Genomic DNA, 229,184 nt, shown 5'->3' on the forward strand with positions numbered 1-229,184 from the left:
GTGTCTGCTGTGTGACCTTAGGCAAGTCACTTAACTTCTTTGGGCCTCAGTTACCTCATTTGTAAATTGGGGATTAAGACTGTGGGCCGCACGTGGGACAGGGACTGTGTCCAACCTCATTAACTTGTATCTACCCCACATAGTAGATACGCATAGTAAGCACTTAACAAGTACCATAATTACTATTACTTATTATTAACTCACTTTTTACCCTGGAAGTTGAACAGTGGCTGCAAGATGGCAGAGGAATCGATAGTGTTTATTGACAGGCATTTAGCTGGATAGCCCAGTACTAAAAGGTTTGTTCTTACTGAACTACAAGTCATCAAGTCACTGACTGCAGAAGCATCCAGTTCTTAGAACTACCAATTTGAACCCAACTTAGTAGTAGTCAAGCAAAGCTATTTCCAATGTCTAGATAAAGATGTTTTAAAAAATGATCTTTAATATTCTATGTGCACTTGAATTGCTGTCTGAGAGCTTTAGTATTTAGGGAACCAAAGACAATTGAAAATGTAAGAAGAACTAAATTAGAGCCAAAATTGAATTAGCCCACTTCCCCACAGGACAGAGTATGAACAGGCTGACACTGGCTATGGACACATTTATATGTCCATATATGGTGGGGAGAGAGATGTCAAGGGACAGCTCAATTTTAACATGTCTAAAACAGAATTCCTTATCTTCCCACCCAAAGCCTGTCCTCCCCATCTTTCCCATCACTGTAGACACCATTATCCTCCCTGTTTTACAAATCCATAATCTTGGCATTATCCTCGACTCATCTCTCTCATTTAATCTGCCACTATCACCACACCACCAAAATCCACCCTTTCTTCCCCATCCAAACTGAGCCAAGCATTTGAGCCAAGCACTTATCTTATCCTGCCTTGACTACTGTAATAACCTCTTTGCTGACCTCCCTGCCTCCTATCTCTCCCTTCTCCAGTCTATGTTTCGCTCTGCTGCCCAGATCATTTTTCTGAAAATAATCAATCAATCAATCAATCAGTCCAAGTCTCTGTTCTTCACAAGAACTCCAGTGGTTTCCCTCCCACCTCCACACCATACAGTAATTATCATTGGTTGATTGGTAAATGTCCAAAGGATAATGGATATTATTGTACAACAGCATTAATTCAGACCCCACTAATCCAAAATTCTTAATAATTTAGACAGAGTATTTGCCCCCTATTTCAATCAAATAGTGGTATTTATTGAGTGCTTACAGTATGTAGAGCACTGTATTAAGCGCTTGGGAAAGTACAATACAATAGAGTAGGAAGATGTGATCCTTTCCCACAAGAAACTTACAGTCTATGGCAGAAACAGATATTATAATAAATAAAACTGTTGTCTCTAGTCTAGCACTTAGCATCATTATTAAGAAATGCTAGCACATATAAACAGTGTTATAGAGAGTGTTTAGACTTGTACAGTTCCAGCTTCCAAGAAGCCTGTATTACGTCATCTAGCCGCCTCTGGCTCCTGAAAACCAGTGTCCAGTGCCAGAGCAGTGCCCCAAGGGATGGACAAGGTTGGGGTGGCTAGGCGCTTACTGTGTTTCAAGCACTGTTCTAAGCGCTAGGATAGACGCAAGTCAATTAGAGTGAACACAGTCCCTGTCCCGCATGAGGCTCCCAGTCCAAACTGGAGGGAGGTCAAGAGCACTATTGCACAGAGAAGTTAAATGACTTGCCCAAAGTCATACAGTAAATAATTGGAAAGGCCACAGTTAGAATCCAGTCCTCTGGCTCCGAGGTTTGTACTCTTTACACAAGGGAGTGCTGCTTTGTGAGCATCACATAGAAAGGATGATGCACGGAAATGTTACGAAGAGGTAAGGGCAATCAAGGGAAGATGGAGAGGTGAAAAGAAGGAGTGTTCATGCTGGAGGGAGGTTGGGAAAAGAGGGGGAGGGAAATCTGTGTGATAGAATGGAGATCTATGTAAATAGGTTCCTGATCAAGCCTGCACTTATGTTGTCCCAGCCACTGTCCCCCATGATCCCTGCAGTTTTGGAGGGCTCTACCTAGACCTACCTTTCCCTGCCAATGTCCCATTCTCCACCTCAAACTCAAAACCCTGAATCCACCCACTTAAAAAAAAAAAACCTTCCCATACACTCCCCATCTTGTCTCTGTCTCAACTGTGCCTTGGTCTGCTACCAGTTCTCCATCATGGTGGCCCCAAGGGGAGGAGGAAGCAGGAGACACACTTGAAAAATAAAACATGAGGGGGTTCAGGGTAGAGGAGTGTGAGGGATGGTGTGGGGGGTTTGTGCAAATTCGAGTGCTGTCTCCCCATTGATGTAAGAAGGAAGGGTCAAGGGGTTTTTCAAAGGAAGTTTAAAAAATTGTGGGGAGAGTGGGGCAACAGAATTGAGGGGTTGGGAGAGGGCAGAGCGAGCCAGGGAAATGAATGGTGTCTCTGGCAACCCCTGGCTACAAAAGGGAGATTCTCAAAAGAGAGAGTCTCCCTGACAGAGGCAGCAAAAGCCGGAAAGCCAAGAATCTGACTTGTAAGTTCTGAAAATCACTCATGGTCGTCCCACTTGGAAACATTTTGTTCCATTTCAGGGACAGAGAGGAGGAAGAAGAAAGAACACTGACTCTTTATTTCTGATCCATAGCATATCTTCAAGCATTTTAGAAGCAAGTGCAACTTCTAGAGTTTCAAATCTTCCACTTAATTGGCAAACAACCATTTCATTTAGTCAAAATTGTTTCGTTCCCTCTCAAGCTCTGAGCACTGCTCTGCTCTTCACACAGTAGTCATGCAATAAATACTATTGAACAGATCAACACCATGTAGCACTATGTCACTGTGTCACTGTGCCTACCACACAAAGGAAGTGGCTGTGATTTCTGGAAATAAGTCCTCTCGGCAGAATTTTGCTCTCAGGCAGGCACTTGCCCTCAAATTTCGAAGCCCAAGGCCTAAGGAATTATCAAATGATTCTTTGAGTTCTTACAAGAAAAAGATTCTCAAGAAGAAAAATGTCTAAAACCGTGAGTTCTTTTTATTTTCATTCATTCATTCATTCATTCATTCATTCATACTTATTGAGCGCTTACTGTGAGCAGAGCACTGTACTAAGTGCTTGGGAAGTACAATTCAGCAACAAATAGAGACAATCCATGTCCACAAGGGGCTCACAGTCTAGAAGGGGGGAGACAGACAACAAAACAAGTAAACAGGTATCAGTAACATCATTACAAGATATATACACATCATTAATAAAAAATAAATAGAATTATAATTATAAATATGTACATGTATACACAAAGTATTTTGATCTGGATGAATAGAAGGAAGCATGACTAATATGCTGTTTGTCAGCTTCCTCCTTCCATCCTGTCTACCAATAGCCCCAGATCGATCCAGTGGTATTTATTGTGTGTTTACTGTGTGCAGAGCACTATACTAAGCGTTTGGCAAAGTACCAACTAAAGTTGGTAGACATGATCCCAGCCCATCTACTGTCCCCGACAATTTTTAAACTGTGAATCTCTCAAGAATGAGGGACTGTGTCTAATTCACAACTGTGTATTCTTTCCCAGAACTCAGTATGGTGCTCTGCACATGGGAAGTGCTCGATAAATATTATTTCTTTTACTACTAGAGGCTCTTTGTCCCTTTATCACCTATTTCAACTACAATAGTGACTCCCTCTCTCCCCTAAGTTAGATTGGCAGGGATCATATCTACCAACTCTCCTGTACCCTCTCAAGCACTTATTTCAGTGTTCTGCCCAAAGTAAGCACTCAATCAAAATTATTGATCGATTGATTTAGGTTCTAATGTATCAGTGCTGAGGAGGGAAGGCAAAGAATGAAGGCAGCCAGGAAACATTCTGCTAGGAGAAGACACTCTCCTATTTATGGATTGATGCTTTTCAAACTACAGCTTCTAGACTGTAAGCTCATTCTGGGCAGGGAATGTTTTTGCAAATTCTTTTGTATTGTATTCTCCCAAGTGCTTAGTACAGTGCTCTGCACATAGTAAGTACTCAATAAACACCAATGAATGATTAAGTGCCTAGTATGAAGGCATGTGCCCTGGAAGTGAGTGTGTGGGGGACTGAAAGAAGGTTCAAATGGGTGGATTCAGAACCATATCTAGACCTCTTCAACCTTCCTTGCCACCCACCATGGAACAATGCCCAGCACCCCTTAGGCATCTGATAACCGACTTTGATTATGATCAGCAAAATGAAAAAGTACTATCTACAAGGCGATGAAGCAAACATCCGGCCATTCCTGGCATGAGGCAAGCAGCTTGCAGTGGAGGATATACATCTGCAAAAACTTGTCAGCCGGAAGAGAGGACTTGTATTCTTCAGAGCAAAATATGAAACAGCAAATGTCATTGTCTTCCTCTTCCAGGGTTCACATGGCAAGCAACAGGCCCACGGATCATCAACATTGACTTCTACCTGAGCAACGAGAAACAAACACAATGGATTCATCCAAGAATCCAACAAGGATGTCTTACCAATTACATCATTGTCTGGATGAAAACCTGAAGGATGTTTGCATTGCCCAGCCCTGCCAGATGAGGAGGGCTGCATAGTTCTTTGTTTGACATACTGCAAACTCTCAGTTCAGTTCAGTGACTATTAACTAACAATATAATATTAAGAATTATGGTATTTGTTAAGCACTACCTAGGTGCCAGGAACTGTACCAGGCACTGGGATAGATACGGACCTTTAACTCTCTCCTTAGGCCCCCTGTTCCTCCCCCTCCCCCATCTCTCACCCCCAATGATCTGGCCACCTATTTCCTCACGAAAATCAACACGATCAGGTCTGAGCTCCCCAAAGTCACCCCTCCGCCTCTCCCCTCCCCCCCACCAACCCCCTCCCCTACTTTCCCATCCTTCCCTGCAGTATCCTCAGAGGAGATCTCCTCCCTCCTCGCAAGTGCCACCCCCTCCACCTGCGCCTCGGACCCCATTCCCTCTCACCTTCTTAAAACCATCGCCCCTGCCCTCCTCCCTTCCTTAACTTCTATTTTTAACCACTCAATCTCCAAGGGCTCCTTCCCCTCTGCCTTCAAACATGCCCACGTCTCCCCCATCCTAAAAAAACCCGCTCTTGACCCCACTTCCCCCTCCAGTTATCGTCCTATCTCCCTACTACCCTTCCTTTCCAAAATCCTAGAACGAGTCGTCTACAATAGATGCCTAGAATTCCTTAACTCCCATTCTCTCCTAGACCCCCTCCAATCTGGCTTCCGTCCCCTCCACTCTACCGAGACTGCTCTCTCTAAGGTCACCCATGACCTCCTTCTTGCCAAATCCAATGGCTCCTACTCCATTCTGATCCTCCTTGACCTCTCTGCTGCCTTTGACACTGTCGACCATCCCCTCCTCCTCCATACCTTATCTCACCTTGGCTTCACGGACTCTGTCCTCTCCTGGTTCTCCTCTTACCTCTCTGGCCGATCATTCTCGGTCTCCTTCACTGGAGCCTCCTCCCCCTCCCATCCTTTAACTGTTGGAGTTCCTCAAGGGTCAGTTCTTGGCCCTCTTCTGTTCTCCATTTACACTCACTCCCTCGGTGAACTCATCCGCTCTCACGGCTTTGACTACCATCTCTACGCAGATGACACGCAGATCTACATCTCCGCCCCTGTCCTCTCCCCCTCCCTTCAGGCTCGCATCTCCTCCTGCCTCCGGGACGTCTCCACCTGGATGTCGGCCCGCCACCTAAAACTCAACATGAGCAAGACTGAGCTCCTCATCTTCCCTCCCAAGCCCGGTCCGCTCCCAGACTTCTCCATCACCGTGGATGGCGCGACCATCCTTCCCGTCCCGCAGGCCTGCAATCTCGGTGTCATCCTTGACTCGTCCCTCTCGTTCACCCCACACATCCTATCCGTTACCAAGACCTGCCGGTTTCACCTCTACAATATCGCCAAGATCCGCCCTTTCCTCTCCACCCAAACGGCTACCTTACTATTACGGGCTCTCGTTATATCCCGGCTAGACTACTGTGTCAGCCTTCTCTCTGACCTCCCTTCCTCCTCTCTCGCCCCGCTCCGGTCTATTCTTCACTCCGCTGCCCGGCTCATCTTCCTGCAGAAACGATCTGGGCATGTCACTCCCCTTCTTAAACAACTCCAGTGGTTGCCTATCGACCTCCGCTCCAAACAAAAACTCCTCACTCTAGGCTTCAAGGCTCTCCATCACCTTGCCCCTTCCTACCTCTCCTCCCTTCTCTCTTTCTACCGCCCACCCCGCACGCTCCGCTCCTCTGCCGCCCACCTCCTCACCGTCCCTCGGTCTCGCCTATCCCGCCGTCGACCCCTGGGTCACGTCCTCCAGCGGTCCTGGAACGCCCTCCCTCCTCACCTCCGCCAAACTGATTCTCTTTCCCTCTTCAAAACCCTACTTCAAAATCACCTCCTCCAAGAGGCGTTCCCAGACTGATCTCCTCTTCCCCCTCTACTCCCTCTGCCATCCCCCCTTTACCTCTCCGCAGCTAAAGCCTCATTTTCCCCTTTTCCCTCTGCTCCTCCACCTCTCCCTTCCCATCCCCACAGCACTGTACTCGTCCGCTCAACTGTATATATTTTCGTTACCCTATTTATTTTGTTAATGAATTGTACATCGCCTTGATTCTATTTAGTTGCCATTGTTTTTACGAGATGTTCTTCCCCTTGACGCTGTTTAGTGCCATTGTTCTCGTCTGTCCGTCTCCCCCGATTAGACTGTAAGCCCGTCAAACGGCAGGGACTGTCTCTATCTGTTGCTGACTTGTTCATCCCAAGCGCTTAGTACAGTGCTCTGCACATAGTAAGCGCTCAATAAATACTATTGAATGAATACGGAATAATATAATTAGACACAGTCCCTCTGTACCACACAGGGATCAGGATTCATTGAGAATTGAATCCCTTTAGAATTCAGAGAACTTTAAGGGGCACCAAGGGGATAGAGGGCCAGTCACAAAGTGGCTCCACACCTAAGCTCCAGGTCAAGAGATAATTATAATAGAAACAATTCCTGGACAGAGAACTGTGCACGTAGGTACATACAATCTAGTGTCCCCACTTGATTGTAAGCCCCTTGTGGGCAGGGATGCCTCCTACTTAGACTGTGAACCTCACTTGGGCCCAGATTATCTTGTACCTACCCCTGTGCTTAATACAGTGCTTGACACAAGGTAAGTGCTTAACAGATATTATGGTTGTTATTATTATTATTATTGTTACTATCATGTCTACCAACTCTATTGCACTGTGCTCTACCAATCACTTAGTAAAGTGTTGTATACACAGTAAGTACTCAGAAAATACCATTAATAGATTAATTAGGCCATCTGTAGCCTTTACAGAAAGTCTGATAGAAGTGGATTGATCAGATGAGGTTTGAGTAGAAGGTGAAGATCCCGTTCACCCTAGTGTGGAAGGGGACTTGGCAAAGATAGGGGATGGGTTGAGTTTTGAGCTTTGAACAGGCATCTGATCTGGCATATGGAAGGTTGAACCATGCGAGGAAACCTCAGGTCCGTGGCAGACCAGCTATGAAGCTAAGAATGGGGCTCTGCTCTGCACACAGTAATTGTTAAATAAATAAGATTGTTTGATTGCTGACTCCTGCTTGTTGACAAGTGGGAATTTGACTGGAACTCTAAAGTTAGCAGTCTGACCTGCAGGAGTCTCTTGCCTGCAATACAATGACAGCCATGACTTCCAGAATTGAAACGTGGCTTTAATGGCTTCCAAAATGAAGGACAGTACCTGCTCATCAGAAGTAACTCTTACAGAGGATCAGGTGACTTCTCTTTTGCTTACCTTTAATAACAATTAAGGTATTTATTAAGCACTTACTATGTGTTAAGTGCTGGGATAGAGGTAAGATAGGTGACACATTATCTCTGTTCCATTCAGATTCATAGTTTTAAAAGTAGAGTGTGGTAGCAGCATGGTGTACTGGATAGAGCCCGGGCCTGGGAATCAGAAGGCCATGGATTCTAATCTCGGCTCCACCACTTGTCTGCTGTGTGGCTTTGGGCAAGTCACTTCACTTCACTGTGCCTCAGTTACCTCATCTGTAAAATGGGGATTAAGACTGTAAGCCCTATGTGGGTCAGGGACTGTGTCTAAACCGATCTGCTTGTATCCACCCTAGTATTTACTACAGTGCTTGGCACATAGTAAGTGCTTAACAAATATTATTATTATTATTATGTGAACTCGCTGCTGTCGGCTGTCACAATTCACAAGAAACTTCCACGTAAACTGAAGCCAAAGATTTGGGGAGCTGTCTTTTTTTTTCCTTTAATCTTATTAAAATGGATACATTTAGGCAATTTCTATCTTCCAACCCTGTAAGAAAAGGAAAAGACGACTGGAAGTTGAAGAAAATATGGGTTGATTTTGGTTAGAAGATGTCTACAAAGCTCCTCGATTCCATTTGCATAAGAAAAACAAATAAAAATAGTTCAGGATCATTTATACTGATTCCATTGCCCATGTCTGCCTGGAACAAATCCGAGTTAAATAAAATGCCATGGAATCTTAATGACTCTAACCACATTAGCCCATCGTTACACTTGGGTCTTCTACAATGCCTTCTCATTCATACTCCCTCCCACCCCCCTACACCCATCACACTGGGCATTCTACTACTCTTCCCCATCTCTAAAGCTCTTTCAAAATCATATCTCCTCCAGTAAGCCTTCCCTGGTGAATCTCTCATTTCTCCACCTTACTTTATCTCCTGCCTTCCCAGACCCCTTAGATACACATCCCGTTGCTTCTCCCTACTTGTAATTCATTTTAGTAACTGTCTCCACTTTTAGAGAGAGGGCAGAGATTGTGTCTACCAACTCCTTCACCTCACTACCTGTCTGCCTGGGCTCTTGGATTGTCCTGTCCCCTCGTCCTATCGAGCTGTCTCTGACCCACAGCGATACCTGAGACACAACTTTCTCAGAATGCCGCACCTCCATCTGCAGTTGTTCTGGTAGTGTTTTTTGGGTGAAAACACAAAAGTGGTTTACCATCGCTTTCATCGGCACAGTAAACTTGAACCTCCACCCTCGACTCTCTCCCATGCCGCTGCTGCCCAGCACAGGTGAGTTTTGACTTGTAGCAGATTGCCTCCCTGGCCTCACTTGCCACTGCCCAAGCTAGGAATGGAAGGGGAAGGCCTCTGTTTGACCCTCCCTTCTATAGCCAAGACTGGTAGAGTACTGGAAACTCTCCAGGTACAATCCTGAGAGGGGGCAGGGTTACGGGTGAAGGGTAAACTCCAAAATTCAGCCAGTTATGAGGTAGATATGCTAATTCAGAGCTTCTTGGGGATTGGGTTTCAGAGGCAGGATTACTGGTGTATGGCCCCCAAAATATTAGTCCTTTCTGCTTGACCCCATACCGCTGATATAAGACTGGTGCCTAACATTACTTTACCCCATGTGTAAATCCGGCAAAAATTGGGAATCTTCAGAGACCCAGTTGCTAGCATACGGACCTGGGATCAGAAGGATCTGGTTCTAATCCAGTTTTGCCACTTGTCTGCTGTGTGACCTTGGGCAAGTCACTTAATTTTTCTGTACCTCAGTTACCTCATCTGTAAAATGGGGATTAAGGCTGTGAGCCCCATATGGAACAAGGACTTTGTCCCACCTGATTTGCTTCAATCTACCCCAGCACTTAATACAGTGCCTGGCACATAATATGGGCTTTACAAATACCACAATTAATATTATTATTAGCATTCTTAAAAATTCCCTTCAAAACATATGCCTGGATCATGCAGCCAAAGCCAATGATGTCATAGTGATTCATGATTTTGAATTCTATTGTTGCTGATACCATTTTTTTTGGAAAATTTCTGGCAGGGATCAGAAGTAGAAAATGTTTGTGTTTCTGTTTACTTTGAATAAAGGTGACTCTATAATTGTTACTCAGAATCCCACACATTTGAAAAACATTTGGTTTTACTGGTCTGTCCAATTACACAGGAGATGTGGGAAGGCATGAAAACATAATTTGGAGGTTTGATACCTCAAGTGAGAAATAGTGAGAAACTATAGTTCTAGCTAGAGTTTTGCAAACACTCTAGAGTTTGCACCAATTTCCTCAAAATTTAACTTGATCTCACTAAACAAACATACTGTTTTCTCTCTTGGTTTTCTTTTTAAGGACATTCTATATGATCTTCTTATTTCCAAAGTGCCACTCTACTGACCTTTCACTGGCCAGTTAGAGCAGAGAATTAAAATAGATGAATCTGGAGACCAGAGCAGAATAAAATGTGATATTAATAATAAGAATAGTGCATCAATAGAAAATGTCAAAACAAGTAAAAGAAAAAAAAATCCAAGTTGTTTCAGGTACCTGCCAGTTCTGTATGGACCCAAAGAATTCCATCACTCAACCATGAGGTAGCAAACAAAGTAACACACTCAGCTAGTAAAACACAAGATGGATGCAGTGCATCCGTGAAACATACTTTTTACCTGACTTAGCCAGAGGAAAAGCCAGTAGAGTTGGCATCTTAACCCTTACACAAGTCAGTTTTGCTGAGCACAGTTTTATTTTCCTGCGACCATGAAGCTGAAAAGGAAACAAAGAACAGAAAAAGCTGTTGTTATTAATGATAATGAAAACTGCAAGTTCATTTTCTCAAATGCAACTGCAACTATAGATGGTTATCTAAATGATAGGTGTCTTCTTTCTGCAAAGTAGAAAATGCTGGATGTAAGACTGGCTAATTGGGAACATCAGACTTTTTCTTTGTCTTTTTCTCCATCTTCTTATCGTGGTATTTGTTAAGTGCTTACTATGTGCCATGCACTGTAATAATAATAATGGCATTTGTTAAGTGCTTACTGTATGCTGAGCACTGTTCTAAGCGCTGGACTCAGAGCTGGGGTAGATATAAGATCATCAGGTCCTACATGGGACTAACAGACTAAATAAGAGGGAGAACAGGTATTAAATCTCCATTGTATAGATGGCTGAACTGAGGCCCAGAGAAAACAAATGACTTACACAAGGTCACACAGTAAGCACGTGGCGGAGCCGAGATTAGAACTGAGGTCAATCAATCAATCATATTTATTGAGCGTTTACTATGAGCAGAGCACTATACTAAGCACTTGGGAGAACACAATATAACAGAATTAGCACTCATTCCCTGTCCACAATGAGCTCCTCTGAGTCCCAGCCCTGTGCTCTTTCCAGCAGGCCATGCTGCTTCCACATTTTATGGCCTCTACTTATAATAAATATTTTGAACTTTCTGTGTCACCTATGCACTTCATCTGTACCCCTTAAGCATCTTGATATTCACTCCATACCCCAGCCCTCCAGCACGTATATACACATCCTTACCCTCTGCCATTTCTCCTATCTCTGATTTATTTTATTGTCTGTTTCCCCTTCTAGACTGTAAGGACAGAGATTGTGTCTACCAACTCTAGTGTATTGTACTCTCTCAAGCATTTAATAGAGTGCTCTGCACACAGTAGGGACTCAATAAATACCACGTTAAAGATGAAAGAGAGCCTGAAATGAGGAAGGCATTCTTGTGAATTATTTTGGGCAAACAATAAAAAATCCACTTTTAATAAAATTTGCCTGGGATTTTTAAATGTGTGGCCTACAAATCCCTCCTCAAATCCATCAAAGCTCTTCTTGTATTAAAAATCCTCCTGAAATCACAGTTGACCAACACCCTAAACTGCACAAACACCCATTTCCTGCACATATATCTATTTACCTCATCCTCAACATACAAGTAAATAGTTATTCAATTGCACTTTTGATTATTTACTTTGATGGTGCCAGTTATAAATACTTTTATGTTTTTCTCCTCTGTTTGAGGGCAAGGTCCTTGGGGGCAGGGAATGTATCACCTTCTTGTTGCACCTTTCCCAGGGGTTTACTGGGTGCATTCAGCCCAATGGAAGCTCAATAAATACTGTTCCTGTCAATCAGTCAGTTGATTGTGTGTGCAGAGCGCTACACTAAGCGTTTGGGTGAAAAAAAAAATAATAGAGTTGGTAGACACATTCCCTGCCCTATTACTACTACTTTTATGCTGAGGAAAGAAAGGAGGTTTCAAGTTGCAAGCTTGAATATATCTGCAAGCTCCTTGGGGACAGGGAACTTGCATATACATATATACATCTATAGAACTGAACATATATGTATGTGTAAGTTGTCCACATTTATCCAGGAGTGCGTGGGTGGCTGAAAAGGCCACAGTCTCACACATACTGGGCACACAAAAAGGTTGTTTGAGTTGATATCTGACTTGGACTCTCCGAGGCCTTTTTAGAATGACTAGTGTGGATGGCATGGATCTCTTCCACACCCTCTGGAATGGCCTTGCATAAATCCATCCTTAAATTTAGGTAAGGTGTATGTACTTATAAACCGAAAACCCTCAAAACAAAAATCAGCCCATCAGCAGTATCTATCTGGCGCCTTCTACGGACAGTAGCAATGTCGATGGTATTTACTGAATGCCCACTTGGTAAATGGCACTATGCTAAGCACCTGGAAGAGTACACGGGAAGCACAAAGGTCAAGGAGCTAACGCTCTATTGGAGTTCACTGTACTAAGTGCTGGGGAGAGTATAATAGAGGTTAAAGATCAATGCTTTTTATAGCACCATTTGATGATTCAGCTCCTGGATTCTGATCGTACTTTCCTTTTTTTCGCTATGTACATGGCATCGTCATTCCCCGACCAGAACCAGGACGGAACGGGGAATTCTGTTTGAAGCTGCAAGGGTATTGTTTCATTCGTTGTACTGGAACTTCGACACCTTGCACAGTTCATTTATTTTCATTGAAAATTCTAGCCATACGCTTCCTGGAAAAATGACCGTAGGATGAATGGGACGAGGCTTAAGCATTGCACACTCCCAAGGATTTTCATTCCTTGACAGTAGTACAACTCACCGTGTCAGCGACCAACAGGCTATTTATACCCGGTATTATGAAACTCGGTACTAGTCATTCATACTCAGACCATGAAGAGGGCTTATTAAATGGCTCTGAAAGAATTCTGCTGTATTGTGTCAGCGGATAGTTTTCATCATCCCCTTAGGTGCTTTAATTTCAACCCCCTGCGTCTTAGGCGACTCAACGCAACTCTTTCAAACGGCCAGGCCACTGCCCCGTCCTGACATCCTGAAAAAAAAGAAAATTGTCCTGAAGAACTCATCGATCGGAAGAGATGAAATGCGATAAAGGTCGTGCTTGCAACATAGGGGAAGGAAATGAAGAAAGCAGCGCTGGATCTTTAAGAGGCCTCCCCTCCCCGGTGGCGTTCGGGGTTGTTGCTGTCATTGAGAAATAGCGAAGGAGAAGGGATGGAGGAGGGTGAGGTGAGGACAGGCCGAGCAGCTGCCGCCTCCCGGTTGGGGTCCCGTTAATAGGAGAAGAGGAGCGATCGGATGGGAAGAGAGGGAGGGAGACAGGGAGGGAGGGAGGGAGACAGGGAGGCAGAGAGGGAGACAGGGAGGCAGAGAGGGAGACAGGGAGGGAGAGAGAGAGAGACAGGGAGGGAGAGAGGAATCCCTCCCTTTCCCTCTGCCCCTCCTCATTTCCCCTACTCCCTCCCTCTCCCCCCTTCCCCTACCCACAGCACTTGTGCATATTTGTATATAGTATTTATTACTATTTATTTTTATTAACGATGTGTATATACCCAGCCCTTAGAACAGTTCTTTGCACACAGTAAGTGCTTAATAATAATGTTAGTGCTTGGTAAGCGCTTACTATGTGCAGAACACTGTTCTAAGCGCTGGGGTAGATACAGCGTAATGAGGTTGTCCCATGTGAGGGTCACAGTTAATCCCCATTTTACAGATGAGGTAGGTAACTGAGGCACAGAGAAGTGAAGTGATTTGCCCACAGTCACACAGCTGATGTGGTAGAGGCAGTATTCGAACCCATGACCTCTGACTCCCAAGCCCGGCTCTTTCCACGCTGCTTCTCTAACAAAAGCCATCATTATTATTATTATTATCTAGGATTCTATTACTTATTTTGATGGTATTGATGCCTACTTGTTTTGCTGTCTTTTAATAATAATAATGGTATTTAAGCACTTGCTATGTGCAAAGCACAGTTCTAAGCGCTGGGGTTGATACAAGGTAATCAGTTTGCCCCACCTGGGGCTCACAGTCTTAATGTCCATTTTACAGATGAGGTCACTGAGGCACAGAGAAGTGAAGTGATTTGCCCAAAGTCACACAGCTGATAAGTGGCAGAGAAGGAATTAGAACCCATGACCTCTGACTCCCAAGCCCGTGCTCTTTCCATTAAACCACGCGGCTTTTTAGACTGTGAGCCCGTTGTTGGGCAGGGATTGTCTCTATCTGTTGCCGAATTGTACGTTCCAAGCGCTTAGTACAGTGCTCTGCACACAGTAAGCGCTCAATAAAGTGAATGAATGAATGAATAAATGAATGGGAGCTCCTCTTCCTCCAGAGCCCAGGGCCAGGAAAGCGTCAGAATCCGAACCCGGGGCCGGGAAATAAATGAGTAGCTCATTCTCCCCGCCCTCCCCTTCAAAGCCCTTCTGAAAGCACACCTCCTCCAGGAGGCCTTCCCACACTGAGCCCCCCTTTTCCTCCGCTCCTTCTACCCATCGCCCCCACTCCCTCTTCTCTACCCACCCCCCGACCCCACAACACTTGTGCATATAAGTCCCTATTTATTATTTTCTTTTATTAATGACGTGTGCATATCTAAAATTCTATTTATTTTGATGCAACGGACGCCGGCTCCTTGTTTCGCTTTGTTGTGCCTCTCCCCCCTTCTACACTGCGAGCCCTTTGTGGGGTAGGTATTGTCGCTGTTGCAGAGTTGTACTTTCCAAGCGCTTCGCACAGTGCTCTGCACACAGTAAACGCTCAATAAATATGAATGAATGAATGAATGAAAGGCTTCCAAAGTCTTAGGTGTTTCCCACCAGGACGCGGGCTGCGGGGCGGGGATAAAAAGGGGAACAGTTTGCAGAGGAGATTAAAATGTCTCCGCCGTACGCAACGTTATGCGAAAAGAAAAGAAAAGAAAAGAAAAAGGGGCTTTCTCGGCTTTCCGGGGCAGGGAGCATGCCCGGCACCGAGGCCTACCGCCCCGCACGAGTTTCCAACGTGCCGGGAGAGTCTGTTCGGGCGCCGGGCTTTGGCGGTGGCCGAGCGGGGAAGGGAGGCAGGGGAGAAAGGGAAAAACAGAGACTGAGAAGCAGAGAAAGGAGAAGAAGAGAGGGGGTGCACGCAAGGAGCTAGGGAGGGACAAGGGGGGTGCACGCAGGGAGCTAGAGAGGGCCAGAAGGGGTCCATGCAGGAAGGGGCAGGAGCTGGAGAGGGAGGGACAGAAGGAAAAACAGAAAGAGGGGGCACGCAGGGAGCTAGAGAGGGACAGAAGAGGTCCACGCAGAAAGGGGCAGGAGCTGGAGAGGGAGGGACAGAGGGAGAAACAGAAAGAAGAGGGGGGCACACAGGGAGCTAGAGAAGGACAGAGGGGGTCCATGCAGGAAGGGGCAGGAGCTGGAGAGGGAGGGACAGAAGGAAAAACAGAAAGAAGGGGGTGCACGCAGGGAGCTAAAGAGGGACAGAAGAGGTCCATGCAGAAAGGGGCAGGAGCTGGAGAGGGAGGGACAGAGGGAAAAACAGAAGAAGGGGACACGCTGGGAGCTAGAGAGGGACAGAGGGGGTCCATGCAGGAAGGGGCAGGAGCTGGGGGGGGGACAGAGGGAAAAACAGAAGAGGGGTACACCAGGGAGCTAGGGAGGGAGAGTGAGGGGTGCACGCAGGGAGCTAGAGAGGGACAGAGAGGGTGCAGGCAGGAAGGAGCAGGAGCTGGAGAGGGAGGGAGGAAGGGAAAAACAGAAAGAAGAAGAGGGAGGCATGCAGGAAGCTAGGGACGGAGAGTGAGGGGTGCACGCAGGGAGCTAAGGAGGGACAGAGGAGGGTGCATGCAAGATGGGGCAGGAGCTGGAGAGGGAGGGAAAAAGGGAAAAACAGAAAGAAGAGAGGTGCATGCAGGGAGCTAAAGAGGGATAGAGGGGTGCATGCAGGAAGGGGCAGGAGAGGGAGAGGGAGGGACAAAGGAAGGGAGAAAGGGAAAAGCAAAGAAATAGGGTGCACGCAGGGAGCTAGGGAGGGGCAGAGGGGGTGCACGCAGGGAGCTAGGGAGGGAGAGAGGAGTGCACACAGGAAGCTAGAGAAGGGGTACACGCAGAGAGCTAGGGAGGGGCAGAGGGGGTGCACGCAGGGAGCTAGAGGAGGAGCTCTGGGAATCATCTTGCCAAAAGAGATTCTGGTTGTGCTCTTCCCCGCCCCCCATCCGGTTTAGAGGCGATGTGGGATTGGACTAGAGCAGAGGGGAAGAATCTAGGAGCCTCCATTCTGACGCTTGTTCGGGCCTGTAAGAAAAGAAGGGTCTGATGTGGGAAGGAATAGTAGTCCAAAGACATACTCTTCGCACATGGTAAATATCAATCCATGGTATTTAGTGAGTACATATGCAACCCTTGAGCAAAGCCCTGCTAACATCACAGCTCCTACTAGAGACCTTCCCTTATTAAGCCCTCAATTCAATCAATCGATCAGCTTGTTATGGTCAGGGAATAGTCTGCTAATTCTGTCCAGCTCTTAAGACAGTGCTCTGCACATAGTAAAAGCTCAAATACAATTGATTCATTGGTATTTGAGAGTTTATTGTGTACCGAACACTGTAATAATAATAATTGCATCTGTTAAGTGTTTACTATGTGCCAAGCACAGGGATGGATACAAGACAATCAGGTCCCACATGGGATTCACCTTATAAGTCAAGTCAATCATATTTGAGTGCTTACTGTGTGCACAGCACTGTACTAATCATGTGGGAGAGTCACATTCCCTGCCCACAGTAAGCTGCCAGATGAAGGAAAAGACACACAGAGAAGTAAGTGTTTATCCAAGGTCACACAGCGAGCACCTGGCAGAGGAGGGATTAGAACCCAGGTCCTCTGACTCCCAGGCTCGTGCTCTTTCCACTATGTGCAGGCGCTGTACTAAGTGCTTGGGAGGGTACAATACAGCAGAGTAGGTGGGCAGGTTCCCTGGGTAGAAGGAATTTATAGTCCAGAAAACCAAGCTCAATTTCCCTACCTACTCTCCCCTCTGTGTCCCCTTCTTCATCAAATGCCGTCAAGTTGTTTCCTACCCAGAGCGACTCCATGGACTCACCCTCTTCAGAACGTCCCATCTTCTGTCATAAAGTCATTCTGGTCCGTGTATCCAGAGATTTCTTGGTAAAGATGTGGAAGTGGTTTACCATTGCCTTCTTCCACACAGTAAAAACTTGAGTCTCTGCCCTTGTCTTTGATCAACCTTTTGATCATTTGTTCATCTGCCTTTGACTCTTTCCTATGCCGCTGCTGTCCAGCACAGGTGAATCGACTTTGGCGCTTCAGCTTTGAGCTTTCCATTATGGATAGCCTTAAGTGGCATAGCTCTAAGCTTAATCAGTGTATGCAAACTCTCCTGCCACAGTAAGATGTCGATTCATAGGAGAGTCTATGTCCCCTATGGACTCCAATAATAATAACTGTGGCATTTAAGTGCTTACTATTTGCCAAGCACTGTACTAAGCGTGGGAGTAGATATGAGGTAATCGGATTGGACACAGTCCCTGTCCCACAAAGGGCTCACAGCCTCTATCCCCATTTTATAGATGAGGTATCTGAGGCACAGAAAAGAAGTGACTTGCTGAAGGTCACACAGCAGATAAGTGGCAGAGGCAGGATTAGAACCCAGGTCCTTCTGCCTCCCAGGCCCTTGGTCTATCCACTAGATCAAGCTGTTTCTCCGATAGGTACCCTCAGGCCCACTGCACTTGTATACATTACCTTACACTATGCCATTTCCCCTCTCTGTAACTTATTTTAACATCTATCACCCCCTCTAGACTCTAAGCTCTTTGTGGGCAGGGGTAATGTCTACCAACTCCACTGTATTATTCTTTCCCAGGCACTTAGTGCAGTGCTCTGCCCACAGTAAGTGACCAATAAATATCATTAATTGACTGAGACCACACTCTGTGCAGACTGATTGATTGAGCACCTGGGAGAGTACAACAGAATTAGTAGGCACGCTCCCTGTCCTCAAGGTATGTAAAACCTAGTGGAGGAGTTTATCATTTATTTTACAATCTATCTTGAATCTGTTTCCCAAGAACCCCATGCACTTTCACACAGATTACACCATTCAATCTTATGATATCCCTGGGAGGTAGTCAGGTTTTAATAACCCTTCCAAAAAAAATACTGGAATGGTCAAGTGAGCCTGGAGCAAACCTTTTTGGAGCTAAGGATTGGGGTGGGAGGTTGAGATTCACTGATAATAATAATTCCTGAGACTGGGGCTTTTGGGCTCTGAAGAGCTGCTGGGTGGTGATGGGAGAAAGGCAGTTTTAATAAACGTGGTCTTAGTATCAGAAGCAGCTTGGTCTAATGGAGTGACTCCCAGCACGGGCCTGGGAGTCAGAGGACCTGGGTTCTAGTCCTTTCGTTGCCACATTTCTGCTGTGTGAACTTAGGCAAGTCACATAACTTCTCAGGGCCTCAGTTATCTCATCTGTAAAATGGAGATTAAGACTGTCAGCCCCACATGGGACAATCTGATCACCTTGTATCTACCCCAGTGTTTGGCACATAGTAAGTGCTTAACAAATATCATCATTATTACATTATTATTATTGAAATGGGGATTAAGACTGTGATCCCCTCGTGCGTCAAGCTGATTCATTCATTCAATCGTATTTGAGTGCTTACTCTGTGAAGAACACTGTACTAAGCACTTGGAAAGCGCTGATAACCATCACAGTGCTTGACATATGGTAAGCGCTTTACAAATACCATCATTAATATTATTAAAATGGGGATGAAGACTGCAAGCCCTGCGTGGGACAAGCTGATAACCTTGTCTCTAGCCCAGTGCTTAGAAGAGTGTTTGGCACATACTAAGCGCTCAACAAATACCATCATTATTATAATTATTGTTAAAATGGGGATTGACTGTGAGCCCCTCGTGGGACAAGCTGATAACCTTGTATTTACGCAGCGCTTAGAACAGTGCTTGCCATACAGTAAGTGCTTAATACTATCATTATTATTATTATTATTATTAAAATGGGGATTAAGACTGCGAGCCCCACGTGAGACAAGCTAATAACCTTATCTCCACCCCAGCGCTTGGAATAGTGCTTGGCACAGAGTAAGCGCTTAACAAATACCATCATTATTACTAAAATGGGGATGAAGACGGCGAGCCCCACGTGGGACAAGCTAATAATCTTACATCTCCACCCCAGCGTTTAGAATAGTGCTTGGCACAGAGTAAGCACTTAACAAATACCATCATTATTACTCGGGAAGCAGCGTGGCTCAGTGGAAAGAGCTTGGGCTTTGGAGTCAGAGGTCATGGGTTCGACTCCCGAGTCTGCCACTTGTCAGCTGGGTGACTGTGGGCAAGTCACTTAACTTCTCTGTGCCTCAGTTCCCTCATCTGTAAAATGGGGATTAACTGTGAGCCTCACGTGGAACAACCTGATGACCCTGTGTCTCCCCCAGCGCTTAGAACAGTGCTCTGCACATAGTAAGCGCTTAACAAATAGCAACATCATTATTATTCCTAAAATGGGGATGAAGACGGCGAGCCCCACGTGGGGCAAGCTAATAATCTTACATCTCCACCTCAGCGCTTAGAATAGTGCTTGGCACAGAGTAAACGCTTAGCAAATACCAACATTATTATTATTACTAAAATGGGGATGAAGACGGCGAGCCCCACGTGGGACAAGCGGTTATCCTGGTCTCCACCCCAGCGTTTAGAACAGCGCTTGGCACAGAGCGAGCGCTTAACGAATACCACCGTTATGACGACGATTAGATTGTCCCCCGATTAGTCTGTAAACCCGTCCATGGGCAGGGATGGTCTCTATCTGTTGCCGAATTGTCCATTCCAAACGCTTAGTCCAGTGCTCTGCACATAGATAGCGCTCAATAAATGCTATTGAATGATGATAGAGCCCGGGCTTGGGAGTCAGAGGTCATGGCTTCAAATCCCGGCTCTGCCCCTTGTCAGCTGGGTGACTGTGGGCAAGTCACTTCACTTGTCTGGGCCTCAGTGACCTCATCTGTAAAAGGGGGATGTGAGCCTCACGTGGGACAACCCGATGACCCTGTATCTCCCCCAGCGCTTAGAACAGTGCTCTGCACATAGTAGGCGCTTAACAAATACCAACATTATTATTATTACTAAAATGGGGATGAAGACGGAGAGCCCCACGTGGGACAAGCGGTTATCCTGGTCTCCACCCCAGCGTTTAGAACAGCGCTTGGCTCAGAGCGAGCGCTTAACGAATACCACCGTTATGACGACGACTAGATTATCCCCCGATTAGACTGTAAACCCGTCCATGGGCAGGGTTGGTCTCTAACTGATGCCGAATTGTCCCTTCCAAACGCTTAGTCCAGTGCTCTGCACATAGATAACGCTCAGTAAATGCTACTGAATGATGATAGGGCCCGGGTTTGGGAGTCAGAGGTCATGGGTTCAAATTCCGGCTCTGCCCCTTGTCAGCTGGGTGACTGTGGGCAAGTCACTTCACTTCTCTGGGCCTCAGTGACCTCATCTGTAAAAGGGGGACGTGAGCCTCACGTGGGACAACCCGATGACCCTGTATCTCCCCCAGCGCTTAGAACAGTGCTCTGCACATAGGAAGCGCTGAACAAATACCAACATTATGATGATGATGGCATGAATGAATGAATGCGGCGCCCGGCACGTGCGGGAAAGGCGGAGCCGCGGGAGGGGACGAGGGGGAGGAATCTGCTCCTTTGGGGAAATGGGGGGGGGGAGGAGAGGCACCCCCGATCCCGCCACCGGCGGCGGATTGTGCCCGCAGCGTTTCGCAGAGCCCCGCAACCCGCCCGCCGCTGGGGCCGGAGCCGCCCGCAAAACCAGGACCGGCCGCACCGCCGGAGGAACGGGACGCGGAGCCCGGTCCGGGGGAGGGAGGGAAGCGGAGCCGGGCATGCTCAGTGGCTCGGGGGGCGGGCGGGCGGGCGGGGGGGACGACACAAAGTTTTTTTTTTCTTTTGGGTTGCAAGTAGGAAGCTTTTTGCACTCCACCACCTCTGGCCGCTGGGGAAGACGTCATCGCTTCCGCCCCACTTCCTCCTCCTGTTGAGGATCCAATATGGAGTAAAACGGAGGAGGAGGAGGAGGAGGAGATGATGATGATGATGATGATGATGGGGCTGGGACGGGGCGCTCAGCCTTGCTCCCCAGGCGCGCCTCCCCCACCCCCCGGCCGCTGCTGGGGACTGTGATCCTCCCGGTTCGGGGGCGACCCCTCCACCCTAACCTCGGGCAGCCCCCCCTTGGCTGCTGCTTTTCTTCTCCCCATTCCTCCTTCCTACTTGTTTTTCTCCTCCCACTGCCCGCCCCCGACCCAAATCTCTTCTCCCTCCCTCGGACGGCTGCTGGCCCCCTTCCCTCCCTCCCTCCCTCCCTCCCTCCCTCTCTCTTCCTTCCTCCTCCCCTCTTTCGCCCCTCTTGCTCCTCTCTGCTGCTGCGCCTCCCCCTTCTCCTTTCCCTCCCTCCCACCCCTCTGCCCGAGCCCCAGCCTTTCGCCGTGGTCTCCCCTATTCCTCGCCCCGGCCGCCCCCCAACTCCTTTTCCCCCCCCTCTCCCTCCCCTCCAAGCCGGACGATCCTTGGAAATGTGAGGTCGGGGTGGGGTGGGTAGGAAGATGAAGGGAACCAAGTTACCCGCTGCGGGGCATTCATCCAGGTGAACAAGAAAATGACCGAAGAAACACACCCAGACGAGTAAGTTTTTTTTTTCCTCCCCCTTCTATTTATCTGTGCAATTGGAGGCAAGCTGGTCCTGGTGAAGTTTCTGCTCTTGGTACTGTCTGGACAACTAAGAATTGCTGGTGAAAGATTTTTTTCCCCTCTCCCCCAGCCCTTTTTTTGGGGGGGGGCGGTGGAAACTGCAGGGTAGTAAAGGAGGGTCTCTGGCAGGCAGGCAGGAGGGGGAGAGCCGTGGAGACTAAGCGTTGGGGGGAGAGTTGCAGCCGAGTCCGGGTTTTGGGGGGCGGACAGACCCCGCCTGTGTCCGGAGAGGGGTCGGTGGTGGTGGGGGGAGCTGTCCGCCTGGTGCAGAGGTCGGCGGAGGCTGGACGTTTTGCAGAAGAGGGAGGGAGGAGAGAGGAGGGCCGATGCGTTTTCTGTACATGGCCCCAGTCCGGTAATGGTGGGTAAAGTCTTCCCCCTCGCTCCCTCCGGAGCCCCCCGCCCCGTCCTTCCCCCTCCGGGCCGGGGCTCACAGAGACCCCCCTTCCGCAGGCATCGAAGCTCTGCCTCCCTCCTCCCCCCCTTGTCGTGGCTACTTTGTTATTTTTAAGCTTCCCTCTGGCGACTCTCCGGGAGTCCGGTGATACCCTATATCCGCCATTTCTTTTTTTCTTGAATCGCTCTCATTTGCATACCACATTTTCATTCATAAAAAACACCCAGCGAGAGGAGAGGAAATGCCGCGCCGCGGGAGCGGCGGGTGGCATCTCTACGCCCCGGACCTTCGCCCGGGCCGGCATTTTCGAGCAGCCTGGAGGGACCTGGCGTGGGCTCGGGGGGCTCTCCGTTTGTGTGTCTGGGTGTGTTTGTGTGTGTTTGTGTGTCTGGGGGGGGGGGGCGGTGGGGTGCCTGCACGCCCAGCGCGCCTTCGCTGCCCTTCTCCTCGGCCGGGCAGTTAAGGAGACGTGGAGGAGACTGGGGAGCAGAGAGCCAAAGGGAGCGTGTGTGTGTAGAGACTGTGTCTGAAGGAGTTGGCAGTTATTTGGTCCGGCTGTGGGTGTGGATGCCTGCGTGCCTTGCCCTGTGCGGGGGCTCTGCAGCGGGCTGTGGAGCGAAGGGCGATCGAAGGCGCTGCGCAGCCCCCACCGGGCACGGTGGGGCCGAGCTGCCCCGTCCCGCCGCACCCTCGGTTCGGCTCTCTGCATTGTCGCCCGAGACGAGATTCTCTCCCCCCCCCCTTTCACGTTATAATAAAAACAAGTCTGATGATTTTGCAAGCCCTGCGGGAGGCTGCAGTTTCCACGTTTAATCCCCGTCGGCGTGTCTGCGCTTGGCTTCCTCTTTTTCCTCCCCCCTCCGAGGCACAAGTTTTTATTCCTGAGGGCCGGGCCCGGCCCTCTCCCTGGGGGTCTCTAGGCTCAGCCTTTCTCCGAGCTGCTGCCGTCGGTGACCGCCTGTGCGTGTCTATATGTCTCTCTGTGTGTGTATGTGTATATGTGTGTCTTTCTCCCTGCCCTTTTTTTCTGAATAAGACGAGCCCCTTTATTGTCACATGATCCCCGACACATTCATAAATCCGGTGTGAACCTTCAGCCTCTTTCATTCAACACTGCCGGTACCTTAGGCAGCTCCTTTCGCTTTTCCAGCCTTCCCCTCCCTCCCTTTTTCCCTCCGCCCCCGGCTCCCATTGCAGAGCCCAGAGGATACAGTCCTGGGGGGGGAGGGGATATTGGGGGGAGGGAGAGGGTGCAATTCGGTCGGGGGTGGGCCGAGCCCCCCCTGCCCTTGCAAGACAGATCCGCACAGCCAGGGAAAGGGAAGTGACTCAGTTTTGTGCGACAGGAGGGTTTGGGGGGGTGGGTGAGGGAGGAGGTTACATCATGCGGCGGACCAAAGAATCTGTCTCCTGCCCCTCGGTGGGCCAGGGTCCCTGTGGTTTTCCCTAACAAAGATTTAGGGGAGGGGGAGAGGAATGCACAGCTTCTGAGATCCACCCCCCAGGATGGACAACCCATAGGCTGCTGGAGAGTGGGGGGAGACATTTTCTTGTTCTAATGAAGACCGTGAATTTGAGTTTGGAATGCAAAAAGGTTTCTTCCCCCACCCTGGATTTTAGCCTCCATTCCTCTGATCCGCCTGATGCCTGTCTTGCTTGTTTTGTTGTCATTCTCCCCCCTTATAGACTGTGAGCCCGTTGTTGGGTAGGGATTGTCTCAATCTGTTGCCGAATTGTACTTTCCAAACGCTTAGGCCAGAGCTCTGCCCACGGTAAGCGCTCAATAAATATGACTGAACGAATGAATCGTCTCCACTCCAGAGCATTGTACAATGTGGGGGCTATAGTGAGCCCTAAAGTACCACAGTTATTCTCATTACTAACACCTGATCACGCCCAGCAGTCCCGGGGTACTTGGATTTCCTCCAGTTGGTGTTGGCTTCCTTTACCAATGCTTGGCCTTATCAGTTCGTAATGTAGTTTCTATTTCCGTTTGTTTTGGTTTGCTTTTGAATGCTAATTTGAAATGGTAATAAAGGAACTTGAACTGGAAGATTCTTTAAACAGAGTGGCTAGGGAGTGAAATTGAGCATGGGTCACCCAGTGCGGTACACTTCTCTTCCCATTGAGCTTGAATCCCTTTGTAGGAAGGTGGGGTGGTAATTTTAGAGGGAAAGCAGCTGGTAAGGTGTGTTGTAGTGTCTGTGGGGAACGTTCAGTTCTAGAAGGAAAACCTCAAACTCGAAAGTAAAATAAACTTTGAAAAGTGAGAAAGATGTACGTACCAGGAACAATTTTGAGTAATTTCAATGTAGCAAGCACTTTCAGTGGTGATGAACAAACGATTGAAACGCTTCACTTAGAGAAATGATAGTGTGAAATAAACTGGCCCTCCTTTTCAATGAATGGTGCCAAGTGAAATATAGGAAACCAGTGGTGGAAACTAGATATGAGAAATGCTGATTTTTTAGTCCCTTTCCAAATAGATAACATCTGACTGTCAAATTGGCAGAAACCCCCCTCCTCCCACCTTGTAGAGCCCAGAGCAGTTCTGCATGAGCTACTGAGCCCCCAGGATGTCCCCTTAGTTGTAATCCTCACTCGACAAGCACCAGGAGGTCAGGAAGAGTAGCCCGAATGAATAAAATCCAGATCTTCTAATTTCTCAGAAGGCGTTTTAAAAATGAAGCACTCTCCAAATCTTAAAGATCCTGGAATTTCTAGGTTCTCTAATCTCCCTTCCCCCCCCACCCCCACTCCACCCTTTCAAGTCTTGGGCTTGTTGTAAATTGTATGGTTATGTCATGTACAGATTTATTTTCCTAAATTATAAAAATAGTTGTTGGCACAGAACATCTTTAAGCAGTATTTGTAAGACTGGAAAATTGGTGATGAGTTTTTGGAATTTGGCTAATAGCTGCTACAAAAACCAGATATTTCATAAGCATTAACATGATTATAGAAGTTTAGAAGTTCATTGTTCTGTCCAAAATGAAGTGTTCAAATACTCTTTATGGGACTGGTATAAAACTTATTACTCCAATATTTCTGCTATTTCCAAAATTATTAAAATTACATTTAAATAGCATTTCTTGTCTATCCCAGATGCCTAATCAGAAAAAAAATGAGTGAATATTCTGTATGTTTGGGCCATCTGGTCTCAAATGATGTTAAAAGGTGTCGAGGGTTCTCAGAGTGGACTGATTTTTTTTTTCTCCCTTTCAAATAAGAATAGTTACTGGTGGTTCTTTGGTAGGTTGGGCCTACCATAGACAGGCCTGGGTGTCAGAAGGTCATGGGTTCTAGCCCTGACTCTGACACGTGTGTTCTGTGTGACCTTGGACAAGTCACTTCACTTTTGTGCCTCAGTTACCTCATCTGTAAAATGGAGATTGGGAGTGTGAGCCTGATGTGGGACAGGGACTCTGTCCAACCCGATTTGCATGTATTTTCCCCCAGGGCTTAGTACAGTGCCTGGCGCACAGTAAGTGCTTAACAAATACCACAATTCAAAACTGTTTCCAGTAATGGAAAGAAATTATTGGCATTTATGAAAAAAGGGTTATTAAAAGGTGTCTATCTTATGACAGTGTTTTCACTGACTCCTCTATTTAAAAAGATATAAAAGTCTAAAATATTAATGCTATTCTTTCAGATGTCCAGAGGTGGGTTTTTTCCCCCATGAACTGTTTATCAGTTGATTTAAAATTTTTTCCCTTTTTATCTTTGCAGGAAGCATTTATCATTTTCCATCTAGAGAGCACGACTAGTTTGTGAAAGTCTACATTACTATTTATCTCTGATTCCATCTTGATCTTAGAATTGCTTTGGGAAGTAAGCAATATCATCAGTGGTCATTTTTGAGCCCTTACTATGTGCAGAGCATTTTACTAAGCGCTCTAAGTACATTGTACTAAGGAGAGTACAACAAAACAGAGTTGTCAGACATGTTCCTTGCCCACAATTTTAAATCTCAGTTGTTTTTCCTCCTTTTTTTGGAGTTGTTGGCAAAAAGTGTGAATATTTCTGCACAACAGTAGACATTCTATAACAACTACTGATTGACTTAAATTCTGAACAGTGATCTTGAGTCCCCTTGATGAGAACTGGTATGGGAAGAACCAGAAAACTGAATCTAGAAGCCCAGCATGTGCTTTGGGAATCTGTCAGTGTGTGGTATCAGGCTCCAACCCCAACGGAAAGGTTGGCTGGTAGTGCTGCAGGTTGGTAGTGCTGATCCACCTTCTCTTCAGTTGGGAGACGTGGAGGCCACAGAGGCGCCACATCCAGCCATTTGAGCAGCTCCATCCGTGCCATTTACAAGCCTGGCTCATTAATGATAATTGATATTACTGTCTGTCCCCTCTAGTGTGTAAGCTGCTTATGGGGAGTTCAGTGCTCAGTAAATGCCGTTGATTGATTGGCAGGACAAGCTTTTAAATCATGAGGTTCTGAAACAGTCTCCTAATGTCAAAGTTATGCTCACCTTCACACAGGTATGTTCGGTGGAATACTTGAGAATGAATAACAACAGGACACCCCTCTATAGCTGCTGCATGGAGAGCTGAAATTGGGAAACCCAAAAGTAAGGAGGATAGTGGAAGTATTTTAGGGACGCAGTTAAAGCAAGTCTCAGACAATGTGCATCCCAGCCAAAAACTGGGAGTCGGTTACTGAGGATGGACAAGCTTGACATATTGCCATCAAGGAAAGGGCTGGCCCTTTTTGAGCAAAATGCTCTTAGGGAATGAGACCAGAAGGCAAAAGAGAAAACAGTGCAAATATCAAGTGTGACAATAAAGACAGCCTTTTGTATGATGCAGAATGTGGCTAGGCTGGTGGATCCTTTTCCCTCACACTTACAGGTGAATCTGGTTGTCAGTGGTGTCGTCTTTGAATAGGAAGGAAAATTATTTATTTGACGCTGTTTAGTGCCATTGTTCTTGTCTGTCCGTCTCCCCCGATTAGACTGTAAGCCCGTCAAACGGCAGGGACTGTCTCTATCTATTGCCGACTTGTTCATCCCAAGCGCTTAGTACAGTGCTCTGCACATAGTAAGCGCTCAATAAATACTATTGAATGAATGAATATATATATATTTGTGTGTACATAAACACTGAATTGAGCTCTTAGGATGAATGATCCACTTCTGGTGTCTTTAGAACTGAAGTATATATGTCAGCTTGCTTGGAAATGCCGTAGCATTGTATGTCATTAAACCACAATGGTTTGTTGTGGGTGAGCTTACATTTATTTCCCCCACCTGCATACCAACGCTGAATGATTTCATAGGTTCCAATCTCTTTGTCTGTATCCAGGCAGAAACCAGCCCATATCATGAACTGCTGCTAGAAGCGGGCTTACTTAAGGAAAACCCTTGGACTGCCCGAAGGCACTGAACACTCAGTAGCAGCTTTTCGAAGGAGCCTCAGCCCTGGTTGAAAAATGGCCCGGTTCAATGTACTTGTGCCCCAGGAGGACCTAAATTTCCTCCCTAGCTTCAGTGGAACCTGTTTTCCTTTGTTCCATGTCCGGCACTGATACATAGTGTTTCTGACCAATCATAGGGTACTTCCACTGCAGCAGAAGATAAAATTCATTCAATCACATTTATCGAGCACTTAGAATGATCCCCCTATTCTGTATTTAGTATTAAAAGTCATGCACACTTTTCTCAAAAGCTAGTATACCAGACCTTTAGCTATGCTAGACATTACTCTGCTATTTCCCAAGCATATCAGATTTAATTCGCTTGGTGTTTCACTAAGTGCTCTGTGAGCAGGGGTCACAGTTAGGGACTAGTACTTGAAGAAACCTTCAAATAGAGCATTCTCTTTTTTTCAGGTTACATTAGCATGTTGTTCATTTGCTTTGTAAGAGGACAGCAGAAACCAGTGTACTTTTCAGTCATTATCTATTAATATTTAGTTCTTATCACTTCTTAGATGTATTTCAGTGCTTAAATGTTACCAGGTAAGAGTAGCGGGGGAGAGGGGAAGGCAGGCAAAGCCATTGGCTAGAACTGTCATCCAAAAGATATGAGTGAAGCAATTTTTCATTTGATCTGCCCCCAAAATATCCATTTGGGTAATTCAGGTTGCAAAATTAAGTTGTTTGAGATAAATTATCTGTTTGGAATGTCTACATTGAGCAAAACGAGATAATTGCACTTCACTTGGACTCTACAGACCTAATTACTATCTCCTTTGCTACTTTTAACTCTTCCCATTTCTCCCAGGAGTAATCAATCAATGATATTTATTGAGCATTTCCTGCACTAAGTACTTGGGAGAGTGCAACAGTGTTAGTAGACATGATCACTGCTTAGAAGAAACTTAAGGCCTACAGGAAAGAAGCCAGAAAAGAGTAAGGTCAACAATCTTAGGGGGAAGAAAAATGAACTTCTTGGTGGTGGCTAGGGTTTTCTTTTTTTGATGTTACTGTCTTTCTCCTTAAGTTATGAAGGCTGGATGAGTTCTGATGAAGTGTAGAGATGGGATTTCAAACTGTCTGTATCTTCAATTAATTTTCAAGCTGGGTTGTCTAGATCATTAAATGCACAACTTCATATATTTGGCATTGGGGTACATCTCTTGGAAAAATGCAAAATTAACGCCAGGCCACTATATCTTGGAATCAGTTCGGAATCAAGTCCTTTAATTTGAGGAATGGTAGATGGGATTTTTTTTTTAAGATGTAAGAGAAATTTTAATAAATGCATTTCAATCAGGTAAAGAGATTTGGTTCTTTTTTTTAAAAAAAAAAAAACAAACCCCAAATCACCCAACTTGTGAACATCAATATTTGCCAATATTCTGCACTTACAAACACATTTAGTCATTCAGAAGACTAGCTGCCCTGGGAAGCATGCATATTCAACCCTAGAAGAAATCACAGGAAGTAATTAAACATAAAAGGTCAGAGAATGAGGAAGTGGTTGTGTTTCTGATGCGAATAGCATTGTTGTTACTTTGGATCAAGATGATGATGTTTAAGTCTCTTTGGAATGTTGGGCTGCTTCTAGAGCTTGATTGTATTTAAATACAGTCCATTCAGTTTATTCTTTGCGACATCAATCAGTTAGGAATTGAATAGCTTTTTGGTCTTATCAGAGATCTCAAGGAAAACTTGCTAGACTTCAAACTTCTATCTTAGGAAAAAATAAATATGCCTAAAATTAATGGTAAGAATAGATCTTTATCCTTCCAGGGGTTTAAACTTTATACTCCTCCTCTCCCACCTCCCAGTTCTTCTGAATAACTATTTAGCAGATTTTAAAAATTGCACCAGTTGATGAAATACTGACCTGCAAACAAATTTAAATACCTAAGTTTAAAAACAAGGTCAATTTACAAGTTACCCTCATCCATTGTGTTTTAATGATTACTCCTCCAACTGGGTGAGATTTTTTTTTAAAGCTACTTTTAAATTCCTTTGTGAGTTGAGGCATTTTCTTGGGGCGGCACTACAGTGGCAACAGAAACCAAGTATCCCAACTAGCTTGTACCTGCAGTCCACTGGATTAAAAACCATTAATAATACTGATTAGCCAAAACTTTGTTGGATGCTTTGCATAAAGTAGAATTAACAATAGTTTCTATTTGTGTCCTTCCCACCTTCCTTTCAAGGGCTGGTAAAAGCCCCCAAGACCATAGACCTGTGAGGTGAATTTAAGTGTTGGTTCCTATCTTGCAAACTCTGGAATGTAATTTAGAATTATGAAGTACAGCAAAATGAGTATACCTCATTCACCAGTTTTAGTTGTTATAGGAGCTCAGTGGAGATGATGTGAACAGGTACATAGTGGAGAGCAACTTGACCAGAGACCCGAGATGTATTCATATTTGGACATGCACAAAATGAAACACTCATTTGGAGAAAGGAGAATGGGAGCGGATGGGGTAGACCCTCAGATGGTGAGGCTAGACTCCTGAGCCAAGAGGTCTTCCTTAGAGAAAAGGTGTCTCGAGTACATTCTCTAGTGGATAAACCTCTCTTCCCAGCACAAAAGGTGGTATTCATTGAGTGCTCACTGTGTGCAGAGCACTGTACTGAGGACTTAGGAGAGTACAATTCAATAGAGTTGGTAGACATGTTCTCTCCCCACAAGTCTAGAGGATTTGAATCGAAGAGGGTTCATGGATAAGAAAGAACAACAGGGCTTGGTTCATGGATAACAAAGAACAATAGGGCTTTAGTGTAGAGCACTTTATTTTTTGGAATGAGTTAGTTTTTAGCTCCTTCCATTTTAATACAGCTGTATGACCTTGGGCAAATCATTATAACTTGTGTGCCTGCTAGCTCATCTGTAAAATGGGGATTAAATCCTACTCCCTCCTACTTAGACTGTAAGGCCCATGTGAGACAGGGACTATTTCCAACTGAATTAAATCATATCTACCCCAATACTTAGAATAGTGATCAGCACACAGTAAGCACTTAACAAGGACCATAAACAAATACAGTGGATGAAAAGAGAATGTGATGGTCCTTGAGAAAAACTTAGACAAAATATCAAGACCAAGAAAAGGAGAGGACAGGAGAGGGAAGGTGGCATTAAAAGCATTAAAATAATACCACAAGGAAAGAAGTGGAAAAGTGGATTGAGGCAATCTCTTTAGCTTGTGCTGGGTTACAGAAGCTTAGAGTAATAGGGGATTTTTGAGGGTGTTGCAGGTACCAGCTCTGAGCTAATTTGTTCTCAGTGACCAAATGCAGCCTCAGTGAATGCAAACTTCCGTGATAGTAGCGGGGACAAGCTGATCACTCAATCTAGTCTGCAGGCTTCTGTACTCCTGTCTCTGTCTCTCAATTTGCAGTGTCAAGAAGAGGAAAATAGTGAAGTGGGAATGAAGGGATATCTTATATATACCTCAGTGCTTAGTATAGTACTTGACCCATAGTAAATGCTTAATAAATATTATTATTCTTATCATTACCATTAGTAATGATAAGAATAAGGGCCAGAGGAGTTACAGAACTGGAGAGGGATGGACAAGAAGAAAAGGAGATTTTGTTGGAGTAATCCTTTTCCCTTCAATATGTAAACTTCCCCCGTTAGATTCTTCCTTTATTTAAGCTTCTTAAGGGCCAGAATCATGCGTTTTTATTCTCTCAGGAATTTATTACAGTGCTTCACTCTCAGGCAATCAGTAAATACCACTGACTGATTTAACCTTAATCCGAGCTCTACTAACCTTCAAAAGGGACCCTTCCCTTCAGAATCATTAAAATAATAATGTTGGTATTTGTTAAGCGCCTACTCTGTGCAGAACACTGTTCTAAGTGCTGGGGTAGATACAGGGTTATCAGGTTGTCCCACAAGAGGCTCACAGTCTTAACCCCCATTTTACAGATGAGGGAACTGAGGCACAGAGAAGTTAAGTGACTTGCCCACAGTCACACAGCTGACAAGTGGTAACATTTCTAAAGACACAACATGGCTACAGGACTGATGGAATACCACAATTATTAAATTGGGGACCTGGATCTTGGAGGATAGGTTTTTGCAGGGGCATGCCTTTACCCTCTGAGCACAGAACAGTTTCTCCTTAAGAGTGGATTGTTTGGAATGTTGTATTATCCAGGCTTTTTGTAAACATCAAGCTAGTTGGAGCTTGGACAGGTCAGCGGTTTTGCAGGAAGGTATTCTTTCTAAGAAAGATATGTGAAAGGGTTTCTGCAAGTGTGGTAACAAGAACTTGGAAAGGAAAACGTTACTGCACTGAAGGGTTTTGTAGTGTTCATCTGTCTCACCTTCTCTCCCCTCACCACTACTGAATACACTAGAATTATTTGAATAATGAGATGTTTACACAGTTGCTGTAGACTTTGTCTTCCCCTTCAAATAGACCGTTTTCTTAGTTTTCTGGTGATTAGATACAACAGGGTAGAAATGTATTGTAGGTAGCCCAGTGACTTACATTACATGTTCTATAAAGGTCACATTGATCCTGCCATGGTATCACAGTGCTCCTGATCTCCAGTGATGTGTTGGTCTTTTCTCATCTTCAGTGTCTGTGCAGTTAGTATCTCATAAGTATGCCAGGGGAGAACTCTTTAAGGTCTAATTCTTGAGAAGCAGCTAGGTTTAGTCGTAAGAGCACAGGGCCTGGGAGCAGCATAGTAAGTGCTCAGTAAATACCACTGATTGTCAGAGATCTAGGGTTCTAATCCTGCCTTTCAGTTGCCTGCTGTGTGATCTCGGGCAAGTCACCTAACTGCTCTGTACCTCAGTTTCCTCATCAGTAAAATGGGACTGTGATCCCCTGTGGGACAGGGACCTTGTACAATGTGATTAACTTGTATCTACCCCAGCTCTTAGAACAGACTTGGTACACAGTAAGAGCTTAACAAATACCATCATCATTACTAGGCCTACAACTGGGGAGAGAATGTGACTTAGCAAGCACCCTATCTGGCTTTAAAAGATGATTCTGGACCCAATTTGTGCATTTAATGTGGGGAAGCAGCTAGTTGTACTTGTTACTTCCATAGTTTAAAATGTAGAGGGGGAAAAAAGTAAATTAGATTCGAAGCCCCCACAGGTTCCTGAGGAACCCATAACCTTGGAATTGGACCAGCATAAAGGTGAGTTGGTCAGAAAAGATTTGCCCACCCTTTTTACACTCTCTTTAGTTCTCCCCCGTTGTTTTGGGAATTGGTCATACTGTGGATTGATCACAGGTGTTCGAATGTCCCCTGAGCTGTGAGGACTACAACTCCCAGCTGCCCAAGGGACCAGTGCACATGATCAGATATGTCCCTTGAATCCACTTCTGGTTTAGTCTGTGCTTATTTACAACCTGGATACACTGTAGACACTCCAGACCAGGGCTGAGTTTAGGCCATTAATTTCTGACCCATATATGGCTCTCAAGTAGATGAGACCGAAGACAGGAAGTTGCCATTTATGCATACACTCAAGGTTTGGTCTGCACCTGGCCAGCAACAGAAAGTATCTGTAAGACATTTTTAACTTCTAAAGTTAGGCGCATTAGGCCTCCCCACTGGCAACCCCCTCCTCACCTTATGATTGCTTTTGATGTTAACAGCCAAAAGAGTGTGGTCATAGAAAGCAAGAAGTAACATTTGACAATGTGCAGAACCTCATATGAGCAAGGTGGATTCCACAACAGAAATATGGTTATTTCACTGTGTTAGTGTGAGAACTCAGAAGTACATCTCTAGGCTACCAGATGTTGGCGGCAAAAAAAAAAAATTGGCTGAGTGCTCGTTCGTTGGATGTGGATAGGATAGATTTTTTTTTAGTGGGGGTTATTGCCCCATAGATCTTGTATCATTGGAGCATAAATAATACTTTAAAGTTATGTGGTGCTTCTCTTCCACCTACCTCCTGATGTTTCGCAAGCATTGGGGTCAAATGGCAGCAGCCCCATTTTAGATGAGGGAGAGTGAGCTGAGATAAACTGGTTCTTGCCCCCTCAGCCAGGTAAAAACCCTGAAAACCATTTTTCAGTTGAAAAAAAATCCATCTGAAATCTGAATTTGCCCCAGGCATACCTGTTCCTAAGTGCCCATCTAAAGAATGTGGGGATTGTACTGTTGGAGTGGCAGGCAGGTAGTTGCACCTCTGAGCTTGTCCCAGGAACGCTGGTGTTCAAGTCCCTTCTACTGTAACCAAGTTCCCAAGTTCCTCTGTGGTAGCCCCACCCCCAGTTCCATCCTGCCACTTTGGAGAGTCTGGGGGCAATCCTAGAGCCCCAGTGGGCTGGGGGGGGGGGGGGGGCAGTGGCCTCAGGCACAGACACCAACAACTTTTAGCATAGTAATTGTGTAGATAGTCAGGCCAGTCAATCACCTGCAGTCTTCACCATAAAGATATCCCACTTGCACAACTGTAACCTGATGCATTGCAACCCCACTAACCTGAATTATGGCACAAAATATTTGTTCTAAAATTGCCTAATGATGAATCCCCAAAATCCCCATAAATCGAACTGAAATTTGTTGAATCTGCTAGTAAGGTAGGATGACCACGCCTAGATGTTAGACCTAATTTCCCTACCCTCTGTCGTGAAAGTCCCATAGGTGTAATCTGGATGGACTTGTATTCTTCCCCATCCTGAGGATGTGAGAAGAGGCTAGCTTGGCCTGGGGACTCAGGCTCTGCCCTAGGGCAAACCTAGATGCAGTCCTGGACCTGGGATCACTTGGAAACATCCTGGAATGGGGATACGTAGACTGTGAGCCCCATGTGGTATAGGGGTTGTATGTCCAACCTGATTATTTTGCCTCCCCTCTAGACTGTAAGCTCTTTGTGGGCAGGGAATGTGTCCACAAACTCTGTTATATTGTACTCTCCCAAATATTTAAAGCAATGTGGTGTAGTGGATAGAGTGAGGGCCTGGGAGTCAGGACATGAATTCTAATCCAGGGTCTGCCACATGTCTGCTGCATGACTTTGAGCAAGTCACATAACTTCTCTGGGCCTCACTCACTTCATCCGTAAAATGGGGATTAAGAATATTAGCCCTATGTGGGACGGGGACTGTGTCCAACCTGCTTAAGCTCTATCTACCCCAGTGCATGGAATAGTCCTTGGCACCCAGTAAGCACTTAAGTGTCATAATTATTACAGTGCTCTGTAGGCTGTAAGGGTCAATAAATGATTGATCTACCAGCACTTAGTACATTGCTCAACATCTAGGAAACAACTTACAAATACCATAACAGTTATTAAAGCTGCAGAACTGCACTTTTCAGGAACTGGCTGGTCTTCCACTTCAGTGAATTAATCAATCAATGGGATTTATTGAGTGCCTGTTCTAGGCTCTTCCTGGGCCTGGAGCTCACCCCCCCCCCCCCCAATCACCACCCACACCTTTTAAGGGTTAGAATTGGTCTGATCTTTGCTGCCTGGAAACAGAGACACTTTCTGTGCACTTTGACACACATTGTTTGGATGGTCAATGGTGCTCTACCTGCTAATCCATATTAATCTGAAATATTTAATTTTGGATGGGCCTGTGGTAATAAGCACCTGCATTAATTAATTGGGTTGTTTTTGATTGATTGAGATTCCTCCTATTTTCCCAAGGAGATCAAAATAATTTCATGTCTAAATTGTTGTACGTAAGGCAAAGTTTATTTGTTGAGGCCTTGAGAAGTACAAGTAACAATGAGAAGTGAGAAGGCCTAAAACAAAAAAGAAATCAAAACCCCAAGAAAAATCACCTACAGCTGTCCTCCTAGGTTGTGACTGTTTTTTATTATTTTAAAAAATGCTTGGCTGAAACTTTAAAAGCACTATTAATTTTTTCAGAAGTTTCTCTTTGTGATGTAACACAGATGCCTTCAGGATATGAATTTAACCATTTTTAGAGTTAAAGTAGTAAATGATGGGGGGTTTGTACATAAAATGATTAATTCTTGAAGTTTACTTTTTGACAAACATTTGCAAGGAGGGATGAATATCTGCTTGAATGTAAAGGAAACAATGTTATAGAACCATATGCTTTATCTAAAAATGAAAAATGTTGAAGTAAAACAGATGTCCCATGAAAACCGATGCCAAGTTTCAAGATTGTAGCTAGTGATGGAGGAAGTGTTGCACAGAATGTCAGTAGTGTGAGGTTGGAAGATTCTCTTAATTACCAGGAAAAAGTGTCAATGGCCCCTTATGAAGAACCCATTTACCCAACAATTTAAAAGCCTTTTCATTGCTTCACTCAGGGTGTCCGAAGCAGCATTCCATGTGGGTGCATTCAGAGGCAGCCATTCCTAGAGATGTGTAGATTTGGTAGCTTCCTGTGACGTTTTCCTCAGTGTTTGAGGAAGAAAAACTGCAAGATCTTCCAAGATCTTCTTCCCGTTGGCCCTTTGGTGTTGAAGTAATTGGCAAGTTCTCATCAGACTAACAGTCAACCTTACAGGTGGCTGTGGTATTAATACAGAAGTAAACAGACTTCAGAGGAAGCCTGTCAGAACCACCATACATACTCTTGCTATATCTCTGGAGTGAAATCTTCCAAGTGGTGGGGGTATAGCCCTAACACCCACCAATGTTAATTTGAAAATGCAGAATTAGAAGCTGGTTTAATGGTTCCCTAGCTTTTTCCAGTCAGGTACTTTAAAAGTGTGAAGCAGTCCCCTTTCCCTGAAGATAGCTGTTTTGTCCCCCTCTTGGATAACCTCTCTTCTCCCCATCTCTCAAACCTAATAATCCAAAGCAAGAGGCCTGCCCTTCAACACTTCAGCTTTTTCTTCCCTGACCCTTATTTTTGGATGCATCTTGCTGTGCAAATCCTAACCAACGGTAAAGACGTTTTAGCACTCCTAAAATAGCCTGCTTGTTTACTGGAATTCAGAGGAAGATTTGCCCCAAAGCAGATAATGTTACTAATACGTCAAGTCAAGACACATACAGAAAAGTGTTTAGTGCTCAAGTTGAGACATAAAATAATTTAAGGTTATAAGTAAGTTGCTGGGTGTTCAGGCACTAGATTTTGGCATGCAAAGACCTTTGGTGTCTTTTTTCCTTTCCTTGGGCTATAAGCCTGATGCATAATGATTTCAGAGTAGAACTCTTAAACTACAGAGTGTGACTGCAATAAAATGAATAACTCAGGGATCCCTAAAATTAAATCTCTTACTCCTGAAAATACTGAAGGACAGTTGCTATTTTTCTGTGGGTTTTTTTTTTAAAGTAGTGAAAGGACACCAGTTTAGATTTCTATGGGGTTAAATAAGCTACATTATATTCAGACAATTCTGCTCGACTCGTATGTCTTCCATTGCTCATTATTCCTACGTGCAGCCTGAGTGAAACATATCCTACCTCCCTGAGCCCCAGAAATATTTGAAAGCCATTTATTCATTTGTAAAATTGAAGAGCTTTTAAAGTCTAGATTGATTAGCAAATGAATTTAATGTAAAAAAATAAAAGCTGCACTTGATAGTATGGCAGTACTAAATGGTTTTATGATTGTGGTGGTTGTAGCACAGACATAATGTAAATATTAACACATCTCCTTTGATATTAATATTTCCCCCATTTAAATAATTATTATAGCATACAATGCTTTGACTCTATCTCTAAAATAATAACTACAAATCTTGACAGTCCAAGTCAATAATGACAGCTTAATACTAAGCAAATACAAACGCTTTAATACTAAGCAAGTACAAACGCTTAGTGGAGTCCTCTGTATACAATAAGCACTTAAATATCATTGATCCATAGTGGAAAGAGCCTGGGCTTTGGAGTTAGAGGTCATGAGTTCGACTCCCGGCTCTGCCACTTATCAGCTATGTGACTGTGGGCAAGTCACTTAACTTCTCTGTGCCTCAGTTACCTCATCTGTAAAATGGGGATTAACTGTGAGCCTCACATGGGACAACCTGATGACCCTGTATCTACCCCAGCGCTTAGAACAGTGCTCGGCACGTAGTAAGTGCTTAACAAATACCAACATTATTATTATTATGTGTTCATTTAATATCAAATAAAAGCAAACTCACATTAGAGTAAAATTTGTGGTTTTTTCAACTTGGAATTTTCATTTTTGCCTAAAAGTTAAATTGTTCATCCATTCATTCAATAGTATTTATTGAGCGCTTACTATGTGCAGAGCACTGTACTAAGCGCTTGGGATGAACAGGTCGGCAACAGATAGAGACAGTCCCTGCCGTTTGACGGGCTTACAGTCTAATCGGGGGAGATGGACAGACAAGAACAATGGCAATAAATAGAGTCAAGGGGAAGAACATCTCGTAAAAACAATGGCAACTAAATAGAATCGAGGCGATGTACAATTCATTAACAAAATAAATAGGGTAATGGAAATATATACAGTTGAGCGGATGAGTACAGTGCTGTGGGGAGGGGAAGGGAGAGGTGGAGGAGCAGAGGGAAAGGGGGAAAAGAGGGTTTAGCTGCGGAGAGGTGAAGGGGGGGTGGTAGAGGGAGTAGAGGGAGAAGGGAGCTCAGTCTGGGAAGGCCTCTTGGAGAAGGTGAGTTTTAAGTAGGGTTTTGAAGAGGGAAAGAGAATCAGTTTGGCGGAGGTGAGGAGGGAGGGCGTTCTGGGACCGCGGGAGGACGTGGCCCAGGGGTCGACGGAGGGATAGGCGAGACCGAGGGACAGTGAGGAGGTGGGCGGCAGAGGAGCGGAGCGTGCGGGGTGGGTGGTAGAAAGAGAGAAGGGAGGAGAGGTAGGAAGGGGCAAGGTGATGTAGAGCCTTGAAGCCTAGAGTGAGGAGTTTTTGTTTGGAGTGGAGGTTAATAGGCAACCACTGGAGTTGTTTAAGAAGGGGAGTGACATGCCCAGATCGTTTCTGCAGGAAGATGAGCCGGGCAGCGGAGTGAAGAATAGACCGGAGCGGGGCGAGAGAGGAGGAAAGGAGGTCAGAGAGAAGGCTGACACAGTAGTCTAGCCGGGATATAACGAGAGCCCGTAGCAGTAAGGTTGCCGTTTGGGTGGAGAGGAAAGGGCGGATCTTGGCAATATTGTATAGGTGAAACCGGCAGGTCTTGGTAACGGATAGGATATGTGGGGTGAACGAGAGAGACGAGTCAAGGATGACACCGAGATCGCGGGCCCGAGAGACGGGAAGGATGGTCGTGCCATCCACGGTGATAGAGAAGTCTGGGAGAGGACCGGGTTCGGGAGGGAAGATGAGGAGCTCAGTCTCGCTCATGTTGAGTTTTAGGTGGCGGGCCGACATCCAGGTGGAGACATCATGGAGGCAGGAGGAGATGCGAGCCTGAAGGGAGGGGGAGAGGACAGGGGCGGAGATGTAGATCTGCGTGTCATCTGCGTAGAGATGGTAGTCAAAGCCATGAGAGCGAATGAGTTCACTGAGGGAGTGAGTGTAAATGGAGAACAGGAGGGCCAAGAACTGACCCTTGAGGAACTCCAACAGTTAAAGGATGGGAGGGGGAAGAGGCTCCAGCGAAGGAGACCGAGAATGACCGGCCAGAGAGGTAAGAGGAGAACCAGGAGAGGACAGAGTCCGTGAAGCCAAGGTGAGATAAGGTATGGAAGAGGAGGGGATGGTCGACAGTGTCAAAGGCAGCAGAGAGGTCAAGGAGGATTAGAATGGAGTAGGAGCCATTGGATTTGGCAAGAAGGAGGTCATGGGTGACCTTAGAGAGAGCAGTCTCGGTAGAGTGGAGGGGACGGAAGCCAGATTGCATTGCCAGGATTTTGGAATTGAATTTTAGAAGCTTTCTGCACCAATTCTTGGGAACATAGGATATTTAGCATATTGAGACCTGGGTCTTTGTGACTTCTAGGCTCCTTTACTTCTTTTCCTCTCCCTCCTTCCCTTCCCCTGACTTGTAGGGGCTTCTTCCCCAGTGCAGTGTTACAGTCTTGAAGAGGATGGAAAGGGCTCCAAAAGCATGATCCTGGAATTGATAGCAGTTGATGTTTGACCAGTTCCTGGTTGTGCATTTTAAAGTACTAGAAAAGAATGAGGTAGGCAAGTATACATTTTTTTTTTTGGGTGGGGGGACAGGACGGCAGTGGGGAATTCTCCATCACTAAGGTCACCTTCCAATGAGGGAAGTTGCTTATTGGGCTCTATGAAGTACCTCTTGGGCTTTTATGAGGTTTTTTTTTTGTTATAAAAACAGATTTTACAGTAGTCCTTGTTTTTATAAGTTCCTAGATACCTTTGCATTTTTTTGAAACCTTTTAAAGACACACATAGATAACAGTTAATTGTTTATGAAGATGACACAACCAGGACATCAGGCTGAAAAGACCAATGTTATTTTGTAGTTTGTGCAGGTGAAGATAATTCCTTGCTGGGTTGAGGTCTTTTCCCCAGTAAGGTCTGTCTTTGCTTTCAAAAAGGCTTCTGGGTGCCCTCACTTTGAGAAGCCTCTGTTCAAGGAGAGCAACACTCAGTTGCTTTCTGTTTGCTGTAAAGGCCTGCTTAATCCAAAAATCTCCAAAGATCATTGCTCTCCTGTTGGAATGAGGGGTGACTCCTTCCTTTTAACAAATATCACAATTATTATTAGAAGCAGTGTGGCCTGGAGAATAGAGCATGGGCTTGAGAGTCAGAAGGACCTGGGTTCTAATCCTGGCTCTGGCACATAATAATAATAATAATGGTATTTGTAAAGCACTTACTTTATGCCAGTCTCTGTACTAAATGCTGGGGTGGATACTAACAAATCAAGTTGGATACATTCTCTGTCCTGTGTGGGGCTCACAGTCTCAATCCCCATTTTGCAGCCCTCAGCCCTGTTGAGACCTCCTTTCTTCGGCTTGGCCTCCTCCCCTAGGATGCCACTCCCCAGCCTCCTTCAGGGCAAAAGTATTTCACAAAAAAATGAATGGTTTCACTTCAGGCTCTGTGTGCTTTTCTGGTAGTCTTTGAAAATCACTCTGTCCTGGCTAGTTCATGGCTTAATAATAATTATGGTACTTGGTAAAGGCTTACTATGTGCCAAACACTCTTCTAAGCACTAGGGTAGATATGAATTAATCGGGTTGGATACAGTCCCTTCCCCACATGGGGCTCACACTCTTGTCTCCACTTCACAGATAAGCTCTTACTGTGTGCAGAGCACTGTACGAGGCACCTGGGAGAGCCCAGTGCAATAGAGTTGGTAGACACGATCTCTGCCCATAAGAAGTTTATAGACTAGTGGGAGAGAAGAGCAAGAATGGAATTTGATGTTTCATTAAATCCTTTCTAAATCAAAAAATGGCATTTTGTAGACAGGACATTTTGCTGCTACTACTGGAGTACTACTTGCCCTGTTATCTACTTGAGGGATAGGAAGATGAGATATAACATGGTGCTTCTAAACCTCATTTTAATGGGGGAGGAGTACCTACCCAAGATAAACAGTCTGTGAAAGTGTGTCCCTCCATCCCCTCTCCCACACTCACATGGTATCTCCTAAAAGTTAGTGGGAGTGTGGCAGGAGTAGGTCAGTAAAACCTCAGTAGAGCCCTGCACCCCCTCAGCTCTGAACTCCTCAGGCCAGGGGGAGGGGGCCTTGGGCCCTTGACAGGCTCAGGGATCGTGGCGAGTATGTGTTTGTGTGCACTCTGTGCTAGCTAGATTTGAGCAAGGCATGGACCCATTTCAGAAACTTGACTAAAGGGAGGCCCCAAATTTTTGTTATCAGGGAAAACAAACAGGGCAATGTCCTGAATTCCTCAGGTCCAGATCCAAATTTTCACTGGGGTTGTGGAGGCCTTCCATAGGTGGGGATCAAAATATCATGTCCCCATTATTCTTCCACCCTCACCTGTCACCTCTGCAGTCACATCCATTCTAGACACAGTAGCTCAGGCAGTGCCAAGGATGAAAATGTATGTGAAGATGGGGGAAATGCATGGAGGATAGAAATGGACTCTATTGGCCTGGTGAGGGTGGACTCACGATGGCTTCCTAGAACAGGGCCCATTGTATGCCCCCGAGTTTGGCTTTGCCAGAGACATAACTGGTAACCCACAGCATTATAATTGGAAGCTTTTATACTAATAGTTATGCAGCTCAGTAGAGTCAGTGGCGTTAAGTGATTGATATTTAATAACAACTATACACTCGGAGTAATGATTCAGAGGGATTTTTACATTTTTCAGCCTCTTCTCAAAATGAGGCTCTTAAAGGAAAATTTAGGTTGTGTTTTTGGGGCAAGCTTCAAGATTGTGGCTAAAAGTGGTAAAGTATTGAAACTCAACTTTCACTCAGGGTATTTATGTGAGTGTGTGGGGTTTTTGTTTTTTTTTTTGAGTGACAGATATTGGTGTATGAAGTTAGGGCCTTTTTTAAGAGAATTCAAGTTAGGCTTTTTAATATCTTTAACTAAAATCTTCATTGTTGTTAAGTAGAAATTATTGCTGTGAATTGTCAATATCCAGGGCTTCAGTTCTTTCTCTTCAAATTTTAGTAGTGATTAGCCTGCCCAAGTGGCTTCTCATGGCTTCATTTTTTTGTTTTGTTCCCCCTGAAGCTGCAATTAGGGAAGCAGGTGGGCTGAAAATGAGCTTTGAATACCCATCATAGTCGTGGTGTTGGCTCCATTTACTGTGAACAGATTTCCCTATCCATCCTACAGTGGTACACAGAGTGTAGAATCAGCCTTGCTATTAATGTAGGCCACATTCTGATCAAATAGCATGAATCAAAAAATTGCTTAAAACCAATGGTGAGGGGTGTGGGGAGGGGATATCCCCACACCATTAGCAGACTGTTCAGTAACATGTGGCATGCAGAACAAATCTTGAGCAGAATCAATGTTATTTTGACCTAATGCTCTACAGGGGAAATAGTTTTGACCTATGAAAAAGTGGAGCAGATTTTCAGGAGAACTAATGTTTTGAGCAACACTGTTCAGGTAGTTCTGCAGTGGACTGGAATGGGGCTAGAAGGTTGTTTCTTCAGAAAACTAGTGGAGAATGATTGTTACGAAGTCTCTAGTTAGTCCCTGCTCTAGTTGTGTTTATGGAGTCCTTACTGTGTGCAGAGCACTACACTAAGCACAGATGCTTTCCCTGCCCACAACAAGCTTCTAGTTCATGAGTTGTTATGCAAGTGGGTGGATCAGGTAGAAGGAGAACCTCAAATGAAAAGTACAGAAGATGAGGGCTGACCTTACCACTCTAATTGGTGTCATTTTTTTGTGCCACTGTTTCTATTCCCAATATAAAGTGCTTTTCTCCCAGCACCTCAAGTATAGCTTCGGTGAATAAAAACTCTAAGATGGCACATAAAACCTGCCTTTGTTCATAGTCTAAATATGTTAGTAAACCCTCAAATGTATGTATTTTTATTGAACACACCACTGATGGTGAAATTTACCTATGGTAGTGGCTGCGACTAAAAAGCGGATGAGGGGCCCACAGCCCCAGCCTCATTGTGCAGACAAAAACTCTTCTTTGTGCTGACGTGTTTGTTGTTTGCAAGCCTGGCATTGTTTTGCTTTTCCCTTCTTGTCTCATTTAAACTATACTCGTTCAGTTTTTCCCCCTTTAAGTGTTAGAATTATAATAGTCTCACAAGTAGTCTGTATAGAGAAGCAGCATGACTTAGTGGAAAGAGCACGGGTTTGGGAATCAGAGGTTGTGGGTTCTAATCCCAGCTCTGCCACTTAGCTGTGTGACTTTGGGCAAGTCACTTAACTTCTCTGTACCTCAGTTTCCTCATCTAAAATGGGCTAAGACTGTGAGCTCCATGTGGGACAACCTGATTATCTTGTATCTACCCCAGTGCTTAAAACAGTGCTTGGCACATAATAAGTGCTTAACAAATACCATCATTATTATTAATATTACAGCATGACCTACCTGAAAGAGCATGGACTTGGGATTCAAAGGAACACTGGGTACTGATTCCTCACTCTAGGCTTCAAGGCTCTCCATCACCTTGCCCCTTCCTACCTCTCCTCCCTTCTCTCTTTCTACTGCCCACCCCGCATGCTCCGCTCCTCTGCCGCCCACCTCCTCACCGTCCCTCGGTCTCGCCTATCCCGCCGTCGACCCCTGGGCCACGTCCTCCCGCGGTCCTGGAACGCCCTCCCTCTTCACCTCCACCAAACTCATTCTCTTCCCCTCTTCAAAACCCTACTTAAAACTCACCTCCTCCAAGAGGCTTTCCCAGACTGAGCTCCCCTTCTCCCTCTACTCCCTCTACCACCCCCCTTCACCTCTCCACAGCTTAACCCTCTTTCCCCCCATCTCCCTCTGCCCCTCCCCCTCTCCCTTTCCATCCCCTCAGCACTGTACTCATCTGCTCAACTGTATATATTTTCATTACCCTATTTATTTTGTTAATGAAATGTACATCGCCTTGATTCTATTTAGTTGCCATTGTTTTTACGAGATGTTCTTCCCCTTGACTCTATTTATTGCCATTGTTCTTGTCTGTCCGTCTCCCCCGATTAGACTGTAAGCCAGTCAAACGGCAGGGACTGTCTCTATCTGTTGCCGACTTGTTCATTCCAAGTGCTTAGTACAGTGCTCTGCACATAATAAGCGCTCAATAAATACTATGTAATGAATGAATTAATGAATAGCTCCGCTACTTGCCTAATGTGGGATCTTGGGCAAGTTAAGGCCCGATGTCTGTTTCCTCATATATAGATTGGGGATTGTGTACCTGTTTCCCCCTGCCCCCAGACTGTAAGCTCCTTGTGAGTAGGGGGCACATCTACCAACTCTGTTGTGTTGTACTCTCCCATGCACTTAGTACAGTGCTCTGTACAAAGTATGTGCTGAATAAATTGATTAATTGAGCCCCATGTGGTACAGGGACTGTTTCTGCTTTGATTATCTTATATAAACCCCAGTGGTTGGCATACAGTAAATGCTTAAGAAGTATTACCGTTATTATTATTTCCACTCTTTGTAGCTTTGAAATAAGCCTATAAGATAGATCCATCTCCTCTTCTCCATACCCCTCAGAATAACTAATTTTTCCTCTTCTGTATCAAGAAAAGGCCATATCATAATTCTTGTTAAGGAATGAAAGCTTATAGTGAGAAGTTGATCCCCAAATATATTTTGCAAAGTTAAGAAGGAAAGGAGGATATATTTAATTAAACAAGGTGTCCTTTCAGTAGTATCTTAGCTAAAGGAAATCAACTTGATAAAGAAAATGGTCTAACAAAGTTCACCTTTTTACTGTACATAATTTCTCTCTGGAATTAGAGAATTAATGTTGGTCATTCCTTTCTTTACAGGTTTGTTGTCTACATAATACCTTAAAGAGATTTTTTTCAGCCCCATGGAGTTTCTTAAATCCTCTTGAAGGCATTTACCCACCACTTCAGATACTCTTCAGTCTGAACAATCTATCAATTGTACAGTCAACAGGTAGCTGAATGTTACATTTCAGAAAAGGCACACTTTTTGCGAAGTATTCAGATACCCTTCGAGTAAGTAGCAAAGGGCAAAACTTGAAAGCATAGATCCATTACAATTGAAGAAAGATTGTCCTTATCTTTAAAGCAACCTTTATCATTCTATCTGTGGAACAGGTTAACCAATCTGCTCAATTCTTCAATCAGTGGTATTTATTGATATTTATTGAGAGCTTGCTAAGAAGGCAGAAAGGAAATTTGGGAGATAAACTATTCCATTTCAAGATCTTTCTCTTTACCTTGTGCATAAATAACATGCCACAGCAAGTAATTGATTCAGTAGAAGAATAGAGCCAAATAAAATATGTAGTATTTCATAAAATAGATGGGCCAGATTTGTTAAGAATTTTTCAGTATGTGGGGGAGAAGGTTATTATTTCAACAAGATAATTTAACAAGATTACTCCCTTACAGGAGATGTGGTTCCCTATAACCTCCAGGTGACTTTTAAGGGTGTAATTTTCTAAATGCTCTGAGTTAAGTATACACACACACACACACATACTCACACATACACATAATTCTAAAGATGAGAGCACAGTTAAGCCTTTTTTGCACTTGGTCAATGTTGGGGAGCTGACTGCAACCAATGCCTGGCCAAGTGACTTTCTCTGTCAATTTAAATGGTGTTTGGGGAGAATGGTGGGGGAGGAGGAACTGACAGAAAAATTTGCTCTGGGAAAATACAGTATCACTTCCTATTTTGCAAAGTAGAACCACCCAGGGAGCTGAGCTCCTAGCATGACAACCCCATTAGCCACCCGCAAAGGAGAAATAAGACTCACTCCCTTCATCTCCTTCCCCTGACCACCCCCACCCCACCCTTCTAGAGAAGGTTTGATCTTCTTCCATTTATAGAGGGGGATAAGTTTCTGACCACACTAAAGCCATCTGGCCACTCTGCATGTGCCACTGTTCCTTTGGGTGGTAGGAGGAAGCCGTGTGAGCCTTGAGGATAGCACCGATGGAGCTCAGATGTGGTCGCTTAAATTAGTTCAATGTGAGAATGTCATTTCTGTACTTGCTCAGCCTGAATGCATGAACAGTATTATAGAATGAGGCGCAATCACAGAAGAGAAGGCTGCCACGTAGCAGTTTTTCTCACAAAATAGCCTTTGGACTTTTGGGCAGCCAGACTCGTTTGGTATCACTTGACCATAGCTAGGCCTCATCTCCCTGTGTACAGGAGTGTTGTAAAGATCAGGGATTTGATTTGGATTGAATCAATGGTTTTTACTCTTCATTGTTTAAGCAAACATACAGTAATGCAGGGGTCCACTGTTCCAGGCCACTTAATATCACCCTAGAGATTAAAATTCTGCCACAAGCTTTCCCCTCTTTCTCTCCAGTCACTCCACAGGCACCACTACCCACCCCAGACCAGCTGCTTGAAGTCTGTGAAGCTTCCAATAGTCTGCACCAATAGCCTGCATGTAGGCACCGGATTATGGCGTTAGTCACTTTGGGATTGCCCCAGGCCTTGCTTCACTGGCCTTTACAAATCCAAACCCACACTGGCCCCATTTCCCCTTCCCAGCTTGTCTTCACAGCTGTGCTCAAGCCCTAGCAGGCAATCCACTCTCCACCCCTCACCACAGCTCCTGGCATTTCCTGCTGCCTGGGGGTGTTGGGGGGGAGATACTTGGCTTCCTCTGCCAGGATTTCTTGCCCACCAGCCCTGCTGTCCTTGATCTATCCTGCCTCTGGCAGGGGATCCTGGAGCTTGAGGAGGGAAGGGGAAGAGAGGAAAGGGGAGGAATGGAGGAAATGGAGCCAGTGGAGAATTGGGTTTGGTTGGGGTCAGGGAGCAGGGAGAGAGGTGGGGATTAGAGCATTTTCTGGCCCTACTGGGCTCTTCTGTCTGCTCTGTACAAATCCTGAATGCTGCAGCAGCAATGACCCAGCTTACTGGTCCAAAGAGGAGCCCTTTAAAATTCCCCACCCCTTTTCCTCATCCAAGGAATCCCACATGCTGCCCTATCCCTCTGACTTGGCAGTGGTGAGGCAGGAAACCACACTCGTACATGTCCGCATGGAAACACACACACGTACATCAGTACCTCACTCCATCCTGTTCTCCCCCATCTCCTCTCCCTCCCCCATTCTTAAACAAATATACAACCAAGCACATACATGGATGGACAAGCCTATATAAACCCCATGTGCTCATAGAACTCTGAGCATCAGAGACCACTGAGTGGGATATGCAAGAGGGGAATGACCCCAGTGGAGCATAGAAATGCTCTCACGGAAACTATGTCTCTAACTGCTGTGTGAGTAGTGACAACCAGCCAGAGAAAGAGAACAATAGGAGAGAAGTTGGAATGGGGAAGGGAAAAGAGAAAGTGGGAGAGACTGGGTACCTAAGATTCTAATTTGGGCAAAGAAAAGCATTTCTGCTAGTATTTGGAAGAAAAGAGCCCAAACACCCAGTTTCATTGTATGGGAAATAATGGCTCCCAGAAATGATTAGCAGGTCTTGGAGATTTTCATGTTTTCCTAGGCCTGTTGCATATTTTTAGTTAAAATTTGGAAGGAAAATCTACAATTTTGGTTGAAAAAATACTTGGGGATTGGATGAAAAAGTATGAGCACCGGAAACCTGGTGGAAGGAAATTACTATATTATAAATTATTTATATCAATGTCTGTCATCCCCTCTGGCCTGTAAACGCATTGTGGGCAGGGAATGTCTGCCAACTCTGTATTGCATTCTCCCAAGCAATTAGTACAGTGCTTTGCACACAGTAACCGTTCAATAAATACCATATAAACACCATATATAAAAATATGAATACCATATATATTGTATATATAATATACACACCAAACATTATATGTGTGTGTGTATCACCCCCTGCCCCAATCCCAACCCCACCAAATCCACACCTTGCTCCAGAAGACCTTGTTTTGAGGGGGCACATTTTAAATGCACTTCTGTTTACTTTGCCGGTTACAACAAATTATCCTGTTTCATTGGGGTTGCATTCTTGAAAAACCCAAATCTTGGAAAATGAGTGTGCAGTGGTATTCACCCGCTCTGATGTGCCCAGACCTAATTCTTCGGCCCCAATGGTGCATGCTGTATCCTAACAGGCTCGTGTTGCTGGGGCAACGTTCCCTAATTCCTGACACGTTTTGGCAAAAGCATGTAGTGAAAGCAGGCGTTATGGCAGAACGAGTGTACTGTACAAAAGCAATTGAAATAGACAGAATCTAGGCCCCCACAATCTAGGAAGCCATTTACAATCCAAGAGCTATAGGCTAAGCTTCCAGATTGCCTTAATGCTCTGAGTTTCTTTCCATTTTTAAAAATGTCTGGGACAAACTATCTTAACTTTTCTACAGTTAATCCCGTTTGGAAATAGCTCTTTCCTTAAGGATCTCTCATGTGGTTTTTCATTTGGATAGCACAAATAGAAACTGCCAAGTTTCTCTACAACAACTTCTGGAGAATCAACATTTTAGAATTCATTTTGGACAATGTGTGGGAAATTTGAGGCTTTGTAATTGGCTTTTGTGTAAGTAAATTAAGTGTTATAGGGTAGAGTGTTTACTAAGAATATAAACCATGCCAGTAACTTCTTGATGTGCAGAAGTGAAAAATGTTCCAAAGCTGGCAGCTTCATTTATTGTTTTTCTCCATTATACCAAATGTGTGCAACTGTGATTCATTGTCTAGCATTTTTGCAACACGGAGTTCACTTTTTTGTGGATGGAGCTTCATGAAATGAAAACTCCCACTTTATTATTTTTTTGAAATGTCTGAACCACATATGCTAATAATCATTTCAAAATGTTGTTTATTTGGGAATTGAAAAAAAAGTTAAAGGTTCTAATTAAGCTTACAGAACTCAGGAGATACAATTGTAACTTATGGTGCTGCAGTGGCCATGTACAAAGTGATTTAGCAGATTCAGAAGGCTTAATTGATGATTTGCAATTTGTCTATAGAGTACACTTATTCTAATTTATTTTCCTCTAAATTAATGCTCCATTTACATATCTGCTTTTCCTTGCTCCCTAAAGCATATAAGTGGCCAATAGTTTCAACCTTGCAAACAGAGGGAAACTGCTAAAAATAAATGAAATTGAACATTGTTAATATTTAATTTGGAAGCTATCTTATTTAAAAGGTCACATTCTGAATATGGCTTTCTTCCCACCTGTCATGAAAGGAAAGAACTAGGGAATTTTGACTTTGTTTAATTGCAATTTTTGTTTTTCTACATACTGAGATGTCTCATAACATATTTGTCTCTCTTGTTGCAAGGGCAGGTTCAAAATAATCACTTGGAAAAATAACAGTTTTGTACCATACCCTGTGATTCTTTGCCATTTACTAGTGAGTGGTCATGTAACATCAGTGTGGCTGTTGTCTGGCATTCATTGTAATGCACGAGAAGAAACTATTAAAACTCAAAAGACTGTTTTCAAATACTTTTCAAAGAATGACAATGGTTTAATCTATAAATCCTTCAAGTAGGGCCTGATGTTCCAATGTGGTGATTCTCAGGACTCTTTGCTTCTCCTTAATTGTAGCCTAACTTTTGGCCATTCATTTCCACTTACAGGAAAAAAACCTGAAGTGGAACCTGGTTTTGCTACAGAGACTTTATCATTTTACCACTCTGCTTTTGGCTCCCATGTGACCAAACTCGTCGATTACCTAATCACACCAAAATGAAAGATTTGGTGACAGTAAATTCTTTGGCCCCATGATTTTGTAATAAGAGGTGTCAACATTTCGTTTGGAGATTTTATTTCATATTGTACTCTCCCAAGTATTGTGTACAGTGCTCAATAAATACCATTGACTGATTTGTGAGCCAACCTGGGGTGGGCTCTTGGAAGCCCAGTTCTTTGAGGATGGTGGCCGTTGTCATTCCCCTCAGAGTGGGTGCCTCTCAATATAACTGCACCTTTTGAAACTTTACTTTTCACATATTGGAGGTCCTGTTAGGGAAAAAGGCTATGGTTTGCTAGAATAACTGTGTGGCAGTTACACTAGATCCCCAGATTTGATTTTGGGATCAATAGTGGAGAAAGAAGAAAGTCACAGGCTTGGTTAAAACAGGTTGGATTTGTTGTTGTTGTTTTAGTATGGCTAAATAATAATATGTCCTTTAGACTGTAAGCTCTCTGTGGGCAGAGAACTTGTCTACCAACTAACTTTATGTTGTACTCTCCCAAGTTCTTAGTATTGTGTTCTGGCCATAGTAAGCGCTCAATAAATACTATTGATTGATTGGTATTTACCAAGCACTTACTGTGTGCCAGGCACTCTAAGTGTTAGGGTAGGCACAGGATTGTCACACTGCACCCAGTCTTTGTCCCAAACAGTATTCCCAATCCAAGAGAGGGAGAGCAGATATGTAATATCCATTTTACAGGTGAGGAATCTAAGATAGAGATAAGTGATCTGCCCAAGGTCCCACAGCAACCAAATGGCAAAGCCAAGGCTAGACCCAGGTCTCCTTACTCCCAGTCCTGTGGTCTCACCGTTCTCACCGTTAGGCAGTACTGCCTTCTAGTTGATCAGGTGCAGAAATCATTGGGTCAGGACACTGCAACCCGTGTCGCACAGTTATGACAGTGTCACTGCCTCAGTCCATGAACAGATTTTAAGGATGAAACGTTTGGTTTCAATAATTTCAGAGATGAAAGTGGGAATTAAATATCTCTTTTCCCAAGCTCTTAGATTCTGAGCCCCATGTAGGGGAGGGGCTGTGTCCGATCTGGTTATCCTGCAACTACACCAGTGCTTGGCACTGTCCTGTACTTGGCACTTAAATGTGACATTTATTAAGAGTGGAATTTTTCCCTTGAGCCTTTCTGGGACTTCATGCCTTAAAGACAATGGGTGATAGATACAAGCATGTTGCTTTTATGTCCCGTCTTCAGCTTTTTTGATGATCCCACCTGCAGGGAGTGGGTTTCTGTTAGCTTCTATTGGCATCCAAAGAGCCAATCCACTTAAAGAGGCTTAAAACTTGAAGTGCTTTGTGTGAGCACAGTTTTTCTAGGAAACTGAGATTTATTTAGCTGAGGAGGAGGTGGTTCTGCCTCAAAAGACTGCATTGAAATGGAGGAGCAACTGGGAACTAATTTAGTGTTTACAGAGAGTTTTACTCAATGAAGCTTCAGCCTTTTTCACTTTTAAAGCTTTGATAGTGATCTCTACTCTTTCCTGCTGTTTTCCTGAAAAGTCAAGGCACAGAAAGACAGTCTTTTAACTTTAATGAGATGAAAAGTTGGGCATCTTCATTCAGTTGGTGGACTAAAGTTCTAGAGTATATTTTCTGCCTGATAGAGCAGTGTTAACCTCAGAGTCAAATATTCATCCAGCGTCTCCTCAGCTCCTCTGAGGTCTGTTCCATGATGGGGTTCCATATCGTCTTTAAACACCATGAACTTTGTTCATGATTCAAAGATGAATTTGGCCTCACAAGCTTCTTTGAGCTATTTTTAGCGCATTATGAGGTGAGGGTCCTATCACCTCTACTTTGTACATGGCTTTTTTAGCAGAAACTGTTTTGTAAGTTCAGAATCAGTTCAGAATTAGAGACTTTTGAAATATTCCATTTAAAGTTTTCTTCCCTTTCCTCCTCCCCTCACTTAATCTCCTGAGGGTTAAAGAGGAGGGAGAGCGTAACCTATTTCGCAGAAAGCCAGAAAGAAAGTTTTCAGTTATCTTTAGAGAATGCTCTTGTTCCCCGGTATCCTAATCACATTTAGAATAACAATTGTTTACTTCTCTCCAATATTCTCAGGTTTTTGCATGCATATGGTACTGTTTTTTAGTTGTCAGAATTTAGCAGAGAATGTAGAGAAGGAAAAAAAGAAACAACTGTTTTTCTTTCCTTGTGATAGCTCCCTCTCTGAGAGAAAAACCCAGCTAGTTTATCTAATCTGAGGACAGCTGGAGGGAGGCTGGGAACTTAAAAATGAGAATTCCGGATATAGAGACATCCAGTGCCTTGTGTGACTTCACAGAAGTCAGGCCAGCCGAAAGCCAGCCGCCCAGAACAAACCAAACATGGCTACCCTATTATGAGTTCCAAAGCTGGTTCTCTTGGGTGCCCTCCCTGGCCTCTCTAGTGGCCCCGGGGACAACCCGAAAGTCCCCTGGAAATGAGTTTGTGGCCCCTCCCTCTCCAGCCCCACTACTGTGACTCAAATGGGCCAGGCTGCAGATTTCACCACGCACAAGGCTTTCTTTCTAGTCTGTTGCTTGAGGGGAGCTGAAAACGAAAGTTACGCTTATTGAACACCTGTGGCTACTGTTTTTTCTGTGTACAATTGTAGCATTCTTATTACCGTTTATAAACGTGTATGCCTTTTGTTTTCATTTAGTAATAATAATTGCAGTATTTAAGTGCTTACTAGTCAATCGTATTTACTGAGCATTTACTCTATGCAGAGCAGTGTACTAAGTGCTTGGGAGAGTACAACATAGAGCTATTCCCTGACCATAGCGAGCTTTACAGTCTAGAGGGGGAGAAAGATATTAGTATAAGTAAATATACATTAATATAAAATATAAATATATTAACATTAATATAAAAATGATGTTCTAAGCGCTGAAGTAGATCACCAGGTCACACAGTCTCAGTCCCACATGGGATTGTCAGGCTAGGAGGAGGAAAAACAGATATTTAAGCAGCGTGACTTAATAGAAAGGACACAGAACTAAGTTAGGAGCCCTGGGCTTTAATCCTGGTTCTGCTAATTTGCCTGCTGTGTGACCTTGGGCGAAGTCGTTTTACTTCTCTGGCCCTCAATTTCCTCATTTGTAAAATGGGGGCCCAATACCTGTTAGACTGTGATCGTTGTGTGGGACAGGGATTGTGTCCTACCCCATAATCTTGTAGCTCCCTCAATGCTTAGTACATTATGGCTCATAGAAAGCACTTGCCAAGCACAATTATTATTATTATTATTATTTAATGTCAGAATTACTAAGAAATCTGGCAGGATAGTTCATTAAAAAGGGAGACAAATTCCTTCCCACAAAAGTGTAAATAGTCTACCTGAATCAAGGTATATCTTTTTTGTGACAAACTGGTGGTCACAGATGCAACCTGTTTAAAAACCAACGCAAATAAGTCTGCTTCACAAAAAACAAGTAGTTCATGCCACTCATTATGCTACCAAAACAAATACTTTCAGCTGTTGTCTGAACATGTACCTTCAAACTGTAACCTTTGGGCCAAAAGAACTCATTACTGAGTGACTGACTCCATTTTTAGAGTCCTGCCTTCTTCACGCATATTGAGGAGCCTACTCCAACTGTTTGAAAAGTCCAATTTAATCTTGGAAAGACACAGCCATTATTAATGTTGAAGAGCAATCCGAAGTTTCAATAACAATAAAAAGACTTTGTTTAGGATTACCAGTATTATTTCCTTCATTGGGCTGCCTGTGGTGTGTTATCCTCAGGACTTATATTTACTAAAACCTTCCTGTCAGAGCAAACTGCTTGACTTTTCTGATAGGAGTGTGGTGTTTTTTTAATTGGGGGGTGGAGGGAAAGGGAGTGATTAGATGAAGAAGGGAAGATGCCACAGGGCAGGAAGTGATACTTGGACTCTTTCTCCTTCCAATGACAGGATTAATGAGGTGGGGAAAAAGGAAAGAAAGTGAAGAAGGGCACTTAATTTTTTAAGGTATTTGTGAAGTGCTTACTATGTGTCAGACACTGTACTAAGTGCTAGGGTAGACACAAGCTAATCAGGTTGGACCCAGTCCATGTCCCAAATTGGGGTCACAGGTGAGCCCCATATTTACAAATGAGGTAACTGAGGCACAGGAAAATTAAGTGACTTGCCCAAGGTCATGTAGATTTCAAACCCAGCTCATTGTGACTCCCAGACCCATGCTGTAGGCCTCGTTGCTTCTCTTGAAACCAGGAGTTCTAAATGCTTACTGTCCACATCCCAAGCCCTGAACACAAGTCATTCCAGGTCCTCTAACTCTCAAGATACCCAGACGGCCCTTGGCAGAACTACTGTGGAAACCTTGTAGGATCTTGTCTGCGTCCCCTGATCCTTGGAGGTATTGCTAAATGGGTGCTTTAGCACTGAGCACTAACTCCTTGAGGGTAGGGACTGGTCGGACTGCAGCCTATACTAGGCATTCACCAAAAGTTGATGATTGATAAATGTTTAAGGCCCTTTTTTTGCAGGCACGCAAGCACTGTGAATTTAATCAAGATCAGGCTTTGAGGATTGGAAAAACATATGACTTTGCACCCTTGGACCATGAAGCCTTGTCAGACAAAGACTGAAACTATCAATCAATATGATCTGAATGCATGATACCCACCCCAATGTAGGTACAGTAGTAAATGTTTAACCATTAATATTACTATTATTTGCAAATTAAGAATGGAGGTCTGAAAGCTACCTATTTCAAGCCTCAGAAGAGGACACTCAATCACTACGCTAAAGGATGGAGTTAAAAGTGCCATGGTCCCCCAGTTTCCTCAGGATTTAACAGTGTATCTTCATAACTTAATTTGCTGTTAAAACAAGTGGCCAGTTGCACCTTGATTGATTAAAATCACTGGCTTCCTCATTAATTTTGTGGTTAGGTATTAAATCTGATAGGAGATCCAATGTAAGAATGAGAGCCATATTAATTGATAGGGCAGAGCGCTTCAGCACTTGACATTCTTTTTCCTTTCCCAGTTTTTCTACATCAAATTCAAAGTGCAGCTATTCAGACACTGCTAGTAGGAGAGCTATTAGCTTGTTAAATATTTAAAGAACAATATTCTGCATTACAGTGTTCACTTCTCATATATTTTGACACTTCCGATTTAGTTATAATTCAAATAAGTCCCAAAATCTATTTGCCCTCTTATTACTTTGTACACAGCTACCTATACAGCCACAAAATATGGAGTTCAATAATGACTTTAAATAACAGTGAAGCGCTTTGCAAACCTGTTGTGTTCATTAGTATATTGTACATTTTTGTTGGGTCTGAAAATCTTACAAGTCAGAATTTTGTTAAACTCTCAGCTAGTGAAGCCGGAAATGAGTGTGACCGCGAGTGTTTTGTGTGAAATAATCAGGCTTCCAGATTGCTAAAAGTGAGAATGAGAAACCACCAAGAAAAAATTGCACATAATGGTCGTAGCTGGGGAACTGTTGAAAAAGTAAAGAAAAAATAATATACTAATTCCTATTGAGGTGACAAGAGATTTGGGAAGATGATGTGTTGGGTAAAAAAAAAAATTGAGAAGTTAAGTATATAGGGGCAAGGAGAAATGTCATCCTGTGAAGCAACCATTCAGAACTTTCCATTACCAGAAAACATGTTTAGACTCAATTGAGCATTTCGTCTGAGAAACTTTTCTTCTTGTAGAAATGTTCCTCTTATTTTCTGAAACCTAACTGAAAAAGTTCCAGTATTTAAAATGAGTCATAAAAATAAGCAATTGTGCATGAATACCCTCGATTGATTACATAGAAGGCAACGTTACAGCGTTGAATGCTGATTGATTGGTATTTCCTTTCTGTCTTGATCCTCAGTCTCTCTCTGGGGTGGGGTGCTGCAGGGAGAGAAGAGCCATATATCTGCTTGATGCATTTCTATTTTGAAAGAATTAGATGAAGGGAACCTTTCCAAAAATGTAACCACAAATGCAACAACAGCACTGCAGAATCACTATCCTGCTGCATAAGACAGCAAATAATAAAAGCAGAGCAGACCCGACTCAGGGTTTTGCAGTAGGTGTTTTAGTTCTGTTTTTTCTCTCCACTTCCCACCACCTCCTCCTTTTTTTCCCTTCTCGCAGACTCTTCTCTCCCTACCCCACCAGCCACTTCCAGTCACTTTTGGTGCAAGTGGTCTCTGATGATAGATGGAAATCACAGTTGGTAACCCAGGGCAGAGCTCACTTCATTAATGGATTGCTTTTAAAGAGAAACAATGGAAAGATCAACCATGTCCATACAATTCGGGAAACTGTGTTTAGGACTTAAAGTATTTTCTGTAACAGATTTTACTTTTTTAAAGAATGTGGTAGACCAGAGGTAGAGCTAGGTTGTCCATTGACGACACTAAGAAACTCGAGAAACAGCTTTTTGCCAACTCTCCCACGCACATATACAGGACGAAGCAGTGGACAGTCCAGCCAAAAATAAGACTGGTGGTTATAAAAACAATGTGGCCTGGTAATAGAGCACCGCCTGGGATTTGGAAGACTTGGATTCTAATTCCGGCTCTGCTATTTGTCTGCTGTGTGACCTTGGGCAAGTCACATTGCTTCTGTTACCTAACCTGTAAAATGGGGATCAAGACTGTGAGCCATACGTGGAAAAGGGACTGTGTCCAACCTGATTAGTTTGTATCTACCCCAACACTCAGTACAGTGCATGGCACATAGTGCTTAACCAACACCATTTAAAAAAAAAAAGTCAAATGGCTATCCTGAATAGAGAGAATGATTGGCAAATGTCACTCCAACACCCTCCCTAAAAAGTAAAACAAAACAAAAATCCTTAGCACCCAGTGCCCTAAAGTATATGAGAGTGAGGTATTAGATGGCCCAGTTTCAATTTGCAAGAAAAGTTTAATCCACTTAAGGCAAATATTGAAATTCTCCCTCAAACTTTCAAAACCAAGGCAATGAAGTCATTGTCCTTATTTAACTTCCTTGTACAGCTGGAGAGGGGGGTGTGAGCAAGGGTGGGAGAGGGAGATTAGATCACCCTCTTTTTTCTATGCCCCTAGGACTGCATCCCTTATGAGGTGGATGAGCACATGGCTACCTTTCCCCCGCTACATCCCCAAACCTCTTCTCCCTCCACTTTTCCTGAACTCATTTTCTGGAAGGAACAGCCAGAAAGGTGGAGGAAGATTTCAGGAAGCTTAGTGACGTCACTGGCATTTAAAGCATAGTGAAAATTAGATAATCTGTGTCTAGGGTGGAAGAATATATTGAGGTGAGGCAGTTTGTGTTCAAAATGACTTGCCAGCTACTTGTCTCCTGATTTGTTGATGGAATGGTCAGTGGGGCTGCGATGAATACTCACCTCTCTTTTGTCTCTCTTGTATTTCAATGGATAATTTCGTAGGAATTTGGAGTATAGTAAAGTTTTGGGGGTTTGGGGTTTTTTTTTTTGGGTAGATGGATAAAATGTCTCTACACTATTACTAAGAACCTTAAAAGCCACCACCTCCAAGAAGCACTCCAAGATTAGCCCTCACTTTCATCTCATACCATTCAACCAGCTCTCTTAGTTCTGTGTACCTTTATTTGCATTCAGTTATTTCAGTCCTTGCTATTTGGTGCCTGTTTGTAATTTGTAGCTGCTAATCCTCCCCATTAGATTGTAAACTCCTTGAAGGCAAGCTACATCACTTATATACTGGTTAATTCATTGTTTTGCATTTGGGCAACCAATAGATGATGATGACAGTAAATGCTACAGAACTTGCTCCAAAATGTGGAGAAGGATTTAAAACAGTAAGAGGACAACATGCAGTTAACCGTGGGCCAGGTTAAAACTCAATAATTCCAAAATATCAACTGCAAAATAAGTGGGGCATAACCCGTCTTTAGAAAATGGACCAGGTGCTTTTTTTCAGATGGGTATTGGGCTGTGGATTATTATTGTACTAATAATGAATCTTTACATTTCTTAAGTGATGCATATGATCAAAATAACCATTCCATTTAAATATTGCTACCCATTCAGAAAAAAAGCATGGGTAATAAAGGGTTTGTACCTTACACATTGTCTTTTAAACTCTTAAACTAAGAGTTCCCAAGAAAAGCTAATTCACAAAATGTTTGTAGACTGTGTTGCTTTGTATGTGCCACATTTTGGCTTGATACTCTGCTAGAAGACTCACAAAAGAGGATACAGCTAAGGAAAGGCGGAAATAAAGTTAAGCAACTTTGATTAGACATGATATTGAAGTTTTCTTGAAAGTAGGATGAGTGTTTTCAAAATTTCTCCTTATAGGTTAATTTCCCTTCTGTTGGGAGCTGATAGGTGAGTGGGGGGCAGAGGGAGATGGGTTTATCCTTTCTTTGGACTGTGTTAAAAAAGATGTTTCCAACACCGGCTATTGTTCGAAGTTAATCGAGTTGAGTCCATTATGCCCAGAATACGCAAATGCAACATTGATTGCTGACCAAAAGGAACAGGATTTGAATGGCAACATTTTCTTAAAGTAGTTTTCATTTTTAAAATGATACAATACCAGAGATTTTTTTTAAAGTTGGAAGCGTTGGAAACCTCGTTGCCTTCACTAGCTTTCTTCTAGCGTCTCCATGGCCCCCGTGGCTTTCTCTGCCAGATGCCCAGACTTGAGAGTTTCTAATCAGAGCTGAAGAGGCCCAAAAGAGGTGTCTCTCTGCCCAGTCAGCCCTTCCCAGTTCCCATCTTTCCTAAAACTCCTGCTCCATCCCATTTCGTCCCCACACTCAAAATGGACAGCTGCCACTCTCCCCACCGCTCCCACCCCCGAGTCTGAGGAAGAACTCTATGATGGCTCCAGATCTGGCAGATCAGAGAATCAGTGGTATTTATTGAGCACTTACTATGTGCAGAGCACTGTATTAAGTGCTTGGGAGAGTACAGTACAGCAGAATTATGAGACACAGTCCCTGCCTATAGTCTAGAGAGGGAGATGGAGATTAATATGAATAAATAAGTAATTTATAATAGTGTACAGATATATACGTAAGTGCTGTGGGGGTGGGCATGGGGAAAATATAAAAACATCCAAAGGTCACAGATCCAAGTGCGTAGACGATGCAGAGGGATAATGAACCAGGGAAAAGAGAGCTTATTTGGGGGAAGACTTCTTGGAGGAGATGTGACCTTAGTAATGCTCTGAAAGGAAGAGAGTGGTTGCCTGACACTTCTTGCTCACCTTGCTCAGATTTGAGGCTTTCTTCCTCTGCGGGCCAAAGATCCGGGAGACCTGTCCTGGTAGGCGTGATGCTGTGCTTTGCTTAGCTAAAAGCTACCCACACTTTCTGGGCTATAACTCCAGCAGTCCATTACACAGTAATGTAAACCATTCCATTTGAAGGCAGCCAAGTGGAATCAGTCAGTGGCATTTGTTTAGTTACTCACTGTGTGCAGAGTAATAGTAATACTTGTGGTATGTGTTAAGCCCCTACTGTGTGTCAGACACTGTACTAATGGATACAAGCAAATTGGGTTGGACACGGTTACTGTCCCAGGTGGGGTGCACGGTCTTAATCCCCATTTTACAGATGAGGTAAGTAAGGCACAGAGAAAATAAAGTGATTTGCCCAAGGTCACAAAGCAAACAAGTGGTGGAGCTGACATTAGAACCCAGGTCCTTCGGACTCCCAGGCCTGCACTTTATCTATGAGGCCATGCTGCTTCTCTGTATTATGTAGTTCTGTAATAGTACTATATTATGCACTCGGGAGAATAATAATAATGCTGATGTTGGTATTTGTTAAGCGCTTACTATGTGCCAAGCACTGAATACAATGCAGTAGGGTGGGTAGACACTCTCCCTGGGCTCAAGGAGCTTATGGTCTAGAAGCTTGCAGAATCACAACTGCTCAGTCAGGCCTAGTCAGATGTTGGGTAAAGCATGGCTACAATTCTCAGCTTGGCATCGATGCGTATAGGCCCACGCCAGCATGCAGAGTTGCAGCTAATAGCATGTAGTCAGTTGGGAACCCCAGCCTACGGTTGGAAGGAATCCATATTCTGAGAATCTGGAGGTGTACGAATGAGTTCTTACCAGTGACCCTCTAACATCAGACTAGACTTCTTGTACCATTAATTTTTTAATAATAAGGATCACAGTTTTGTTGTATTTGTTAAATGGTTATTATGCACTGTACTAAGAGCTGGGGTAGATACAAGATTATCAGGTTGGAAGTAGCTATCCTATCCCACATGTAGCTCGCAGTCTAAGTAGGAGGGGAACAGGTATTGAATCTTCATTTTTACAGATGAGGAAACGGAGGCACAGAGAAGTTAAATGACTTGCCCAAGGTCACAGAGCAGCAAGTGCTGGAGCTGGGATTAGAATCCAGCCTTCTGGCTTCCAGGCCTGTGCTCCTTCCTTCCACTAGGCCATGCTGCTTCCGTAAAGGTAACTTTAAGTGTATCTTTTTCCTCCACACTACCCCAAGAACTTTTTTCTTCTCACTTGACAAGCATAACCTCTTACCCCTTTGTGTCTTGCCCATCCTCATTCTCCTTATATCATGGAAGCCTGGCATTAGAACCTAGTTCCTAGTTTGTTCTGGGATGAGCCTGAGGTGGCCTTGGGGTTGTAAGTCTGAACTGGACCCAATCTAAAATCCAATTTAGAACCCAACTAGACCCTAATCACAGGGGAGGCTGAGAACCAATCTGGTCTCTTTCAAGGAAGCCTCATACCTCACGGTGTTTGAAGGGAGTTATGTAGCCTGGGACTGGGGAGAGGGCATGAGGAAAACTATCTGCTCAATGCATTTTAATTCATGTGAGACGTCATTTCCTCACCCTTCAGTTCACTCCCCCTCCTTTTTCTGTTCTCTACCTCCATTCACTCCAATTTGGGAATATTTATGTGGTGCTGCCTTAGTTTGATTTGGTTAAAATAAGACCCCCTCATGGGCAAAGTAGAAACCCATGTAGCCTTGTAACCCAAGTTGATGTTTTCTAGGGCTGTGCAGCCCTTCCAAGCAGGGAATTGGGATCTCCGATGGGATGGCTTGAGGAAACATGCAACGCAGCTGCGCTTTTATAGCGAATGACCTGCAGATCAAGGTTTTTGTGTCAGTATCTGGAGCTGCACAAGAACAAATATTCGCCCAAAAATAACATTTAAAAAATAAACTTCCAGCTCTTCCTGTTTTCATAACTTGCCTATTTCCTCTGTGTTGGAGTTTGGGCTCCAGTTGTGTGGATTATTAATCTTCAGAGGATCAAGACCTCTATAGAACTATTTCCTGTACATGTTTATCCATTCTTAAATTATTTTCTCCAATGATAAGAATTTTTCCATAGTAGTGAGACAGAATTTTCCTTGAAGTGGAGGTTTGCAGAGAAAGAATACTAAGGATTGAAGCACTGTATTACTGTCATGATATTTAATAAGACCTTGTCATGTGTCAAGCACTGTTCTAAGCAATGGGGTAGATACAGATTAATCAGGTTTGATACAGTCCCTGCTCATAGTCTGTGAAGGAAAGAGAACACCTCTAGTGAGTCCCCTGAGGGAGAGGGACTGTCTAATTCTCACCTGTGTATTCTCTCCCAGATCTTAGTTCAGGGCTCTGTACAAATAAGCAATTAATAGTACTATTTCTACTACACATCTGGGAGACTAACTTTGGAGGGAGACCCACCACGACATAATTGCTCTGATATTTCGGAACTGAGTAATTTTTATGGTTACAGCCCCAGCTAGATTCAATAACTTCCTTTTTCACCATTTAAATGGGAATCTAGATTTTCAGGCATTGATACCACAGTCCTGTTCTACAAAGCGACAAGGCAAGCATAAAGGAAATTACTATATTCAATCATTCATTCGATCAGACTTACTGAGCACTTTATGCAAAGCACTGTATTAAGTGCTTGGGAGAGTATAATATAGCAATAAGCAGACACATTCCCTGCCCACAACAAGCTTGCAGTCTAGAGTAGGAGACAGACATTAATATAAATACATTACAGGCATGTACTTAAGTGCTGTGGATCTGGGAAAGGAAATGAATAAAGGGTGGGAGTCAGGGTGACGCAGAGAGAGTGGGAGAGGAGGAAAGGAGAGCATAATCAGGGAAGGCTCTTTGGAGGCGATGTGCCAACTGAACACATGAGCACCATCCACTAGATTGTAAATTCCTTGAGAGAAGGGGTCATGTCTGCCAATTCTCTTTTCCTCTCCCAAGAGCTTAGTACAGTGCTTTGCACACAGTATGCACTGAAAATAAATACCAGTCCATACTTTACTACTGCCCAGATCATTTTTCTAAAAATCTATTTAGTCTGTTTCCCTATTCCTCAAGAAACTCCAGTGGTTGCCCATCCACTTCCACACCAGACAGAAACTCTTTACTATTGGTTTTAAAACACCTTGCCCCATCCTATTTTACCTCACTGATTTCCTACTACAGTCCAGCACGTTCGCTTTGTACCTCTAAAGCCTACTTATTCATGCTACCTCGATCTCATCTACCTTGCTGCCGACCCCTTGTCCACATCCTTCCTCTGGCCTGGAGTCCCCCTTCCTATCCAACATTGCGGCCACTCTGCCCACCTTAAGAGCCTTAGTGAATCTCATCTCCAAGTGGCCTTCCACGACTGAGTCCTTTTTCCCCCTACTCTAGGAGTCTAGGATAAGGCCAACGTTATGGGCTTATGAGATGGGGAGGATGGTGGTGCTATCTTCAGTGATAGCAAAGTCTGAGGTTTAGTTTGGTTTGGAAGATGAGGAGATGAGATGAGTTCTGTTTTGGAGAGAAGCAGTGTGGCCTAATGGAAAGAGCACTGGCATGGGAGCCAGGGGTTCTAGGTTCTAATCCCAGGTCCACCACTTGCCTGCTGTGTGACTTTGAGCAAGTCAACTTCTCTGAGTTTCATTTACCTCATCTGTAAAATGGGATTAAGACTGTGAGCCCCATGTGAGATATGGACTATGTCCAACCATATTATCTTGTTTCTACCCCAGTGTTAGTATGATGCCTGGTACATAGTAAACACTTAACAAATACCATTTTTTAATAATTGTGGTGTTGGAGGGATACCGAGATAGAGATATCTTGTAGGCAAAAGGAAATGTATAACTGCACAGAAAGAGAGGTCAGGGCTGGAGAGGTAGATTTGTGAATCATCCGGCTAGAGATGTTAGAGAAGCAATATGGCATACTGGATAGAGTACTGGCCTGGGAGTCAGAAGGTTATGGGTTCTAATCCCGTCTCCGCCACTTGTCTGCTAGGTGACTTTGGGCCAGTCTCTTCACATCTCTGTGCCTCAGTTATCTCATCTGTCAAATGGGGATTAAGACTGGTGAGCCCCATGTGGGGCAACCGGATTACCTTATATCTACCCCAGTGTTTAGAACAGTGCTTAGCACATAGTAAGCACTTAAATGCCATAATTATTACTACTCTCTCAATCAATCATATTTATTGAGATCTCCGTTCTGCTTCAGCTATGCACTTGGATCTGTATCCTTTTAACACTTTAATTCAACCCCACTCAGCCCACGGTACTTATGTATATGTCTGTAATTTATTTTAATGTCTGTCTCCTCCTCTGGAGTATAAGTTCCTTGTGGGCAAGGAACATATCTACCGACTCTGTATTTTCCTAAGTGTTCAGTGCAGTGCTCTGCACACAGTAAGCACTTAATAAATACCATTGATTGATTGACTCCTTCGAAGAGATACTCTTACAGGTGACTGACTTGTGTTTGTGCCCAGGGTGCTTTCCCCACCCTGATATAGACCCCAGGTCCCCCACTCATGCCTTCCTCAGGGGCCAAGACAACACTGGCAACCCAGAGATATCCAGGGCCAAAGTTAATGAGGTGCCATTGGCCTCCAAGCAAAGTAATGTCCTAACTTATAGCAATGAAAATTAAAATGTCTCATCTGATTCAGACAATGCAAGTTCACAAATGCAGACTTGCTTTTTGTACTGTCTTACCTTACGTCTGCATGTGCGGTAGAGAAGGTCAAGGTGGAACCTCTGCTCTAATCACACTGTGTGCACACTCACACACACACACACTCTCTCTCTCTCTCTCTCTCTCACACAGAGACTGTCTTATGTTATACTGTTGTTTGGATCTGTTGTTTGTGGAGCCTGGCCCTGTTTTTGCTTTTCCTCTTATCTCCTGTTCTTCTTGAAGTTTCTGCTTGAATAGAACCGTTCTTTTCAGTCTGCCTCTGTTCCAAATTGACTTCAATTACCAAATTTAACTCAAGGAATCACATCTGTTTGGGTATCTATATGCCCTCCATTCTCCCACAAACCCCTCTCAGAGAAGCTCTGTCGAGTTGAGCAGAGTCTCTATGATGAGACTCTTGGAAGTCTTTCCATTCCCTCAAACTCTGTCCAGCCCCAGAATTTCCTTTCCTTGGCCTTTCTGTTTTCTCTTCCACCTCAACAGTAAGAAGCCCCTTTTATATGCTGGCTCACAACTCTTCAAAGACCACTGAGCCTTGGTGGCCCTTTAGTTTCTTGTCCTTATCCGCTGCCTCCAGCTTTCCCCCAGGACTCTGGCTGTCTGCACTCCAACCAATTGGTTGTCCTTCTTGAAGCTTTCTTTCTGACATGCTAATGGCTTAGTGGAAAGAGCACAGGTCTAGGAGTCAGAGGACCTGGGTTCTAATTCCATATCTGCTGCTTACCAGCTATGTGACCTTAAACAAGTCATTTAACTTCTGTACCTCAATCCCTCATCTGCAAAATGGAGATTCAGTACCCATTCTCCCTCTTAAATTGTGAGCCCCACATGGGATCTGATTAGCTTGTATCTACCTAAGTACTTAGTACAGTGCTAAGCACTTAACAAATGACTTATTATTATTACTGAGTTACATGAGAGAAGCTTTAAAGTTTGTGCTCCTTTGAGGCCTGATTTGGATAGACCCCCACTGAAGAGTCAGGGAACATTATTTCCACAGCATGGGTTGGTCTGACTCTCTGAACATGATCCGCAGGTCATTGTGAGTAGACATAGAGGCTGTGGGCATGTGTGTGGCTTTGATCAAAGCATAAGCCAGTTTCCTCCAGTTTCCTGGAAGAAAATGCCTATTCTCCCTCCCTGTTAGACTGTGATCCCTTTGTGGAACAGGGATTGTACCAGTCTGATTATTCTGTATCAACAGCAGTCCTTAGCCCAGTGCTTGCCACTTAGTAAGCACCAGTGCTTCACATGTTGTGATGATAACTATTGTAACAATTATTTGAGTAATTTTTCCATAAGACCAGGTACTTTCGGAATACAAGTATTCTATTGCGGGAGAACCAACTGTTTGCCCTAAATTTACAGGGAAGCCCAGGGGAACATAGGATTTTGTTATGAGTCCAAAATTTCCTTGACCTAGTGGGCAAGGTTTCCTGGGTAAGGTGTTGAATGGAGCTGTAGAAGAGGGGAATGGAGCATGAAGATTTTGTCTGAACTTCCTGGTTGCGGGACACTGACCTGGAGATTTTGACTCTGGATCACCTCATTGTTGGGGGTCTGACGCATTTACTGTGGGCAAGGAATGTGTCTACCAACTCTGTTAGGTGCTTAGTACAGTGCTCTGCACACTATAAATATGATTGATTTGATTTATTTTTTTTCCTATGTGACTATGTGGCATAAAGCTTCATTGGTCAGTTTCTGTAGGACTCTTAACCTCTTGTCCTCTCCCTCGTGCCTGCCTCTAGGAGGGAAGGACAGAAGGAAGGATTTCTCTAGTTCCTCTGAAAGGAGCAACCGTAATTTTCCATGGTGGTTCACCAGCCCACTCATATTCAGCTGTGCCTCAAGCTATTCGGTAACCGAACACCTACTAAGTCAACCACAGATTCTGAAAGTACTTTCTGAAAGTGCTGCTCAGTGGGGCGGGGGAAAAGACCTTGCAATCCAGCAGTGTGGAAAGACTTTCCCCTTCCTAGGCACAGGGGATCAAAATCCTTCCTTCTCCTTACCCCACTAGCAAAGTTGCTCTCCTTGTGGAGGGACCGGACTCCTCCACCCCCAGGTCTGGCCTTTCCCATTTCCGGCAATGCCTCAGTCTCCTCCTCTGCTTCCCTCATTCTCTCCTTCTCCCCTCTCTCCCACCTCCCTATCCCAACCCCCTCAGCTAAACCACCCAGAAAATGCAAAAATTTAAAGACTGTTGGAGCATTTTAATTGTAATTGTCTGACTGGAAATCCAATTTTGTAGCCCAGTTTTTGTGCTGGTTTTCTGTACCAGGAATGGTGAAACACTTAACATATTTTTGGTAGAAATGGAGAGAAATAGATTTTAAACATCTGAATTTGGATATTGAAAACAAGGACTGCCAGTCCCTAGTTTGTTGTATTTCATTGCTTTGCCCTGCTGTGGGGAGTTTTATCAAGAACCTGCCTTTCTGGTGTCCGCTGCCCCACTCCCTTGTAATGAGGAGAATTTTCAGATGACCCCGGAAGTCCAGGGGAAATGGGCTAAGCTTTTAGTTTGCTAAAGAACAGTGCAGGGAGGTCAACTTTTAAGGTGGAGGAGACTGGAGATTTGTTGGCAGGGACCTTGCCTACCAACTCTGCTTTGTTGTATTGCACTTTCCCAAGTGCTTAGTACAGTTCCGTATCCACTGTAAACACTCAGTAAGTACCATTGATTTATTGATTGATGTTGTGACTGGTTTGTTCTGGGGTTGGGTGATGGCTTCAAAGCAACAGATTAGCTCTCTCAGCCACTCTGCGGAGGGATATTTAGCTCCTGCTTTCACCACCATCCCACACACAGTGTTGTTTATAGTATTTGTTAGTCACTATGTATCAAACATTGTTCTAAGTGCTGGGGTAGGTAGAAGTTAATTAGGTTGGACGCAGTCCCTGTCCCACAGGGTGTCAAAGTCTTCACTAATTGATGCATGGCCTTCCACTCTATCCTGCTGTAGGGTTGACCCTGTGCTCTGAACCTTGCAAATGTTATAGGTCTTCTAGCTGTCATCTTCTGAACCTTGTGGGTCATTAGTTCTGTATCCTTGCTGTTTCAGGGCCAAGATTTGGTCTTTCCTTCCCCAAGATCCATGCGAGCTGGAAAGACTGGCTTGTGTCCCCAGTAAGGTCAGGACTGGAGCTGGTGGTGGCCTGCTCAGCAACTGCTTCCATTGGCTGACTTCCAAGTGCTGCCAAGGGGCCAGTGAATTTTAAATGTGGGTGTGTTCCTCTCGTGGAACTGGGGCTGTGGCCTGGGGCCTCCTGCCAGCAGTTCTTTTGGAGAGATTTCCCCCTTGTTCCCTTTTTGTTTTAAGCAGTTTACCTCTTGCTATTTACCTACTTACTCTCTGCATTCCGTCCTTCAGCAGGGACATGGCTGTCAGGGACAAGAAATGGCGAGTGGCAATGTAGTCAATTCTTCACAGGTCTTCAGGCCTGGAGTCCCAAGCTTGCAGCTTAAAGCCCAAAGTTTAAAAATTTTAGGAGAAGCAGCGTGACTTAATGGAAAGAGCCTGGACTTGGGAGTCAGAGGTTGTAGGTTCCAATGTCGGCTCCACCACTTTTCAGCTGGGTGACTTTGGGCAAGTCATTTAACTTCTCTGGGCCTCAGTTACCTCATCTGTAAAACGGGGATTAAGACTGTGAGCCCCATGTGCGACAACCTGATTACTTTGTATCTACCCCAGCGCTTAGAACAGTGCTTGGCACATAGTAAGCACTTAACAAATTCCATCATTGTTTATTATTAAAACTCACCTGGACAAACACAATGTGCCGGACACTGTATGAAGCTCAGAGAAAGGTGCAAAGACATTGATTCAGACCCTGGCCCACAAGGAGAGGACCATTTTGGGGAGGGGAAGAAGAGGGGAAAGAATAAGAAATAAATAAGAATAGGTAAATTCAGTGAACAGGAACAATAGGAACAGCAGTCCAGCTCTGCTGAGGGAAATAGGGAAATAGCTTCACTAGCCAAGGGAAAGTGGTGCCGACTTATATACCATTAGGAAGGCAGGCAGGGTTTTAAGCTGACAGGGTAGTTGGTTAAAGCAGGTAAGGGGGAGGGGATGGATGGGACACAGAGTGCTTCCTTCCTCCTCCCTTCATCAGAAGACCCCAGTGGTAGAGGGTGCTATGTTCTCCTTCATCTACCTTCCTCCCCAACCCCTGCACGTGGAGCCTCTCCCAGAGGGCCCCTCTAACCAATAAATTGATCCTGTCACCTCCAAAAGCACACTTCTAATATGGCATATCCAAGTGCCTAGTTTGAATGCTCCAAGTTGAAGAGATTTGTGGACCTCAATATGTGGACTCAAGAACCTCAATCCTTTGCAACAGTATATTGTGCTTGGGTTTAAGAACCCCATGAAGGACCAGGACAGTGTCCAACCTGATGAACTCATATCAACCCCAGTGTTTAGCACAGTGTCTGACACATAGTGAGCGCTTAAATACCGCAAGCCATCAACAGCCTGCATCAGTGTGAGCAGAGTGTCCACGTGAGCAGATTATCCACCGTTTAATTTTACTGGTTTTGCCCTCAAATAGCTCACTTTGCAACCTGTGTAAGCCAAATATATGGAGAGAACTAACCACAAGTTAGTTTGTGGCACCGTGTGGACACCTAACATCGGGTTTTCATCTACCACATGCCCAAAATGCCCAGGGGGCATCTCAGCCAGGTAAGTGCTCTAGAGTGGTGGTTGGGGCCGACTTCTCTTAAAGGGGCCATGTACTTGGCAGAGGGAAAACAGGCCCATTCGAACCAATCCCAAGGGTGCAGTTGGTGTAGAGAAGGAAACCAGGCACCCAAAGCAATCTGGTATGCGCATGACCAATTTTCTTCGCTTTTCCTACAATTATCTGAATTAGCCTTGGTTTGGATACCAAAGTCTCACATAATTAGCTTTCTATTGCTGGCTAAGAGAAGAGAGGGCCAGAGACCACAGAACCCTTTCACTGGAGAAAATCCCCTCAATTCAGGACTCGGAGTCAACACATCTGGTAGGAGAGCGTTTCTAATGCAGCTGTGCGGGTCTGAGGATCCGCTCAGTCTCAAAATGTCTGCTCTGAAATGACTGCCTGGGAGGGGAAGTGAGGGGCAAAAGACTTCAAAAGGCTATTTGACCAATTAATGGCTTTAAGTTGAATGCTGGTATTTAGGCAGTGCTATGAATCCAGAAAGATCCAAGGGATTTCTGAGAGGACAAACTTCAGGACAGTTTCCAAGTCCACATCTTTTGAAACTGAATTTGTGTGTCTGCCCTGTGACTTCTTGTTTGATGGGGCTGAAGGAGAGCGCTGTTCTGTGGCTCATGAGGTCCAGGCCCAAACTGGGGCTCGAAACTCAAGCTTGTCCTCAAACAGGCGGGCAGGGTCACTCAGGGTCATTCAGAGTCCAGTCTTGGCCTTTGAATTCTTACTCAGCAAGGGAGGTGGAGACCAGATGAACCAAATGGGGGGATACATTTGATCTGGGACACTGTCTATGCATATATTCATCTCATCTCCGTGGAGGCTGCTAGGAGTGACCCCCGAGCCCCACCCCCTTCCCCTCTCCTCACACCAACTGAAAGCTTGACTTCTGTTCTGCTGGATCAGCAGCCAGCAACTGAGCAGAAACCAGGGTTTAGCAGTCAGCAGCCAACAACTTATACAGAAACCAGGGTTTCATGGTTGCTGACAGGAAAAGAGAAAGCTGTCACAGAAGTGGGTAAACCCCCGACTGCCTGCCATGCAGAAGGGGTTGGGGGGGACGACTTCCTGGTGGGTTACCCCTGCCCATGACAGCTGTTTGGGCTAAAGCCTGACTGTGAACCCACATTCCAAGCTGCCTTCGAGAACATTTTGTTGCCTCTGACTTGGGCTCCAAAGCAGCTGACCTCTCTGTAGACCCCTAGAGCAAAATAAATAGACTCCCCAGACTCCACTGTTAAGAAGTCAATTGCTGTTGCCCTTTATCAGTTAGTGGAGGGGGGGGGGAAGGAGAGGTGCATTTGCTCTGTCTTAAATTGTAGCAATCTGTGTTGATAACAGGTTATCTCTTCTATAAAAGCAAGCCAAGCCACAGCTTCTGCCTTTATCTTTCATTTACCAGGTTCTTAGTTTTTAGTGCCCCTGTGGCCCTAGCCCTAATTGCACTATGCTAATTGCAAGGAAGTCTGGTGTTTACTACAGGCAGGGGGAACAGAAGATCTAATCACAAGCAGCTAGGAAACACAGGAAGTCTCAGCGGATATCGGTCTGTCAACTTCTGCCCATCTGCTGGGAAAGGATTCTCACACTTCTTAGACCTGCCCTCTTTGAAGACTGTTAAGTTCTCTAAGCTCTACTTGAGGAGGTGTAGAAGAAAATCTGAGTGATTGGCACTTGAACTGTCGTTTTTTTGCAGTGCAGGGGTTGCCTCATCTAGGATAATTCAGGCTTGCAAAAGCGAACAATAGTTACTGTAATATGGACCCTATGATACTGTCCCACTTACGCGTGTAACCATATAACCTTATGGCCTGTACCCTGCCTTGCCTGAAGGTATATACTTCACCGTGGTATTTAGAATACTGGATTTCAAAGGTGTAAAAGGTCAGGAATCTCCCCCTAGCCCCACCTTCCTCCCCCAGTAAAAATCCATGGCGTCATAAAATGCTGAACTGAAATGGGAAACTCAATTTATCTTTCCATAGCTTTAGAGCAGAGGCAGATAATTATTATTACCCATAATGTTGGGTTGGTCTCAGACATAATGCTTTCACTGTCTGTAGGCAATGCTGCACAAGCACCATGGTGAGTGTCCAGATGTGGGATGGTCATTTTACTAGTCCAGTTCCTTCTTGATTTAAGATTGCCCATTTTTTGTTAGAAAATTAAAAAAAAAACCCAATGCTGAGATTTTTCATCTATCCCACCTCTGACATGAAAATTCATATTTTTACTCATTTTTAAAAATGGTATTTGTTAATGCATATTCTGCAGCAGGCACCGTACTAAGCACTGGAGTGGCTACAGGGTAATCAGGTTGGACACAGTTCCATGTCCCATGTGAGGCTCACAGTCTTAAGCCTCATTTTACAGATGAGGTAAATGAGGCACAGAGAAGTGAACTGGCTTGCCCAAAGTCACATGGATATGTGGCTGCATCAGAATTAGAACCCCGGTCCTCTGATTCCCAGTCCCATGCTCTTTCCACTAGGCCCCACTGCTTCTCTCATTAGTGGTCTTAGCCTTCAGACATGCTAGATTATTCCTGTGGTTATATAATAATAATAATAATGGCATTTGTTAAGCACTTACCATGTGCAGGGCACTGTTATATTCCCTCTCCCTTCCCCAGTAATGCAGACCAGCAACCACAATTGAGATCTCTGCAGATCTGGAGAAGGAAGGGCTGTTGCCTTTCCTCTCCACAGTTCAACTACATGTGCATAAACCTCATGAGAGTTTACCTTCCTGCAACAATTGCTCTCTGCCCTATGAACTATTTTGTTTATCTAATAGCATCTAGATGTGTTGCCTTTTGTCTGAATTTGAAATCCTATTTTTAAATAGTCTGCTTCAGAGTGGCAGAATCCCCTAGCTGTTTTTTCACTCCCAGTGACAATACTGCAGTACTAAAACTGATCTTGGGGAAAAAAAAAATCAGATCTGGAATTTTTGTTTATTTTTTGAGACACATGTGTTTCAGTCCCTTTTAGGAGCACTTAATTTTTTTTTGAGAAACATGGGGAGGAAGAGACAGGCAAGTGGAAGGTTGGAATGTCTGTTAACCAGGAAGTTAGAAAACAACGGTTCTGCTCTGTTCTCAACTCCACTAATGGGTTTTACTTATTTGTGATTTTATTATCAGTTGTTCCGACATATCTCCCAAGTTTATGGATTTGTTCCTCAGTCCCTCAACTTGTATTGACAGAAGGGGCAGAAGGCTTTTCCACTAACCGCCCCAGACGGAAGTGGTAGAGATCCTGGTGCTCTTTAATGGAGTTTGGAAAATTTAGCGGTCAGATCCTCAGACTTCAAAGCCTTGCAGTCTTTTATTCCTTCTTCCCACTAAGCTCATTTATTAAGCTTGAGTAACCTTTTAAATTGTTGCATCTGCCTGATGAATGTGTGATATCTAATCTTTTGTTGAAACCACACTTTTTGGTTGTTGGCTTTCTCAGAGTATTAGGTATGTTAGACCTAAGTTCACTCTTAATTCTCTAAATTAAGAGAATTAATGCCACTTGAATTCTCTGTTTAAGGTAAAACCAGTGTCCCTGTTAAGGAGAGTTCCAATCATTCTGTGCTATACATGCTATCCCTGTGGAATTTGTTTTGTCCAAATTTCCGGTTTCCAAACGAACCAGAAGTTTGGGGGACCAAACCGGAAATCACTCTGAGCCAGCAGCGGATGACTCCTTTGGCTACATTTTATTTATTTACTGGTAATTTTTAAAGCGCTTATTATGTGCCAGGTACTGTTCTGAGGTCTAGGGTAGACACAAGCTAATCAGTTTGGACACAGTCCCTATCCTGAATGGGGCTCACAGTCTTAACCCCCATTTTACAGATGAGCTAACTGAGGCACATAGATGTTAAGTGACTTGCCCAAGGACAATCCCAGTGGAGCCGGGTCCTTTTGACTCCCAGGCCCATGCTACATCTGCTAGGCCATGCTGCGTCTACGTTAGCCTCTGCTCAAGACCATTTTCTTCCAACTGTCCAAAAATGTATTTCTTAGGATTTCTCTGAGCTTCTCCCACCCCAAGACTTCCTGGGGTCTACTCCCACTCTCCCAAAAGCTAAGTGAGGCAAAACTGCACATGCACATCACAGTGTGCTGCACCCTTGTCCACGTAATCACTCATCATGCTCTGCAAGGATGAGGAAGTGTATAGGCCTGAGCAAGCCATTATCAATTAATGGTATTTGAGCACTTACTGTGTGCAGAGCACTAAGTATTTGCTGGAACTGCAGTTCAGTGCTCTGTCTCAGGCCCAGTGCTCATCGATCATTCAAGATGGAAGATCCCATCACTATACTAGAAGGCTCCTAGAAATCAGTGCTGCATAAGGTTTCAGAGTAGCTGGCTACTGCTGACATACAGCATTTTTAGCAAATGGCAGTAATTTAGATGCTCCATGTAAATCTATAAAGAACATGCAAGGCTTGTAGTGATTGAGTCTTGTTTCCACAGTCCAGGAGCTTCATGGATGGGAAGTCCCCAGTAAAGGGGCCTTTACAAATGCTCTTTAGGCAAGGGGGAGGTGATGAGGCTCTGCTGGTAGTGGTGGCTTTGGCAGTGGCAGAAGCTTTCAGACTGGAGCCTTTGAAGAGGTAAAAGAAAACTCTGAACTTTGGAGCCCAGCAGCAGGATAATAATCTCTCAGTAGTATTTGTTGAGCACTTAATGAATACTTATTGGAGGAGGTGGATTTTAGGACTTTGAATATGGGGAGGGGTGTGGTCTGTTGAATGTTCTCCAGTCATGTTTACTAGACAAGAAGCAGGTGAGTTTTAGTTTCTTCTGCTTGATATCACTAGGCCAGTGGATCAAGTATCAATATGAGTCATTTATCTTTCCCCCAGTTCCACCCACCCCCACATATACATCTATCTTGCAGGAGCAATAATTACTTATGCAGTGTTTGTCCAGTACCATAATTATTATTATCATTGAGTGCTTATGTGCTAGGCTCTGAGATAAGATACAAGACAATCAAATCAGACACAGTCCCTGTCCTACAAGAGCTTTACAGCCTGAGGGACAACAGGTATTTTTCTCTCCCATTTTACAGGTGAGGAAACTGATGCTCTGAGTTCAGTGACTTATTCATGGTCACACTTTATTCAACTGGCAGTCTTGAAACTAGAACACACCTTTCCTAGTCCCCTGGTACCCATGCCTTTCCCATTAGGTTGCACTCCCCAAGCATTCTGTAAATCTCCTCAAGGATTTGAACCAAGAGCTAGTTAACCTGGAACATGTACCCCACCCATATTAAGCCCACTTTCTGAATCATTGAGTTGATGTGAAATAGGGAGTTAAGCTGTTTACCCCCTCTCTTCTATCTGTAGCAGTAGAATTTTAACCCTCCATCTTCCATTGATCAGAAAATATATTTCCATGACCTAGTATTTTCCAAGGAAGCAATTACAATGTGATATGAGATGTCACTGAATTCCACCGTTCATATTATTTGCAACATTCCAACTTTCCTACTTTTCCGCTTGCCCTCTTTTCAGGATCATCAGTTTCTCCCATCAAAATTTCAGGAACCCATTTATTTGCTGTACAATGAATTTGAGTGAATGGCCTCTAGGATTAGCAACAGCCATAACCTAAAGGAAATCAAATGAGGAATGTTGTAAAAATGGAAAATGTGATTCTTTTGCCCAATACCCCATCTTCTCCAGCAACTGATATCTAGAGTCTCCACTGGAAACTAACATTATTTTGCACACATCTCTACTCTTCAAAAGCCTCCAGTGGGTTCCGGATTCCCTTCCACATTGAGCAGAAACTCCTGACCCTTGGCTTCCAGGTACTCAGTCAACAATTTCCTTATACTTTTCTCTCCCTGGCACACTTTTGTCCTCTTGAATCACCTAACTCACTGTATCTCTCTCTCTTGCTGCCATCCCTTGCTCATACCCTCTCATTCTTCTGCCTGGAATTACCTCCCCCTGCACATCCATCAAACCATTGCCTTCCCCATCTTCAAAATCCTTCTAAAATTCACATATCCTCCCCAGGCCTTTCCTGATTATTCTTTTCTCTCCAGCTCCTCCATTTCCACTTCAGCATAACCTAGCTACTTGGGTACTCTCCCTCCCCGCCCCCAACCCCAGTAGCACTTAGGTACACATATCTTTAAACTTCTCCTTCCTCTTTCTGTAATGAATTTTAGTGCCTTTCGAATTATTTTAGTTCCCTTCTCTCCCTAGACTGTAACCTTCTTGAAAGAAGGAATTGTATCTGCTAATTAATTTGTGCTCTCCCAAGCACTTGCATAGGTAACTCTGCTCTACACAATAAGTGTTCAATTCTATTGATGGATTCAGTGACTGAAATTTTGGCAAGAGATTTGGGGATGTTACTACTCCATTCCCTTAAGTGGATAGGTTGTGTGAAGAGTGATGGTGGTTGGGGCTGGAGGGTGTGGGGGGAGGCAGAGGGAAAGAAACGGTCTGATCAGGTGAGGTTACCTCTATACCACCTTCACTGTACTGTCAGCACCGATGGTACTACTTGGTTCTGGTCCCTGAACAGCTGATGGCCAGTGGCATGCTAAAATGGGCAGGGGTAACCCAGCAACCATGTATTTCTAGCCTGGTGCTAGATGGTCAAACATTGCTTTCATGCCATTAGGATAAAAGAAATATCTGACTAGGGCAGTTATAAAGGATTTTAGTTTGGGGGGGAGAGCTAGCTACTTGGGTGTGGGGCAGGAATGTGTTGTGTATGGTGGGGTGTTTTTTTTTAATGAAAAATATTTCTGTGCTGTCAAACTCGTAGCTAACTTGGAGTCTCTTCTACAAACTTGGCATCAGACAAGGCTGGCCCGAAACTGGGCCTTGTGTTTTAAGTCTTGTTTTAGAGAAACAGGTAGGAGCCTGTTGGAGTAAACTTTGAAAGAGCAAGAAAGATCAGCTCCATCTCCATCCTGTCTATCTTCTAGTGATGGGAAGCAAAACCAACCAGGGGTATTTCACTTTATATTCTGATGACACAGCTACCCATCATGCCTGCTTCCAGCTTGTCCAGATCCTAGAAATGTGGCATTCAGGGTATTTTTTTTTTAGATAAGCCCAATAAGAGATATTACATTTTGTATTTATAAACTTGTACACAAATTTTTGTGCCTAATAAGTTTAGATGTCTCATCTTAAAATAACCTGGGAGAGGTTATAAACTATATAAGGAAGGAAGTATTTTAACCTCAAGGCTAGGCACTATCAGTATTGATTTTATGATCAATCTGTGTGTGTGCATTGTGAGAACCAATGAATTGTGATATATGAGAAGTGTGTAAAATATTATTTGGGGATTTGTAAAAGATGCATTTATTTCAAATAGTATCAGGCACACGTATGATAAAAATACTGGCCCCCTGAGCACAGAAAGCAACATCCTTTAAAGGGTTTTTCCTGCGTTTCTCTATCAGGTGGGGTCAAACCTAATTATAAAAGAAGTCTTGCAGTAGACATGGACGATAGTAAACTAAGACAAGACTATAAGATATTTCTAAACATTTACAATATTTATAGTGTTGCCTTTTTACAAGCTCAGCTAATAACTTACAAGAATGGAGAGGACCAGCATAAATCATGTAGGTTTAACTAGCAACTGAGATTATCTGTATTCTACCTTGAGAGTATACCTGCTTTCAACTTCGAAGAGTTAGAGGTGTGTGGGTTGTTTTGGATTTGTTTTTGTTTTTTAACTATTTGCTAATATATACATACAGTATGGTATACTGCAATTTTAGGTAATTTAACGTTGAGATATTTGCCTTAGGAGCTACTTATGATGCTCCTATAAATGCTAATCGTAGGTTATGGAGTTTTTAAAACCATATTTCAATTGGAAAAAAATATCAATCAGCTGTCAAGCCTCCATCTTCCACTTTGGAGAAGCAGGATGTTGAATGTGAGTAATGACAAAACAGGCCTATAAAATGCAGAATAACCCTCTGATGACTCATCCAGTACAATGCAGTATATTTGTCAAGGAGACTGAATCATATATGGGGGAAACCACTTTTCAGGCAGCCAGCTGGTACTCAAGTCGGCAAGAGCCGATCCATTTTTATCAGGAGGTTTATAGTAGCAATAATGGTATTACGGAGCTCTCTGGGTATAAAATGTAGACGAAATGGCATCTCCCAGCAGGTATGTACCCTCTATTTATATATTTTCCCCTCACTTTTCTTCCTTCCCTCTTCATTTTCTGTCCTTATTACATATGTTTGTGTATCTATAACTGGAAGACTGTTTCATTTGTGATACTGTGTGTCTACAGATCTAGCCAGATATGCAGGTTTTTCCCCTTTTCCTTCCAGAGATGTTCAGTTTTCCTATATAGACAGTCCGACGGAAATTTCTTCTGTCCAGCCACCTGTCTAATGAATTCTTCGGCCAAAAAGATGCTGTTTAGGGAACTACTTGTGAAAGTGTTGCCCTTTTGTGGGTAGGTAGATTTTTGGGACCTGAACCCCAACGATTCTGGATGGGCTTTGTGAAAGCCACTGGAGTCAGAGTAGAAAGTCATATTTATGCTCTGGTATTTTTTTAAGGTACATGACTTAATGCAGGAAAAATCATTTCACTAGTGAATACAGTTATATTTGTGAACCAGAATGTTCTCATGCTAAATTCATGGAATAACTTTTTTTTTGAAGGGGGGACAGTATCAGATTGCAAAATAGAACTGAAACTCTCAAATGAACCGTGGGTCCCAGTATAAAACCAGGCGATGGAACCCAATAAAAGTCTGTCTTTTGAATTGACCAAAATTAACCAAAATTAAACAGTGGGAGATGTATGAATTTTATACTGAAAATGTCAAGCATTCCTGTGTGGGGTGAAGGATCCATACCATGTCTGCTAAATGGAAAAAAAATAATTTTTAACATTGGTGGTTGGAGGGAAATGGCTATAGTTAGGCTGGCTGGCAAGTACTATTTATGCTTTCTTGAACAGCCGCACCAGTTTGGCTGGGTCGGGACCTGTAACACAACCGTCCACTAATTCTCTAGTTTCTGAAACAGACTGCCACAGTCTGTGGTATTGAACCTCATATCACTGGTTGAGCATTAAATAGATCTTGTGTTACTGAGTCCTAAGGGCAGACGGGCTTTTTTCCTCCATCACTCTTCTAAAAGCACCTAGCAAAATGACTTGCTCTTCATGAAGAACAGTAAATCTGGAAATTTTTAATAAAGTGTTATTTTAGAAAGGGAATTTGTGCATGTACTGCAAACATTTTAATGTGTATTTGGGTTTAAGACAAGATAGGAAGCTTGAACCCAGAGATTTTTTTTAAGATTAAAATTTGATTTTCTTCATTTAAAAAAAAAATTTTGCAAGTCTTTTGGTGAGAGATGTTGTGCTTTAAATTTGGTTAATTTTCTATTTTTTATAAATAAAAACCATCTGTTACCCCCAAACAGATTTTACTGAGTTAGAATTATGGTCTCTCTTGCTGCAAGTTTTCTGCCCAGATCTGCCATACTTTTGGGGATTAAGAAAATGGTGGATGTATAATAACATATACTGATGTGGACCCAGAGTGAATTTAAGGTTTTTTTCAGGCCTTGTTTAGGTATTTTGTAGTATTTGACAAGGAAAGCCATTTAAGAGATATTAACTTCTAAAATGGAATTGGTGTGTCTCCTAGAAAATGTGGGTCCCAGCAAACTTGCTATTCAATCAAAATACTTTAGTGCTCAGGCTTCTAAAAGATCATTGGAAACTCTAAGCAAATAGGGAGTAAAATGTTCCAAATAATGTGTGCTCTATTGATTTTTATCATGAAAATGGAGCATCTTTAGGAATACCTCAAATGAGATACCGAAGAGGTAAAAGGAAGGTTGATTTTGATTTCTTAATCGGGAAAAATATTGCTTGATCCTAACTCATGTGATTTCTGATCATCCCTAGTAAAGCTGTGATTTTAAACGATCCTCTCTAGACTTTGAGGGATAGTTTCTGTGATTCTTAATTTCATTCCATATACATTCTGTTATTGTGATTCTCCAAACATGACCTGATCAACAAGCTGTCTGCTTAGAGCTGGGCCTCAGAACTCATGGGGCTTTGCAGAAGAGTCTTAATGGTTACAAAGATGGAAACTCTAGATTTGTGAACTGCTATTTGATAGAAGTGATATATTGTGGCCTGTGGCATATGAATGGGCAAGCTGGTCTCTTCTTTCCAGGCCACATCCCTCTTCCCCCTCCCTCCCAGCCTTTGAGACATGTAATGCATGTAATTCCCGGAGGGAGATCAATCGATCGATCATATTTGAACTTGTGTGCTGAGCACTAGGAGAGGGCTGTAGAGTTAATAGACATGAACCATGTGAGCTCTTCTTTTGTATTTTTTATTTCACAGAGGAAAGGGGGGAGGCAGATTTAAGGAAATAGAATCCCACTGAAGGAGAATTGGGATCTTGGGACAAGTATGCTTTGAGAATTCCTGGCAAAAAGACTAGGCAGCAATTTTATAAAAAAAAAAATTTTTTCCCACCAGATAGGCCAGAATGTATGCAGTGGGCAAAGAACTTGTTGCAAACCTTCTGCATTACCCCAATGATTCACCTCTAAAGATTGCCTGCTGTCTTAGTTTCTCTCTTTTCTAATATCACACTTCACTCGTGCTTATGCAAATAATTTGATGGCTCAATATTGCCACTGAACCTAAAGCAGAAGGTACTTCCTTTCTGCTCTTTCTTCTCCCCTCTCCCCTTCCCCACTACCAACATTTAGCCAGTGAATAATGGAACAGATCCAGAAGTGGAAGTTTCTGGGAAGTGTATTGGCATAAATGCATATATTAACATAAATTAGGGAAGGTAGCAATGGGAGGGGTGGTTGGCTGGAGTGGGAAAGAGGCACAGGAGGAGGAAACAAAGTTCTGAAAAGAAAGTAATATGTACTTCATTGCTTATCTGTGCTCTTCAATCTCTGACCTTTGGACACTTGATATTCTCCCAATGCCACAGCACTGGGTACATATGCTTGACATATTATAAATTATTAGTCATATTAATATCGGTCTTCCCCTCTAGACTGTAAGCTCATTATGAGCAGGGAACTTGTCTGCTAATTCTGTTATATTGTACTCTCCCAAGTGCTTAGTACAGTGCTCTGCATATAAGTACTCAATAAATGATATTGATGGACTGACACCCTGTCCTACCACATTTCAACCAGCTCCCCTGTGTCACCAGAAAGCCCAGGGGCCCAAGACCAAGAAGGTTCTAGTTTTACTAAAGTTGACCAACAGGCCTCTGGAAGCAAGCAGAGAAACTAATACTCCAGCAGGATCCAACGTGCTTTTTTTCCCCAGTTAATTCCCAGGATCCCAAGTTCTATAAACCTGAAAGCAAACTCTTGCGCTTATGTCCCTATTAAGTGCTTAGTAAAGTGCTCCACATACAATAAGTGCTCAATAAATATTATTGATTACTTATACTCAGCCTCAGCACTTATAAAGTGCATTTATTCAGTTATGCACCCAATTATTGATTACTCTGTACATGATTTTGTCCATGTGGGATAGGGTGTGTGTCTGACCCAGTTATCTTGTGTCTATCCCAACATTTAGCACAGTGCTTTGTCTTTAGTAAGCACTTAACAAATACCATAATTTTTATTATTTGTCTCCTCCAGTAGAGTGCATCTTCCTTATGGGCAGTAAATTTGTTACTTGCTTGTTTTGAATTTCCCAAGCTCTTAGTACAGTGCACTGTACCTAGTAGATGCTCCATAAATGCTACAATGACTACTAGGAATGGTTTTGTGTTGCAAAATAAAAAACAGTGTGGCAAAGTGAAAGAGCACTGGCCTGGGATTCCGAAGGACCTGGGTTCTAATCCCAGCTCTGCCACTTGTCTGCTGTGTGACCTGGAGCAAGTCCCTTAATAATAATAATGGTATTTAAGTGCTTACTATGTGCCAGGCACCGCTCTAAACTCTGTGCCTGTTACCTCATTTGTAAAGTGGGGATTAAGACTATGAGCCCCATGTGGGACAGGGACTGTCCAAGTGACTATCTTAAGTCTACCCCAGTGCTTAGTACAGTGTCTGGCACACAGTGAACACTTAAAAAATACCATTAGAAATGCCTGATCATTGTTTCTCTAGCTGGTTATGCTCAGACTTAATTAGGGGTACTTGGTTTGTTGCCAAAGAGTAGATCTAGAGGTGGGGCTTACATTCATTCCAGTGAGGTTCTTACTCAGCTGGAGTTAAGGTGTCATGAGGATTCGATTCTAGTCATCCTATTCAAAATGAAAACTTTCAGATGTGTTGCCCCATGTTACCAGATTAGAAAATAGCTTTGGCCTAGATATCGGTTTCCTGGTAAAGCTTGGCTGTTCTTCATCGAGTGATTGGCAAGAGCTAGAGAAATCTTGGTAAGATATTTGCTTTCAATGGGTCCTGAAGAGAAATCGTTGTTACTGATTTGCAAACAAGCAGTGGGTTTGACTTTTAGTGGTTTTTTGTTTTTTTTGGAATTTTTTTTTTAAATTTGAGAATGGAGAAAAATTGGGCTCATCTGCCTTGGTGTTGTGGATTTCTACTTCCAACTCAGGGATGTGGGATGCTGACCTAATGGTAGCTTCAATGAGCAGGACTTTTAAGAGCATTAACTTAGCACAGACTGTATGTGTCATGAAAGCATTGGTTGGGAAGGGGGAAGAGCAGAATTAGTGTCTGTGGGTGGGTGTGTGTGCTCTTCACCAAGCCAAGGAGCTGCGATGTTAAAAAAAAAAAAAAAATCTGGCAGGAACTCATTCCAAAGAAAAGCAAACAACCACGTCTTAGTTTTGTGTAATATTAAAAACATCACTGACCTGCAGCAGAAAAAATGTAGCTGATACAAAATGGCTTCCCTCAAAATGGCCCTCCATGTGTTTTATTACTGAATAAACTCATCTAAATCCCGCATTTTGTCATTTTCAATTTGCTTCTGCACCACTGTCATAATGCTAAAAACAGAAGGTGATGGGGCAAAATGAAAACCTTGAAAATGGTATTTGATGTACCCAGAGGTGGGAATGAGGGGGAAGAATTTCAGGCCCTGGCTTCTTGTATTATGCAAGTGATTCAACACCAAGTGCCATTCTGGGCCTCAGATCGTTTCCATCCCTGTCTCCGAACCTATCCTTTTGAGAATTCATTTTGAGAGGCAATCGTGGACTGAAATGCAAAAGCGTAGGCATCTGAAATTAAAATTTAATTTAAATTTCATCATGAACTTTTGAAATGTACCTACTTTTGTGCGCTGACTCCTTAACCAAATTGAAAAGAGTTATCACAAATCCTGGCAAAAGAACGTTTTTTAGGGATCCACTTTGAACATCAGCTTTTTTCCCCCATCCTGAAAAGCAAAGCACGACTGCCTAACAAAACCTAAGAGTTCTTTAAGTGATTAGCCTTCATGTTTGGTACCAGTAATTCTGTATATTCAATTGCAAGAGAGGGGACAGCATTATCCTAAATTTCTTTCGAGTAGTCAATCAATTGTATGTATTTATTGAGCGCTTTCCCGTGTAGAGCACCTTACTAAGAGTTTGGGAGAGTACAGTATAGCAATAAACAGACACATTCTCTGCCCACAATGAACTTGCAGTCTAGAGGGGAAGGCAGACAATATAAAGAAATAAATTATATTCTTACATGAGTGCTGTGGGAGTGGGGTGAAAAGCACTGAAGGGATACAGACCCTACTGCATAGGCACCACGGAGAGGTTGGCAAATAGGGAAAGCGAGGGGTTAATCAGGGGCAGTCTCTTGGAGAAGCTGTGATTCAAGTAAAGCTTTGAAGAAAGGGGGTGTGGTAAACTGTTGGATGTGAATGGGGAGGGTGTCCCAGAGGGAGGACATGGGCAAGGGATCGGCAGTGAGAAAGAAGAGATTGAGGTACTGTGAGTAGGTTAGCATTAGAAGAGCAAAGTGTTCTGGTTGGTTTGTAGGAGATCTGCAAGGTAAGGCAGGAGGGAGCTAGCTAATTGCTGTGAAGCCGATTTGGGCTGCAGAGTGAACGGTTAAGTGCGTACTATGCGGTTAAGTGCGTACTATGCGGTTAAGTGCGTACTATGCGGTTAAGTGCGTACTATGTGTCAAGCACTATACTAAGCTCTGGGGTAGATAAAAGATAATCAGGTCACACTCCCCATTTTGCAGATGAGGGAACTGAGACTCAGGGAAGTTAAGTGACCTGTCCAAGGTCACTCAGCAGATAAGTGGCAAATTAGAACACAGGTCCTCTGACTCCCATCCCCGAGCTTTTTCCACTAGGCCATGCTGCTGCTTCTGAAGTGAAGTAAGGCCTGAAGAGGGAAGAGACTGAAGAATGGGAGTTTTGACAGGAGGCTGATGTAGTAGTCAAGCCAGGATATGACAAATGACCCTTGTGGTGGAAGGAAAGAAAAGGGCGGATTCCCAAAAATCAACAGGATTTGGTGACAGAGGGTTGAAGGAGAGGGAGAGGTCAAAGAAAATGCCAAAGTTACAGGCTTCTGAGTCAGGGAGGATAGTGGTATTTTCAGCTGTGACCGGAACTGTCGATAGTGTAGAGCATTTGAGAGGGAAGGAAGATGAGTTCAGTTCTGGACATGTTGATCTTTCAGTGGCTGGTGGGACATCCTAGTAGAGATGTCTGGAGGCAGGTGTAAATGCAAGATTGTGGTGGAGGAGAGAGGTGCTTTTAAGTGCCAACTTTGCATTTTGAATATGGGGGTGAAAAGATCAGTTGCATTTGAGTGCTTACGTGGTGCAGAACAGTGTACTAAGCACTAGGGAGAGTACAGTACAACAGAGTTGGAAGACCTATCCCCTGCCCACAAGAAACTTACAGTCTAGAGGGGGAAACAGATATAAATATAAATAAATTACAGATTTGTACTTAAGTGCAGCAGAGCTGAGGTGACTAAAGGGGGCACATCCAATTTCCAGGGCAGTGAAGAAGGGAGCAGGAGAAGAAAATAAAAAAGGAAGGGACTTTGTTGGGGTTTTTAAGGGAGATGGATGGGGACAGGACTGGGTAGGTACAGACTTCAAAGAGCTCCTAGGCCAAAAAGCCACTATGTGGGGGCCTGGAAAGGAGGTGTGTGTCTTCTCAGCACTGATTAGATACATACAGGTCTGAATGTCCAGCTCACACAGCTGTAGGCTGGGAGCCCCTATTGCTTCCATGGAGCAAGCACCTCTAGAGGGAGTGGGACGAGCCAGGTAGATTTGGACATTTCTGGGCCTATCTTGGGATAGGAGAGGAGAAGTTCTCAAATTCCGATGCAGTTCCTCTAGTCATGATAACTTTATTAGGGACCCGGAAATAGGGAGGATACCCAAGTGGAGCCAAGAGGGTGATGAATTAGACACTAGGTAAGAAACTGCCTCTTCTAAATCACCATCAGAGATGGTATTTATTAAGCGCATACTGTGTTCAGAACACTGTCTTGAGCGCTTGGGAGAGTACGGTATAACAGTCAGTAGACATGTTCTGTGCCTCAAACAATCTTACAGCCTAAAGGGGGAAACAGACAAATATAAATAATTTATAAGGTATAATTTATAGAGATGCACATCAGTAACCAGCATAGAGCTGGTTTATGTTGTGTTTGTGGGTGGAGTGGAGAGAGGGAGGAGGGAAGCCATTCTCAAGACTAGGAGTGAAGGCAGATTCCTTCTCTTCATTCCAGCAACTGGACCAGGAACACCTGGAGGAAGTGGATTCTCTCCCCTTCCCTCCCTTGGGTTAGCATCTCTAAGAGAGGGAGGTGTGGTAATGTCTGGGCACAGAGACTTTTGGGGGTTGGGGTGGATAGAGAGTTTAAGGCTTTTCTGGAGGTAATGTAATCCAAAAATTAGTAAAGGGGAAGTAATAAATGAGTTGTGTTAAAATTCTCAACCTCAGATTTACATGGCTAACAGCAAGAGTCCCAAGCACAACGTGCAAAAACAGTTGTGCTGAAAACCTGTCATCTGAAGATCAGTTTTTCTTTAGTCAGAATGATAACTGCTATAAATAAAAGCTCTGTGTCCTTATTCTAAAAAAAGTTTTTCCCGTCATTGCAAAGCTTTTTTTTTTTTTTAACTTGGCTTATTCTAGAGTCATTGTGGCCACAAGAGCTAAGATTTGGGGATTGAAAGAAGCTTTCTTTTTTGCTCTTTTCCGTTCCTTCCTCTTCTCCACCCCCACCTTCCCCCCATATATCCACTAAATTTGGCGGGGGTGAGGGTGAAGTTGAAGATGTTTAGGGAGCCTCCGTGAAACCACAAAGATCTGGAATTTGTCAAATTATTCCACAGTGGAGTTTTACCACCAGTTGAAATATTTAAACGAAGATAGTGGAATTAGTTGAAGGTACTTTTTGCAAAGATGAAACTGGTGTAACTTCTAAGAGTTTAGGCTTGCTAGGTTTTCTTAATACTTTAGATAAATCACTTTATTGAACGCTTCTAATTAAACAGTTAGCACCACTTACAGCAACATGTTTTGCTCCTCTTATACTTTGGTGAATTCAGTTTTTTCGGTAAAAAACATTTTCATTTCCATTTTGTAGTGGAGCCTTTTTTCGTCCTGTTCCTATAGAATATTTTTGTCATGATCTGCTAGGAAGTAGCCTCAGTTGAAGATCTTTAAAGCCAAGTCTGTGGGAAGTTAGAGCATTGTGGAGGCTTATTAAAATAAATGCAATGGATTTAGGGATCAACTATTTGTTAGTTACTGAAAAATCAAGGTGGAGGAGGTAATCCTACATGTGATTAGCAAACACAGCGGGTGGTAGGCAGAGAATTACTGAGACAAGAGCTAGAATAGAACAGAGAGATAAGCCAAAGAATGTACAGTGTATTCAAAGGGAGAGAGCTTGAGGTAGGGATCCATTTGTGTTTTTATTTGGTCAAGATACAAAGCCAATATTTATTGAACCCTGGGATTGATGCTCTTTAGAAGTTTTCAGGATTTAGTGAATTTTACCCTTCTGATAAACCAGCAGAGGTTTTGCATAGGTCGCACAGTGCTTTGAGTATCTCATTTTCATTTGTTTCCCGTATGAAATGACTAGAGGTGCAAGGTTTGTAAGGATTTCTGTGGAATCATTTAGCATTTCAGTTTACTAAAGATGACTTAAACCTGCATTAATTAGCCCAATGTGGAGTCTGTGTAAAAGTTAGCCTGAAATTTGGAATTCACATTCTTCCCCCGACACTCAACCAGGAATTTTAAATCTAGGTTTTGTTGTGTGTTTTTTAATTGCTTCAATTCAGATTGACCCAAGCAATGTCTCCAGTGGGCAGCAGCAGGGCAAAGGTAAACTGGTCCAGGTCCAGTGCCTGCTCTCTTCCTTATCGCTCTCCCCTCCTCTTCCTCCCAGCACCACCCACTACAGTAAGTGCTCTGCACACTGTAAGACATGGATTTCATAGTGTTGATGACTCACTCTTGCTGTTTTCTGATTAGAATAGGCTTTTAGGACACTGCCTTGTCAGCATAGGGGAAGTGGCAATTTGGACAGCCTTAATTAGTCATTTCAGCTATTACCCAGTGCTGTAGTTGTGTTCTTGGAGAACCTAGTGTTAACTGGAAGTCAGCAGTCTAGTAGCCACTGGTTTAACAGGAGTTAATGGGTTAGGGGAAGATGGATCGAAGAAACCACCATGACTAACCTTTTTTCATACAAACTCCTGTAATTTATGTCCATTCCCCTTACAATCCTTTACACCCCGTCACTCATTGCTATTTTACTGTGTTAGAGGCTGTCAAGTGGCAAAACCCCAAGTACTATACGTGTGCAGTACACAGGGTTGGAAGTCAGAATTGGCTCAGACCGGAACGGCAGCGGGGCCAAAGCATTTAAAGGTGCCTGGCTGTTCTGATAGGGCTGGGAATCTCATGGAGGTGGAGGGGGAGGAAAGCAAGGAATTTTAAAGGATGACAGCAAAACTCTGACTCACCCTGCAGCCTGGTGAGGACATGTGTCCCTAGGTAGGAGAAGCAGCATGGCCCAGTGGATAGAGCATGAGCCTAGGAGTCAGAAGGATGTGGGTCTAATTCCTGCTCCGCCACTTGTCTCCTGTGTGACCTTGGGCAAGTCACTTAGCTTCTCTGTGCCTGTTACCTCATTTGTACAGTGGGGATTAAGACTGTGAACCTTATGTGGGTCAGGGACTGTGTCCAACTCGATTACCTTATATCTACCACAGTGCTTAGAACAGTGTCTGACACATAGTAAGCACTTTAAAATTCTTATTATTAGTAGCAGTAGCTGGAGGCTGCATCCTGCTTACCTAAAGCACTGGAACAGCGGGAGCACAGGCCAACTTTCACCTGGTTCTGCCCCTGCCCTGCAGTGACCCTCAAACTGCACCCGGAGCAACACCAGCTGTGGGAACTCACTGCACTGCTGGGGCCAGCTGGCTACCTGGCATGCTGCAATTCAGGCCCCAGGCCTTGGGTGAGGCTGCCAACTCTGCCGGGAGCAAGTCTGCTCTTTGGCACCCAGGCCTGTGAGGGGCAGCCCGCCCCCACCCTGTCATGGAACCATAGCAGGGGGAAAAAAGGCCAGTCGCAATTTCAATCTGGAGCTGGCATCCTGATGGCACAATATGAGAAGGCCCAGACCAGGAAGTGTAGCGGCATCATGCCCAGACTGGAGCCACGGGCACATCCATTTCTTTCTACCCCAAAGATGCTTGTGCCAAATTGTGGTAGACTAGAACAGGCTTGGAGGATGGAAAGAATGCTCCCCTTCTTCCATTATGTTGTGCCCAATTGCAAAATGAAAGCACTTGTTTTAGTAGTACTGAGTGTAATTGAAACCCTGAAAATGCAATCCCCCCAAATCTCTCAAATTTCCAGATAACTGTGACTGGTGGTGATGGGAATAGAAATGTATTAATTCTGGAAAACTTGGACCTGATATGGATCTATCACATGCAGGTTATATGAGTACTTGTACACTTGGGGAGGTCTTAGGACCGCCATCTCCTACATTTCTCCTCTCCCACTTGACTCCATCAGTAGTATTTATAGAGCATCTGCTGTGGACAGAGCCCTACATTAAGGCTTTGGGAAAGAACAGTTGAATTATTATTATTAATAATAATAATAGTAATAATAGGGTAGATCAAGCTAATCAGGTCCCACATGGGGCTCACAGTCCAAGTAAAAGGGAGAACTGATATTGCATCCCCATTTTGCAGATGAGGAAACTGAGGCACAGAGAAGAGAAGTGACTTGAGTAAGGACACACAGCAGGCAAGTGGTGGAGCTGGGATTAGAACCCAGGTCCTCTGACTCCCAGGCCTGTGTTCTTTCCACCAGGCCACATGGCTTCTCCTTAGACATAATCCTGGCCTCAAGGAGTTGACAAGCTAGTAGAAATGTGAAACAACCATGCAAACTCTCTTTCCCCAACATCACATTATAATGGCTGATCTCGATGCTTGGATCCCTGATAGTATAATCATTACTAGGTCTTCTGTCAGTCCTGGGGAAAAAGTATGGCTCTAGAAAGCAGAGACGCTCAAGAGGAGCACTGTAGCTTAGTGGAAGGAGCATGGGCCTCAGTGTCGGAAGGACCTGGATTCTAATCCCAGCTTCCCACTTGCCTGCTTTGTGACCTTGGGCAAGTCACTTAACTTCTCTGTACCTTGGTTACCTCATTTGTTAAATGGGGATTAAGACTCAGAGTCCCATGGGGACAGGGACTGCGTCCAACCTGATTAGCTTGTATCTGCCCCAGCACTTAGTACAGTGCCTGGCCCATAGTAAGCACTTAATAGTCAACCAACAGTATTTATTGAATACTTACTACAGTGCTGTGCACATAGTATGTGCTTGGGACAGTGCAATACAACAGAATTAGCAGACATGTTCCCTGCCCATTATGAGCTTATAGTCTAGATGGGGAGAAGACATTAATATAAATAATTTATAATATATAAAGATATGTACGTAAGTGCTGTGGGGTTGGGGCAGATATCAAGTACCCAAAGGTTACAGATCTAAATGCATGATGATGCAGAAGGCAGAGCCAGCCTGGAATTGGGGAAGGCCTCTTGAAGGTGATATGACCTTAATATTGCTTTGAAGGTGAGGAGAGTGGTGGTCTGGTGTATATGGAGGTGAGGAGAGTATCAACTACCAATTAAAAAAAATCAGAAAACATGGATTTCAATCATTTATTGTGTGCAGAGCATTGCACTAAGTGCTTGGAAAGTACAACTCAGCAACAAAGAGAGACAATCTCTGCCCACACCGGGCTTGCATTCCTATTTTTGGCTTTGCTTGCTTAGGACTATGCCAGCAGTGGAGAAAGTTTTATGACCAAAAGATCAAGTAAGTTGTTGCACAGTGTGGACAAGCCCAGGAGGAATCCTGGGGGGCAGGGGAAAGTTGGCCAAGAGGGGTGCCAACAAACAACGGCTGCAGCTACCGAGGCACCTTCCAGGGTCAAGGTGCTTTGGCCAACATTGGCACTATGCTGCCTTATGTGGGAACTGCACATGAAAAAAAAACCCAAAACCAACAAACCTAAAGCCTTTGTGTGCACTTTACAGTGTGTTGCACTTCATGGCCACCAATTTGCTCACTACACTCCTTGCCCCATCGGGAACATGATTGGTAGAGACGAGAACACGCCAACAGGCGCTGTGCTAGTTCAGTCCTGAAATCTCAGGTCCAAGGTTCATCTGACATTCTTGATGCCAGTCACCATTGCTTAATGTGAATTGGGTTTGTACAATAGAGTATTAAGAAAAACACTAATAATTGATTGATTAGACTGCAGTAGGACTTTCTATCTTGAGAGGAAGGAGAATGCCTTGGGTACTAGGGATCTAACTTGCATTTGTGCAAGCAAATTCTACTCATCCTTTCCATTCCTGGAATATTTCAAACCACAGCATTTGTTTTAGACTCCCTAATCCAGTAGTCCTCAAACCTTTCAAGCTATGGATCGCCACAGGAGGCAAAAACCAGATGGATCATTTCCCACTTTGGATTTCCTTGCTCTGCTCATCCAGCCCCAGGCTCTCATCAAGCATAAGACTAGACGAGAGAATGATGTCTAGTCCAGATTTTTATGCCTAGGATTAGCCTTAAAAGATACCTGAGTAAGCAAGTGCACTCTCTCAGTAGCTATCTTTCCAGCTAGACATCAATCAATCAGTCAGTGGTATTTATTGAACACTTACTGTGTGCAGAGCACTGTTCTAAGCACTAGGAAATGCGACAGAGTTGATAGGCACGTTCCCTATCCATAAACTGATCATTTTCCCTAATTCTCACTTTATGGGTTTATCATTCCTCCATAAGGTTCTTCAAACTCTTTCTTGAGCCTTCTGACACCGCAATTAAAATAAATAAATAAATCCTAATTTCTGCCTCCATAACTTCTGTGGGAATTCATTCCACGTGCATGTTTCATCCTGCTTGGAGAAAGATTTTCCTTTTGTTCATTTCAGGACCTTCAAGCTTCAGTGGCTGCTCCTAGTTCCAGTGTGGAAGTGGGTGAGCAACAATTCTACATTCATAAGAATATGAATTCTTACCAAACTTACATCGATTTTAGACCAAGACCATGTGGCAGTGGCTGTAATATAAATAGCATCAGAAACAGCTGGAAGGGCAGGAGCACTCTCAGCAAAGGAGCTGTGGAGCAGTGGGGTGGTAGGGGGCGGGAGAAGGGAGGCAGGCAGGCAGGCAACCCCTTCTGGAGATGAAAGACTTCGGGAGTGGTGCTGCCGAATGACTACAGACCACACTTTGAGAATCATTGCTCTAATTATCTGCTAGCCTCTGCATCTCTCCTGTGATCTGTTTGCACATGTGCAATATGTCCTGGCTGCTTTAGCCTCATAATGTGAGTCCCTCTGGTTTCTTTTATTACGTCTAGCATGTTTAGCTAGACTCTGTCGAGATACTCCTGTGTCTCCGCTCTCATGGTCTCAGGCTCATGGACTGCCTTGCTTCTCGTACTGTGACTCTGCAGATGCTAACGATAACAGGAGCCAGGATGAGCAGATTGCAGGTGTGATGTTCCCCATTAGTATTTGACCTCCCAACTTCTAGTGGGAAATGTGCTCCTGCCCAGAGTTGTTCAAACAAGGGCCAAGTAGTATTGAACTCCTAAAGGGGTCACTGTGGAATAGTAGCCTCATTGGCATGCCTTGGGAACTTGGACTCTTCTGGTCCTGGCTGATGGGTATTTGGCTGTATTTATTTCACTGCTTAGTTGAACTAGATTGGGTTGGTTTGGCCATAATGCCTTAGGAGCCCTCCATTTTCAGGGGAGGGCGTGTGTCAGTGGTCATGGAAACAGTATGTTCCCCTGAAAGATTGAACTAGCTAAAGTCACCTGTAACACAAGCAAAATGCTATGACAGGCACACAAGGTCTGGTAGTTTGGTCAGTTCCAGCTCCCCATCCCACTGGACAAGACACTGTAGAATGAATTACCTCAGGAGATACCAAGCCAGTGCCCAGATGAGAGATCTGAATCCAGGACAGAGGATAAAAGAGGGAGGCAGAAAGAAAGCAAGGTGGGCCACTTGGGAGCTGACTGTGAGACGTGGACAGTGTACAACCTGATTAGCTTAAATCTACTGCAGCACTTAGTACAGTGCCTGGCACTCCATCTCGAGAGCTAAGAGCCACTTTTCTGCTGTGTGACCTTGGGCAATTCACTTCACTTCTCTGGGCCTCAGTTATCTCATCTGTAACCGATGCCCATAAAGAGCCACACCTCCTGCCTATAAGGAGCTTACAGTCTAGACGGAGAGAGTTTATTGCTTTGTCGAGACACCAGCCGTAAGGACATAAGGTCAAGTATTTGGAAGGACTGTTGCCCCAGGGAGAGTGCAGACAGACTCCCCTGCCACCACCCCCTTTCTCAGGAAGGACTCAAACACATTCTGGTCATTGTAAACTCCTTCCTCAAGGGATCAATCACACCAAGACTACTCTCAAATAGGAGATAATCAGGAATGTCACTGGGGCCAAGTAACACAATTCTTCCAGGACTTGGTGTGTTTGACTTACTCTTGGGTTCAGTCGTATATTGCATTTATATTGGCTCATTGTTCTGAACTTCGGGTAGGTTGTAAGGGAAGGGGGGAGTGGGTGGAGAACGACTACTTAATTTGTAGTGTGCAAGTTAACATTATGGTGATAGTCTTAATGCTGAATTTCCTTCCTCTTTGAGGGTTAAGTTGGAGCCTGCTGTTGTTCTCTTCTTTTTATACTGGTTTGTCAAAGGATTACTGTTCTGAATTAGCATAGTTTACTGGAGTCATTTCCTGACCTTTTGACCAGAGTTTGGCCTCTCCTCTAGGGGTGAACTCTTAAATTTGTGCCTAGGGGTGGGTGGAGAGGAACTTATCAGATTTCTCAGTTACTGAGGCAGCATCTCTATACTTTGTAGGTTACTCAAGAACGAAATCAGCATTCTCTAGTAGAATTGTTACTCATCCCTCCACCCCACAACACACACACCAGCCCCAAACAAGTTTCTGAAATGCGTGGATTGCATTGTTCAAGAAGTTAGCCCTTCTACGAAGCTGCTGTGATTTTTATCCTTTCACCAAAAATCTGAGAAAATCAGATGTAGGTATCTGCACTTGTGCATAGCGCTTCATTGTAAAACATGCATTGGAAATATGAATATTTTTAAAATTGGCATTGCCTGTGCTTTTGATGTATATAATAATGATAATGATGGTATTTGTTAAGTACTTACTATGTGCCAAGCACTTTTCTAAGCACTGGGGAAGATACAAGGTAATCAGGATGTCCCACGTAAGGCTTACAGTCTTAATCCCCATTTTACAGATGAGATAACTGCAGCACAGAAAAGTTAAGTGACTTGCCCAAAGTCACACAGCTGACAAGTGGCTGAGAGGGATTAGAACCCATGACTTCTGACTCCCAAGCCTGTGCTCTTTCCACTAAGCCATGCTGCTTATATACCTGGTTATGGTGTGTGTATATATATATAGTATAAGTGAATTGATGATGCTTGATGAATAACAGTTCCGCTATCTGACTTTTTGAGCTAAAATGTAAATCCTAAATGCTGTTGCCTACTATGGGATTTACTGTCCCCTCTTCGCCCACCCCTCCCCCACCCCCACCCCCCAGTATTTCATATATATGTATATATATGACTGCCTGGTGATGAAGCCCAAAGGAAACAATAAAAGAAAAATTGTAAAACCAAATTTTTAGCTTTGTTCTTTTCCCTCTTGGGGTAAGTTGTTACCATTAAGTGCAAGCACCTTGAAACTCTGAACTGCAGAACTAGTGCTGTGCAAACAGTAAGCTCTTAAACTCTTTACCTATTACTAGTCTTTCAATTTGGTTTATGCTGTATTGGGCCATGTGGAAAGTTTGGGTGTATTTTATTTTTGTTTATAATGAATTAGATTTCCAAATTAGAGTTCTTTAAAGAGTTCAAGGCTTATCAAGGACTGTCTGTGACTGACAAAAATTTCAAACGGCTTTATGGCTGACCAAATCTTAACGGTATTTGAGAGCATTGCACCATACTAAGTGATCACGTTTTTTTAATTCTCAAGATGGCCCCTGGGACATTGAGACAGATGGATTAAGGCGTCCAGCATGTCCAGGAATATTAGATTTTTCGTAATCATTTCCATGCAGACTGAGGAGAGAAGAGCTGGTATGTGTCTGTCTTCTCATCCATTGGAGGGGGCAAATTTAGACCTTGGTTGTGTCGAAGGAGTGTGAGGCTTCACTTTACCATAAACTTTGCTCAGTAATAGAAGATAAATGCATTGGTGGGCCTAGGAAGGTCATTTTTCAGTTCGGAATTAGTTATAGGCCAAGTGAGATCAGTGAAGTTTCAGTAGTTTTTAGAAGACAGTGGGAAAGAGTTGCAACTCATTAGAACTAAAAGAAAGGTGAGCAGGAGAACCAGTTAGAAATAGTAACTACAATGTTGAACACTTTAAAGATTGGTAAAATCTGGTTTAAAAAGCAACTGCTAGTAGCTGTGCCAGTGCCAGTAATTAAAAGTGCTTATTTAATTTTGTTGTTTTTATAGGTTCTCTACTTTCCCCCCTTAGCATCCATCCTACTGGCCTTTATAATTAACAGTAATTGTGGGTTTTGTTAAGCATTTATTGTGTCAAACCCTGTACTAAGTGATAGGGTAGATACAGGATAATCAAGTCCCACGTGGGGTTTACAATAAGAGGGAGAACAAATACTGAATCCCCATATTGCAGATGTGGGAACCTACACATGGGGAAATGAAGTGAGTTGCTCAAGGTCACACACTAGGTACATGGCAGGCCTGGGATTAGAATAGACTCCCAGGCCTATGCCCTTTCCGCCAAGTCACGCTGGTTTTACTGTGCATTTTTAGTTTCAGTAGTGTGTTGCTGAGACCCCTTGTTGGTTTTTGTTTGTGTAAAATAACCATTACAAAGTTTGCAATAGTAGTGTTTTTGGCTTCCAGTCCAACTTGGTTGCTGTTTTCTCAAATATGTGTAATTTAAAGAATAGATGTATTTATTGAGTACTTACTGTGTGCTCCTCAAAGAGCTTACAGTCTAGCAGGGAAGAAAGATAGTGAAATAAATTATAGGTATGAGGAAGCAATAGAGTATAAAGATATACATTAAGTTCAACAGTGAAGGGTTGTGGTGGGGAGTGTTGTGTGTAGCAGAACTGAATGTTTATAGAAGCTTCAGCCTGCTTTCCATCCAGTTTTCTGCCTCCCAGACTAATTTCCTAACCTAAGGGAAGAGCAGATCATTTTTCTTTTAGAAAATTACAAAATGGGTCCATACAAAGTATTTCAGTTATATGCAGATGCTTATTTAAATCAGTGAGGAAAGGCTTGCTTGTATATGTGGATATTCTTAAAGAGTCAGGGTCTTTCTGGCACTTTTCTAAGACTTTCTTTGTTAATTCCCCTTTCAGCCTGAAGTACCCACCTTAGGCACCAGAGCCCAGAACCACCATTTTTCCTAGTCTCTGGGGACTAATCCTAGTCCATTTTTCTAGTCCTCTGTTTCTCACTGAGGACTAGTAATGCCCCAACTCTGCTAGGGGCCATTTGGGATAGTGTTAATCAGTGGTAAACGTGTTCCCTGTCCACAAAGAGCTTACCGTCTAAAGGGGAGACAGATATTAAAATACTTTGCAATCTATACATAAGTAGTGTGGGGCTGAATATCAAGTGGTTAAAGGGTACACCAAGTGTTTAGGTGAAACAGAAGGGAGATGGAGTAGATTTAAGAACTTTAATCAAGGAAGGCTTCTTGAAGGAGTTGTGATTTTAATAAGACTTTGAAAATGGGGAGAATTGTGGTGTCATATGTGAAACGGGAAGGAGTTTCAGGTGAGAGGGAGGACATGGGCAAGGGGACACAGTGACATATATGATTAGACGAATGAAGCATGTCCGCTGGTGAGGTAGGAGGACCTGAGCTGACTGACTGCTTTAAAACTGATGGTAAGGATAGTACTGAGATCCAGTGGCCTGGAAAGTGGTGTAGATTCTTTTTTTGCACCATTTCCGCACTCACCATCATCTTTAACTCTTCTAGGTATCACAACTTAGGTACCCTCTTATTTTGTGTCCTCTTGTGTCCCTAATTCAACTATAATTTCCTCAGGGGTAGGATTCATATTTTCTATCGTTGTATTCAGTAAAATACTATTGATGGGTAGGGAGGGCAAAAGACCTGTAGCTGCTAGGAGCCATGAGAGTAGAATGGCTATTTAAACCCCTCCCAGCCCCACAGCACTTATGTACATATCTGTAATATATTTATTTGTAATTTTTTTGGTACTGATATCTGTCTCCCCACCTCTAGATTGTCAGCTCATTATGGACAGGGAATATGTCTGTGTATTGTTGTGTCCCCTCTTCTAGACTATGAGCCTGTTGTTGGGTAGGGATTGTCTCTGTCTGTTGCCGAACTGTACTTTCTAATTGCTTAGTCCAGTGCTCTGCACCCAGTAAGGGTGCAATAAATATGATTGAATGAATGTATGAATATTGTACTCTCCCAAACGCTTAGTATTCATTCAGTAGTATTTATTGAGCGCTTACTATGTGCAGAGCACTGTACTAAGCACTTGGAATGAACAAGTCGGCAACAGATAGAGACAGTCCCTGCCATTTGACGGGCTTACAGTCTAATCAGGGGAGACAGACAGACAAGAACAATGGCAATAAATAGAGTCAAGGGGAAGAACAGCACTCTGCCCACAGAGAAGCAGCATGGCTCAGTGGAAAGAGCACGGGCTTGGGAGTCAGAGGTCATGAGTGCGAATGCCGGCTCTGCCACTTGTCAGCTATGTGACTGTGGGCAAGTCACTTAACTTCTCTGTGCCTCAGTTACCTCATCTGTAAAATGGGGATTAACTGTGAGCCTCACATGGGACAACCTGATTACCCTCTATCTACCCCAGCGCTTAGAACAGTGCTCGGCACATAGTAAGCGCTTAACAAATACCAACGTTATTATTATTAAGACCTCAATACATATGACTGAATGAACCCCAAACTGCAGCAATTGAGGTGACTACTGCATCCCATGACATCTCCTGTTGCAACGGTAATATATGACCAATTAACCCTTAAAAAACAGTAATGCATCTAAGCCAGAGAATCAGCAGGGATTTCACTTGATGTGTTGTTTCTTGGAAAAGGGGGTGGAGTTAGTCAATCAGTCGATGGTATTTACTGAATGCTTACCTTGTGCAGAGCACTCTTCCTTTAATTGCACAATTATGTAGTCTGTTTTGCAATGCGTGTACCTCATTCAGCTTTTAACATTACCCCTTCTATTTCTAACACTGAGTATATGCTTTATTTCCCCTTTATACAGGACTAAGCATGTAAAGATTTTCTTAAAACTTGTACTTCAACCCAACCATTCCAATTTTGGCACACCCGAAAATTGCACAGATAGTGTATTAATTTTCAGGGGGAGTGGGTTATTTGTGTATTGAGTGTGTTTTCCATATAAAACTTTAAGTGTAGTTTTGGGAAGAGAAACTTAATTAAAAGTTATCTAGGATATGCTAATTTTTTCTAATTACTTAAGTCACTTAGTAATCATTAGGCTAATCTTTGGGTTCTCCTGTCTCTGTCTCTACCATTTTCTCTTTTTCCATAAATAGAGTTTTACAAGGCATTTTCAAAGGATTGCTTATATTTTCCAATAGGGTAGGATTTTCTTTTGTTCAGTTTTTGGAGAGAAAAACTAGAAAATTGAATCTGAAGACAAGACTTGTGTGGAAAAACAATCACTGTTTCAGAGCTATTAATGAGGCATTTCTAAAATAGCTTTTTAAACTTTGTCTAGACTTGGGACCAGAAAGCATTTAAAAATCTGAATTTCTATAAGATAGCTTTTTAAGCTTTGCCTAGACTTGGGACCAGAAAACATTTAAAAATCTGAATTTCTATAAGATAGCTTTTTAAACTTTGCCTAGATTTGGGACCAGAAAGCATTTAAAAATCTGAATTTCTAAGTGGCAATTTCGAGACAACCAATGTATATTTAAAGAGAGTAGTTAAATATATCACTTGAATTACCAGCTTGAAAAGAGATGCTTGCAGCCCCTTTCAGAGGAAGCGTTTCATATTTTAAAAGCACAATTGAAAAAGGAAAGTCAAACATATTAAATATGGCATGACCTGATCTAGAGTGTCAATGCACAGAGCTGCCATAGAATTTTGGTGAACATTTACAAAGGAATTGAAATAGAAATAAATGAAAAGCCATTAATTTTTATCTCTTATTTAACAAGAGACCCTTTGGGTAGTTGGGGCATCTAATTATACTTAAAGTTGCTAAATCTAATGGAATTAGTTCAGCTTTCAAAAATATGCACCTACCTTGCTTAAGTTTTGACTTGAGAATTTTTTTTTCCTTCTAACCATCAGTTTGTGGCCTGAAAATTTTTCCACAGGCTACCAAGACAACCTAGACCTTACCAGTGTGGCTGTTGGACATTTGCTGAAACCATTTCACAAAAATAGGAATTACTTAATACACATATGATTACTTATTCATAAATAACAAACTACTGGTATTTCTAGATCTACCACAAAGCCAACAGAAAGACCAAAGGAAGGAGTGGAGAAGATGGGTGGTGGTTAAGGAAAAGTTAATGATATAGTAAGGTAGTAACTGACATAGGTAGAGAGTACTAGTTTCTTTATATTGGAGTCTCCCTCAAATCTTTAAGTGTAGGAGATCGAAAAAGTTTTAGTCACCAAATAATATATTGAGTTGGGGTTTTGTTTTTTAGGATTATTCTGATTTTTAGAAAATATGGACCATAGATTAAGGTGAAAATATCCCCAAATCCTGAGAGTATTTAGTTTACGGTTCTTCATGTTAATTGTTTTTATGTATATACGTATACAAATATGCCTATGATTTAAAAAAAAATGACTCTTACTGCAATATACAGTAGTCACCCAAAATCCTTATTTCTTTCCACTTTCAAAAAAGTACTGTACAGACTTTTTGCAGTACCACCCCCAAACTCCCAAACGAAAAGTCAATGTATTAAGTAAAACACACAACTTTACCCCTAGGCTAGACCAACAAAATCAAAGGCTTAGCTTTGGGAGAGCATAATTTGTTCTGCCAGGGCCTTCTGTAATAGCACCCTAATCTGTCAACCTCTTTAAAACCTAATCATACCCAAGAATGTGAAATTCCACCGTGGGTATCCGTGTCCCATTACTTTCCTTTCTGTGATTATGCCTTTTATATTTTTATAAATAAAATAGGTGCATTTTACATCCAAAATGAAAACTTAATCATTCCCCCCTCCTTTTGCCTCCTTTTTCCTTCCCTATCAATCTGTTACTTAGTTCTTTCTTTCCAGATTTCAGAAAAAGAGGGGAAGGTATATTGGTAGTGGAAAGACCACTTTACTGTGCTATATAATAATAATAATAGTATTTGTTAAGCGCTTACTTTGTGCCAGGCACTGTTCTAAGCGCTGGGATAGATACAAGCTAATCAGGCTGTACCACGTGGGGCTCACAGTCTTAATCCCCATTTTGCAGATGAGGTAACTGAGGCACAGAGAAGTTAAGTGACTTGCCCAAAGTCACACAGTTGACAAGTGGCGGAGCCGGGATTAGAACCCATGACCTCTGACTCCCAAGCCCGGGCTTTTTCCACTGAGCCACGCTGCTTCTCGTATGCTATATCTTATGGCAGAAAAGATCACTGTCATTTTTGTTCTGGGTGAGGTGAATGCAGAATTTAAATGCATAGGAAGTATTTGGCTTCTTGCCCATGCAGCTGGATAATCTTTTTCCTTCTTAACTTTAACACTCTAATTTAACCCTATAGTCTTTTCTAAAATGTGGACAGATTTACCAGTTTATTTTTGTACACTTTGTGAAGTTGATAAAAGCAATCAGTCTAAACTATTGGAAACTGTAAAGCCAAAATTTAAGGCCTTGAAGTTTTGGCTTAGAATTCAGCAGAGTGTATTTGATCTATGAATAACCATCTTGATGTTCATTTAGCCAGTCTCAAATAACGAGATACATTGTTGAAGGTAATGAATTCCACAAATGCAGTTTATTAGAACTTATTTTGTTCCTTCTTTTAAAATCTCTTCCTTCTTTTACAATCTCTTCCAAAGGGAGGAAAAGTGGATCTAAATGTTTGGTCTAGTGAAGCTGATCTGCTAGGTGTCCCATGGCAACCCACTTTCCCACATACATAATGGGGGATCAGAGTGGTGGAAGATATTTGGCCCTAGAAAGCACTGGGGAAGTGGGGAGAGAGTTGGGGCAGCATGACCCAGTGGAAAGAGCATAGGGCTGGGAGCCAGGTACCCTGGGTTCTTATCCCAAATCTTTTCTGGCCTTTGGGATGCAAATGGTTTAACCTCTGAGCCTCAGTTTCTTCATCTGTTTAAAAAAAGTTATAAAATACTTGCTCTTTCTTCTTCCTAGACTGTGGGACATTGATGGTGTCTAGTCTGATTATTTACCCCACACTTGAGTTCAATTTTCCACCCTCAGTTCCTGCCTAGGACACTGGGTCAGATTTAGGCACACAGGAGAGATTCAGGCTCAGCATTTGCCACAACTTTACCACTTACTAACATCACCTGAATTTTCCCAATAGCTTGATTTCCTCAAAAATATTCTATAAATACAAAGAAGTTATTGGCAAAATATTTTCTCTTTATGATGGTTTGTTCAAATATAACATAACTCTAGAAAATTTAGATAAATTACACTAAAAAGAATACAAAAATAGACTATTCTAAATATGATTATAACAGTCTTACCAAAATCCAGGTTTTTCTAAGGAATGGTGAAGGATAAGAGTCAGTGTCAAGCCTATGGAAGAAAAGGAGAATTTTGACACTTGTGCATGCTTATTGCAAAGTTAAAATTTAGACAGGAAAATAAAATGGAAATCAGAAGGCATTGAGTTGAATAGGGTATTCCAATTGAAATGTTTTCTGAGGTAAAAATTTGATGTTTTGTAATGTGAAAAAATTATTGTCATAATGTTATCCTATATCAAAATGTAATTGGGTTTAATGAAATGCGAATGAGCTAAAAATGTAAACTGCTCAGGACACTCAGGTGAACCTTTCTGTGTCTGTTTTCCTTTCTTAATTTAAAAGTATCACATGGATGAAACAAACATATTTTTGAAAGCCGAATGCCATGTGAGGAGATCATATTAATGTGAACCCTAGAGGATCATATCAGTTTGTTTTTGCAGCTCTACATCTTTTAGGACAAATTCACATTTTACTTGAACCCTAAAAATAAACAAAGGTAATTTAAAATACCTATTTGTGGTTGCTAAGTTTGTCTACCTCGCCAAAAGATAATCTCTTTAAAAATTTGACCCCAGGGTTTTCAAGAAAGAGAGGACCGTGACCAAATTTCAGCTTTTTGTTTGTTAGATGCTGGCTAGGGAGAAGTTTAGTATATACTTGCCTTTTTCCAATAAATTTGTTTTAATTTTACTTCAGTTGGGTGAGTTTTTTACTGCTTTATTTGAAAACAAAATTATTTTTCATTTTTGGTCCACTTAGTTCACTGAAAGTTTACCTTTTTAGAAAAGGAATTTCTACTGATACTACCAATATTCATACTAATAAAAATAAGCATTATTACTATAATATTTGTTAGGCACTTACTATATGCCAATCAATATACTAAGCTCTGGGATAGATAAAACTCAATCAGATCAAACACAGTATCTGTCCCATGGGGCTTAAAGTCTAAGGGGGAAAGAGAACAGGGATTTAATTCGTGTTTAACACATGAGGAAACTAAGCCACAGAAGGATTAATTGACTTTGTCCAAAATCATACATCGGGTAAGTGGCAGCAAGAATTGAACCCAGGTCTCCTACCAGCTTTGTGCTCTTTCCAGTAGGCCAAGCTCTTTCAGCTACCAAACTGCAGTCTTACCAAATTTTCTTTTGTTGTAGTGACAGCTATATTGTGCGTGTCAAAGCTGTGGTTATGACCCGCGATGACTCCAGTGGGGGATGGTTACCGCAAGAAGGAGGTGGCATCAGTCGAGTTGGCGTCTGTAAGGTCATGCACCCAGAAGGCAATGGGAGGAGCGGCTATCTCATCCATGGTGAAAGGCAGAAAGACAAACTGGTAACTGAAAAAAGACTCTTAGCTTTTTGGCCAGTGGTTTTTTTTTCAAAAAATGAATTGCTTTCCTTTGAAGAAAAAATGCATGTATAAATTTAAACTACCAACTTGTGTGCAAGATTCTGAAACCAGGGCCATCTGATTACACAAACTCCCTTTGCCCTCCAATTCAGACAAAGCTTCAGTGTCCAAAAAATCCGAACACACACGCACACACATGCTCTCTCTCTCTCTCTCTTTCTCTCTCTCTCTCTCTCTCTCTCATGGTCTGAGGTATTTAAATATGGATTGACATTAGGCTATCATTTGGTGCCCTTTGAAAGGCCAAATTCAACATTTTTTCCATTCACAACCTCGAAAATCACAACAGAATTTTGCAGTCTACCAGTCTGATAATAGGGAATCTGTAAAACCCATCACATACCCACTCTGTAGAAGTAGCCATTAAAAACTGGTAATTCATGTGGGTGAGCTGTTGATGTGGAAATTGGAAAAGTAAAAATTAAGGATATTAGGGAATATGTGCATTACATTCTTCCAGATAAGTTTATCAAAGAAAATGGATATTTTTTAATTGCTCAAAATTTTGAATAAAACATATTTAGCAGAAAGAAACAGTTACAAGTTTGTTCAAACTTTTGTTGGATATAAATTATTATTCCTTTTGGCATTAGATTTTACAGTTTTTCTCCCTGCTGTTCTTAAATAATTCAAAAATCTGTGCTGATTTAAGCTTAAACTTGCTAAAGAAAATTGCCTTAACCATGATATTAAGCACTTACTATGTCCTAAGCCCTGGGGTGGATGCAAGGTTATGAAATTCAATGCAACCCCTGACCTACCTGGAGTTCCCAGTGTATCTTATCTCCACTTTTTACCGATGAGGTGAGGCCTAGAGGTTAAATGAATTCAAATAAACACAATTGGCAGGGCTGGAACTTGAAACAAAGTCTCCTCACTTTGTCTTGTCACAGGTTCTTTCCAATTGGCCGCAGTGCTATTGGTTGAATCTAAGATTGGAAAATTGTGGCCAAAAAGAGATTATCCTCCCCCATCCCCCCAAAAGTAAAGAGCAACTTAACCTAGAAAAATTGTGCAGCTCAATTGGAGAAGGCGCTATTGCATACAGTTAAATTTATTATTGTTAACTATAAAGTTGACTACTCCTAGTAAAATATATGTAGAACATAATGGGTCATAATTTCTACAGGGTCCTTAACTGAGGAGTGAAATATAGTGTTTTTGGAAATTATTTTGCTCACGCTCCTATCCTATTCCCCTTCCCACCTATCTATTAATAGGTATATATCTGTCTCTTCATAGATTAGAGTTACTTTATTTTGTACACACACACACTATTCCAGCAGAATTTGTGTTTTTTGTTCCAATCTACCAAAATGTGTAAATTGGATTAATATTGTGCTTTTGAAGAAGAAAGCATCTCATTGTAAACAAGCCTAAGGCTTCATGCACTTCTGAAGTGTAACCACTTATGTGTCTTTAACCCTTAGGTGGTACTGGAATGCTTTGTGCGGAAGGACTTGGTCTACACTAAAGCAAATCCAACATTTCATCATTGGAAGGTGGACAATAGAAAGTTTGGACTTACTTTTCAAAGCCCAGCTGATGCACGAGCATTTGACAGAGGAGTGAGAAAAGCAATTGAAGATCTTATTGAAGGTACTGAATCCCATAACCTCATTCCACTGCCATCACTTGTGGAAGTCCTTTTAAGTCATATTCTCCACATCCGTCACAAATGAACAAGCTAATGGAGGATGATGAGGCGATAAATTGCCATGTATTCACCAGGAGAGAGAGTTAGAGCATAGCAACCTGATCAAAACAAAATCAGGTGATTAAAAAGCAAAAACTGATATATGAGTGCTATGATGACTGATTGAGATGCATAACTATTTAGGTGATGCTTCTCGAAGGTGGTGGCTTTTTCTCAGGTGAGAGAGGATGTGGTTGGAGGATAGCGGAGGAAGGAGTTTTTAATATGGAAGATGAACTGTTAACAGGTCAGTCTGGGAGGAGGGCAAGAGTATGAGCAGAGAGAAAAAGGCCAGTTAGATAACAGAGGGACAACTGTGTTCTTGTTTTTGGTGAGAAGAAATGGATGTCCACGGAAGTTTTGAAGGAGGGGAGTGTGGTGTGTTCTGAATAGCATGGTAAGAAGGAAGGTGACACGTGCAGTTATGAGTAGGCTTGATGGAGGATGTCCAATATAGAGGCTGCTCTAATCAGCTGAGAGATGATGAGGGCTTGAACCATCATGGGGGCCATAAGGAAGAGGGCGGAGATGACTGGCAGGATTTACAGATCAGCATGACACTGGAGGCCCTCAGCAAATACTTTTGATTGGGGCAGTTGCCCCCAAGCATGCAGCCCTTTCAGCAGTGCCAAAACAACCTGATTGTTTTATGCTTTTCTGTCTGGAAGAGCCCTCATTTGAGCACTTATTTATCATTTTACGTCTGTCTCCCCCATTGGATGGTATGCTTCTTTTGGCCAGGGAACGTGTCTTTGACCTCTGTTTTGGGCGCTTTGGAATACCTAGCTGTGCATACCAAAAATTGACCAAAAGGAGCTTACAGTCTTTGGGCTAGTTGGAACTCCTTAGATCTGTGGGTGAGTGGCCCAAATCTGCATGTATCCATCTCTGCACTTAGTACAGTGCCTGACACATAACAAGTGCTTAACAAATACTGTAAATATTATTGTAGCAGCCTGGCTTAGTGGCTGGTGCACGGGCCTGGGACTCATGAAGATCTAATCGAGACTACTGAGTTAGGAAGGATTTATAACATTTCTTCTAGAATCACTCCCCTTTTTCATATCAGCTCAGGCACATTCTGAGTTTGATTACTGCCCTTCTTCCAGGCTATTGACTCCCTACATTTGGCTTAATGTACACATTCAGGATCCCAACTCCACCACATGTCTGCTGTGTGTCCTTGGGCAAGTCACTTAGCTTCTCTGAGCCTCAGTTACCTCATCTGTAAAATGGGGATTAAGAGTATGAGCCCTATATGAGATGGATTGGGTCCAACCTGACAAAGTTGAATCTACCCCAGTGCCTAGAACAGTGCTTAGAAGTAAGCACTTAACAAGTACCATAATTATTATTAGTTAACATGTGGTTAAAAATCTGGTTAAGAACGTTTCTGCTGAGCATGTTCCTCAGCATTGGACACAGTTGCATATGGGTCTCAGTCTGAGGAAAAAAGAGAGCAGGCATTTATCCCCATTTTACAGATGAGGTAACCAAGAGACAGAGAAGCTAAGTGATACACCTGAAGTCACACATCAGACAATTTTGTAGTGCTAGGATTAAAACCCAGGACCTCTGATTCCCAGGCCCATGCCCTTTCCATTAGGCTACACTGCGTGTCTACCGACACTTTAAATTAATTCTTTTCCTAAGAGGATTTTCACATGTTGAACAAGTTTTCGGAAACTCCCCTTTCTAAGGGCATGGGTGGGATGAAGGAAGTAATATTGTTTTAAGTGTTGAACATCGAAATAACACACAGACGGGTGGTTAAATGCACTGGAGAGGGAAAAATGTTTGTTCTTGAGACCAGATTCATATCAGACTGTAATGATTAGTGAGTGCTTAAAGTATAAATTTGAACTACAAAAGTTTCAAGTAATCGCTGATGTTGAAAAAAGAAGGCAGCATTAGCAAAGTGTTACAACCGGTAAGTGCAGTAGTGAGTGATTGTCCCCAAGGAATTGTAGCTATAGAACAGAGGCTATCACTGTAACCTCCTCTTTTGTGACCTTGGCCCTCTGCCTGCTTTGAAAAAGATCTTTTTGCTTAGGTTATCTTGGAATAGAGGAATCACAACATAGGGTGATTGGGCAAACCAGGTATCATTTGTGCTAATGAAATGCCATCCTTTGGCTTGAGTTTTGTTTTTTTCCCCCCAAGCCTCCTGAACTGTTAAATCTTTATTCATTGGGTTTTAAACTTTTGATTTCCCAACCCAAAATTTTGATTAAAAAATATGATTCACCAATAAATCCAAATATTTTTCCAATTGCAGGGTCACTGTTAACACTCATGAAGAGCCAATCGAGACTACTAAGTTAGGAAGGATTTATAACATTTCTTCTAGAATCACTCCCCTTTTTCATATCAGCTCAGGCACATTCTGAGTTTGATTACTGCCCTTCTTCCAGGCTATTGACTCCCTACATTTGGCTTAATGCACACATTCAGAATCCTAATAGAAAAAGAGGGGTGGCACTGACTGCTTGTAAGTGCAAGCTTTTGTTTAGTCTGTCTGTCTTGGAGTATTTATGCAGACATCCATACCAAGATGAAGAAAGATGTGAAGTAGTAAATAAATTTAACTTTCATAAACTGACTCTATCACAAAGAACTAAAGCTAAACTTTAAGACGGGTGTCCCCAAATCTTAGCCTGGGGCAGTGAGATAAACCTCTCTACTTCAGTCCCTGGTATCATCCGTAACTACAGGAAGAGGATATACCAAGGAGAGCAATCATTCCAGAAGGTAATTTTTCACCTTTGACAGTTAAGTCAGATCTCAATCAATCAGTGGCATTACTTGAGCATGTACTAAGCGCTTGGGAGAATACAGAATTAGCAGACACGTTCCCTTCCCGTAACAAGCAGCGTGGCTTAGTGAATAGAGCATGAGCCTGAGATTCAGAAGGACCTGGGTTCTAATCCCAACTCCTCCACGTCTGCTGAATGACCTTGAGCAAGTCACTTCACTTCTCTGTGCCTCAGTTCCCTCATCTGTGTAGTGGGGATTAAGAGTTTGAGCCCCATGTGGGACAGGGACTGTATGCAACCTGATGAACTTGTATCTTTCCCCGGTGCATAGAACAGTGCTTGCCACATAGGAAGCTCTTAACAAGTACCATTTTTTAAAAAAATCAAAAAAACAAGCTTACAATCTAGAGGTTGGCAATGCCACCTTAATTCACAGCAGAGGAAAGGTCAGGTGATCTCTTGAGGTGCTCTCTGTTTCCATGTTTCGGTGATTCTTTAAGCATGCAGCAAGAATTCTGTGAATTTATTCAGCAGAGAATTCTGTGATTTGGAAAATACTGATCTTTCCAGTCACAGCCCCGAGATATAATTGATGCTGTTGAGAAAAAGGTCAGGGCCAATAAGCATATTTTGACCTGTAACTCAGTAACTTGCAAAACCTGAACCATTTTAATTCTCAGGACAAACTTTTCATTTTTACTGCCTGTATTTTACTCTGTCGATTTAAGTGATTCAGATTCTAGGACTGAATCATCTAGTTTATGCGTGCAGGAGATGGGGTGCAAATGTAACTTTTGAAAGGAAGCAGTGTCATCTATGTTTCCAAATTCCCTTAAGCAAATAATAATCATCTTGATTTTTTTGTTTTCCTCTGCGGTATAAGGAGACCCATTGAAAACAGCTAATTCCCAGGGAGCTTTTGGTGTTCATTGCTGTTGTGGACCTATTTGGGTCAGAAACATGCAACTGGGGGATATTTAATCCATTTATATAAAACAATTTATTCTTACAAGTAGCTTTTATTCCCCTTGAAAACTGAACATTTCTCTCTCCCCTCCAGGCTCCACGACTTCCTCTTCAACAATCCATAATGAAGCTGAGCTTGGGGATGATGATGTATTTACAGTAAGTTCACTTAGTCTCTCACTTTCCGGAATTGCCAATGAAATATCAAAAGGGTTCTGTTATGGTCATGAAACACTCTTTCAGTGTGCATTTGCTGTTGCTCTTCAAGGGCCATGAATAGAGTATATGTCCTTTCATCATCTTCCTCCTCGCATTGACATCTTGCTGTACGGTCCTTCACACAGCTAACACCTGCAAGGTCATACAGATGCTGTTTTAGTGTGTGGTATACATGACTCCCTGTCAGGCATGGGGGTGGGGAGATGGAGGTGGGGGGTGGAGGGAAGGGTGGATAGGGGAATGGGAGGATGAGAGGAGCGGTTTAAAAGTGGATGGATGGCCCGGGAATCGCCCAAAAGTTGAATTTGCCATCATACAGTGAGAGCAATCCGTGTGGACGATGATAATGTTGGTATTTGTTAAGCGCTTACTATGTGCCAAGCACTGTTCTAAGCGCTGGGGTAGACACAGGGGAATCAGGTTGTCCCACGTGGGGCTCACAGTCTTAATCCCCATTTTACAGATGAGGGAACTGAGGCACCGAGAAGTTAAGTGACTTGCCCAAAGTCACACAGCTGGCAAGTGGCAGAGCCGGGGTTTGAACCCATGACCTCTGACTCCAAAGCCCGTGCTCTTTCCAGTGAGCCACGCTGCTTCTCTTATGATGATGATTGTGCATTTTTTAAAACACTCCTTCTGTGATGAGTACTGAGTTAGGGATACACTTCTGACATGGGGTTCCCAGACTGTCTTTTCCTCATTTTACAGATGAGGAAATTGAAGGCCAGGGAGGATAAGTGACTTGCCCAAGGTCATACAGCTGGCCAGTGGCAGAGCTGGGACTAGGACCCTGTTCTTCTCACTGGGCTATGTTGCCACCTTTCCTCCGCCTCCCCCTTTAGACTGTAAGTTCGTTGTGAACAGTGAACATGTCTACCGACTCGCTTATATTGTCCTCTTCCCAAGCACCTAGAACAGCGCTCTGCACTCTGTAAGCACTCAGTAAATAAAATGTATTGATTGATCCAGCCAGTTAGAGTGCCATGGGAAAGAAGGCTATGTAGCCTTCCCACCTTCCAGCTAATAGACGTGGATCTAATTAATTTGATTCTCATCCCTTTCACATGTTCATTCATGAACTTGAACAGCACCTCTGAGGTCTTGGAGAATATGGACTGTGTTAAACTTCAGCAAGACACTTGGTGAAGTGTGGATCACGGCCGACTTCCTGTAGTGCTTGGACCGTCCCACCAGCTCCTGGCACGTAGCTCGCCTCTGTTCTTTTGTCACTGTTTCTAGAGACAAACAACAGCAGGCTAGGTTAAAAGGTGGCTTCCTGTGCTCCAGAGCAAAACTCTCATTAGCAGCTGCTTCCCAGTTACCTGCCAGGAGTGATTTATAGAGAGGAGGCCTGATCGGAGCCACGGTTGTTTCATTTGTCCTCTCACCCGGAAGGGTACGTGTGTCATTTGGGGGGAGAGCAATCGTATGTGACCAGCAGAAGGAATAACCATAATCAAGTCACCTCTTCTAAGCAGTGGGTGAAAAGTTTTACTTGTTTATCATCTTCAGCTGGGAATTGAGCAGAAGAGTATTGGCAGCTGTTTGTTTAAAAATGATGTGTGTTTTACTAACGAGCCCAAAATTTGGGAAAGAGCTGTTCAAATACAAATGTAGGGTCTTTGTGATAGTCCATTTTATAGTTGGGATAACAGAAAGGGAAAAATTAGGATAGTAATAATGATTATAATGATGGTATGTATTAAGCATTTACTCAGCATCAAGCCTTGTGCTAAACACAGTCAGATTGGACAAAGTCCCTCTTCTCATAAGGGGCTTACAGTCTGAGGGAAGGAGAGCAGATAGCTTATCCCCATTTTACAGAGGAATCTGAGGCACAGAGAAGTTAAATGTCTTGCTGAAGGCACAGAGCAGGTAGGTGACAGAGCTGAGACTAGAACCTGGGGCTCCTGACTCACTTCTCTCTACTAGGTCCCGCTGTCTCCCCAAGACCTGGGTGCTAAGGGTTCTTTCATCCCAGAACAGATGTCTCGTGAACTGGTACTCCCCTTCAGATACCCAGAAGTTAGAATGCTTTGGAAACAAGGAGAGAAAGAAGAGATGTTTGAGAGCAAGTGTTTTCACTCAAACCTGATGATGTGATGCCAGGTCAGTCGGGTGACCTTGGTTCTGCTGCTGATGTCCCTGGTTTCCATCTATTTAAATTTCTTTGGGTCCTTACAGACAAAAATCAGGACCAGATTGGTTGTGCTTAAATGAGTTATTCCAGCCAATCCAGTTTTGCTAAAATTAGATGGGAGGTAATTCCTAAAGGGTTGAGCAACTTGAGGTCAAGGATAATAATAATAATAATAATGCTGGTATTTGCTAAGCATTTACTATGTGCCAAGCACTGGTCTAAGTACTGGGGTAGATACAGGGTAATGAGGTTGTCCCACGTGGGGCACACAGTCTTAATCCCCATTTTACAGATGAGGTAACTGAGGCATAGAGAAGTTGTCACACAGCTGACAAGTGGCAGAGCTGGGATTAGAACCCGCAACCTCTGATTCCCAAGCCCGTGCTTTTTCCACTAAGCCACGCTCCTGTCTACTTTCTCTACTGTAGTCTCCCAAGCGTTTAGTACAGTGCACTGCACAGAGTAAGGGCTCCATAAATACCACTGATTCCCTGCCAGCTATTAGTTTGCAACTTCCACCCCCCTGCAGACCAACCTGTTGCTTCCACTCAGGCCACCATTTCATGACTGCCTCTACCATGGAGTCCAACTGCGTTGATTTCAATATGTATGAGAGTATAACAAATAGTAGAAGGAAGAGACCGTGATGTTTGCCTAACATTTTGCAGTAAAAATTCCCATTATCTGGGCTAGGAGGCCCAGCACTAGTCCATATTATGAACAATTGAGTTTTCTACCAGCATTAGTCTGACTATGCCCCAGATATGCTTAGCTGAGATCCAGTTTCAGGTTCACCCCTGCCTTGGGGGTTATTAGAACCCCGTCAGTCTTACTCTGTTAACTGTAAGCACCTGAGGACAGGGATCGTGCCTACCAACTCTGGTGTATTATACTTTTCTTAGTGCTTAGTATTCTGCTCCGCACACAGTAAGCCCTGAATAGATACCATTGATTGGAGAATTGATCAGCGGCCATTGTCTGGAGGACCCCTTATCTGAGCAGCAGGAACTCCACCATATATTGTGCATAGTGTGATGGTTTGATGTAGGTGGTCGGCATCTGGTAGCATGTTCTCGTTATATCCCGGCTAGACTACTGTGTCAGCCTTCTCTCTGACCTCCCTTCCTCCTCTCTCGCCCCGCTCCGGTCTATTCTTCACTCCGCTGCCCGGCTCATCTTCCTGCAGAAACGATCTGGGCATGTCACTCCCCTTCTTAAACAACTCCAGTGGTTGCCTATCGACCTCCGCTCCAAACAAAAACTCCTCACTCTAGGCTTCAAGGCTCTCCATCACCTTGCCCCTTCCTACCTCTCCTCCCTTCTCTCTTTCTACCGCCCACCCCGCACGCTCCGCTCCTCTGCCGCCCACCTCCTCGCCGTCCCTCGGTCTCGCCTATCCCGCCGTCGACCCCTGGGTCACGTCCTCCCGCGGTCCTGGAACGCCCTCCCTCCTCACCTCCGCCAAACTGATTCTCTTTCCCTCTTCAAAACCCTACTTAAAAATCACCTCCTCCAAGAGGCCTTCCCAGACTGAGCTCCTCTTCCCCCTCTACTCCCTCTGCCATCCCCCCTTTACCTCTCCGCAGCTAAAGCCTCATTTTCCCCTTTTTCCTCTGCTCCTCCACCTCTCCCTTCCCATCCCCACAGCACTGTACCCGTCCGCTCAACTGTATATATTTTCGTTACCCTATTTATTTTGTTAATGAATTGTACATCGCCTTGATTCTATTTAGTTGCCATTGTTTTTACGAGATGTTCTTCCCCTTGACGCTGTTTATTGCCATTGTTCTTGTCTGTCCGTCTCCCCCGATTAGACTGTAAGCCCGTCAAACGTCAGGGACTGTCTCTATCTGTTGCCGACTTGTTCATCCCAAGCGCTTAGTACAGTGCTCTGCACATAGTAAGCGCTCAATAAATACTATTGAATGAATGAATGATCATACAAGTCCCGACATGTTACTGCAAAACTTTTGAGTCTGCCCGGCCTCCTTGTAATCTGAAATTGTAACTGAGAACAGCCATTCTCTTTTCCAGAGCTCAGTTCTGCCCCAACAGAGTATTTATAGAGAGCTGCTTTCAGATGGAAGTTACCTGGGTTGAGGGGAGTAAATGTGGGTGAAACGCTGGATTACGAGCCAAAAAAGAACCTTGGGCCTGTCTGTCTCTCCAGGCAATACTCTCAAATTCAGCTAGGTATGGTTTTTCAAGTGGACCATGTATCTCTCCAAAAGCAAGGAAAGGACCTGGGAGGTGACCATTTCTGGTGTCTGCTCCCAGATGTCTTCTGGATTTATAGCTTCGGAGTTGAAGAAGCTTTCCCAGATGGCATCCGGCTCCCCTCTTCCCAGGGTCCGACTCGAGACCCCTTACCCTTGAAATCGGTTCTGCTCCTGTCTCTAGTGTCTCTTAACCCTAACGCTGCATCTCCCTAAACTCAGGAATGGGAGGAGCCTCTAGCATGAGGAGCCTCCGAATATTCAAGTTCCGTTAAGATTACGTCGTCCTAATGGTCAGTTCATTGGACTTAGTGCCAAGTTGTATTTCTTTGGTTCTGTGGCCCCTATTTTTTAGCTTAACTTGGCTCCTTTTTTGATCCAGCTCACTAGGTAAATGTAATTGTTTTCATTATGATGTTCTGATAAGGCTAGTTGATTTTGGGGTGTGTATGTGTGCACAAACATGACATGTATCTGTGCATTTTAGACCCGTTTTCAGTCTAAAATGCAAGGCTGTGAATACCGTTCATTGATACTCGGAAGTTGTTGCTGAGTAACTGGATTCTAATTCTAAAGCTGGAAGATGAGAAGGGCCTTTGCTCTCTGTAAATGGGCAATAGAAAAGCTGATTATCCCATTTAATTGGGGCCAAGGCCAGTTGGGATTATTGAAAGCTAAGCTTTTCAAACACCTTTTTTGATTATGTGAATTAGTCCTGTTTCAGGTAACTAATGTTCAGATAATTGGTTTTCTGCTGTATTTTCTTCCTCTGGTGTGCCACAGCTAATGTGGTAGGAGTCAGGGAGATGGTTTCCTGGAACCTGGTATTGTGCATGTCCCTGTTCACGCATGGATGGGGCCAAGGGCCAGAGGGTCTGGATGGTGACCCTATTGGCCTCTCAATGGATAAGACTAATATTTTTCAAAGAACATTGGGGAAAAATGAGAAATTACTGAAGCCCCAAAATACTGAGTTGTCATGACTCCCTTCTGAGCCAGCTGATGGTCCATTTCATATGTGTGCCGTATTCTACATGGACCTTCTGAGTTAATCATTCGCCGCTTTCTTCCCCAGATGAAGGGAAGAGATTTTCAGGAAAGTTGAGACTCATATGAATGGACAGCGTTTGTTCCACCACAGTGCCTGTGCTTTTCCCAAAGGCATGGACTTGTGAAATAAATCTTGAACGTTTTCAGGATTGGCTCCCAAAGAGGGTTGGTCTTCATAACAGGAGTGAATTGAGTGAATTGTAGGCTCTTTAAATCTTGTAAAATGGAAGTCATTGAGTAGCAGAGGCTTTCTTAGCAATGAATCCTTCCTCAGGCTTTTCACAAATGGATTGTATTTACACTGCTTCTTCCTATTGTTGGAGTGTAGGGCGTGATTAATCAGGCTGTTTGAAGAAGTATAGTGGGAAAAGCTGTAGGAATGAGTTCTTTTCTTATTCCAGATGCAAGTAGGACATTTCCAGCCATTATTTCCAGTGAGAAGGGGGAATCCACAAGTGGTCAGAGTTTATCGGTCATTTGCTAATGGGGAATATGTGGGTAAAGGATGACAGGGACTCTATAAGGGTCAAATAGATGAATAACATTAATATAGATAAGGGATTAGTTGACATGACTTGAGTGGTGGGTGAAAATCAAAGAGCTTCTTGCAGAATTTCATGAGGTAAGTGGAAACAATAGATGATGGATGAGGTTACTTCTTTACATGTCTACCAGGTGATAAAGATGTGTTAGACCATAAACTCCTCGAGAACAGGGATCCTATCTATTAACTGTCGTACTCTCCCAAGTGCTTAGTGCAGTGCTCTGCACAAGGTAAGCACTCAGTAAGTGCTTAGTGCAGTGCTCTGCACAAGGTAAGCACTCAGTAAATACTATTAAGTGTTGCAGACTAGAATGGCTGTTCTTGGTATAATTCAAGAAAATGGACAGCCGAGCATCAGCTCAGAGAGCAGCATGGTCAAGTGGAAAGAGCACAGGCCTGGGAGTCAGAGGGCCTGGGTATTAATCCTGGCGCCACCACATACCTGCTGTGTTGCTTTGGGGAAGTCACTTAACTTTTCTGTTCCCTCATCTGCAAAATGGGGATTCAATACCTGTTTTCCCTCTTACTCAGATGATGAACCCCATGTGGGACCTGATTATCTTATATTTACCCTAGTGCTTAGTAGAGTGCTTGGCACTTAGTAGACAGTTAACAAATACCAGTTCTTATCTGTATTTTGGTGGTTTTGCAGCCTTGGACAATACCACCACTCAACTGGTTTCATATCTACTTACCAGTGAGTGGGGTTTTTTGGCACCAAATAAATAGACTTTAGTTGAGGGTTTTTTTTTAATTTTCTTTTAAAGTGTTTCCTGGTGCTTTACCTTCTCATCTAGGTACTGCATTTCTGCAATGGATGGTGATGTATGCTGTAGGAAACTGAAATACAGCCTCCTGTAATGATGTAAATTTCCATCTAGCCATGTTTTGCCAAAAGCAAAGAGCTTTAGACAACCAGGTGCCAACAAGCTCGCATCCTTTAATATCCTGTTTGCCCCTGGTCCCAATATACTGCTGATTAGGCATTAGAACAGTGGTCACAAGTTACATCCTGTATTAGCCCATGAATTCTGGAGAGCAGTGGCCAGGATGGACTATTAATACAATAATCATTGTGAAGGGTGGCCTTTTTTTCCTCCTATGGTTGACAAGCTAGGATGAAAGATGGGAAAGCCTAAAGGCATCCTTAAAAATTTCCCACTTTTCCCAAGTAATGAGTTTATAAACTGTGGAACAAAGAGAGAAAAGGCAGTTGGGCAGTGAATCGGAGACATTCTTAGTATTGGTAATTTGGGTGACTTTCAAATACTACCGCAGATATGACTTGATATGTCTGGAAAGTGGGCTAGTGCCCCGTTCTCCCCCTGCCCCTTCACCCTTCCATTTTTTTTTAATGTACTTACCATGTGCCAGGCACTGTATTAGGCGCTAGGGTAGATACAAGATGACTGGGTTGGACACAGTCCCTGTCCCACATAGGCCTACAGTCGTAATCCCCATTTTACAGATGAGTTAATTAAGGCACAGAGAAGTTAAGTACCTTGCCCAAGGTCACACTGTAGACAGGTGGCAGAGCTGAGATTTGAACCCAGGTCATCTGACTCCCAGGCCTGTGCCCTTTCCACTAGGACATGCTGCTGCTCAACAGCACTTTGCCAAATTCCATCAGAATAGGGATCTCCATCCTCCAATGCCCAGATATTGGGAGCATCTGGCTAGGAGTTCAGCTGCCCTGCCAAACTTCTAGCCATTGGCCTTGACCTGTGCCTTGGCTTAATGAGATTCCCAAACCATCTGGGGGAAAAAAAAATAGGCCAATAAGTGAGAAGGAAATGAGTTTAAAGCTTTGGAGGAGGGAGAGGATGTCTTCTGTGCTTAGAACAGTGCTTGACACAAAGTAGTACCTAACAAATATCATCCTTATTGTGTGCTCTGTTCCAAGAGTATGGTAGTGGCACATAGTACATGTTAAATCCTACAATTATTGCTGGGGGACAGCAAGCAAATTATACATTCCAAGCCCTTAGTACAGTATTCTGTACATAGTAAGTGCTTAATAAACAGTATTGAATGAATGAATGATTTAGTTGACTAGAGCATTGGAGGGAATAATAGTAATAAAAATAATGATGGTATTTGCTAAGCACTTACTATGTGCCAAGCACTTCTCTAAATGCTGAAGCAGAGGGGTAGAAGGAGTTGGTGGCTGGGAATGAGGAACCATTCCTGTTAGGTCTCAGAGGCTGAAGTTGCAGGTTTGGATTTGGTGCAAGCAGCAGCCGGAAGCCCCTGAAGACTGAGCAGTAGAGTGGCCTGACCAGATTGAAGATTATTCTGGAGTTGGAAGAGCGGGACAGGCAACAAGAGAAATGGGTAGGCTGTTGTATTTCAGGGGCGGGGGTTTCGGTTCAAGACTGTTGCCATGGCTGTGGGAATGAAGAGAAAAGGGCACATCTAGGAAATATTGATGTTAATGGGCCTGTTGACCGAACGGAGGGAACAGCAGATGAGTCAAAGATGATGCCAGCATGAGACACTGAGGAAGTAGTCATGGAAAAGTTAGGCAGTGCTGCGGGTTTTAGACAAGGTCAGTGTGTACAAGTGTCCTGGAAACGGGACTGATGGCAGCCCTGGAGCAGTGGTGAGAGCTAGATTGGAAATGGAGGTGTGGGTGGGATGTACACACTCAAGTAATCATTGAAACCATGGGAAAAAGCGCTCTCCAAGATAGAGTTTTCTAAAATGTGTTTTAGTGATGAATGTACTCTTTAAGTGGAGTTTTTTTCCCCAAGAGACACAATCTATCAATAGTATTTATTGAGCATGTACTCTGTGCAGACCTCTGAACTGAGTGCTTGGGAGATCTCTGTCCTGAAGGAGTTTATAACAGACCTTATGGCATAATGAGAAGGAGCATGGAATAATGGATAGATCATGGGAATGGGAGTTAGTCATGGGTTCTAATCCCGGCTCCGCCATTTGTCTGCTCTGTTACCATGGGAACGTCACTTCTCTTCTCTATGCCGCAGTTACCTCATCTGCAAAATGGGGATTGAGACTTTGAGCCCCACTTGGGACAGGGACTGAGTCCAACTCGATTTGCTTGTATCCTCCCCAGAGCTTAGTGCAGTGCCCGGCACATAGTAAGTGCTTTACAGATACCATTATCATTATTTCAGAGAGGGGAAGCAGCAGGTATAGGGATATTTACATAAGTAACAAGGGGCTGGGTCGGGGTGGATATCTATGTGCTTCAGGGGTATAGACCTAAGTGTTTAGGTGATATAGTAGGTGGGAGGATTGGTGGGGATACAAACGGTTAGTCATGGAAGTCTTCCTGGAGGAGATAGGAGTTTGAGGGCTTTGAAGAGGAGGAGAGTAGCAAAGAAGGAGTCAAGCTTCAATTACCAGAGTTCAGGGAGCAAATTTTTATAATGAACCCACTTGTTTGTGCCCTGTGGGGCCAGGCAACAGGCCCTGCCTCTCTGTTTTTCCATCAAGGCAAGAGCTTGTTGGAGTGACTGGTTTTCCCGAACCCAAGCCAGGGTGTGGGGCTTGTGGTTCCCTGCCCAGCCAGGAGGGCAGCCTGAGGGGAAACCAGGAAGGGAGCAGAAGCCTATGGCAGCTGGAGCCAGGCCTGGCCAAGCAGTAAGAGCCTTGCTGTAATTAAAAGACCTCCTCAGTAATGGAAAGAGAATTTCTGTCTGCCTGCCTCAAAACCGGCTCCCTCGCAGCTGCTGGCCTGGAGTGAGTGATTGACCATCTTCAGCAGGGGTGAGGAAGCTGGGGGCAGTTGAAGAGTAGGGAAAAAACTCCCCTCCAGGACCTAGTACTCTGGTCTTGCATTGTTCCCTCTCAACTGGAATAAGGCTGAACTATGTGAAGTGAGATTAAGCCCCTCTTAATGATTGCAGATTACTGCAGAGGCTAGGTGGAATTGCTTTGATTTTTTAATTTTAAATATTGTGTGTGTGTGTGTGAGAGAGAGAGAGAGTCAATTTGTGCTACAGTGTCCTGGGCAAGGACACACCCCAGCACAATTTAAGCTCTGACTGGTATTTGTTAAATGCTTATGTGTCAAGCACTTTTCTAAGCACTGGGGTAATTACAAGCTAATCATAGTGGGTACAGTCCCTGTCCCTCATGGGGTTTACAGCCTCAATCCCCATTTTCCAGATGAGGTAAACTGATGCACAGAGCAGTGAAGTGACTTGCCCAAGATCACACAGCAGACAAGCGTCAGAGGTGGGATTAGAATCCAGGTCTTTATGGCTGCTGTAATAAAATGGGGATCAGTGTTTTCCTCCCCTTTTCTCCCCACATTCAATCAGTCAATGGTATTTATTGAGCACTTATTGTGTGCAGAGCACTGTACTAAGCCTCTTTGGAGCAAAAAGTATAGCAGAGCTGGTAGAGGTATTTCCTGCCGACAAAGAACTTACAGTTTAGATGGCGAGATAATAAAATAAATAATGAATATGTACATAAGAATTGTGGGGCTGAGGGCTGTCCTTCCTCCTCCTTTCTCCACCTTCCTCCCTTACCCCGGCCAGGGTATCCAGAGGTGGACAAGTAACCCAGGAATGTTTGGAGCAATAGGTCTGGGAATTAGATCCCTGGATGTGATAGCACACAGTCCTCTCTATCCCACCTTTCAAGAGTGTTTTTTCCCGAAGTTGGGTGTCCTGTCAATGCAAGAGGACAGCTCTGAGAAAGGTCAAAACCAGAGAGTATTGGAAGGGGTCTTTTCATTCCTTGGTGGTCCTGGGCATGAAAGGAGTTGGAAAATTTTTACTCCTGTATTTTAAATCACAGCATGAGCGATTTTATGTGGAAGGCTTGTTGTAAAATTAAGAGTTTTAATTCCATCAGCTGTCAAGTTCTATTTTGGTAGTAGATTCCAGCAAAAATAATGTAGATGGTCATCATAACTGCAAATAAGCAACTCCTAACAGACATCTTAAAATACCCAGGCCGTCTGGTGTGAAAAGGCAACAAAATAGTGCCTTTCTTATTTGCCAGTTTCTTCCGTTGGGAGGTAGAGAGGCAGCAGTTCTGCTCACCCACAGCACTGGAAGGTGGTTTGGGTGTGTGGGTTTTTCATCCATGGTCTCCATTAGAAGAGAGAGAATTTCTACTTTCTCATTGGTCAGTTTACTTGGCAAAAACTTCCTTCTTCAGGAGATTGTCAACCCATCTGCCTGAGCAGCTAAGGGTCCTTCAGCACCTCTTCAATCTTTGGTTTATAAGGCAGGGTGACAGCAGGTTGGCAGGCGGGCATGCTGTCTTAGGTTTTCTAGCCCACAGTTTGCTGCCCAAGAAGTTAAACCAAAGCCTTCCTCCTTGCACAGTGTGATCATGTTTTAGGCCTGTCTGTACATGGGGGAAAGATCATCCCTCTAGACTGTACATTCACTGTGGGCAGGGAACGTGTCTACCAACTCTGGTATATTCTATACTCCCAAGTGCTTAGTACAGTGTTCTGCACATAGTAAGCGCTCAATAAATACAGTTGACTGACTGGTGAACTTGCTGCAACTTCTGGTGATTCATGCTCCTTTTCCCACCTTGGCAGGAGTTAGCTGAGTTGGCTACTGCCTGGGCTGAAAAAGTGGGATGAAAATTATACCACCCTCTGGTGGGTCTGTCTAGAAGCCATGTGACTGTGAAGGGTTTTAAATTGGAGGTACAATGTCTCCTGCTTGGTGTGAGGGGAGTGGGGGATGGGGGAAAGGGTGTGTGTTTGTACACATAGGCCTTGCATAGATTGTGAAGGTGTTAGTCCTTGGGGCCCAGATGAAAATTCAGCATCCTTGAGGGCAAGGGTTTTTCATTGTATGATTGCACACTGACTAATTTTCCACCAAATTAGTACTCATTAGCAGATCTTTTTCCAGAGTACAGGCTGGCACATGCAGGGCTGCTTTCACTCAGGCACATGCTATTACCCTGAGCTGGTTTCCTTACCAGCCCCAGCCAAGAGGCAGAAAATGTCTTTGGCGATGTCAGTGGGTGGAGAGGTGGAAATTGATTTTTCTCTTTTTCCTTCTCCCTCTTTCTTTTCCTTCATCCTCGGTGGAGGTGCCCCTATATGTACATTCTTCGGAAGTGGTAGTTTACATGTATTGGCCAGACCTACTCTGGGTAACTAATGGTAAATGAGATCCAACTTCTGACGCATCTCGTCACCCTGCATAGTTTGACAGTGTCAGGATGAAGGCACAAACTTGCTTCCAGCGTGAACTCATGCCTGGTTTCATGCAAGTGTACCTGGACAGTGTCTAACCTGATTAGCTCGTATTTATCCCAGCACTTAGTACAGTGCTTGGTCCATAGCAAGCAGTTAAGTACCATTTAAAAAAAAGAGAAAAAGGTGGGGTTGCGAGAATGAAGAATCAGCACTTTGAAGGGGCAGTTTCCTGCTCACAGTAAGCGCTCAATAAGTACGATTGAGTGAATGAGTGAATGATTGACTCTAGATGAGTTGACCACAGGTGTAATTTGGTCATCATCATTTCTTGGACTAATAATAATAATGACTATTACACCTCCTGTTTCTGCTTAATTGTCCATCACAGGTAAAGGATTTCTGCTGAGGTTATCCTTAGTACATAAACATTGTCTCTCAGAATCAGTGTAAGTGAATCCTAATTTGAAGATGGTTCATGAGTTGGGACTGGGTACCTGACTCTCAAACCAAGATAAAATGTATGTGTTATCTTAATTTGGGAGCCAGGTACCTGCTCTGATTCTCACCCATGTATTTTTGTTTCAGACCTTAGCACGATGCTGTCCACAGTAGGAGCCTAAAAATGCCATTATTACTATTCTGTTATAAACTCCTTGAAGACAGGAATCGAGTCTACCAACTTTACCCTATTGCACGCTCTCGAGTACTTAGTGTAGTGCTCTGTGTACTCCAAGCTTTTAGTACCCTTGTTTGGTTGATACTTGAAAGGTTAAAAATGTCATCACTCATCTCTCTTCAGCAGTCTGAATTAGCTGAATGCAGTTTGATGATATTTGTTAGAATGTCTTCCAAACCTTAAAAAAATCACATCTCCTCCAAGAGGCCTTCCCCAACTAAGCCCTTGTTTCCCATATTTCACTCTCCCTTTTACATAGCCTGTGCTTTTGGATCTGTACCCTATAAGAACTTGATATTCACCCCTCCCCTCAGCCCCCCAGCACTTACATCCATATCCATAATTTTTTTTTAATGTCTGTTTTCCCCCGTTAGATGGTAAGCTCCTTGTGTCTGGATGGGTCTATATGGTACTCTCTCGGGCACTTAGTACAGCATTTTGCACACAGTAGGCACTAAGTAAACACCATTGATTGACTAATATCAGTACTTATTGAGCACTTACATGTGCAGTGCACTGTACTAAGCGCTTGAGAGTATAATACAACAGAGTTGGTAGACATGTTCCCTGACCACAAGGAGCTTACAGCCTAGAGTGGGAGAGAAACATTAAAATAATAATAATAATGGTATTTGTTAAGGGCTTACTATGTGCCAAAGCACCTTTCTAAGTGCTAGGGTAGACAAGGTAATCAGGTTGTCCCACGTGGGGCTCATGGTCTTAGTCTCCATTTTACAGATAAGGTAACGGAGGCACAGAGAAGTTAAGTGACTTGCCCAAAGTCACACAGCTGACAAGTGGCAGAGCAGGTATTCAAACCCATGCCCTCTGACTCCCAAGCCTGTGCTCTTTCCACTGAGCCACACTGCTTCTGATTACTGATTAGAATAAATTACTGTTATGCATGTAAGTGTGTAGGGCTAAGGATGGGGTGTCTCCCCATCCTATTTTCCCACCGCAGTTGTCACGAGCACTTCCAGGTCACCTAAACATTTGGGTTCTCAGCTTTCCCCAACCCTGGCCCTTAAGTACATATTGTTATTGTTTCTCCACTGGCTATAATTTGTTTTAGTGCTTAGGGCAAGTGCCTTGCACAGAATAAAGGCTCAATTCACAGAGAAAGCATTGTATTAGGTGTTTGGGTGCACGTGATAAACTTAGAAGTCATGTTTCCTGCCCATCAGTAGCTTACACTCTAATGGGAGAAACTGACAAACATAGTATTCCTAAAATAGGAACAAGCAGAACATATTCAACTCTTCTCTTTACAAAAATAAGCAGAAATGGTCCAAGTGAAAGATATCAATCAGTACAAGTTCTGAAAAAGAGATCGGGCAGAGAGCGAGAGGCTGTTTGGTGAGGCTAGACAGCGTGCCTTGTGGTTTTTAGGAGGGCTTTCCATCAGTGATGCATACTATGCAAGAAGAGCACTGCGCTAAGCACTTGGAAAAATATAATAGAAGCCAAAGACCTGGGTCCAGCCCTCACTGGATCTTGCAGCCAATGGAAGAGGAGCGGGATAAAGCCCATTTTGGTGGTCAATAAGTTGGGAAAGGAGACCCCGAAATGAGTTTCAGGCCAAGTGTAGATTACATTGTGAAGGATTTGTATTTTCACGTGATTGCCAAGATCTGCAGGAATTTAGAACAGCGGTGACTCTGAAAGCTCTGATCTGGTCAGTAAAGTAGGTGACTGTGTGTGCCTGCAGAGCTTAAAAAACGGTTTACCTAGTTTTGTCCAAAGCATCCCCTCCCTCTCTCCTCCTCCTCTTCCCTCCCAGTTAAAACCCCAGTTCCTTAAAGGAGCGGGATTCCCACAATGGAAACTCAGAGTTATCTTTGCTCCAGGGCCAAGACAGGTTTTAGTTTAAAGCTTTGGCACTTTCCTCTCTTCTGTTCCCGCCAGTCCCAAGCAGGGCTCTTGCCAGTCATTCTGGCAGGCAGCTGGAGTAGCACACAGCCTACCGGCTCTGGCCAGGGGCTGGCCAGTGATTTCTAGTTTCCTCCAGTCTTTTAGTACAGAGAGTTGAGTAGCGATTCCATCGCCAAATTTTGGGTCATTGGAGGAGCAGTGCCTAATGTATTTAGAAATTCTAAGGGCTTCTTTTGTTGAAAATTGAGCTGCCTGAAGAATGACGACTGTGGATTTGCACATTTGGCGGCTTTAGGCCGTGAAGCTCTTCATGTGTCGATTGATTTTTGAGAGAGAGAGAAATGAGTAGCTTGTCAAAGGATAGGTTACTTGGTGCCCAAGCTAGAAGGGAGATGATTTGCAAGCACCTAAGGGATAATCAAGTCAAGACCGTGGCAAGTTGGCTGCTGAAGGAAAAAGACATTTTGGGCCTTTTAGAGATAATTTTGAGCATCCCTCTGCTCAGTTGTTTCCTACCTGGCCAATCAGAATTCCAGCAACACTTTCCCCACCTTCCTTATCCTTCCTTCCACCACCACTCCCCCCCACCACACACCCCAAAACCCTCCAACCCGTTTCCAGAGCTCATCTGTTGTGACGATAGGGAGGCGTGAAAAAGTACCAAGTCCAGGGAGGGACAAGAGTGATCTGCGCCCTTAGCGTCCCAAGAGGAAACCTTTGGGCATGAGAATTTCCCAGTCCAGCAGAGACTCCAGGACAACAGAGAGCTTGATCTTTGGTCTCTGCGTCTTGGCGGGGCACCTTTTGACTGAAGCATCAGAGGCACTGTGGCCTCACTGAAGTGGACAGCAGGAGGCCTTGGGGCGGGGGGGATCAGAGCTCCAGTCGAGGGTCTCATTGCTGCCTTGCCTTAGGGAGTAAACAAAGCAAGCGTTCCAAGGCTCCGGTGGGCGGTTGGTGGCCGGAAGTGGGCCTACTCGGACCCAGGAGCCCAGTGCCTCGGGAGAACCCTGCTCTCTCTCTCTTGTCCAGGATAAACAGGAGATTTTGGGATGCCGCATCAGGATACAGCCACTGGGAATATGTGGTACTCAAGAGCTGATGCCAATATGTGAGGAGTGCATGGGGGAGAAAAAGAGAAATCAGGCAGAGCCGATTCCTGTTTTATATTCTCTCGGTCTCTCTCTTTCTCTCTCTCTCTTTCAAACAGACAGCTACAGACAGTTCTTCTAATTCCTCTCAAAAGAGGGAGCAGCCCACCCGGGCCCTGGCCTCCCCCCCAGCCTGTGAACAACGCAGGATTTACACGCTGGGGCGGATCCATGACCAATACTGCCCCGAACACTACCAGCTCGAACAAGTGAGTAACTTGCTCTTGGGGCTGTTGTTCCTTGGGAGGGGGCAGGTTGGCTCTGTTCCACTGGGATCCCTTCTCCTCATCCCTCTGCCCCCCTCCTGCCTTCCCCAGCTCCTTGTTCCACAGAACGTGGAAACGAGCTTGGGAACACAATCCAGGCGTCCTGTTAAATGAAGGGTGGTTGAAAGTCCCTGGCCTGACCCGGGCAGAAGTCAGAGGTCAGAGGGGAACTTTTTCATATTAGGCCCACAGTCATTCTGCTGGCCTCCTGGGACTGTCTGGCAGTAGGAGATGGGGGCGGCTGCTCGCCCCTCCCTGGGCAAAGAGCAGGAGGGTGAGCAGGTGTGGAGCTTGCCGGGGAAGGGGCGACCGGGGATGGGACTTGCTGGGGGAGGGGACGACCAGGGTTGGGCTTGCTGGAGAAAGGGGCGACGGGGGGGCGGGGGGGACAGGGTAAGGAACTGTAGTCGGGGACCGGATGGAGCAGAGGCAGGGGCTCGGCGCCGGCAAACAACCCCAGCTGCCCCTCTCTCGCCATCGCAAACAGCCAATCCCACGACCCTACCGGCACTTCGTCCCGGAGGACGACGACGAGATCGTGCGCATCAACCCGCGGGAGAAGATCTGGATGACCGGCTACGAGGACTACCGGCACGCGCCCACCCGGCCCAAGTTCCCAGACGCCTCGGAGGACGTGGACTCATACGTGCGCTTCGCCAAGGGCGACGGCTCCAAGCACGACTACAGCTACCCGTACGTGGACCGCTCGGATGGCGAGCGGGGCCGGGACCCTAAGGGCGGAGGCGGGGGCGGGGCCGGGGGCGCCATCAAGACCCAGCCCGGCCACTGCAAGTGGCGGCGGCGACGGAAGGAGGACGGGGAGCGGTCGCGCTGCGTGTACTGCCGGGACATGTTCAACCATGAGGAGAACCGGCGGGGCCACTGCCAGGACGCCCCCGACCCCGTCAGGACTTGCATCCGCCGGGCGAGCTGCATGTGGTGCGCGGACAGCATGCTCTACCACTGCATGTCCGACCCCGAGGGCGACTACACGGACCCGTGCTCCTGCGACACCAGCGATGAGAAGTTTTGCCTCCGATGGGTGGCCCTTCTCGCCCTGTCCTTCATTGCCCCGTGCATGTGCTGCTACCTGCCCCTGCGCGCCTGCTACCACTGCGGGGTCGCCTGCGGGTGCTGTGGGGGGAAGCACAAGGCGGCGGGGTGAGGCGGGGGCGCGGGTCCCCCCACCTCCTCGCCTCCCCCGCACCCGTCCCTCCCCCCCCAACATCAGCCCTCGCTCTTCCTCCCCTGGCGCGGAGGTGCAGGAGCAAGTGCCGCTCTGGGTGCTTTGAGGACCCGGTTGGAGGCCTTGGGTGCTCCGAGGCCACCCCGGCCGGGGACCCGTTCGGACGGCTGCCTCCCTCCTCGGCCCCCGGAAGCCACCGCGTCCCCGGAGCCGGGACCCGGACGCGCCTTCAGCGGAGACTCTTGTATCTTTGATGATCCGTGATCGGGCAGAGTGTCTTGTACATTTGGCTCTATTCTTTTCCCCTCCCAGGTGAAAGGAGTTTTCAATCTGAACTGTTCTTTTCTAGTGGGATGGTTTTGTTATTTGTTTGTTTGTCCGTCTCCCCCCCCCCCCCCCCCCCCCCCGTCTTTAATTTTGGTTGGTTTTTTTTTGTTCTTTTCCGGGAAGAGCATCTCAGGACTGTTGCTCCAGTCTGGTTGGACCTGACTGCCCGCCAGTTGCCAGCAGGCTTTGACACTTTCAGAGATGGGACCCACTGGGATCCGTTGGGAAGCTCCCCACCCCAAACGTGTTATCTGCAGCCGGTTTTTGTCCAGAAGGTGCACGAGTAGCAGACTTGAACCACACGCAGTATTGCTGTTACTGTTTTGAAGCCAAAATGGCCACGTAAGCTGCAGTTTCTATTTCCAGTCCCTCATCATTTCTTTTGGCAACCGGATTTTAAATTATTCACTGATGTGAAACATTTCCCCATTGAATGACTATGAGAAATGAGCCTTAACTTGAAAAGGCCTAAGGCCTCCAACTACACAGAAGGCCCCCACCTGAGTTTTCGCGTTTTAAATGAAACTTAAATTTTGACAGCTTCAATCGATGCGTAGTTTAACACACTCATAAGATTTTTCTCATTTTAGAGTTAAACACTAACATCCGAATTGAGTTAAAATCCGGCTCATTTTGACGTAGGTACTCACAAACTCGGTAGCGACGTAAACACGGAAGTCATTACCAAAATCCACTGGGATTTTTGAGAAACACTAAAAATGTAGTGAATTTTTTTTTTTTAATAAACCTTCTCTTCTCGGTATAGAGGAAATTTTGTCCCCAGTTAAGAGTTGTTTTTTTTTCGCTTTACGTTTCTGAATCAGTTCCCCAAAACTCAATTCTGAGTTTATGTTTTAAGAAATAAGGCCATATGTAAAAACTACCCCAATGCCTAAGTGTCTTTTTCCCTCCTCAACACCCGGACTGGTCGTTTGGTGTGTATAGATGGGTTATGTTTTCAGCAGATTTGCCCTAAATGTCTTCTCTCGGTGTACAAGACTTGTAATTAGATGGAAAAGAGTATTTTTCTAATATATCACAAGGAATAGCTAAATAATTTTGTATTAAAATGAAGACATTAGAACCGTTAGCTAGAGCTAGCATAGTACAATCAGAATACTTTTGAGGCAGCTAGGGATTGGCTTGTCAAGGCCGGCACTGCTGTTCCTGCCATAATTTCTTTCTGCAGTTAGTTAATTGCCAGTCAGAGCATGACCTTCTCTTCCCCTCTTTTTGCACACGGACGTCATCTTAAAGACAAACTTTTTTTTTCTTTTGCGGAAGATCTCGGAGAAGCGCTTGCCACATTCTTAATAATACAAGAACATGTTTCAGCACTTGCTCTAGGAATGGGTCTTATCAGTCGGTTTCATTTGGTTACAAAAATCATCCTCCAGACATCCCAGCGAGCTCATAACATAGGGTTGGCGTATATATCATTCATCCGATTGTATTTGAGCGCCTACTGATTCGGTAGCGGTTACTCATTAGGTCTTCAAGCTGGGGAGGAATGAGGGCAGGTTTTGCTGGTGAAAGTTGGTGTGTGTTGATTGGATGAAAAGATAAAATCTTCTGTGCCTGATAGCAAATTACAAATCTCAGCATCGAATAACCATCCAGCCAGTCTCAAAAGGATGTAGTGAGACCATCTTATATCCTAAGTGACTCTCTTTCTCTCTTCCTCCCCCCCCATCCTCTCTCTAGCTCGTTCTCGCTCTCTGTTTGTCTCTGTCCACGGTCTCGTTTCTACAAAGCACAACACTAACATGAGCTTTTGTCAAGTCACATTTTTAAGTGCCCCTATTTATTTCAACTAGAGTAGACATCCTCAAAGCCTTTTGGAATGTCACGTCCTTTTTATTTTGGTTTGTGTTCAGTTTGTTTATTTTTGTTTTTCCAGTCTCATTGTCCCTCCAGATCCCACCCTCATCCCTGTTTGGAAGTACTTCCTGACCTTTGCTGTATGTGTACGTTTTGGGATTGGGACTGCAGCGGTATAAGGGCACAAGGATAGACATGGGGACTTTTTGTAAATACTTCTCCTGCTGCTTCACACTGCAGCTTAAACAGTGTGAGGCATTTTCCCAGTCAGTTTTGTAATACTGACACCAATCATTGGAAAAAAATTATTCAGATTTTATTTTTCTATCTGTGGTAACACAACATTAACCAAAAGATTTTCTGTTGTGAAAGTTCCCTCTTTCTCCCCCCCTACCCCCCCAACTCGTTGCTCACATTAACAGATTAAAGTGCCTGAAGCATACATTCATTATGTATCTGTATACTAAAACCCTGTTGTATTGATTTTTTTATAAGCCTTTTTACCTCTGTGTAAAAATATATATACAAGTGTATGATGTACATTTTAGTTCTTAACTTTTTTTATGGTTTCTAATATGTATGATCAATGTAGCTATTGCTTTAAAATATACCATGTAAATATAATTACATCATATCAGATTGCTGCCTCCTAGAATATTTGTCCCCTTGGTCACCCTGTAAAAAGATGTTCTCCTGGAGTCCAGGCTGGGAGTTTGATTTGGGAAGTCTGGAAGCTAAGAGTGGAACTGAATTTTGGGGCGCTGCTTTCTCGCAGCCAAGGTGAAAGTTATGTTACATTTTTCCGGAAGATGGGAGATGACCCTTGGCTACACATACGTAGAGCGAAAGGAATGCCGGGTGTTGCAGGAAGGAGAGTGAGGGCTCTCTTCCCCAGACAGAGGCCCCGGTTTCACACCCGGGCTGTGGAGGGAACACCTGCTTTTTCTCTGGGCTGTCTCCTGAGCAAATGATCCTGGAAGCCCATGTTGGAAGTGCTGGTTATAAAAATACAGACTTATTACCAAGAGCAGTTGTAGCCACTGGGGCAATTGAATTGGCTCTTCAACCTGTCTTTCGGACACTTTTGTCCCATGGTTCCAGCCCTTTACCGATTATGCTTTCCAATTAGAGATTGAGACAGAATGAGGGGGTAAGAGGTAAGAATCGCTACCTTTTTTTAAATCCCATATCCCTGACTCATCCCTCAGGCTCCACACCTTATTGCAAATTAACCTGCGTCAAATGAATCAGTGCACCAAAAGGAATATGGAGAGCAGTTTATTAAGCTTCCTGCTGGTGTGGTGTGTCCAAGTGACATGGAGATGTTGAGAACTCACTTTACCGCTGACCGGTACGGTCACTGTACGAGGCTAAGGATTTCGTCTTCAGTGGCTGGAAAACAGTTCCATGAGAGTGATGTGATTTTTATTGGATTGGAGAGGATAAGATGTAATCCAGCCATTCAACAAAGCTTCCCCCAGGGTCTCCGCTGAATATATATATACATGACTGAGCAAAATGCACATTCTTTGTGCCTTTTCCCTTTGGGGAAATAAATTCCCTCCCCTCACCTGTCCTGATAAGGTCTGCCCCAAGGACTGGTGTACTGTCGAGGGATGGGGTAGTTGATCGCTGTGGTGGAGGGAGAAACTGAGCAACAGCCATGTCAGCGGCCACGTTTTGCCTCTCCGGGGGAAATGGGTTTGCAGAGATGGGGTTACTGATGCTGCTGTCCTTTGTCCAAAAGGCACAATTCGGCCCTACGCCAAGCATAAAGGTTCCCTGGGCGGGGCAGGTCCTAGAACGATTGTCTACCTTACCCTACTTCTCCACCCCCTCTAGACCTGGAAGGGCAGAGGGCATTGGGTGCTTTCTCCAATCAGGAAATGGAAGGCATCTTCTGCTTCAAATAGGAAACTATAAAAGATGTCAGAGGGGATTAATAGGCATTTTGTGTATGGAGAGCAATAAACATTGGAATACCATCTCTCCACAGTGCCCTTCCCCCTCCCTTCGCCCCTCCCCCTGCCCACCACCTAAGCTGGATTTGTGGTGACACCAGTTTTGTTTGAACGTCTTCATAAGTGATCCAGAAGAGGGAGTTCACAATGAAAGCTCCAGCTTTGCAAATCCCACCAAGTTTCTCCAATTGAGATACTAGTAGTAAGCTGCAGGAAGATTTCAGATGCAGAGTGCCTAGGGTGAAAAATGGTAGAACATCAGTGGGAGATAGCCTACTGGGGAAAATGATTCAAACAACAATGAGCATGAGCACTGAGCTATCACATCTGGAGATTTGGAAGTCGTCATTGACTGGCTCATGGACGGGCATCAGGCAAAAAGGACAACAAAATGCCCAGGATTTGAAGAATAGAGGCTTAGGCACAGTTTTGCCACAGTATAAAACCACAGAATACTGCATTTTAGAATTCCTGAGTGGAAGCTGCATTTTAGAAAAGACACAAAGTATGGCTACGAATACAAGAAATTCCAAACAAGGTTAGGTGGAAAAGGTTAAGAAGGACTCTTCATGGGAAAGACAAAGACTGAGAGGGACATGAGGAAGTCAACAACATCGTGAAGGATGTAGAAAGGGCTAACATACCATTGTTCACTAAATCCCTTGGTGAGATGAGTTGAGCTCTAAGGTGGTCGGTTCCAAATGAAAACAAGGGAACACTTTTTCCCACAAGGAGGAGGAAAGCATATGGAATTCGTTACCACAGGAAGTTGTGCAGACGAAATATATCAGGAGGTGTTTGGCTGAATTCACGGCTGGGGTCCGTAATGGGTTGCTAGGAGGGAAACTTTGGAATAGAGAGGGAAAAATTCCATGTCGGGGGATCCGTTGCTCGCTACCGATGGTCCGTTGAGAAGGCTGCTATCAATCATTCAGTTCTTTCTGTTACCACTATCAGAGACTGAATGCTGGGTTAAACGGGTTCTACCCAAATGCTCTTCAGCCACGCCTGATGGGAACGTGCTACCCCACAGAGCTGCCTGAAAGCATAAGCTGGAAGCAGAGTTTTTCCGAGTCCCTCTGAGTAGAGGCGATGTGTCTGCAGAGATGGTCTTTATGGAATACTAATAAGTGTATTAAGCACTTACTGTGTATCAATCGGAGAAGATAGAATGTAATCGGATCTGGCGGAGTCCCTATCCCACACAGGACTCATGGTCTGAGAAGGAGAAAAGGTATTTTATCCCTATTATACAGCTGAGGAAACTGAGGCACAGAGAAGTTACGTGATGGCACAGGATCACGCAGTAGGTAAGTGGCAGACTAGGGATAAGAACCCTGGTCTCCCTACTTCCAGGCCCCGTGCTCTGGCCCCGGGTCACGGGCTTCTCCTAGAGAAGAAGCTTGTCCAAGTCTAGATCTGTACCCATCGAGCGCATGAGAAGTGAAGATACGTTGTATTTGTTTAAAACCAAATGGCCTTCGGGACTTGCAAGCATTGTATTTGGTATTTGTGAGCTTATGGTTGGATTTCTGCTCTGCAAATGGTATTTGAGGAGAGTGGGGCCTGGGAATTTCCAATAGGATTTGATTCCTCAATTTTTTCAAACATTCATGTGATGCAGACAGCTGGGGGTTGCTCTGAAGGGTGTGTGGGTGGGCAGGGGCTGTGGTCCCAGCTTGCCTTCCCGGCATTCCACAGTGGGTTTACAAGACTGGCTCTCATTTGGGATAATACGGAACTACCCAATTTTGGAAGAATTTCTGGTTCTGCCCTTGCGTTGTTCTCCTAGAACTGACAGCGTGAATTGTTCAGAGCTTTGGAAGGCCAAGACTTCACAGCCACTACCACGCCAGGTAATTAAGCTGATTTTGTTTTTGCTGCCTAGATAACCAAGGGGAGGCCTTTCAACTAGGGTTATTTTGCTTAACCTTTTTCTTTATTCTGGGCTTTGGAGGTGTGGTCTGGAAACACTTTGATCCGCTGCCTCTCTCTGCAGCCCGGCCCAGCTAGAGGTCTCTATGATAAGCTCCTCAGGTTCAGAGCATTTCGTGAGGTGGCCATTTTGTGATCAAAACCATGTGACTAGGAACCACTCTGGGCTCACCAACATTAACATAATTCATTTCATAGATTGAGCTTTGGAACCAAGACTGGACTCAGGAAATCTATCCAAAGGAGTCAGATGTGTGAGGTTGTTGTTGCCCTGATAAAAGCACATTTAAACAGCCAGAACAGTTATGCTGAAAGACGGAGGGGTAAGGGTGCATTGCTTTCACACAGTCAACTCCCACCTGTCTTTGTCCCATAAAATGGGGAAGCGTGTTTTCACTTCCCGTATGAACTGCCCGAGGCTGGCTCGGCAGGCTCCGAAGGGAGCTTTATCGCCTCCGAGATTACCCTAAAGAGCCCCATTTGGGTTCCATTGATTGATTGATTGATGGAGTTCATAGTATTAATCTCCATTTTACAGATGAGGTAACTGAGGCACAGCGAAGGTAAGTGACTTGCCTAAGGTCACACAGCAGACGAGTGGTGGAGCCGGCATTAGAAGCCAGATTCTATTCTTCGGACTCTCAGGTCCATGCTGCATACACTAGGTCACGCTGCTTCTCACGGAAGTCTCTTAGCTGAGGGCCAGGATTTGGTCTAGTTATTAAAGTGACCAGTCTGTCGAGCTGGTTTTGGACTTCCAGCCCTAGAGGCACATCGTGAGTTCAATTCCAGGGAATGAAAGACTGGGAATCCCAGCTCTGCCACTTGTCAGCTGTGTGACTGTGGGCAAGTCACTTAACTTCTCTGTGCCTCAGTTCCCTCATCTGTAAAATGGGGATTAAGACTGTGAGCCCCACGTGGGACAACCTGATTCCCCTGTGTCTACCCCAGCGCTTAGAACAGTGCTCTGCACATAGTAAGCGCTTAACAAATACCAACATTATTATTATTATTATCATTGTGGCTTACATTTCCCTGGGATTATACAGTGTGGTTTCAATAATAATAATGGTATTTGTTGAGCGCTTACTATGCGCCAAGCACTGTTCTAAGCGCTGGAAAGATGATGCTGACCAGTTCCATAGTTTTTTTCTAAGGGCCAATGGAGTGGATATAGGCCTAACTGTGGCAAACCCGAGTTGGGTTAGGCAGGCAAAAGGCACCACGGTACGGCAAGATCCTAATAGCGAGAAAGGCCTACCTCATTCTTCCGCAGAAGGAGGCGGGTTCACTCTCAGCAAAGTCTATGGACTGGTCAGACAGCAGTCTGAGCAGGGCCCACGGGGAAGGGGAGCGAAGAGGGTAGCCACCCTGGGTTTCACCTCAAACAGGGCTGCGGGGAGGTGAAGCTACAGCTGCTGCAATGTCCCCTCTAGGAACTCATCACCCTCCTGTTTGGCAGGGGGAGCTGTGAGCCCACCCTAGCTGCCCAAGCTTGGGCCTGGAGGCAACCCTGGAGTCACCGCTGCCTTCGCCCCTTTCACAGATGCTATTTAAGCCCTTACTGTGTGCCAAGCTCTGTACCGAGTGCTGGGGGAGATACCGTTTAATCAAGTTCACACCCAGTCCCTGTCCCACAGACCAAATAGGGAGAACTGGTACTTAATCCCTATGTTAAAGATGAGATAACTTCTCTGTGCCTCAGTTAAGTGACTCACCCAAGGTCACACAGAAAGCAACAGATCGTCTGCCTCGCAGACCCATGCTCTTTCCACTAGACCATATTGCTTCCCTTTCCTTCCTTTCTTCCTGCCTCCATTCACTAGGGTCCTGGGTGCTGACCTCCCTTGCTCCACTAAGGAGTATTTGAGTCTTGTGATTGATTTTCACAGTAGGGATCATTTCACCGCATACTTTTTCCCCACTGGGATCCTCTTCAGGTCCTGCAAAATGCCCCCTTTGAAGAACAGAGCCTTTGGAGTGGAGCAGCGCCCTCTGAGAATTGGTTTGACCCAGGCTCTTGGTAATGCGGTATTTATGAAAACCTTGCTCTGGGTCAAACATTAAAGTAGATACAAAATAATCCTATGAAACTCGGTCATTCTTCCACCTATGACTCTCCCCATTTTATAGATGTGGAAACAAGCACTATGACTTGCCCAAGATCACATAGCAGGCCAGTAGCAGAGCAGGGATTAGAATCCAAGTTTCCTGACTTCAGATCTTTAGTTCTTTCACTAGGCCTCTTAGTTGCCAGAGAGAACGTTTACCCCATTCTAGCAAAAAGGGCTCTCTCCTGCTGTTGGTGGACTTTAAACTGGGCCAGTCCGCAACTTTTCTTGGTATCCGCCACTAGGGATCAAACATCTCTGACCGAAAGTCCCAGCTTTTAGAGAATTAAATTATCCCCTGCCCCCAGTCTGAATCCCCTCTGTTTAAGCAATCTTCTCTCAGACCCAGCCAAAGTGCCTAAAGAACCTTGGATTTAAATCGTCAGTGACGGTGGGTCAGTCAGTAGTATTTTATTCATTCATATTTATTTTGAGCGCTTACTGTGTGCCAAGCACTGCACTAAGGGCTTGGGAAGTACAATTCAGCAACAAATAGAGACAATCTCTGCCCACAACGGGCTCACACTCTAGAATTTGAATGTTCACTGTGTGCATAGTATCCTTGGAGCTATTGGTTACCATCCTCTGTATTTCTACAGGATATAGGTGTGGTGCCCGATAAAGCATTTCCGAGGCCTAACAAGGCCAAGGTTCCAAGACAATCCAATTGGCTGAGACCAACACTGGAGGATGAAGCAGACTCAGTATGCAAGTTACCTCTGAGGTAAGTCAGCCCTAACTTCCTGTGGAGAGGTTGTCTATGTAAGCACCATGGCAACAGCAGAGCTCTCCCAGATGCTGGGTGAGAAACACCACTCACCAACAAACTTCCTTGATTGAGGAGATTGATTTCCGGCATCGCCAACCTCACCTCCCCTGTCATAAAGCCCACAGAGTTGGAGGTTTCCCATTAGATACTGGTTGCCTTCTGGAAGGCAGGGCTTACTCACCGATCTTGGCCAGTCTTCCGCACGTTTTCTCTCAGGCTGAAGAATCCTCCCAGTCTGAAAGCTGAGATGGCAGGTCCTGGGCAGCCCGCAGGAACCATCTGTGCTGGGAACGTAGGGGTGGAGGACAAGACAGGCAGCAAGAGGGCGAGTGAGTGGACAGGCTCATGGAGGAACCAACTCACTGAGTCGGCAGTACCTTTCCAAAAATGTCCTACAGGCCCAGGAAGTCGTGGTGTGGCATTTTTAAAAAAATGTTATTTGATAGAGCACTCACTGTGTGCCAGACACTGTGCTAAGCCCTGGGGTAGCTACAAGTATATCAGGTTGGACCCAGTCTTCCCCATTTTACAGATGAGGTGACACAGTTAAGTGGCTTTCCTAAGGTCACATAGCAGACAAGTGGTGGAGCCCGGTTTAGAACCTAGGTCCTTCTGACTCCCAGGTCCATGCTCTATCCACTAGGCCACTCTGTTTCATTGGTGTCATGTATTGAATGAAGGGCCCTGCTTCCTCTGCTCCTCGGTGGCCCAGTGGAAACAAATGTAAAGCTTGTTGGCCCCAGGCCAAAGGAGAGATATTTGCATAGTGGAAACTATGTCTCTCCTTTTGACTTCAGCGAATGAATCTCAACAAATATTTTTAGTCGCTCCGCTCACGCACAGCCCACCGATGTCATTCACTTTGACCGGCTTCATTTAGCGAGGTGGAGCTGCATGAAGAGGGGACTGGTGCACAGGATAGACATAGGACTTGTGCGGGGGACAGACAGGAAACTGGTGTGGGGACGCACTGACAGAAGGGACTGGTGATGGGGACGGGTCTCTTAACTGGTGATCCTTCCTCTTGCCAAAGTAGAATTAGCCAAGAGTAGAATTAGCCAAGAGGAGGAACAAAAGGTAAAAGGTTTTAGAGCTGTGGCAAGTTAAGGGTTTGGTTTAAAATAGAACCCAATTCTACTGCTGTAAAAGACTTCAAAGAGTAGAGGAAAACAAATCTAGAAAAATAGGAATGGGGATCAGCTACCACGAGGAGGGGTGTCCTAAATAAGTACCCACCCCATCCAGCTTCCCCAGGAAAGCCATTTCTAGAAGAGAAATGTGGCCTCTAGTAAGGCCTGCGAGTGGGGGTTTCTCAGTCCTTTTACCTTTGTAGTATGACAGAATCTATGATTTGGGGCTGAAGTTGTGGAGAGATTTCACCCTAGTCTATCAATCAATCAGTGGTATTTATTGAGCACTTACTGTGGGCAGAGCACTGTACTAAGTACTTGGGAGCGTACAATATAGAGCAGGTAGGCACAATCCTTGTTGTCTAGACAGGGAAACATTAAAAAGTTACAGATCAGATGTACCTAAGTGCTGTGAAGGTGGAGTGAATAACAAAGTGCTTAACCTTTAAGGGTTACAGACCCAAATGCAAGGCAACAGAGAAGGGCAAATAGGGGAAGTAAGGGTTTAGTCAGGGAAGGCCTCTTGAAGATGTGATTTTAGGTTGGTTTTGAAGGTGGGGAGAGTGATGGTCTGTTGGATATGAAGGGAGAAAAGAGTTCCAGGCCAGAAGGAAAATGTGGGCAAGGGATCAGTGACAAGAAAGATGAGATTGAGGTGCAGCGAGTAGGTTGGCATTAGGGGGTTGAAGTAGATCAGTGAGGTAAAGTAAGCGGAATAGAGCTGACAGTGTCTTAAAGCCAATGGAGAGGAGTTTTTCGTTGGATGTGGAGGTGGATGGACAACCATAGGAGGGGAGATATGGACTGCAAATATTTTAAGAAAAATAATCCAGGCAGCAGAATGAAATACGGCTTGGAGTAGGGAGAGGAAGAAGTCAGGGAGGTCAACGAGGAGGCTGATGTAGTAGTTAAGATGTGATATGATAAGTGCTTGGATCAGCATAGTAGCAGTTTGAAGTTTCCCACCAAGCACTTAGTACAGTGCTCTGCACACGGTAAGCACTCATTAATAGGATTGATTGATGGAGAGGAAAGAGCAGATATCTGCAGATATTACAAGTATCATGATTATTATTATTGTTAAAACACTCTATTGGGAGAGTGCAATAGATTTGGTAGCCAAACCCTACTCACTAGGAGCTTACAATCTATTCAAGATAACCTGGTCAGTCCTACTGTCTGTCCCACATGAGCCTCACAGTCTAAGGGGGAGGGGGAGCAGGTATTTAATTTCCATTTAAAGATACTGAAACTGAAGAGAAGCCAAGTGACTTGCCAAAGGTCATACATCTGGCTTCTCTGACTCCCCTGACTCCCAGGTCCTTGCTTCTTTCTAGACCACACCGTCCCCCCCCCCTACTGTGGACTGTAAGCTTATTGTGGGCAGGGAATGTCTGTTTATTGTTTGTATTGTACTCTCCCAAGTGCTTAGTATGGTGCTCTGCACACAGTAAGCACTCAATAAATATGATTGAGTGAAAAATTATTTGGGACTTTGGGGGGAGTAATCCAGACCTTAAGTGGTTAGTAGCTATCAGTTCATTATCTTCATGCCGTCAGTCTACTCTAATTTCGAAAGGAGCCAGAACCTGCTGAATGAAGGCAGGGCTCAGGATCATCCTACTAGGCCGTGTTCTCTAGTGATGTCCCAGCAGAACTGATGGAGCTGAGTGAATCTGTCGCAGCAGAGAGAGGAATGTGGTTGAAGCATTCTTGGCTTCAGACTGCTGGACTTGTCTGTAATCTTGTCTGCAGCATCCACGCCTCTAGGAGTCACTGCCCTTACCTTGCTCCTCAGTCAGTTTGGTAGCCAAACCTTACTTACTAGGAGCTTACAATCTATAGAAGATAACCCGCTCGGTCCTACTCTCTGTCCCACGTGAGGCTTATAGTCTAAGGGGGAGAGAGGGCAGATATTTCATTTCCATTTAAAGATGCAGAAAATAAATTAAAATAATTTTAATTATTCCTCCTCCTGCTGCTCCGCCATGCCCGCTTAGAGAAGCAGCGTGGTTCAGTGGCAAGACCCCGGGCTTGGGAGTCAGAGGTCATGGGTTCGAACCTTGGCTCCGCCATTTGTCAGCTGTGTGACTGTGGGGAAGTCACTTCACTTCTCTGGGCCTCAGTTACCTCATCTGTAAAATGGGGATTAACTGTGAGCCTCACGTGGGACAACCTGATTACCCTGTATCTACCCCAGCGATTAGAACAGTGCTCTGCACATAGTAAGCTCTTAACAAATACCAACATTATTATTATTATTCACCCACCACTTTCTGCGACTGGTAGCAAAAAAGCAGTAGGCTTCCTTGGGCCAGCACCCTCCTGTGGCTATTTATTGGAACAGCAAAGTGATAGCATCCCCATGGCCCCTGGGACCCGATTCTTCTTCTTATTATTATTATAATTTGTGGTATTTAAGTCAATCTAAATGAAGAGGGAGTGGTAACTAATAATAATGCTATGTATAAAGTTCTTACTATGAGTGCTAAGCACTCAGGTAGAGTACATTCAGATCAGACACGGTCACCGTCCCACGGGTATTTTATTCCAGTTTTAGAGATGAGGAATCCAAGGCACAGAGAGGTTGTGATTTGCCCAAGGACACACAGCAGGCAAGTGGTGGAGCTGTGATCAGAACCTGGTTCTCTTGATTCTCAGTAGTGTGCTCTTTCCACTTGGACGCTGTGCCTAATTCCATACACTTAGTGATTCTCTTTCAGTATAGGCTCCTTGTAGGCAGGGAATGGTTGTAGTGTACTCTCCCAAGTGTTTATTTACATTGCTCTGCATACAGTAAGCCTCAATAAATACATCAACTTAAAGGCACCTGTACATCTAAGTGAGTAAAATCTAATTAGGCCAGGCCCACTAATTTGGAATTTGCGACCAGTTTAGAAGCAGCACTTTTTTGGGAATGTCACTTATAAATGCCCTGCTGCCTCCCTTCTCCTCCCTCTGTTAGTACTAAAGCGAAGCAAGTTTGGGCTGAAGAAGCAATCAATGTTATGTTGGTATTTGTTAAGCGCTTACTATGTGCCGAGCACTGTTCTAAGCGCTGGGGTAGACATAGGGGAATCAGGTTGTCCCACGTGGGGCACACAGTCTTCATCCCCATTTTACAGATGAGGGAACTGAGGCCCAGAGAAGTGAAGTGACTTGCCCACAGTCACACAGCCGACAAGTGGCCGAGCTGGGATTCGAACTCCTGAGCCCTGACTCCAAAGCCCATGCTCTTTCCACTGAGTCACGCTGCTTCTCTAATGTTATCTACTGAGCGCTCACTGTGTGCAGAACCCTGTACCAAGCGCTCGGGAAAGTGCAAATCAACAGAGTCGGTAGACCATGTACTCTCCCAAGTACAGTACTCTGAACACAATAAGCGCTCGTAAATAACACTGAGGAGGATGATGATAAGCTTAGTTTAGAGAAGGGAACTCTTGCACTGTATTCTGGAATGAAGAATAACAGGAATTTAGAATCTTGAATGGAGGCAGTTGGCCTCAGCCAGCAGGAGAGGAGAAGACTTTGACTACCCATGCAGCCCATTTAATTGAGAGAGAACGAGAACCAGCCATCACAAAGGTTAGGCTAAGCTCAGCCCACACTTCTGGGTGGCTATCCTCACACCACTCTCAAGATATTTCTGACAAGTAGCATTTCTTTTAGGCTATCCTTCCATTTGGACTTTTCATTGATTCAGGCAGGACTTCAACATCTCCTCCCCCATAATCACAAGTTAGGGAAGTTTTGGAGAATAGAAATTGGGCAAGAGAGAAAGCAGGGAAGAGATTTAAAACAATTCAGCTGGACCAAGGTGCTTTCGAACCGGCAGATCTTATATATGGAGAGAAGAAAGTGAAGCCTTTTAAAAGTTTCAATTAGTAAAGATGAAAGGGTTTGCATATATTTTTTAACTTGATGGTTAATCTAGTGCCTCTCTAACCCAAAATCGTTTGTGGCACTTTGGTTCATGGTTTAACCCAGAGATGGATGCAAAGGCCCATAGTCATCTCCGTCAGACAGTAAAAGCTCTCTGAAGTCAGGGCTGGAGGAACCACATCTGATGGAGCTCAATAGTCAGCAAGGTGTCTACCATCTCTGTTGTATTGTACTCTCCCAAGTGCTTAGTACAGTGCTCTGCACACAGTAGGTGTTCAATATAGTGGATTGATTGATTGGACAGAAGAGCCCATGTCCCGGCTAGACCTCCTCTAACCTGCTGCCAAGGGATATCCCCACTAGACCTTCACATCACTTCCCTCCGACTTTCCCTCTGTCAGGGAATGACCAGATGGGAAGGCAATATCCTTCTAGAGTGTTGGCTCTCTGTGGCCAGGGAATGTGTCTACCAAGTCTTTCATTCATTTATTCAATCGTATTTATTGAGCATTTACTGTATGCAAAGCACTGTACTAAGCACTTGTTAAAATTACAATTAGGCACAATCCCCGCCCATGATGAATTTACAGATGAGAGACGAGCTTACATTCTGTTTTGTACTCTCCCAATAGCTTAGAACAGTGCTCTGCACACAGTAAGTGCCCAAATACGATTGATAACTAAACAAGCTAGTAACTGCTCAGAGAGTCCTTGGATATGTATGAGTGTAAATTTGAAGATATATTCCATTTTTTATTTTGCTATTTCTTCCCAGTTTCACCATTCAACTACTTAATATGATCCTTGTTCTTCATATTGCTCCCATTATCCAAAAATATTTTTTATGTCTGTCTCCCTGGTCAGAACCTTGTGACAGGGGAACATTTATTGTGCTGCTATTGTATTTTTCCAGCCACTTGGTAGAGTGCATTGCACTCTAGGTACCAAATAAGACCATTACTACACAATCAATCAAGCAGTAAATCAGTGATATTTATTGAGCGCTTACTGTGTGCAGAGCATAGTACTAAGCACTGGGAAAGTACAATACAACAGAGTTAGCAAATGCAATCCCTGATCACAAGGAGCTTACAGTCTACAGGGGAGACAGACTTTAAAATAGATTAGGAATAGGGGAGATAATAGAATATAAGAATATTTATATAAGTACTGTGGGGTGAGTAGCAAATGTCTTAAAGGGTACACAAGGGAATTCATAATTGAGAAGAGAGGATGGTTAATATTTCCCCTACTGATACTCTTCCCACCAGTACGATCACCAATTTATGGTCGATTTAAGTTGCCCCTCTTTTAAAATGATTTCTATGGAATACACACAAGGCCAATTTCTTCCTTGGAGGAAAAGGAAATTGCCCTAAGCCCCTCCAGGTAAATCAAGGTATTGCTCCACAAGCCTAATTTCGGAGGAGTCCAATTTGCCAAGGGATGGGTGATTAAGTGGGCACATTTGAACCCCAAACTCACCTTTATTGTTCTAGTACCCTCAGTCTCTGCCCCATTTCAAATAGGCTCCTTTTAGGCTTATTGGGAACACTTTTATATTTACTCCTGGAATGGCCCTTCTCTTCTCCAGCCTGGTTTTAGCCCATTTTATTCAACCCTGAGTTGTCCATTCTTTTGGGCTATTTGAGGATATAAAGGAAAGGCCCATTGGTGTGTTTTAGGATGAAATATGCCATAATCCATAAGCAACACTATACAAACTACTCATTTATCCCACATTTTTGCAGGATTAAATACAGCACCTTTAAATGCTTCTGAATAAATTCTTCTGAGTGCATTCAAGAAATGAGGAGGAAGCCCTAATTATCCCTTTCCAAAACTGTGTTGTGAAGCAAGCTTTCATCTGGATCAGTACTTCAGATAAAGGAAGGAGCCGAGGAGCTGATGGAGAAGTAGGAATTATTTAAAGGAAAACTGATCCTCCAAGACCTGCTCCTAAAGAAGTGCACTCGAATAACTCATCTTCATTAGAAATGCAAAAACAGAAAAACTTTGATTTGCTTCATCGGAACATTTCAGTGCAAAGAAGATTTTTGGCAGAAAAATAGAGAAGCAGTGTTGTCCAGTGGATAGACCACAGATCTGGGATTCAGAAAGACCTGGGTTATAATCCCAGCTCCACCACTTGTCTGCTGTGGGACCTCAGGCAAGTCTTTTAACTTTTCCTCAGTTACTTCATCTATAAAATAGGATTAAGTCCCCTGTGGGACATGGATTGTGTCCAACCTGATTAGCCTGTATTTGCCCCGGCACTTAGTACAGTGCCTGGCATATAGTAAATGCTTAATTGTAAAAGAAAGAAAAAAAACCATCTCGTCTTTGTCTTTCATGTGCTTAATATTACCTTTAGACTGATAGTTTCAACTGTGGTTGCGCGTCCACTGGGTGCTGAGCACTATATAGCCATCTCCTGTTATAAGAGTGCTCTTGAATTTTTTCTCCAATCTTATTTCCTGCTCTCACTCCCTTAAGAGAGAAAATGCAAAGTTTACCTCTGTTTAAGCACTTCCCTTCCCTTTTGAAGTATTCTGACTGACTTGACAAGAGTGATTAACTCCATTTCAATTTAGCACTAGGTCGGGAAAGATCTATTTAGCATAGATAATGGCAGATCTGTGACACTGGTGTCCCTTCGGCTTTGTTGATTCCGGCCTTAATTCCGCCTTGCCTTACCTTGCTCCTTCATCATTCCTGTTGCCATCTGCTTTTACTCTGTGTAATTCAAAGTAGGCCTCTTGAACTTCGTTGTGCTTCTGTTTTACATCTACTTTCCCCTACTCATTTACACATATTTAATTTGATTTCTTGTTTATGCTTATACATCACTGCTGTACTCTGATCAAATGGGGGTTCCTGGTGGTGAAAAATCAGTGGTTTTCAAAGAACCTAAACACAGAGTATCATTGCTAAATAAGTGTTCAGTAAACCTATTGCTAGCTTTGCCTCTGAAAGACAAAAGACATTGGAACAAGGAATCCTTCTGCTTCGATCTGAAAGGAACTGCAGGTATTAAAATACAATCTTGTAAATTTGTTCTTTTAACCTCCATTCACAGCCACGCCCCTCCTAGAGAGATAAATAACGAATGGGCTTGAGGGCTAGTTCTTCTAGACACTTTTGATGAGGGAGAAAGGCCCAAGGAAAGGGAACTTTTCTGACCGGGAACAGATCTGGAGCTGTGAGGAGAGAATTTTTAGAAAGTAAATGCATTCTTATCATTTAGCTAAAAGCTTTGGAACGATATACAGTATAATTCATTGTCAAGCCCTGATTTCATTTGGATGGAATTGCAGAACATACCTTATATGGAAAACATTCTGGCCTGAACTCTATTCCATGTTTTCTAGATTTCATTTAAAGTCATCTTTAGGAACCTCCCATCCCTCCCCAGTCATGAACTGATCCATCCCTTCCACCTCCCAAAATGTGAATGAATTAAGATCTGTACCCTCTAAACCCTTGATATTCACCCCATCCTCAGCCCCACAGCACTTTTGTACAGATCCATAATTTAATAAATTATTAAAATAATATATATTATAATAATATTATACCCCTATACATAATTGTTGTAGGTGTTAGCCACTCACTATGTGCCAAGCACTTGTACTAAGTGCTGGGGTAGAGTCAAAATTACCAGGTCAGACACAGTCCCTGTCCCATATGGGGCTCACAGTCTGAGAGAAAACAGGTCTTGAATCCCCATTTTACAGATGAGGAAATTATGGCCCAGAGAAGGTAAGTGGTTTGCCCAAGGTCACAAAGCAGGCAAGTGGCAGAGCATGGTTTAGAAACCAGGTCCTCTGATTCCCAAGCCTATGCTCTTTTCCACTAGGCCATATTGCTTCCCTGTAAGCTCAGTGTGGGCAGGGAATCTGTCCACCAACTCTGCTGAACTTTCCAAAGCACTTAGTATAGTGCTCTGCACACAGGAAGTGCTCAATAAATACCATTGATTGAATTTTCCATAGCAAATTTAAGGTTAGAGACCTTTTTTTCAGTTTAAACTCTTGAGATTTGTATAACAGGCTAGCTGTCCGTACCTGTGTCTTTCTTGTTTACCCACGCCAAAGGTTGATCTGGAAAAAAAAAAACACGGCAGGTTCTTGGTGGGGAGTTAAGTGAGCTGGTATCTTTCTAGGTTTCCAAGAGAAGCACAGTGGTTTATTCATTCAATCATATTTATTGAGCGCTTACTGTGGGCACAGCACTGTACTAAGCGCTTGGAAAGTACAATTTGGCAACAGATAGAGACAATCCCTACCCAACAATGGGCTCACAGTCTAGATGGGGGAAGACAGACAACAAAACAAAATAAGTAGGCAGGCGTCAATACAAAATTTCCAAACCCATTAGTGGTCTAGTGGATAGCGCACAGGCCTGGGAGTCAGAAGGACTTGGGTTCTAACTCAGGTTCTGCCACTTGTCTGCTGTCTGAACTTGGACAAGTCACTTCATTTCTCTGTGCCTCAGTTACCTCATCGGTAAAACAGGGATTAAGACTGTTAGCCCCATATGGGACATTGATTGGGTCCAACCCAATTAGCTTGTATCTATCCCAGCATTTAGTACAGTGCCTATAATATAGTAAATACTTAACAGATACCACACACTCGGAAAAAAGTGAATCATGGTGAGCTTTAGAGAAAGGCACTTAACCTGTGTCATAAAAACAGGGTTGTCATCCTGGTTAAAAAAAGCCTCAGGGACTGATGAGAGGAGCAGGGTGTAACCCAATGGGAAGTGATCCAGTCACAGAATACAATAGTGAAATGTCCTGGATGTACAATTTGTTTGGTCAAAAGTCAATTTTAGCCCTGCAGTGATTTCTCAAAATGCTTAATGGGCACAAACTGAAAATCATTACTAGGGTGACATTGATTATTTTTTTTTCATCACCAAGTTAAATTTGACAGATCATCTTCAAGCTAATTTAACTTGGCCCCAGCTTGTCTGCCTGGTTGCTTTTGTTTACATGGACAAGACCTGCAACAAATTTGGCTAGGACACTATCCAGTCCCCAAGTCCCTGACAAGAACAGCTGCACAAGACTTCAAACTGGAACATACCATTTGGCTTATTAGTACTTGGCAAACTTTATGCTCGGATAATTTGGTGGAGTTGTAAAATGCATACTATTTCTAATTACCAAGGTGTTTGTTTTTTCAGTTTGAAGGCCAATTAAGACTCACATCCTCCTCTCTGAGGCAGTACACTTACCAGCAGGTCAGATTGAGTTATTTGAGTACCATGAAGGGCTTGGATTTGATTAGCAGCTTGGGATCTGTGCCCTCAAGAACACTGAAAACACAGGATAATCTAAAATGCTAGCTCAACTGCCTTCCTTCTGTGAAGGTTTTTTGGTTGTGACTTGATTTTGACTATTATAGAGTGGTCTCTTAGCAGTATAATCATTTTACCAGTTAATTCCCAGTGAGAAAAAAAATAAATGAAAGTTTCTCTGTACTGCAAACTCACTGTGGTCAGGGAATATAACTGCCAACTCTATTTTATTGTACTTTCCCAGGTGCTTCGTACAGTGCTTTGCACACAGTAATTGCTCAGTAAATAAAATGTGTAGTTAAAATGATTAATATGTGGATTAGGATGTTTAATTTGACAGAAAGATGGAACTGTTCTATTTCTGGTGCAGCTTTCAACAGTCACCCCACCCCTTTAGCAATTCCGCAGGATTCCAATTTTATTGGAAAAGCATTTAATATTGGCACTCAACCTCAGACCTCCCACCAATATCTGGATTTACCAATTCTTGCTCATCGTAAGGGCCTTCCTGAAGCTTTTTGTGTTTTTGTTTTGTTTATCCTAAACAATTTCCTTCCTTCTTTCTAGTTCATTCTCCCTGTTGGGGGTTGGGGTGGGGAGGGTCTCCTTCAGACTAACAGCTTCGCGCACTCCTGCCCTAGAAGCCCTGATAAAGGCTTCCTCCCTCTGCTCCCAGTCAAAAGGAGGATGTAAGTAGTAACGGTGATCGTGAACAACACTGCTATTCATTGTTTGGGAGATCTGGGGAATATTCTTGAATTCAGCTAGCTAAATTAGCTGCCGCTTGAGTGTCTCACAGCTGCTGCGGACTGGTCCCAAAACATCTTACCCAAAATGCAAGCGCTCTAGTTACATGATCTATTCTTCACATATGGGCCTTCCATTAAGTTGTCATCACAGACGTATACATGAAAGTGTTCCCTTGGACTTGCCCCTTTCCAAAGGGGCTCAAAGGGAAAGTCTAGTTCTGGGAGATTTGACCTGGTTTAACGTACTTCACGACTGCTCCTCCTAAGGTTTGGATGACAAGGGCTCTCCTAAACCTAATCACTTGGGATGCTATTTCGTGCCTTACTGCTGTGATGGAAGACTTGGGAACTCCATTCATTTACTCCCTTGTCAAGCCCTTCCCCATGTCAAAATGAACACCTGCTCCTTTAAGTTAGTTCCTGCTTTTAAAAAACCCCAACACTGATCCTAAAAGTGCGACAAGTGTCCATTTGATCCAACATGCCATTTATTAGTTAATGGCTAGGGCGGCCACTTAATTTTCTTCAGGGGCACAGCTCACCCGCTCTGAGCAGAATAGCCTGCTCTTATGAATCACTTCAATATCAAAGCCCATTTCCCACAATAATTGGGCCTCAACCACTCCTGTAAAGCCTGTGGCATTAGACCCACTTTTTTAGTAAGTTAAATTAAGGCATAAAGAGGATAAGTGATTTTTTTTTCAAGGCACTTAGCCGGCTGAGGTCGGGGAAATACTTGGGCCAACTGAGTTAGGCGCACATTTCTTCAACCCCTCAAGCGCCATAGAAATGTCATGTCAAGTGGAGATGACCATCTAAATCCACATTTCGCATAGCAAGACGTCAGTGTTCCCCCAGAACCAGGCGCTCTAAGACAGACCATCCATCACCTTTCTCCTCCGGCCCCAAAGCTGAGCTGGAGCAGCCGAAAAGTGCAGCTGGGAGGACAAGCACAGGGCTTCTCTCTCACAAACCCGCTGCTCACGAAAGCCCCTTTAGACTAGATTTTTCTAAGTCCAAAATGGTGAAGTACCCGATTACACACGAAGAAAACTTGCCCCTTGGCTCACTTCTGAAAGTTGTGCTTTAAAGATGCCACACGAGCCTGGTGGCCAGCTCGTGGACCATAGAAGGTCAAGGCACAACGGCTGAAATGACCCATCTGTCGTTTCTAACTGGAAATGGCTTTCCCAGGGATTGTCACACATCCAAGATATCTGGGGTTAAATGGTTTCCTCAGCTTTTCCCCTTAAATCAATCTACATTTTCTTGGCAAGCCCTGGAACTGCATGGTAGGCAGCTGTGATTCAAGCATTTTTTCCTTTTCTACTGTCCTAGTCTTCCTGTCCTGTGCAGATGTGATTCTTTCCCCTCTGTCTGCTGAACAGCTAATTATTTTAGCAGCAGGCCAACAGCCTAGAGAAAACAGACCACGCATATTCTCTAGTGTAATAACTCTACTAAAAGCTAAGGCCCCTCTATCTGCCTCTTCCTGGACAAAACCTACTTGAGCAGCCACCATTTGAGGTATTTGGGGACATTACTTTATACTTATTCTACTATGCATCCTTCTTCCAAACCTCACAGTTCTTTAACATTTGATTTCCCCTGAGCCTTCCTCATCAGTGTCATACTTTGGAAGAGGGCCACCGCTACATGATCCACCTAGATTTCATCTAGTTGCCAGAAAGATCCCTCAACGTCGATGGCTCAGCAGTTGTGGCAGCCACAGTGCCCAAATCTTTTCCACTATAACAACAAAATAAGCAAGAAGAGGGAATTACTCTCTCACCCCATTATAATGAAATCAAAATTACTAAGAAAAGGGCTAATCTTACATCCGGTAGTTAAAATGCTGCCAGCACCACTTTCCTTCTTTCTTCCAATGCATGAAAGGTAACTAAAGACATACGCTGCAGACAGCATTCCACCTCAGAGAAAACATTTCCAGATTTGATGTCACACAACATAAAGTAGGATCACAAAACGTAATCTGCTGATTATTAGTCAGTAGAACGATGAAACACTATCAAGTGCTGCAACAAGACTTTCGGAAGTTCAGTGTGCAGAACTGAAAGCTTATCAATATTTGGCATATATTTTTATAGCAATCCAAGGTAACAATCAGCTGTATTTACTGAGTGCTTACTGTGAACAGGGATCACTGTACTAAGCGCTTGGCAAACTACACTATAAAAGAATTGCAGCTTATAGTCTACAAGGGGCAACAGACATGAAAATCAGTTACATATAGGGGAAATAGTAGAGTATTTAAGGGTATTTACATAAGTGCTGTGGGGCTGGGGTGAGTATAAAAATGAAAATGCTGGTTCCCAAATCCTCTGAGGACTTATTGTCCTCTTTCATTTGCCATTTTCTGGATCTGAAAGCAAAAGAGCAACTTAAAATACAGGGAACCTGAGCAATGAAAAACAGAAACTATAACATGGTGGCAGACATGAAAGGGGAAAATAAATTAAGGGGGGTGAGGGTGTATGTAGGTAGATAAGACAAATTCTAATACCCAGGAAGTTGGGAATCCCATATACTCTGAATTATGGTAGCAATTTTATGAAGCCTCCTTTTATCCTTTGGGTGAGGGAAGAAAACATTATGATATTTAAATATTTGCTTGCATTTGCCGTAAAAGGTATATGAAAATATTTCTGGGCAGGGATGGTGTCTACCAACTATTGTATTGTAGTCTCCCAAGCACTCAGTAAAAACCACTGATGATTTAAAGGTCTCAATCACCTCCTCCCATCTTAAATTACAGCTCTCATCTCCCACTATTCCCCAACTTTCATTCTTGGTGCCCTTTAAGCTCATGCCTCTTCCCATACCATGCTCTTGATTCTTCCTCCTCCTCTTGCTCACACTGTCCCTGAACTCCCTCCCGAACTCAAATCAGACCACAGCCTGCCATTTTAGAAGCTCTCCTATCCTATTTCTTCTAAGAAGCTTTCTTCAAATAATTCCCAGTACAGTCATAATAACCCAACAGCCATGCTGAGAACCCACTCTTAGCTGGCCTTAGGAAAGTTAAGCAATTTGCTCAAGATGTTACACAAATTAAGAGCTGAGGAGGGGACAATCCTTCTATGGCTCACCTAACTGTATAAATTGGATTGTTCATGCTACGGGATAGTAGTGAAATGAAGAAATATCCAGCAGACAGCTCTTTGTCCAGCTTGCATCTGGTCTTTCCCCCATCCAGTTCCAATATGGCATCACAGTGCCCTGCACACAGTACGGTCACACCAAACATTATTATTTTTATTTTAGACATGCAGCCTCCCTCTACTACAGCTTTTGACACTACGGCACGTAAGTAGAGCTTGTGTTTTAAGGGACCTAGATGGTAAGCTCTTTGAAAGCAGGGATCATGTCTACCTACTGAATTGTACTCTCTTAGTACAGTGTTCTTCACCCAGTAAGTGATCATATACCACTGATTGATCACTGGAGTCATGGAGGGGGTAACAGGTCCACTCAGTCATTCGTATTTACTGAGTGCTTACTGGGTGCAAGAATACTGTACTGAGCATTTGGGAGAGTATATGACGATAAACAGACATTCCCTGCCCATGAGCCCAGAGATAAGCTCAAGAAGCTTAAGCGAGTTCCGTGAACTTTTGTAAAAAAAAAAAAAAAACAAACAAAAAAACTTTTTTCCAATTGTCCCTTTGATTCTCCTATGCTGGTTATGTCACAAGGTCAGCAAAAGGGGAGGTGGAGATGGGAGGACAGGAACTAGAATTCTTTAATGCGGTTGGGGTATCTAGCCACCCCACTGACAGCTGGGAACCCTTAATCCTTGAAATAGGATGGTTAACAATTATTTACTGTCAACTCTACAGATAGCATGACTGCTTTCCCCCCGCACCCCTTCAAGAAACAATACTTACCCTTTGAGGAAAGCTTAACTTCGGTTAAAACTGTCACTTCTTCATACTGTCTTATAAAACATTATTGAAATAACATCAAAATAACTTAATATACGACCATGAAATCTGACATATTGATCTTTAAGTGTCTCAGCCAAGGATTCTGGACCCACTTACACAGCATTAACCAGTGAAAAGAGTTTGGGTGTTGGCTAGCCTGGCTTTCCTCCCAGCAGACTACCCAGAGTCATATGTCCGTCAGAGTTCTAGGTCAGGAGAAAAGAAAGCATGAATGAAATGAAACAGCAAAAGAAAGAAAAACAAAATGTAAAACTACTTTGAAAAATCTGGTTTTATTTTTTTAATCAAAGAGGTGTTTTCAAATTATATTTAAACTGCTATTTAGATTTCCACTGATGGTTTTAAACTGCTTTCCAGGTGTTGTATCATTGAAGCCTTTGTAATAAGCTACCTTAGTTAACAGCCTAAATATCATTGTTTGGGGTGATTTTAGAGACAAGTTTAAAAGTAGGACGTAACATGAAGAACACGTTCAAATGTCAAGGCATCTCAATTTCTAATTTCTGAAAAATGAAAGGATTTCAAACTAATTGCAAGCTTTAATTTAAGTGATTATGGACTTCCAAAGCTAAACAAACCCTGGCCTGTTTCACAGCAAAGTACTAAGCTGTGAGGGCAGGAAGAAAATACACTGAAGGAACTTTTTCCTACCCACTGAGAACTCAAAATAAAACATCTATATCCAAAGGGATACATTTTTTTCTAAAGTCAATTTCAACCTGGAATACAGAACATGGTGTTAAACTCAATTTGTGTGGATAGGGATGCACAATGAAGAGCCTTAGTTGCTCAAAGCACCATGAGGTTTAGTTAAAAAAAAAATCCTGCCTTTATGAAATCTGAGCATTTTTGTGTTTTTCTTTTTTCAAAAAGGTCCCATTTCTTTCTTTGGTTTAGTCCATGGTTTCAATGGTGTGTCCAAAGGTAAATCATTCTATTTATGAGGAAAAAAACACCTAGTACTTGTCTAAATGCAGGTTCTCTCAAAGTTGACTGCATCTATGATACTTGTAAGAACATCTCACCTACAGAGTTCACTCAGAAAACTTGAGGAATTCAAGATATCCATAGCCCTAAAACCTAGTAACCGTTATAAGTGCATGTACTGAAGCATGTCCAGCATGCCAGTAAGTTCTATTTGTTCAAGTTAAGGGCAAAAAGACTTCAAATGCCCTCATGAAAACATCATTGCATAATTACAACGAATTTTTTTTGTGCTTGTTTCATTCAAATAGACTACTTTTGACTTAATTCCCTTCTCTAGCAACTCACAGCAATTCTTCTTTAGGTTTTAGTCAGCCAAAAGAAAGAGTTTTCCTAAATAGATAATTATTTGCAAATACACATTTCTGGAATGAAAGGAAGCTTTGTGTCTTCTTTTGCAGTTGGAAGTTTAAAAACTGATACCACCTTTTATTTTATTCTCCAGCAAATCTGGAAATAATTCACGTATGAATGATACTATCAGTTTTCTTCATAAATACCGTACAAGAAGTAGTTTATGGATTTGGTTTCCTGACATTGACAGAGTTTGCTATGCATTTTCTTATACATTTGACTTACACAACTCATATTGTAAGCGTAAAGGATGCTGGATAGATAATTAGCAGTTCTTTTTCCATACAATTAAGAATTTTAATCTTGGTTTGTTTTTGTGGGTTTTTTGTAAACAACATTTCCAACAGATTTCACCACTTTCCCTTCTAGGTATTAAATCAAGGCAAGCAAAAATGACTTGTGGATATTTACCAACTGGCAACAAGTCCCATAACTCAGTTGTTTTTAACCGAAGCAAGTAAAGGCAACGCTTTATAATTTTCTGCCAGTGACTATAAATTTCTACTCATTTTATTTAAATATGCACTGGTCAGTCTTCTGGATGATCTATTTGCAAGAACTGTACTTGGCACTGGGTTATTGTAATTGTGAATTTTAATAGAAGTGCTTCGGAAATAAACAAAAGCACTTACAAAAATACCAACTTTTACAAGGTAATGCTTTTATCTGTTAAGTAGAGTGATCACAAGCATTTGTGAAAATGTTACTTTTCAATTGATGGACTGCAGGGAACCCAGTCCCGGATTTTTATTTATTTATTTATTTTTTAAACCATAGCTCTTAGCCACATGGCAAGGGAACAAATAACATAATACTACTCTTACTCTCTATCATATGGAAACGTATCATGGCATACCAAAATTAATGGAAAACCTACAAAATAAAGTACTGTAAATAAAGTTCACCCTACATATCCCATAGCAGAAAAGATATACAGCTCAAAAACCACCCTCCCCGCAAAAAAATCCAACAAAAACCGATTTAGTTCATAGTCTGACGTTTCCCAAATAAGATGATAATACTGGAGGCTTTATGGAATTTTTTGTAGAGTTGTAGTAATAATTACTTAAAGCTCCACACTACAGGGAAACGCAGTTTAGGGTGCAAAGGCACCCCTCCCACACTAATGTGATGTCAAAGCTGCAGTTAAAAGTTTTTCTTATGCTAAGAAAGGCAAACCACCTGGTGTGCTAAAGACAAAAGCTAGCAGCATTATAGCAGTAACCTGGAAATAAAAAGCCTACCGGAATTATCCAAATGCCTACTGAGAAGGAACAATGCAGCAGACAGGCCCTTTGGCTCTCACGGTTTGTTTGCGGGGGAAGTGGTCGAATTAAATAGTCAAATTTAGCCACATTAACAAATATTTAACAAAAGCTTCCCCAAGGAACCAGAACAAAACCTGACCTTTCCAGTCAAAGGGCACAGACAGGCCTTTCCATGTCATGTAGCTGAATGAGTTCAAAGATTGGCAATAAAGGAAAAAAAAAAAAGAAAGCTTTAGGGACGTGATGGGAACAAGCTTTTGAGTTTATCGAACAGTCACACCAAGTTTCTCCAGCACACGCACACCCTTTTCTTGGTATTCTTGTCGGGTCATCCAGAAGTTGTCTTTGTCTTTCATGATGTCTGCTAGAACGGCCCCGCCCAGGAATACCATGTGCTTTCGGCGTGGAGGGTCCTCAATGCGGATCTTAAATTTCTATAGAGGGAGGAGGAGGGAGTTAAAAGACTGAAAAGGTAGACTGGTACACTAATTGGATATTCTCTTCCCCTTAATTCAGTTTTCTATTGAATTAAAATGCAATGCTATAGAAAACAAAATGTAATGGGATCTTTAAAAAAAATCATAGTATGGGGTTTTGAAGTCATTTATCAGGAAGTGCAACTGATAAGGTTTAAAAAGCCTAGGGAATGGCATAAAGAAAGCAGGCCCAAATTGAGTGCTGTGTTACATACAGGACCAGCCCATTTCTTCCGTGATCACTTCTTGAGGCAGGTGATGCCCTCAAAAACTACCCAAAATATGTGGTGAAAATACCCACTGTGGGACAACTAGCTATGCAGTATGACAGATACTGAAAAAGTCTACAAACAAGTACATCCATCAGCATTAAAAAAAAAAAAAAGCACCATCAAGAGGAAACTGGCAAATCATGTGCATAGTACAGGGAACTCCAAAGCAATGGATTAAAAAGACATAAATCTCAGAGGGAACTAGACAATGGAATAGAAGAAAAGAGGTCTGGACATTCATTTGCCTGCTGCAGTATTTGCCTGTTTTTCACTTCTTTAACAGATTAACCGTTGAGATATCGGGCTCAAACAGGAAACAAACGTAAAATTCCAAGTTTACAGCCATTCTTTCCATCTGCTTTATACTCTAAAAATATTTCAAATTAATCTAAAAAATTTAGCTATAGTTCAAATACATTCAGTAGTCTGTGAAGACTTGCACGCCAAACTGATCACCAAATTTACAAAGACGGAGTCCTTGGAGTTTTACTTAAAAAGGCCACATTGCCTCTTCGTGGATTCAACTTCAATCCAAGACATCCACTCCACTGTTATATTTGGATTACACTGATCTCTAGTTCATGATTTAAGAGTAGATTTCCTTGCTAAAAATTAAATAACTAGTTATAACAAACTGGATAAACATGTAAACAGTACTTCCTCCAAGAGTGGAAAAGGTCCTCCAAAAAAAATCTTGTGAGCCATGAGAAAAGACAGAATAGAGTGTTAATGTAGTAGGCCAGCTAGGTCTGTAGAGATGGATCCCAGTCCAAAGGACCCCACCCCATTCACTCACTTTAAAACAAGCTGAACCCCAGAGGATGGGCCATATCTGAACTGGGCTCTGGACTGGGGACAGGGAGTAAGATCGAGAGTAAGATCTGACTGATTTAGAGTGAAGAGGCTGGCTAGCAAGAAGAAAGAGGAAACAGACCAACCAACAGCTACTCTTCACCTCACTGCACCATTTTCTTCAGTCTGGAACTGGATTCCTGAAGGCTATAAATTCGACCTGGCTCCCTCTGCTGGTTTTCAGGACTCCTACTCTTTCAAAATCGACCACCACGCTCAAGACTTACCGAGAGTTTTTCCACATCTCCCTTTAAAACTCGTTCCAGATAAAGCTGTTTAAGTTCACGTTCCAAACGCGAAGGCAGCCCAGGATACATAGTCGAACCCCCAGAAAGCACAATGTGCTTATAGAATTCAGACCTGGAGAAGAAGCCAGATTTTATTGCCTAGCAAAATCCACAAGCGCTCAGAATCAATAATAATCAGGTCAACAACATTTATGGTATTTACATCCTTACAATGTGCCAAGCACTGTATTAAGCTCTAGGTAGATACAATGCAATCAGACTTTTCACAGCCCCGGACCCACATGGGGCTTATAGTCTAAGCACTTACAAGTTATTTACAATTAAACTAGTGTACCTCCTATACAAATACACTGATATGATACACACTGTCTCAGTTTAGTTTAGAATAATGCCTTGCACAGTATTTGTGCTGGAGCTATTACACAGCACTGAATGAGGAAACCCCACAAAATCCATTTATGCTAACTACCGTTTATATTGTTCCTTAAACAAGACTATCTGCACAATCCTCCATATTAAGAGTTTATCATGATTAGAACCAATCTAGACAAAAAAATCTGACAGTCTTCTGTTAACACTGCATTTTGATTTATCACTCCAGCAAATATTTTTCCCTACTCATTAAGCTACCAACTCCTCTGTACAAAAATATTGTACTCAGCCCTGAAGGGTATTATAAAAATAAGCAGGTCTCTATTTGAGGAGTTTACCACCTGTATGACAATCTAATTTCTTGTTCATTTTCTGCCCCAGATATCTGCTTAAAATCGGAACCCCTAAAAATCCCCCAAAGTAATGGCATATTAGACAATAAGTGCTTAAAAGTGAATCTCAGAATTAAGGCATTATTACATAATTTATGTGATGGTCGCCAGCACTCCATCAAAAAAATAATGGTATACTAACTCTCACAAAACCAATAAATAACCTGCTCAGTCACTACCACCCAACTTCTCCTTTAAGCAGTTCTGAAAGACTAAAACAGCCTAAATTTTCTGCTCTTACCTAGTGTCAATGTCGGCAGCCTGAATTGTGTTAAACAGTAATTCAGCAACACCAACTCCCTCTACATTGATCAAATGAGGCTGGAATAAAGCTTCAGGTGCTTCAAACCTCTCACCACCAACTTTGATAATTCTGCCATCTGGAAGCTGGAAAAGGGAAATCCTAAATTAAAACCTATATTTTAAATATTTTCACAAGCCAAATGAACATGGCAGATGAGAAAATGGAGAAGTGGACTACATTTATATTTAAGGATAAATGTTGTTGGGAACTCCCTCTAAAACAGTTTAGACCACTAGACTGAGCTACATACCAACTAAGTGTAGTAGTGTATTGGCATTTACTACATTTCAGCATGTGATGCTAAAATTAGATGCAGCATTCAAATGTAGCTGTATTGAAAAGTTGTATCTTACTTGATAATCAATCATTTTTTGGAGTTTAATAAAATTAGTCACAAATACATGTAATCTGCTCATGAGAAAAACAGCTCAAAGCAACTCCCAATTAACTACCCTATCCGGATTAATCACTCACACAGAGTGTGTGGTCATAGAGTAAAGAGAACCGTGCAGGAGCCCAAATTTACTATCATAAACTGAAATACCTGAAATTTCATAGAGAAATTACTTAATATATCTCCTCCTCAAAATCTTGTGTGATTTTGCAAACCACAGTGCAGCTTGCTTAAAATAAACTCCAGGGGATTGCGGGTGGAGGGAAGAGTAAATGTAAACATGGTTTTGCTTGAGGCAAGTTCCTCCCGCCCTTCAGCTTCCCAAGCAATTCATCCTACCCTCCCACACCTTTCCCTTCCCTCCTCCACTTCCTTGGTCCCGCAAAGTCTTTCAGAGTCCATCACCTCTCTGTACCGTAAGCCAAGGAGGTAAGTGGGAGTTTAATATAAGAAATAGAAAATACTTCACTGCATTCAGTTCCAGAGCGAAAAAGACCTCGCTGTACACTTCGACATGGAGGGGCATTTTACCCAGCTAGGGAAAACTGAATTAAGATGGGATGTAGAAGGTCTGCTGCCTGGACAGAATGCAATTATTACTGGAAAAACTTCAGCCACAGCAACTCTGATAACCAGCTGAAATGTGACATGGAAGTGAGGCTTAATTTTTGTCCTTCAGAAGAAATCTGAAGTCAAACAGTTCCTCTAAAGGGCTTGGAACACTGACTCAAAGAAAACAGCGCCACCTTCTGAACTTAACCGAGCCACCAGCTGCAATATAGTTTTCTTATTAAATCGTGGTTCAATACTGGCCCCTTCTGTCAAAAGTAGATAAAGATTCTAGCTACAGTGGGAGATTTTCACCTCGCATCTTCTATTTAAAAAAAAAATCTGAAAATAATGTGGGTAAAATGCAGATCCATTCAATCGTATTCGAGCGCTTACTGTGTGCTTACTGTATACTAAGCGCTTGGAAAGTGCAATTCGGCAACAAAGACACGATCCCTGCCCACACCGGGCTTACAGTCTAGAAGCAGGGAGAGAGGCATCAAAACAAGTAAACAGCCATCACTATAAGTAGAATTACAGATAGATACACATCAAAACAAGTAAACAGACATTAATATAAAGAAATAGAATTATATGTATATTCACAAGTGCTGTTGGGGAAGGAGCGATAGAGCAAAGGGAGAGAGTTGGGGTGACGCGGAGGGGAGGGGGAGCTGAGGAAAAGGGGGCTTAGTCTTGGAAGGCCTCTCGGTGGAGGTGAGCTTTCAACAGGGCTTTGAAGCGGGGGCAATGTGATTAGCGGATTTGAGGAGGGAGGGCGTTCCTGGCCAGAGGTAGACGTTGGCCAGGGGCTGACGGCAGGACAGGCAAGAACGAGGCACGGTGAGGTTAGCATCAGAGGAGGGGAGTGTGCAGGCTACGATGTAGGAGAGGAGGGAAGTGAGGTAAGAGGAGGCAAGGTGATGGAGAGTTTTGAAGCCAGTAGTGAGGAGTTTTTGCTTGATATGAAGGTTGACAGGCAACCACTGGAGATTTTTGAGGAGGGGGGTGACAAGCCCAGAATGATTCTGTAGAAGGATAATCCAGGCAGCGGAGTGATGTATAAACTGAAGTGGGGAGAGATAGGAGGTTGGGGGGTCAGAAAGGCGGCTGATGCAGTCATCCAGTCGGGATAGGATGAATGTACTAACGTGGTAGCGGATTTGATGAAGAGGAAAGGGTGAATCTTGGCGATGTTGTGAAGATGAGACTGGCAGGCTTTGGTGACAGACTGGATATGTGGGGTGAATGAGAGAGTGGAGTCAAGGATGACACCAAGGTTGCGGGCTTGTGAAGCAGGAAGGATGGTTGTGCTGTCCAGTTACGGGAAAGTCAGGGAGAGGGCAGGTTTTGAGAGGGAAGATATGGAACTCAGTCTTGGACATGTTGAGTTTTAGATGGCGGGAGGACATCCAGGTGGAGATGTCCTGAAGGCAGGAGGAGTTGTGAGCCTGGAAGGAGGAAGAGAGAACAGGGGAGGAAATATAGATTTAGATGTCATCCGCATAGAGATGATAGTTGAAGCCGTGGGATCAAATGAGTTCACCAAGGGAGTGAGTGTAGATGGAGACTAGAAGGTGACCAAGAACTGACCCTTGAGGAACACCTACAGTTATGGGATGGGAGGCAGAGCAAGATCCCGTGAAGGATACTGAGAATGAACGGCTAGAGAGGATAAGAGGAAAACCAGGAGAGGACGGAGTCAGTGAAGCCACGGCTGGATAACGTGTTGAGGAAAAGGAGATGATCCACAGTGTCAAAGGCAGCTGAGAGGTCGAAGAGGATTAGGATGGAGTAGGAGCCGTTGGATTTGGCAAGGAGAAGGTCATTGGTGACCTTTGAGAGGGTGGTTTCAGTGGAGTGGAGGGGGCGGAAGCCAGACTGGAGGGGGTCCAGGAGAGAGTTGGAGGAGAGGAATTCAAGGAAGCGAGTGATTTCTTACAGATGATTTCTTACAAAAAACAAAAACTATTTGGTTTAAAGTAAAAAAAGAATCTGCTTAGGGTAATTTTTAAAGTCATTACACATCTCAAATACTCACTGTGTACGATTCAACTAATACTGTGGTTTCTAAGGCCAGTTTCTGCTCCTGCTCAATATTATATCCGACATAACACAGTTTTTCCTTAATCATGCGGACGGTTTCAAAATCAGCAGAATGGTTGAAGGCGTATCCTCGGAGCAGAAGCAGCTGATGTGAAAACAAATGGGTTAGCAAGAGATTAAAAGATGCACTAAATCGTATCTCCCGGCTAACAGTCCTTGCCAACTACATACCAAATAAAAACAAAATGCAGTGAAAAAGAAATTCCTCATCTTCATTCCCTGCTCTTCCAAAAACAATGAAGACTCTACTTGTGTGAACAAAAGAATTAAATAATGGCTCAAAAAGGGACCAAACGAATTAGAGAAGCAGCAAGGCCTAGTGGACAATAATAATAATAATAATGATGACAGCATTTGTTAAGCGCTTACTATGTGCAAATCACTGTTCTAAGCGCTGGGGGGATACAAGGTGATCAGGTTGTCCCACGTGGGACTCACAGTCTTAATCCTCACTTTACAGATGAGGGAACTGAGGCACCGAGAAGTGAAGTGATTTGCCCCAAGTCACAATGCTGACAAGCGGCGGAGCCGGGATTAGAACACACGATCTCTGACTCCCAAGCCTGGGCCTTTCCACTGAGCCACACTGCTGCATAGGCCTGTAAATCAGGAGGACCTAGGTTCTAATCCCAGCTCTGCCACTTATCTGCTGGTTGACATGGGGAACTCAGTGCCTATAAGCCTCAGTTATCTGGTCTGTAAAAGAGGAATTAAGACAGTGAGCTCCACATGAGACACGGACAGTGTCGAACCTTGATTGACTGTATCTACCCCAATGCTTAATATAGTGCCTGGCACACGGTAAGCGCTTAACAAATACCATAAAAATAATGATTAAATAGAAAGTTGAAGAGATTTGTTCATCTTACAAGGTAGATACTTTTTCCATAGTGATTTTAACAATGAAAACTGCTTTAACTTCACTCTCATTATGACCTCATACTCAAAGATAAAGTCATTGGTGCTATATTTTTATGATACTTGGTTTTTCGGTGTTCAGTGTCTCTTCAAGACTAGACACAGTAAATGACACCCAGAATACCGTAACTAGCACCTTTTTAATGGTGGCCCATCTATGTCCACCTCAAATAGAAACACCTAATCATCAGCTCTAAAGGAACAATCAGTTCTCCTGGTCCTACCTACCCTCACTCTTCTCCCAGTACAACCCAGCCCCCATGCCTGACTCCCATAACACCAACCTACTCACTATACCGCTAACTCATCTTTCTCACCATTGACTCCATGCTCATGTGTCTTTCTTCAGCCTGGAACTCCCTCCCTCTTCATATCCGGCAAATCATCACTTTCTTCATATTCAAAGCCTTAGTGAAATCATATTTCTCCAAGAAGCCTTTCCTAACTAACTTTTCACCTCCCCATCGTACTTTCCCTCCTCTTCTATGTTGCCTATTAACTTGGGCCTGTATCCTTTAAATACTTGGCTATTGTCAGTCAATTGTATTTATTGAGCACTTAAGGAGTGCAGAGCACTGTACTAAACACTTGGGAGAGTACAATATAACAGACACATTCCCTGCACACAAGGAGTTTACAGTCTAGAAAGGGAGGCAGACATTAATACAACTAAATAAAATTACTAATATGTACATAAATGCTGTGGGGCTGAGTGGGGGTGGGGGGGTGAATAAGGGGGGGGGGGGGTCAGGAAAAGAGGATTTAGGCAGGGAAGGCCTCTTGGAGGACATGTGCTTCAGTAAGGTTTTGAAGTGAGGGAGAGTAATTGTCTGTCAGATATGAAGAAGGAAGGCATTCCAGGCCAGAAAGAGGATGCGGATGAGGGGCCGGAGGTGAGACAGATGAGACTGAGGTACAGTGAGAAGACTAGTGTTAGAGGAGTGAAATGTGTGGGCTAGGTTGTAGTAGGAGAGTAACAAGGTGAGTTAGGAGGAGGCAAGGTGAGTGAATGCTTTAAAGCCAATGGTAAGACATTTCTGCTTGATGCGGAAGTGGATGGGCAACCACTGGAGGTTCCTGAGGAGTGGGGAAACATGGACTGAACTTTTTGTAGAAAAATAATCTGGCAACAAAGTGAAGTATGTCCTGGAGTGGGGAGAGACAGGAGGGAGGGAGATCGGCACAGAGGCAGACACAGTAATAAAGGTGGGATAGTGGTAGTTTGGATGGAGAGGAAAGGATGGATTTTATTCATTCATTCATTCAATAGTATTTATTGAGAGCACTGTACTAAGCGCTTGGGATGAACAAGTCGGCAACAGATAGAGACAGTCCCTGCCGTTTGACGGGCTAATCGGGGGAGACGGACAGACAAGAACAATGGCACTAAACAGCATCAAGGGGAAGAACATCTCGTAAAAACAATGGCAACTAAATAGAATCAAGGCGATGTACAATTCATTAACAAAATAAATAGGGTAACGAAAATATATACAGTTGAGCGGACGAGTACAGTGCTGTGGGGATGGGAAGGGAGAGGTGGAGGAGCAGAGGGAAAAGGGGAAAATGAGGCTATAGCTGCGGAGAGGTAAAGGGGGGATGGCAGAGGGAGTAGAGGGGGAAGAGGAGCTCAGTCTGGGAACGCCTCTTGGAGGAGGTGATTTTTAAGTAAGGTTTTGAAGAGGGAAAGAGAATCAGTTTGGTGGAGGTGAGGAGGGAGGGCGTTCCAGGACCGTGGGAGGACGTGACCCAGGGGTCAACGGCGGGATAGGCGAGACCGAGGGACGGCGAGGAGGTGGGCGGCAGAGGAGCGGAGCGTGCGGGGTGGGCGGTAGAAAGAGAGAAGGGAGGAGAGGTAGGAAGGGGCAAGGTGATGGAGAGCCTTGAAGCCTAGAGTGAGGAGTTTCTGTTTGGAGCGGAGGTCGATAGGCAACCACTGGAGTTGTTTAAGAAGGGGAGTGACATGCCCAGATCGTTTCTGCAGGAAGATGAGCCGGGCAGCGGAGTGAAGAATAGACCGGAGCGGGGCGAGAGAGGAGGAAGGGAGGTCAGAGAGAAGGCTGACACAGTAGTCTAGCCGGGATATAACGAGAGCCCGTAATAGTAAGGTAGCCGTTTGGGTGGAGAGGAAAGGGCGGATCTTGGCGATATTGTAGAGGTGAAACCGGCAGGTCTTGGTAACGGATAGGATGTGTGGGGTGAACGAGAGGGACGAGTCAAGGATGACACCGAGATTGCGGGCCTGCGGGACGGGAAGGATGGTCGTGCCATCCACGGTGACGGAGAAGTCTGGGAGCGGACCGGGCTTGGGAGGGAAGATGAGGAGCTCAGTCTTGCTCATGTTGAGTTTTAGGTGGCGGGCCGACATCCAGGTGGAGACGTCCCGGAGGCAGGAGGAGATGCGAGCCTGAAGGGAGGGGGAGAGGACAGGGGCGGAGATGTAGATCTGCGTGTCATCTGCGTAGAGATGGTAGTCAAAGCCGTGAGAGCGGATGAGTTCACCGAGGGAGTGAGTGTAAATGGAGAACAGAAAAGGGCCAAAGAGAGATTTTAGCGATGTGAAGGTTGAACTGACAGGATTTAGCGATGGATTTAATATATGGTTGAATAAGAGAGGAGTCAAGGATAAGTCCAAGATTATGAACTTGTGAGACAGGAAGGATGGTGGTGATGTCTACAGAAAAATGAGGGGAAGGACAGGGTTTAGGTGGGAAGATAAGGAATTCTGGAGGATAAGTAGCTCTACCCCCACAACACACATGTACATACCCTAATGCTTTGCACCTGTGACTTATTTTAAAGCCTGTCTCCCCAACTAGACTGTAAGCTACTTGAGGGCAGGGACTCTATTGAAGTCTCTCAAGAGTTTAGTACACTGTTCTGCAAATAGTAAGCACTCAGTAAACACTACTGATTGGTAGATGGCTTGGAAGTCTCGTGAGGTGGGAAGCTCAAGGCGAGTGTTCAAGGCAAGTGCAGTCACTGTCCTTCCTGTTGTGCTGGTGCCAAACAACTCTCTGCTCTTATGACTGAAAAGAACTCCAGACCAACCAGGAAACCATTTCCCATTTGAAAAGTGTCTTGGAAATTAACAGTTCTTTGTAACATTCAATGGTGAGACTAGCCCAATATTAGAATCTCCGAAGCTCCAAGTATATGCTGAATCGAAATAAAAGCAGACTAAAGGGTCTCCAAAAATATGAAAATCTCAACTAAAATTATTGATAAACTCAAGATAGGAGTGTGTGAGCCTTTTAAGTTTTCCTTGACTCAGGAAGTAGATGAGGAAACAAATATCACGGGGCAATACACAAGAAATAACGATTTCTGGTGAATGGTGTGTCTAGTAGTAGTAGAGTGGTCTTTTGTAAGCCCCCCAGTATACTGGACTGTTAAGTGATCTTTGATCTTCAAATGACAAAGTAAACTTCCTCTTCTAGCTTACCTTGATAAGGTATCTGGTAATATCCCTCCCAGCTATGTCCAATCTTCTGGTAAGATGAGGAAGGGAGAAGCCTTCATAGACTGGGCAAATATGAGTTACACCATCTCCGGAATCTACAACCACACCAGTCAGGAGACCTAGGTAAAAACAGTAACATTTGAAATAAAAACAATCTGACAGTGAGTCAATCAATCAACTGGTATTTATTGAACACTTACTGTGTGTTGAGCATTGTACTAAGCGCTTGGAAGAGTACAACAGAGTTAACATCCAGAATTGATATAAGATTTACTGATGACAAATTCTTGGGTTCTCTAAAATTTGCTCCAAAATTATATTCTTTTCAGTATAATTAGGCAACTTCCCTACTTTTGTACCTAAGACTCTGAGACATAAGTGTTTTCACAGTGTTTGCTCTAATACACTAAACAACTTAAGGAATTACTGCTTCACCCAAAAAGCTTAACTTACTACCAGGGAGAAACAACAGGCACTGGGATGATCCTGAAACACAAAAATAATTAACTACAGAAAAATGAAAAAGCATTTCACTGTTTTTAGTTTGCTTAATTTTACCTTGTTTTTAAAAATGATATAGGGTATCATCTGAAAATTTTGGAAACTTCACTGGATGCTTTCTTTCCTATATCATTTTAAAATATTAAATACAACTTAATAAGGTGCAGGGCCTAAGGGGACAGAGGACTGGGAGTCAGGAGACCTGGTTTTGATCCCAGGTTGCCTGCTCTGTGACCTTGAGCCAGTCACTTAACTTACCTGTGCCTCAGTTTCCTCACCTGTAAATTGGAGATCAGATACTTATTTTCTCCTTTCCCAACCTCTTTGTGAATTCCTTGAGGGACAGGGACTGTGTCAGATACAATTATCCTACATCTACCCCAGTGTTTAAAACAGTGCTTGGCACATAGTAAGCCCTTAATGAATCACACAATTATTATTACTGGTGCTGGCACTGCTCCTTGGGGGAATTGCCCTGTATAGGAAATTCTTGATTTACAACATTTTGAGTTATAATGAGAGGCATTTTCAACATTCTAAATTCACACGTGGTTTCAGCTGTACCACGGTTCTGACTTTACAACACTAGTCTCCCTTAAGGCCCTACCTCTATTTACTGCTGATGGTTACTTAATTGGAAGGGGGTTGGAGAGCATGCAAGGAAGTGCCATTTGTAACACTGTTACATAAGAATATTTGTTTCCACTTAAAAACATTTTGACTTTAGATGTAGTTTCAGGAACCAAGTATGTCAGTCACCAGACTTTCAGGTCTTTTTCATTATATATAACTAAACCCAGTAGTGCTGCTATACACTCTTTAACATTCTTAACTGGCTCACTGGAAATAAAGACTTTAGCCAAAGAGCGCTAAAGAATAGCTTTCCACAGGAGATAAAGCACAGTAATGTATTCCCAAGAACCAAAAAAATTGTCTAATATGGTTATATTCAGTCAAGAATTATAATTATGTGATCAAGTAACAATGAAAATACCTGGTTCTATAATGAGAGAAATATTCTTGCAAAACCATGCATTAAGGAAAACTCACACTCTAAGTACTGACATCTCACACGAACCTAAAAATGGTTTCTTTGGACACAGCGATGTACCACATCCCAATACGTTCTTGCTGTTGGATGAATATTCTAATTCCCTAGTCAACACGCTAAGTGAAAATATGAACTATTTCTGACTTTGAATTATTTTTTGTGTGAGGGGAGAGGGGGAGAGAAAGAGAGCGCAAGCATTAATTGAGTGCTTTAAACCAAGGTTTAGGAGTTTCTCTTTGATGCAGAGAGAATAGACAACCATGAAATATTTTAGAGGAGTGGGGAGACGTGCAAAAAGACGTTTTAGAAAACAATTCAGGCAGCAGAGCGACATATGGACTGAAGAGGGGAGACAGACCAGAGGCCGAAAGATCGGTAAGAAGACTGACTGATGGGGTATTACAAGGGCTTGCAAATGTGGCTACTAAGAGTTACCAAACTTAATGTTTTCTCAGTCCCTTTCTTCCCACAAAGGCAGGAGGGAGGGAGAGTTTTTTTGCTATTTCCTGTTTGCATTTAAATCCTCCAGATGAGACAATGTCACATCCAGTTCTCCTCTACTGCAGGGGGCGCACTCTTACAGAACTTCATGTTAAAACTGATTGTAATAATAATAATATGTTGGTATTTGTTAAGCACTTACTATGTGCAGAGCACTGTTCTAAGCGCAGGGGTAGATACAGGGTAATCAGGTTGTCCCACATGAGGCTCACAGTCTTAATCCCCATTTTACAGATGAGGTAACAGAGGCACAGAGAAGTTTAGTGACCTGCCCATGGTCACACAGCTGCCAAGTGGCAGATCCAGCATTCGAACCCATGACCTCTGACTCCCAAGCCCGTGCTCTTTCCCCTGAGCCACGCTGCTTCTTGTACTACGCCTCCCAGACAAGTCCTATGCTAAGTGCATGCACCAGCCATCTCTTCCACACTGCATCATTCCATATCCAGAGGAGTCATGTTGTTGGAAGGACATTCCATTACTGTCTTCTTTTTAGGGTATTTGTTAGGCGCTTATTATGTCCCAGGCACTGTATTAATTATTTTGCCATTTTGGACAGAATGTCAATACCCATTCTAGCCAAACTGAGTGTATTACAAAAGTAAAAATTAGCTATGGTTTAAAGGTGCAGATAAAAATGAACATTTTTATAGGAAATATTTTATTTCTTTAGCTCTAAAAATGTATAGGGTGTGTAAAAATTATGGTTTGGAAAAGCTTTGCAATGTTGAAATGGATGATTTATATTCAAATACAGTGTCCTGGAATTATCTGAACAACAACTGAAAAATGAACTGAAAAATATTGGTGGTCAAATTTAACTTACCTTGTGCATACAAAGTAAGAACAGCCTGGATAGCTACATATACTCCAGAAAATTGGTAAGTCTCAAACATTACCTGAAAAACATTTTTAAATATAAATATAAATACCTTGATGAAAGTGAGGGAAGTCATTTAAGTATTACAGAAATTATGATATTGGACTTGTCCAACATCAGAGTGAAGCAGTGGCTGAGAACAGAAGTCTGGGGACATGAATGAGTCTAAAAATCTTCATCCTACCTCTAAGTGTTAGCGTCAAGATAAACCCCAACTACTTCGATAAAAGTAGATTTCTAGAATCTATTAAAATGATAGGCTTTTTAAAATTCAACTTTGGTTTAGTTTTTTTTAAATATCAGAGAAATGAAAACCTCCTTTATTACAGCAAGAGTTACACAATAGTGGCCTTTTAAAATTTTCCCAGAAATTTAAAATGTGGTTCAAGTTGACCACCTTAGATAGATGGTAATATCATCTTAGAAAAGGAAAAGAAACATACTGTGAAAACTTAGGAGAGTTAAAAAACAGGTACCGAAGTTTTATCCTAAGTATTTAGGCTGCCAACAATATGAATAATGTAACTATTTTTCCCAGGTGTTTTCACATTCATTATCTAGTTTTATCTTCAAACCATCCCTGTGAGCTACAGAGAGGTATGTATTATATAAGTAGATAATCAAAATGAAGAAAAATTAATGAATTGCCCAAGATTGGTCGAGGCTGAGCAGGACAAGAATTCAGGTCTCCTGACTCCTACCACTCAATTATAGAAACCTACTAGAATATAGCACTTGTGTTTATTTACACCCAACCTCTGCTCTTTTGTGGGTGTGCGCACACAAACACACACATATACACACAAAAAGAGCACACACCAGGTGAATATATGTATATATATATGTACATACACACACACACACATATCCAGTTTATTCTGATATCACTGTTTTAATCATTTCATGTCCATCTCCCCCGATAGAGTGGAAGGAGAACATATCTTGTGCTCTGGGTGTAATTTCCCCAACTACTTGGTCCAGTGCCTTATACTCAGTAGGTGCTCAATAAATATGATTACTTTCACAATTACCTCCTCGAACCACAGACTTTTCCCTATACCTTCCTGGCTTACCATGTTGTTGAAGTACGTAAAATCGGAAGCTGCCAATTTTCAACTTTTCTGTATTTATGTGAAGCACTTAACCACACTAAGTATTCTGTCAAACATGTCTTCCAAACATCCTCTTTACAAAGGCAGAAACGATGGAAGACAAGTTTCTTTCTCTTGTATCATTTGATGAATCAGATGGCAAATAAACATTTACTTAAAGCATTAAAACAATAAGACTTCCCAGATGAGAGTATTAAAATAGGACATTATGAACTACAGTACAGATAAAGGCTCATAATCTAAATATTACCAAAGTATTAAGCAAACTACACGATGGTAAGGTTCCTAAAGGCTTTAAACTTAGGATAAAATGAAAATTATTAATTTGTGAGTAAATTTCCTTCAAAACCTCAGAACACAATGTGGTCATATGGACTGCATGGACTTTCTGCCATAACAACAAGAAAAAAAAACTCTTGAGAAAGTAAACTAGGAAAATTCCAATGTAATGATTTGTTGATATAGCCATGAGATGGCGTAGAAGATTTTTATGTTCTATATATCTATAGATTTAATTTTAAAGAAAAATAAACAGCTTTTCTTATGCTTCATGAAGAAATGCTTAAAGCATGTATATTATACTATAGCTTCATGAAATCATTAAAAGTATAGGCATTCCTTAACTCGACATTTCAAGTTATGACAAATGGCACTTACAACATTTCTAATTTTACACTGTTTCAGCTTCTACACCCTATGAATTTTAACTTCAGAATTTTAACTTTAGTTCCTCCTTTATGGGACTAGCTCTGGTGGGGGCACTTGAGAGATGTATGGAAGTGGGGAAAGAATTTTAAAGTTTCACTGGGGGAGAAAATGCAGAAGTTTAAAGATATCACGGGGAAGGGGGAGAGGAGAAGAAGCGGCCATTAGGAGTCAACAAAGCAAAAAGAGTAAAATTCAGCTACCCTACTGTGGAACCTAAGCTCTTAACAAATACCATAATATTATTATATAGATATATTAATGTAGATATATTATTCACCTATAATTAACTAAATACATAATTATGGCTCACTGAGTATCCAACCTCCAATTTATAACATTGTTTCCAAGAAAAAATTACTTCTAACTTCTGTGGTTTCAGGAACTATGTCATAAGTTGGAGGACTGCATGTGTCTTTATGCCAGTGTTCCAATCAACACCACTAAGGGCTTGGGAAACATTCAAAAGAAGAAATATGATACCTTTCCTCAAGGAGATGATAATCTAATGGGAGTTAGCTGATTAATATACATACTTAAGAAAGATTATAAATAATAGACACAAGAGAATGCAGCTTTATCTGAGGAGCATAAGGGAACCACTGAAGGTTTCTTTTGAAGGAGCAATGGGCAGAGATCTACACTTTATAAATATCGTAAATGTAGGGTTATGACCTACTTAAAATATTTCATGAGTTAATCATCCAAACCGTGGATTACCCAAGTCTCCCGGTTTTTTTTCCTGTTACCCAACTTTTGATTGTTTTCTACTGATCATCTGCCTCTCCATTAGGAGACAGGGGTGAAGACAAAGGGGAATACAGTGCTCTGCACACAGTAAGTGCTCAATAAATACGATTAAATGAATGAAAGCCCAGACTTCCAAAAATTACCTGAGTGCAGTCTCTGGCAATTCCAATCAAGGAGGCAATTGGTGGTCCCAATCTCCCCGCTACCTGCCTAGTGGCTCTCAATCAGTATGGTTTAAGCTTATCACATAAAAAGTTGAGGGAGCAGGTGGAAGTTATTACAAAATAAGGCTGATGGATTATCTATGGATTCTGTTAATCTATGCTAACACTATAGGCATTTTAAAAAAATGAAAGCATCACACCACCTAAAACTTACCTCTACAATCTTCTCTCTGTTTTTTGTTGGATTCATAGGAGGTTCTGTGAGCAAGATTTTACAATTTCTGGTATCAATGTTAAGTTTTTCTGGTCCAAACGTGTAATCCCACAGATGTTTCATATCATCCCAGTTTCGGACTATGCCATTTTCCATTGGATAATTGACCTCTAACATTGAACGCAATTCACTTGCTTCATCACCAACCATAAGATCCTGCAGAGTCACAAAATGGGAACTTTAAATTACCCACACTACAAAGAAAACATGACTTCACTAAACTCTCACATTACTGAAAACAGGGTCAGGGTGTACTTGAACTGTTTTTCAGATTAGCAAGTTTTTCTTGTAAAGCATGTTTATAAATACTGAAATTGATCTTACCTTTAATAATTATGTTTCCAAATGAATAACGGGCTCTATACAAACCCATTCTTGTCCCCCCACTGTAGAACTCCGTATTCAAGTAGTAAGGTTCACAATAAAATATAACAGCATATAGAAGACAAAGAGGTTGGTAGAAAATGTTCCACGCATGCAGCAATTTACCAAAAAATGAGTGCTGCAAAGCATATGGAACAAGTAGCAAAAGCAAAAAGGACCAAAAATTTTACAGCAGGTATTAGAGTAATTTAGGCATACTGGTCTATTAGGCAATTCAACTTATTCATGCCATGCCAGTATTTGCTACTCAATGTGTATGTTTTATGAACTATAAATTATAAGGTCTGGGCCTAGGTAGAACACAACTGATGATAATAGTCAGCACATATGAACCTGATCATTTTGACTTCATACAAAAAATTAAATGATGGACACAGGGATAATCTTGTCTGAAGAAAACAGCCCTTCCTCTTTTATTCACCTCACGAGTGCTAATTTTATCAGTGAAAAATGGCTCTGAAAAGTACATTATCACTCACATAAAAATTCACAACCCACACGCTTTGCCTCCAATAATAACTTTTTAAGATAGACCTTCAGTGAAAAATTTCCTGAAGCTATTTCAGGGAGAGAGGTAGGAGGGAAATGAAGTCCTAACTATTTGGAAATGTATGAAAGAACATTTTTAAATTATTTTAAAACTACTGATCCAAACAATTTCCACACGCACGTCTTGAAAACATTTTTAGACAGCCATCACTAACCCTATTAACTTGAATACAACAATTCTTTATTAAAGATAACAACTGTGGAATTTGTTTTCCTACTCCAGTCCATACTTCACTACACCGGATCATTTCTGTATAAAACTGTTCAGTCTTTGTTTCCCCATTCCTCCGGTGGTTGCTGATCCCCCTCTGCATCAAAGAGAAGCTTCTTTCCGTCGGCTTTAAAGCACTCAATCACCTTGCCCTTTCCTACCTCATTTTGCTACTCTCCTACTACAACCCAGCCCTCACACTTCGCTCCTCTAATGGCAAGCTACTCACCTGCACCTTGATCTCATTTATCTCACCTCTGGCCTGGAATGCTCTCCCTGTTCATATCCAACAGTCTCTCTCCCAACCTTCAAAGCCTTACTAAACAAGCACCTCCTTCCCAGGGCTTCCCTGACCAAGCCCTCATTAATACCGAGGCCCTTACTGCCAGGCCCATGCTCTTTCCACCAAGACAATCAATTATTGAGTGCTTAGTATGTGCAGACCACTGTACTAAATACTTGAGAGTACAGTACAAGAGAAGGCAGGTATGTTCTCTGTCCACCAGGAGCCAACCTCATTTGATCAAGTTTTACTGGTATTTATCTATAAAACCTTATTTTTAAAGGAGTTTAATGGTCTGCACAAGTCTGATATTTAAAAGAGAAAAACTGCTGTATCTGCCTAAAGGTCACAGAGAAAGGTTGGAGGGGAGAAACGGAAGTAAGACTAGCAAGCCCTGAAAACACGATAAAAGTTGCCTATTTTAAAAAATCACACATAAGAAATTGGCTGCAAAACAGTAAATCATTTAAATAGGAAACTGCAGTTGAGGGAAAATACACTGAAAAATATTCAAAAGAAAAAGGATTTAATCACTAAGTTGTGAGTTTGACATTTAAAATAAAACAATGTGTCATGGACATCTGTACCACAAAATAATTTTGATATGATTTTATATTTGAACAATTCATATTTTATATTCTAAATTACCCAAAGTTTTCAATATTTTCTACATAATGATTAAATAACTACCCTCCAAAAAGGAAGTTTGCTTTTAACTAAGAGTGCTCCAAGATCTGTATTTCTCCTTTTTAAAGACAGTTGGTTTCAATTCAATAGAGACATTAGCTTTATTTGGCATAAAAGGGACCTCAGAAACCCAGGCCACTCAGTGACTTTGGGAAGTCAGGGTTCTGAATATCTATTCCTACTTCTCTACAAAATAAACTACTTTTGTTTTGTTTATTTAAAGAGAGAAATTTCTGGCAGAGGACAAAAAAGAAATTATGCTTATCCTCTTCACTATTCAGTACAGTGCTATAGTTTTGTGGAAGCTCAATAAATTCATTTTGAATCACTACACCAAAACAGATGGAGATCTGATTTTTAAAAAAATTCTGAACAATTAAGGTAAATCTTATAATCACTTCAGTTTTATCATTTAGTTGTGATTCTGAAACAAACAAAATATATGGGGAAGGGAGAAACAGCACTCAAACATACGGATAAAATTGAGCCACTTGACCCTAGACCTCATTCATTCAACAGAATTTGAAGAGAGAGCTGTAACTGGTGCTTAAAAAGAAGGTGTGGCATAAGGTCTAACGTCAGGTTTCACTAGCAAGCAACCAGCCTTCAATGATAACCAAACCTGAACATTACCTTTAATCTGAAAAAACTTCATTACAAAAGCCATTATGAAGATGCTAGTACAATGCACAGCATGATTTAATACAAAACCTGGGCACTGTAGATTATAATCTCACTTCAAATTTAGGCTTCATTTTGAGCTGAAAGTTAACCATCACCTACAAGAACTTCATTCCACTTTCTAATCCTACTAATTAATATGCATATCTACATAGACTTTGTTTTAAAAACCATAATGACCTTCATAACTCTCTCTAAGGTAAATGATGCATTCTATTATAAATTACATCACTACTTTCTCTTCTAAATTGAACCCTTGTTTTGGTCTTCAAAACTGAGTACCCCATTTTCAACTATGAAGAATTTTTCCACCCTCTCCAACTTCTGTTCTCTTGTAAGAAACAAATTTCAAAAAGTTCTGGCACTAGCTTGGTTAAAATAACATTCATTACAATCATTTGACATTTATCTCTAAACCTGAACTTGATTCTGTTGTGTTACTGGCTAAACAATTTCAAAATCAGATAAAAAGAAATAAAGTATTAAGGCCATTTTCATCTTTTTTCCTTTGAAATATACTTTTAAAAAATCACTGAAATAAGGAGTGTAAGAAATAAAAGGGTAAGAGACATTTTTCCTGGTGATAAGGCTACCATCATCTAAACAAAATGATAGGCCTCACTGCTTTGTGATGCTTATTTAATACGATTACAGAACATGTATCAGCTGATGGAATTTTGACATGTCTCTTATTTAAGGATGGGATTGTTCTATTTACAATGACACCACTTCCTCCCCCAAATACCTTACAGTCATATTAAAAATGATAATTATGATATTTGTTAAGCACTTACTATGTGCTGAGCACTGTTCTAAGCACTGGGGTAGATACAATGTAATCAGGTTGTCCCACATGGGGCTCACAGTCTTAATCCCCATTTTCCAGATGACGTAACTGAGGCACAGAGAAGTTAAGTGGCTTGCCCAAGGTCACACAGCAGACAAGTGGCAGAGTGGGGATTAGAACCCATGTCCTCTAACTCCCAAGCCCGTGCTCTTTCCACTGAGCCACGCTGTTTCTCTATTTCAATTTGTACTGAAATTTTATTAAGGAACTGAGCCCATAAGATATTATATTTGATGCAAATTTATATTCACACTATAAGGCTAAGCAAAATATCAGACCTGCCTAATTCTCAAACTCTTATTTTTTTTCCAGCACTTTACACGCAATAGGAGCTTAAAAATACTACTAACTGCTACAACAACTAGACGGAAAAGGTTGAGGATGGGAGGGCTCTCATACTGAAGGAAATTTTTTCATAGACAATCCTATTAAAAAACTACTTGTTCACAACAAACACCACAGTCCATTTAAACTAACAAAGATATATAAAGAAATGTGTTTTTACAGCTTTATTGGTTAGCACATATTTGGCCCATTGCACATGTTGCATTCAGAAAAGTACAAGGCTTAAGTTAGTTGCTACTAAATAAAAGCAATGAAACCAAGTTAAAATAAATGACTTTAAACTTAAAATATGGGAAAAAAGGCCCCAAAATATACTTTAAAAGGGACACAAAAGAATGGCTATTGGTCCCATCAAGCAGAAGTGGAAAATAAAGAGAGCGTATCTGTAACCTCACTTACCATCTTTTTGTTATTCTACTTCAACAGGTCAAGAAAGATGAAGAGAGAGAAGAGAGTCAGAAAAGGCCAAAATAAAATCCTCACTAAAAAAATTTAAACACATAATCAATAGAGACAAATTAAATAGAAGATAGGTGCAGTTCGGCTACTAATTTATAGAACTGATGATTCTAGGCCAAGTGAATAGAGTTGAATATCAATACACTGATGGAAATGGTTCTAACCGTTACATGAGTTAAATTATTACTTTTTTTCTTTTGTATTATAATTCCACATAGGAACACAAAAATGTCATTCTAGTTAAAATATTTACTGGATTTGGGATTTCAACAAAAGTAGAACTGTTTGTACTCACTGGGGGAATTAAAGAATTAACTTCTGATTTTTTGAAAGTTAAGGAAAGTAAATGAAGACAAGTGGGGGAACACTCCATGGGTGGCTGCAAGGTCAAGAACTTAGGACTTCTATTCCTCGTTCCAAAACTAAACTTAGATTAATAGTAACATTTTCTCTTCAGTATTCATTTATCCAATGCAAAAGATGAGGGACAATCATCTCCTGCAAGATTTAAAAGAGAATGGCCCCATCCAACTACGAGCAGACGTCTTAGATGTCAGAATGTGGATAACAGACATATTTCACTGCAGATCTCTGCATGAGAGCATGATGCCTAGGAGTGCGAGTTTACTTTTCCTAGAAAGGAAGGGGAGGATGCAGGGGAAAAGAGGTAGAGGGGAGAAGGGAGAGAGGGGAGAAGGGAGAGAAGGGAGAGAGGAGAGATAGAGAAAGGGAGATGGGGGAAGAGAGATTTTAAATTTACAGTCAGTTACGCCAAAACATAGGTTTTCTTTAGGCACTGTGGATATCATTTCTAATGAGGAATAGGGGAATGGTCTTTCCACAACCTGTGTCTGGACTGTTACAATGTTATGTCGTTATCAGAGGAAACGGTTTTTCAAGGCCCAAGTACAACATCATGCAAGTCCTACAACATGAGGTTGCTCAGGAACAACACCCTCATGTTACAAGAGAACTGGCTTTATAAAGCTTTGCATATACACGTTCTAGGGGCAATCACTGTTGGGTATCATGCAGTAACCAAACATGTTAATTAGGTTGCTAAGGACAATAGGCCATGATACTTTTCAGGCTACGTCTTTATGTAAAGCATAATCTAACGTCCTTCTAGATCTTTTTTCCAATAAAACTATGCTAATTAATTACAAATGATAAACACAGAGGACATTTCAATGTTTATTAATAAGAGCATTTCTTCATTAAAACGGTCTTATAAGTGGAACAGCTAATTTGATGTTATTCAAAATGTGCCAAAGGATAGGGTTTATTCACTTAATTTCTGACTGAATTCAAATTTGGAATTTCAAAAAAACATTCATGGGAAAGTACTCTCAAACAAGGAAGCTTATAGACTTGCCTATGGTAAAAGGTTTAGGTTTGCCATAAACCATTTATTTCCTATTTCAGTTTTCTGCCTCTACTATGAATAAGATTGGGAGAGAGGAGGCCTGCCAAAACGAAGTACCACAAATACACTTTTCCATTGGAATTCTAAGATTAGATACAACTTCAAGGAAAGTTTGCACATTTAATTCACTTCCTAATCATCAAGTGAGAAAAGACTATTAAATTTCAATCCTAATCTACATTACATGCCATCAAAATCATTGTGGATATACTCCAGCCCAAATAGTGAAAAAAACTCATTTCAGTTGCTTTATCGCTACTCCAATCACTCAAAGTTAAATGGGACCTAGGAGATGTCAGAGTAACCAAGATAACTGCTATATGGACAATTAACAAAGGTAGTTCCTAGCCCCTTTTATATGAACCATTTCATTCATAATAATCAACTTTCCAGCCCAATTAGAAGTATTTTGTTATTTTGAAGTACTAGTGAAGCATTGAAACCCCACTTGAGTGTTCTGATATTTGCTTAAAAATGCCCCTTTCTCCCGATTCAAATTTTCTTTTTCAGTGCTTCCAGAAAGGAAAGATCTAGAATTCCTATAACTTTCCTTATGTTAACTCAACTGTGTCAGCAATAATGCCAAACAGACACATGTGACGGTATTTGGGCCCAAATGAAGGTCTGCACAGCCTTTTCCAGCATACTACGCAGGATCACACTGCTGCAATAAGCTGAAAAGCAGAAGAGCCTATGAAGCTTGCAAAACCTCAGACTTTCCATAGCTATATTTTGTACTGGGAAAGTAAAAGACCAGCACTTAGAAATAATTTAAGTTCCCCCATGGTGTGTGTGTGTTGGGGGTGAACCCCACAACTTTATATCCAGTAAAATTGAGAAATGACCATTTCTCCTTCTGAAAAAATCTTCCTCCACAAAAAGCCTACAAATTTCCCATTGTCTTAATGCATTTCAGCTAAACACACAAAGAATATGGTTTGACTTCAATTATAGTCATTACACTATGAGCTGTATCACACTGATATTGTTTGGCATTTTACCCACTTTCAAGGATAGAAGTTGCAGAATCAGGAACATATATAAAAACCAAAAATATATTTTATTATTTTTTGCAATTATTTGTGTCAATCTTCTCGAACATTTCTAGTATCTATTCAAAACAACTTTCTTACTCACTGCATTTTCAATGAACAATTATTGCATAATTCACCCCTGAGATTTCAGGCTTTATGACGCATTACCTTGATTTCGATGTTTCCCACTTTAGTGGTGGATCTGATAATAGGTCTTCCAACCAAAGCCGGGAAGATGTGTTCTGGAAAATTAGAGCCAGCATAGCCACACTTCACAAACTGAAAAATAAAAAGGGGATATTTATGTCAGTGCATTTTACTGCTTAGCATCAATGTTGAAATAAAAACTTTAATATTATTGCAAAATGAAACATTTAAAAATATATATATATATTTGAAAATAAACTGTCTCCAGATAAGATGAACTCTCCTGCTTTAATTCTGGCTCTCCCACTGACCTTGAGCAAGTTAACCATTCATGCCCATCTTTACAAATGAGGAAAGCAGTTTTCTCTCATGGGTATTATGAATTGGTGGGCAGCATCTAGCCTAGCATCATGTGGGGATTTAACACGTTATCAATCAATGCTATTTATTGAGCACTTACTATGTACAGAGCACTGTACTACAAATTTGGGAGAGTACAGTTCAACAGCATTAGCACGCATGTTCCCCGCCCATAACAAATTAAGAGTCTAGGTTATAATTTTAATGTTAAAATGTTTTAACATGGTATTTAGTAACTGGCAGGAAACACCTAAGATATACATGTAAACTTTTTAAAGTAAATAACAATACTTTCACACAATTGATCTCAACAGCATTCCTGAGGAGGTAGCATTATGGTTTGCCTTTCACAGACAAGAAAACTGAAACCTATGAAGATTAAATGACTTCACTTCAGTCACACAAAATAGAACTCAGGCTGATACCTGGTTTGATGCTTTATTCACTAGATTATAGTGCTTGCTACCCTAAAATCTACAAAATACTCAGAGTGGGTTCAGTGCCTAAAACCGAAAACAAAGCAATAACAACAACTGCTTTCAGAAGAGGGATTAACACTATCTGTCTAAACAATATTGCTTTGACACCCTATAATTTCAAATGGCAGTGTGGTTTATAAATACCTATATTTTTGAAAGTACATTCTGTTTGTTCCACTCTGGATTGTGTAGATCAAAGCAACAGGTACTGGAACACAATCCCCCCCTCAGCTTTTAGTTTTTAAAATTGAATTTTTGCCTTTTCAGTTTTTTATCTAGGCATCTCTATCCCATTTTACTATCCCATTTTAGAATCCACAGAATACTCATCTGAAAGTCCACTTTGTCAACACAAAGAATTACAATAATGTTGTCTGGGATACCTCATGAGCTTCACAATATGCCAAAGCATTATGTTTAAGAACTAAGGGTAGATTTTAAATAATCAGACTAAGCATAGTCCCTGCCTCGAATAGAATTTATAACCTAAAAGCAGGTTTCTTAGCCCCTTTTACAGATGAGGAAACTGAGGCACAGAAGGGGAAACATTCTGCCAGTGGCATAGCCAAGACAAGAATCCAGGCCAAGTCTTCTGACTTTTAGTCCCATGTTCTTTCCACTTGGACATGCTGCCACTCCTCCAGAATCTCATCTGAGATTAATTCAACTGACCTCAGAGCCACAACTCCTATTTTCTTTTTAACTTCATTCATCAGAGGTATTTACTAACCACTTACTGTGCAATCCTAAAACTTAGTGATTAAGTTAATCGTGTGTGTGTCTAACATGCACATACTCCAAATAACTGTCTTTTGGAATTGAAGATAACACTATTGACGGTAAGACTTTTATCCGAGGGCACGGTTAAAAGTTAACCGTATCTGCTCCCCAGGTTTAATTGAAAGGTGTCTATTTTTTGGAACTGATTGATTTGGAACTACTTACCCACCCACTAAAGTGAAAAACAACAAACTAGTAGAAGATTTAGGTCAGCATTTGAAGCTACTATTGATGATTTGCGACCCCATCCCAAGAGCAGGAAAGAAAAAAAATCTCTCCTAGTTCTAAATTTTCTTCACCTTTGGGACAAAGTGTTAACTAAACCTTAACCAACACCCCCAAAGTAAAAGAAAAGCTTTTTTGGTGATGATTTTTCTCAAGAGTTAAAAGATATCTACATACCACAATATTTCACCTTAAACTTGTCAAACACCTAACTCTACATCTTTCCCCCTAAACCCACTCCCTACAACATCCAACTTGCCCATGTCAATAGTAAAAATAGTATTTATTAAGTGGTTACTGCATGCAGAGCACTCTACTGAGTGCTGGGACAGAATACACTGGTGGGAATTAGACATGATCCCTATGCCCCTCGGGATGGGGGAGGGTGCTCAAAAAAATCTAAGAACATAATCAGTCAACAATAATACCATCCTCTCCATCCCAGAAACCTACAGACTCGGTAAAGTGATTCTATGTATTATTCAGCTCTCACATCCAGTTCACTGCCAAATCCTGTCAATTTTTTCCTGCAAAACATTTCCCACATTCACATAGGTACAAGCTCTGGCCTTGCAACAGCTAAACTATATCTTAGCCTTCTCCCTGGTCTCCCAACTTTCAGCTTTCTCTCTCCTGTGTGCCCTCCCCTTTCAATCTGTACTCCATGGTGCTGCACAGATTACTGTCCTGAAAAAATCACTTGGGCCCATATCTCTTCTCTCTCAAAATCCTTCACTGGCTCCTGTTTCTCTTCATGTCAAATAAAAATTCTATGCAGTAGGTTTCCGGGCTCACCATTAAACCTATCTTTGCTTTTCTTCCACTAGTCAACTCACAGTCTTTATTCCTCACAAGCCAACCTTCCAGGTGTATCTCACTCTAGACTTTCCCACCTTCATCCCCTCAAGCTGTTCCCCCAGCTTTGAATGCCATCCTTCCTCTCAGACAAATGTTTTATTTTCTGGATTATTTGCTAAATGCTTACTATTGCCAGGCATTGTGCTAAATGCTGGAGTAGACACAAGCTAATCAGGTTGGACCCAATCCCTGTCCCACATGAGGCTCACATATCTTGTCCCCATTTTACAAATGAGGTAACAGAGACCCAGAGAAATTAAGGGACTTGCCCAAGGTCTCACGGCGCACAAGGGGCAGAGCCAGAATTACAACCCAGGTCCTTCTGACCCCCCAGGCCCATACTCTATCCACTAGCCATGATGCTCCTCTCCCCACATTCAAATCCCTCTTAAAAATCCTACCTCCTCCAGCAAGGTTTCCCAGCATCTTCAGCCAACCCTAGCATTTACGAACTTACTTTCACTCTCTTCGGCATTCAGGTACAGATGTCTGCTTTATTTTTAAGATTTTTATGTTTGTCTCCTCCACTACAGTATAGCTCTGTATGGACAGGGAATGTGTCACTTCGTTAGTCCTTGCTCCCCGGGGTTCTAGTACAGTGCACCACACCAACTGGGCATGCATAAGTGCTACCACTTATGACTTAGGACCACTACAGCATCTCTCATCTTTGCACCTACAAGGTTCCCGCCGCCCCCCGACACTGCATCCACTGATGATAATTAATAATGTGGCATTCGTTAAGTGCTGACTATGTGTCTCAGCGCCGGGGAAGATACAAAATAATCAGGCCACACAGCCCCTGTCCCATACGGGGCTCACAATCTAAGTTGGAAGGAGAACAACCCCCATTTTACAGATGAGGAAATTTAGGCACAGAGAAGTTAAGTGACTTGCCCAATGCCACACAGCAGGCATGTGATAGAACCGGGATTAGAACCCAGGTTCTCTGAATCCCAGCTTCTATTCTTTTCCCTAGTCCATGCTGCTCCTCTAATGATTGACAGATAATTGAAAGGCTCTCAAGAATGAACATTTATCTGAAAATTGAAAACCTTTAAAAGAATGAACAGAAGCAGACCAAAATGGGCAAAGCAGGACAGGCAAATGAAAGGGAGAACTCTTAGACCAGTAGACTTACTTCGGCAGTTTAAAAGTCAACCACTAAAATTGGGTAATTTGGGAATTTACTGGAAATTTTAAGAATAAAAATATAATCCAAAATTCTTAAGTTTGCAGGCAAATACAATTTCATCAATGGATAGCATTTATTAAGCACCTACGTGTGCAGTGTACTGGCCAAAGGGCTTGGAGGATTCCATTAACATTAGTAGACATGATATCTTCCCAAAGGGGGAAACCCAAGATTTGTGAGCACTCTGGAGCTTAGGTAGCATGGAATTACTGAAATGGCATCTGGGGGATATAAAGTGAGGAGATTCAAAATCAATAGGGGTTGCCCTCCTGGAGGAGATGTGATTTCAGCAGTTAAAATTAGAAAAAAAGATTTACATTCTACCTAATTCTACCACAAGACCAAAGGAATTGCTGCTGCCTTGGCACAGTGAAAATACTGATCATGAGAAATGTACTGATAGAAAATACAAGTGAGGTAGCAAAGCATCCCTAGTATTTCTTCTCAGAATGAATACCCAGACCAAAAAATAAAAATAAAAAAAAATTCACACCACACTTTGGCATACATTGTCATTCATTTCAAAGTTTAGGACACTCATTTCTTCTACAAAATGATAAGAAGTGCACCCCATATTTCACAAGAGTTAAAATGACAATGTTCTAATCCCGAATGCAACATGTACCACTTCTATGTGCTCAGAATTCTTTCTAAATCCTGAAAACAGTAGCAAAATCCTGTATTAGCACTCCCTGCCTTTCTTAATGTACATATTTTATTCTCCTATGCTCCTCAGAACAAAAACTGACATGCTGCAAATGCTTTCAAACATATATCTTAGTTCCTTGACGCTACTGATGTGTGCAAAAAGGTCATGTTTAAGCAATGGATTTTACCATATATAGTTTCCTCTTCATAGCACTGTGGTTTGAATCAGCTTTCTTACTTCCCACTGAGTCATCAAATGGTAAGAAGCACATTAAAAATATTCAAGCAAAAATTAAGACCTCTGTCTACAGATGCTCAAACACTGCTTTCCCCCCCATCTCTTACAATAAAAAGGTATGTATTTATGTCCCAGTTCAGTTTTACAGAGCCGGAAGCTGCAAGCCTTGATGGAAAGAGCATAGCCCTAGGAGTCAGGAGATCTTGGCTCTCTTCCCAGTTTTGCCACTTGCTTCCTGTGACCCTGGGAAAGTCACTTAACTTCCCTGTGCCTCAGTTTCCACATCTTTAATGGAGATTAAATACCTGTTTGCTCCACACTTAGAGTGAGAACCCCATTTGGGACATAGCCTGTATCTGATCTGATTGTATATCTACCCCAGTTCTTAGTAGTGTTTGGCATTGTACTGATACAATCACTTAAATACAAGTATTACTGTTTCAACTTCAGTTATTTTATCTAAAGATTTAAAAGTGTTCATTGTTACCCCCTTTGTGTTCCCAGGCCAGACCACATTCTATTTGTTCCAGAAAACTTTGGCTATGAATTTCAAGAGTTTGGGGCCATTAAATAGTCAACTTTATTTTTTAAACTAGTATAGCTTTTGTCAGTGTGCCTACCTTTTTATTGCAGGTGCTTTAATACAGCCATTCAAATTAGGACATGTCCTCAAAAGTAATCAGGTCATGGTTAAGAGTTTTACTAAAAACTGAAAATATGATTTAAAGCACTGGTTTTAAACGTTGTGCTGATGATGCCTGCCGGTGAATCAGTGAATATACCAGAGAGTAGAAGTCTGTGACACATCAAGTACAATTCTCCACCATCTAAATTTCCTATAAGTACTTGGACCCGGCCTTCCCAATCTTTCTTTCTTTGGTGGGGGGAAGGAGAGAGTAATGGTATGTTAAGCACTTACTATGAGCCAGGCAGTGTAATAAGCACTGGAGTAGAGGCAAAATAATCGGGCTGGACCCAGTCCCTGTCCCACAGAGGGTTCATAGTCTCAATCCCCATTTTAGAGATGAGGGAATTGAGGCACAGGGAAGTGACTTACCCAAGTTCACAAAACAGACAAGTGGCTAAGCTGGAATTAGAACCCAGGTCAACTGACTGCCAGATGCGTGCTCTTTCCACTACATTGCATTGTTCCTCCATCTTCCAAGAGATGTATTATTAGACTCCTCCCTCAGTCTTCCACCTGCCCACTCGTCTATTTCTGGCAGGGGGAGGGGGCACATAGCCGTTAGGAGATCAGATGGTAGATGGTACTTGCATAATGAGTTTCTTCTCTCTTACCATGGCCCTTCTCCACCTTTAGTTGCAACTGGGACCCTAGGGGTGAGGTGCTGGAACCGTGGAACCGTGTGCCTCTACAGTAAAAAAAAAAAAAATTCCCATCCTTTTTGCACCACCCACTTTCCAGAACAGTTTCAGGATGGAGTGGACAATGCTCAACTCTATCCTCAATGCAAAGGTCTAATGCAAGAGTGGACCTCTGGGGCATCACAGCTGTGATAGCATATTATCGTTATCATCCTACAAATTATGAAAAGAGCTCAGGCACATATAGTTGACTGGGAAAAAAGAGGTATGGCCCAACTAGTTCATTCTAGTTTCTGCAACTTACGAGGCTGCTTTTGTATTTTAAGATCATAATGGATCTTTTGAGGTTTTAAAAACTGAGGTCATTCAAAATATTTCTGCAGGTATGGGAGATAAGATACAAAATTATCTTCATTCCTTCATTTCAGTAAGTAAAGGAATAAGATTTATTATAACAACATGCATCTTTGCTAAGCCTATAATGATGACTAATTCTCCTAGAATCCGGATCCACCAATGTAAACACTTTTTTTCTTTCTTTCTTTTTTTTTTACTTCAACAAACCAATTACTTTTGTCCAAAAGTGATCATACCATTTTTCCTGAAAAGGTCAGAAAGTCAAATTCAGGATTTAGAAGTATATTTTACCACAAATCATTCAATTCAGGAAAACAATTGTTGCTATCTGTAGTTCTCATGCTTATTTCATAACTAATATTTTCAGTCCTTTTTCTCTCAAAAACCTAAATTTTTTTAAGCCACAACAAATATACTTCAGAGAGCTTAAAAACACTGTCCATCCAGGGAAATGCTCAATATTCACCGAACATGAAAACTGAAAATACATTTTCGTTCACTGTTGAAGTGAAAATGCAACAGAAGCTGCGGTTAGCACATTCATATTTTAGATTGGAACAGGATGTCAGAAAGAACTCATTTACATTGTACAGAGCCTCAGCACCTCAACAAGATAAAACCTGTTTACCAGAGGCTCTAAATTGTTAAAATAGTTTTGAAATGCAACTCCATTCCACATGTAAATGTATTCCTCATTATTTCACAATTCCTTTTCTCAGAATCCTGAATGAGGAACATCGGTGCCTGAGAATGATAAATCTCGACCTTTGGGTTTAATCTCACTTTTAGAGCCCTCTTCTATTTAACAGGAGGAAGATGCTTAATCAGAGGATCTAAAAGACCATAACATTTTCGAATGAAGACTGTGTCATCCTGACTTGTTCCGTTGACGCATCCCCGCCTCCCAGCCCCACACCGCTTATGTACATATCTGTAATTTTATTCATATTAATGTCTGTTTTCTATTAACGTGTCTATTAACATTAAAATGTCTGTTTTCTATTTCTTCCCCTCTAGACTGTAAGCGCCTTATGGACAGGGCCTGTGCCTGTTATACTGCTCTACTGAACTCTCCCAAGCGCTTAGTACATAGCTCTGCACCCAGTACACACTCAATACGACTGCCTCTCATAATCACTGGACAAGATTCAAAGCAAATCACATTTCAATCCCGTATCCATGCTCTTCACGATTCTGCTGCCAAGAATCCAGAGGGGGGAGATGGCTGGATTTCTTTTTTTCCAAGAGGGCCAGCAGAATGGGTCACTACTAGTTTGTTGGGGCTTCTTCTCCCCGGGGCCACTCTGAAAGACTTTACGATTAACGATCTGCTTTTTACAGCGAGGGGAAAGGGGAAAAAAAAAAAAGGGGAAGAAGGTTCATGTAACTTCCCCTTCGGTGGCTGACTGTCGGATCCCCTTTGGGCCCCTTCCCCTGTCCTAGGCGCCCCCCGCCCCCCTCGGTCCACCCCCAAAAGGGGGGTCTGAAATGAGCATCTCAACCAAATCCTCCTTCTAGTGACCGGTGGCAACACGGAGCTGCCGACCTGGCTTCGTGACTGTGGGCGAGTCACTTCACTTCTCTGTGCCTCAGTTCCCTCATCTGTAAAATGGGGGTGAAGGCTGTGAGCCTCACGTGCGACAACCTGATCACCCTGGATCTCCCCCAGCGCCTAGAACAGTGCTCCGCACACAGTCAGCGCTTAAATACCAACATTATTATTCCCTCAGGACCTGCTGCTGCTCGAGGCTCACACCATCACTTCCTTTTTTTCTTTTCCCCTCCTCTCTCCGTTTCCTGCCTCGGACTCCTTAACGACCATTTACAGGAAGGCCCCGTGTGCGGTGGGGTGGATTTTTCCTCTTTTTTTCCCTTTTTTGGGGGGGGGTGTCTCTTGATGGCAATTAGGAGGGGCCTTCTTCAGGTCCGCGGATGGGGCGACACCCACCATCTTCGTCGTCGTCGTGCCCCCACCTGGTCCCCGGCTCCTTTTGGCGGTGGCCCTTCTTCCCCGGGCCCCCCGGAGCGGTCGGCGGGGGAGCCGGAGACCATCTTTCTCCTCAGAAGGAGGGGGGGTTAAGCGGCGGCAGGGACACACCTTCCCGCGGCCCTGACAGGAAGAGGTGTGGGTGTGGGCGGCGGGCGCAGGCCCGGGCGCTCCGGAGCGCTTAGGCCGCCGTCCCTCCCCCGCCCCTCGTTGGCGGCAGGCTCCGGCCTCCCCCCGCCTCCGGCTTCCCCGCCCGCCGCCCGACGAGCAGCGGGGCTTCCTTCCCTCGTCGCAGCTCCGTCCCTCAGCCTGGCGGCCGTGGGGACGAGGACCTGAGCCCGGCCGGACGCTTACCCCGGTGCCGTTGTCACACACCACCACCTTCCTGCCTTGGCTGTCCATTGTCTGCCCCGACGAGACCAGCCGCCGCTGCTATCGCCGCCGCCGCCCCGGCTCTTTCCTCTTCCTCCTCCTCCCTCGTCCGACCCCTCCTTCGCCTCAACTTTCTTCCCCCGACCGGAAGTCGCCCCTCCCGCCGTTAACTGACAAGCCGCCCCGGCCTGACGCGCGCGCGCGCGGGGGGGGGAGGGGGGGCGCCGGCCTGGTGAGGGACGGCGCTGCCACCCAATCACCGCCCAGGAAGCGGAAGGCCCCGCCCACGTCCGTCTCCAGGCGACCGTCCCCGTGGCTACTGTCCCCGCCCCCCGCCCACGTCGCTTCGGTCCCGGCCTGGCGTTTGCGGGCCTCGGCGGGGCGTTGCCATGGCTGCGGCGGCGGCCCCTCTCCCTCTGCTCCTCCCCCTCCCCTCAGCCCTGGGCTCACTGGGATATATCCCTATGACCCTATTTATTTGGTTAAGGAGGTGTCCATCCCCTCGATTCTATTTATCGTGATGCACTTGTTTTTTGTCCGTCTGTCTTCCCCCCATTAGACTGTGAGCCCGTCCTTGGGGAGGGATGGTCCCTATCTGTTGCCCAATTGTCCATTCGAAGCGCTTAGTGCGCTGCACATAGTCGGCGCTCAATAAATACTATTGAATGAATGAGTGCACGACTGCTGCGGACGCTCTGCAGGAGCCTTCGCCAGGTGATGGGGGCAAGGTGGAGCGGATCGCCAGGGAGGCCGGGGGGCCTTCGGAGAGAGAAAGCAGGTCCCCTCGTCCTCGTTTCACCACTGATAACCCTGGTGTCTCTCCATCCGTTCATTCAGTCGTATTTAATAATAATAATAATAATAATGTTGGTATTTGTTAAGCGCTTACTATGTGCAGAGCACTGTTCTAAGCCCTGGGGGAGATAGAGGGTAACCAGGTTGTCCCACGTGAGGCTCACAGTCTTCATCCCCATTTTACAGATGAGGGAACTGAGGCCCAGAGAAGTTAATAATAATAATAATGTTGGTATTTGTTAAGCGCTTACTATGTGCAGAGCACTGTTCTAAGTGCTGGGGTAGATACAGGGTAATCAAGTTGTCCCACGTGAGGCTCACAGTCTTAATCCCCATTTTACAGGTGAGGGAACTGAGGCCCAGAGAAGTTGTGACTTGCCCACAGTCACACAACTGACAAGCAGCAGAGCCGGAATTCGAACCCATGACCTCTGACTCCCCAGCCCAGGCTCTTTCCACTGAGCCACGATTTATTGAGCAGTTACTGTGATGAGGGAGCGGGGGACTGGACTAAGCATTTGGAATGTACCCTCTATCTTGCCAAATTGTACAACCCAAGCACTTTGTACAGTGCTCTGCACATAGCACTCAATAAATACTATTGAATGAATGACTGAATGAACTGTTCGGCAACAGATAGAGACAATCCCTGCCCAACAACGGGCTCACAATCTAAAAGGGGGAGACAGACAACAAAGCAAAACAAGGAGGCATTAAGTGCTTACCAAGTGCTCACCGCTGTGGTTAACGTTGGGGTAGAGCACAATCTATCTGTCCTCGTCCTGGTTTCACCACTAATAATAATGGTATGGGCTAAGGGCGTACAAAGTGCCAAGCACTGCTGTGCTAAGAGCTGGGCATAGATTCCAATCAGATGCTGGACAGTCGCTGTATCCCAGGGACTCACACGTAGGGCCCAGGGTCTGCGGGAGGAAGAGCAGGTATTGAATTCCCATTTTCAGATGAGGCAACTGAGGCACGGAGAAGTTAAGCGATTTGGCTGAGGTCACCCAGCTGTCAAGCGGCAGAGTCACCATTAGAACCCAGGCCTTACTCCTTCCACTTGCCAAGAATGATGGTGAAAGCAGCCTCGTAGCCTTCCTGGATCTCCAACTGTGCATCTGTCAAATAGGGGGTAATGTCCTTCCTTTTTTCCCCAATCTCAACCCTTAGGGACATAGTAAAAGAGGAAAGGGCTTGGAGTCATAGTAGCCCAGTCCTTGTTGAAATCTAGCCAGAGAGATTGTCTGGTCTCGGCATGTTGTATTCCAGCCAACAGGATACTCTGGGACCAACCATAACCAACCATACTGTCTTTACAAACACATATTCAACGCTCCAATGGATACATTGACTCCTAGACTCATAGCAGATAGAAAGGCCCTCAAGAGATCTTCTGCCCTAAGACCCTGCTTCCAGATTGATAGTTGTATGAACTTTTCTTTAATATCAGAAGAGATGGGCACTCTGTAACTTCCCATGGTAGTCTATTGTGGTGTTTTATTATCCTGATTGGACATAAAAAACAACTTTTTGACCATCAAAATCTTCAGAGCACCAGGACATATTTGGGAGAGGAAAATACAATCAGTTCTCCCAAAAAATACTTGCACTAACATTTTGTATTGAACACCACTGGGGAATTTGGGAATGCTCTTCCAACAGTGTCTGGAAAGACATGATGCAATGTTGGAAGAAATTATTGTGAACATGACGCATGGCATTGCTCAACTTGTAGACAAAATAGGGCATAAGCACTTCGAGGACGTAACTCCTGCATTATAGGAGAGCCATCTGTGTCCGTAAAAGTCATGGGCCCTCACATACTACCCATCTCTTCTCATGACATGCTCAAGGTTCTCTTCAAGACACTAAATGGAGGTGGAGCTTAGATGTGTTGTTAGGTGGGTCTTTTCCATCAGTCTACCTGATTTCTTATTGGGTTCAATAGGATTTTTGTAGGTGCGACGGGAACTGTCAGAATCATCACCTTTGTCGGCCCCAGATCTAGACTGTAAACTCCTTGTGGACAGGGATTATGTCTACCAACTCTATGGTATCATATTCTCTCAAGCGCTTAGTACAGTGCTCTGCATAGAGTAAGCACTCAGTCAATACCATTGATTAGGAAGGAACCCAGCCTGCTGGGATTTTCAGTCAGTGCTGGTTATATCAATCAGATGAGCTCACTGTGGGCAGGGAGCATGTTTACTAACTCTGTAGTATTATACTCTCCCAACTGTGTAGCATAGTGGTCTACACACAGTGAGCACTCAATAAATACCAATGATTGACTGATGGGTCAATTGGTTGGTCGATCAGCACCGAGAGACTGATCTCAAGTAGCAATCGAAATGGACCTGGAGCCTGTGCTTTCTCCAAAATGTTTATCATTTTTCTATTCACGGGCCTGGGAGTCAGAGGACCTGGGTTCTAATTCCCGTTCAACCACTGGTTTGCTATGTGACCTTGGGCAAGTCACTTAACTTCTCTGTGCCCCAATGACCTCATCTGTAAAATGAGGATTGAGACTGTGAGCTCCATGTAGGACTGATTATCTTGTATCTACCTAATGCTTAGTACAGTGCCTGGTACATAGTAAGCACTTAACAAATACCATTAAAGAAAAAAAAATTCAAAATGAGGATGGTCAGTCTGGCTTGAATAATTCACTGAATTCTGGGCTGACCTCGGCTCAGAGGGACAACTAGTAGGACACCTCATGTGAAATCTTTTGAGCAAATTTGAATTCACCCAGGCATGAGATAACTCATTTTGGTTTTATGGAAGATCTTTGCTGAGGTTCTCAAGAATTTGTTCTGTTTTTCTCAAGGCCATGTAAGGAATGTCCATGTGACATTTATATTGGAGAAGCAGCGTGGCTCAGTGGAAAGAGCACGGGCTTTGGAGTCAGGGCTCATGAGTTCGAATCCCAGCTCTGCCACTTATCGGCTGTGTGACTGTGGGCAAGTCACTTAACTTCTCTGTGCCTCAGTTCCCTCATCTGTAAAATGGGGATTAAGACTGTGAGCCCCACGTGGGACAATCTGATTCCCCTATGTCTACCCCAGTGCTTAGAACAGTGCTCGGCACATAGTAAGCACTTAACAAATACCAACATTATTATTATTATTATATATATGTTATACCACCTAAAACCCAGCTGTGTGACCTAGGGCAAGTCACTTAACTTCTCTGTGCCTCAGTTCCCTCATCTGTAAAATGGGGATGAAGACTGTGAGCCTCAAGTGGGACAACCTGATTACTCTGTATCTATCCTAGCTCTTAAAACAGTGCTCTGCACATAGTAAGCGCTTAACAAATACCAACATTATTATTATTATTATTTCTATACTTGTGGTTTTTCAACTTAACAAATACCAACATTATTATTATTATTATTTCTATACTTGTGGTTTTCAACTTGTTGGGAGAGTAAAAGAAGGCAGCCTGGAATATTGTTTTAACAATGAGAGTGAAAAAAATCCCCAATCCTGAAAAAATGTATTCCTGCCCAAAACTTCATAATTTTAATCAAATCTCTATATCCATATAGGTGTGTTATAAAAGGGGAAAATATCAAAATCTGGGACACTGCCTGAAAGTGTGCTCTGATGGGCTCAAAGTAGGAGTATAGCCACATCCCAAACCCCAAACAATGATATTTATTGAGCATTTGTTACGTGCAGAGCACTGAACTAAGCACTTGGGAAAGTTACAATAGAGCCGATGGAAATGATCCCTGCCCTCAAAGAGCTTATAGTCTCACTGCAGCCCGCTTTTCCAGCTCAACAGAGTTGTGGTGAAAATGGTGCAGGGAATGCAGAGGGCAATAACTTTGCTCTCCTGCTGCAAATGGGGTCCTTTCAAGAGGAAGATGGGCCTCCCACTTCTAATCTCTCTATTGTCTGATGGAAAGACTTTTCCACAGCTATATAGCCCTCAGCTCCAATCAAACCATCGATCAATCACACTGTACTAAGCGCTTGGGAGACTACAATAGTGTTGGTAGGCACATTCCCTGCCCTCAAGAAGCTTACAATTGAGTGAGGGGCACCAAGTTCCGCCCACTAAAATTCCCCACTTCTGCCCCTAAAATAGCAGAAGCTCCTGCTGGCTGCCAATCAGCCAGCCATCTCAATCGATCAAACAATCAGTCAATCAATTAACCAACCACACACATACTTCCCATACAGTTTTTCTAGGGGATAATAATCAGGTTGGACAGACCTTCCTGGAGGAAGGATGCTGGGCCTCCTAGTCTAAATCATATAATAATGCATAATATTATATAATAATATGTAATATATAATAATAATAGTTGTGGTATTCGTTAAGCACCTACCATGAACCAAGCACTGTACTAATCACTGGGGTAGATAGGTAATCAGGTCCCACATGGGGCTCATATTAAATAGGGAGAACAGGCCCCTGCTCTTTCAAGTTCTGAATTCCCATTTTGCCCAAGGTCACACAGCAGGCACATGGCAGAGCTGGAATTAGAACCCAGGTCCTCTGATTCCCAGATCCATGCTCTTTCCACAAGGCCACACTGCCTCCCTTTGTTTCAGGAGGATTTATTCTATGGATTCCCAAAGGCCAGCCCACAAACATTTCTGAAAAAAATCACAATGATAATGTTTAAAATGGGATAATGTGTTTAAGGTGTTTTTTTTGTTTGTTTCATGGGATTTGTAAATACTTAATATGTGCCAGGCTCTGTACTAAGCACTGGAGTAGATACAGGATAATCAGGTTGGACTCAATCCATGCCCCACATGGGGCTCATAGCTTTAATCTCTATTTTGCAGATGAGGTAACTGAGGCACAGAGTAGTTAAGTGACTTCCTGAAGGTCTCATAGCAGGCAAGTGGTGGAACTGGGATTAGAACCCAGGTCCTCTGACTCCCAGGCACGTGCTCTTTCAACTCTTCATTCATTCATATTTATTGAGCACTTACTGTGTGCAGAGCACTGTACTAAGCTTCCACAAGTAAGAGGAACAGGTTGCAAAGAGGCATGTTGTGAGCATATATATATGTGCTATGTTTATTGCTAACATTACTTTGTGGGAAGGGCTGCTTATTTGGGACCAGCCTACCATGATCCCAATTATCGAGTAGCCCTCAGTGAAACTCCAGGAACCCCGGCTCGGTGGTAAAGCTTGTCTCTAGACTGTAAGCTCGTTGTGGGGAGGGAATGTGTCTGCTTATTGTTATACTGTACTCTCCCAAACGCTTAGTACAATGCTTTGCACACAGTAAGCACTCAATAAATGCGATGGAATGAATGAATGAACTATTTCAATCCAACATGCAAGGAGTGTGGATTTTGTTGGTGAACGATGTGATTCCTCCATTAAACAGGATTTTCTTTCATTTTGCAAAATAGGTAGATTCTGGCTCTTGGGAATCTGTTTGAATAGTGCAATTTTAATTTCAAGCCATTAAGTCTCAGATTCTTTAAAGGAAGCACAGGAAGGAAAGTTTGATTTTTAGTAGGAAATCAACAGGTAAATGACATAACCAGTGGAGAGAACTAATAATACTTTTGTACCAGGATCCCAAAATGCTTCTAAAAATAGCTATTTTCTTTGCTTTCTAGATGAGGAAACAGAAACTCGGCAGGAAAATCAGTAACCAGCAATAGAAAATAATATAGGTTGAGATTCTAAAGTCCATAGGATCCGCCTTTCCTTACCAGGAAGTACAGGAAGGTTCAAGGTAAGAAAGTTCCTGGCTTTGGAGTCATTCAGAAGATCCCAGAATAGGGAAGAAAAGAAGCCAATACCAAGTAATCTAAGCTGATGATTTTAACCTAGGTGGAACACTTGTTATGCCTTCAGTTTTGTGATGCAGAATTTAAGGTTGATCATTTGTCACTGACAGAGAGAGAGAGAGAGAACACAAGGCCTGAAGTAAATTTAGGTCTCTAGCTAAGGCTGACAGAAAGGGGCGTAAAAGATGGCCGAGTCATCCAGCAGCGGGGATCTGGAACTGCGTGCTCTTTTTCCCAAGCTGTTGAATGTCATGAAGCTTTAAATAAACAAGACTAAAATCAAAACAAATGCATTTATAGACCTGAAAAATAACTAGGCCCTGATAAAACTATTGCTCTACTCTTTTTTTTAATGGTGTTTGTTAAGCGTTTACTATGTATCGAGCTCTGTTCTAAGCACGGCGGTAGATGTAAGGTAATCGGGTTGGACACAGTTCTTGTCCCACATGGGGCTCACAGTCTTCTTTCCCATTTTACAGATGAGGTAACTGAGGTACAGAGAAGTTAAGTGACTTACCCAAGGTCACCAGTGGACAAGATGTGGAGCTCGGATTAGAACCCAGCTCCTTCTGCCTCCCAGGCCCATTCTCTATCCCCTAGGTCATGCTGCTTCTGCTTCTCCATTCTTAATGCTCACGTATTTCTCATCTCTAGTCAGTACTCTTATCCTGACTGGGTTCCTTTTATAGGATCCCCTGATGACAATCTTTCAAGCGGAGCAGCATTTGAGCTCTGACTCATCACTTTCGGCCTGCATTCTTTCTGGGGTGTGGACCCTCAGAGGATTCAGAGGTAAATTAACTAACTGGCAGCCAGAACCAAAGCAGGATCAATAACAATAATACTGCTGTATCTTTGCTTTTGTAAAGTGGAGCAGGAAGATCTACACACCCAGGGTTAAGGCACAGACCCCCAGGGCCAACCTAGGGGTTGAGATTTGCTATTCCAGAGCTAACTAGAGCCTCATCTTCCTTCCCTTTCTCTATCTCCCCCTGCCCCATCAAGTCTGGGCTCTGAAATGATCCTAACTTCCTGGGAATGTTCTAAGTAATAAATACTCTTGGGCCATGGGGCCTCCTGGTATAATAACAATCAATCAATCAATGGTATTTATTGAGCCCTTACTATGTGCCGAGTATTGTAATAGGAAGTGTTTGGAAGAGTACAATACACCAATTATCTGGATCCACCTCATTTTGGACCACTAATCTGCTGGGTGGTCTTGGGCAATTCTCTTAAATTCTCCATGCCTCAGTTTCCTCATCTCTAAAATGGAGATCCCAGATCTGCTCTCCCTCCTGCTTAGAGCATGAGCCCATGTGGGATAGGGGCTGTCTCCAACCTGAAGGCCTTGATCTCTTCTGTTTTGAAGAGTAATGCAATTCCACTGGCTGCTGCTTGGCAGTCATGGGTAACTCAAACCAGTTTGCTGGTTGGAGATGTCACTTTGGCTTTTGCAATCTACCAGTCAGTAGTGCTCTGTGCAGAGCACTGTACGAAATGCTTGGGAAAGTATAATTGTGTCGGTAGACGTGATTCCTATCCATGAAAAGAGCTTATTGACTATACAGTGGAATAAAAGGGGGCTGTGAGAGAGGATAATAAGCGGTAAGTGAGAGCTGAATCTTGCCAGGTAATTACCTACACCACAGGAAAAATGATGTGTGCAGTCAGTGTGTTGAGTAAAAAATTGATGCTATGTGGTCCCTCTATACTAGGTCCCTATATATCCCTATATACTAGGATCTTACAATAGAAAATGTAGGCTATGGAATCAGATAGACTACTAGGAATGGAGTTGTTCTATCCAAATAAAAACTGGAGTGGGAAGGCTGAAGTAGAGTTCTGTTTTACCCTATCTTATTTTTTATAATTAAATAAGTCGTGCTGCTTCATTCCTATGGGTGAGAGAAGAGAGGAGAGGGGGAAAGAGAAAGAGAGAGAGAGAGAGAAAAGGAGGGGGGGAGAATGTAAGGAAACTGGTATGGGGGATGGGATAGTAAATGAAAACTTGTCAGGAACTCCCAGAACACAGACCAGATGGCATACTACCATCTAACTAAGGCAGTTAAGACTATCTCTGTTGAGAAAAGGAAAGTACCACAGACAGGAAGTGCCGTGGAGAGCCTGTAATGCTGTCCATCTCAAACCCACCCTCATCTGCTTTAACTCTGCCTGGCAACATTATTTCTCCTTCCCTCTGTACACAGTAAGCACTCAGTAAATATGATTGATTGAGTGATCCTTATTGACTCCCATGCACATTGCCCATGCCAGCTGTTTCACATGTTTAACTCTCTAATAAAAACCAGCAAAGGCCTGGGTTCTAATCCTGGCTCCACCACTTGTCTGCTGTATGTCCTTGGGCAAGTCACTTAGCTTCTCTGTGCCTCAGTTACCTCATTTGTAAAATCTAGATTGACTATGAGCCCCATGTGGGACATGGACGATGTCCAAGCTGATTGGCTTCCATCAACCCCAGTGCTTAGTACAGTGCCTGGCACATGGTAAGCGCTTAACGTATACCATAAAAGAAAAACTTGTCACCCCCACCCCCTCTATTATCCTCAGTGGCCTGGCCTCATACTTTGATAAAATTGAAAACATCATATGTGATCTCCCTAAAATCTCCTCTGCTCCTTTCCAGTTCCTCCCTCCTCCTTTCCCTTTGACTCTCCCATCTTTCCCGGCAGTATCTAAAGAAGAGATCTCCTGACTCCTCTCAAAATCCACCCCCTCCACCTTTGCTTCCAACCCTGTCCCTCTGCACCTTATCAAAACACTTGCAGTCTTCCTTCTTCCTTCCCTGACTGCCATCTACAGCCATTTGCTTTCCAATGGCTTCTTCCTCACTGCTTTAAAATATGCCCATGCATCCTCTATCCTATCAATCAATAATGATGGTATTTGTTAAGCGCTTACTATGTGCCAGACACTGTACTAAAAGTATTTATTGAGCACTTACTATATGCAGAGCACTGTATTATTTGCGGAATACAATGCAACAGAATTAGTGGTCAGGGGTTCCCTGCCCATAACGAGCCTACAATCTAGGGAGGGAGACAGACATTAATATAAATAAATAAGTAATTTAAAATACATATTTTAAAGATATGTACATAAGTACTGTGAGGTTGGGGGTGGGGTGACTATCAACTGTCTAAAGGTCACAGATCCAAGAGCATAGATAAAGAAGGGAGAATGAGCCAGAGAAAAGAGGGCTTAATCTCAGTGACTAGATCATGGGCCTGAGAGTCAGAAGGACCTGGGTTCTAATCCCAGCTCATCCACATGTCTGCTGCATGACCTTGGGCAAGTCACTTCACTTCTCTGGACCTCAGGTACCTCATCTGGAAAATGGGATTATGACTGTGAACCCTGTGTGGGACAGGGACTCTGTTCAACCCAATTACCTTCTATTTACCCCAATACTTACTACAGTGCCTGGCACATAGTAAGTGCTTAACAAATACCACAATTATTATTAACTGGGGAAGGTGTCTTGGAGGAGATGTGACCTTAATAAAGCTTTGACGGTGGAGAAAGTGGTGGTCTGGTGTATATGAAGGGGGAGAGAGTTCCAGTCTAGAGGGAGAATGTGGGAAAGAGGTCGTGGTGAGGTAGATGAGATCAGGGCACAGGGAATAAACTGACACTAGAGCAGTGGAATGTGCAGGCTGGGCTCTAGTAGGAGATCACTGAGGTGAGATAGGATGGGACAGGCTGATTGAGTGCTTAAAGCCATTGGGAAGGAGTTTCTGTTTGCTGTGGAGGTGGATGGGTAGCCATTGGAGGTTCATGAGGAATGGGGAGACATTGCTTGAATGTTTCTGTTGGAAAATGATCCATGCAGCAGAATGAAGAATGGACTGGAGTGGGAAGAGACTGGAGGCCGAGAGTCAGTGAGGAGGCAGAAGCAGTAGTCAAGGCAGGATAGGCTAAGTGCTTGGATCCACATGGTAGCAGTTTGGATGGAGAGAAAAGGGTGGATTTTAGCAATGCTGTGAAGGTAGAACTGACAGGATTTGAAGACAGGTTAAATATGTGAACAGAATGAGAAAGATGAGTCGAGAACATCCTGAAGGATGCAGGCTTGTGAGTTAGGGAGGATGGTATTGTCTACATTTATGAGAAAGACGGTGGAGGATGGTGGTGGGGTTTGGGTGGGAAGATAAGGAGTTCAGTTTTGGACATGTTTACTTTGAGATAGTGAGCCATCCAGGCAGAGTTGTCCTGAGGGCAGAAGGAAATGTGAAATTGCAGGGAAGGAGAGGAGTTGGGACTGAAGATGTAGATTTGGGAATCATCTGCATAGAGATGGTAGTTGAAGCCATGGGAGCAAATGAGTTCTCCAAGGGAATGGGTAGAGATGGAGAATAGTAAAAGGGGACCTAGAACTGAGGGTTGAGGGACCCCCCCCCCCCCACTACCAGTGGGTAGAAGGCTGAGAAGGAGCCAGCAAAAGATACTGAGAAGGAGCAGTCAGAGAGATAAGAGGAGAACCAGGCTAGGACAGTGACAATGAAGTCAAGGTCTGAAAAAATTTCAAGAAGAAAAAGGTGGTCTATAGTGTTGAAGGCAGCTGAGAGGTCTAGAGAGATAGGATAGAGTAGAGGCTGTCATATTTGAAGAAAAAAAGGTCATTGGTTACCTTAGAGGGGGCTGTTTCTGTTTCTAACAAACCCTCCCTTCATCCTGGGCTTCCTCCAGTTATCACCCCTTCTCCCTCTTACCATTCCTCTCCAAACTCCTTGAGCGAGTTGTCTACCCCCACTGTTTCCACTTCCTTTCCTCCAATTCTCTTCTCTACCCCCTCCAATATGACTCCTTCCCCTGCACTCAATGGAAACTGCCCTATCTAAGGTCACGTTCCTCCTTGCCCAATCCAACAGCTTCTACTCCATCTTAATCCTCCTCAACCTCTCAGCTGCCCTCGACACTGTGTACCACCCCCTTCTCTTGGAAACTGAATTATCTTATCGTGGCTTCACTGACTCTGTCCTCCTGGTTCTCTTCTTATCTCTCTGGCTACTTTTTCTCAATCTCTTTTGCAGGCTCCTCCTCTGCCTCCTACTCTCTGACTGTGGGAATCCTTCAAGGCTCACGTCTGGATTCCCTTATGTTCTTCATCTACACCTACTCCCTTGGAGAACTCATTCCCTCCTTTAGCTTCAATTATCATCCTTAAATGGATGATTCCCAAATCTTCCTCTCCTCTCCAGCCCTGATGTCTCTCCTCTGCAGTCTTGCATTTCCTCCTGCCTTCAGGACATCTCTGTTTGGATGTCCCACCAACACTTCAAACTTAATTTGTCCAAAAGAGAACTCATCTTCACACCCAAACCCTGCCCTCCCCATCCTTTCCCATAACTGTAGGTTACCACCACTGTCCTTCCTGTTTCACAAGCCTATAATCTTTAATATTAATGGTATCTGTTAAGTGCTTACGATGTGTCAAACACTGTTCTAAGCACTGGAGTAGGTACAGGTCAGTTAGGTCAGATACAGTCCCATTCCCACATGGGGCTCACAATCTAAGAAAGGAGAACAGGTATTGAATTCCCATTTTACACTTGAGGAAATTGAGACACAGAGGAGTTGAGTGACTTACCTGAGGTCACACAGCAAGCAACTGGCAGAGCCGGGATTAGAACTCAGGTCCTGTGACTCTCATTCATTCAATTGTATTTATTGAGCACTTACTCTATGCAAAGCACTGTACTAAGCACCCGTGCTCTTTTCACTAGGCCATACTGCTTCCCAACCTTGGCATTATCCTCAACTCATTTCTCTCATTCAACCCACATATTTAATCTGTCACCAAATCCTGTCAATTCTACCTGCAGATCACTAAAATCCTCCCTCTCTTCTCCATCCTGAGTGTTACTACTCTGACCCAAACACTGATCTTAGCCCATTTTGACCACTGCATCAGCCTGTTTGTGACATGCCTGCCCTTCTGTCTCTCCCCCTTCCAGTCCTTACTTCACTCTGCTGCCCAGTTCATTTTTCTAAAAACCCTTCAGTTCATATCTCTCCACTCCTCAAACACCTCCAGTGGTTGCCCATCTACTTCTGCATCAAACAGAAACTCCTTACCATCTGCTATAAAACACTGGCTGCTCACCCTCTCCTATCTTACCTCCCTGATTTCCTACCACAGTCCAGCCTACATATTTCACTCCTCCAACCCTAACCTACTCATTGTGCCTCAATCTAATCTGTCCTGCCACCAACCCCTTGTCACACCCTCCTTCTGGCCTGTAACTCCTTCCCTGTTCATATATAAAGGACAACCATCTTCAAAGCCATCCTAAAATCACATCTTTTTCAAGAGATCTTCCCTGACTTAGCCCTCATTTCCCCTTCTCCCTCTCCCTTCTTCATCACCTACGCAGTTGGAAATGTACTTGATATTCACCCCACCCTTAGCCCCACAGCATTTATGTACATATCCATAATTTATTTTAATATTTATCTGCCCCTCTAAGCTGTAAGCTCCTGGTGGGGAGAGAAAATGTCTACCAACTCTATTTTATTCTTCCAAGCACTTAGTACAGTGTTCTGCAAAAAGTAAGCACTCAATAAAATTGATTGATTTGCAAGGACCAGATCAGGAGAAGTGATCACTCCAAGTGGGGAAATCTTACAAATGTACCTATAATTAAAAAAAAAATGTGGTGAAATCTTACATGTACACAAACGTTTTTTTAAAAATGTGTAGTGGCTGCTATCATTGAAGATGCATTAACGAAAACAAAATCTACTTTTGTGTCAGAATTTCTGAAGAACATCCACCCAAACCTCTGTGAACAGGGGAGGTGAAATATGCCGAGGGGCTTAACTCATAGAAACACTGTATCTCAGATAAGCGTCAAGTATTCCAGTGTTCATTTTTACTAGAAAACACATTAGTTAGGAATATCCTAGAATTTCCAGAAAGATGACTTGACATTCTTTTCTTAAAATTTAAATCGTAACCGGAAAATATTGTAAGACCTTGATTTTGTTATGATAATCGAAATAATTAAAATATTTTTCTATTCTTTCACCATACCTTTGCAGAAGGTATTTATGTCAGTTCATTTGATTTCAGAAGAGAAACAGTGTTTGGCAATGCTTTCCTGGTGCATGAAAAATAATAATTTTTCACCAATTTTGAAGCTTTCATACATCTTTAAAACATTTTTGTCTCACCTCGAATATGGACAATGAGATTTGCTCTAAAAGACAAGACTTCTTGGTTTTTGTTTTACTTTAGCACTTTTAGGTTCCAAGACTTAGAAGATGGCTTGCTCTCAGTTAAATTGCAAAATAAAACATCTCGATTATTTAGTATTGACTACGACTTTTCTTAGCTTGCAGAATCACTTATTATGTGACTCTCGCAGATTTCTCTGAAATAGATGATTGAGGACTCCAACGAAGTCTTTGTGTTATGGTCACTAGGTCCAATGTTAAATTGGTGGTTCTGTATTAGGCAGAGATTAGCATTAGAAAGTGAGCCAACAAACAGGGCTAAGACTATACTAAGATTTTATCTCTAAAGCCAGTCAACATCTCACAAATAATAGAAACAGAACCCTGTCTCGCCTGATAGTGTTATTGTGGCCATATTAAATACCTTGCTTTTGGAAAATTATTGCATTTATATTCTTAAGTACACTTGATTTTCAATTTATTTTTATAGCCTTTGTCCTTTTATCTCACAGAGATGTTTAGAAATGAAAACAAGCTCCCAAGGACATGATACTTTAGTAATTAAGTCATGAATAAAGCATTTTATGAAAGCTCTTGATGGCTTAAAGGACTATTAATGGGCGCAGTTAATTTTAACAAGCCAGACCATAAATTTCTGGAAAGGCCCACCCCCCTTGCCAGAGTTTGCTTCTTCCTACCCTCCCTGGAACTCTCACTGCAAGGGTGCCGACTTCATTTGTGAGTGTGGGGATGAATTGGGAAGAAAAGCTTTGAGGGAACAGGGAGCAAGAGAAGTGGGCAGGGGGGAAGAAGTGGGGCAGGAAAAGGAGAAGAAAGGACGAGGAGAAAAAGGGGGAGAGAAGATGAGGGAGAGAGGAGGAAGAGAAGGGAGAGGAAAGAGAGGGAAGAAGATGAAGGAAAAGGTATTCATCCTTGCTATTTCTCTTCCTCCACCACATTTTGTAGCCATACTGGTGCTGGGGACTGTTTTGTTTTTTTTGTGGCATTTATTGAGTGCTTATTGTGTGCTAAGCAGTGTACTAAATGCTGGGATAGATTATAAATTAGTTAGGTTGGATATAGTCCATGTACCACAGCAGGGACTGTCTCTATCTGTTGCCGACTTGTTCATTCCAAGCGCTTAGTACAGTGCTCTGCACATAGTAAGCGCTTAATAAATACTATTGAATGAATGAATGAATGGTCTTAATTCCCATTTTACAGATGAGGTAACTAAGGCTCAGAGAAGTTAAATGACTTGTCCAAGGTCACAAAGCAGACAAGAGGCGGATCAGGATTAGAACCCAGGTCCTTTGACTCCCAGGCCTGTGCTCTATCCACTAGGCTATTCTTCTCACCCCTGACCTGAAGAGAAAACCCCAACCACCTCACCCCTATTCAGGTCTGCCAGGCAGCAAGAGGATCTTTTGGGCTCGGTATACCACCTCAGTGCCCAACCCACAGATGCTGCCCATGGGCCACAGCCAGGATCTCAGCAGTCTGGGGAAGGACTCAAAGTGGCCCTCCCAGACTCCCATTGTTAAGTGTTTACTATATGCCAAACACAGTAGTAAGGCCAGGGGTCGATACAAGGTAATCAGATTGGACACAGTTCCTGGCCAATAGATCCTCTTGCTGCCTGGCAAACCAGAATAGGGGTGAGGTGGGTGGGGTTTCCTCTTCAGGCCAGGGGTGAGAGGAACAGCTTAGTGGATAGAGCATGGGCCCCGGGGCGTTGAAATGACCTGGGTTCTAATCAAGGTCTAAGTGGTAGGGAGAACAGGTATTAAAATGTTCAGTACAGTGTTTTCATTAAATCCCTTTGAGTGAACGAATGAATGAATGCCATCATCGAAACACCCTGTTCCATTGCCGTGACTGTGGTTTCTGGCTGAAAAGCAGCAGGGTATTTGTGTTGCCTCATGGGGGGCCCAGTATGGCTTCTGCAGCTTCAGACCTCTGACCCCCTTCTCCCATTCCCATCCCCGTTGGACCTCCCCGGAGGGTGGCCTGGGCAGATTAGGTAATAGACTCCTTCTCCAGGGGGTTTAGAGCAAGCCTGGCCACCTAATGCCAGTGCCACTGAAGACCAGAGTTATCAGCGTCTTCTCCCTCCTCCTCCATCGTGGCTCCATTTCTCCAAGGCTTCAGGTACATTAGCTGTCCACTCTCTTTCTGTCCCAAGCACTGCCTGCCTGAGGGTAGATAGACCTTTACTGCTCTCTGGTGGCTGAACCACAAACTGCCCCAAACTATGCCCACTCCGCCAGGATTTGGCTGCCAGGAATTCCTTCAGTCACCCCACTTCTGGGTGGGACTATGGACCTAAACCGGGTCAAATCAGATAAGCGGCTTCCAAGAAATCAGTCAGCTGCACCATCGGGCTGTCTGACTTAGTAAAGGCCTAGCCTTCTATTTACCTTCTCACACCATCCTGCTTCCACATCATAATCTTCTAGAAGCATAGCTCAGTGGAAAGAGTATGGGCTTGGGAGTCAGAGGTCATGGGTTCGAATCCCGGCTCTGCCATTTGAAAGCTGTGTGACTGTGTTCCCTCATCTGTAAAATTGGGGATTAAGACTGTGAGCCTCACGTGGGACAATCTGATTACCCTGTATCTACCCCAGTGCTGAGAACAGTGCTCTGCACACAGTAAGTGCTTAACAAATACCAACATTATTATTATTAAGTGATCATTTTTATGCCATCTTTTCAAATTTGATGTTTCCTCAGTTAATAGACTCTTTTAGTAGACTCTCTAGGCTGTGAGCTCACTGAGGGCAGGGAATGTGTCTACGGAACTCTATTGTACTCTCCCAAGTGCTTAGTACAGTGCTCCACACACAGGAAGCACTCAAATACAATTGATTGATTGAATAATAAGAATAATTGTGGTGTTTGTGAAGCTCCTAGTATATGCCAAGTATGATCCTAAATGCTGGGGTAGCTTAGAAGACTAATCAGGTCAACCACAGCACATATTCCCTGTGGGGTTAACAGTCGAAGTAAGAGGGAGAACAGGTATTGAATCCCCATTTTACAGATGAGGAAACTGAGACACAGAGAAGTTGTGACTTGCTCAAGGTCATCCATCAGGTAAGTGATGGAGGCAGGATTAGAACCCAGGTCCTCAGACACCCAGGCAGCTCTTTCTATGCTGCCGCATAGTTCTTGTATATGTCTCTGTGGATTCATGTTGAGCATATACTTTTTTTGCTAATAAAATATGTATATTGTAATAATAGTTTTATTCCAATAAATTTCAAACACACTGTTGGGAGAAATCTGGATTATAAAGGCAATTAGGCCACATCTCAGGAATAATTAAGTTTCATAGCACTTGTCCAAAGTAAGGCTAGAGACTTCAGTCCTTTCAATTGACTAAATTATTCATTATACTGTTAATTGTCTTGGTAATAGCATACTATTTTGTTATCTGCTAAGTAATCATAAATATCAGGTTGATTTCCTTAGTGCCCTTAGTGAATTCCAACTAATCGAGCTATACTGTTATCGAAAATAAAATTCAAGACTTTTAGTAAACTGTATTTTTAGAGAAACTATTGTGCAAACTGCATAATATTACCACTAAAATGACTTCCAAAACCATCAGCTGCAATTTACTGGTTTGTCACCTGCTAACTCAGAATTACTTCAGGCAATTTAGGCCATAGCTATTGCTGATATGAACAAGATGATCTCGGTTAAATCCGAGGTTACATTTTTTAGTTTTCCACTGTAGGTTTCAGTGCCTTGGATGTTCGTGGAAACATTATTGTGAGTAGGAAAGAGCTAAACATAGTCTTGTTTATCTTTATGAAAGCAGTTAGGCAAGAATTTGGGAGAATTATAGTAGAATGGTTATCTGTGCCAGAGACTTTCTATTCTTGTTCAATCTTAAAATCGGCTGTGCTTTTCTTGGTACAGTAGTGAGAAGGAAAAAAAGAGGCTACCAGTCATTGCTACCCCTGTTTCCATAGGTGTCTCTACATCTGGTATTTCCTTTAACTCTCCCAAAAGAGTCAGAAATTTCCCTTGCCTGGGTTTAATATTTGTTCAGCGCTTACTATGTGCCAAGCACCTTACTAAGCACTCAAGTAGATACAAAATAATCAGGTCTCACATGGAACTCACAGTCTAAACAGGAGGGAGAACAGGTATTGAATTTCCATTTTGCAGATGAGGGACCTGAGGCACAGAGAAGTTAAGTGACCCACACAGCAGGTTAATGGCATAGTGGTGGTTAGAACCCAGGCTCTGACTCCCAGGCCCGTGTTCTTTCCACTAGGCCACACTGTTCTTTTAAGACTCCTTTCTTTGTCATGCTCCACCACCTTTGAAATCAAAAAATTCCAAAAAAGTATCCACCTTTGCTACGTCCTACTCTGCCAGCATTTCTTCAAGCTGCAGAATAAAGATGGAGGGCAGAACTGGAAACTGGGATAGAAATGAGGGTATAACCTGTTCCTTAGACTGTAATCCTTGAGGGCAGAGATTGTGTCCACTTACTCCATTGTATTCTGCCAAGGATTTTGTACAGGTTCTGCTCACAGGAAGCATTCAATAAATATCATTGATAGACAAATTGGTAAGAATTCCCTTAGGGTAGAGTTGGAGAACTAAAAGTAGCAATTGAAACTGTGCTGCAGCTACTCCCCACCAATAATAATAGGTATAATATTAATAGGTAATAATGATAATAATTACAATTATTATAATGATAATAATAGTTAAATACGTACTATATGCCAAGCACTGTACTAAGCAGTGGGTTAGATAGCAGATAATATGGTTGGACTTAGTCAAGTAGAAGTGGAAGGAAGAACAGATACTTAATCTGCATTTTACAGAGGAGGAAACTGAAGCACAGACAAGTTGTGTGATGTGCCCAAAGTCACACAGTAGGCAAGTGACAGAGCCAGACCAAATGTTCTACAGCACAGTACAGCACCCAGTAAGCACTCAGTAAATACCATTGATTGATTGATTATAAGCCAGATCCTCTGACTCCCAGGCCCATGCTCTTTTCATTCGATCACACTGCTTCTCAAAGGCAAGGTGGTTTCATGATTTTTAAATTTGCTCTAAACTCAGGACCACCTGGATTTATCACTACATGAATTACTCTGTATTGGCGAACCTGATTATCCTGTATACATCCCAGCACTTAGTACAATGCTTGGCACATAGTAAGCGTTTAACAAATACCGTAATTAGGAATTAGAATAAGAACCTGGCGAAGTCCTGGAACTTTTCTCCCGAAAGCTCAGTTTGTGAGTTACCGCCCAAGAGTTTGAGGGAAATAATGAACAGGATTAGGAGTTTGGATCACTGCACCTGAAGTGGGGCTCATCCCCTCTTCGAGCAGCCCAGCCTCCAGCTCACAAAGCTATGTGTGAAGGAAGTAGCTGTGGCTACTGGGGGCAAGTCCTGGCAACAGAGAAGCAGCATGGCCTAATGGAAAGACCTGGAGCACTTACCGTGTGCCGAACACTGCACTAAGTTCTTGGGAGAGCAGACTGCAATTGAGTTGGTAGACACCATCTCTGCCTACAAGGAGATTAGAACCAAATTATCACTAATAGAAGCTCTTCATGGGATAAAACAAGCTGTCAAAAATCACAAACTGGGTCAGAAAGCTGAAGCTTTGAGCTACTTGAATTTCCTCCTTAACTCTAGAATTAATAAAATGTTCCACGAATAAACCTCATTAAGGAACATCAGGATGGGCCTTACAACCTACATTCTGTGCTCTGGTTAACATGGATCAAAGTAGAGCAATGCCTGGTAAAGTTTTTCCAAACTCCATTTTTATTTCTGCAAACGAGGGGACTACAGTCTGCTACATTTTCTGTTAAGGAAACAGTGATGTAGAGGTTTCATTTCAGAGCCCCAAGCCTGACAAGGCCAGAGTGTGTTGATGACCACATCCGTTCCACTTCCCTGCTCTGAGCATGTAGCTGACTCCCACCATTGGCCACAGGCTCTAAAAATAGTCAAGGAAGGAGAAAAGGTCTGCAGAGTCAGGGATGTCTCCCTCCTTTTCTGAAACAGCCCTTGCACACTGCAGGGACATCTGGGTCAGGGGCCCACCCTGACTAAGCTATCAATTGTACATTCCAAGCACTTAGTACAGAGCTCTGCATGCAGTAAGCACTCATTAAATATGATTGAATGAATGAATTTCCCCTCCACATTCAGATCTGTAACCCTTAGGCACTTGCTACTGACTTCACCCTCAGCCCCACACACTAATATCCATATTCTTACACTCCGCTATTTCCCCTATTTGTAATTTCTTTTAATGCCTCTCTCCCCTTCTACACTGTAAGCTCCTTGAGGGCAAGGATTTTGTCTACCAATTTTGTTGTACTAATCATAATTGTGGTACTTGTTAAGCACTTACTATGTACTAAGCACTGGGGTGGAAACAAGCAAGTCGTGTTGGACACAGTCCCTGTACTTCATGGGGCTCACAATCTTAATCCCCATTTTACAGTTGATGATGATGATGATGATGGTATTTGTTAAGCGCTTACTATGTCCCAGGCACTGTACTAAGTGCTGGGTGGATACAAGAAAATTGAGTTGGACACAGCCCCGTCCCATGTTGGGCTCACATTCTCAATCCCCATTTTACAGATGAGGTAACTGAGACACAGGGAAGTGAAGTGACTTGCCCAAGGTCACACAGCTGCTTAATACAATTCTCTGGCCACAAGAAGCACTAGGTAAATACCATTTGTGGATTGAATTAGACTGTTGTAAATTATTAAAGCTCTGAGGAATCCAGATGAGTTTTCCACCATGAGCTTTCAGCTAAACTATGCTTAGTGAGCTGCTGCTGCCACACACAGACAGCACAATTAAATTAAAATGTCCGGGCAGGAAGACGTGGAAGCCTGTTAGTCTCCAAGGAAGGTTTTATCGTTTCCTTCTCCTGGGACCTTTAAAGGGAATGTAAGGCTGTGTTTTTATCCTCATGGTTTAAGTTCAGGCCTGCTAGGAGACAGGAGATAACCTTAAGACCTCTTGACATTCTTTCCAGCGTTATGTTTTTATGTTCCTCTGAACTGATCCAAAAGGAGGATGAAGTTGGAGGTGGATCCATATGGTACATAGAGGATTGCTCAGAATTATAGCTTTGGGTGCCAGGTGGGTGGAGAAGTGTAGCCCAAAATAGTTAATCAGAATGGACCGTTTAGATGCCATTTGAAAATCGCATCATGCAGAAATAAGCAATAGATTTAAATAGACCACAGACAAAGAGAAGCCGAGATCGTGGCATTTCTTCCTTTTTAATTCCTATTTTCTTTTTGGTTTTTTTTTTTTCTGCTTGAAAGGGTACTGAGTTGGCTATCTTTCTACAGCTATGAATTCAGTATTTACAGAAATAATGGGCCAAAATAATATTGAGGATCACAAAACAAATAAAATGCTAGCATCAGTTACCAATATATGTACCCATTAATAACAGCATATTTGTGGGAACACATAAGGATATTACTATTTCCTTTATAGAGTCACCTAAATGAAACATTAATTTCCATTATCAAATGCACTTCTAATCCCTTGTCATTATGGAAATATTTGTGGAGAAAGGTGACAGACATGGCTAAATATAACCAGGCATTATGAGGCTTATAAAAAGTCTTCAAAGTATGAAATGATTAGGATGGATTAGAAGGTAATAAACAATTTTAATAAGTGCAAAATTTGGAAAGTGCTTACTATGTGCCAGGCACCGGGGTAGATACAAGATAAGCAGATCAAACACAGTTCCTGTCCCTCACTGTCTAAGGGTGAATGGGAACAGGTATTAAAATCCCACTTTACAAATGAGAAAACTAAGGTTTAGAGAAATTAAGTGACTCACCCAAGGTCACGTAGCAAATAGCATAGCTTTGACTAGAACCCAAGTCCTCTGACTCCCAGGCCCTTGCTTTTTCTGCTTGTCCACCCTGCTTGTTTCCACTTCCAAAGGTTTAACACCTTCAGTGAAAAGTATAGTATCATGGAACTTACTCTTTCTAGGTGAAGACTTTCCTCACCTTGACAGAGTGAAGAGCCGTTGTGTCGGCACATTTTCTTGTCCCAAGTTACCTTCCACAAATTATAAGTTTTCTTGTTAATCAGATTTAAAATGAATTTTACTGCCTTAAAAATATTTTTAGCAGTTAGGATCTGCCTTCTCATATTCCCCTTCCTCTTTTTCTCTTCCTTGTTTTTCTCCCTTTCTTTTTGACTTTTTGCTCTTGTTTTTCCTCCTCTTTCATGACTTCTTCTTTCTCCTCTTTCTGGTTTTTGGTCTTTTTTTCTCCTTCTTTTCTGTCTCCTGAAACCATCTGTATGAAGTGATTCTGTGAGTGATTCTATTCCTCTTAAAGAGGAGGTCAGAGTGGTAGCTTTCTTCTGTATTACTCATCCTTCATTAGTCTTCATTGCAGGAAGATAAGAGAGTATCTTAATGGAGCATACACTTCCAATTCAGCTGAAAATCAAAGAATCTATTCTTACTTACTTTTGGTTTGTTCTTTCTAATCCCAGCCTTTTTGATGACTGTTCATCATTTATTTAGTGTGGTCATGTCCTGTGCTTCTCAGCCCAACTCTTCCTTCCTCAGACATTTCTGTTTCCATTGATCCTCTTGCAACCACAGATATTCAAGTTTAAAACAGTAGTGTCCAAAATTTATATCATCTTTAACAAAGCCCAGCTCGGCTTTTTATCCCAGTTTGAAATTGGAGTATTTTCTGGTGTTGGGATTCTATCAGGTGTTTGATTATCTTTGCAAAGGGCTAGAGATAATTCAGCATATTTTATGGTTCTCTTTGGTGCTAAAGTAGGCTTAAGAAATTGTAGGAGATTTTTTGAAACAAATATTACTTTGATTTAAGTACACTCTGTGCTGATATTAAATAGTTAAATGTGATTTTCATTCATTCAGTCGTATTTATTGAGCGCTTAAATAATCTCCAAGAGACTTTCCCCGAATGAGTTCTCACTTCCCCTATTTGCCCTTCCTTTTGCGTTGCCTATGAACTTGGTCTCTAACCCTTAAATGCTTTTCACCCCTCCCTCACAGCACTTATGGCTCAGTGGAAAGAGCATTGGCTTTGGAGTCAGAGGGCATGGGTTCAAATTCCGGCTCTGCCACTTGTCAGCTGTGTGACTGTGGGCAAGTCACTTAATTTCTCTGTGCCTCAGTTACCTCATCTGTAAAATGGGGACTAAGACTATGAGCTCCACGTGGGACAACCTGATTCCCCTGTGTCTGCCCCAGAGCTTAGAACAGTGCTCTGCATATAGTAAGCGCTTAACAAATACCAACATTATTATTATTATCTGTCTGTAATTTATTTTAATGTTTGTCTCCCCTTCTAGTCCTTGCCAGCAGAAATCATGTTCTCCTATCCTACTGTACTGTTCTCTTCACAGTGCTTAGGACAGTACCCTCCACACAGTAAGAACTCAATAAATACCATTGATATAGCACTCTGATAGGCAAAAGTCCTTCCTTATGTCCATCCTTCCTTATCAACCTCCTCAGAAAAACTCTTCATATATTTAAAGCCTGTTATTAAGGATTCCTTTACTTAGGCTTCTTTTCCCCAGGCTAATAATCTAATCCCTTTTACATGTCCCCTTAGGACCTACTTTTCCATTCATTTTTGTTGCTTGCTCTGTATTCTTTCCAGCTTACCCAAAAAATTGTTTGAGTTCAGAGACAAAAACCCAACACAACTTCAGGAAGGGCTGATTATGGTGGTGGGATTTCTTTCCAGCTCTTGCTGGTCTTATTTAGTTAATACATTCCATTCCAGTTTTGAATTTTTAAGGAATGAAACTATGCTGCCAACTAATAACTTTGGTTAATGCATGGTTAACTATGACCCTCAGGTCTTTTAAATCAAGAAATCAGTAGTATATACTGGGCCCTACTGGATGCAGAGCATGATACTGACTGCTTCAGAGAGTACCATAAGGGCAGTGATCATAATCCCTGCCCACAAGATGCTTACAAATTAAAGGGAAGATGGATATAAAATAGTTTATGTAGAGGAGAAAGTGCTCAACTACAGTAAGTATAGTAATGGTAGATTTTTCTTACGGTTGTGCCTAGCCAATCTTTGTTTTCTGGTCCTGTTGTACCACTTAATGCCTGTTCCTGCTGTCTTATTCCTCTTGCATTTCATCCTGTTTTGATAGGATCCTTTTATTTAATTTTCAGTAACACTTTGTTTCTGATTCTAGCTTTTCACACCCTGACTAAATTAGTATCATCTGCAAATGTGTTGAGCTTAACTCTTGATTCCTTCACCTACTCCATCAATAAAGATAGTGAATAAAGCCAATAAATAAATCAATCAATCCTTGATATTTATTGAGGACTTATTGTGCCCAGTGGACTATACTAAGTTCTTGGGAGAGTCCTATACAATAAAATGGAAAGATATGATTTCTGCCCAGCAGCAACTTATAGTCTAGTGGGAGACATGGACAGTAAAATAAACTACAGATAGAAAAAATGTCAGGGTATAAGGATATGTACATAAGTACTGTGGAACTGAGGGTGGGGTGGATATCACATACACAGGTGATGCAGAAGAGAGAGAGACAGTAGGGCAAAATACTTAATACAGTGCCTTGAGCCTATTAAGTGCTCAGTAGATACCATTGATTGATTTAAATGAGGAAATGAAGGCTAAGTTAGAGAAGGCCCCTTGGAAGAGATGAAATTTTAGGATGGCTTTGAAGGTCAGAAGAGTGGTGGTCTGCTGGATACGTAGGGAGAGAGAGTTGCAAGCCAGAGGGAGGAAGGGGAAAAGAGGTTGTGGCGAACTAGATGGGATTGAGGTACAGTGAGTAAATTGGCTTTAGAGAAACAGAGTGTTCAGACTGAATTGTAGTAGGAGATCAGTAAGGCAAAGGTAGTAGGGGATGAGCTGATTGTGTGCTTTAAAGCAGATGAAAAGGAATTTCTGTTTGATTCAGAGGTGAATGGGCACTCATTGGAGGTTTTTGAGGAGTGGGAGACATGGACTAAGCAGTTTTTTAGAAAAGTGACAAAGGCAGCATAATGAAATATGGTCTGGAGTGGGAAGAAAAGGGAGGCAGGGAGGTTAGTGAGGGGGCTGATTCCCCCTTGTCTTCTATTCCCTCCCATCATCTATCTTAGAAGAAATGAAATGTACCGGACACAAAACCATGTTGGCTGTTTCCTAGTAGCCTAGACATTTTCAGTTGTTGTAAATGAATTGTTTGGTGACTTGCTGCACTATCTTCTTAAATATCCATATTAAAGTAATCGGCTTATAATTCCCATCAGAATGAGTTTTTTCTTATCTACTGATGGACACAATTATTTTACTTTTCCAGTCCTTAGGAACTTCTATCTACCAGGTTAACCAATAATAGTTAACCACCAATAAGTCATTCATTCAGTCGTATTTATTGAACATTTACTGTGTTCATGATTCTCCAATAATACCTGCCAGTTACTTCAGACCTCCTCAGATCTGACATATTTAAATATATCCGCATAGATTTCATTTAGGGATTTGCTCTTAGCACTAATATTTCTCTTCATTAGATGAAATCAAGGGATAGTTTCACAAAATCCTATAAAAGAAAGTACAGTGAAATAGTTTTCCCCTCTGTGTACATCTTAGGAAAAGTTGAACACCTGTGGCTGGTTCTGACATTCTTGGGATGTTATAAAGGATCAAGGCTGGTGGAATTCAGGGAAACAGCTGGATTTCATCTATTATGGACAGGACATAGATAAACCCCTCTAGGTTTGTACAATAGGCAGATGTGTTACAATTTGCTCCATATGTATCATTATGATGGAGAAGCCTGAGGAAAAATGGAATTCACAGGAACTGTTAATGATTGCAGCAATAACAACCAAAGCTAAACAGCCAACCAACACAAACTCGAAGCTTATGTTACATTTATCAGTCCAAATATATTATTGCCTGATCTAAGCCATGCCAGCTGGTCCTTATATTTAGGTCTTTCACCTTGGGGACTCTAGCTGTATGCTGTTTTGTCAATTCCCCTTTTATATAAAATGTGTGACTGATCTTAGTCCCACATATAATTGATGTAGTTTGTTATTATTGCATGAGTCATGACGAAAGGAATGTTAGTCTCTGCACTGTGGTGTCCCAAGATTTAATGAGAAGATTTACTTCCAGTCTCCACCAGTAAGCATAATCTTTGAAGGATTAGGCCCAATGGCAAGGAACCCAGTGGAAATTGGCACTGTAGTTTACAGTGCTCTAAATCTGATGTAACTTGTAGGATTGAGATTCTCATCAGCAAATGGACCGCATTTTACTACAGACACCTTCATTTTGGGCCTGCCACTGTAAAGGAAACTATAGAATCCTATGCTCTAGTCCCAGAATGGTGTATTTCCAGGCTCTTTTCCTCCTTTTCTGAGTTAGCCTTAAAAATAATAATGGTGGTAGTTTAAGTGCTATGTCAGTCAGTCCATCATATTTATTGAGCATTTACTGTGTGCAGAGCACTGAATTAAACACTTGGGAGAGTATGGTATAACAATAAGCGGTCACATTCCCAGTCCACAGTGAGTTTACAGTCTAGAGGATGAACTTGCAGCCTAGAGGATGAACAAGGGCTGTGCTAAGCGCAGGGGTAGATTCAGGATAATCATATTGGTCACAATCCCTCACCCACTTGGGGCTCACTGCTCAAGGGGCGGGGAAGAGGTATTTAATTCCCAATTTACAGCTGAAGAAACTGAGGCACAGAGAAATACTTGCCCATGGTCATACAGCAGGTAAGTGTCAGAGTGGGATTAGAACCCAGGTGACCTGGTTCCTTTATACTAGGCCATGTTGCATCCCAACTTAGATTAAGGGGTACAGTTATGAGCTTGTGAGACATATTTTTGGCTCATTACTTTTGCCTATTCAAAACAGTGAGCAGAGGAAGTAACTTTATCTCATAACTACCTTTGCTCTAAACAGACCCATGAAAAATGAACTGAGTTTAATTTTGAATAATAATGTCCCAGTTCAATGCCTCTTTCATGCCTCCTGTTGTGAAAAAGTTCTCACTACAGTATTTCTTCATGTTACCCCTTTGTGAATGGTCAATTTATGAATGATCTCATCATTTGTATCATTTTTCCTGTTATAGTCTACTGCGGCACATATTGATTTGGTGTATTTAATTGATTTTACTTAGAACTTAGAGAAGTGATAGGCTTAGTGGAAATAACATGATTCTGGGAATCAGGAGACCTGGATTCTATTCCCAGCTCAGACTTTTGCCTTTTGGGTGACTTTGGGCATCCCTCTGTGCCTCAGTTTTCTCATCTGTATAATCGAGATTATAGACCCACTCTCCTTCCTGCTTAAAATCTGAGCCATAGATTGGACAGGTATTTTGTCTTGTCTGCTTGTATTGTATCTTATCCTGGTGCTTAATGCAGTGCTTGGCTCATAAAAAAGGCTTAACAAACACAATAATAATAACTTCATGAAAGTGAAAGGACATTATACCCTTTAGAAATGCCATTGTGTGCATTAGAAACTCAGAGTAATCCAGATTTGAAATAATAGAAGCTGAATGAGGGTCTCAAGTTCTGGACTCAACCTAGTTTATTTAAAAAATACCACCCACAACTTCTGTTCATCACTCAGCAGTAAGCGAAGCCCTTTTATAACCGCTGATTCTGAAACCAGGCAAAAAACATTTCAATATTAATAATAATTGAGGTCATTGTTAAGCGCTTATTATGTGCCAAATATTGTACTAAGCACTGAAGCCTATACAAGATAATCAGCCCCTGGCCCACATAGAGGAGGGAGAACAGACACTGAATCTCCATTTTACAGATGAGGAAACTGAGGCACAACAAGTTAAGTGCCCAAGGTCACACAGCAAGCAGACAAATGGCAGAGCTGGAATTAGAACTCAGATTCTCAGTTTCCCAAGGCAGTGTTCTTTCCACTCAGCCAAGATTCTCCTTAACCTTTTCTATCTGTTCTCTAAAATAGCAGAGGCAGAGCTATTGTTATGTTCTCAGGTAGGAATATTTATATACCGCAACTCTGAGCCTATCTAAAAATAGCCTGTTAAAAAGCTGTTTCCTTTTTGCTTTTCAGTTTGACCTATTTACATCTAAAATAGCATTTCCTGCCTATTTAAATTCAGTCCTGAGCAGAACTCATAGATTTGAATGGGCAAAGGTCCAACTGATTGTAAAGGAGGAAAGAACCATGCCAGTAATCAGTCAATCAATCAATCGTATTTATTGAGAGCTTACTTTGTGCAGAGCATTGTATTAAGCCCTTGGGAGAGCACGATATAACACAGAGTTGGTAGACAAGTTCCCTCAACGAACATCCAACCTAGAGGGAATAGTGAAGTCAGACGCAGTTCCTGTCCCACATGAAGCCCACAATTTAAGTGGGAGGGCAAATAGGGATTGACTTCCCAATTTACAGATGAGGAAACTGAGAGACAGAAAATCTAAATGACTTGCCTAAGGTCACGCAGCAAGTAAGTGGCAGAACAGGAATTAGAACCCAGGTCCCTTGACTCCCAGGCTGGTGCTCTTTCCACTAGGCCACTTTCAACAGTAATGTTCAGTTCAGGATCTCATCTTGCCAAGGAGTGAGGTAAACCAAATTCTTGGTCCTGACAAAGGATGAAGTAGACCCTGGAGGAGCCCCAGAATGAACCAGTTCTTCCCAGTGTTCTTTGGTTTCCTGAGATCCAATCAGGAAAAAAACAGAGGATCTCCCCCAGTCTTTCTGCCCCCTATATTTTAATGAATTTAAAGTCTGACAGAGTCTTTGTATTCATTAAAATTGGTTTCCACTGAAGCATATTTCATAGAGAATAAACTGTTTACTGTAATAGTGCAATTTGTGAGCTCTTCTGGTATACAAATTAGAAGTTAGTTAATGTCTTTTCTCATTTAATTTTTCCTCTACCAGCAACAGAGAATGGAGACCAGATTGTGTGCTTCTGTTCTTACTTTCATTTTGTTTTAGTAATAGGTAATACAGAGACTCTTACTTGTTTTAGAAGTACTGCCTATGGTTTTATACAGTATTAGAAATTACAGTAGAATGTCTCTCAATGTCCTCTCAGAAAGGAATGATGAAGAAATACTTCTGTCAAGAGAGATAGTTTCATTTAATAAAAGTCATTTGGGATGAACAGCAGTCAGCACTATTCCAGGGATGATGTCATGAGCCAGAGATAATAAGTGAAGTGGTTAAAATTATATTTTACAGTTTTAGATCTAATAAAGGCAGCAGATAACCTCAGGGACCACTTAAATTTTAGTGCAATCCAAAGAACTGCATTCCTAAGAGTCTTCAGACTTTTCAGACCAGGCAGGACACTATAACTCGCTCCACAAATTTTATTCTCAATCCACCCTTCTTAGGCAGGATTTTCTAGTAGGTCGATACCAGGCCCTCATTTTCGTAGAGCCTAAATTTCACATCATAATGAAGAAGGAACGTCACAGCAAGAAAGAATCAATAAATATTAGCAATGGTATTGAGCACTTACTGTGTATAGAGCACTGTACTAAGTGCTTGGAAAGTACAATTCAGCAACAAATAGAGACAATTCCTTCCCACAACGGGCTCACAGTCTAGAAGCGAGGAGACAGGCATCAAAACAAGTAAACAGGAATCATAGCATCAATATATATAAATGAATATAATTATAGATATATATACAACATTAATTAAATAGAATGATAAATATGTACATATATACACAAGTACTAGTCCAGAGGGAGGGAGAGTGGCAGGGGGGTATAGAGCAAAGGGAGCAAGTTTGGGAGAGTACAGCATAACTAGCTTACAGTCTATAGGGGGAGACAGACATTAATATAAATAAATTACAGATTTGGATGTAAGGGTTATGGGGCTCAGGAAGAGGTGAATAAAGGGTGCGGATTCAAGAACAAAGGTGATGCAGAAGGAAATGGGAGAAGAGGAAATGAGGGCCTTGTCGGGGCCCTCTTGGAGGAAATGTGCCTTCAATAAAACTTTGAAGTTTATTGATTATTGATTATTATTGATTGACCGACCAGGCATGGAAAGTTCAGCAGGGACACCAAATTAATTTCATCCTTGCCAATAGCAGCCTCTAAGTTTTTTTGTGCTATTTTGATCACCAAAAGGAGAATATTAAACAGGAATTTAGAATGTGAGGGAGATAGCATCAACATAGCAAATTCAACCAGTGAATAAACACAATCATCCTGGCCCAAGGGAGGAAAGAGCAGATTTTGCTTTGGGCAGTAATTAGTGATATTTCTTTCCCACAGTCTGTGCAAAAATACCAAAATTATCCCCTTTAATGAAAATCTTTTTGATGATGTGGCATCATCTTCCCTCACATTCTCTTTGGTTGAGTCAGGGGCAAACAAACTGCCTTAAGCCCTGGTCACATCTAACCAGACAGTGCAGTTTTCAAGCAACACCTTTATTACCTAAGTGTTAATGAAACACTGGAAGAAAAAGAACTTCATGGAGTGTTATCTTTCAACTGAGGCTTCTACTTTAACTTTATTTCCTGTTACAATTGAATGTATCTCCCTGTTTCATTACATTTATCAAGTGAGCATAAATGGTGAACATTGGGGCTGCACTTGTGACCCTTTAAATTGTTTTAGGTTTTTCTAGGATCAGTATTTCAAAATAGCATGTCAGTGGAAGATTTGTTTTTTCCAACTTAAATGCAAATTAAAAAAAGTGTTTGAAAGGATTGAGAAGGTTTAGTGTCAATGACAATTGGAAATAAACACAGTAAAGGCCAGCATTCATTAATTGGCACAGATACATTTACCTAGTTAAAGAAATTTGCAAATCTCAATATTTATCTTGGAACTGCCAAATCTACAAAAAGTGGGCTAAAATAGATTCACCACCCTTATTGCAGAATTATTCGTTTATTCTTATGCTGTTGAGTCATCTCTAACCCGTAGCGACGCCATGGACACAACTCTTCCAGAATGCCCCACTTCCATCTGCAGTCGTTCTGGTAGTGTATCCATAGAGGTTTCTGGGTAAAAATACAGAAGTTGTTTACCATTGCCTCCTTCTGAGCAGCAATCTTAAGTCTCCACCCTCGACTCTCTCCCATGCCACTGATGTCCAGCATAGGGGAGTTTTGACTTGTAGCAGATTGCCTTCCGCTCGCTAGCCGCTGCTCAAGCTAGGAATGGAATGGATATGCCTCTGCTTGACTCTTTCCCCTACCTGTAGCCGAGACTGGTAGAGTACTGGAAACTCTCCAGGTGTGACCCTGAGAGGGGGAATGGTTTATTAGATATGATTTTATGTCTATAATCAAAGGACTCATATTTCTTTCATATTTTCTTATTTTATGACATTAGACTGCCTGGCATTTAGAGTTTTTCTGTTTCAAGATTTATCTCCCAAGAATGCATGTGACTCATTCCTTCAAAATATTTTCCAGCAGTTAGGAAGTGAAAATGTATTTGAACTTGGCATCATTGCTATGAATGTGAAGGTTTAGCTAGCTATGTAATCTTCTGAGAACCCTTTAATTTCAAAGACAGTATCAAGAGTTACCTATCACTATGAGCGTCACTTCATTCATCCCCTGGAGTCCAGACAAAATTACCGATAGTAATCTGACACAACCACACTGGTGAGTCAGGTTACATACCAATAATAAAAGGACTTTGAAAAAATAATAAGATAGCTAAACAGTTTTGAAGAGACTGATTCATCATACATAAATTTGGCTCCCAGCTACTCACTTGGGTATTGATTTTTCACTTGCAGCGTCAGCACTGTAATCATAAGAGGCTAATCAAATATCACTAATTTTTACAATCACACTTTGCCCAGCCAGATACTGCTATGACTAATATGACAAGGATATTTCCTAGGTAAAATGACTTACGGAGTTACTACAGTCTTTTGTAACACACAGACTTTACTATTAAAATAAACTACTTTAGGATTTACTGAACTTGTTGGGGTTAGCAATTTGTGATAAAAACACAAAATAGGATCTATCAATTTTAGAACACATCAGCTGAAGGATTACATTAAGCACAAGCCCCTTATCCTGAATTCACAATTCTAGGCCATAACTGGAGGGGCCTGAGTGTGTATGGTTAGTGTAATGATAAAAAACAACAGTGAATTCTTTCATTTGTCTCCTGGTAGGTCTACATCAGTCGAAGGCAATTGAATACTCTCATCTGATGATTATCATAGATCTTGTGACCCTATTCTAAAAGTACATTTCACAAATCAATTCTTGTTGAACGTCCACCTGTTTCCAGAATTGCTCCCTTTTCCCTAGACTAAGACTATGCAATCCCATGATGAATCCTTTTCAAGTCATTCAGATGTACCTACCAATCAATCAGTGATATTTATAGAGCACTGAACTAAGCAGTTGGGAGAGTACAATAGAGTTGGTAGACCCAATTGCTGCCCACAGGGATCTCACAATTTAGCCTTTCTTTCTGGTGACTACCAGTGGCTGAAATCACTCTGTTTTTATTCCTTTGTTTTGCTCTTGGGGTGGGGGAGTTGGAGCGTCTTCATCCTTATTGGTTCAGGTCTGAGGAAAAGGATTCAGAACATTTAATTAACCTCTCTACCAACCATGAAAAATACAATTTAAAGTAAAATGTCTCTTATCCATTCAATTACCCTTGTAAATCTATTAAATAGAGAACAGCTGAGGCTTGAATTAATGTGTTTGAGTAAGTAGGTTTCCATGTGCACATTCAGAACCTATAGTTTTTGAAATTTCATCGTATCTGGCATTAATTTTTCAAAGATTATTTTGTTACTGATGCAGTGTGTTTTTTCGGACAGAAAATAAAATGGCTTTATTGAGGTTAAAACCTGCTTTCTCATTTGTTGTTTGGTCTAAGGCACCCAAGTAACAGGTTCCTGAGTTGATGCCAGGACTGGGGCATTTCACACCCTTTGTGAGGGAATCAATCCCCCAATGTGGGGCTGGGGGGGACACTAGTTCCATCCTGAAATCTTTCTCCCCACAGACTAAACCCATGGAGCCAGTGGTTTCTAGCCTTGGTGTGCAGTGGCAGGACCTCACATAAAGCATTCTTCCACAGAGACACCTCCCCTGGCCCCTCCCTATGGAAGAGATGCCATGCCTGAATTAACAGCACTCTCCTTGCTTCAGTATACCCTCACTGGCCCCACCCCCTTTTTCCTGCACAGCAAGAGTCCCAGCTGCCAGAAGGAAGTGGACACCTCTCCCCACCACCTCCCCAAGGCACAAGGCCTGAAGACATCGCCCCAACTGGCCCTATACTGGGAGTGGCTCAGTTGCCTAGACTAGTCCAGTCTTTTTAGTGAAATTCTTGTTCACTTTGTACCTTTAAATAATGTGATGTTAAAATATGCTTCCTGTCATTGAGAAGTTAAAGGGTATTGATAAAGAGTAAAATACTATTTGTCTCTAAGCAGAGGGACCTTTAGAAGTTTTGGGTAGATATATGACCATAGATTCTCATTCTGAAGTAAGAACCCACAGGTTGAGGTGAAGACCTGTCAGAGGTGACCCCACTTAATGAACACCTCCATGCTCTGTGGAGCACACATCTAGCCTTAACTATCCATTCACAGATGTGTCTGTCGACCGAAGAACGAATGGCTTATGTGTGATGAGTGGAAGCAGGAGGGCAGGAAACATGAAGAACAGAGCATTTTGAAGCCACATTGGGCAAGACGCCACATGATGTGGTGTATCTGGGAGTCTACAACAGCTGATCTGGTAAGAGTCATTGGGAACCAAATGAATTTCCCCAAGGCTTCAAGAAAAATGGGATGCCAAGAAACTAATTGAAAATGAAACCAGCCATTTTGGGTAAAGGGCAAAACAGCGTAGTAAGGGATAATCTTTTGGTGCCCACAGTAGCAAAGGAATTGCTGGTTGCGCATTGGTCTTTTGAGCTACACTCCACCTGGTTGAACTCTCAGCTTCAATAGCATCACTGAACCAAAACACAGATTAGAGGATGTAATGCTTAGTCACCAAGAATGAAAAATCTTCTAGTTCTTCAATAGCAACTTGATGAAGATCTGCAAAATAATTCAATGTGTTTAGAAGTGTATAATAGGTAAGCTATAAAATAATAGTTAATATATTCATTAGAAGAGCAAGTGGCTTACAACAACAGTATTTTTGAGCTAAAGAGTTCTGATGTAACCTGTGTCCACACTCAAGGGCTTTGAATTTGTAGATGTTATCAATATCCACTGTGGATTAAATACTATTGAGTGAAAGATAGCTTTCTTTTGTACAACTGTTTTTAATTTGATACATTGAATGAATCCCCAGATGATTTCCTCTTTTGGAGAAGGAAACTGCAGTACTCAATCTTTCTAATTATTGACAGAGTAAATCCATTCCCCAGGCTTTTGTATACATTTTAATTAACTCAGCTCTGTGTAGTCTCACAGAGAACTAGGATTACTGCAGAACTGGGAAATTTGATTTTTTAAAATATGCACTCGAACAAATTGGAATTATTTTCTGGCTCTAATGACCTGAATGACATCACATTCCTTGAGATCATCTTAATTTTTAGTGCCCTTTGTATTATAGGAAATCTATCTCCCACTGGCACTTTAATGTATAAAAACCAGCATATTTTGTCTCCTGGATCCTGAATTTATTACAAACTGGAAATAGTGTGTTTAATTTTTAACCATTTCAAATGAGGCTTCTAAAATTAAACAAGAATATTGATAGTGTAAATAATCTTAGGAGAGTAAAGAGTAAAAATATCTCTGTTTTTGAAGCACATATCAAGGATCTCAAAGCATTTTAATGTTTTGGGTAAGTTTTTCTCAGAAACAGGCAGAGAAAGATGAATGATGAAAAGCATGCCAGCCTGATAAAATGTGAATGTGAAATGAACAGTTTCATAATAATGAGTGTCTTCTGTTGACTGCTATTCAACCTGACACACTGGATAATCTGTCAGTTAATAGGATTTATTGAGCACTTACTGTGTGCTGAACACAGCACTAAGTGCTTGGGAAAGTACAATACAATAGAGTTGGTAAACATGATCTCTAATTTCAGTGGGGGAGATAGAAATTAAAATAAATACAGATAGAGGAAACAGCAGAGTATAAGGGTATGTATATAAGTTATGTGGGGCTAAAGATAGGTGAATATTAAATGAATAAGGGATACAGATCCAAGAGGAAATGAGAATATTGTTAGGAAAGACTTCTTGAAAGAGATGTCATTTTAGGAAGGCTTTGAAAGTGTGGGGAATGGTGGTTTGTTTGATATGAAGGGAGAAGGAGTTCCAGACCAGAGGAAGGACATGGGCAAAGGCTTGATGGTGAGATAAGTGAGCTCAAGGTACAGTCAGTAAATTGGCATTAGAGGAGCAAAGTGTTTGGACTGAATTGTAGTCGGAGATCAGTGAGGTAAAGCAGGAGTGGGCGAGCTGATTGAGTGCTTTAAAGCAGATAGATAGTAAGGAGTTTCTGTTTGATGTGGAGGTAGGTGGGCAGTCACTGGGAGTTTTCTGAGGAGTGGGGAGGTGTGGACTGGATGGGGACTGATAATGCATTTGGAAGACATATTAATAGGATGGGAAAATTTTTGATTACATGACAGTGATTCTTAAAAAATAGAATTTTACATTGTGTCTCAAAATATTAAATGCCACTATCAATCATTCATATTGAGCACTTACTGATTGCAGAGCACAGTACTAACTGCCTGACTGTACTAAGCGCTACATATAGGTGAGCAACTCTGCAGATGTTTTAGAGCTGGATAGTTCATATTTTGTTTTTAAACAAATGCTCCGGCATAAAATGGCAAAAAGGCATCCAGGCAACAAATAGTTTGCATTAACTTGAATGAAATTTTGAACTGGCAGGAAAGAAACAGTAACAAATAATGTCATTTCTTTATTTAAATTCCTAAAGTGAATTCTTGAAGGAGGGCTCGGATCATGTCATGTTGTTCTCTCTTCCTATAGACTCTCTGTGGGCAGGGATCCCCTCTTCCAACTCTGTTGTATTGTACTTCCCAAGAATTTACTACAGTGCTCTGCATACAGTAAGGGCTCAATAAATACCACTTATTGATTGATAGGATGATTCCATTGATTATGTTGGTTCTTTAATCAATTACCATTGATTATAGAAGCAGCATGGCCCAGTGGTGGAAAGAGCATGGGACTGGGAGTCAGAAGGACCTAGGTTCTAATCCTGATTCTGCCACTTGTATCATGTGTCTTTGGGCAAGTCACTTAACTTCTCTGTGCTGACTGACTGACTTCATTTCCCTCAACTGTACAATGGGGATTAAGACCATGAGCTCTTTATGGAACAGGGTCTGTGTCCAACCTGATTAACTTGTATCTACCCCACTGCTTAGTATATAGTGCCTAGCTCATAGTAAGCACTTAAATACCCTACCAAAAAAATAGGTGCCTGGGAGTGCTAAGCCTCCACTCAGAGCTATGCATATCTCTCCCCTACCCATTATCCTTCGTCAGGAAGAGCTGGTTTGGCCAATTCTTGCGGCGGTATATGGCTCAAATATGTTGGGAATTTTTTTTAGGTATTTAAAACCCTTCTTATCAAGCTCCCGGTCAGAGGTATCATATCTGCATGCCATAAAATTATAGATGAAAATGTAAACACCTTCAGAAATGACTGCTGTCCTAATAACCTAGATGGGGATGCAGAGTATTTGTGACATCAGAGCACCACTTAATTATACTTAATTTATTGTAGCTTTTAATTTAAGCAGCACTTAATTGAGAAGCAGAGTGGCATAGTGAAAAGGGCATGGGTCTGGGAGTCAGGGGAAGTGGGTTCTAACCCTGGCTTTGCCATTTGCCTCTTGGGTGACTTTGGGAGAGTCATTTAACTCCTCTGTGGCTCAGTTTTCTCAGTTGCAAAATGCAGATTCAATATCTTTTCTCTCTCATACTTAGACTGAGGGCCCCATGTGGAACATGGACTGCTTTCGACATGATTACCTTCTATCTACCCCAGCGCTCAGTACAGTTCTTGACACAGAATAAGCGCTTAACAAATCCCACAGCTGTTGTTGTTATACTGGAGAGGTGCCAAGGTGTTGAAGGCAACAAACATCCACCTCTCCCAGGGAGTAGCAGCAGTTCCATTTCTTGTAGCTGCCTCCGCTTCGTGGACAATTTGCTCCAGATCCCTTGCTTTGCTGTGGGCAAGGGGTAAAAGATCCCAAGACCAAATTTTGGCAACCCCGGATCTGCTCAAGAGAATCCTTTGGGTCCACTAGTGTCAAGGTTTAGCTGATTTCAACACCAGACCTCTTTCTGAGTGAGAAAAGGATACACATTTTCACTCCTCTCTCGGTCCTTATCTGAAAATCTTTTGAGGAACAGTCAAAGATGATTTCCCTTTGCCTATCTCGTACATACCTGAGTTGGGCCTTTGCATGTTTCCCTGTTATAACACCACATGTTCCTCTAGACTATAATATCGTTGTGGGCAGGGAACGTGTCTACCAACTCAGTTATATTGTAGTCAGTCATTATTTATTGAGTGCTTACCGTGTGCAGAGCACTGTTCTAAGTGCTTAGGAGAATACAGTATAACAATATAACAAATACATTTCCTGCCCACAATGAGTTTACAGTCTAGAGTCTACAGTCTAGAGTACCAGTCTACAATCTTGTACTCTCCAAAAAACTTATTACAGTGCTCTGCACACAGTAAGCACTCAGTAAATACGATTGATTGATGAGTCAAGGCAGAATGCTGCTGAGCTTCCCAGCTTCTGCCTCAGCCTTACCATACTAAACAGTACATTGTGTATCTGTCACAGTGCAGCATTAAGTGCAGTAAAATTTAGCAATGAGAAGCAAGGGAGTAAAGCAGTCTGTTGGTGGGGACAAAACAACAGTATAAGGATTTGTACTGAAAAATGTCAGTTATGGTGAAATCTTCAAATCAGTACTATCTAATTCATTCCCACTGAACTGATGGTTCCTGCAGTGTGAATTTCCCCATGAAATGAGTTCTCCAAGAACAAAACCCCTGCATTATAGAACTCTCCGGATTAAATGAACCATGGGGAGTTCCAGGAACGATGGTGCCAGAGCCTGGTAGTGTTGCCATCTCTATTCAGGTAGATTATTTCTGAGTTTCTGGAATAAAATCTCACTTGCAATCATGAGATTTCTCATCAAGTCCCAAGGTGTACTGGCAAAGGTCCCTTAATAATAATAACAATAATAATAATAATTCTCTTATTGGGAAAGTGCTTACTGTGTGTGCCAGGTGCTATACTAAGCAAATTGGGTTGGACACAATCCCCATCCCACATGGGGCTTGTCTGCTGCATGGCCTTGGGCAAGTCACTTCACTTCTCTGTGCCTCAGTCTTAAATCCCCTTTTTACAAATGAGGTAACTGAGGCACAGAGAAGTGAAGTGACTTGCCCAAGGCCACGCAGCAGACAAGTGGCGGACCCAGGATTAGAACTCATGACCTTCTTACTCCCAGTCCCATGCTCTATCCGCTATGCCATGCTGCTCCTCTCATTACCAGAAGTAAGTGGGAGCACACATAGATGTTCATTCCCTAGGCTTTGGAACCATCATCTGGGCAGCCACTCTATTATTATTATTATTATATTTGTTAAGTGCTTACTATTTGTCAAACACTGTTCTAAGCACTGGAGTAGATACAAGTTAATCAGGTCTGACACAGTTCCTGCCCCACATAAGGCTCACAGTCAAAGTAGGAGGGAGAACATGTTTTGAATCACCATTCCACAGTTGAGGAAACAGGCACAGAGAAGTTAAGTGACTCCTAGGCCCGTTCTCTTTCCACTGAACCACACTGCTTCCTGCTTCCCCTAGAATACACTATCCAGCCTGGTTGAGTGATCATCTTGCCTTAATCGTTGAAGGGACACACCATAAACCCTAGGAGAAATTTTATATTAGCATCCAAAGAAATTATGCTACTACCTAAATTTTTCTGGCTTATTTTCAGCTAGAGAAGAGAGGAAACATCATTCAGTTCCCATTTTAAAGCAAGGCAAGGTTCCCAAAGCAACATCAAACTAACCAGTTTGACAGGAAGTGTGAGCTTGTGTAAGAAGACTTCCTGAAACTGGTTTTGCTGTTGTTGAGCAACTGCTTGGACTTATTATTGCTACTGTGGCTGAACAAGGAGGAAATTCACTACCTTACCCCCTTCAAAGCAATGAAGTTATCTGGCTTTAATCAAAGTATCCCAGGCCACAAATCTAAATGTCCCAAGATGGTCATTCATTTTTTATACTCACTGCAGTCTAGTGGAAAGAGTTTGAACCTGGGAGTCAGTGGGCCTGGGTTTTAATCCTGGCTCTGTCACGTGCCTGCTAGGTGACTTTGGACAAATCACTTCAGTTCTCTGTAACTTGGTTAACTTACCTGTAAAATCGGGATTCTCTCTTCCTTAGACTACAGGCCCCATATGGGACTGGTATTGCATCTGACCTGATTTTTTCATATAGATTATGTTTAATATAGTGCTTGGCACAAAACAAATGCTACACTTATAAAATATTGCCCATACTCGAGTTAGGCAATATTCAGAAAACGTCTGCCCATATGAATGATGGCAAAGCCACCTTCCTGGGATTTCACCTCACTTTTCTGGTAATCCTTCTAAGACGCAGTGGAAAAGAACCTTTCATCTCACTTCAACCAATTCCAATGAGCAAGTTAGACTTCCAAAGTGAATAACAACACAGGCACTAAACTTGTCCATCACACAAATGCTCATTAGACAATGCCTTTCCTGTGGCCTCATCTCTCCATGTGTCACTCAGTTGTTTATTTTGTTGGTTGGTGATTCTGCAGGTTTGTCAGCATCGCTGTTGCCCATTTAGGGTTGTAAACACCAGGAGAGTCAGGGCTTGCTGTACTCATTGCTCAAACACTCGTAGACCCTGATCTATTTTCTGAAGAGGATAATGATAATAACTGTGGCACTTACTAAGCCCTTACTATGTGCCAAGCACTGTACTAAACATTGGGGTAGATACAAGATAATCTGGTCGGCCACAGTCCTTATCCAAAAGGGGCTACAGTCTAAGCAGGAAGGTGTAGGATTTAATTTTGCAGTATTTAATCAGGTTGGACATAGTCCCTGTCCCTCATGGACTCGTAGTCAGAGAAGGTGGGAGCACAGATATGTAACTCCTACTTTATAGGTGAGGAAACTGAGGCACAGAAAAGTTAAGTGACTTTTTAGACAGGTCACACAGAAGACAAGCAGTGAAGCTGGGATCAGAATTCAGGTTTTCTGACTCCCAGGTCTGTGCTCTTTCTACAATGCCATGCTGCTTCTTAAGTGAGGATGAGCTCCACTTAAAAAGAGCCAACACTGAATGCACTGCCGTCACTCAATCAGTGGTATCTGTCGAGCACTTCCTATGTGGAAAATACTATCCATCTGGTGACTTCATGGCCACTAGCCTCATCAGGAAGAGGCCAGCAAACAAAAGGCATTATTTCATGAAATCAAGCCACCTGGAATACCTTCTGTATAGTTCTGGTTGTTGCATCCACCTCCACAGAAACTCCTTACTGTCAACTTAAAAGCAATCAATCAACTCGCCTCATCCTACCTCACCTCACTGACCTCCTTCTGCAGCCCAGCCCACACTCTGCTCCTCTAGTGCCAGCTTACTCACTGTGCCTTGATCTCGTCTATTTTGCCACCGATCCCTTTTCCCCATCCTCCCTCTAGCCTGGAAATTCCTCCCCCTCCATATATGCTCCATATACTCTCTCCACTTTCAAAGCATTATTAAGGTCACATCTCCTCCAAGAGGCCTTCCCCAATTAAGCCCTCTTTCCTTTCCTCGCTCTTCCTTCTATCTTGTCTAGGCATTTTTATCTGTGACCTTTGGATTTCTGATATTCACCACCCCCCAAACCCCACAGAACTTATGTACAAATCATTAAATGATATATTATAAATAACTCATTTATCATATTGTCTGTCTCCTAGAGTGAGAGTTCGTTATGAGCAGGGAATGTGTCCACTAGTTCTGTTGTACAGTGCTCAGTGCATAGTAAGTTCTCAATAAATACCATAGATTGATTGAGGATGTAATGGAGAACCCAAAATGATATAGGGGGTAGGAGAAGCTGCAGTATGAAAACACTGAAAAAAATCACACTCTGTAGTTTGAAAATATAGAGATAGAGACTTGATTGAAGTTTACAAACTCAAGGTGTGAAAAGGGAAGACACGGAATTAACTGTCAAATATAGGAACACCAGGATTAAGTAGGTTTGACAGTGGTCAGATCAAAATAAATAAAAGGAAATGGTGAGCATAGGAAACTTAACCTGGGCACCATATCAGCAGATTCAAGAAAGGTTTGGATATTTGCTTGACGCTGTTTATTGCCATTGTTCTTGTCTGTCCGTCTCCCCCGATTAGACTGTAAGCCCGTCAAACGGCAGGGACTGTCTCTATCTGTTGCCGACTTGTTCATCCCAGGCGCTTAGTACAGTGCTCTGCTCATAGTAAGCGCTCAATAAATACTATTGAATGAATATATTTGCGGTGAGGTATATTATAGGTTATTCGAGGAAATATTAGGGATGCAAAGGAAAAACTTTAAAATGTTAGGAGACTTGAGAAGGAATAGATATGTGGCTGATAGGATCGTGATGTCATAGTAAATGGAAAAGTTAGGGATGTTAAATTAAGTTCTTCCCCAGCTATAATAATAATGATGGTAAACGCTTACTATGTGTCAAGCACTGTTCTAAACTCTAGGGTAGATGCAAGGTAATCAGGTTGTCCCACATGGGGCTCACAGCCTCAAACCCCATTTTACAGATGAGGTAACTGAGGCACAGAGAGGTTAAGTGACTTGTCCAAGGTTAGACAGCAGACAAGTGGAGGAGCCAGGATTAGAACCCATGTCCTCTGACTCCCAAGCCTGTGCTCTTGCCAATAGGCTATGCTGCTTCTCTAAGCATGAATATCAGCAGGACAACCGTCACACTGTTCCTTCAAGAACTATTTAGTGCCAGTGTTAGGAAGAGATACTGTAGTGGTGGGATGAGGGAGTCAGAAGGTCCTGGGTTCTAATCTTGGATCTGCCATTTGTCTGCTGTGTGACCTTGGTCAAGTCACTTAACTTCTTTTTGTGAGCCCAGTGTGGGTCAGGAATTGTGTCCAACCTGATTAATTTGTATCTACCCCAGGATTTAGTACAGTGCCTGGCACATGGTGCTTAACAAATACCCTTAAAGAAAAAAAAGCAGCATTGCCTATTGGAAAGAGCATGGACCAGGGAGTCACACAACCTGGATTCTAATCCTGGCTCTGCCACTGGTCTGTTATGTGACTTTGTGCAAGTCATTTAACTTCTCTGTGCCTCAGTTACCTCATCCGTAAAATGGGGATGAAGACTGAGCCACATGTTGGACAATCTAATAGAGATAATCAAGTCGGACACACTCTCTGTTGCATTCAGGATGGACAAAATAAGAGGGAGGAAGAGCTGGTATTTCCACTCTCTCCTGAGGCCCTCTGATCTGGGGACCTGCTCGGGTAAAATCAAACCAGTCTCCGGAAACGGGAGGCAGGGATGGGGTGAACCACCTTTGCCATGGCGAATTCTCCTCATGTTGGATTATATCCAATATGGTTGTTTATTTTGAATGGCATAGAAACTAGCCAGAGCAGGCAGGGATGTGCTGAACTGAGAATGTTTTCAGAACATGTCGCAATCAGGCTTCAAATCCCTGCATCACTTTCAGGGAAATTGGACCAAATTCTTCTGCATGTGTGGGGAAAGCAGTAGGTCACATTTCTTCCCCGGGACTCAGATAAACGGCCCAGAGGGTAAATATTTAACTTTCCTTCGCTTTTGTGCTCTCCTCCTTTGCTACAAATCCAAAAGAATTGATTTTTCTTCAGTACCATCCCTCCCCCAAAACTGGCAACTCCATGAACTTGAGCCCATTAAAAACTGAGCAACTCCATTCTGATCAATTACTGTTAAAGCCTTATAGTGACTAAGGATGTGGTGTTTAAAAAAATTCAAGGCAAGCCCTCTGCCCAGGTAATTCTTTCTATAGGAATGCTGTCCTCTCTGCCACAGATGATCCCTTTGGCCATAATTCTTGTGGGCACTTTGCAATGGACTGCACCCCTGCTGGCTACTTGTTTGTTTTACCCACTACCCCAGTGAGACCATAACTGATGGGGACTAGAGAGTGTGAGTGAGGTTTCGCAAACCCCTAGCTCTATATAATCAGTTTCTTCACACAGGGTCACAGTCCCTTCTGTGGCAGCAGAGGCCCCCATCTCAACTGGGCCTGGGCTGAGGTGGAGACAGTGACTGGCTACTACAGTGCCTCCTACCCTCACTGACTCCGGCTCACTGCCATTTCTCCCAGCTACTCTCCTCCCCACTCCCCAGGACCACCTGCTTGCCATGGCCCACTTGCTAATAATTAATAATTGTGGTATTTATTAAGCACTTATTCTGGCAAAGCAACAGGCTAAATGCTTATATTGGGCACAATCCCTCACCCACATGGGGCTTTAAAGGGGATAGAGAACAGTAATTGAATCCCCATTTTACAGATGAGGAGACTGAGGCAAACAGAAGTTAAGTGACATGTCTAAAATCACACCAGCAGGCAAGTGATTGAACTGGGATTAGAACCCAGGTCCACTGAATTTTTTTTGTTATTTGTTAAGTGCTTACTATGTGCCAGGTTGGACACAGTTCCTGTCCCACATAGGGTTTATAATCTTAATCTCTATTTTACCATGAAGTAACTGAGGCACAGAGAAGTTTAAGTGACTGCCGAAGGTTACACAGCAGACAAATGGCAGAGTTGGGATTGGAACGCAGGCCCGTGCTCTTTCCAGTAGGTTTAATGGAATTGATCTGCAGCTCTCAGCCAAATTATGTTTTTAGTTTGTGGTTCCCCACTTTATGAAGCTGGGCCATCTATCTCTGAGGAGTACATTTTTCCTGAAATTTCCTGAAAAAAAATGGAGGATTGATGATATATTTCTAATTCTTCGAAATAAAATTGAAAAGCAGCAGCTATCTCAGTGAAAGAAATTCAGTAATGAATGCCCCATTCTGAGCAAGGTTAGTTTATTGTGCAGAGATGAAAAATTATTTATTTCCAATCTGTCAAGACTTTGAAATGATTTTAAGACCTTTGCAGATGAATTTCTCGTTCCCTAGAGCAAGTTGGAAGATAAACTTTGGTCACCGTATTATATACTATGCCCTTTGTAATTAAATAACCCAAGATAATGTGTGTTTAGTGGGGATTTAAATTCCTGAGCTGATTAAAAGGAGCTGTTAAGACTTGCAAGGTTTAAAAATGTCCTGCTAATGTCACTGACAGAGTTTATTCACTTTATGCCACAGTGAATTAAATGATATGCCCTATCAATTATTTTGTATAGCATCTTTCCAAATCCTTCAGATTGGGAATATGTATTAACAAAACAATTAGTAAAATATTATTTATCATGAATAAAAATCATTTACAGTTTCATTCATTGTGCTTTTTACCACAGAAACTAAAAACAGAAAAGACTGTGGGGTTAAGTATACATTATTTTAGTATAAAGAGACCACTCTACATTAGAGCTGTCTGCCAGATCCTTTTGGTGGGTATTACCCAACTTGTAATTCATTTTTGTGCTTACCTCTCTCACAAGGCTACAAGATGCTTGAGGGGTGGTAGCATGTCAACTCAAATGCTTAGTATAGTGCCCTGTACAGGGAAAGCACTCAATGAATATTACTGACTGAAAAAAAAGTAGCTCTTGAATTTCTGTTCTTCCTTCCCCTTAGACTGTGATCCCTGTGTGGCACAGGGATTGAGTCTGATCCTATTGTATTGTATCTACCCTAGAGCTCAGCACAGGGCTCAGCATAACAAATACCACAATTATTATTCTCATTATATCTCACCAGCTCATGTACACTTAACTAGAGGGGTGCCTGGATATACTGGTCCTATGGCAGGCCTGAATTTCTTACCGCTCCCTCCTTTTACCATTTTAAAAGCCTCCACCCTGGTAGACCATACTCCCTTTGCCAAACTTTTTATTTCTGTTCACTGGTAGACCATACTCCCTTTGCCAAACTTTTTATTTCTGTTCACTACCTCTTTTGTTATCCCTTCAGCCTGGCCCTGCTAGCCAATTAATTTTAAGTACCATTTTAATCACTGAACTCCCCAAACACCTCCCCTTCCAGGATCCTAGGTAAGAACAACTCAAATAAGTCTTACCTGGGGGCAAGAGAAAGGATAAATTGGTGCTTCTCTAACCTTTTTGTGAACCCAAAGCCCATCAGAGCAGGGACAGGTGAGGATGAAATGGGAGTAGGGGGAAGAAGGGCTTTTTAAAATAGGGTATTTGTTAAGCCCTTATTATGTGCCAGACATTGTATTAAGAGCCAGGGTAAATACAAGATAATCAGGTTGGACACAATCTGTGTCCCACATGGGGCTCATAGTCTTCATCCCCATTTTACAGAAGAGGGAACTGAGGCACAGAGAGATTAAGTGACTTGCCCGAGGTCATACAGCAGACAAGTGGTGGAACTGGGATTAGAACACAGGTTCCTCTGTCTCCCAGGCCTATGCTCTATTCACTAGTCCATGCTCTTTCTCAGATTGGAGAGGAGTTCCAGGACCCCTTATCAATGGCAAGGTCCCCATTTTTTTATATCTTCATTTTTCACTTGACAATGTGCGGGGCTGTACTCAAGCGTGGCAGCACGGTCTTACTGGTTCCCAGGAGTTCTTAGAGCATACCAGGAAGTTTCCCAAGGTATATTCATGAAGAACCATTGATCTGATCTTTCAGCTCTAGGAGGAATTCAACCATTTGACTCACTTGCCCACTGCTCCTCAAAAGCACTGGGCTCCTCCTGTTACCTGTAAACAATTCAAGCCTGCCTGTCTCCCCATTAGAGGTCAGGGAACATGCCTTTGGCTTCTGGCATACTCTCTCAAGCGCTCAGTACGCCGATCCGCACAAAGAAGGCACTTAATGATGATGATGGTGACGGTGTACACTGCACTGTACTAAATGCTTAGGAAAGTACAACAGAAGCTAAAGATTTGAGGACAGGGAACAGGGAGCTTACATTCCACTGGGTAGGACAGACAGGGACCATATCCAGAGCCACTGGGCATTTTAATACGTGCATTTTCCTTTTGAAGTTAACAAGCAACACCGGGCAGGTTGGACCCTCCAAATAGGAACCAGGTTTCCCGTTCCCCTCATTGGTAGTGCATACTTTGGGCAAACCTATTTAATTTCTGCCTCTCTAGTCAAGGCCCTTGTTTCTTTAAAGCGCTTTCAAAGTCTTTGCTCTCAGCATCCCTCTGTCCTGAAATGACACACGAAGTGGGTTTGGCTAGCCGAGACGCAGGCAGC

The 229,184-nt window shown here is 42.9% G+C and overlaps 2 protein-coding genes and 1 non-coding gene across 4 annotated transcripts; 1 reads left to right on the forward strand and 2 right to left on the reverse strand.

Moving 5' to 3' along the window:
* Window positions 1–21,681: 21,681 nt before the first annotated feature.
* SPRED2 (sprouty related EVH1 domain containing 2) lies at window positions 21,682–124,577 on the forward strand. Of its 2 annotated transcripts, none has more exons than XM_007672071.4 (6): window positions 21,682–21,867; window positions 101,033–101,210; window positions 102,719–102,887; window positions 106,801–106,865; window positions 122,785–122,934; window positions 123,479–124,577. In XM_007672071.4, the coding sequence occupies exons 1-6, from the start codon at window positions 21,842–21,844 to the stop codon at window positions 124,154–124,156; spliced, it is 1,266 nt and encodes a 421-aa protein (XP_007670261.2). In that variant the 5' UTR covers window positions 21,682–21,841; the 3' UTR covers window positions 124,157–124,577. The 2 variants fall into 2 exon arrangements, with proteins under 2 accessions (XP_007670261.2, XP_007670262.2); XM_007672072.3 differs by lacking the exon at window positions 21,682–21,867 and adding an exon at window positions 76,613–76,703.
* A 23,813-nt stretch (window positions 124,578–148,390) lies between these two features.
* On the reverse strand, window positions 148,391–183,050 carry ACTR2 (actin related protein 2). The gene is made up of 9 exons (XM_029071801.1): window positions 182,888–183,050; window positions 174,102–174,212; window positions 166,968–167,183; window positions 163,969–164,041; window positions 161,072–161,208; window positions 156,644–156,793; window positions 153,597–153,742; window positions 152,571–152,703; window positions 148,391–151,177 (listed from the first exon to the last, which is right to left on the reverse strand). The coding sequence occupies exons 1-9, from the start codon at window positions 182,933–182,935 to the stop codon at window positions 151,007–151,009; spliced, it is 1,185 nt and encodes a 394-aa protein (XP_028927634.1). The 5' UTR covers window positions 182,936–183,050; the 3' UTR covers window positions 148,391–151,006.
* A 30,812-nt stretch (window positions 183,051–213,862) lies between these two features.
* On the reverse strand, window positions 213,863–214,004 carry LOC114814384. The gene has a single exon (XR_003762182.1). It is a non-coding gene; the product is annotated as a small nucleolar RNA SNORA7 (small nucleolar RNA).
* Between the last annotated feature and the right edge of the window lie 15,180 nt (window positions 214,005–229,184).

Source organism: Ornithorhynchus anatinus, chromosome 9, assembly GCF_004115215.2.
Source record: "Ornithorhynchus anatinus isolate Pmale09 chromosome 9, mOrnAna1.pri.v4, whole genome shotgun sequence".
Classification (NCBI taxonomy): Eukaryota; Metazoa; Chordata; class Mammalia; order Monotremata; family Ornithorhynchidae; genus Ornithorhynchus; species Ornithorhynchus anatinus.

Bases quoted from the DNA above. Each gene is read 5' to 3' on its own strand.
- ACTR2 (XM_029071801.1), bottom strand. From the start codon at position 182,935: ATGGACAGCCAAGGCAGGAAGGTGGTGGTGTGTGACAACGGCACCGGG. The intron at 153,743-156,643 runs GTGAGTATTTGA...TCCCTTTTCCAG, and splicing joins TATTAGTTGAATCGTACACA to CTTCCAGATGGCAGAATTAT. The intron at 151,178-152,570 runs GTAAGTCTTGAG...CTCCCTCTATAG, and splicing joins GAGATGTGGAAAAACTCTCG to AAATTTAAGATCCGCATTGA.
- SPRED2 (XM_007672071.4), top strand. From the start codon at position 21,842: ATGACCGAAGAAACACACCCAGACGA. The intron at 21,868-101,032 runs GTAAGTTTTTTT...CTTTTGTTGTAG, and splicing joins GAAGAAACACACCCAGACGA to TGACAGCTATATTGTGCGTG. The intron at 122,935-123,478 runs GTGAGTAACTTG...CATCGCAAACAG, and splicing joins AACACTACCAGCTCGAACAA to CCAATCCCACGACCCTACCG.